Source organism: Staurois parvus, unplaced genomic scaffold (assembly GCF_062004578.1).
Source record: "Staurois parvus isolate SC_StPar_1 unplaced genomic scaffold, SC_StPar_1.0 ptg000576l, whole genome shotgun sequence".
Classification (NCBI taxonomy): Eukaryota; Metazoa; Chordata; class Amphibia; order Anura; family Ranidae; genus Staurois; species Staurois parvus.
Window position 1 is genome coordinate 2,759,425 of NW_028318372.1, and position 254,871 is coordinate 3,014,295.

Consider the following 254,871-nt stretch of genomic DNA (forward strand, 5'->3'; position numbering starts at 1 on the left):
TGTTTACAGGTTACCTGTTTAGAGTTACAGAGTAGGTCTAGCACTAGAATTATTGCTCTTGCTCTAATGTTCGCGGCGATACCGCACATGCTGCGAACACCATTTACATATACTTACGTATATGTTCATTTCTGCGCGAGAGCACAGAGGGATGGGAGCTTTAACATTTTTTCTTTTCTTAATTTAATTTTTTATTTTTACACTGTCCGTTATTATTATTTTGCATCACTTTTATTTGTATTACAAAGAATGTAAACATCCCTTGTAATAGAAATAAGGGTGACAGGTCCTCTTTAAGGAGAGATCTGGGGTCAAAAAGACCCCAAATCTCTCCTTTAGCTTTAAATGCAAAAAAACAAAAAAAAATGTTTTTTGATCTTTTGCTTTAAAAAAAAAAAAAAAAGGTTTACATTTGCCCCGGACTGGAAGTGACATCATGACGTAGCTCTGGTCCTCCAAGGCCATGGAGAGGTTCAGAGATGATAAGAATTTCTCATCTCCTCAGTGAGCAGCCACCCGCACCGTGGGATCATTTCGCGAGTGCACCGGTTTTAACGAGAAACATCGGCGAGCGACAGGGACATCCCCTCCCGCCAGTAGTGGCTAATGAGCCGCTTGGACCACTTTCAGCCACCGACTAAAAAAAAAAGTTCTCGGGGTTACGGCTGATATCTTCAGCTATAACCCCAGTAAGCTACTTGCAAACCACAAAGTTTACATTAGTATTGCGGTTGGCAAGAAAAAGATGAGCCTCTTACCAAATCGAAATGACCTCAAGTTACAGAGCTCAAAAGCGCATCAAAGGATAGCACTCTCACTGTCAAACCCTCGAATGGATGAAAACGTCATCGATGGTGTATGACATCCAAATTCTCATCGTAATGGCATGTATGGAGCACAAATAGGGAGAAGCCTCATGTGCAATATGTTAAAACTTGCTTTATTAACCTCCCTAGCGGTATTCCCGAGTGTAGCTCGGGGTAAAGTTTCTGTACCAAAAGCGGTAACCCTGAGCTACACTCGGGCTTACCATACGGCGCTGCATAGGGAGTCCCTCCAGCACTTACCTTGTCCTTCGCTCCCGCGATGTGTCTCCTGCAGCGTCCCCGGCCATCTCCTCCGGCTGATGCCGGCATCCGGCTTCTGTGTTCTGTCCCTGTGTCAAAAGCAGTTTTAGATCAGCTAGAGAACAGTGATAGTAAATCAGAACCACTTGCAGAATTGAGTGATAATGATTCGTGGAGAAATTTGTCATCAGACACTGAAAACACTTTTGCAACTTTGCTCAGTGATATGCAAACTTGGCGCTATATTTCTAATTTCAGTGTTTTTGGTTTGATTATATTATTGAATTAAATGTATTATTATTATATTATTATTTTTTATGATTATTTATTCAATTATTATTTATGATTTTGTGTTTCAAATTTTATCATACCCGGGATGTTTACTAGACTGTTGTTCGAACAGATTTCAGTGAGTTATTCCTAAATATTACAGCCTACAATAAAAAAACTACATATTTCCATGCAAAATAATGGTACCGCTTTCAGCACCAAAAATCTGAAATAATCATACCGCCAGGGAGGTTAAAAAGGTGATGCACTTACATATATGCGGATAAGAAGAAGCAGTATAATGTAGAAACAAACTAGCTGTGGTGTCAGCCAACACCGTGGTGCCTGGTGAATTCACACTCAGAATCTGCCCGACACGTTTCCAAAAACTGGGATTGGGGAACCCCAGCTCAACAAACCTATGCCTGGCAAACATGTCAACTGGATTTAGTTTCCTACAGAAGTTGGGAGTTTGCAACAAATGTAAAGGATATTAATATATACAAACTTAAAATATACACAAACATAAATGTAAAGGTTATCTACACCCAAGAACAAAAATGTAATACGTTGCAGATTGCTAGACTTTAGATATAGTTTCTGAATTTTTTTTCACTTTTCAGAAAACTTTTAGCAAGTACAGAAAATACCTGTTGATCTTATATCTTCTTTCTAAACCAGTTTTTTGCAACCTTTTCAACACAGAGGAGCCCTTGAAATAACTTTCTCAGGGAATCCCTGATAATAATTACTATATCTACAACTCATGATATATTCGTGTGATGGTCAGTGGAAAGAATGATCCTTACACTTGTGGTCGTTGGGAAGAATTCCCCCCTTACAGAGAGATAAAGAGATCAATGGAGTGAGTGGGAACCTATCTGAGAGGCAGAAGTTGCTCATTGCTCAAGGAACCTCTAGCAACCTCTGAAGGAACCCTAGAGTTCTACGGAACCCTGGTTGAGAAACCCTATTCTAAACTATTTACTGTGAACAACTAGGCTTCATGTACACGAGCAGCTCCTAAACTCGAGTTTAGGAGCTTTTGGAATTTTCTTTCCAAAGCTCCTAAACTCAACTCCATAAAAGCCTACGTGTCCATGTACACATAGGCTTTTAGCAGAGATTAGGAGCTGCCGCGTTTAGGTGAGGTTAAACCTCCCTCTCCTGAACGCAGAAGAATCTCATTAAGGATAGGAACGTTTTGAACGCCGACCGTGGAAAAGCACAAAACTGCGGTTGCCGCAATTTGCGTTTTCCCATGGCCGGCGGGTAGGCTCTTGTACATGGAACCTTATACATCAATCCACCTCCCACCTATTCCATGTAATAGAAATGAGGAGAGGAAAGCGTGTTGTCCAACATCAGGTAGAAGCTTAATTACAACCCAGGTTCCCTCCACAGATACAAATTGGGGTAGAAGCCTTGGGACAACCAAGTTCCCTCCATAGACAGAAAAAAGGGGTAGAAGCCTTGGGACAACCAAATTACCTCCATAGATAAAAAATGGGTAGAAGCCTTGGGACAACCAAGTTCCCTCCATAGATTACTATTATTATTATACAGTATTTATAAAGCGCCAATGGTTCGCTCAGCGCTGTACATTACAAAGGGGGACAGAACATGTGACAGAACAATACCACTACAATGCAAAACATGAGGGGATAGAGGGCCCTGCTCTTTCGAGTTTACAATCTAGGTGGGAGGGGATGGTGGCACAGGAGGAGATAGCTGTGGGAGATGGAGTGGTAGGAAGAGTTGAGGAGGTCGGCAAGTTAGCAGGAGGTGGGGTAGGCTTCCCTGAAGAGATGGGTTTTCAGGGTGCGCCTAAAAGAGAGGAGAGTAGGTGATAATCTGATGGGTTGGGGCAGGGAGTTCCAGAGGATGGATGACACCCTGGAGAAGTCCTGGAGGCGGGCATGGGAGGAGGAGACCAGGGAACTAGAGAGAAGGAGGTCTTGTGAGGAGCAGAGTGTGCATGCTGGGCGGTACTTGGATATTAGGTCAGTGATGTAGTACGGGGCAGTATGGTGGACAGCTTTGTACGTCAGTGTTAGGATTTTGAATTTGATCCGTTGCGCAATTGGAAGCCAGTGGAGGGATTGGCAGAGGGGGGTGGCAGAGATGGAGCGGTTGGAAAGGTGAATGAGTCTGGCAGCTGTATTCAGGATTGACTGAAGCGGGGATAGCCAGCGACGAGGCAGGTTAGTGAGGAGGGAGTTGCAGTAGTCGAGTCGTGATATGATGAGGGAGTGGATGAGCTGTTTAGTGGTTTCTGGGGTTAGGAACGTGCGGATTTTGGCAATGTTGCGGAGGTGAAGTCTGCACGAGTTTGTTAAAGATTGGACTTGGGGCTGGAAGGATAGGTTGGAGTCCAGAATGACACCATAGATAAAAAAGGAGTAGAAGCCTAGGGACAACTAAGGTTCCCTCATAAGATACAAAATGGGGTAGAAGCCTAGGGACAACTAAGCTTCTCTCATAAGATACAAATTAGGGTAGAGGTCTAGGGACAACCAAGGTTCCCTCTACAGAAACATATAGTGGTAGAAGCCTAGGGACAACCAAGGTCCCCTCCTCAGATACATATTGGGGTAGAAGCCTAGGGACAACCAAGGCTTCCTCCATAGATACAGTACACTGAGTGAGCGCAGTCACCCAAAGACAAGAAATGTGTTACTGGCAGGATGAATAGATAAAAATAAAAGTAAAAAATTCTGAAAAAAAAGAAAACTAAAGCAGTTATCACATCTAAGGGCTAGTTAGCTGCAGTATATTACTTTTTTGGTCGGGGAAGAAGGAGTTAAGATACAGTGTAAGTAACTCACGGTAAATCATCTTTTATGTTGCAGGAAAGCATCATGCATAAAAATATAATTGATAAAAAAAGTTTTCAATAAATCAGCTATACTGTATGAGCTGCCAGCTGGTGAAAAATTCAATAGATATTTTAAGAGTAAGATGATGAAAATACATAGCAATAAAATGTCTCACCTGCCAAAAGATTAGTAACTTGTTTTATTTACTATTCTAATAAAACCGCCCATTTTTCTACACTGCATTCAATCATTGCCCAGTGAAGATTGTGACTGGATAGTGAAGAAACAGCAACTCACTGATGGGGTCATCCCTGTACTATCTGCAAACTCCATTTATTAGATTCACGGCACTCTGCAATGCAGTAAAGCCTGATTGGCTGGCATTATTGCTGTCCAAAGACAGATTCAGCTAGCATTTAAAATGTATTTTAAATTATTTTTAAATTGATTATTTTAACGTATATTTTCAATTGATATATTTTAAATAGATTTATAACTAGTATAATTTGAAGCCTCTTATATGTGCTTACACATACAATTTAAAAGCATTTATACTTAACATTCTTAATATTTATTAGGTTATGTACTAATTTGATCCAGTAGATGGTGTAGTGCTTTATGAATTTAATATAACCAAACTGACTCATTGGACATGGGAGGTGATCCACAGATCAAATTTGCTGTTCATAAAAAATAAAAATACTTTAATGTTAATAATGTGTTCCAAATAGAATTAGCAAAATTTAACTGACATATATTAATGAATAATTAGTAATATTTACTACAGATCATGAATCAGTTTAAAAATATATAAAGATTTTTGTTCTAAATAAAATAATAAAACGCTAATATACTATACAGTTATATGTTATGATTTTCCTATATAAATATATATTTTGGTACTATTTAGAAAGATATACAAAAACATATATCTATGAAAAAATATTTATAAACAAATATAATATATGAATATAGTGGTGCAAGTACCAAAAATTAAAAGCATGCAATACCAATATATGAATGGAAAACGAAAAAGGAAGTTGAACTGGTGTAAGAAAAACAAATAAAAATATATTTACAAAAATATTAATGAAATACACATACAATACAATGTTATATTATATTTATACACACACATATATATATATATATATATATCTGTCATCAATATCTATTTATTCTACATAATATATCTTTAGTGTAATCTAGTCTAAAGTTTTTTATTTTTTGTCACCTTTTTATAAAGGGTTATTCAATCATTATTATCCATTATTAGTATTAAAAAATATATTTTTAAGTGTAGCTCTTTATATTGTGTGTTTTCCCAATATATATATATATATATATATATATATATATATATATAAATATATTTGGCCAATTTTTGTTTTCTTCAGGTATTTACAAAAACATATTCAAGCTATAGTTATATAATGGATATGAGCTGAAAGTGCACACTCTCAGGTTTAATTTCAATCCAAATTGGAGGAAGGGTTTAGGAATTACAGCTATTAGGAGTAGCCCATCCCCAAGGGACCAAAAGTAATTGGACAATTGAATCAAAAGCTGTTACATAGCCAGGTGTGAGCTACTCCTTTGATATTTATTCATAAATTAAGCAGGTAAAAGGTCTGGAGTTGATTCTAAGTGTGGTATTTGCATTTGGAATCTATTGCTGTGAACCTTCATGAGTTCATAGGAGCTGTCCATGCAAGTGAAACAGGCCATTGTAAGGCTTCAAAAATGAAACAAATCCATCAGAGAGATAGCAGCAACATTAGGAGTGGCCGAATCAACAGTTTGGTACATTCTGGGGAAAGAAAAACGCACTGGTGAGCTCAGCAACATAAAAAGGCATGGATGTCCACGAAAGACAACAGTGGTGGATGATCGCAGGATCCTCTCTATGGTAAAGAAAAACCCATTCACAACATCCAGACAAGTGAAGGACACTCTCCAGGAGGTGAGCGTATCATTGTCAAAGTCTACAATCAAGAGAAGACTTCACAAGAGCAAATACAGAGGGTTCACCACAAGGTACAAACCATTCATAAGCCTGAAGAATAGAAAAGCCAGATTAGACTTTGCCAAAAAACCATCTACAAAAACAGACCAGTTCTGGAAAAGCATTCTTTGGACGGATGAAACTAAGATTAATCTGTACCAGAATGACGGGAAGAAAAAAGTGTAGAGAAGGCTTGGAACAGCTCATGATAAAAAGCACACGTCATCTGTAAAGCATTGTGAAGGTAGTGTGATGGCATGGGCATGCATAGCTTCCAGTGGCACTGGGTCATTGGTGTTTATTGATGATGTGACAGAAGACAGAAGCAGCCGGATGAATTCTGCACTGTTTAAAGATTTACTGTCAGCCCAGATTCAGCCAAATGTAGCAAAGTTGATTGGGTGGCACTTCACAGTACAGATGGACAATAATCCAAAACACACTGCAAAAGCAACCCAGGAGCTTTTGAAGGAAAAGAAGTGGAATAATCTGCAATGGCCGAGTCAATCACCTGATCTCAACTCAATTGAGCATGCATTTCACTTGCTGAAGGCAAAGCTAAAGGCAGAAAGACCCACTAAGAACTGAACACAGCTGCAGTTAGAGCCTGGCAAAACATCAGAAAGGACGAAACCCAGGTTCCAAACTTCAGGCAGTCATTGCCAGTAAAGGATTCTCAACAAGATATTAAAAATTAACATTTTATTTATGACTATATTCATTTGTCTAATTAATATTGGTCCCCTTGAAAAAGGGGGGATGGCTACTCTTAAGAGCTGTAATTCCTAAACCCTTCCTCCAATTTGTATCTACATACCCTTAAATTAAACTGGAGAGTGTACACTTTCAGCCCATATCCATTTTTTTAACTATAGCTTGAATATTTTTTGGTAAATACCTGAAAAAATCTAAAATTGTGCCTGTGTCCTAATATATATGGACCTAACTGTATATATATATATATATATATATATATATATATTGCGGAAGCGCACAATATAAAGAACTACACTTAAGAATATTTTTTTTAAATACTAATAATAGCTAATAATTGTTAAATAACCTTTTATAAAAAAAAGTGAAAAAAATAAAAAGCTTTAGACTAGATTACACTAAAGATACAGTATGTAGAATGCATAGATAGATATTGATTGAAAGATTATATTATAGATACTGTAAGGAGGTAGTTGCCGATAATAGATTATAGGTGGATGATAATAGACTGCTGATAAAAAATAGGTAAATAAATTAAAAATATAGATGTTGATGATGGATAGCTACTCGTATTAAATTCTAGACAGATTGGTAGACAGGTACAGATCAATAATAGATTATATTATAAATAGATAGTCAGATACATATTAATGACTATAGATATATTGCTTGATAGATACTGATTATAGATAAAGGCAGATGTGGACTCATGAAAAAGTATAGATATTGATAATATATGATATTGTAGGTAGGTACTGTAGATATACAATAGATGCCAGATAGATATTAATACTATAATATAGGTACACTATATAGATGATTAATAGATAAATGATATTATAGATGGGTTGATATAGCTATATAGACTCTAGACAGACAATGACGATAGACAGAATAGACTGATGATACATTATAGATAGCAATAGAAAGAAGATTATTATATAGATAGGTAGACTGCTAAATAAATTATAGGTAGGTGAATACATACAAATTATAAATATTGCTGAAAGATTTTTTTACATAGACATAGATAATAGATAATCAGTAGATAACAATTGACTGTTGATAAATTACAGGTAGGTACATTAATACCAATAATACCAGTAATAGATACAGATGACTGATAGATGGCTTTTGATAATAAATTATAGGTAGACATGAAGACAGATATAGATTTATGATAGATTGTATTACAAATAGGTTGTCACATACAGATTGTTGATTTAGGATTATAGATATATTATTTGATACATTATAAGTAGCGATAGACAGGTGGATAGATAGCAAGATAGATAGATAGATAGATAGATAGATAGATAGAGAGATAGATAGATAGATAGATAGATAGATAGATAGATAGATAGATAGATGTACTGATCATACATTATAAATAGTGGTAGACTAATAGACAGATAAGACATATATTGATAAAAGATTATATTATAGATGGTCAGATAAATAGACTATAGGTGATTATAGGTGGATAACAATAGATTGCTGATATATTTTAGGTAGGTAAATACATATAGAATATACATATTAATAATAAATAGACTAGTGATAATAAATTGTAGACATACAGGTAGACAGACACAGATTAATGATATATTGTATTATAATTGGTAGCTAGATACAAATTAATGATAATATATTTTAAATTAATTATTTGATAGGTACTGATTATAGATGATAGACAAATTCTGACTAATGATAGATTATAGATATTGATCATAGATTATGTTATAGCTAGGTAGATTTAAAACAGATTACAGATATATATTAATTATATATTTTAGATAAATAGATAAATATTTATGATAAGCTAAATATATATTTATGATGGGTGGATATATATTTACAAATCATAGATAACTAGATTGGAGTTTATGATAAATATAGGTAGACTAATGATACATTATATATAGATATAGATATTGATGATAGATAGATAGATAGATCAATAGATCGATAGATAGATAGATAGATAGATATACTGATGATGATAGATAGATAGATAGATAGATAGATGATAGATAGATAGATAGATAGATAGATAGATAGATGATAGATAGATAGATGATAGATAGATAGATAGATAGATAGATAGATGATAGATAGATAGATAGATAGATAGATAGATAGATAGATAGATAGATATAGATTTTAGGTAGAATGATTTATATTTATGATTACCGTATTTGCCGGCGTATAAGACGACTTTTTGACCCTTGAAAATCTTCTCAAAAGTCGGGGGTCGTCTTATACGCCGGTACACATGTTAGGGGGGGCTGCGGCATTAAGTACAGGGGTTTGCAGGGGCTGATGTCTCTTACCTGGATCCAGTCCCACGACGATCCGGTCCAGGAAGCGCGGCGTCTCCTTCATTTCGGCCACTGGATGTTCGTGCGGCTGCTCGGCTCCGCCTCCTCACCGGTGATTGGCCGCCAGAACTGTAGCTCAGGAAAGGCACACAGGCGGCCAATCACCGGCGAGGGGGCGGAGCCGAGCGGCCCCGCGAAAATTGAGTGCCGGAGCAGCAGGTAAGTGTTCTGTGTAGAGGTGCTGCTGCAACCACATATGCTGGCTGCAGCAGCACCATACGAGAACAGGGTCAGCAAGTCTCAGTGGGAGGAATAGTGCCCCATCATTGGTGTCACTGATACCAATGATGGGGCACTATTCCTCCCACTGATACCAATGATGGGGCACTATTCCTCCCACTGACACCAATGATGGGGCACTATTCCTCCCACTGACACCAACGATGGGACACTATTCCTCCCACTGACACCAATGATGGGGCACTATTCCTCCCACTGATACCAACGATGGGGCACTATTCCTCCCACTGACACCAATGATGGGGCACTATTCCTCCCACTGACACCAACGATGGGGCACTATTCCTCCCCCCCACTGACACCAACGATGGGGCACTATTCCCCCCCCCACTGACACCAACGATGGGGCACTATTCCACCCCCCACTGACACCAATGATGGGGCACTATTCCACCCCTCACTGACACCAATGATGGGACACCATTCCTCCCACTGACACCAATGATGGGGCACTATTCCTGCCACTGATACCAATGATGGGGCACTATTCCTGCCACTGATACCAATGATGGGGCACCATTCCTGCCACTGATACCAATGATGGGGCACCTATTCCCCCCACTGATACCAATGATGGGGCACTATTCCTCCCACTGATACCAATGATGGGGCACTATTCCTGCCACTGATACCAATGATGGGGCACTATTCCTCCCACTGACACCAATGATGGAGCACTATTCCTCCACTGATACTAATGATAGGGCACTATTCCTGCCACTAATGCCAATGATGGGGCACTATTCCTGCCACTAATACCAATGATGGGGTACTATTCCTCCCACTGACATCAATGATGGGGCACTATTCCTCCCACTGATACCAATGATGGGGCACTATTCCTCCCACTGATACCAATGATGGGGCACTATTCCTTCCACTGATACCAATGATGGGGCACTATTCCTCCCACTGACACCAATGATGGGGCACTATTCCTCCCAATGACATCAATGATGGGGCACTATTCCTCCCACTGGTGTGCATTGGAAGAGGGGTAGTCTTATACGGCGAGTATAGCCCAAACACTACATTTTAGCAGGAAAAGTAGGGGGGTCGTCTTATACGCCCAGTCGTCTTATACGCCGGCAAGTACGGTATATAGATTTAGATTAAAGACAGCTAGATATACATTGATAGATTGTAGATAACTAGATAGATCTTGAAGAAAGATATTCGTAGACTAAGACTACATTATACAATTTTCTTGAGAATTTTGTTTTAGATTTACAAAAAACTATGAGGTCAAATCTAAACACATTCAATTGTATCCAATTAGGCAGGCTCTTGTACTAGTTGAAGGTAAATCTAAAGGAAATTGGGCAGAAATTGGACAGAAAATAGTATAGTGTATGGCCAGCCTAAGGATACATTATAGATATTAATAAATACAGAACATAATTATTGAAGACAGGAAAAACAAACATAGCTTTAAATATGTATGTAGATATACATTATAGATATACAGTTAAATAGATGTCAGATGTTAACTAGCGATAGATTATAGATATTGATGATAGATATAAAGTATGTGCACAGATCGATAGATAATTGATAGATAGATAGATAGATAGATATTGATTATAGACAGGTAATGAGACTTAGATTTCAATGTAAATAGATACAGATTATAGATTACGGATTTTATGTATATAGTAAGAAACTGAAAATGTTAATATAAAAAAGGACAAAAGTAAAAGTACAAATCATGGAGAGAGAAAAGGAGAAAGTAAAAGTAAAAAACTTAAAAGTAAAAAATAAAAGACCCCCCCCCCCCCCTGTCCATGCCCCCCTTTTCTGTGTGCCGGTCCCCCTGTGGCCCCCCAGCCCCTGTCTCCCGGGGTCCCCCCTGGCAGGGCACAGAAGGAGGCGGCGGAGTCTTTGTAGTCGGAGGAATGCGGAAATGTTCTCCTCCATGTCGAACTTTTTTGAAGCGAGGTCAAGTCACATTCAGCCGGCGTGGGAAAGAGAAAAAAAAAAGAAGTGGGAAAAGAAAAGAGAGAGAGAGAGCGGAGGAGGGAGGACGGGGAGAGGAGGAAGAGGCACGCTGCTGCCTCCACTGTACTGCCACCACCGCCTCCTCCTCCGACACCACCACCACTGCCTCCTCCTCCGACACCACCACTGCCTCCTCCGCCACCACTGCTCCTCCAGCTCTACCTCCACTCCGGAGGCTCCCATCCTCCTCCCCCATGGACTGGCAGTGCTGTGTATGGGGAGGATGGCTGTAGACGGCGGAGCGGGGCTACCTGTGTGGCCGGGGACTGTGTGAGGGGCAAGCAAGCAGGCAAGATCCTAGAAGAGCCCTCCTCCGCCTCCCCCCCGCTCTGCCCTCCTGCGGACGCCCCCGGCTGTGCGGACAGGTAATGCAGGGTCCATGTTCTGTGTCATACAAGGTGGGGGGGCTCCATGTGCTCTGCTGGAACCTCACACCCCGTCCTCCTCCTCCTATGTCAGCATTGTACGGACCAGCAGCTGCCATGTGCTGGACACCCTTCTGGGGAATGCAATGCTGTGCAACGAACTCATTGCTCATTGGGGAGTTTATTATTAAAGTGTACTTTTCATCCAGCTGCAGAAGAACCACAAGTTCCAGCATGTCCTCATAGCCTCCAGATTCCGGGACTTGAGGTTACTATTAGTCTTCCAGCTGCAGAGGAACTGCAACTTATTGCCAGAATGTCCTTGTATCCTCCAGATACTGAGACTTGTAGTTCTTTATATAGTTGTCTTCTAGCTGCAGAGGAACCACAAGTTCCAGAATGTCCTCATAGCCTCCAGATACTGTGACTTGTTCTTATTAGTCTTCCAGGTGCAGAGGAACTGGAACATAGTTCTAGAATGTCCTCGTAGCCTCCAGATACTGAGACTTGTAGTTCATTTTTTAGTTGCCTTCTAGCTGCAGAGGAACCACAAGTTCCTAAATGTCTTCGTAGCCTCCAGATACTGAGACTTGTAGTTCTTCTTATGTTTCTTTTTTATTTATTCCAGCTGCAGAGGAACTGCAATTTTGTTCTAAAATGTCATCATATCCCCTAGATATGGAGACTTGTGGGTCTTCATATTTGTCTTCTAGCTGCATAGGAACCACAAGATCCAGCATACCCTCATGGTCCCCAGATACTGGGACATGTGGTTCTTGCTTTAGTTTCTTCTAGATGCATTGGAACCACAAGTTCCAGAATGTCCTCATAGCCTCCAGATACTGAGACTTGTAGTTATTTTTTTAGTTGTCTTCTAGCTGCAGAGGAGGCACAACTTTCAGAATGTCCTCATAGCCTGCAGATACTGAGATCTGTAGTTATTTTTTTAGTTGTCTTCTAGCAGCAGAGTAACCACAACTTTCAGAATGTCCTCATAGCCTGCAGATACCGAGACTTTTGGCTCTTCTTATTTATTTTCCTATTTGTCTTCCAGCTGCAGAGGAACTGCAACTTAGTTCCAAAATGTCCCCATAGCCTCCAGATACTGAGACTTGTTCTTATTTGTCTTTTTGCTGCAGAGGGACCACAAGTTCAGCATGTCCTCATAGCCTCCAGATGCTGAGACTTGTTCTTATTTGTCTTCTTGCTGCAGAGGGACCATAAGTTCAGCATGTCCTCAAAGCCTCCAGATACTGAGACTTGTGGTCTTCTTTTTTGTCTTTTTATTTGTCTTGTAGCTGCAGAGGAACCCCAAGATCCAGCATGTCCTTATGGCCTCCATATACTGAGAGTTGTGGTTCTTCTTATTTGTCTTTTTATTTGTCTTGTAGCTGCAGAGGAACCCCATGATCCAGCATGTCTTCATGGCCTCCAGATACTGAGACTTGTGGTCTTCTTGTTTGTCTTTTTATTTGTCTTGTAGCTGCAGAGGAACCCCAAGATCCAGCATGTCCTCATGGCCTTCAGTTAATGAGACTTGTAGTTCTTATTTGTCTTCCAGCTGCAGAGGAACCACAAGCTCCAGCATACCCTGATGGCCTCCAGATGCTGGGACTTGAGGTTATTATTTTTTTCTCTACTTGCTGAGTAACCAGTTCATTCATGTCCTCATGGCCTCTAGATACCAAAACGTGTGATTCTTTTTATTTGTCTTCTATCTGCAGAGGAACCACAAGTTCCAGCATATCCTCATGGCCTCCAGATATCAAGAATTGTGCTTCTTCTTATTTTTTTCAAGCTGCAGTCATGGGACCCCAATTTCTAGCATGTTCTGAAAGCCACCAGATTCAGGATGTCCTCATAGCCTCCAGATACTGAGACTTGTGGTTATTATTAGTCTTCAAGGTGCAGAGGAACTGTAGCTCAGTTCCAGAATGTCACCATAGCCTCCAGATAACAAGACTTGTGGTTCTTTGTATTTGTCTCCTAGCTGCAGGGGAACCACAAAATCCAGCTTATCTTCATTACCTCCAGATACCAAGACTTGTGCTTCTTATTTGCTACAGTGGTGGGACCCCAATTTCCAGTATGTCCTGAAAGCCACCAGATGCTGGGACTTGTGGTTCTTATTTGTCTTCCAGTTGCAGAGGAACTACAAAATCCAGCATATCCTCATGGCCTCCAGATACCAAGACTTGTGCTTCTTCTTATTTTTTTCAAGCTGCAGTCATGGGACCCCAATTTCTAGCATGTTCTAAAAGCCACCAGATTCAGGATGTCCTCATAGCCTCCAGATACTGAGACTTGTGGTTCTTATTAGTCTTCAAGGTGCAGAGGAACTGTAGCTTAGTTCCAGAATGTCACCATAGCCTCCAGATAACAAAACTTGTGGTTCTTTTTATTTGTCTCCTAGCTGCAGGGGAACCACAAAATCCAGCTTATCTTCATTACCTCCAGATACCAAGACTTGTGCTTCTTATTTGCTACAGTGGTGGGACCCCAATTTCCAACATGTCCTGAAAGCCACCAGATGCTGGGACTTGTGGTTCTTCTTATTTGTCTTCCAGTTGCAGAGGAACTACAAAATCCAGCATTTCCACATGGCCTCCAGATATTGAGACTTCTGGCTCTTCCTGTTTGTCTCCTTATTTGTCTTCCAGCTGCAGAGGAACTGCACCTAATTTTCAGAATGTCCTTATGTCCACCAGATACTGAGACCTGTGGTTCCTATTTTTTTCCAGCTGCAGAGGAACCACAAGTTCCATCATATAATGGGCCCCAGATACTGAGACTTGTGGTACTTCTTGTTTGTCTTTTAGCTGCAGAGAAACCACAAGTTTCATCATATCCTCATGGCCTCCAGATGCTTCTTCTCATTTGTCTTTTAGCTGCAGAGGAACCACAAATTCCATCATATCTTCATGGACTTCAGATGCAGAGACTTGTGGTTCTTTTTTTAATTGTCTTCTAGCTGCAGAGGAGCCACAGGTTCCAGAATGTCCTCATAGCCTCCAATTTTCAACATGTCCTGAATCCACCAGATGCTGGGACATGTGTTTTTTTTCCAGTTGCAGAGGAAGCAAAAGTTCCAGCATGTCCTCATGGCCTACAGATACTGGCCCTTGTGATTCTTCTTGTCTTCCAGTTGCAGAGGAAGCACAAGTTCCAGCATACCCTGACAGCCTTCAGATGCTGTTGGAGTTCTTCCTATTTTTTTCTATCTATAGCAGAAACCCAAAATGCAGCATGTCCTTACGGCTCTCAGATGCAAGCACTTGTTATTATTGGTTATTGTTATTTATAATAATAATAATAATAATACATTTTTTTGTGTAGGAAGGACACGTTCTATCGTGTCCTCAGGGCTTCCAGGTACTGGGACTTGCTGTTCCTCCTCCTTTTTTTCAGCTGCTGTGAAACCTCAAACATCCAACATGCCCTGATGTCTTCCAGGTTTTTGGACTTGAGGTTTTGTGTATATATATATATTTATTATTTCTTTTATTTATTTTCTGCAGAAGAACCACAAGTTTCATCATGCTCTGACATAATTTAGATGCTGGAGCTTGCAGTTCCACAACTGGAGTGTGGAACATCATTGAAGGGTGAATAAACATCTTGATGCACGCCTAAATTATAATTAAATTAAATTCATGCGGAGAACATTGTAAAGTTTTGCAGTGAAAGAGTAGGTAAGGTTCTTCCGGTGATGCCAAAAATTGTTGTATCTAGTAGAATATAGTGAAGTTCTCTAGATCACTGAATGGCCACAATAGGTGCATTGGGTTATGTTTAGTACATACGCTTTTAGAGTGTTATATAGATGAAAGCTTGCATGGGACTATTTTGTTTTTTGCAATACCAAAAGAGGTTGGCAGTCGTTTTCGATTGTGTTTATTGCGTTCTGGAGGTATGATCTTTTCACAGTACAAAAAATATTAAACTGGATTGGGGGTCTGCAGCTGGAGTAGACATGGAAGTCCATCTCTGGAAGGGCTTTTTTTGGACATGGGGCCTGATAAGCTGTACATTCTAAGTTTGTAAAGGTTCTTAGGTCACGGCTTACCTAGTAATAGTTATCCACATTCAACAGGACTTGGTCTGCAATGTTGAAGACATTTTGTAGCTTCTCAAAGCCACTTCTGCAGTTCCAGTGAGTGTTAGGTGGATACTCAAGCATTCACACCCATATCTTCATCCAGTGGCCATGGAAGAACTGGATGGGAGGTGTGAAAGTTCTGCACTTGGACAATTAACATCTACAGATTCCATGGTGCTTGGATGAAGGTGTCCTAAGGTGTGTATATAAATGCATGAGTATCTTTCCAATACTCACTGGAGCTGAAGAAGTGCCTTTGAGAAACCACCTTCATCCAATCATCACTGAATGTGTAGATGTTGATTCTCCAAGAACTGGATGATAAGTATGAAAGTTCTGCTCTTGGACAATCAACATCCACACATTCAATGGTGATTGGATGAATGTGTGCTAAAGTGTGGAAATAAATGCTGGAGTATCTTCCCATTACTCATTGGTACTGGAGAAGAGGATTGGAGAAGCTACGAAACTTCTCCAACAAGTCCTGTTGAATGTGCCTAACTACTACTAGCTGTAGATTCTAGGGTCGTTGACCTGTTCAGAGGTTTCCACCATTGTTTCAGTGATATTTTACTGTATAGGGTCTGGCAAAAGAGTTTGAGATGATTATTTGGCAGAAGAAGTGGCAGAATGTGGCCAAGGAGTGAAGAACCCAGTGTGGGGGATTGAATTAGTATGCTCCTATTGTCTATTGATGTGCAGATATGTTGTGTATTCTGAACGGTGTTCACTGGTCACATGTAAGTTTAAATACTTCTGCTGTAAAGAGGAGAGGAGGGCTCTGATCGTTTCCATTTGGCATTCATTTTTTCCTTTAAGGGCTCATGTGTATTAGGGCATATGGCTGCTCATAGTAAAATATTGGTATAGTATTTGTAGTGCTTGGAAACCACAGCTGCTGCGTAATTGTGCCCACAGATGCATATTACAGAATGAGCTGTACATGGCTATTTGCACGTAAAAGTTGGAACTTGCCCATGCATGGTTGATGTATTTTCTCAGCCACAAAATTTTGCTCTACGCCTTAAAATACAACAATGTCCAAGAAATAGCTTTACATTTAAAGTGTTATTAAACCCAAAAGAAAACACTTATTACATTTTAGGTTACCATTTCTTAGATGTGATGGCTGCATTAGTTTTCTTTTTTAGGCTTACTTTCTTTTTTTTTATCTGGTGATCCAGCCAGCAAGTCTGTTGCTTTTCAAAAGAACAAGCTCTCCAGCAGAATTTATCAGTTACAGAGACAAACCATTTACCACTGACAGGGGTTTTTACAATGATCAGCTTTTATTTATTGATGTAAAAACTTTTTCCCAAAAGGAAAAAAAAATTTGCTAAAACTGCTTGTAATGTATTAGCTGGATCTTGACTTCAATTTGTTAGTATATTTAAATCTGCTAGTACATCTAACACTCCCCTCCCCCCAGGCTGACAATGCTGCTGTCCAAAGGTGCCCCCTGTGCTCTTTCATCTAGAGTGGGGTCACTTTAATACAGGTGTGTTACTGACCAGATCACCAAGTGAAAACAGAGGGGGAAAAGCCTAAAAAAAAGAAAACTAATGCAGCCACCACATCTACTAATTGGTAAGCTGCAATATATTACATTTTTGGTTTGGGGTTTAATACCACTTTAATACTTGCAGGCAGCATGCAGAGGGCAGTAGTACCTGGCAACCAATCAGAATTCATCTATCATTGATCTGACTACGGAAAAGTGACTGCTTGTTTTGGGTTATTGCATTTGTATACAATATATATACTGTATACACAGTGTCTTGAAAAAGTATTCATCCCCCTTGAAATGTTCCACATTTTGTCATGTTACAACCAAAAATGTAAATGTATTTTATTGGGATTTTTTGTGATAGACCAACACAAAGTGGCAGGAAAGTAGAAGGAAAATGAGAAATGGTTTTCAACATTTTTTACAAATAAATCTGTGAAAAGTGTGGTGGCATTTGTATTCAGCCCCCGGAGCCAATACTTTGTAGGACCCCCTTTCACTGCAATTCCAGCTGCAAGTCTATTTGGGGAAGTCTCTACCAGCTTTGCACATCTAGAGAGGGACATTTCTGCCCATTTTTCTTTGCAGAATATGTCAAGCTCTGTTAGATTGGATGGAGAACGTCTGTGAACAGCAATTTTCAAGTCTTGCCACAGATTCTCAGTTGGATTTAGGTCTGGACTGTGACTTGGCCATTCTAACACATGAATATGCTTTGATCTAAAAATAATTCCTTTGTAGCTCTGGCTGTATGTTTAGGGTCGTTGTCCTTCTGGAAGATGACCCCTTCGCCCCAGTCTCAAGGCTTTTGCAGACTCTTAACAGGTTTTCCTTTAAGATTGCCCTGTATTTGGCTCCATCCATCTTCCCATCAACTCTGACCAGCTTCCCTGTACCTGCTGAAGAAAAGCATCCCCACATCATAATGCTGCCACCACCATGTTTCACAGTGGGGATGGTGTGTTCAGGGTGATGTGCAGTGTTAGTTTTCCACCACACATAGCATTTTCCTTTTAGTCCAAAAAGTTCAATTTTGGTCTCATCTGACCAGAGCACCTTCTTCCACATGTTTGCTGTGTCCCCACATGGCTTCTCGCAAACTGCAAATGGGATTTTTTATGGCTTTCTTTCAACAATGGCTTTCTTCTTCCCACTCTTCCATAAAGACCAGATTTGTGGAGTGCATGAATAATAGTTGTCCTGTGGACAGATTCTCCCACCTGAGCTGTGGATCTCTGCAGCTCCTCCAGAGTTACCATGGGCCTCTTGGATGCTTCTCTGATTAATGCTTTCTGTGCCTGGCCTGTCAGTTTAGGTGGACGGCCATGTCTTGGTAGGTTTGCAGTTGTGCCATACTCTTTCCATTTTCGGATGATGGATTGAACAGTGCTCCATGAGATGTTAAAAGCTTGGGATATTTTTTATTAGCTAACCCTGCTTTAAACTTCTCCACAACTTTATCCCTGACCTCTCTTGTTTGTGTTCCTTTTCCTTCATGATGCTGCTTGTTCACTAATGTTCCCTAACAAACCTCTGAGGGCTTCACAGAACAGATGGATTTATACTGATATTACATTACACACAGGTGGACTCTATTTACTAATTAGGTGACTTCTGAAGGCAATTGGTTCCACTAGATTTTAGTTAGGGGTATCAGAGTAAAGGGGGCTGAATATAAATGCACACCACACTTTTCAGATATTTATTTGTAAAAAATGTTGAATTTGAATTATATATATATGAGACTTTTTAGTTTTATGGTGTTTATGTATATATGTATAAGCAGTCTTAGCTGCCAAAATAATTGTAATCCTGTTCAAGCTTCTAAACCACATACACCTGACATATACTATAGCCAGGTCCTGACTATTTAGCTTTCTTTACTGTAGCTTGGTGCAGTAACTGCCCAACCTGTGGTTGGATAACAAAGGAATAGCTGGTCTGTGAGGTTATTTCTGAGCTCTCTCCCCCAGTCAGCTCTGTGCAATGCAATAAAGCCTGGAACTGGATTGTGGGAGGAAGTAGCAGCACAAAGAGCCATGTGCTGGCAAGAAGCATGCTGACAATAGGAGAGAGCAGAGTGATGAGCTTATCACTCTGCTGCTTCTTCTATCCAGTTACATGCTAGGGGCTGGACCAGGACAACCAGGGCTTAGAGCAGTGTTTCTCAACTCCAGTGTTTCTCAACTCCAGTCCTCATGGACCCCCAACAGGTCATGTTTTCAGGATTTCCCTCAGATGAAACAGCTGTGGTAATTACTAAGGCAGTGAAACTGATCAAATCACCTGTGCAAAATAATGGAAATCCTGAAAACATGACCTGTTGGGGGTCCATGAGGACTGGAGTTGAGAAACACTGGCTTAGAGGAAGTAGTTACAGTATTTCTGGCCATCAGACTCAAGACCTTTTGTACTGCATATGAAATCTCTGGATGTAGGCTGAATATTGCAGCAAAAGCTGCTTTTATTATTTAATCTTTGAATCCACTGTTCATTTATATCTTGTTATTTTTGGCTGGAGTACTGCTTGAAATATATATATATATATACCCACTATATTGCCAAAAGTATTTGGACACCCCTGCAAATCATTGGATCCGGGCTTTCTAATCACCTCCATGGCCACAGGTGTATAAAATCAAGCACCTAGGCATGCAGACTGCTTCTACAAATATGTGAAAGAATGGGTCACTCTCAGGCGCCCCTCCTTCCTTCATTCTCTTCTTTTTCCTTCCTCCATCCCTCTTTCTTCCTTCTCTTCTTTTTCCTTCCTTCATTCCTCCTTCCTTTCTCATCTTCTTCTTCTTTCCTCCATCCCTTCTTCCTTCCTTCTCTTCCTCTTCTTTCCTCCATCCATCCTTCCTTCCTTCTCTTCTTCCTTCCTCCATGCCTCTTTTCTTCCTTTTCTTCTTTTTACTTCCTTCATCCCTCCTTTCTTTCTTCTCCTACTTCTTCTTTCCTCCATCCCTCCTTTCTTCCTTTTCTTCTTTTTCCTTCCTCCATTGCTCCCTCCTTTCTTATCTTCATCTTCTTTCCTCCATCCCTTCTTCCTTCCTTTTCATTTTCCTTCCTCCAACCCTCCTTCCTTCCTTCTCTTCTTTTTCCTTCCTCCATCCCTATTTCCTTCCTTCTCTTCTTCTTCCTTCCTCCATCCCTCCTTTCTTTCTTTTCTTTTTTTTCCTTCCTTCATCCCTCCTTTCTTCTCTTCTTTTTCCTTCCTCCGTTCCTCCTTCCTTCCTTCTCTTCTTCATTTTTCCTCCATCCCTCCTTCCTTCCTTCTCTTTTTCTTCCTTCCTCCATCTGTATTTTATTCCTTCTCTTCTTTTTCCTTCCTCTATTCCTCCTTCCTTCTCTTCTTCCTTCTTTCCTTCATCCCTCCTTTTTTCCTTCTCTTTTTTTTTCCTTCCTTCATCCCTCCTTTCTTCCTTCTCTTCTTTTTCCTTCCTTTATTCCTTCTTCCTTCCTTCTCTTCTTTTTCCTTCCTCCATTCCTCCTTCCTTCCTTCTCTTCTTCTTCCTTCCTTCCTCCATCCCTCCTTCCTTCATTCTCTTTTTCCTTCCTCCATCCCTCCTTTCTTCCTTCTCTTCTTTTTCCTTCCTCCATTCCTCCTTCCTTTCTCATCTTCTTCTTCTTTCCTCCATCCCTCCTTCCTTCCTTCTCTTCTTCTTCCTTCCTCCATGCCTCTTTTCTTCATTTTTTTCTTTTTACTTCCTTCATCTCTCCTTTCTTTCTTCTCCTACTTCTTCTTTCCTCTATCCCTCCTTTCATCCTTCTCTTCTTTTTCCTTCCTTCATCCCTCCTTTCTTCCTTTTCTTCTTTTTCCTTCCTTCATCCCTCCTTTCTTCCTTTTCTTCTTTTTCCTTCCTTCATCCCTCCTTTCTTCTTTTTCTTCTTTTTCCTTCCTTCACCCTCCTTTCTTCCTTTTCTTCTTTTTCCTTCCTCCATCCTTTCTTATCTTCATCTTCTTTCCTCCATCCCTTCTTCCTTCCTTTTCTTCTTCCTTCCTCCATCCCTCCTTCCTTCCTTCTCTTCTTTTTCCTTCCTCCATCCCTATTTCCTTCCTTCTCTTCTTCTTCTTTCCTCCATCCCTCCTTCCTTCCTTCTCTTCTTCCTTCCTCCATCCCTCCTTTCTTTTCTTTTTTTTCCTTCCTTCATCCCTCCTTTCTTCTCTTCTTTTTCCTTCCTCTGTTCCTCCTTCCTTCCTTCTCTTCTTCCTTTCCCCTTACGTCCTTCTCGCTTTTCATCCTTCCCTTCTTCCTTTTTCCTTCCTCCCTTCTCTTTCTTCTTTCCTGCCTTTTTTCCTCCTTCCATCCCGTCTTCCTTTCTTCCTCCCATATTGAGGATCCCCATTCCTTCCTTCTTGCTTCTTTCCAATTCAGTTTAAACTAACATTCATACCATTGTTTACAATATTATTGATCTTAAGCTGGTGTTTGTGAAGTGAATAGAATAATTACAAAGACTAAACATCCTCTTGAAGGCCCCTCTGTAGATCAAAGTACAAACCTGTAACATCAGCTCTGCTAATGATGAGAATGGAGGGGGAAGTAGCTGGGGAGTGGAGAGGAAGACACTCAGGCTGGTCAGGGGGGACAGTGGTGATCTGAACACATATTTATTTATTACAGGTACTTATATAGCATCATCAATTTATGCAGTGCTTTACATATATATATATATGATACTCAGTATCAGTCCTAACTCTCAAGGAGCGTACAATCTAAGATCCCTAACTCACATTCATACATACACATACTAGGGCCAATAAGCCTACCAGCATGTCTTTGGAGTGTGAGAGGAAACCCACACAGGCACAGGGAGAACATGTAAATTCCAGGCAGGTAGTGCCATGGTTGGGATTCTGACCAACAACACTACTGCTGCCAGGTGGTAGTGCTATCCATTTAGCCACTGTGCTGCTGGTTGTGTGTACGTAGTGTCAGCATCCAGCTTTCTCCTTCTGCAGGTACCCATAGACATGAGATTGTACCAAAATGTAGCTAAAAAACTGCCTTTTAATATCTATGGATGCTTCACAATTCCTAAGTTTATCACTCCCTCAAATCTCAATCAAAAGCAAGGGTGTTATAATAGCCACAGCAGACTGTGCATCTACTATGGGGCCCTAAAGAACCAGGGTCACAGGACTGTCTGACTGCACAGATAATATCTGGCATATACTATACATTTGGATGAAATACATGTATACAAAATTTAGAAATCTCTGTGCCATTTCCATTAAAACCTTTTAATATTCTGCATTTGAAAAAAAGGCTTCCAGATAGAGATTAGAGAAATGGGGGTCCTTCATGATTTTTGTTATGGGGGCCTATCACATATAATTACGGCACTGGCCTTGAGGTTTGCTTTTGTCCCTTCCATCATCAACCTGACTTTGGTTTATTAACAATCCAGGGGTAATGTGTGTGTAGCCTAATTCTTTCACAGAGAGTTGAATAAATGTTATGTGATAGTGTGAAGTAACAGTATTTGGTTTCCCTTTCTGCTGCAGATGATGTGATCCCTCGGATTGGTGCCCTCTATGTGCTGCGTCCTGCAGCTCGCTGCTTGGCAGTTCTTGGCTGTGTCTCTCCCCAGGAGCACCAGGACCCTTCAACCTCCACAGACCTAGGAGTCCGGCTCCTCTGCTCATACCTGGACTGCTGGGAGGAGGAAGCCCTACCCCTGGCTCCTCTCTCCTCATCTCTAGGGTGCTTATGATGGAGAAGGACCAACAGGCAGATCAACAATATGTGTGTGTGGCGGAGATAGGGGAAGGAGCATATGGCAAGGTGTACAAGGCCCGTGACCTGAAGAATGGAGGACGCTTTGTGGCCCTAAAACGGGTGAGAGTACAGACTGGGGAGGAGGGAATGCCATTGTCCACCATCCGGGAAGTGGCTGTGCTGAGACATCTGGAGACCTTCGAGCATCCAAATGTGGTCAGGTAAGAGTGAAGGTGGCTTCTGTGACCCCCCACAGGCACAGGATTTGATTTCAAGGAGAGATATGTAAGCAATTGGATGGAAAACGTGCGATATTAAATATAATGTTGGAAGCCAACCAGTCTAATCTAAAAGTCACAAGTCTTATCTGAGCAGTCAGGGAACCTTAACCTCTGCTGACAATAGAAAGGACTCAGGAAGGTCCAGCTATAATTGGTCCTCAGCTCCGAGGATTTATTTTTGATTGGATGTGCAAAGGCATTGCTTTCTCTATCATAATGATTCAATTTTCACTGACATAAGATATTATGTACCACACAAAGAATTTATACATGAAGAGAAATATGGAGGCTGTCACTGCAGACCTCTTTTTAAAAATATGAGTTGGATTTCATACCGATCCAGTGGCTTCGATACATTTTTAAGGCCAACATGTTTTATTAAACTGGGCCCCAAGGAAGGGTTACAATGACAAAGTTCTGGCTGTAATACTCACCTGAAATCAGGAGTTGTCCTGTGCAGTATTTCTGTTATGGGCCCAAGATACACACAGTAAGACAATTGACATCATTGTCTTGCCTCTAGAGGAGGCATCATGGCACCTTTCATTTATAGCATATTCATGCAGAGAGCAGACAGGGAGATAGGAGTATACACTTTGAGGGTGTAAAGCTGAATAGCTGCCGGTAACCTCTGGTGTTCTTTGCTTTTAATACAACACAGGCTTTAGGAAACAGATCTGTGTACCAGAGGAGCCTTCTCAATGCTCGCATGGATACTGAAAAGTTAGGTGTGTGTGGGCCTGGGGTAGGACATAGAGAAAAGACCAATGGGCATACTGGTGGTAGGATCTCAGGGATCTGATACAGAATTCCCCAGGTGTAAGTAGATGTGGTACCTAGATTTAATATTACATTCACTGGCCACTTTAATAGGTACACCACCCTAGTGCCACGAAAATCTCCCTCACACCATTACACTACCACCACCACCACCCTGAACCATTAATACAAGGCAGGATGGATCCATGTGTTCATGTTGTTTACACCAATTTCTGATCCTACCCTCTGAATGTTGCAGCAACCAGTCTGCCCATTCTCCTCTTACTGAATACTCAGACCAGCCTGTCTGGTACCAACAACCATGCCACATTCAAAGTCACTTAAATCCCCTTTCTTCCCATTCTGATGCTCAGTTTGAACTTCAGCAAGTCGTCTTCACTACGTCTACATGCCTAAATACATTGAGTTGCTGCCATGTGATTGGCTGATTAACAATTTGTGTTACCTAGCAATTGAACAGGAATACCTAATAAAGTGGCCGGTGAGTGTATACAGGATAGGACTTTATTCCAAAATAAAAAAGTAACATGTAGCTGTAACTGCTTAAAAAGTGTTAGCTGGGGTTGGGATTTAATAATTTGTTTGTCACTTAATTTAGGCAGACCATTACCCCCCCCCCCCCCCCCCCAAGAGCACAAATCGGTGTTACGCAGCTCAGCAAGGTGATATAAAATAGTGTGTAAAGTGAAAGTAAAGGCATTCTTTATCTAATTACATTTCAGTATATTTCATATCCTGGTCTCTATGGGCACTGGTGGCATATCCAGGGCCTCATAGCTGTGCCCTGGGAAGGCTACGTCACCAGTGACTTCCATGTGAATTATGTGTACACGCTGCAAGATCTTGCAAGATTTTTTTAAATTTCGTGAAGTATCCAAGAAAAGGTTTTTTTTTCTTAGATGACGTCTAGTGTCACATGGCTAAGGTATTACATGGGCTATATGCTAACGTTGATTTTATCATATAGACATGTAAGCAAAAAGGTTTCTGAGCTGTGCTGTAGTTGCGCATATGCGGGCATGTCACTGGGGTGTGGGTGGGGGTATGATAACTTCGGGAAGGAATCATCTGCCCTCTACTCTGAATCTGAATTTGTAGAAATGGCTGTGGACACAAGAGGGCTGGAGAAAATGAAGAAGAGCCTGCAAGGAAGAATAATTATGTATTTTAGTTTTGTCATTTCTAAAACTTTTCAAAAGTGCCTTTCGGGTGAAGCTCCACTTTAAAGTCCCATTAACAGTGCGTGTCCATCTAAGGCTTCTATGGGATTTTACAGCGTGCAGACCTGTGTAATGACATCCCTGGGACCCTCTGCCTCCACTTTCAGCTTCCACTTGAGATTCATTATAAAGGGTGGGTATACGCGGGGTGCATTGGGGATTGCATAAAGCTCCTGATGCTCACTGACCTTTGCTCTGAATGCACAATATAGGCATTTGGAACATACCTGTACGTCTGCAGGTGCTATATGCAACTACTGGTGCACATGCGGTGTACGGTATGGACAGCTGGACGGAATAGGAAAAGAAAAGGGGGATTTAATAGGGCCCCCCCCTTTTCTTATGGGATTGTGGCAGGGGAAATAAAGTTTCAAGTCCCCCCACTGTTTGTACAGTGGGGGAACATTCTAGAAGGTCAGTAGGGTTTTTAGTTCCCCCAACACCCCCCCCCCCCAATGGTGTGAGGAGAAGAAAACAAAACATTAAAGTCTCAAGTTCCCCCATGGTATACTAATAGAATGGGGAAGCTTCAAGAATATATGAGTTTTTAGCCCCCCACTACACCTGGACAGTTTTAAGGCCCCCCATGGTATACTAATATAATGGGGAAGCTTCTAGAAAATAGGAGTTTTTAGCCCCCACTACACCTGGACAGTTTTAAGCCCCTCCCCCCCCCCCTCCCCATGGTATACTAATATAATGGGGAAGCTTCTAGAAAATAGGAGTTTTTAGCCCCCCACTACACCTGGCCAGTTTTAAGCCCCCCCCCCCTCCCCCATGGTATGCTAATATAATGGGGAAGCTTCTAGAAAATAGGAGTTTTTAGCCCCCACTACACCTGGACAGTTTTAAGGCCCCCCATGGTATACTAATAGAATGGGGAAGCTTCAAGAAAATATGAGTTTTTAGCCCCCCACTACACCTGGACAGTTTTAAGCCCCCCCCCCATGGTATACTCATATAATGGGGAAGCTTCTAAAAAATAGGAGTTTTTAGCCCCCACTACACCTGGATAGTTTTAAGCCCCCTCCCCCCCATGGTATACTACACCTGGAGAGTTTTAAGGCCCCCACATGGTATACTAATATAACAGGGAAGCTTCTAGAATATAGGAGTTTTTAGTCCTCCACTACACCTGGACAGTTTTAAGCCCCCCCCCCCCCCACCCCATGGTATAATAATATAATGGGGAAGCTTATAGAAAATAGGAGTTTTTAGCTCCCAACTACACCTAGACAGTTTTAAGCCGCCCCCCCCCCCCCCCCCCCATGGTATACTAATATAATGGACAAGATTCTAGAAAATAGGAGTTTTTAGCCCCCACTACACCTGAACAGTTTTTAGCCCCCCCCCCCCCCCACACACCTGGATAGTTTTTAGCTCCCCCCCCCCCATGGTATACTAATATAATGGTGAAGCTTCTAGAAAATAGGAGTTTTTAGCTCCCCACTACACTTAGACAGTTTTAAGCCCCCCCACCTCCCCATGGTATACTAATATAATGGAGAAGATTCTAGAAAATAGGGGTTTTTAGCCCCCACTACATCTGGACAGTTTTTAGCCCCCCCCCCCCCCCCCATGGTATAATAATATAATGGAGAAGCTTCTAGAAAATAGGGGTTTTTAGCCCCCCACTACACCTGGACAGTTTTAAGCCCCCCCCCCCCCATGGTATACTAATATAATGGGGAAGCTTCTAGAACATAGGAGTTTTTGGTCCCCCACTACACCTGGACAGTTTTACCCCCCCCCCCCCTCCATGGTATACTAATATAATGGGGAAGATTTTAGAAAATGGGAGTTTTTAGCCCCCACTACACCTGGACATTCCTGGAAGAGAAAGTGATCAATAGGGAGAAGAATTGGAGAGAGGAGAGGGCTATAAAAGGAGGTCCGTTAACTGAAAAATCAGAAACCTGGGAGGCATATCTGTGGTGCTCCCCTCCCACCCGTCCCTTTTTTCGTCACGGCCAATTATTATTGGTAAGTATGATATTAAATGATGGTAGATTACGTAAGTATGTTAAGTACAAAAAGCTATATGGTTAATACGTATGGTTGATAAGTGTTGTGTTAATAAGTACAGCTTGAGTCGTAGTGACTAAGATGGGGTTTTGAGTAATATTAATTTAAGTAAAAATGTTTTAGAATCATTAGTAAGCTAATATGTAAAAATAAAGAGTTATTATAAAGAATATTTACACCAATAATAAAACGGCCGTGGCCAAGTTAGCACCAAGCAATAAGAGTTGTGGTCTTTTATTGTTATAGAATAAAGAATGCTGCCTACAGTCCCATGTCATTACACAAGCTCTGTACACTGTGCGGGTATGTGCTAGAAGTCTAAGACCACCCTTTCAGGGTGACAACGTTGTTGGGCAGATTCACTGCCAAATGGGGGAGCATATTCCATATTCCCATAATGCCCTGTCACATGAAGGAGGGGGTGACGTCTCTGCTCCCACTAAACTCCCACACTGAAAATTTTGCGGCAGCTGCCACAGAGAATCAATATGAAGGTGAGTATAAGGTGGTTGGGGGGTTGGCTTTAATCAAACCCTATAGCAGTGATGGTGAACCTATGGCACGCGTGCCAGAGCTGGCACGCAGAGCCATCTCAGTGGGCACGCCAGGAAGAAGAGGAAGATGAGCGCACACGGACCACACACACTGACCGGCCATCCAGATCTCGTCCACACTGGACCCCCATCAAAGTACATCTCCCACATGTCTCTGGGGCCAGGGTGGGTGTGGACGAGAGGAAACGGCTCCTATGCGGATCTGGCACCAGGGGTGATGTAGCCGGGGATGGGCGTGGAAGAGAGGAAGAGGCTCCCACACTGCTCCGGGGCCAGGGGCGATGTGTTCAGCGTGGATGGGAATGAGCTGCTGGGTTGGAAGCCACACCGACACTGCCAGAGGTGAGATTAACTGCTTGCAGTGTCATCCATCAGTGCCCAGAAGGGTCACCCAGCAGTGCCACCTGTCAGTGCCCAGCAGTGTCACCCATCAATGCTGCCCATCAGTGCCACCCATCAATGATGCCCAGCAGTGCCATCTGTCAGTGCCTCCAGTTGTTGCTATCAGTCAGTGCCGCTTATCAGTGCCCATCATTGCTGCAAATCAGTGCATCATCAGTGCCTCCTCATCAATGCCCACCAGTGCCGCCTCATCAGTGCTACCTATCTGTGCCGCCTCATCAATGCCCATCAGTGCTGCCTATTAGTGCAGCCTCACCAATGCACATCAAAGAAGAAATATTACTTGTTTGCAAAATTTTATAATAGAAGCAAAGAAAACCTTCTATGTTTTTAATTTTTTGCTCTCTTTTCATTTATAGTGCAAAAAATAAAACACCCAGTGGTGATTAAATACCACCAAAAAAAGCTCTATTTGTGTGAAAAAATGAGTGTTGCATGACCGCACAATTGTCATTGTCAAGTGCAACAGCACTGAAAGCTGAAAATTGGTCTGGGCAGGAAGGGGGTAGAAGTGCCCGATAGGCAAGTGGTTAATTGCAGTGTTGGCACTTTGAAATAAAAAAGTTGGTTTTGTGTTGCAGTTTTGGGCACTCGGGCTCAAAAAGGTTCGCCATCACTGCCCTATAGTAACAAAAAAGGTGCAGCGCTTATATCAAAATAACGTATAGACTAATGAAGTAAAAAAAATGGCAAGGTGTATCGAATAAAATATATACATACATAAAGTGCAAAGAAATCGTAGTCACACGGCGGTGGTATTAGTGATAGTCCAAAAATTAGAACGTGAGGATCTCATCAGATCACAATAAAAAATGCTTGAATTTCTTATCCAGGAGTGACAGATGATGTGACTTAATAAGTGAAAGGCGCACTCACCAGAAGCGCGTTTTAAACACGCATTTGAGATTAAAGGTATCTCATCAGGTCAAGTCAGGTCATCTGTTCCAACATCAGGTCAGGTTCCTAATCACCTCTGGGTCCTTTGGCAGGTATCACAGCGTCAGGTCACCTCTTAAGGAAGCTCTGTGAATGATGGCACTCGGGGAGAACCCAACAAAGGATGCCACATAGCGTGATACTGTTTTTGAAAGGAGTTTTATTTGCACAAAACTGGGTGTATAAACAAAAGGAAGGACACTGACCATATGAATTCAGGATGGCCACCAGCGGTGGCGTGACGTCTGGATGCTGTAGCTTTCTGACGCGTTTCGTGCGAAGCACTTACTCATAGGGTGCAGGCTTGTGGTTGCCTTTTTGGTGTCCTAGCTGTTATTTGTGTGTGTGTAGCACTCGCTGTTATTCTTTGCTTCACATATTTAATCAAACCTTGTCACATTGCCCTGAATGGGCCTTCAAGGGCCAGTTCACACTACATGTGTTTCAGTTGCTTTTTTTCTGCATCCAAAATGCACAGAAAGTAGGTTATATGGTTGTCAATGTCATAGTTCACATCAGTGCTGGCAGTTCCAGGGCGTTCCGGTTGCAGAAATAAAAGTAGAACCTGCTGCATTTTTCCTGCACAGAACTGTACTGGAATGCGAAAAAACGCATCAAAAATGCACCGGAACGCACCAAAACACACTGGAACACACTTGTCCCTATTTACATTGAAGAAAAAAAGAGGGGAAAAATGAACCGGAAAGCATCATAACCGTACTGAAACGCTTAAAAAATGCATCAAACATATGTGGAACGCATCTGGACTTCGTTTCTATGGTGTGAACCGGCCCTAAGAGCCAGTTCACACCACATGTAGTCCAGTGCTTTTTTTCTGCATCAAAAATGCATTGATAGTCGGTTACATGGTTTCCAATGTCATAGTTCACACCAGTGCAGTCAGTTCCAGTGCGTTCCAGTTCCAGAAAAAAAGGGCTGCATTTTCTTCCCACTGAACTGTACTGGAACGCAGTAAAACGCACCAAAATGCACTGGAATGCACACATCCTTATTTAAGTTGAAGAAAAAGAGAGGGGAAAAAATGAACTGGAACGTATTACAAGTGCATCAAAAACACACGGAACGCATCAAAAACGCATCAAAAATTTGCATTCAGAAACACATTCGGGAACGCATCCGGACTGCGTTTCTATGGTGTGAACCAGCCCTTAGGGGACAACTTTGACATAAACGATGTTGCCTGACCTTTTCTTAACATGCTGTGTTGTCTATACTAGTATTTTTCAACCTTTGTTCAGTCACGGCACCATTTGCAAATATGCACAAGGCACCCCATTCTAAAACATAAAAACCTAAGGAAATAGTTTTACATAATGCGGCATCCTTCATGCATGTAGGTCACCCAACATTAGAGGCGATTTATTCTTCCAAAGCTAGTACACCTTTGCACACTGGTACTAAGAGAGGGGCAAACAAGAACGCTGTGCAGGTGCCCGATGTCCTTAGCAACCGACGATATGACGCCATTGGTTGTTAGGACACTGGCGGCTGGTAGGTTGTAATAGTGCAAAATGAAAACCCTTTTAACCTCCCTGGCGGTATTCCTGAGTGTAGTTTGGGGTAAAGTTTCAGTACCACAAGCGGTAACCCCCCTGTGCTACACTCCTGCTTACCATGCGGCGTTGCACAGGGATTCCCTGCAGCGCTTACCTTGTCCTTCGCTCCCGCGATGTCTCCCCTGCAACGATGCCGGCATCTGGCTTCCATGTTCCAGTCCCTGCGAGCGTCGGGACATACGGGGGCCGGAACCGGTGGCAAATTTGAAAGTTTTAAAAAATGTAGTTTTTTTGTAAACGATTATTACATAGCAAAACATTGCTGTTTCAAACCATTTCACATACATTTTGTCCCGACTGCTTTGTCCTGTGCCCTGCCTGCATTTTTACTGTTGTTTCTGCCTGGAAACTGAGAAATGTCCATGGTGTCCAAAAAGTGTCCCTTTAGGTCAAAATCGGTTTTAGACCGGCTAGAGAACAGCGATAGTAAATCAGAACCACTTGCAGAATTGAGTGATAATGATTTGTGGGGGAAATTCGTCATCAGACACTGAAAACGATTCTGCGACTTTGCTCAGCGATGTGCGAACTTGGCGCTATATTTCACATTTCAGTGTTTTTGGTTTGATTATATTATTGAATTAAATTTATTATTATATTATTATTTTTTATGATTATTTATTAAATTATAATTTATGATTTCGTGTTTCAAGTTTTATCATATCCGGGATGTTTACTAGACTCTTGTTCGGACAGATTTCAGTGAGTTATTCCTAAAAATTACAGGCCTACAATAAAAAAACTACATATTTCCATGCAAAATAATGGTACCGCTTTCAGCACCAAAAATCTGAAATAATCATACCGCCAGGGAGGTTAAGTAAAAGGTAGGCTTCATCTATCCACTGGGCAGTTTTTAGACATTGTGCCAACTCCAAGGTACCCCTGAAGAAACCTGAAGGCATCCTAGGGTGCCTGGGCACCCTGTTTGAAAAATGCTGGCCAGTGGCATCCCTAGGCAGGTGTGGGGGGTTAACTGATCTCTCCACGAGCTCCACGAAAAGGAAAGTTTTAAAGCAAGCCGACGATCCCCGCAAGACGGATCGGATCTGCGGATTGAGCATAATGGATTGGACTCTGATCCATTATGCTCCCCAATCCGCAGATGCGATCCATCCTGCGGGGATCGTCGGCTTGCTTTAAAACTTTCCTTTTCGTGGAGCTCATGGAGAGATCAGTTAACCTTGTATAGGTTGAAAGCCGACGATCCCCACGGGATGGATCGGATCTGCGGACTGGGGAGCATAATGGATCGAACTCTGATCCATTATGCTCAATCTGCATATCCGATCCATCCTGCGGGGATCGTCGGAGGGGGTGTCATCAAGTGTTACCGCACCGGGTGACACCAACCCTAGGGACGCCTCTGAGGCTGGCCTATACAAAGGTGATCTAGAGTCTTAAAATGATAAAGAAACTTTTATTGCATATCAATACTGTATTGCATTCCATTGCTATGTGCCTGTCGGTGTCTTCTGTGGATACGATTGCATTTGAGTTTACAGAAAATACTGTATGCTTTGTCAGCAGCGCTGGGGGATATTATCCTTGAAATGACTAGCTGTGAGGCTCTGTGACGTGACGTTCTATTGCTTCTCCAGCAATGCAAGGTCAAAATACCTTTTAGTTAAAACAAAAAATTGGAAGTTTTGTTTCCTACATTTCCTCAATGTTCAGGATTTTGTATTATGATCTTATTTAAGGAGCCTTGGACCAAGAGATGTATGGAGGCCGCCATTACTGATCTTTCTGAAATTGTCAGTTGCCTGTCTGTGAAAGTTGCCCGTGCTGAAAGTTATGATGCAGAAAATAGAAGTGGGGCCATTCAACTTCTAAATAGGTTCATTCAAGTTACCCGATACAAGATAAATGTAGTGGAGCTTAGTCTTAGAGTGAGGACTGCAGGGTCCTACAATTCCTGCTCTGTGACTAAGCACCGGATGGAGTGAAACGTGCAAGAAGGGAGCAGCTGGACTCATCTTGTATCGGGTAATTTCAATAAACCTGTTTCAGACTTTTAGAAGATGAGTGGCTCAATTGTTGGTGTCAGTGGAAGGACTGGTACCCTATCATTGGTGTCAGTGGAAAGAATGGTGCCTCATCACTGGTTTCAGTGGAAGGAATGTTGCCTCATTGTTGATGTCAATGGGAAGAATTATGCCCCACTACTGGTGTCAGTGGAAGGAATGTTGCCTCATTGTTGATGTCAGTGGGAGGAATTATGCCCCAGTACTGGTGTCAGTGGAAGGAATGTTGCCTCATTGTTGATATCAATGGGAAGAATTATGCCCCACTACTGGTGTCAGTGGAAGGAATGGTGCCTCATTGTTGATGTCCATGGGAGGAATTATGCCCCACTACTGGTGTCAGTGGAAGGAATGTTGCCTCATTGTTGATATCAATGGGAAGAATTATGCCCCACTACTGGTGTCAGTGGAAGGAATGGTGCCTCATTGTTGATGTCAGTGGGAGGAATTATGCCCCAGTACTGGTGTCAGTGGAAGGAATGTTGCCTCAGTGTTGATGTCAATGGGAAGAATTATGCCCCACTACTGGTGTCAGTGGAAGGAATGGTGCCTCATTGTTGATGTCCATGGGAGGAATTATGCCCCACTACTGGCGTCAGTGGAAGGAATGGTGCCTCATTTTTTATGTCAGTGGGAGGAATTATGCCCCACTACTGGTGTCAGTGGAAGGAATGTTGCCTCATTGTTGATATCAATGGGAAGAATTATGCCCCACTACTGTTGTCAGTGGAAGGAATGGTGCCTCATTGTTGATGTCCATGGGAGGAATTATGCCCCACTACTGGTGTCAGTGGAAGGAATGTTGCCTCATTGTTGATATCAATGGGAAGAATTATGCCCCACTACTGGTGTCAGTGGAAGGAATGGTGCCTCATTGTTGATGTCAGTGGGAGGAATTATGCCCCAGTACTGGTGTCAGTGGAAGGAATGTTGCCTCAGTGTTGATATCAATGGGAAGAATTATGCCCCACTACTGGTGTCAGTGGAAGGAATGTTGCCTCATTGTTGATGTCAGTGGGAGGAATTATGCCCCAGTACTGGTATCAGTGGAAGGAATGTTGCCGCATTGTTGATATCAATGGGAAGAATTATGCCCCACTACTGGTGTCAGTGGAAGGAATGGTGCCTCATTGTTGATGTCAATGGGAGGAATTATGCCCCACTACTGGTGTCAGTGGAAGGAATGTTGCCTCATTGTTGATGTCAATGGGAAGAATTATGCCCCACTACTGGTGTCAGTGGAAGGAATGTTGCCTCATTGTTGATATCAGTGGGAGGAATTATGCCCCGGTACTGGTGTCAGTGGAAGGAATGTTGCCGCATTGTTGATATGAATGGGAAGAATTATGCCCCACTACTGGTGTCAGTGGAAGGAATGGTGCCTCATTCTTGATGTCCATGGGAGGAATTATGCCCCACTACTGGTGTCAGTGGAAGGAATGGTGCCTCATTGTTGATGTCAATGGGAGGAATTATGCCCCACTACTGGTGTCAGTGGGAGGAATGTTGCCTCATTGTTGATGTCAGTGGGAGGAATTATGCCCAGTGCGAGGAATAGTGCCCCAAGGGCCGGATAAATTTAAACAAAGAGCTGCATGTGGCCTATAGACTGCAATTTGGTGACCATTGTTCTAAAGCACTGGAACCACTGGGTTGGCCCTTTAAATATGTTAGTGACCTTTTCCAGCCCATGGTATGGGGATCACACAATTGTGACTTCATAAGATATATTAATATTGAATTGACTCACAAAAGGGAGGTAACTATATTAAAGCTAAAGGGGAAGCTCCTCTTATCTGGCTTCCCACTCTCCGATGCCACATTTGGCACTTTTTGGGGGGAGGGGGTGGGGGAGTAGGTACCTGGTTTTGTCCCAGAAGTTTGGCCCCCCTCCTTCCCCTGCAGCCTTCTGGAACACTTTACAGGTCCCAGAACACTGGGGCCCATTCACAAAGCACATGCTCAGTAGAAAGCCGGCTGTGAAGCCCAAAGGCTTCACTGCAAGTTTCCCTTAGTCAAGATGGTGGCGCCAGCACCTGATAGCCGATTGAAGAATAAGTTCAGGGTGAGGACACTGCAGGGTGCCTCTTTAATGACCATGGTTATGGAATGGGATATTCGGTAAGCTCATCGTGTGATGGTCAGGTGTCCACAATATTTGACTTCCTCTCAGGATGCTTACTAATTTTTTGGAAAAACCTGGACCCTTGATTGTTACCGGTAGAGGAACGTGTGAAGTTTTCCTTAGTGAGATACCACAAACATTCAAACAGACTGTAACTATGATGTGGTCCCTGAATAAAGCTATAGACCCATGTTGTAGATCCTTGGTGTGCTGGTGACATACTCCACACCAGGGGCGGACTGACCATTCGAGCACTCAGGCACTGCCCGAGGGCCTGGGGTCAGTATGGGGCCCCATGAAATGCCCCTGGTACCTTTTATAGGCTTTTTTTGGGTGTGCTTTGAGTGTGGGCAAGGACACAGGGGCCCCATGATCTCCTATTGCCCGGGGGCCCCATGAGTTGTCAGTCCGCCCCTGCTCCACACTCCACAAACATTGTCACAAAAACACAAAGCAAAACTCTTGGTATGTTTAAAACTGTACAATGCAATGAATCATTGGCAGAAACACAAGAGAATTTGTGCATAAGGACATAGAGATAAACGTATCTTGCATTGTGATCTACTGATGTTATCAGAAATTTGATAAAACAACATCTTGTGAGTCACTATCAGAAATAAAACCCCGTTAAGATATAAACCTCCAGTAAGGCCTATGTATGTCATTTAAAAGTTATCCAAGAAACTTGTTCTGTAAACATACATAGTAGTGGTGCACCAAAATGAAAATTCTGCTAACGAAAATTCAAAATGCACTTGGCCGTAAACTGAAACCAGAATGCACAGTTTTTAAAAATGAATATATATTTATTGGGAAAAAATACACTGATTGAAAAAAAAATATATATATAATTGATCTAGTGCTTTAGAAAAAAAAAATGGCCGGAACAGGAAGTGACATTGCTCTGGTCCTCCAAGGGCATAGAGATGAGTGGCGGCCATCTTTCCTTCTCTCATCTCTATGCCCTGCGCCGGGATTGATGGCTTCTCAGGTAAGGCTGAAAACTACCGAGTGGCGGCGACAGTGGTCGGCAGTGAGGGGCGGGGTTTTCTCGGCACCTGTATTGGTGCTTTTTGTTTTCATTTTGGCCAACGGCTGAAAGGGGTGTTTTGGGCCGAAAAGTTTTTTGGCCACCGAAATTTCGGTGCATCCCTAATACATAGATGATGATGTGCATTCATTTCTTCTTGCATTAAAAAGTTATTTTTTAAGAAAATCTCTTTAACACTTCTCAAAAAAAAAAAATGCCCGCTTTAGGTATAAGATGCCTAGAGGTTCTCATGCCCAGAAGCCGTTTTGTTATGGCTGAATTCCTAGCCGTTTTGACAGGCCGGGATTTGGCACTTCAGGTCTGCTTTGCAGTTGCTGCTTGTAACGCCATTGGCATCTTCTTTAACCTCCCTGGCGGTATTCCCGAGTGTAGCTCAGGGTAAAGTTTCAGTGCTTACCATGCGGCGCTGCTCCGGAATCCCTCGATCACTTACCTTGTCCTGTGCTCCCGCGATGTCCCTCCTGCAGTGTCCCCTGTAATGTCCTCCGGCCGATGCCGGCATCTGTCATCTGGGTTCCGTCCCCTGCGAGCATCGGGACGTACGGGGGACGGAACTGGCGGGAAATTTGAAAATGACAAAAAGTGACATTCACTAAATTCACTAAAATCACATAGTAAAACATTCCTGTATCAAACTGTTTCACATACATTTTGTCCCGAATGCTTTGTCCTGTGCCCTGCCTGCATTTTTACTGTTCTTTCTGCCTGGAAACGAAATGTCCATGGCATCCAAAAAGCGTCCCTTTAGGTCAAAAGCGGTTTTAGACCGGCTAGAGAACAGCGATAGTAAATTAGAACCACTTGCAGAATTGAGTGATAATGATTTGTGGGGGAAATTCATCATCAGACACTGAAAACGATTCTGCGACTGTGCTCAGCGATGTGCAAACTTGGCGCTATATTTCAAATTTCAGTGTTTTTGGTTTGATTATATTATTGAATTCAATGTATTATTATTATATTATTATTTTTTTATGATTATTTATTAAATTATAATTTATGATTTCGTGTTTCAAGTTTTAACATACCCGGGATGTTTACTAGACTCTTGTTCGTACAGATTTCAGTGCGTTATTCCTAAAAATTACAGCCTACAATAAAAAAAATACATATTTCCATGCAAAAAAATGTACCGCTTTGAGCACAGAAATATGGACATAATCATACCGCTAGGGAGGTTAAGTGATGATGCAAGTGGACGGTAAAAATGCCTCATTTAGATCTGTACAGGATAGATCTCAACGTACCTCTATGACAGCCAATGTGTCCATGCACACGGAGATGTTCAACAGTGTCTTCTAGCCCTTTGCTCAGATCCATAAAAATTGCCTGCGTTCCACATTCCAGGGTGTGTATTTTGGAGTGTATTCGCAGACATTTACTCTAGTGGCTAGAATAAACGATTAGTCTAACCGCTAGAATGAATGATGGACACTCAGATTTTAGACTTTATACACCTCTATGGAGTTTCGTGTTTTTGTGGGGTGATGTTCTACAAGCACGTCTTGTGTTTTAGGCACGATTTACATCCCTGGTGCCCAACCTGGTGCCCAAGCACCGCATGTGGCCCTTTGGTAGATGATGTGCAGTCCTTGGACCTCAGCAGTCTGTAGTGGGAACATTGATGAGGGTATTAGCACTGATCTCTACTAGCCTCATGTAACATGTTCCCAGTTTCGTATTGTCTTCTGCAGAATATCCCCAGCCAACAATGTAGTATATCCACACTGCCTGACCCTCATTCCCTCTATTAGGTCTGCAGCATCTGACAGTCCTCCCAAGCACTGCATATACTGAACATTATCTGCAGCCCTTTGGTGATGCCAGGGGCCACATTTGAGGCCCCCTGTAGCTCATATGTTAACAACCACTGTTTTACATGCATTCCTATGGAGGTATGTGTAATGTGCATTTTGTGGGGATCTGCATCAAAGATCAGTTTTTCCAAAGCACAACACCCACAGTGAAATTAAATATCGCAGATGTGAACAAAGTCTAAGGACATATTCTCACTGAGCACAGTTGACTTGTGCTGTGCCCAAGCATGATTGTCCCCTTCCCTACTTCTTGGCTGGTTTGCAATCACATTGTGTTGGGCCCAAGCATGCCTGTGTCATCAGCTCTACATTGCACAGATTTGTACCATGCCTGAGACCAACTGAACTGTGCCCATGTCCTCTTCAAGCAGTCAAGGGTATGATACGCTGAACCACATCTGTGCGTGGTATGGTATGATCACACTAGTCAAACAGATTGACCTATGGTGGTCAAACGTGCTTGGGTATGGTGTGGATTGCCTAGTTTGAGTAGGCCCTAAAATTGCCAATCATCACTGGAAGTCACATGACCAAGTGCCTTGGCCTTTGACCTTGTTCATTCACTGTTGCCTAGTACAGGGGTCTCCAAACTTTCCAAGCAAAGGGCCAGTTTATTGTTCTTCAGGCTTTGGAGGGGCCGGGTGTGGCCAGAGTGAGTAAAAAATGTCCTGGGATTAAATGATGCCCCATCATTAGTATCAGTGCAAGGAATAGTGCTCCATTATTGGCATCAGTGGGAGGAATAGTGCCCAATTGCTGGTGTCAGTGGGCGGAATGGTGCTCCATTATTGGTATCAGGGTAAGGAATGGTGCCCCATCATCGGCATCAGTGAGAGGAATGGTGCCCCATCATTAACATCAGTGGGAGGAATAGTGTCTCATCATTGGCATCAGTGGGAGGAATAGTGCCCTATCATTGGTATTAGTGGGAGGAATAGTGCCCCATCATTGGCATCAGTGGGAAGAATGGTGCCCCTTCATTGGCATCAGTGGGAGGAATAGTGCGCCATCATTGGCATCAGTGGGATGAACAGTGTCCCTTTGTTGGTATCAGTGGGAGGAATGGTACCCCATCATTGGTATCAGTGGGAGGAATAGTGGCCCATCATTGGCATCAGTGGAAGGAATGGTGCCCCATCATTGGCATCAGTGGGAGGAATAGTGCCCCATCATTGGCATTAGTGGGAGGAATAGTGCCCCATCATTGGCATCAGTGGGATGAATAGTGCCCCACTGCTGGTATCAGTGGGAGGAATAGTGCCCCATCATTGGCATCAGTGGGATGAATAGTGCCCCATTGCTGGTATCAGTGGGAGGAATAGTGCCCCATCATTGGCATCAGTGGGATGAATAGTGCCCCATTGCTGGTATCAGTGGGAGGAATAGTGCTCAATTATTGGCATCAGTGGGATGAACAGTATCCCTTTGTTGGTATCAGTGGGAGGAATGGTACCCCATTATTGGCATCAGTGGGGGGAACAGTGCCCCATCATTGGCATCAGTGGGAGGAATGGTGCCCCATCATTGGCATCAGTGAGAGGAATAGTGCCCCATCATTGGCATCAGTGAGATGAATAGTGCCCCATTGCTGGTATCAGTGGGAGGTATAGTGCTCCATCATTGGCATCAGTGGGAGGAATAGTGTCCCACTGCTGGTATCAGTTGGAGGAATAGTGCCCCATCATTGGCATCAGTGGGAGGAATGGTGCTCCATTGTTGGTATCAGGGTAAGGAATGGTACCCCATCATTGGCATCAGTGGGAGGAATATTGCCCTATCATTGGCATCAGTGGAAGGAATAGTGCCTCATTGCTGGTATCAGTGGCAAACGTAGTGCCTCAAGGACTAGATAAAGGCAAGCAAAGGGCTGCATCTGGCCCTCAGGCCACAGTTTATAGACCACTGGCCTAGTAGAGATGGATAGGCTGCATACTTGGTGATATTACTGTGCTTTAGCTAAACTGTCTGGCATGCATAGTGGTGAGCAAGTACTTCTGCTTTGTTATTCCCAAAAATACCCATTATTAAAATTGAAGTTATTTGATTATGTAAATATGATCTAACTTCCTCTATGTTAAAGTGTGCAATAGGAAGTCATGGAGAGAAATGATGCACTTATTTTTGTGTGTGTGTGAGTATGCGGAGCTCTTGTGCAAGCATTCAGGCGTATTGAATAAGGCAAAGAGCAATGTGCAGTGTGGAGGAGCCCATTCCATTTGTTCAGAACAAGAGAAGATGAATTGCTATGGGCTACAGACATTTACATGTTATTCTTTGTCTTGCAAAATAACTCCAGAAGTGTTTGTCTTTATTTACTGGCATCATTCCTAAATAATCTGAAACAGTGTGACGAATTAAACGTGCAGACAAGAAGTGAAAACCGGTCCGGGATGGCTAATTGTATCCAGAAACATTGCCGTTGTTGTAGAGAGTGTCTTTCCAGCAAGTTTATATTTCAGATTATTAATGCAGTTTACTGTGAAATCATTTGTGATGTTGTATAAACTCTTTTAAAACTTATTGTGTTAAAGTGTCACTAAACCCATATCATAAAAAAGCTATAAATAAATGCTATATTACATGTTGTTCATACTCACTCATTCACTACGGATTCGTTTTATGTATTCTGCAAAAAACCTGGTTAATCCTGCTGTTCTCTATCTCCCCCTTCTGTCCATGTCCCCAATGCAGTTGGAGATTTTGCAGAGAAGTGTTGGCAGCTCTGTACGTGCGCAGTTTTCAGTGAGTTTCTATACTGAGCATTTCCTCCCTATCACATCTGATCACCCCTGTGGTTATAGAGTCACACATGTTGGCATATACACAGTGGTAAATGACAGCGCACTCCCTCTGCCCTCCTCCATGCCACCAAACCAGCTAAACACATTGGGGGTGAGATCTTACATCTTGATTGATGGAGGCTTCACCTCCCTGTTAAGACACAGGCTGGAGAGCAGTAACACAGCTTGTGTTTGGCAGAAATCTACCTACATTGTGTTATTGCTCAGTTTTCAGTGAGTTTCTATGCTGAGCATTTCCTCCCTATCACATCTGATCAGCCCCTGTGGTTATAGAGTCACACATGTTGGCATATACAAGGTGGTAAATGACAGCCCACTCCCTCTGCCCTCCTCCATGCCAGCTAACCAGCTAAACACAATGGGGGGGGTGAGATCTTACATCTTGATTGATGGAGGCTTCACCTCCCTGTTAAGATATAGGCTGGAGAGGCGTAACACAGCTTGTGATTGGCAGAAATCTATCTACATCGTGTTATTGCCAAAAAAAATAAAGATTTGATTTCAAATATATATTTGTATGACAATTCAAAACAGACTATTGATATCAATTATTTATATATACTTTGTATTCAAAGGGCTGTTTTATTTTCAATTTTGAACTTGTGACCAGCAGCAGAGGACTAGAAGCTTATGTTTCTTATATTTTCCTGTAGACAGGCTGGGGAAGAGCTGAGCCACGTGACAGCTGTATATTAATTAGGAAAAAGGTATTTAGATGGTTTTTTTTTTTAATTAAAATAATTACAGAGCCAACATCCGTATACAGAACTAGAAGGGACAATGTAAATGAAACAGTGTGTGTTTAGTATCACTTTAAATATGGAGATTTTAAGATGAGCCACTAGACGGAGTTGCAGTTAGTTTGCCCCTGCTTAAAGCGGTAGTAAATTTAGAAAACAAAAAAACAAAAATCAGCTGCTCCCTGCAGGTTAAGGCCATGATGTACTAGTATGTGGCGCACATAGCACATTATGGTAGACTTGCCTTTCAAATTCCTGGGCTCCATCTTCACCCGGTCTTCTTTCGGAGTTCGTGTGCTTCGGCCATTTGAATGGTCGGACTGCGATGACGCCACGATTGTGGCATGGCGCTCTTCTTTCCACAGCACACTCTCATGCACTGGTGATGTCAGGGTGACAGGGAGATGAGCTCATCAATGTCCTGCTTCTCCCTTCACTGTCCAGTCACAGACTGGGGGGAGTGAATCCAGGATGACTTGGGCTCAGAGGAAGTGGGTTTAATGATGCTGGACATCTAAAAGCAGAAAAAAATACTGCAGGGGAAATCTTTGGATCGGCCTGGCCTATGTCGGGTTTACACCCAACAGTGTTCCATATCCCCCAGGCGCCTACTCCATTGGCGTGCACCTCAAGACTGTCTCGGAATAGGCGCTCACTCCCTGTGAGGATATGGAGAAGCCATGGATATAAATGCTGCTTTGGCCCTACAGAGGCCTAGTCATTCTAAACATCTTTTTAGGACAAATATATAGAATAAGGGCTCGTTCACACTTGACCAATTTCTAACTCTTGCAAAATGCCCCTATAGCGTTTAATAGGCGTTTGGGAAGCGTTGTTAACGCCCCCCAAACGCCCTATGCACGTTTTTGAGGCATTTGATAGGTATTTTCCAAGTGTTACAACCGCACCACAAACACCTATAATGAAGTAAATGGTATTAACACCTGCCAGGCTTTTGAGGAGCTTCTCCATAGACTTGAATGGGAGGCATTGAAAGGCTTCAACTGCTCCTGACTCGACATGAGGTGTCAGTTTTGTGTGCTGCCATGTGTATTTTCATAGGTGTTTGAGGAGCATTAAAAGCCCCTCGGACGCCTGCAAAACGCCTGCCTACAAAGCTAGTGTGAACTTAGCCTTACATTTATATTTTTTGGAATACACACTTGAACTGTTTCAGGTCTGCAAAGGAACGTGAAGGTGCAGTTATCCTTTCAAAACATCCACACAATGGCTGCCTTTGTGCTTTTTAGATTATGGCTATAGTGTTAGTTTCAAGTTTTTTTTTTTATCAATGACTTGCAGAGTACCAGCGCTGAAAATGAGCCAATTATGGTGAATGTGTCATCTTTCCCAGAAGGAAGTTGTGGCAGCTAGACTTCCTCTTGGTCCCATGACGTGACATGTTGCTACCAGCTTGATGTCCCCTACTTCTTCAGTCTGAGAAGACCTCCTCAGCAAGGTTTTCTCAGTACTATGTAATGGGCAGAATTTGGGGGTCCAGTACTAACCATTCAGATTTAAGTGTTACTGAATTCAGAGGGGTGATAGGTGGTGGTCTCTGCTGTCAGTGTTTCACCACACTGCTATGTAAGGTGGATGAGACCTAAACCACGAGCCTCTCCAGTCTACCCAACTTCACCAACACAGGGAAGAGTACAAGACGTCTTGAAGTCATCCAATTACAGACAAAACTAGTTGAAGCAGTGTTCCTCAGCTGATACATGACACCCCATCCCTGGAGGGCAAGCAAGCTTCTGGTCTCGGCTGTTTTAACCAAAGGTGCTGTATGCAGTAGAGTGTTTTGTGCTGCCCTAGGCAAGACTAAAATTGGGCACCCCCATCTAAATTGCCCTACCCCTTCCTGTTTAAGATCCACCCCCTTCATCTATAAATGCCACCCCTTCTTTTTTAGGCTCCTCCTCTTATTAATAGAGCTCCTCCTTAGGAGTTGGTCAGAGACTGCGTACATGATACAGGAGTTGGTCAGAGACTGCATACATTATACAGGAGTTGGTCAGAGACTGCATACATTATACAGGAGATGGTCAGAGACCGCGTACATGATACAGGAGATGGTCAGAGACTGCGTACATGATACAGGAGATGGTCAGAGACCGTGTACATGATACAGGAGATGGTCAGAGACTGCGTACATGATACAGGAGTTGGTCAGAGACTGCATATATTATACAGGAGATGGTCAGAGACTGCATACAGGATACAGGAGATGGTCAGAGGCTGTGGACAAGATACAGGAGATGGTCAGAGACTGTGTACATTATACAGGAGATGGTCAAAGACTGCGTACATTATGCAGGAGATGGTCAGAGACTGCGTACACGATACAGGAGATGGTCAGAGACCGCGTACATGATACAGGAGATGGGCAGAGACTGCATACAGGATACAGGAGATGGTCAGAGGCTGTGGACAGGATACAGGAGATGGTCAGATACTGTGTAGATGATACAGGAGTTGGTCAGAGACTGCATACAGTATACAGGAGATGGTCAGAGACTGCGTACATTATACAGGAGATGGTCAGAGACTGCGTACACGATACAGGAGATGGTCAGAGACTGTGCACATTATACTGGAGATGGTCAGAGACTTCAGACAGGATACAGGAGATGGTCAGAGACTGCAGAAAGGATACAAGAGATAGTTAGAGACTGCAGAAAGGATACAGGAGATGGTTAGAGACTGCGGACTCCCCAGTAATGATTCATGGTCATCATAGGGAATAGAAACATCTCCTGTAATGCTTTCATTTGCTCACCTCTCTGTATAGTAGATGATTTGATGAAAGTCACACATCACAGTGGAGTCCATGAACAGCAGTATCCCACCCCGAGGCTCAGCAGCACTCCCACCTCCCCAGCCAGTCCCGACTGGTGCTGTGATGCATAAAAGGCATCAAGTGCCAAGGCACTGTTACATCACTGCTGGCCCGAGCCCAGCCGAGACCACCACTCGGCCAAGCCCAGCCGAGACCGCCCCACCCTCCCACCCGAGCCCTGCTGAGACCGCCCCCTGCGCCCAAACTCTGCCAATACCACCCAAGCCTAGCCCATCCCAGATGAGCCCGTTCCCCAATTGCCCTCCTGCAGCGACGCCACTGATTCCTGAAAAATGCATTCCGTGTTTGCCTCTTGGTAAATACGCCCCTGGCTGTATGTACCTAGCGCTGGCCCTTTGGCACATATACATGTGCGTGTTGTGTAATTGCAAGGCTTTATATGGTTTAATACGCTGCTTTGCCCAATGAACCTTTCTCCCGATATTGTTTTTGAGTGGCGGTGAATTGCTTTGGGAGGAATCGCATCCTGGTACATGTGAACGGTCAAGTTGGTGGCAAGATACACAATGGATCCAACTAAAAAAGTGCAGTGAGACCTACAGTATCTTGTAATAGAAGGTCCATCCTTTGTGGTGAGTGCAAATCCATGTGGGGTCACCTGGAGCGCCTGGAAGGGGTCGCCTGTTTATCTGTTACAAATGGCACCAGCACCTGTTCGCTTATCTTTTGTTTTTTAAGCAACTACTATCTGAATGAGACTTACTGACACATTGGATGTTAGTTGTATTTTCTGTTGTTGTTTATTTATTTATCTTTTGCACTTCTACATGTGGCAAACTGTTCAGTAATTTTGATTCACATTTTTGGCAGTGTGGTCTATATACACATTTATAGGGTGCACAGGGAAGTCTAGCTGTTTTAGTTCAAGGGACAACTATAATGCATTAACCCATATCAGCCAATCAAATTTTACTTTGCTTTAAAGCTGAATTCCAGAATAATCAAATATTATCTAAATACATGAGTCGTGTGTATTCTTCTTGAATCCTGCTGTGCTTTGAGTATTTCTTCCAGATCTGTGCAGTAATCCAGTGGGAGACTTTCCCTCTGTGCAGAGCTTCCTGTAATAAAGACCGCTCACTGCTGCTCTCTCTCCTTGTGCAGGGTGACTGGTCTTGTCTCCGCCCCCTCCTGTAGTTTTCTGCAGGCAGCCTGTAGTGGGATGACCCCCTGGGTCTCTCCCACAGCTCTGCTCTCTGCACAGACTATGTGATGATGCCACTGCTAATTTTATATAGTAATATCTGGGTTTTAAAAGGAATTTGCTGCACACAAAGTGGATTTACACCTTTTTTGTGTGTGGAATATATTTCAATAAAACTTTTTGTGCCTTGAGTTTAGCTTAAAGTGGACTTTCATCCCCAAAAATGAGTTTTGCTCCCTGCAACCTCTGCCGCCATTCTCGCAGCAGAATGATATGTCCCTACTTCCGCAGCCTCTTGGGATATTCATCTTGTGAGTTGCCGCTTGTGATATTTAATAAAGTATTTTCCTGTATAGTGCACTTAGTTGGCGCCCTCTGCTGTTTTCTTTTACAACCTGGAAGATGCAGCTGGGATCCTGATGGTGTCAGAGGGGAAGATATGGTGTGAGATTGTGAGGTCACTGCCCTTTCTCTACCCTTCATCCAATCAGAAACAAACAGCTTGTATTTATTAAAAATAAACATACAAGGCGTTCTGTAAATGGCAGCAGCGCCAAGCAAGTGACTATGCAGAAGGACAGAAAGAAAGCTGCTTGGTACTGGAGCTGGAAGATCGCTACTATCACTGTAGTAGCTTCAACTACTACAGTGTTTCTCTTGTTCCACAGGGATCACTCAGGTTTGATATATGCACACAGGTATGAGTTATGCACAGCTCTAAGTGAACCAATTCAACTATGCAAGAAAACCATTACAATGTAACTATGCAAAAAAAAAAAAAAAAACACAATTACAATGTAACTATACAATTAAAATATACCTGTAGCTCCCCTTTTAGCTGTGTAGGTGAAAGTGTTACTGTATTCATTAAAAAAATCTAAATTTGTGAATGATGACAGTGCTGAGCGAGTGACTCCCTGTGGTTACTATGCAGAAGGAAAGCTGCTATCACTGTAGTAGTATCAACTACTACAGTGGTTCTCCTCTTCCACAGGGTTCGCTCAGTTATAAGATATGCATCCTTACATTGGTCCAAGTAGACCAATGCGACTTTGCAATAAAACTATTACAATGTAACTATGCAATAAAACTAATACAATGTAACTATACCATAAACCTAATACAATGTAACTATACCATAAACCTATTACAATGTAACTATACCATACAACTATTACAATGTAACTATACAATAAAAGTATACCTGTAGAAAAGCTGTATGCTGCTATCACTGTAGTGCGTCAACTACTACAGTGGTTCTCTTCCACAGGGTTCACTCAGGTATGAGATATGCATCCTTACATTGGTCCAAGTAGACCAATTCGATTTTGCAATACAACTATTACAATGTAACTATACCATAAAACTATTGCAATGTAACTATGCCATAAAACAATTACAATAACTATACAATAACACTATTACAATGTAACTATACCATAAAACTATTACAATGTAACTATGCCATACAACTATTGCAATGTAACTATGCCATAAAATAATTACAATATAACTATACAATAACACTATTACAATGTAACTATACCATACAACTATTACAATGTAACTATACAATAAAAGTATACCTGTACAAAGCTGTATGCTGCTATCACTGTAGTAGCGTCAACTACTACAGTGGTTCTCTTCCACAGGGTTCGCTCAGGTATGAGATATGCATCCTTACATTGGTCCAAGTAGACCAATTCGATTTTGCAATACAACTATTACAATGTAACTATACCATAAAACTATTGCAATGTAACTATGCCATAAAACAATTACAATAACTATACAATAACACTATTACAATGTAACTATACCATAAAACTATTACAATGTAACTATGCCATACAACTATTGCAATGTAACTATGCCATAAAATAATTACAATATAACTATACAATAACACTATTACAATGTAACTATACCATACAACTATTACAATGTAACTATACAATAAAAGTATACCTGTACAAAGCTGTATGCTGCTATCACTGTAGTAGCGTCAACTACTACAGTGGTTCTCTTCCACAGGGTTCGCTCAGGTATGAGATATGCATCCTTACATTGGTCCAAGTAGACCAATGCGATTTTGCACTAAAACTATTACAATGTAACTATGCAATAAAACTAATACAATGTAACTATACAATAATAAAAGTATACCTGTAGCTAAGCTGTAAGCTGTGTCAGTGAGAGTGTTTTTGCACTTTGTTTTGCCTTTCTCCTAATTTATCATAAGCTCCATCATTCCATTCCTGGTTTTGCTTATCCTAAAATCGACGGCTGGCAAATTCTGGTCCCTTTCCTTTTTATAAGCGACCCGTTACCCCTTTTTTGCTTGTTTTTTGGTTGCTAAGCAGATATCAGCAGTAAAATCCCTTCATGAAATATCTTGTTTGTATTTCGGCATCAAACTGTTGCTGAGCAAAACACAGACATATTCCAACTCCTGACAAGCTTAGACAGGCCGAAGAGCAACACACGGATTGAAAATGAAAGTGCTGGAATTTAGAGCGCTGGTATCCCGTTTAATGTCCCACGGCTCATACCAGAATTAGTGAGATCATTAATGACATTTCCAAACTCGTATAGACAGAGCGCAAAGCAGGACTTAGACGGCCTACGCAGGATATGAGCTTAGAGCCCGGGCATGGCTTGTTCACTTAGTTTGTGCGATCTGAACAAGCCAGATGAACTCATGTTCTTTAAAGCAGAACCCCAACTCCCCCCAAAAAAAATGATGTGTATGAATATTTAATTAGAACAGTGGTCTCCAATTTGCAGCTTGTGGGCCCCATGTGGCCCTTAGTTTGCCTCTATCCGGTCATTGGGGCACTATTCCTTCCACTGATTTGAGGCACTATTCCTCCTATTGGCATCAATGGTGGGACATCATTCCTTCCATTAACACCAACAGTTAGGCATAATTCTTCCCACTGACACCAATGATGGGGCACTATTCCTTTTAGTGACACTAACAATAGGGCGTTATTCCTTCACTGACATGGATGATGAGGCACTATTCCTCAAACTGTTAGGCCTCATGCACACTGGACGTTTAAAAAATGCCAGTAGCGTTAGCTGTAGAATGCTGCAATAACAATGTGAGCTTTTTTGCGGTTTTTAGCTTTTTTCAGCTTTTTTTCAGTGTTTGCATTTTTTAGTAAAGTTATACTCCCACAAAATCTTCAGGCTCAAAAACGCTCAAAAACCCAGGATAGCCATGGTTTTTTTTTTCGGAGGACTAACCCCTTAGGTTCTCCAGTGGGTATAACAAGCATGCTTTATTACATATACAGACTGATTTTACTGTTGTGGGTTTAGTAACACTTTAATGGCATGTCAAACCGCAGTGTGTATGCACCATGTGATTTCCCTGCGGGTGCATTTTATAAAAAAGTGCATGCACTTTTTTTCTGCGGGAAACGCAAGCACGGCAGCCTATTCAAATGAATAGCTACTGTGCCCATGCAAACACGGGATGCAAACCTGCTAAGATGTGAACCTAGGCTAAATGACAATGCAGAAGAAAAGGTCTTTCTTGATGCCCAGCTTGCACTGGTCCAGTGAGGCATTTACAGAGGCTTCAGGAGATCCAGGAGGAGGACAAACAAGTACAAGGGGATGGGATGGTCTGTGTTGGAATTGCTATTACCCTTATAGAACATATTGTCCTCATCACTAAGTTGGTCTTCATTCCTTCCTAGATGTCCTACATCTGAAGTCTTTAGAAACACGGTACAGATGGCAAAAGAAACCTGGCATAACCCTCCCTTAATCTACCAAAAAAAAAGAGACAGTTTTGCCTTCTACTTTAATTTGTGCCTTCCGTATCTGTCTGGAGTTTAGTTTTAAAGGACAATGCAGAGGAAAAGGTCCTTCTCTCTGCTTAGCCTGCACTGGGCATGTTGGGCATTTACGGAGGCTTCAGAACATCCACCACTGCACAGGTGGTAAAAAAAACAACTGACATAGGTCATAACCCTCCCTCCCTTAATCTACCCAAATGAAAAAACACAAAACAAGACAGTTTTTCCTTCTACTTTAATTTGTGTCTTCCGTATCTGCCTGGAGTTTACCTTAAAGGACAATGCAGAAGAAAAGGTCCTTCTTGCTGCCCAGCCTGCAGTTCACCAATAAGGCATTTAGAGAGGCGTCAAGACATCAAGGAGGACAAATACCTACAACGGGATGGGATGGACTATGTTGGGATTGCTATTACCCTTGTAGTACATATGGTCCCCATCACTGAGTTGGTCCTAATACCTTCCTAGATGTCCTACAGCTGAGGTGATTTAGAAACAACGCTCCGGCCACATCTAAGCTAGATGCATTAATAGAGTGCTATATGTACACATTCAGATGTGGTAGCCATGGCCTACCCTAAGATTTGGCTTTGCTTACATCAGGGCTGGGTCAATTCCCAGAAGCCAGGTAGCTAATGATGCTTATAAATTACAGCTGACACCTAACTTTTGAGGTTTTCTCTGGTTGTTATCCATGGAGCTGGCTCATAAAACAACCTGCTGGCTCCTGGATTGAATAGACTGGCTCCTGAATTCCATATTCATTTTTTGGCCCTTGGTGTACATCTTTTTCACCCTAGGCAGCAGTGCCCCATAGAATTAAATGGTGCCGTGTTCGTAGACATGATGCTCAGGCAACAGCCTCATCCATCGTCCTTTGGAGAGCAAGGAACTAAAAGAGCCTCTTAATTTTAAAAATTGAAAAGAACTCTTGGGTGCTGGTATTTGCAACAAATCATAAACATATGATTAGAAAATCATCTCTGCGAAGGAAACTTACAAATTATAGTGTTTAACATGATTAGACACAAGTTTAGGTTTTTCGTTTTAATCTCTGAGCATATAATCAACATGCAGATGACAATTGCTGTAATTGGAATGGCAAGTGGTTTTCATTAACCCTTTCCTCCGAGGAGAGACTTGCTGTGCCTTCGCCATTGAAAAAAAAAAAAGACGCAGCACGTGTTTTGAGTCAGAAACAGATGTGTTTTTATTTGCAGGGTCTGCTGGGGATAAAGTGGTGTAGTAGACGCATGTCTTATAGATGGAGGGATTTTAAACTGTCAACAATGTATAATAGGTGATAAAAATAACTCAGTCTGGCTGGTTTGTTTACAGCTGTGTTATACATTAAAGAGGACCTGTTCTCATGAACCTCTGGAGCCTAGATTTTTATACCTGTCTTTGTTGTGTAGATTTAAAGGAAAGAGCATTGGCTAATCGCTGATTGAGAAGCTAGGTTTCCCTGTCCTTTTGTGAGGAAATCCCCTAGATCAGCCTTTCTCAACCTTTGCAACACAGAGGAAACTTTGAAATACCTTTCCAGTCTCAGGGAACCCCTGCTAAAAATTACTATATCTACAACTCATGATAGATTAGTGTGATGGTCATTGGGAAGAATGTTCCTTACACGTGTGGTCATTAGAAAGAATTACCCCTTAGGCTAGGTTCACATATGTGCGGGTGGTGCCGCTGCGGATCCGCACAAAAATCTGTGCAGTCGCACCACCCACAAAGAAGAATGTGGACCTGCGGGTGGGTGCCATTAATTGTAATGGCACGCCGCCCTCACTGGAAATCACAGCCGTACTGGGAACCGAGGTTCCCGTGCGGGCTGCGTTTTCCAAAAAAGTGCAGGGACTTCTTCCCTGCGTGTCCCGGGGCACGGGAGTCCATTCAAATTAATGGGCTCTCGTGCCTGCACAAAACAGGAATGCAGATATGTGAACCAGGGGTTATAGATAGCTAAAAAGATCAATGGTGTCAGTGGGAACGTATTTGAGACACAGAAAATGCTCATTGCTCAAAGAACCTCTGGCATCTTCTGGAGGAACCCTAAGGTTCCATGGAAGGCTGGTTGAGAAACCCTGCTCTAGATGATAAGCCCAAAGTACAGGTTCAAGACCCACTTTAAAAGACCCAGTGTACACTCTAAATGACCACATGCTTGAGGAAACCTGACCATCACACCTACTATGTGACCAAGGTATGTGGACATCCCTCCAAATGATCAAGGTCAGGTGTCTCCAGTGAAGAGTACTGATAACGCTACAGCATGCAAAGACAATTTAGACAATTCTGTGCTTCCATCTTTGTGGGAATATTTGGAGAAAGGTTCTTTTTTCCAGTATGACTGTGCCCCTGTGTACAAAACCAGCTCCATAAAGACATGGTTTGATGAGTTTGATGTAGAGGAACTCAAGCAGCCTGTACAAATCCCTGACATCAATGCTACTGAAAATTTTTAAGATGCCTTGGAATGCCAATTGCGAGCCAGGTCCAACAAAAGTATGCAATCTCACAAATGCTCTTTGGTTGGATGGGCACAAATTCCCATAGATACACTCCAAAATCTTGTGGAAAGACTTCCCAGAAAAGTGGAGGCTGTTTTAGCCACAAAGGCTGGGGACAGCTCCATATTAATGGCCTTCGTTTTCGAATGGGATATACAACAAGCTCAATAGGGAGGTGATGGTGGATGTTTACAAAATGTTTGGCCATACTTTGAGCCCAGTACGTGTTCATCCAAGAGGTGCTCTCTTAGGTTTTGTTCGTTGTTATTGATGTCTAGGAGGTTTCCTTCTAGAATCTCTTGGCTGAAGAAAAGGAAATGAGGACAGATCTCAGCAACAGGGACACAGACATAAGAACCTAAATCCCTAATCCTTACTTCCCCAACCCAAAAGCAAACAAAATGGCAATTTAAAGAGCTCTTTACACACTGTACATTCACATTAGTCCCTGCCCTAGATAAGCACAGAGAAAACATGCAAACTCCATGCAGATAGTGTTCTGGCTGGGATGTAGCAGACGTGCTAACCACTAAGCCAGTTTTCCACTTTAAAGTGAACCAGCATACACCATGCCATGTCCAAACTTGGTATTTGGCCACTTTATTGTGGGATGTAGAGGGAGCTCGTGTTCTTACAATAAAGCTGGCCATACACAGAGCAATTTTGGGACAGTTCTTGGTGAACCAGCAGAAATTCAAGCCATGGGTGGCCCTTTCAGAATCCTCCTGCCTGAAACTGAAGGTGCCAGGTCGAAAATCAGTCAAACAGTGGCTGCATCCAGTCAGTTGTAGCTACTGTTTGGGTATTTTGACAACCATGGTCGCTTGCTGTCAGAATACAATAGCTGACAGGAGAGATTCGTCGATCCACACTATTTATTACTATTTATTATTATACTGGATTTCTATAGCGCCAACAGTTTGCTCAGCGCTTTACAATATAACGGGAGACAATACAGCAACAATACAGTTCGATACAAGAGGGTTAAGAGGGCCTGATTCTGGGAGCTTACTATCTATTTAACGTGGATGTGGAAAAAAAGGTATTCTCTCATTGAATTCATGAGGCTGAAATCTTGCCCTGTATTTCCAGCTTGATTCGTAACCCCACAATTTTGCAACTTTGACATGTGTTAGTGCAGGGGTCCTCAAACTACGGCCCTTGGGCCACATGCGGCCCGCTGAAGACATTTATCCAGCCCACCGGCAGGGGCGTATTTGCTGCAAGGAAGGGACACTAAGTACAGGGGCAAGCAGGGGGCTGCTGTACCTTACCTGGCTCTGTGTCCCAGTCCCACGACAATCCAGTCCAGAAAGCGCTGCTCCTTCATTCACTCCGGCCACTCCCTCACTCGATATTTGCGCTGCTGCTTGGCTCCACCTCCTCACCGGTGATTGGGCGACAGAACTGTAGCTAAGGAAAGGCACACAGGCGGCCAATCACCTGAGAGGCGGCGGAGCCGAGCGGCCCCGCGAACATCAAGTGAGGGAGAGGCCGGAGTGAAGGACAGCTGACAGGTAAGTGTGCCGTGCAGATGGTGCTGCTGCAACCAGGTATGCTGGCTGCAGCAGCACCATGCTGGAACAGGGGTCAACAAGTTAAGTGTCATTGGTGTCAATGGGAGGAATAGTGCCCCATCATTGGTGTCACTGATACTAATGATGGGGCATTATTCCCCCCACTGACACCAACGATGGGGCACTATTCCTCCCCCCCCCACTGACACCAACGATGGAGCACTTTTCCACCCCCCACTGACACCAACGATGGAACACTATTCCTTCCCCCACTGACACCAATGATGGGGTACTATTCTTCCCAATGACACCAATGTTGGGACACTATCCCCCCCCACTGACACCAATGACGGGACACTATTCCCCCCCCACTGACACCAATGATGTACTATTCCTCCCACTGACACCAAAGATGGGGCACTATTCTTCCCACTGACACCAATGATGGGACACTATTCCTCCCACTGACACCAATGATGGGACACTATTCCTCCCACTGACACCAATGTTGAGACACTATCGCCTTCCCCCACTGACACCAATGACGGGGCACTATCCCCCCCCCCCACACTGACACCAACGATGGGGCACTATTCCTCCCCCCACTGACACTAATGATGGGGCACTATTCCTCCCACTGACACCAATGATGGGGCACTATTCCTCCCACTGACACCAATGATGGGGCACTATTCCTCACACTGACACCAATGATGGGGCACAATTCTTCCCACTGACACCAATGATGGGGCACGTTTCTTCCCACTGACACCAATGATGGGGCACTATTCCTCCCACTAACACCAATGATGGGGCCCTATTCCTCCCACTGACACCAGTGATGGGGCACTATTCCGTCCACTGACACCAATGATGGGGCACTATTCCTCCCACTGACACCAATGATGGGGCACTATTTTGCTCCAAAAGACACACTTGGGGGGAAATGTCTGTGCGTCTTAGTTTTTTTTTTTTTAAACTATAGTCCGGCCCTCCAACGGTCTGAGGGACAGTGAACTGGCTCCCTGTTTAAAAAGTTTGAGGACCCCTGTGTTAGTGAAATCATATACAGTGGGGCAAAAAAGTATTTAGTCAGCCACCAATTGTGCACGTTCTCCCACTTAAAAAGATGAGAGAGGCCTGCAATTGGCATCATAGGTAGACGTCAACTATGAGAGACAAAATGAGAAAAAAAATCCAGACAATCACATTGGCTGATTTGGAAAGAATTTATTTGCAAATTATGGTGGAAAATAAGTATTTGGTCAATATCAAAAGTTCATCTCAATACTTTGTTATATATCCTTTGTTGGCAATGACAGAGGTCAAACGTTTCCTGTAAGTCTTCACAAGGTTGGCACACACTGTTGCTGGTATGTTGGCCCATTCCTCCATGCAGATCTCCTCTAGAGCAGTGATGTTTTGGGGCTGTCGCTGGGCAACACGGACTTTCAACTCCCTCCAAAGGTTTTCTATGGGGTTGAGATCTGGAGACTGGCTAGGCCACTCCAGGACCTTGAAATGCTTCTTAAGAAGCCACTCCTTCGTTGCCCGGGCAGTATGTTTGGGATCATTGTTATGTTGGAAGACCCAGCCACGTTTCATCTTCAATGCCCTTGCTGATGAAAGGAGGTTTGCACTCAAAATCTCACGATACATGGCCCCATTCATTCTGTCCTGTATATGGATCAGTCGTCCTGGTCCCTTTGCGGAGAAACAGCCCCAAAGCATGATGTGGCCACCCCCATGCTTCACAGTAGGTATGGTGTTCTTTGGATGCAACTCAGCATTCTCTCTCCTCCAAACACGACGAGTTGTGTTTCTACCAAACAGTTCTATTTTGGTTTCATCTGACCATATGACATTCTCCCAATCCTCTTCTGGATCATCCAAATGCTCTCTAGCAAACTTCAGATGGGTCCAGACATGTACTGGCTTAAGCAGGGGGACACGTCTGGCACTGCAGGATCTGAGTCCCTGACAGCGTAGTGTGCTACTGATGGTAGCCTTTGTTACGTTGGTCCCAGCTCTCTGCAGGTCATTCACTAGGTCCCCCCGTGTGGTCCTGGGATTTTTGCTCACTGTTTTTGTGATCATTTTGACCCCACGGGGTGAGATCTTGCGTGGAGCCCCAGATCGAGGGAGATTATCAGTGGTCTTGTATGTCTTCCATTTTCTAATTATTGCTCCCACAGTTGATTTGTTCACACCAAGCTGCTTGCCTATTGCAGATTCAGTCTTCCCAGCCTGGTGCAGGTCTACAATTTTGTTTCTGGTGTCCTTCGACAGCTCTTTGGTCTTCACCATAGTGGAGTTTGGAGTGTGACTGTTTGAGGTTGTGGACAGGTGTCTTTTATACTGATAACAAGTTCAAACAGGTGCCATTGATACAGGTAATGAGTGCAGGACAGAGGAGCCTCTTAAAGAAGAAGGTACAGGTCTGTGAGAGCCAGAAATCTTGCTTGTTTGTAGGTGACCAGATACTTATACTTAAAATAAATTCTTTCCAAATCAGTCAATGTGATTGTCTGGATTTTTTTTCTCATTTTGTCTCTCATAGTTGAGGTCTACCTATGATGCCAATTACAAGACTCATCTTTTTAAGTGGGAGAACTTGCACAATTGGTGGCTGACTAAATACTTTTTTGCCCCACTGTATATCATCGCAACTACTTTGTGCATGCAGGTGGATGTAGGTGGATGATACCTTGTTTTGTCAGGACAAATTGGGTTTTACTTTGGTGGTAAATGGCAACAGTTATCTTTATTTTTTTATTATCAAAGGAAAACTGTATATTTCTTGCTACTGCCATAACCCACAACCAAAGAACAACCCAAAATAAATTCTCGTGCTCCTGATGATCGCAGCGATACCACATATGTGTATGTTATTTGTTGTTTGTACCTGTAGTAAGGTCCAGAAACAATAGTGCGCATTTTGCTTTTTTTTATCCAACCTAAGTCTAGGCTCACACTTTCATGTTTTTTGCGCCACATTTGCACAGGCACGGCAGCCCATTCATTTGAGTGGGATGACGTGCCCCGCAAAACGCAGGGAAAAGGTCTCTGCACCTTTCCAGAAATCTCATCCAGCACGGGATCCGCACTATAGGTTTAATGGCAACCGCCCGTGGGTCCCGTATTTTGTGTGCGGGTGTTTGCAGCTGCGGAACGAAGTGTGAACCCAGCCTAAAACACATACTAATTTTATTTATTTATTTATTTTTTTAAATCCTGCCCAAAATGTACTGATCCTGACCTTTGACCCTTGCTTGACCCTAACACTAGGCCTGGCACTGACCTAGATCTAACCTTGATCTGTGTATTTTTTTCTTTTTTTTCCTTTTATTTTATAATTTCTTTACACACACTTTCTGCAATGAGTGAGAGAGATGCAGTGGGGTTGATTTACTAAAGGCAAATAAACTGTTCACTTTGCAAAGTGCATTTGCACTCTTCCAAGTGCAGTTGCTCCAGAACTTAGTAAATGAGCAAAAGTTCTTCTGACTTTCATCAGCCAATCATGTGCGAGCAAAAATGCTGTTTTTTTTTTATTTTCTTGCACGTGATCGGGTATTCTTTGCAAAGTGAATCTTTACCTCATTTACTAAGCTCTGGAGCAACTGCTCTTTGCAAAGTGCACAGTCTATTTGCCTTTAGTAAATCAACCCCAATGTATCTCTCTACTGTTCAGTGAGAAAAAAAAAATACAGGGGCAGGCTGCACAGTGACTGATCACTGTGATATGATAGCCAATCCAAGGCTATCACAGTGATCGGGTGACCTGGAATCGGTGGTCCCGGGTCCCGATTGTTAGTACAGGACCTAGGGCTCCCGGTGACAGCCTGCTCTTTGTCCTGGGAGCATGCTGTGCAGCGCGCCACCACAAAGAGCGATGCACATATATGTGGCCTGACGGAACAAGCTCAGTTCTGTGAGGCCTCATATATGCGTACAGTTGGTGGGAACTCTTTTTTATTTTGGATAGAGTAAGGGAGGGTTATAACCCTTGTCAGATTTTTTTTTTCTGCCATCTGTGTCCCATTGTGGAGATTTCCCTTCACTTCCTGTCCCATAGCCAAACAGGAAAGGAGAGGAAATCCCTTCAAATTTGGGGAATTTCTTGGGGACCCCCCAGGTCATCGAAACTAGTATCCACATTGGAAGAATTCCCCTCTATTACTTTTCTGGGGACAACTGCAGCAGCAAATTGGATCATGCTTTGCCGAGTTTTTTTTTGCCTTCTGGATCTACTGTGGTTATAGGATTATAACTTTTTTTTGTAATGGTTGAACTGGATGGACTTTTGTCTTTTTTCAGCCAGATTAACTATGTAACGCAAAATTTGGGATTTTCTTTTATTTTCTTTTTTAGTACAGTAAACAGGACAGATAGAGAGGGGGAGTCTCCCTGTTGGGGGCACAGACAGCAATAAAAACCTGACAAGGGTTCTAATCCCTCTCCACTCTATCCAAAACTAAAAAAAGAGTTTTGCCTTGAGTTATACTTTAATCTGTCTATTATGGGAAACTACAGATTCACTTTAAAGATGATGAAACCGCAACTCTCCTTTTTTTTTTTTTTTTTTTTTTAAATAACAGATTTGACTGAAAACTGTACACCGATGATCTGAACAAAAAAGGAAACATTACTGAAACTTGAATCAGACCTGAAATGTTAGTTTCACTTGTCTATATACAGTTTCTTACAACTTGTGAAGTCTCTTGGTGGATTTGGGGTTTTCTTGTACTTCCCCTCAAGTGGTGAATAAAAGTTGGACGGATGATTCAAAGCTGAGTTGATGTCTGACACAAACTTCGTGTTCATTCATCGGTGGTGTTCAGGGTTTTTTTTTTTTTTACAGGATCAGAAACCTATAGACTCAAATCTAAGATGTCATTGGTGACTTAGTAACATGTATCACATAGGAATATATTTTAATTTACAGTACAAATTTAAGATGATGCAATGTTGAAGTTGAAATTCAGGCATATAGTTAAATAAACAGATAAAATACATCTAAAGGACTTGCATTTCTGTCCATCTAGACTTGAATGGAGATTCTTGGAATTTTGTTCTCATTGATGTCTGTGAACTATAGGAAATGGATAGGACGCAACTAGATTGTGAGCTCTAATGAGCCGGGCCCTCTGTTTCCTCTTGTACCAAATTGTATTGTAACTGTATTGTCTACCTTCACTTTGTAAAGCGCTGCGCAAACTGTTGGCGCCATATAAATCCTGTATAATAATAATAATGTGATGTTACTGGTATTATATAGGCTGCATTGTCAGTGATGGCACCATTTTATTGTGAATGGATAGGCTGTATTGTCAGTAATGTCACCAGTCTCTAGTGAATGACTAGGTTGCATTCTCAGTGATGTCACTTCTCTATAGCAAATGGATAGGTTGCATTCTCAATGATGTCACAAGTCTTTTGTGAATGGATAGCCTGCATTCTCAGTGATGTCACTGGTCTCTAATGAATGGATAGGCTGCATTCTCAGTGATGTCACTGGTCTCTAATGAATGGATAGGTTGCATTCTCAATGATTCACCGGTCTTTAGTTAATGGATAGGTTGCATTCTCAGTGATGTCACTGATCTCTAGTAAATAGGTTGCCTTTTCAGTGATTTCACCGGTCTCTAGTGAATGGATAGGCTGCATTCTCAGTGATGTCACTGGTCTCTAGTGAATGGATAGGCTGCCTTTTTAATGATTTCACCGGTCTCTAGTGAATGTATAGGCTGCCTTTTCACTGATTTCACCAGTCTCTAGTGAAAGGACAGGCTGCCTTTTCAGTGATTTCACCGGTCTCTACTGAATGGATAGGCTACATTCTCAGTGATGTCACCAGTCTCTAGTGAATGGATAGGCTGCATTCCCAGTGATGTCACCGGTCTCTAGTGAATGGATAGGCTGCTTTTTCAGTGATTTCACCGGTCTCTAGTGAATGTATAGGCTGCCTTTTCACTGATTTCACCAGTCTCTAGTGAATGGACAGGCTGCCTTTTCAGTGATTTCACCGGTCTCTACTGAATGGATAGGCTACATTCTCAGTGATGTCACCAGTCTCTAGTGAATGGATAGGCTGCATTCCCAGTGATGTCACCGGTCTCTAGTGAATAGATAGGCTGCTTTTTCAGTGATTTCACCGGTCTCTAGTGAATGGATAGGCTGCTTTTTCAGTGATTTCACCGGTCTCTAGTGAATGGATAGGCTGCATTCTCAATGATGTCACTGGTCTCTAGTGAATGGATAGGCTGCCTTTTCAGTGATGTCACTGGTCTCTAGTGAATGGATAGGTTGCTTTTTCAGTGATTTCACCGGTCTCTAGTGAATGGATAGGCTGCATTCTCAGTGATGTCACTGGTCTCTAGTGAATGGATAGGCTGCCTTTTTAGTGATTTCACTGGTCTCTAGTGAATGGATAGGCTGCCTTTTCAGTGATTTCACCAGTCTCTAGTGAATGGACAGGCTGTCTTTTCAGTGATTTCACTGGTCTCTAGTGAATGGATAGGTTGCTTTTTCAGTGATTTCACCGGTCTCTAGTGAATGGATAGGCTGCATTCTCAGTGATGTCACTGGTCTCTAGTGAATGGATAGGCTGCCTTTTTAGTGATTTCACTGGTCTCTAGTGAATGGATAGGCTGCCTTTTCAGTGATTTCACCAGTCTCTAGTGAATGGACAGGCTGTCTTTTCAGTGATTTCACTGGTCTCTAGTGAATGGATAGGCTACATTCTCAGTGATGTCACTGGTCTCTAGTGAATGGATAGGCTACATTCTCAGTGATGTCACCGGTCTCTAGTGAATGGATAGGCTGCTTTTTCAGTGATTTCACCGGTCTCTAGTGAATGGATAGGCTGCATTCTCAATTATGTCACCAGTATCTAGTGAATGGATAGGCTGCATTCCCAGTGATGTCACCGGTCTCTAGTGAATGGATAGGCTGCTTTTTCAGTGATTTCACCGGTCTCTAGTGAATGGATAGGCTGCATTCTCAATTATGTCACCAGTCTCTAGTGAATGGATAGGCTGCCTTTTCAGTGATGTCACTGGTCTCTAGTGAATGGATAGGTTGCCCTTTCAGTGATGTTGCCAGTCTGTAGTGAATCGATAGGCTGCCCTTTCAGTGATGTCACCGGTCTCTAGTGAATGAATTGGCTGCATTCTCAGTGATATCACCAGTCTCTAGTGAATGAATTGGCTGTATTCTCGGTGATGTCACCAATCTCTAGTGGATGGATAGGCTGCATTCTCAATGATGTCATTGGTATCTGAAGGATGGATAGGTTGCATTCCTAGTGAGAACTTTGGGTCCAATGGGAACATCTAGTTTCTCTTCAGATGCAGAACAAAGATGTTTTGGCTCTTCTATGTGATCTTTATTGTGAGTAAAATAATACCTTACATGAATATATTTCAGACATCATTGTGGAGAAATTAACTTGGATAAACATTTAATGGGTAAAGCTAATTCGAAAAGGATATTGATGGGTTGAATCACCTATCAGCTTTTTAAATCTCTTTTGGCCCCTGTGGTCATTATGAAAGGGTCTTGCTGTCACACTGGTTCTTCATTAATTTTATGTGTGGCTTGGCAGTTGCAGCAATTATCACCAGTGGGGACCCGAAGAGATAAAAGAAGTTATTAGTTAAAGGATAAGTGTACTCATGAACTACATAGGCCTAGCAACCCCATATAACTCCTTCCCCTTTGTACTTACCTCAGACTAGTGGGAGACCCAGTTGAGTATGGCCTGGGCAAGTCCAAGTAATAGTCTGGTCCTCTTCTGAACCAGAAGGACACATGGTATTGTATGTGCCTAGCTTTCCTCTATAAACCCCAATGGAAAACCTATCAACCAACATGTTTTCATATTGACAGGTTTTTCATTAGAAAAGCCATACATGTACCACACAGCTCCACAAGCAAAGAGGACCAAACTGGGTGGCTACTGATGTGGAGTATATACAGGATAAGGGGCTCTATGTAACTGGGGGCTGTTAGTTTTAGGTGGTTTATGAGTACAGTTATCATCACACCAGCGTCCACCTTATACAAAAAGATCAGTTTTGGCCTTAAATGCAACCCTATCTTGCTTTAATAAAAAGCTGAAAGTCTCCTTCTTGAAAAGTATAGTCACCTACTAGGAGGCCCATGTCTCCTATGTCTCCTTCCATTCTAGCTTTGGGTCTTCGCTAGGCATCTGGGCTGTGTTTCTATGGTGTGAACTGTATGGCCAAAGAATTTTAGGTTATACTTCTCTTCTGGGTCACAGGAGTGCACTTATTTTTGCTCTTCTGTAACCCAGATTCAGCCAACAGCATGCTAAAGCTTGAGATTGGCTGACGGCACAGAGCTGGTCCCAGGCTCTGGAAGGATCCTGACTTTAAGGTTGGTTCTAGTCTCTGCTTATCTACAGCTGCTAACCTGGTTTATTTTTACTATGTCTTTTGGGATGTACCATATGATATGCTTTATTAATACCCCATTCTATGACAGTGTTTAGCCATGTGCTGTTGTGTTTCTATGATTGTATATTGATCCATGAGTGGCATTTAAATGGATTGACAACGTTGTCAATGTTTATTACACAGTGGGAATTTTTGGTCTGGGGTATCCATCCTGTTTCTAGTATTAAGAATAAGAAAAATTAATAATAGCGCCTATGGTCAAAATTATATAACTTACTAATAGTGTACCAGCTGCAAAAAATCACCATATATAAAGTGTACCAATAAATAAATAATTTGCGCTAGTAAATGTGTATAAATATATAAATATATATAAAGAAATCATCAAATCATAAGTCCAGAAAAAAATATATATATGCCAATACCACAAAAAAATAAAAAACTTTTAAGTGCAAAAAACTTTTGTGCAAAAAAAGTGTCTAAATATGAAAAATTTCACCAAAAAACCTTGATAATATAATGGCAGATCATCCATAAATATATCTTCAGAAACGGAAACTCTGCAACACACCGATCCTCATCGATCGAAATAACAGGATGAAAAACTTTGTAGTTAATCGAAAATCCACTTCTCCAATAGATAAAGGACCACCTTCAAACGTATCCATGGGGGGAAATGCCAAGCACTCGAGAGAAACAGAAAGACTTCATGGTGCAATATTATAAAAACCAATTCCTTTATTAGGTACTCATTGCACTTACTCAAGAGGTGTCCCAGCCGACACCAGCATCAACAGCATAACAGCAATCACATAAACGAGCCTGGCTACTCAGCACATGCGCAGTAGCTGGCAGCCAAAAAACGTAATGACGTCACATCAATCAAGCTCCGCCCTACGCGTTTCGTCATCGACGTCCTCACGGAGCGGGAGGACGTCGGACGGCGATGACGAAACGCGTAGGGCGGAGCTTGATTGATGTGACGTCATTACGTTTTTTGGCTGCCAGCTACTGCGCATGTGCTGAGTAGCCAGGCTCGTTTATGTGATTGCTGTTATGCTGTTGATGCTGGTGTCGGCTGGGACACCTCTTGAGTAAGTGCAATGAGTACCTAATAAAGGAATTGGTTTTTATAATATTGCACCATGAAGTCTTTCTGTTTCTCTCGAGTGCTTGGCATTTCCCCCCATGGATACGTTTGAAGGTGGTCCTTTATCTATTGGAGAAGTGGATTTTCGATTAACTACAAAGTTTTTCATCCTGTTATTTCGATCGATGAGGATCGGTGTGTTGCAGAGTTTCCGTTTCTGAAGATATATTTATGGATGATCTGCCATTATATTATCAAGGTTTTTTGGTGAAATTTTTCATATTTAGACACTTTTTTTGCACAAAAGTTTTTTGCACTTAAAAGTTTTTTATTTTTTTGTGGTATTGGCATATATATATTTTTTTCTGTTTCTAGTATTGTCTGCTTCAATAAACCGTTTGTATTCAAATATTTATCCCTTATTACAATTTCTTGCTATTTTTCTTATAGTCTTTTCAGTTTGGGATTATTATTATTATTATTATACAGTATTTATAAAGCGCCAATAGTTCACTCAGTGCTGTACATTACAAAGGGGGACAGAACATGTGACAGAACAACAACAAGACAATGGAGAACATGAGGGGATTGAGTGCCCTGCTCTTTCGAGCTTACAATCTAGGAGGGAGGGGATAGTGGTACAGGAGGAGATAGCTGTGGGGGATGGAGTGGTAGGAAGAGTGGAGGAGGTCGGCAGGTTAGCAGGGGGTGGGGTAGGCTTCCCTGAAGAGATGGGTTTTCAGGGTGCGCCTAAAGGAGAGTAGGTGATAATCTGATGGGTTGGGGCAGGGAGTTCCAGAGGATGGGTGACACCCTGGAGAAGTCCTGGAGGCGGGCATGGGAGGAGGAGACCAGGGAACTATAGAGAGGAGGTCTTGTGAGGAGCGGAGTGTGCGTGCTGGGTGGTACTTGGATATTAGGTCAGTGATGTAGTTCGGGGCAGTATGGGGGACAGCTTTGTACGTCAGTGTTAGGATTTTGAATTTGATCCGTTGCGCAATCGGAAGCCAGTGGAGGGATTGGCAGAGGGGGGTGGCGGAAATGGAGCGGTTGGAAAGGTGAATGAGTCTGGCAGCCGTATTCAGGATCGACTGAAGCGGGGATAGCCAGCGGCGAGGCAGGCCAGTGAGGAGGGAGTTGCAGTAGTCAAGTCGTGATATGATAAACACATTTGTACGCATTAAGTGCATGCTATGATGGTTGCAACACATAGACAATATTTTATTATTTTTTGTATGGGATACACCAAGATGCCTGATTGGCAGGTGGCTCAACTTCTCAGCATGCCTGAGGCAGCCGCTCCTGTCCCTCCACAGCCCAGCTCTCAAATGAGCAGTGGAGGAGCAGAGCAGAGAGCGGTGACTGACAGTCACCGCTCTCTGCTTAGTGCAAACTGAGAACTGGGTTTCAGCGGTCATGTTCTTCCTCTGTTCTCGGTCTTAGAACCGATGCCAGACAGCTGCTGCATTGGGCCATTGCTGCAGCCATATCCAGTAGGTGAATATGGATGTTTTTGGCCTGCACTTCTCCTTTAAGAGAAGAGCATGTAGGCAATGTAAGTTCCATGTACTCATAGAGTAGTCTACAATCTGTAAAATAAGGATTTCCCTTTGGAAAGGATTCTGTATATTGTATTTATTTGATTTTTTTCCATGTATGTATGCTGCTCCCAGATGGGAAGCGATTCCATGTCGCCTCATAAATCTGATTCTAGGGGGTCCAAGAAGCTCATTGTTCTTTTTTTTTTTTTTTAATAAAATGTATCCTATATGAGATTCAAAAAATCATTCATGCCTTATTAATCTTTGAATCCATTTGTTTTGCAGCTGGATGAAGCAAAAGTGAATTGTGAATGAATTTGCAAAGCCAAATTCCAATGGATGTGGCCATAGATTGAGCATCTGTGTCATACTACATGCAGTGTCGAGGAGATACAAATTCTGATGTTTCTAGCATAGGGGATGTAATTGTGGAATGGCTTCTATGTTACCAAAAACAGGCACTCCATCTTTGGATGTCTCCTGAATGTATTGTACATGGGATTCTCATCCATGCAGGGTGAGGGGTTCTGGGGTGAACCAGAAAGGGAGAAAAACATACTGGCAGTTTTTACAAGTCCTTATATAGGAACCAGAATTTGGATTCTCTAAGAAATTTTGGATGGGAAAGTTCCTCCAACTCTGATAAATGGTACTTCAGTCCTGGAAGGGTTAACCCACCTGCAAGGGAGGGTTGAAAAGACCAGGAAAATATCAGCAGGTGTCTGTGGGGTGTTGAGCAGAGCAGGACAGACTTGTGAGAGAGAGAGAGAGAGGGGTAGGCTGTCAGGGGATTGAGATGCTGATAACCTTTTCTTTGGGAGCCCTGGAGCAAGCGGGGACTTTAAACCCTATGAAGGGACAAGTTTTGCTGGCAGTGAGCCAAAGGTTTGATTTATATCAGTTGGTGGATTGTTTTGCTTGTTTCCATGCTGAAGTAAGCTGTCCCTGCCCTCGAGGAGCATACAATCTAAGGTCCGTATCTCACATAAACACAAAGACCAATTTAGACAGAAGCCAGTTAACCCACTAGTATGTATTTGGAGTGTGGTTGTAAACCCAGGGAGAACATTCAAACTCCATGTACATAAAATTGAGCACTCCAATATTGCAAGACAGAAGTGCTAACCACTAAGCCACTGTGCTACCCCACATGCTTGAGAGCCATTTTTTCCATAGCATTTTCATGGCAATTTTTTATGAGGTAGATCACCAGGTCTTTCATTAACCCTCTTCAATGGGTAGGCTTGCCACTGGTATGCAGTAACACATGTGCATAGTCAGTTTGTGCACGCATACTGGGGCCAATTTAGACAGCATGTGTTTGGAGTGTTGGAGGAAACCAAATTACTCAGAAGAAACTCACACAAACACAGGGAGAACATGCAAACTCCTCATGCAAACAAGGATTCCAGTGCTGCAAGGCACAAGTGCTAACCACTAGGCCACAGTGCCACCTTGATATCTCTAAAGACTTGGATATATTGTGTTTTATTTTTTCCATTCATAATCTTACTGATTATTCTGCATTGTTTCTCCACTACTCAAAAGTTATGGCTTTCATACCTTACACTGATGAGACCTAACAAAGTGGAAACAGTTATATGCTATTTGGATTGACTACTCAGTGAGCAGGCAGCCCAAGTTGAGTAGTGTCCACCAAAAACATACATGCAGAAAATCCAGTGGCATTCAGTAGTAATATGCCGCTTAGCTGCTGCATACCTGGTTCTGCGCTGCCATCTTTTTTTCTTACACCATTGGGAGCTGGCTGTTTCTTCCTAAGTCTTGTAGCTGGCCCCCTGATAACAACCATGGGTGGCTGCATGTCTTCAGGGGGCTGGCTACAAGAAGGGGCTGGCAGGCTGCCCAAGTAGAACAGTGTCCACCAAAGACATACTGATGTCCAGCAAATCCAGTTGTATTTGGCAGGAATCTGCTATTTTGCTGCTGCACACCCGGCCCCACACTGCCGTCTTTGTTTCTTACGTTGTCAGTAACTGGCTGTGTCTTGGTGAATCTTGCAGCCGGCCCCTTGACTACACACATGCATGACAGCACGTCATCAGGGAGCTAGCTGCAAGACAGCTGCCTTCCCCCCGTGATGCTCCTCATATGGCGTACGGTACCCCGAAGCATCATGTGATGCGTCACATGGGCTATGCATAAGTCATCTCCACCTAGGCAAGTATCCAGGAAGTCCAGAGAGGGTTTTTTCAAAAAGGTATGCAGTAAATAAATAAATGATATGCAGTTGTTAGAGAGGAGAAGGTAGGAGTAAAATGACGGGGAGGGTAAAGATCTGCTTCATATGGCAGCTCCAGCAAAGAGCCAATACCTAGTTGGACTACAGACAAATGACTATCATATGGAAAAAGGTTTGTTTAGGAATAATGTATGTAATGCTTGCGATATTCCCACATCATCCACACTCACATATTTCAGGGTCTGTGTTGTCACTGCCCTGCCTCCTTCCTGTTGCTCCTTTTCGCCTGTCATTAAACATCACTGCAGTGGTGACCACCCACGCGGAGTCCCCTTTCATGATCTCTGTCATACTCTGTATTCTAAAGGGTTCCTCCTGTTCCTCCAACACTTTATAGACCTTTCCTATCATTTCTGGATCAGAGTCCATGTAACCTTTCGTTTCCGTCACATTTTCTATTTTTGGCACTGGATGTAGGTTTACATAACAAACAATTGTAAAATACTAGAGAAATAACCGCGCTTTATAAGAACAAAATAAGTAACCCCACCCATAACCATACAAAGCAAGCACTTGGCACGCCTATTGACAGGCTGATCTCAGATTTGGTTGTTTATGCATTTTCCTGCAGTTATCCCTTAAGGTTAAACTCCAGCTCAGGGGTGGACTGACAACTCATGGGGCCCCCGGGCAATAGGGGATCATGGGGCCCCTGTGTCCTTGCCCAAACACAAAAAAGCCTATGAAAAAGGTACCAGGGCCATCTCATGGGGCCCCATACTGACCCCGGGCCCTCGTTTCCAAATGGTCAGTCTGCCCCTGCTCCAGCCTATCCTTCAGTTTTGCACAGTTGTATGACCAGGAACAGTTATGCAGGACAGGGATGCTGACGTCACCCTGACTTTACTTGCTGCATTCTGAAAGGTAAACCATGTCATCTCAGAGTCTCGCCAACCAGGCCTCAGTCCATCATGGTGCAGCACAGCTCAGAGATTACATTGTTTTCCATATAGGAGCTTCTGAGTAAGCAGATCTGCTACTGCGGCCGGAGTTTTATTATTGGAAGTGTGGTTTTATGCTGTTACCTGTTCACTGTCTGTATGCTTGACCTGGATCCATGACCCAGAAAGTACTGAAGCGGGGGGATCAGTGTGACAGCTGGGTGACTAGCAGAAGGTCAACAATGGCAGCCCCTTATTTCACTCTGCACAGGCAAACATCTCAACACACAGATGAAGTACATATATGGAAACTCTTCTACCTGCCAAAGGATTTGCATTTCTGTCCATCCAACCCCAAGATTTACACAGCTCTGGTACCTGATTTTTCCACCCTCAATGTGTGGGGGCACTCAGATGGCGAAACCTGTTGCAAGGTTGCACTGAGATGGAAGTGGGGATCCTGATATGGAAACTGATGGAAGCGGACACTGTGATGAGGATACTTGTTGTAAGGGAGCACTCTGATGGGGACACCTGATGTAAGGAGCACTCTGAGGAGGACACTGGATGTAAGGGGGACACTCTGATTGGGACAGCTGATGTAAGGGGGGCACTCTGATGGGGAAACCTGATATAAGGGGGGCTCTGTGATGGGGACACCTGATATAAGGGGGCACTGTGATGGGGACACCTGATATAAGGGGGCACTGTGATGGGGACACCTGATATAAGGGGGCACTGTGATGGGGAAACCTGATGTAAGGGATCACTGTGATGGGGAAACCTGATGTAAAGGGGCACTGTGATGGGGACACTTGATGTAAGGGGGCACTCTGATGGGGACACCTTATATAAGGGGGCACTGTGATGGGGACACCTGATGTAAGGGATCACTGTGATGGGGAAACCTGATGTAAAGGGGCACTGTGATGGGGACACTTGATGTAAGGGGGCACTCTGATGGGGACACCTGATATAAGGGGACACTGTGATGGGGACATCAGATATAAGGAGGAACTGTGATGGGGAAACCTGATATAAGGGGAGCTCTCTGATGGGGAAACCTGATTTAAGGGGGCACTGTGATGGGGACACCTGATATAAGGGGGCACTGTGATGGGGACTCCTGATATAAGGGGGCACTGTGATGGGGACATCAGATATAAGGAGGAACTCTGATGGGGAAACCTGATATAAGGGGGGCTCTCTGATGGGGAAACCTGATTTAAGGGGGCACTGTGATGGGGACACCTGATATAAGGGGGCACTGTGATGGGGACACCTGATATAAGGGGGCACTGTGATGGGGACACCTGATGTAAGGGATCACTGTGATGGGGAAACCTGATGTAAAGGGGCACTGTGATGGGGACACTTGATGTAAGGGGGCACTCTGATGGGGACAACTTATATAAGGGGGCACTGTGATGGGGACATCAGATATAAGGAGGAACTGTGATGGGGAAACCTGATGTAAATGGGCACTGTGATGGGGACACCTGATGTAAGGGCTCACTGTGATGGGGACACCTGATGAAAGGGGGGGGGAACTGTGATGGGGACCCTGATGTAAGGGGGCACTCTTCTAGGAACACTTGATGGAAAAGGGCACTCTTAGGACACTTGATGGAATTGGGCACCCTGATGGGGAATCCTAATATAAGGGGGCATTCTGTTGGGGACACCTGATGTAAGGAGACACTCTGATGGGGACTCCTGATACGACGGGCCACTCTTTTAGGAATACCTGATGGAAAAAGGCACTCTGACGGGGATACTTGATGGAAGAGGCCACATTGGTGGGAACACCTGATGTGAGGGGGAGGGCTCTGGAAATTGACAATATTATCAATATTATTAAATGCTCTGGAATTTGCACATTGCCTGTTTATTAATAGATATAAAATGACTTGTTCTATATTAGGATCTTGCACAAACATGAGATTCATACCTCCGCTGGAAGAAAATTTTACTGATGAACTCCTTGAATTTTAGTACCTCTGGTTTTCATATTCTATAGATGGAGAATCATAATTCCTCCTGGGTTGTGACATCGGTATTCAATCATTCATTACTACCCTTCATTCATACAACAATCTGACATGGTGTCCCTTGTCTGCACATGTGTGTGATCTGGCACAATGTCTTTGGGGGCGGCAGGAACCAGGAAGAGGCATCCAGCTCTGTGTGACGCAAACAAGGAAGATGGCGGCACGGTGCAAGGGAACAGGACAAGACTGGATCCCCTGGGCTTCTAAGTATATTTTCTTTCTCTCCATTACTATGTTCAGTAGATTTACCCAAACGTCCTGTTCTGGGGAATCTGCCATAGACGGCAATAAAAGTGTGACAGATGGACAGACTCTTCCGCACTCCATCTAAAACTTAAATAACAAATTTCCATGGAGTTCTCCCTCCTTAAATTATAACTAAAGGCAGAATTTACATTTTTTTTTTGTTCCTTTTGGATAGAGCGGATATGATTAGACACCTGTCACCCGTTTTATTGCTGTCCCTGTCCCCTTTAGGCTTGTTTACTGTGTTCAGTGTGCAGTCCAGCATACATGTAAACTTGCATTTGTAATACATTTTTCTAGTCTTTGTGGAGCATTTCTAAGGCATTATTTATTACTTTTGTTTTACTGAGTTGTGTTCATGTGTGCATACATGTGTTGGTGGTGCGTTCATGTGCATCCCAATACATTTACATGCGGAAAAATGCAGCATGGACGCGCATGAAAGCATCCCAATGGTGTAACCTAGACTCATAAAATAACATTCACGTTTCTTGCATATGTACCTGTACTGTGTTTAACCCCTTTTTGGCCAGCCCTGACATCCCCTGAAAACACTCCGAATGACCAAGGGGACGCAAAGGATCAGCGATTATGCAACCACTGTGATTGGCTGTCACAGCGATCACAAGCTAGGGAACCGTTCCTGCCGGGTATGGATTGTTAGCGGAGACTGAGAGCTGTCTTTCACAGCTTGATCTCTGTGCTGGTTGCGTGTTGTGAGCGCAATTTCAGCCACTCAGTGGTGTATAAGTGTGGCAAGTGGGCATTAAAGCAGGGCTTGACAAATTTGCTTTGAATCTGGGAGCCAGCTAAAAAGTTAGTTTAGGTTAGTTAGTTTTTTTAAAGCAGCTGCCCAAGGCCCGGAACTGCGAGAGAGAGAGAGACTCCTCAATATGGGAGGAAGAAGGGACTGAAGAATGAAGAAAGAGAAGGGAGGAAGGAAGGAGGGAGGGATGGAAAGTAAGAAGGAAGTAAGGGGAAAGGAAGAAGAGAAGGAATGAGGGATGGAGGAAGAACAAAGGAAGTAAAGGGAAAGGAAGAAGAGAAGGAAGGAGGGATGGAGGAAGAACAAAGGAAGAAGAGAAGGAAAGAGGGATGGAGGAAGAACAAATGAAGTAAAGGGAAAGGAAGAAGAGAAGGAAGGAGGGATGGAGGAAGAACAAAGGAAGTAAAGGGAAAGGAAGAAGAGAAGGAAGGAGGGATGGAGGAAGAACAAAGAAAGTACATGGAAAGGAAGAGGAGAAGGAAGGAGGGATGGAGGAAGAACAAAGGAAGTAAAGGGAAAGGAAGAAGAGAAGGAAGGAGGGATGGAGGAAGAACAAAGGAAGTAAAGGGAAAGGAAGAAGAGAAGGAAGGAGGGATGGAGGAAGAACAAAGGAAGTAAAGGGAAAGGAAGAAGAGAAGGAAGGAGGGATGGAGGAAGAACAAAGGAAGTAAAGGGAAAGGAAGAAGAGAAGGAAGGAAGATATTGAGCTTGATTTCAGCACAGAAATATCAGCCACCCAGTGATGTATAAGTCCATCATGTGGACACTGAAGCAGGGCTTGACAAATTTTCTTTGAATCTGAAAGCCAACCAAAAAATTAGGAGCCAGTTTTTTAAATCAAGGAAGGAAGGAAGAGTGGGCGGGCTGGAATGACACATTGAAAGTGTAAGTTCATCTTTACAGAAAATCTGTAAGGTGACCTTACACTGGACTCCCTGCGAACGACCCCTGGACCCCCTCCCCATCCCCCCTAGTCCAGCTGTACCAGTGTCCCACGATCTCCCACTGTCAGGCACTGGGACGCAGCTTCACCGGTCTGGGGATTTGAAATCCCGGTGGCTTTTTCTCCTCCCTTCCCAGCACTGACAGGACGGGCTAGATGGATCCTGATTGGTCAGACCGTCCATGTGATGTTGTTGACCAATTAGAATGTCTCTTGTCCGTACACAGGATAGGCGATTAAGCCACACGGATTTTAGATCACTGGATCAACCTGACAATGGACGGCTGACAAAATCCCTGGCACTAAGACGCAATTTTTATTTGCCATGGCGACCTGGCGCCTGGGATTTGTTGACCCCTGCATTAAATGTGCGAGGACAGTGGGGACATTTCTGATGGGGACACCTTCCAATGTGGACACTAGTTCTGGTGACAACCGCTTTGGAGGGATTTCCTCTCACTTCCTGTTGTAGTTATGGAACAGTAAGTGAAGAGAAATCTCCTCAATGGGACACAGATGACAAAAAACCTGACAGGGGTTATAACCCTTCCTTACTTTATCCAAAATGGAAAGAAAAAGTTTAGTCTGTAGCACTACTAATAGGTTTTGGGATGTCAGCCTCTTCCAGCAGTTTGTGCGTTGTTGGCGACTCCAGCGAGCAGAGCGTTAAATAATCCCTCTCGGTTCCCCAGAACGTAATTATGATCTGCACGGCTCCTTTTGTCTCTGGAGAAGAAGGAAAGCGGTTGGAGGGACAGAAATCTTTCATTATTTTTTTTCTCTTCTCCTCCTTTCTGTCCACATTTGATGTGGTCGTTTGCATACAGCTGCCGAGTAGACAGTTACCTCTGAAAAGAACATTTGGCTGGTTTAATTTGATTAGGGAAAACCACCTCAATCATTTCTGGACTAAAAGCGTTCTCATTTTCACTTGGCAGAAGGAGTTGGGAATGTACTGTTTGCCATCACATACGCGGGGGAACAAAAGGGGACAGGATGAACCTCTTAAAGGAACAGTGCACCTTGTGGTTTACAGGACTCGGGGATCTGCTAACCACTGTGCAATGTATAGGGGGCCTATTTATAAAGACCTGAAGGGCAACATGTCTTATTATCAAACGCACTCCAATCCGCTCTTGTATCCAGTACTTTGTGCGCAAAGACGACCGCCTAATGGCATGAATTAGGAATCTCAATTCTTAAGGTGACACTGAGTCCGGGATCACATACATGCGGTGCGGTATATGGCATGTGATTCGCACAGGACCCGCACTGCATTCCTGTGCCAATCACATGCGATTTGTGCGCGGTGCAATTGGAGTCGTACATTTTGTATGGCTCAAATCGCACCGCACCCGCACCAAAAACGTGCAGGACCCTTTTTTGGGTCCGCACTAGAACTGGATCGCGTGGGTATTCACACCTATGTGATCCGATTCTGCACATCGCACCGCGTTTTGCGGACCGCTTATGTGGTGTTGTTAACTTAACATACACACCCGCAGCGGTTTGCATGAACAGGGTGCAGTTGTGATGCGGTAGGGAATTTGCACTGAAAACTATGTGAATTCCACACCGCATCAGTGTGAACCCGGGCTTAAGGGAAGATTTACTAAAACAGCAGCACACAGAATCTGGTGCAGCTGTGCATGGCAGCCAATCAGCTTCTGACTTCAGCTTGTTCAATTAAGCTTTGACAATAAAACCTGGAAGCTGATTGGATACTATGCACAGCTGCACCAGGTTCTGTGTGCACCAGTTTTAGTACATCTTCCCTTTAGGCTAGGTTAATAGGTGTCTGCTGCAATTGATGCGTATTGCATATATGCGCATTTTGCATTTTTTTGAACACGCGTTTTTGATTTGTGATTTGTGTATTGTTTTTTTTTACAATAGGAAAGTATTGACTTTGGTGCCACTTTGATGTGACTTTGGATGGGTGCGCCTTGGATGCAACTTTGGTGCAATTTTCGATGGGTGCAGCTTTGGATGGGTGGGACTTTGATGCAGTTTTGGATTGGTGTGACTTTGCTGTACATGCAGTGCAACTTTGATGCTACTTTGATGCTAATTGAGTGCCAGAGAGTGTAAAGTCGCATCATAGTTGCACTACATGTACAGCAAAGTCACACCAGTCCAAAGATGCATCAAAGTTGCACGCATCCAAAGTGCGCAAAATGCTTAAAAACCGCACTGCATGCATATCTGCCGCATGTCTAATAAAGCTCATTGAACCAAAATGCATTTTAAAAAGTCCCTGACCCTTTCCAAAAAAGCAGTGGCTGAATAAAACATAAATGTGAACGTGTCCAACAGGAAACCATCTTAAATGGATTATAGTGCGTTTCTGCAAAATGCACTAAAAATGCAGTGGTGTGAACCAGGCCCAAGGGCTTGTACACGGACCCCCCCGACTGCCCTACTATGCAGCCGCTGAGGGTTGTGCCAGTGCTGCAGCAACGATGTTTTTGTTCACCGCCATGGCGTGTCACATTCAGCAGGCACATGGTTGCAGCTCGGCGGAGTGGAATTTTGCTGTTCAGAGGGGTGTACATATGAATGAGCCCTCAATGATATCCTTATTCTTTAAAAATATTCCATTCAGATCTACTATTTAAAGTGATACTAAAGGTAACAATTAAAAAAAAAAAACAGCAGTGATTGACAGCAGCGGGAACCACTGTCTCTGAGCCTCTGAGGAGGGAGAGAGCAGAGAGCCTCTGCTATTGGGTACAGCGCTGGATCTTGATGGAGCTCAGGTGAGTGATGGGGGGGGGGGGGGGGTACACACAGAAGGTTTTTTTCACCTTTATGCAGAGGATGAATAGGGAGAATACTGACAAAAGGACAAAATAGTTCTCATTGGGTTTGCAGGTCAGAAGAAGGAGTTGTTGAACCCCCAAAACTTGCTGGCTTGATCTTGTTAATTTCTGCTAGACTGGACCAGGGCTTTTCTTCTCAGAGAATAGGTGCAGGAACTTCCCCTTCTGAGTCACCCCTTTTCTTGGCCCCTACTCACCTCCGAGCACCATCCCTTGGTTCCCTCCCCTACCCACCTCCAAGCACCGTCCCTTGTTTCCATCCCCTGCCCACCTCCGAGCACCATCCCTTGGTTGCATTCCCTACCCACCTCCGAGCACCTTCCCTTGGCTCCCTTCCCTACCCATATCCGAGCACTGTGCCTTGGCTCCATCCCGTACCCATCTCTGAGCACTGTCCCTTGGTTCCATCCCCTACCCACCTCCAAGCACCGTCCCTTGGTGGGTCCATTCCCTACCCACCTCCGAGCACCGTCCCTTGGTTCGTCCATTCCCTACCCACCTCCGAGCACCATCCCTTGGTTCCATCCCCTACCCATCTCCGAGCACCATCCCTTGGTTCCATCCCCTACCCATCTCCGAGCACCATCCCTTGGTTCCATCCCCTACCCATCTCCTATCACCGTCCTTTGGTTCCATCCCCTACCCATCTCCGAGCAAAGTCCCTTGGTTCCATTCCCTACGCATCTCCGAGCACCGTCCCTTGGTTCCATTCCCTACCCATCTCTGAGCGCCGTCCCTTGGTTCCATCCCCTACCCACCTCCCAGTACTGCCCGTTTTAGAGGATGCAGAGCCAAACATAATTTTGTAATGCTAAATAATTTGTATGGAATTTGTTGATGATAAGAAAAGCAGTAAAATAATTCCCCTGCAGTCAGCAACAACAGATAACCCCCCCCCCTGAAAACATAGATCCCCCACAACAATAGACCCTCCCCAGCAGCAATAAACCCCCTGCAACAAAATGCCACCGCAGCAGCAATACATCCACCCCAGCAACAATAGACTCCCGTCAGCAACAACAGATCTCCCAGCAGCCAGCATTAATAGACCTCTCCCTCAACAATAGATCCCCCACCAGCAACAACAGACCTTCCTAGCAACAACAGATCCCCACTCAAAAATAGATAGCCCAGCAGCCTGCATCAGCCCAGCACCCCTTGCCATTACATATATTCAGCGCTGCGTTCCCCCACGTTCGTGCTGAAAAAAAGCCATACCTTTTGACACTCTCATCCTTGTTCTGGACCTATAGGTCACACTCATACAGTTCTCATTGAACTCTGATGAAAGGGATTTCTGTGTATCAGCATTGTGCTGGTCTTCTTAAAGTGGTACCCAAGCAAAAATGAGTGTGAAAGGTCAGGTAGTCAGAAGAAAGTGTTCCTAAACCATGGACCCTGCATTCACTATATCTGGTCTCCCCGGACCCTGCATTCACTATATCTGGTCTTCCAGGACCCTGCATTTACTATATCTGGTCTCCCCGGACCCTGCATTCACTATATCTGGTCTCCCCGGACCCTGCATTCACTATATCTGGTATCCCCGAACCCCGCATTCACTATATCTGGTCTCCCCGGACCCCGCATTCACTATATCTGGTCTCCCCGGACCCTGCATTCACTATATCTGGTCTCCTCGGACTCCGCATTCACTATATCTGGTCTCACTGGACCCCGCATTCACTATATCTGGTCTCCTTGGACCCCATATTCACTATATCTGGTCTCCCCCCAGACCCTGCATTCACTATATCTGGTCTCCCCCCAGACCCTGCATTCACTATATCTGGTCTCCCCCCAGACCCTGCATTCACTATATCTGGTCTCCCCGGACCCTGCATTCACTATATCTGGTCTCCCCCCAGACCCTGCATTCACAATATCTGGTCTCCCCGGACCCTGCATTCACTATATCTGGTCTCCCTGGACCCTGCATTCACTATATCTGGTCTCCCCAGACCCTGCATTCACAATATCTGGTCTCCCCGGACCCTGCATTCACTATATCTGGTCTCCCCGGACCCTGCATTCACTATATCTGGTCTCCCCGGACCCTGCATTCACTATATCTGGTCTCCCTGGACCCTGCATTCACTATATCTGGTCTCCCTGGACCCTGCATTCACTATATCCGGTCTCCCCGGACCCTGCATTCACTATATCTGGTCTCCCAGGACCCTGCATTCACTATATCTGGTCTCCCAGGACCCTGCATTCACTATATCCGCTCTCCCACAGTATACACAACATGGAAATGCAATTATTTTAGTAAATATAAACTGCTAAATACCTTTACTCATCAGCAGTATATAGCAGTCTTGTGACTTCTATCAGTGACTGGTTAAAGCTAGGAGTTTTCATTCTCCTCTGACTGTCCTATGAGGTTGCATGACCCCTGACCTTCTGTCCTGACAGTTCCGATTGGCCCTGTGCTGATCACATGCACCCTCCCAAGAAAAAAAAAACTCTCTAGTACACACCAAACTGAGCATGTGCAGCTTGCCCCAAGGCTCTGTTCTATCAGCAGATGGACTGGGAACAGTAGAAGGGGAGGATCAGAGAAGACAGGATCAAACAGCTTTTTTACACAATGCAGAGGATTAACCCCTTAGGTTCCACAGTGAGTATAACAAGCATGCTTTACTGTATATACAGACTGATTGTACTGTTGAGAGTTAAGTAACACTCAAGATACAGAAGGCTCTTGTAGCTGCATGCTTTGGCAGTTTTACAAATTTAAAATGGTTGTAAAGGCTCACGGTTTTTTACCTTCATGCTCCCCCTAATACTTGCCTTAGCCCCCTCACAATCCAGCAATGGTCACTGGAGTCTCCGCAGTCCTGGGAATCCCTTTCCTCATTGTCTGAGATAGCAGCAGGAGCCATTGGCTTCCGCTTCTGCCAGTCACAGCCAGGGAGCCAATGAAAAGAGAGGGCAGGGCCGAGCTGCGGCACCATGTGCGAATGGACACACGGAGCAGCGGGTGTCCCCATAGCAAGCTGCTTGCAGTGGGGGCACCTGACAGGAGGGACCCGAGAAGAGGAGGATCCAGGCTCCTCTGTGCAAAACCACTGCACACAGCAGCTAAGTATAGACATGTTTGTTATTTTATTTTTTTTTATTTTTTATTCTTTTCAAATTAAGCCTTTAGTGTCACCATTTGCCCTGCAGAGGATCCCCCCCCCCCCCTTCCTGACCAGGCCACTTTTTGCATTACGGCGCTGTGTTACTTTAACTGATAATTGCGCGGTTGTGCACCCAAATGACATTTACGTCCCTTTTTTTCCCCACAAATAGAGCTTTCTTTTGGTGGTGTGTGATCACCTCTGCGTTTTTTATTTTTTGCGCTATAAAAAAAAAAGACTGACAATTTTGAGAAATAAAAACAATATTTTTTTATGTTTGCTATAAAACATATACAGTAAAAAAATTTAAAAATCAAATTTCGGTATAAATTTAGGCCAAAATGTATTCTGCGAGATGTCTGCTAAAAAAAATCTCAATATGTGTAAATTAATTGGTTTACGTGAAAGTTATAGCGTTTACAAATGGCGGTATAGATACTGGGATTTTTTTAAAATTTTGTTATTTTTACTAGTAATGGGCGGCGATCAGCGACTTATAGCAGGACTGCGGCGGCATTCTGACACTGGGGGGAACTGACTTAGTGTCACTGACATCCCCAGTCACACCAATACAGTGATCAGTGCTGATAAAAAGCACTGACACTGTACTAATGGCACTGGGCAGGAAGAGGCTGACGTGGGGTGATCAAAGGGTTAACTGTGTGCTGTGATCTTGACTGCAAGTACACTGCTTTGGATGGCTGTGCTATGCAGAACCATGCAAAGCAGTGTGCACAAGCTGTCAGGGAGGAGAACTGTTTTGTTTACAAACAGTTCTCCTCCCCGTCGGAGATGCTCGGCAATCACCGGTTGCTGGCGAGTAATCACCGTCCGGTTCTCGGTGATTGACAGCTGAGGCTGCAAATGGTGGCTCGCCCGGAAATGCGAAATCACCTATATATATGATTTTGCGCACCGCTGCCGCCCTGTAGCTGTACTTCTTCTATAGGGCGGCGGTAAAGCAGTTAAAGACAATGAAAAGTTCACTTTAATGCAGAACACTTTTCTCTCTGGTCTCATTTTATACATACAGTATATATTGTCCTATATGTTTTAGGCCTCGATTCGATGTGCGGTGCGCAGTTGAGTCACCTTTTTAGTGCCCCCCCCCCCATCCAGCTTCCCCCCTTAAACTGTAAATGCCATAGTCGCAGTGCTTGATGCAAAAAGTACAAAATGTAGCCCACCGAATATAACCCATTCAAATGAAAGGGCAAAACGAGGTTAAAACAGGCGATGAGGAAGTGTCTTGTTGCCTCTTCACCTCCTGTCAGTCACCTCTGAAAAGCAATCTGATCACAGATTGCTCTTCATAGGGGCAGTAGATTTAGACGCTTGTGTAAATCTACCCTTACGTTACAAGTGCACCACGTCGCCTCTGCATTCCATTTTTTGTGGGATAAGAGACCAGAGCCAACAAAACAAACAAAAATGTGAAATGAGAAAGGTTTACCAACCTCTGGGTCACATCATGTGATTGACCAAACCTCTGGAGACTCGGGTCACAGCGACCCCAAAAGCTGACAAACAGCGCCAGGCACGGGCTCCCAGGTCCTGCAGACCCACTATGATGGAAAATACACCAAGCTGCTAGAAGTTCTGCCGGCTCAGGAAACATTTTGTATTCAGCAGAATCATTGCTTCTCATTGAGCTGCCGTTTGTCTGATTCTACAGAATGGCACCTGTGTGGTGTAGATGCGTTCCAGACGCGTTTCCTGTCTGTGCGTTTTTGATGCGTTTCAGTTCATTTTTTGCCTCCTCTTTTCTTTAATGTAAATAGGGACATGTGCATTCCGGTGCGTTTTTGATGCATTTTACAGTTTTTCAGTACAGTTCTTTGCAGAAAAAATGCAGCCTGTTCTACTTTTTTTTCTGCAACCGGAACGCACTGGAACTGAAAGCACTGATGTGAACTATGACATTGAACACCATATAACCTACTTTCTGTGCGTTTTGAATGCAGAAAAAAAGCAACTGAAATGTATGTAGTGTGAACTGGCTCTTAAAGTTCTGGATGGGAAGTTCCCATGTCTGGGTGCAGTATAACCATTCCTATCACTGGACTTAGGGCTGGTTCACACTATAGAAATGCAGTCCAGATGCGTTCTGGAAGCATTTTTGCATGTGCAGTTTTTTTATGCCTTTTTGACGCATCCCAGTGTGTTTTTTATGCATTCCAGTTCATTTTTTATTCTTTCTTTTTCTCCACTTTAAATAGGGACATGTGTGTTCCAGTGTATTTTTGATTTGTTTTGGTGCGTTCCGGTGTGTTTTTGATGCATTTTACTCCGTTCCAGTACAGTTCTTTGCAGAAAAAATGCAGCATGCTCTACTATTTTTTTTTTCTGCAACCGGAACGCACTGGAACTGCAAGCACTGATGTGAACTATGACACTGACAACCATATAACTTACTTTCTGTGTGTTTTGGATGCAGAAAAAAAGTAACTGAAATGCATGCAGTGTGAACTGGTCCTAAAAGTTCTGGATGGGAAGTTACCATGTCTGAGTGCAGTATATCCATTCCTATCACTGGACTAAGGGCTGGTTCACACTATAGAAACGCAGTCCAGATGCATTCTGGATGCGTTTTGGTGTGCCTTTTTGACACATCCAGTGCGTTTTTATGCATTCCAGCTCATTTTTTCCTCTTCATGCATGAGATGCATGCAGTGTGAACTGGTCCTAAAAGTTCTGGATGGGAAGTTCCCATGTCTGAGTGCGGTATAACCATTCCTATCAATGGACTAAGGGCTGGTTCACGCCATACCCGCATCAGAATCGCACAGGAACACGCTATACGCTCCTGTACAATTCCTTTGCAGCTCTGGGCAGTCTGATTTCAAGCCCAGGGGCGGACTGACCATTTGGAAACTCGGGCACTGCCCGAGGGCCCGGGGTCATTAGGGGGCCACATGAGATGCCCCTGGTACCTTTTTCATAGGCTTTTTTGAGTTTGGGCAAGGACACAGGGGGCCCATGATCACCTATTGCCCGGGGGCCCCATGAGTTGTCAGTCCGCCCCTGTTCAAGCCCATACATTTTAAAAATCGCACCGCGCCAAAAGTAGTGCATTCGCCACTTTTTAAAATGCACTGTAACTGGATCACATGAAAAAAAAGTACCGTGCAGTCCGTTGCGGACAGGTATGGGCAAACGTATTGTGTTTGAAACCTGCTATTTTTTTCCATGAAAGTGGAGTTACCCTTTAATTTCTTACTGACTTGCTGCAAGCTATTTTGTTCAATTTCATTGACCTGTATAAACGGAAAATTCATTCTGAAATGAACAGCCCATTGACTCTGACCCCCAAAAGAAATGCATAGCATCAGATTTCTGCTCCGATCGATCTCGAGCAAGTATTTGTGCGTACATTGTTTATTTACTAAGTTTCAGTGCAGATAAAGTGGTTGTAAATGCTTACGTAGTGAAGTGACTGGGCTTAGGTGAAACAAAGCCTCCTACATAAGTTGTACCTGTTTATCTATGGCCGGATGTCCCCTGCAGCCATTCAAAGTGCAGAATCTATACAGGATCTCTCGGCTCTGAAAAGCAGGGGGCGGGGAGCTGAAGTTACAGTCAATGAGGGGAGTTCTGAGAGCTGATTGGAGAGAAGACACCCCCCCCCCCCTTCACATAGCTCACAGAAACAGAGCTGAGGCTGGCAATCACAGGCTGTGTCCTCCCCTGTCACTATTTTTCTCTTGGTGTGAGGAAAACTTATCAGAAGTGACTCATGTTGATAGCAGAGGAACAAAGCAGCAGACAGAAGTGACACTTAGTGCTATGGATAGAGATAAGTACACAATATAGAGGGATTTGCTTTGTTCATATTTCATATATGAGGTTTACAACCTCTTTAAAGGGGTAGTCCACCTAAAACCTATATTTTAGTTAAAGTCAGAGCCTGATGGTTTGAGTTCACCACTGGCTGCTTATATATCTTGGATACTCCAACAATGGATCTCCTTGCCATAATTCTTGGCTCTGTTCCTGGCCACCTGTGAGTTATGGGGGGTTCATGCCCACCTCTGTGTGCCCCAGCTCCTCCTGTTACATTCCCCATAATATAAAATAAATAAACGATCCCCTCCTAATGAGCACAGTGGTGTATCTAAGGTATGGCAAGCAGGGCACGCACTGTGGGTACCACGTGAGAGGGACCACAGCACTCGGGGACAGAGGAAGACTTTGCCCCTTTAGGTAAAGTTGTTCTAAAGACAAAAGTTTTTTCTTTTTTTTTTTACCTTAATGCATTCTCTACATTAGTCCCCATCAGGGGCAGACTGACAACTCATGGGGCCCCCGGGCAATAGCAGATCATGGGGCCCCTGTGCCCTTGCCCAAACTCAAAAAAGCCTATGAAAAAGGTACCAGGGGCATCTCATGGGGCCCCCTACTGACCCCGGGCCCTCGGGCAGTGCCTGAGTTTGCAAATGGTCAGTCCGCCCCCTGGTCCCCATTCACACTTGTGCAACTTGTCATGTGACTTTGGGGTCCAAGGTCTCATGACAAGTCACACCCCATGTTTCCCAATGAGTATCATTCATGTCTGTGGCTTCAAGTCGCAGCGACTTGAAATTAGTTCCTTCACTACTTTGGTCCGATTTTCATGTGACTTGAGGGCCATTGACTTCAATGTAAACCCTCCAAAATCGCATGAAAGTCACACCTGAATGATATACATGTGAATTGTGTGCAGCAAAAACAATCATCCTTGGTCAAAGCCAAAGTCACATCAAAGTCGCACTCCAAAGTTGCAATGAAATTGCACAGTTTTGAAGTTTCACAAGTGTGAATGGAGCAGTAAGTAAAACGTCATTCCAGTGTCTGTGCCTCCCCTCCTCCCCCCTCCCTAAACACTTACCTTTCACCACTCTTGATCCAGCACTGTGCCCACCAGCAGCCCCACTCTCCTCCTTTGCTGCATTCACATGACACAGAGGCAGCACAAGGAGCCAACAGTCAATCAAATTCTGTAAGGAGGGAGCAGGGGGCGGGACCGAGATGCGCTGTGTTTGTCTATGAACACGCACAGCCTGGCTTGGGACCGCATCTGCCATCATAGCACACAGCTTGCTGGGGGGGCAGTTGGAAGGGAGGAGGAGCCAAAAGTGACCACTCTGTGCAATACCAGGTAAGTATAAACCTGATTATTAGTTTGATTAAAAAAAAAAAAAAAACCCCTGGGGTTTACAATCAAATTAACCCTTTCATGACGAGGGCAAAAGATCCTAATGCCTGAACACAATTCAGTAAAATTTAGCACAGTTTAGTAAAACTGTACTTGTCATCGCAACTACTTTGTATGTCCAGTCGGCCTATACCTTGTGTTTTTTTTCACGACCAATTGGGGTTTCGTTTGGTGATAAATGGTAGTGGATGTCTCCTAAGTGTTCTGTATTATCAAAGGAAAACTGGCCCAAAATAGTAAAAAAAAATTTGTTTTTTTTAAATGTATCTGTATTTTTCTTGCACCTGTAGCATGGCCCAGAAACAATGGTGCACGCTTTGCCTTCCTAAAACATACTGACACTAACTGATATTGATTCTAATTTAAAAAAACAAACAAAAAAAACAACCTAAAATATACTGACCCTGACCTTTAACCTTTCCATTTGACGCTGACCTTGACCTTTGACCATGAACCTAATGCTGACACTGACCCAGATCAAAACCTTGACCTATTTTTCTTTATTTTATTATTTATACAAACACTTTTGTTTATTTACATTTTTATCCTCTAGCAAGGAAGGATACATTGTATCTATCTCTCTATTCCGAGGAGAAAGCATACACGGGTGAACTTTACAGTGATTTAGCACACTCCCAGCACAGACATGTATGCATATATGCAGCCTCATGGAAGAGGCTCCCCCTAAGGCCACATACACACTATATTGCCAAAAGTATTGGGCCAACCCTCCAAATTATTGGATTCAGGTGTTCCAATCACCTCCATGGCCACAAGTGTATACAGTCAAGCCCCTAGGCATGCAGACTGCTTCTACAAACATTTGTGAAAGAATGGGTCGCTCTCAGTAGCTCAGTGACTCCAAACGTGGTCCCATGATAGGGTGTCACCTGTGCAATAAGTCCATCCGTGACATTTCCTGGTTACTAAATATTTCACAGTCAACTGTTAGTGGTATTATAACAAAGTGGAAGCAACTGGGAACAACAGCAACTCAGCCAAGCAGTGGTAGGCCACGTAAAATGCTAAAGACCTCCAACCTTCATATGGCCTTCAGATTAGCACAACAACAGTGCATAGAGAGCTTCATGGAATGGGTTTCCATGGCTGAGCAGCTGCACCCAAGCCTTACATCACCAAGTGCAATGCAAAGTGTTGGATGCAGTGGTGTAAAACACGCCACCACTGGATTCTAGAGCAGGGAAGACGTGTTCTCTGGAGTGACCAATCACGCTTCTCTGTCTGGCAATCCGATGGACGTGTCTGGGTTGGCGATTGCCAGGAGAACTGTACTTACCTGACTGCATTGTGCCAAGTGTGAAGTTTGGTGGAGGGGGAATTATGGTGTGGTGTTGTTTTTCAGGGGTTTGGCTTGGCCCCCTAGTTCCACTGAAGGGAATTCTTAAGGCGTCAGCATACCAAGACATTTTGGACAATTTCATGCTCCCAACTTTGTGGGAACAATTTGGGGATGGCCCCTTCCTGTTCCAACATGATTGCGCACCAGTGCACAAAGCAAGGTCCATAAAGACATGGGTGAGTGAGTTTGGGGTGGAGGAACTTGACTGGCCTGCACAGAGTCCTGACCTCAACCCAATAGAACACCTTTGGGATGCATTAGAGTGGAGACTGTGAGCCAGGCCTTCTCATCCGACATCAGTGCCTGACCTCACAAATGCACTTCTGGAAGAATGGTCAAACCTTCCCATAGACACCCTCCTAAACCTTGTGGACAGCCTTCCCAGAAGAGTTGAAGCTGTTATAGCTGTAAAGGGCGGGGCCAACTCAATATTGAACCCTACGGATGCCATTAAAGTTCATGTGCGTGTAAAGGCAGGCGGACCAATACTTTTGGCAATATAATGTATGTGTACACTGGGGATAATCTGTGTTTCTTTCAGATCTCCTGTGAGCACAAACTTGCAGTGACACACAGTGCAATCGATAGCTGCTGTCACATGTAAACACTCCATTCCTATATGCCTCCTTCTGCAGGCCGTGCTGTATATTCCCTGTTCCACTACCTTTCATTCAGCTTGCCATGCTGTACGTTCCCTATTCCACACTGCCTTATTCTATATACCATGCCTTATGTTCCCTCTTCTGCTACATCTCATTCTATATACTATGCTGTACGCTCCCTTTTCCACAACGCCTGATTCTATATACTGTGCTGTACGCTCCCTGTTCCACAACCCTCATTCTATATACTATGCTGTACTCTCCCTGTTCCACAACGCTCATTCTATATACTATGCTGTACACTCCCTGTTCCACAACCCTCATTCTATATACTATGCTGTACTCTCCCTGTTCCACAACGCTCATTCTATATACTATGCTGTACTCTCCCTGTTCCACAACCCTCATTCTATATACTATGCTGTACTCTCCCTGTTCCACAACCCTCATTCTATATACTATGCTGTACACTCCGTGTTCCACAACCCTCATTCTATATACTATGCTGTACTCTCCCTGTTCCACAACCCTCATTCTATATACTATGCTGTACACTCCCTGTTCCACAACCCTCATTCTATATACTATGCTGTACACTCCCTGTTCCACAACCCTCATTCTATATACTATGCTGTACACTCCCTGTTCCACAACCCTCATTCTATATACAATGCTGTACGCTCCCTGTTCCACAACGCCTCATTCTATATACTATGCTGTACACTCCCTGTTCCACAACGCTCATTCTATATACTATGCTGTACACTCCCTGTTCCACAACGCTCATTCTATATACTATGCTGTACACTCCCTGTTCCACAACGCTCATTCTATATACAATGCTGTACGCTCCCTGTTCCACAACGCCTCATTCTATATACAATGCTGTACGCTCCCTGTTCCACAACGCCTCATTCTATATACTGTGCTGTACGCTCCCTGTTCCACAACGCTCATTCTATATACTATGCTGTACGCTCCCTGTTCCACAACCCTCATTCTATATACTATGCTGTACGTTCCCTGTTCCACAACCCTCATTCTATATACTATGCTGTACGCTCCCTGTTCCACAATGCCTCATTCTATATACTATGCTGTATGCTCCCTGTTCCACGACCCTCATTCTATATACTATGCTGTACGCTCCCTGTTCCACAATGCCTCATTCTATATACTATGCTGTACTCTCCCTGTTCCACAACCCTCATTCTATATACTATGCTGTACGCTCCCTGTTCCACAACGCCTCATTCTATATACAATGCTGTACGCTCCCTGTTCCACAACGCCTCATTCTATATACTATGCTGTACGCTCCCTGTTCCACAATGCCTCATTCTATATACTATGCTGTACGTTCCCTGTTCCACAACCCTCATTCTATATACTATGCTGTACGCTCCCTGTTCCACAATGCCTCATTCTATATACTATGCTGTACACTCCCTGTTCCACAACGCTCATTCTATATACAATGCTGTACGCTCCCTGTTCCACAACGCCTCATTCTATATACTGTGCTGTACGCTCCCTGTTCCACAACGCTCATTCTATATACTATGCTGTACGCTCCCTGTTCCACAACCCTCATTCTATATACTATGCTGTACGTTCCCTGTTCCACAACCCTCATTCTATATACTACAGTTGCAAGAAAAAGTATGTGAACCCCTTGGGATTACGTGGAATTTTTCATGAATTGGGCATAAAATGTGCTCTGAACGTCATCTAAGTCACAACAATAGAAGAACACAGTCTGCTGAACATAATACTACACAAACATTAGATGTTGCCATGGTTTAATTGCACATAACATGTAAACATTCACAGTGCAGGGAGGAAAAAGTATGTGAACCTTTGGACTTAATAACTGGTTGACCCTCCTTTGGCAGCAATAACCTCAACCAAACGTTTCCTGTAGTTGCAGATCAGACCTGCACAACGATCTGGAGTCATTTTGGACCACTCCTCTTCACAAAACTGTTTCAGTGTAGCAATATTCTTGGGATGTCTGGTGTGAATCGCTCTCTTAAGGTCATGCCACAGCATTTCAATCGGGTTGAGGTCAGGACTCTGACTGGGCCACTCCAGAAGGCGTATTCTGTGCTGTTGCAGCCATTGTTTTGTTGAATTACTTGTATGCTTTGGGTCATTGTCCTGTTGCATCACCCATCCTCTGCAGAGCTTCAGTTGGCGGACAGATGGTCGTACGTTTTCCTGCAAAATGTCTTGATAAACTCAGGAATTCATTTTCCCATCAATGACAACAATCCGTCCAGGCCCTGAGGCAGCAAAGCAGCCCCAAACCATGATGCTCCCTCCGCCATGTTTTACAGTGGGGATCAGGTTTTGATGTTGGTGTGCTGTGCCTTTTTTTCTCCACACATAGTGTTGTGTGTTCTTCCCAAACAACTCAATCTTGGTTTCATCTGTCCACAGTATATTCTGCCAGTAGTGCTGTGGAACATCCAGGTGCTCTTTTGCAAACTTCAAACGTGCTGCAATATTCTTTTTGGACAGCAATGGCTTCCTCTGTGGTGTCCTCCCATGTACTCCATTCTTGTTTAATGTTTTCCTTATTGTAGATGTGTCAACAAAAATGTTAGCATGTGCCAGAGATTTCTGTAGGTCTTTAGCTGACACTCTGGGATTCTTCTTTACCTCATACAGCATTCTGCGCTGTGCTCTTGCAGTCATTTTTACAGGACGACCACGCCTAGGGAGAGTAGCAACAGTGCTAAACTTCTCCATTTGTAGACAGTCTGTCTTACCGTGGACACATGAACATCAAGGCTTTTGGAGATACTTTTGTAACCCTTTCCAGCTTCATGCAAGTCAACAATTCTTGATCGTAGGTCTTCTGAGAGCTCTTTTCTGCGAGGCATGGTTCACATCAGACAGTGCTTCTTGAAACCAGTAAACCCAAAACAGGTGTGTGTTTTTTAAGGGCAGGACAGCTGACAGCAACACATCCAATATCATCACACTGATTGGAGTCAAGGTTGGCTCACTCCTGGCTCCAATTAGCTCTGGGAGAAGTCATTAAGCTAGGGCCTCACATACTTTTTCCTCCCTGCACTGTGAATGTTTACATGTTATGTGCAATTAAACCATGGCAACATCTAATGTTTGTGTAGTATTATGTTCAGCAGACTGCGTTCTTCTATTGTTGTGACTTAGATGACGTTCAGAGCACATTTTATGCCCAATTCATGCAAAACTCCACGTAATCCCAAGGGGTTCACATACTTTTTCTTGCAACTGTATGCTGTACGCTCCCTGTTCCACAATGCCTCATTCTATATACTATGCTGTATGCTCCCTGTTCCACGACCCTCATTCTATATACTATGCTGTACGCTCCCTGTTCCACAACGCCTCATTCTATATACAATGCTGTACGCTCCCTGTTCCACAACGCCTCATTCTATATACTATGCTGTACGCTCCCTGTTCCACAATGCCTCATTCTATATACTATGCTGTATGCTCCCTGTTCCACAATGCCTCATTCTATATACTATGCTGTACGTTCCCTGTTCCACAACGCCTCATTCTATATACTATGCTGTATGCTCCCTGTTCCACAATGCCTCATTCTATATACTATGCTGTACGTTCCCTGTTCCACAACCCTCATTCTATATACTATGCTGTACGCTCCCTGTTCCACAATGCCTCATTCTATATACAATGCTGTACGCTCCCTGTTCCACAACGCCTCATTCTATATACAATGCTGTACGCTCCCTGTTCCACAACGCCTCATTCTATATACTATGCTGTACGCTCCCTGTTCCACAACACCGCATTCTATTTACTATGCTGTACTCTCCCTGTTCCACAACCCTCATTCTATATACTATGCTGTACTCTCCCTGTTCCACAACCCTCATTCTATATACTATGCTGTACTCTCCCTGTTCCACAACCCTCATTCTATATACTATGCTGTACTCTCCCTGTTCCACAACCCTCATTCTATATACTATGCTGTACTCTCCCTGTTCCACAACCCTCATTCTATATACTATGCTGTACACTCCCTGTTCCACAACCCTCATTCTATATACTATGCTGTACTCTCCCTGTTCCACAACCCTCATTCTATATACTATGCTGTACACTCCCTGTTCCACAACGCTCATTCTATATACTATGCTGTACACTCCCTGTTCCACAACCCTCATTCTATATACTATGCTGTACTCTCCCTGTTCCACAACGCCTCACTCTATATACTATGCTGTACACTCCGTGTTCCACAACGCTCATTCTATATACTATGCTGTACACTCCCTGTTCCACAACGCCTCATTCTATATACTATGCTGTACGTTCCCTGTTCCACAACCCTCATTCTATATACTATGCTGTACTCTCCCTGTTCCACAACCCTCATTCTATATACTATGCTGTACTCTCCCTGTTCCACAACCCTCATTCTATATACTATGCTGTACTCTCCCTGTTCCACAACGCCTCATTCTATATACAATGCTGTACGCTCCCTGTTCCACAACGCCTCATTCTATATACTATGCTGTACGCTCCCTGTTCCACAATGCCTCATTCTATATACTATGCTGTACGTTCCCTGTTCCACAACCCTCATTCTATATACTATGCTGTACGCTCCCTGTTCCACAATGCCTCATTCTATATACTATGCTGTACGTTCCCTGTTCCACAACGCCTCATTCTATATACTATGCTGTACACTCCCTGTTCCACAATGCCTCATTCTATATACTATGCTGTACGTTCCCTGTTCCACAACGCCTCATTCTATATACTATGCTGTATGCTCCCTGTTCCACAATGCCTCATTCTATATACTATGCTGTACGTTCCCTGTTCCACAAAGCCTCATTCTATATACTATGCTGTATGCTCCCTGTTCCACAATGCCTCATTCTATATACTATGCTGTACGTTCCCTGTTCCACAACCCTCATTCTATATACTATGCTGTACGCTCCCTGTTCCACAATGCCTCATTCTATATACAATGCTGTACGCTCCCTGTTCCACAACGCCTCATTCTATATACAATGCTGTACGCTCCCTGTTCCACAACGCCTCATTCTATATACTATGCCGTACGCATCCTGTTCCACGACCCTCATTCTATATACTATGCTGTATGCTCCCTGTTCCACAACACCGCATTCTATTTACTATGCTGTACTCTCCCTGTTCCACAACCCTCATTCTATATACTATGCTGTACTCTCTCTGTTCCACAACCCTCATTCTATATACTATGCTGTACTCTCCCTGTTCCACAACCCTCATTCTATATACTATGCTGTACACTCCCTGTTCCACAACCCTCATTCTATATACTATGCTGTACTCTCCCTGTTCCACAACCCTCATTCTATATACTATGCTGTACACTCCCTGTTCCACAACCCTCATTCTATATACTATGCTGTACTCTCCCTGTTCCACAACGCCTCACTCTATATACTATGCTGTACACTCCGTGTTCCACAACGCTCATTCTATATACTATGCTGTACGTTCCCTGTTCCACAACCCTCATTCTATATACTATGCTGTACTCTCCCTGTTCCACAACCCTCATTCTATATACTATGCTGTACTCTCCCTGTTCCACAACCCTCATTCTATATACTATGCTGTACTCTCCCTGTTCCACAACCCTCATTCTATATACAATGCTGTACGCTCCCTGTTCCACAACGCCTCATTCTATATACAATGCTGTACGCTCCCTGTTCCACAACGCCTCATTCTATATACTATGCTGTACGCTCCCTGTTCCACAATGCCTCATTCTATATACTATGCTGTACGTTCCCTGTTCCACAACCCTCATTCTATATACTATGCTGTACGCTCCCTGTTCCACAATGCCTCATTCTATATACTATGCTGTACGTTCCCTGTTCCACAACGCCTCATTCTATATACTATGCTGTACACTCCCTGTTCCACAATGCCTCATTCTATATACTATGCTGTATGCTCCCTGTTCCACAATGCCTCATTCTATATACTATGCTGTACGTTCCCTGTTCCACAACCCTCATTCTATATACTATGCTGTACGCTCCCTGTTCCACAATGCCTCATTCTATATACTATGCCGTACGCTCCCTGTTCCACGACCCTCATTCTATATACTATGCTGTACGCTCCCTGTTCCACAACCCTCATTCTATATACTATGCTGTACTCTCCCTGTTCCACAACCCTCATTCTATATACTATGCTGTACTCTCCCTGTTCCACAACGCTCATTCTATATACTATGCTGTACACTCCCTGTTCCACAACGCTCATTCTATATACTATGCTGTACGCTCCCTGTTCCACAACCCTCATTCTATATACTATGCTGTACACTCCCTGTTCCACAACGCTCATTCTATATACTATGCTGTACACTCCCTGTTCCACAACCCTCATTCTATATACTATGCTGTACACTCCCTGTTCCACAACCCTCATTCTATATACTATGCTGTACACTCCCTGTTCCACAACCCTCATTCTATATACAATGCTGTACGCTCCCTGTTCCACAACGCCTCATTCTATATACTATGCTGTACGTTCCCTGTTCCACAACCCTCATTCTATATACTATGCTGTACACTCCGTGTTCCACAACCCTCATTCTATATACTATGCTGTACGCTCCCTGTTCCACAACGCCTCATTCTATATACTATGCTGTACGTTCCCTGTTCCACAACCCTCATTCTATATACTATGCTGTACGCTCCCTGTTCCACAACGCCTCATTCTATATACTATGCTGTACGTTCCCTGTTCCACAACCTTCATTCTATATACTATGCTGTACGCTCCCTGTTCCACAACCTTCATTCTATATACTATGCTGTACGCTCCCTGTTCCACAACGCCTCATTCTATATACTATGCTGTACACTCTCCGTTCCACAACCCTCATTCTATATACTATGCTGTACGTTCCCTGTTCCACAACGCCTCATTCTATATACTATGCTGTACTCTCCCTGTTCCACAATGCCTCATTCTATATACTATGCTGTACGTTCCCTGTTCCACAACCTTCATTCTATATACTATGCTGTACGCTCCCTGTTCCACAACGCCTCATTCTATATACTATGCCGTACGCTCCCTGTTCCACGACCCTCATTCTATATACTATGCTGTACGCTCCCTGTTCCACAACCCTAATTCTATATACTATGCTGTACGCTCCCTGTTCCACAACACCGCATTCTATTTACCATACTGTACATTTGATTTGTACATTCTGCACCTCCTTCTATACACCTTGTTGTACATATACTCCACACCACTTCGTTCTGTACACTTTCATTATTCTGCACCAGGGTGGATTTGATTTAAATCAAACTGATTTAAATCACGATTTAAATCACGATTTAAATCACTAGTCAGTAAGGCTTGATTTAAATCATAGTTTTCTACATAAAGACTAATTCTTGCTGGTATAACTTTAAGTAGATGAAGATTTTTAGAATAACAACTTTTCATATTAGTTTTTTTATCCCCAGTTTAATAGGTTAATCATTCATATTTGGACAACTTTTCTGTTGTACTTAGGAAGGAGAAAAATAATCATTACCTTAATAATAACAATTTAAATAGATTTATTCAACTGAAACAATAACATTCCAGCATATGTGATTTGCTTAAACATCCATGTTTGTTAACTAATTTGGCTAAACAAAATCTATATATTTTAAGAAACTTAGACTGTCAGCCCCTTCCTCCTCACACTTAGTTTCACTTTCTTCTTGTGCAGATCTATTCCACTCCAAACAATCAGAAAAATATTGTTTCTATTCTATTCACTGAACTTCTTAAAACTTAGCACTGAAGGGGTTGATTCTGTATTCATAGGTTTGTAGAAGTTAGGATGAAGGTCTTTTTTCTAAACTCTGTTCATGTTATAACATTTTTGCTGTGAAGAAGAGGCATGTGATCTCCGCTGAGTCAAATTCAGTTTTGAGAACTGCAAAGTAAACCGAACATCTCTGATAATATCTTGTAGGCAGAGAAACTGCCCAATAATCTTACAGAAACCTCTGGAAGAGCATGACATTGTGAATGGATTCATGGAATTTATTTACCAAAAAAATTAAACATATACAGCCTTATTCTACATAATTAAAAAACTAATCTTTATTTCATGATGGAATAACCTTTGGATGGTAATATATTTTCCTCAAAAAGCATTTTATTCGAAAAAATCTGATTAAAATAAAAAAAATCCGATTTAAATTTAAAAAATCAGATTTTTTTGATTTTTTTTTTAAAAAAACATTGATTTTTATCCACCCTGTTCTGTACCAAGCTTTCAGGCCCAGCAGTTCTAGTGTGTGTATATGCGTCTGCATGTCTCAGAACTGGGGTGTCAGATATTTGAACAGGGGGGCAGTTTCAGTGCTTGCCGTAGATATGCCCCTGGGTGTGCAGACCTGGGGATTCGGTGCAGCATCTCACCAATAAAGTCCCCAGTAAATCAGTACAAGAAATGGTCAGGGTCTAACTGTCCCAATATCAGTTTGGAGCGGACTGACCCGTCAAATGGAACTTTCCTTGTTAGAGCTCACAAGAGAGCGCAACAACGCTTAGTTTTCTTCCATGGCGGAGATGTCTGATCCTTGGAACAGACAACATCTCGATTACCTGTTTGCTTGCGGTACTGAAGCTTAACGCCGGTTACATGCATCCTCACATTGCTGAACGTTCTTTGATCTGGCAGCTCGGCTCTGACGTAGTCTGCACTGACGGGTGAAATGAATGGTTTCTTCACCTCCGTGTGCCTTTCCATACAGGCAAGGCGTGCGGTTCAAACACTGCTGCTAATGAGTCTAATACACCAAGTTCACATAGGGCTTTTTATTCTTCCATAGGTTTGCTATGGTCATTTATATGGCAGAACAGTCCAATCATCTTGTGCAAGAAAACTAAACAGACCTTGCTGGCGTTTGAGCCTGGAGGACTTGGCTTGGAAATTTATTTATTTTTTTTTAAATTTAACATTAAAATGCAAGGGTTGCTTATTAATTAGACCCCCTGTCCCCATCACGTACAAATGGAACATTTAAAGAACACATGCATTAGGAAAGTGTATGTAAACCCAAAATCTACTTTTCAGTAGGTATGGCGTCATGACTCTTTGTATATGTCCTTTGTGAATCTGTTGCATGGTTTCTTATTTGGCGATCCCGCCAGTAACAGCATTCCCTGTTGCAGGCTGACAATGCTAAGTCACTACTTTGCAATGAGAAGTGTTGTCAGCCTGCTGGGCAAACTGCTTCAGTTGTATGGCTGCCTGTCTAATAGATCTGATATGTAACCCAAAGGCCAACTTAACACCATAACATCCAATACTTGTAAAACTTTTATTAGTCCAAGACAAACTTTGAAAAGGCCCAATCTGGGACCTGCTACTGATGCATTTCACCCAACATTGGGCTCCAAAATTAGGTCAGGTGTTGGATGAAACATCCAGAGAGTGTCAAGTGCTGTTACTAGCATAATCTCCAGGTAGGAAACTTTACAACAAATTTGCTTAACTAAAGCCCAACTCTGGGCAAAAAAAAGTTTTCCCATGCAGTGGGGCTATGCGAGGGTTATTTGTTTGTTTTTGTCTATGGACCAGGGGAAAACAGATATACTTGATCCTCCAACCCTCCCTGCACAGGACCGGTCCCTTTGGTTCCTGGCCCCCTGCAGTCTAGAGCAGTGGACTGTTCCTGACATCATTATTTATTTATTTCAGGTACTTACAGTGGGTATCGAAAGTTTGGGCACCCCAGCTAAAAATTTGTATTAATGTGCATAAAGAAGCCAAGGAAAGATGGAAAAATCTCCAAAAGGCATCAAATTACAGATTAGACATTCTAATAATATGTCAACAAAAGTTAGATTTTATTTCCATCATTTACACTTTCAAAATAACAGAAAACAAAAAAATGGCGTCTGCAAAAGTTTGGGCACCCTGCAGAATTTATAGCATGCTCTGCCCCCTTTGCCAAGCTGAGACCTGCCAGTGTCATGGATAGTTCTCAATCATCGTCTGGGAAGACCAGGTGATGTCAATCTCAAAGGTTTTAAATGCCCAGACTCATCTGACCTTGCCCCAACAATCAGCACCATGGGTTCTTCTAAGCAGTTGTCTAGAAAACTGAAACTGAAAATAGTTGACGCTCACAAAGCTGGAGAAGGCTATAAGAAGATAGCAAAGCGTTTTCAGATGTCAATATCCTCTGTTCGGAATGTAATTAAGAAATGGCAGTCATCAGGAACAGTGGAAGTTAAAGCAAGATCTGGAAGACCAAGAAAAATATCAGACAGAACAGCTCGCAGGATTGTGAGAAAAACAATTCAAAACCCACGTTTGACTGCACGATCCCTCCAGAAAGATTTGGCAGACACTGGAGTTGTGGTACACTATTCCTCTATAAAGAGATACTTGTACAAATATGGTCTTCATGGAAGAGTCATCAAAAGAAAACCTCTTCTACGTCCTCACCACAAAAATTATCGGTTGAACTTTGCAAATGAACATATAGACAAGCCTGATGCATTTTGGAAACAAGTTCTGTGGACCGATGAGGTTAAAATTGAACTTTTTGGCCGGAATGAGCAAAAGTTTGTTTGGAGAAGAAGGGGCACAGAATTTAATGAAAAGAACCTCTGTCCAACTGTTAAGCATGGGGTTGGATCAATCATGCTTTGGGGTTGTGTTGCAGCCAGTGGCACAGGGAACATCTCACGAGTAGAAGGAAAAATGGATTCAATAAAATTTCAGCAAATTTTGGATGGTAACTTGATGCCATCTGTGAAAAAGCTGAAGTTAAAGAGAGAATGGCTTCTACAAATGGATAATGATCCTAAACACACCTCGAAATCCACGGGGGATTACATCAAGAGGCGTAAACGGAAGGTTTTGCCATGGCCTTCACAATCTCCTGACCTCAACATAATTGAAAATCTATGGATAGACCTTAAAAGAGCAGTGCGTGACAGACAGCCCAGAAATCTCAAAGAACTGGAAGACTTTTGTAAGGAAGAATGGGCAAAGATACCTCAAACAAGAATTGAAAGACTCTTGGCTGGCTACAAAAAGCGTTTACAAGCTGTGATACTTGCCAAAGGGGGCAATACAAGATATTAACTCTGCAGGGTTCCCAAACTTTTGCAGACGCCATTTTTTTGTTTTCTGTTATTTTGAAAGTGTAAATGATGGAAATAAAATCTAACTTTTGTTGACATATTATAAAAATGTCTAATCTGTAATTTGATGCCTTTTGGAGATTTTTCCATCTTTCCTTGGCTTCTTTATGCACATTAATACAAATTTTTAGCTGGGGTGCCCAAACTTTCGATCCCTACTGTATATAGTGCTGTCAATTTACACAGCGCTTTACACATATATATATATTGTACATTCACATCAGTCCCTAACCCTCAAGGGGTGTACAGTCAAAGGTCCCTAACTCACATTCATACGTACACGGGACAATTTAGACAGGATCCAATTAGCCTGTCAGCATGTCTTTGGAGTGTGGGAGGAAACCGGAGTACCCGGAGGAAGCCTATGCTGTGGCTAGGATTCGAAACCAACAATCCTAGTACTGCCAGGCGGAAGTGCTAACCATTTAGCCACTGTGCTGCCCATAGACCTGCTCTGTAAATGAGGACATCAGGAACAGTCCACCACTGGATCGTGGGGGAACGCCATTTGCCGTTGGAGCTGAGGATTGGGTGAGTATAAACTTTCTCATTGTCTCTGGACAAAATGAGCATTTAACCCTGGATGGGCGGAAGTACCAACGTCCCAGCTGAAGTCAGTATTTGTATAATAGAGAGCCTCAGGTGCTTTGCAAGTGCTTCAGCAAGCATGTTAACATCCTTGTTGCTGACATGCCTTTCCCTGCTTGTCCCAATGTCTGTGTGTGACCAGAAAGGACCATGGGGGGGGGAAAAAAAAATCTTCTACTTTTATTTGTACTTGATTTTTTTTTTTGGATGGAGTAGGGAAAGGTGTGTGTGTATATTATTATTATAATTTTTATAATTATATATATATATATTTTTTTTGCAAGCTCTGCTGTGCAATGCACACACTCAAAACTAAAACCAGGTGCAAAAAAGTGCACAGGATGTACACATGGTCCCCCTCCAAAGAGAAAGTACCCTGGCGCTGATCCCCCAGAGCACAAGACTCCTGATGTGGACTAGGGTACTCATGATCTACCCAACCAAAACCAGGCTGACCCCTTTCTTTGGGAGACCTGCCAAGGCATGATCAACCAGAGTACTTTGTGGGGCTATGCTGAAAGGAGACCCCATGGGGGAGAACCCAAAAATAAGGCCAGGTGCCCTCCCTCCCCCCCAAGCCTTCCAGGGCAAGTCCAAGGGCCTACACCATACTAGTAGTTAGATGATATTGTCACTGACACAGAAAGCGATTGGAAACGCAAAATTATACAGCTGCCACTGAAGTAGATGGGAAACCATCCAGTTGGAATACCTGTGATAACTTCCTGTTGTGTCTCCAGGAGACAAAGAAAAATGATCATGATAAAGGGAAGGATTAGAGTTCAGGTTGGCTGACCTTCCTCATCAGCAGAGGTCATATGACACCATGCCTACACCTTCACCAATTGGTCAGCACTGTAGGGTACCTGGTGCAACTTTTTCCCCGGGAAAGAAAAAAATCCTATATTTCAGGAATTCTGTTACTTTTTACTTGCCCTTCTCATTAAGACTACTAAAATAACTTCAGGTTAACTTTTTAGTATGCTATTGCTTTCATTTAGATATTTGGCAGCTTGTGTTATGTGACGGGCAAATATCTGTCACTGTTGCACAATCATGCAATCCATCTAATCATGGTAAGTTTTATTTCCAAAGGAAAAAATATATCACAGAGTTTGGATGAAGAATTTAAGACATTCTGTGCTTCCAAATGCAAAGTCTGGATTACAAAAGCCATCGATCACAGTACAAATCCTCACTGTCCTTAGGATTAGGGTCTGTGATTCATGCTTTATTTTCACTGAACATACTGTATATACACCTTAAAGCCCAACTCCAGGAAAGTAAAAACTATAAAAAGTGTATATAATCTACAGGACTGCGCTCTAGACCTTTGGATACCAAAAACTAAAAAAAATAAAATATTAAAAAGAGTAATATAAACAAAAAAGCAACAAACAGGGCAGCTGCCATTCTAAATGGTGTAACCATCACAAAAAATGGGAACAGTGAGTGCTGTGCAAACATGCAGTCTATTTATTTTAATTACAGGTACTTATTTAGCGCTGTCAATTCATGCAGTGCTCACATCAGTCCCTAACCCTCAAGGGGGGTACAATCTAAGGTCCCTAACTCACATTCATACATACACATACTAGGGCCAATTTAGACAGGATCCAATTACCCTACCAGCTTGTTTTTGGACTGTGGGAGGAAACTGGAGTACCTGGAGGAAACCCACACAGGCACAGGGAGAATATGCAAAATCCAGGCAGGTGGTGCCATGGTTGGGATTTGAATCAATGACCCTAGTGCTGCCAGGGGGAACTGCTAACCATTTAGCCACTGTGCTGCCCTAGATATATGAATATATATAAATAACCCCCCCCCTCTAAAGTGCTAATGTTGTAAATGTGAACATAATATATACAGTACGTTGACTGGATTTTTCTATATATGCATGCTTTTTAAGTTGAATGTATTTGTGATTAGAAACGTATATATTATGTTCACATTTATAATATTAGCACTTTATAGAGGGGTGATTTATTTATCTATATATATATATAACGACTGCATGTATGCACATTTTCTGCACAGTTTGAACATTTTAAGGAGTGGCACTGTTCCTATTTTTTGACAAAAAACTATCACTGGCAGTGGGGCTGTGCCTGCACTGTAAGGGTTAATTGCTGGTCTATGTCTAGGGCGGGTGTCGGCAACCCGCGGCTCCGGAGCCGCATGCGGCTCTTTTTCACCTTTCCTGCGGCTCCGGAGCACACTGCCCACCAGGTGACAGGCAATAGGGTCGGCAAGCCGCGGCTCTTTTAATGTAGATCTTCTGTGTGCCGGGCGCCCGCTGGCAAACATTGGCTGTCAGGATGTAGGTGGGGCAGCCCGGATGTAGGCGGGGCAGCGTGACGAACTCCTCTCCTCTCACAGTCCGCCCTGAAGACCAGAACGGCGCGGGAACCCAGCGAGAGGAACGCGCGGAGCAAAGGTAAGTGAATTCACACAATATGGGGAATGAATTACTATGGGGGATGAATTACTATAGGGGGGATGAATTACTATAGGGGGGATGAATTACTATAGGGGGGATGAATTACTACGGGGGATGAATTACTACAGGGGGGATGAATTACTACAGGGGGGATGAATTACTATAGGGGGGATGAATTACTATAGGGGGGATGAATTACTATATGAGGGATGAATTACTATATGAGGGATGAATTACTATATGGGATGAATTACTATGGGGGATGAATTACTATGGGGGATGAATTACTATAGGGGGGATGAATTACTATATGGGGGATGAATTACTATAGGGGGGATGAATTACTATAGGGGGGATGAATTACTATATGGGGGATGAATTACTATAGGGGGGATGAATTACTATAGGGGGGATGAATTACTATGGGGGATGAATTACTACGGGGGATGAATTACTATATGGGGGATGAATTACTATAGGGGGGATGAATTACTATGGGGGATGAATTACTATATGGGGGATGAATTACTATATGGGGGATGAATTACTATAGGGGGGATGAATTACTATGGGGGATGAATTACTATATGAGGGATGAATTACTATATGGGGGATGAATTACTATGGGGGATGAATTACTATGGGGGATGAATTACTATATGGGGGATGTATTTTCAGTTTTAAAAATGTTTCTCTCAAAATAAATTTCAATCGTGGTTTTGGCGAGATTTGGCTCAGTCGAAAAAAAAGGTTGCTCACCACTGACCTAAGGCTATGATTGTGATTATGACGATACACTGTGGCCCTGATTAACCCTTTGCTTACTGGGCCCTTAAACCCCCTTCATGACCAGAGCGTTTTTTGCAATATATGCAGTGTCGGATTTGTTTTAAATGTTGCAATGGTTTTGCGGCTCCCAGTCTTTTTTTCCCTCTCGGAAATGGGTCCAAGTGGCTCTTTATGTCTTAAAGGTTGCAGACCCCTGGTCTAGGGGAACAATAAAAGGAGATACTTAGCCAATGCTCTGCTCCTCCCCACAGCTAGACTGGTCCCCCCCACAGCTCCTGTACCCCTGTGCTGTAGTGGTCTAGGGTTCTGATGCCATCAAGACCAAAGCAGAGTCCATAGCCCTGCACTGGACATAAGAATACTGAGGAACAGTCCAAAGCCAGATCGTAAGGGAAACCCCATCTGCTGGGGGAGAGGAGGATCAGGTAAGTAAAACTGTTTCTCCTCCCCCGTGGACAAAACCAGCTGGTAACCCTTGCAGTGTGGGCGCGTGGCTCTTTGTCACATACCTGACCGTGGAACCCATGATGACTAGGTTCTTCTTGCACAATTCTGTCCAAACACCCCTGGTGGTGAAGTAAGGAACTGCTAGGGAAGCAGAATGGCGCAGGTGCCATGAATGTGGTTCAGCAAACTTGATCTTGGAGATAATGAGGTTGAATGAGCAGAAGTGAGGAGTCAAGTCACAAGCCAAGTTTGGTAACAGCCAGCCAGGCAGGTACAGAATCATGATCACAATCCAGGTCAGAGACAGGCAGGGGACAGCCACGTCAATAAATATAGAAAACACTCCAGCCCTCAATCCAAGGTGCTCTACAGGTTCCTAAGGTGCACAGTGCTAACTCGGGTGCAGCCCTCCACAGATCTGGAAACCTCCAGTCAACTGCAAAAAACACACAAGAGGACGTAAACTCCTCGAGCGATACCACCATACAATTTATTAAATCCACAAAGACACATGGATACTCACAAATGGTTAAAAACAACAGATGCATATCATAGACATTTCAGTCTTCCGTGGCGAGTCCCGTCCTGGAACCATCGGGTTGGAAACAGGTTTCAGGAGTTATGCTCCCTTCTTCAGAGCTTCAGAGTCTACCGACCTGGTGTCCTGTCAACCTATAAATCAAAAGCAGCCCCCCCCCCCCCATTAACAAGCCAGTGGACAGGCTTAATGTAGAAACACCCCACGCATCTCAATCAAACCCATAATAGTACCAAATAATATTATTATTATTAATAATAATAAAGAAAATCGTCAACATGCCCCGCCACAAATAATGTGGGAAATGTTCTGGCACAGAAAAGGAGATGACTGATGTAAAAGCCCCAGTGAAAGGGTTAATAGTTAACTAACTTTTGCTTTGCGCCTACTAAGTGCTTTATTTTACATACAAGATGTTCCCGTGAGATTTTAATGCTGTTTATCTATGCACACATTTCTTGGTTTGAGAAATTGCAGAAGTTACTACCCTGTTGCATTTTTGTTATGATGCGCCATAAAGTGGTTTACCGAAATCTTTTTTCCTTATTCTGATTGGTGCTTTATGGAAACCGCCTGAAATATGCGGCGTTATCATTTATTACTTATAGCTTGATCAATAACAAAGAAGTCGAATTTTGCATCACACATCTTGGTGTCTGAAGCGCACTTTTCCCAAAGTACTTTGAACTGGATTGAAAATAAAATATGTCTACCGTATCCCTTAAATTTTGGAAAGATACTGCACCATAATAATGGATGGAAAGGATGCCTTCAAATTCTCCCCATTCATATTTTCTCATGATTAGAACCTCTCAATATGGCCATGCAGAAAGAAAACAAAGGAGCAACCATCGCATAAAACCATAAAAGTACGTTTATTGAGATAGTCTCACATTCAAGTTTATACAACTTGGAGTTGGACAATATGTATAAAAAATATGATTTGGTCACGTTCGGGTAGACAAATAAGCTCTGTACATAAAATATCCTCGGGTCCCGGGAACCGATTCACTTCCTAGTATTGGAAAGCAGCGTGATAACATCAGAAGCACAGACTCCACCCGACGCGTTTCGTCACATATGACATCGTCTGGGGCATCTGTACAGACCTGCTTTGTTGCACTTCAATGTACTATGCATGCGGGACAAATGCCACCATATGTGTGAAGATGTTTCTCAAAAGAAGCTAGAGCACCTGTCACTGGAACGCACCATTAGCGTCCTGGAACGCAAAGCCAGAAGTTTGCATCAGCATTCCGGAATGTAGGACTGGAAAGGTGTACTGGAAGTAATTCAGCGGAAGGGGTGGGGAAATGTCCCCAAACGGTATTCCGCCACTACCTAGTGAATTGACCAAATGAAGCCATAAGGCGCTCCCATGGCAACAGAGCTGGAGACGAGCTCCACCCCCGGGACACCCACTGCCAATTATTCCGACCAGGGAGCCAGGGAGGAGAAGCTGATCCAAAGCCATCCAGGCGGCCCATCAACACCTCTCAAAAGTATAAATACAAAATATACAATGTGTGCACAATTAATAGGAAAGTTGCATTTCTGAGGATTCATTTCATTATTGAACAACTACAGTGCTCTCGGTCAATCCAAAATGTTAATAAACCTCAATCCTGAATATTTAAGAAAGTAAAAGTGAGGTTTTGGATAGGAGAATATCTTTGTCCACAATTATTGGGCAACTATTAGTGTGCAGAATTATTATGCAACTTAATGAAAAACAAATATTTTCCCATCTCCCTTGTTTATTTTCATCTGCTAAAGTGAGAATAATAAACAAACAAAATTTACAAATAAACATTTCTGACATTTCTAGAAAAAAAAAAATCAGTGACCAATATAGCCACCCTTCTTTTCAATAACAGTCATGAGCATTCTATTCATGGAGTTCTTGATCTGATGACTGTCAATTTTTTGTGCAGCAGCAACCACAGTCTCCACAGTCTCCCAGACAGTAAACAGTAAAATCAGTCTGTATATGCAGTTAAGCATGCTTGTTATACTCACTATGAAATCTATGGGTTAATCCTCTGAATTGTGTAAAAATGCTGTTTGATCCTGACTTCTCTGATCCTCCCCTTCTTCCAGTGTCTCCCTCTTATCTCCTGATAAGACATATCATGTGAAGACACTCTACACATGCTCAGTTTGGTGTGTATTGCTAGAGTTTTTTTTTTCTTCGGAGAGTGCATGTGATCAGCACAGGGCTAATCAGCACTGTCTGGACCAGTGGTTCTTAACCTTTTTGGAGGTACTGAACCCCACCAGTTTCATATGCGCATTCACCGAACCCTTCTTAATTGGAAAAATAAAATATGATTTTTAAAATTCAAAACATAGGTATATATTTATACATAGGTGCACAAAATGAACAAAACCATTAAGAACAAAGAACAAAACCATTAAAACATGATTTTCACGCAAAAACAAAATAATGAATATTTACCGCAAATCAGTGTGACTTCTGCTGTTGTCTTTCAGAGGCCAGTTCAGAAATGCGCGGCATTACCTTGGCAAGTGCCACTCTCATGTCATTTTCGCAACAAAGTCTGTTCCTTTTCTTCGTCTTTATGTCCAGCATCCTCGAAAAGGATTGCTCGCAAAGATATGTTGTAACAAACGGTATGAAAATTCATCCCCCATAGTAATTCATCCCCCATATAGTAATTCATCCCCCATATAGTAATTCATCCCCCATATAGTAATTCATCCCTCATAGTAATTCATCCCCCATATAGTAATTCATCCCCCATATAGTAATTCATCCCTCATAGTAATTCATCCCCCATATAGTAATTCATCCCCCATAGTAATTCATTCCTCATAGTAATTCATCCCCCATATAGTAATTCATCCCCCATATAGTAATTCATCCCCCATAGTAATTCATCCCCGCTATAGTAATTCATCCCCCATATAGTAATACATCCCCCATATAGTAATTCATCCCCCATATAGTAATTCATCCCTCATATAGTAATTCATCCCCCATAGTAATTCATCCCCCATATAGTAATTCATCCCCCCTATAGTAATTCATCCCTCATATAGTAATTCATCCCCCATAGTAATACATTCCCCATATAGTAATTCATCCCCCATAGTAATACATTCCCCATATAGTAATTCATCCCCCATAGTAATACATCCCCCATATAGTAATACATCCCCCATATAGTAATTCATCCCCCATATAGTAATACATCCCCCATATAGTAATACATCCCCCATATAGTAATTCATCCCCCATATAGTAATACATCCCCCATATAGTAATTCATCCCCCATATAATAATTCATCCCCCATATAGTAATTCATCCCCCCTATAGTAATTCATTCCCCATATTAATTCATCCCCCATATTAAGTCCCCAAGTCCCCCCTGTGTCAATTCACTTACCTTTGCTCCGCTCGTTCCTCTCGCTGTATTCCCGCGCCGTTCCGGTCTTCAGGGCGGACTGTGAGAGGAGCCTAGCTCCTCTCACGTTCGTCACGCTGCCCCGCCTACACACATCCTGACAGCCAATCACTGGCTATCAGGATGTGAGTGGCAGCGAGACTGGCCAATCATTGCATTTGAGTCCCTGCCGCCCGAGAGGAGGGAGGGGAGCGGGCGCCCGACACACAAGAGCCGCGGCTTGCCGACCACTGGGCTAAGCGATGTTGCGTGACCACCTGCAGCCAATGATGGACAAGCGGGGCATGCCATCACAAATCATATGAGTCGGGTGTGGGTCACCTCCACCGAACCCCCGAGACTGACTCACCGAACCCCTGGGGTTCGATCGAACCCAGGTTAAGAACCACTGGTCTAGACAGAGGTCAGGGGTTCTGCATCTTCCTAGAGCAGAAAGAAAACTCCTCCTACAAGCTTTAACCAGTGCTTGGCTGGACACTGATAGTCACAAGACTGCTCTAACTGCTGATGAGAAAGGTTATTTAGCAGTTTATATTTAAATAAAATAATTGCATTTCTAAGTGTACTGTTTTCCTTCAAAAAGCGCTGTGCAAATAATGTATGACATAAAAAATTGTACCACCTGCCATTTTATTCTCTAGGGCCTCTGTAAAAAAATATATAATGTTTGGGTATTCAAAGTAAGATAAAATGGTTTTTCATGGAAACAAAAAGTGTCTGCAAAATACTCACCATGCCTCTTATCAAATTCCTTGGGGTGTCTATTTTCAAAAAGGGTTCATTTGGGGTGGGGGGGGATTGTTTGTACTATCCTAGCATTTTAGGGCCTCCGAAACTGTGATAGATAAAGAGGAAGTGACATGAGGAACTATGCTCTTTGAAAGCCTGAAGGTTGTCTTTGGATTTTGGGGGCCTGTATGTGGCTAGGCCAATCACATGGCAGCAACTCAATGCATTTAAGCATCTAGACGAGGTGAAGACGACTTGCTGAAGTTGAAACCGAGCATCAGGTGGTTCGATGGGTTGTGCATTCAGAGATGGTATTCTGCATACCTTGGTTGTAACAAGCGGTTGAGTTATTGCTGCCTTTCTATCATCTCAAACCAGTCTGCCCATTCTCCTCTGACCTCTGACATCAACAAGGCATTTTCCTCCACACAACTGCTGCTCACTGGATATTTTCTCTTTTTCAGACCATTCTCTGTAAACCCTAGAGATGATTGTGCGGGAACATCCCAGTAGATCAATACTCAGACCGGCCCGTCTGGCACCAACAACCATGCCACATTTAAAGTCCCTTAAATCCCCTTTCTTCCCCATTCTGATGCTCGGTTTGAACTTCAGCAAGTGATCTCCACCACGTCTAGATGCCTAAATGCATTGAGTTGCTGCCATGTGATTGGTTGGTGAGCAATTTGTGTTACCAAGCAATTGATCAGGTGTACCTAATGAAGTGGCTGGAGAGTGTAAGTTGCATTGAGTAGATACAGCTAGATAAAACAAAAACTGTGTGTCTTCATTTCAGGCTGCAAAGCAACAAAATGTGAATATTTAAAAAGGGTTTGGTTCTGTTCTATACCCACTGTATATGTGTATAATATATCACTATAGAAGCACACCAGACCTTAACCCCCTTGACTTCTTTTTTTGGGGTACGCTAAAAGAGAAGGTGTACTCAATGAAAATCACAGCTATGAATCACCTGAAGGAATACATCATGAAGGAATGTGTTCAAATTAACGGAAATGTGGAGTTACTGCATTGGGTTCATGTGAATCTTGCAAAGCACATGGAACTTACAAATGGTGAAAATCACATTGAAGATGTTATTAAAATTCCAATGAATTAAAATGTTACAAAATTGATTGAAGCTATGTATTTTGCCTATGTGTCTAGACCAGTGTTTCGCAACCTCTTTTCAATCAAGGCCCCCTTTAAAATTATGGATAGTCCTGAGGGACCCCATGCTAAAATGTGAAAACTATTCTATTCTAATAGTTTTATATAACGCAGCAACATCCACACATGTAGGACACCCAACATTAGAGGTGATTTATTCTTCCAAAGCAAATACACTTTTGCACACTGGTACTGACTAGTATTCCAATGTTTCTCTTCTCCCTCAGTTTTTCTCCATCACTGAGCTAATGTGACCCCAGCGCTGATGGAGAGGGGCAGGAGAGGGTCAAACTAGGATGCTGTGCAGGCAACTGACATCCTCCTTATCAACTGATGATGTCATTGGTTGTCAGGACGCTGGCGGCTAGAAGGTTGTAATGGCGCACAATGAAAGCCTGTGACTTTGTGTAACTAAAGGGCAGGCTTGTTCCACCCGCTGGCTTGTATACAGGTTTTGGGCAATTTTTACACATTTTGCCAAGGCACCCTTGAAGAAATCCAAAGGCACCCCATGGAGCCTGGGCACCCTTGTTGAGAAAGGCTGGTCTAGACTTTAGAGCAGTGGTTCTCAACCTGTGGGTTGGGACCCCTTTGGGGGTCGAACGACCCATTCACAGGGGTCCCCTAAGACCATCAGAAAACACATATTTCCGATGTGTAAAGAGCAGCTACTGTGTAGAAAGCAGCAGTATTGGAGGTAAAACGACACTCATGAATTATAATAACTGGGTAAATAATTTTATGGTTGGGGGTCACCACAACATGAGGAACTGTATTAAAGGGTCACGGCATTAGGAAGGTTGAGAACCACTGCTTTAGAGACACCATGTATATTGACCTTTGGCCCTTACCTTAACCCCAATACCAACCCCGACACTGACCTAGATCAAGCCTTGATCTAGTAATTGTTTGTTTGCACACTTTCATTTGTTGAGATTTTTCTCCCCTGCAAGGAAAGAAAGATAAAATGTATCTTTCTCTCCATTCAGAGGAGAAAGAAAACACGTGGGTGGGCTGCACAGTGACAGGTCACTATAATAGCCAGTCGGAGGCAATCACAGTGATCAGGTGACCAGGAACCATGAGAGCCCTGTCTCTGTGCTGGGAGCAGGGGCGGACTGACAACTCATAGGGCCCCCGGGCAATAGGGGATCATGGGGCCCCTGTGTCCTTGCCCAAACTCACAAAAGCCTATGAAAAAGGTACCAGGGACATCTCATGGGGCCCCCTACTGACCCCGGGCCCTCGGGCAGTGCCTGAGTTTCCAAATGATCAGTCCGCCCCTGGCTGGGAGCGCGCTGTACGGTGCACTCCCAGCACAAGCACAGGTATGAATGTAGATGGCCCCATGGACAATGACCCAGTTTCATGAAGCTGCATATACTGTATGTGTTCAGGTGGCATCAAGGTATTAATAATGAGTGACCCTAAGGCAGCTGCCTAAGCAGCCTTACGCTGGCGCCAGTCCTGGCTCATGCAGGAGTCTTGTTCTTCCACGTCGTGTTAAACTTCTGTGCTCACATCTCTTAAATTGTAAGCTCCCAGGATCAGGCCCTCCTATCCCTCTTGTATTGAACTGTATTGTTGCTGTATTGTCTCCCATTATATTGTAAAGTGCTGAGCAAACTATTGGCGCTATATAAATCCTGTATAATAATAATAATAATAATAATCCTTCTGCATGCGCATGAAAATGAACACTCGTTCCACACGGTTCATGATATTCTTGCATTTGGACAATATTTGCTTATTCCGGAGTTCAGATTTAAAACTCTATGTTCTGCCCCATACGGCCTCTTTCATATATTTAGTCGGCGGCTCTGCCAGCATGTGAGATGGCTGGCAAGAAAGGTGTTTTTGCGAATATTACAGTAAATGTAAGTCAACACAAAGAAATCATACAGACGGAATATTTTCCAGTGCTTAGATTTCAGGCTTCAGATCGGCTTAGGTGCGGGTTATTTACATGTGTTAGGTAAAGGCCGTCCTTCCGTGTCCATTCACATAAATACATTTTTTGCAAGTTGTGGACTTACAACCAAATGCCCGCCAACACTTTGTATTCAGAGTTTTTCTTCCTTCAAGATCCGCCATTTTTTCTTTTCTTTTTCAAGGCAAGGATGGATATACCCTTCCTCCTAGATTGTAAGTGCTAACGAGCCGGGCCCTCTGTTCATCTTGTACCAAATTGTATTGTAACTGTAATGTCTACCTTTTTGTAAAGCGCTGAGCAAACTGTTGGCGCTATATAAATCCTGTATTATAATCTAATAATAATTAGAGCTCATGAAAATGAATTATTTCCAATCGTGATGTCACTGAGACTTGTTCGTAGTCTCCCAGCCTCATCAAAGGATGTGGAAAAAGTTGGAATGCATGCTTTGTATTTTGGATGCAGGTGAAGCTCCAGGATCCAGCCCGCTTTTCACATTAAACTGGTTCTAAAGGCTCAAGGTTTTTACTAGTGGTGCACCGAAATGAAAATTCTGGTGCCAAAACTGAAAATTCAGGATGCACTTGATCGAAAAACCGAAACCGAAATGGACAGTTTTTAAAAATTAATACATTTTTCATAATGGAAAAAATATACTTTAATGATTTAAAAAAACAAAAACACAATATATACCCCAATTTTTTTTATAAAATATGAAAGATGATGTTACGCAGAGTAAATAGATACCCAACATGTCACTCTTTAACCATTTCCTGTCCGGACACTTTTACCCTCTTCCTGACCAGGGCAATTTTCAGCTTTCAGCGCTATCACACTTTGAATGACAATTGCGCGGTCATGCAATACTGTACCCATATGAATTTTTTACCATTTTTTTGAGACAGATAAAGCTTTATTTTGGTGGTATTTATTCACCACTGGGATTTTTATTTTTTTTGCTATGTAAATGAAAAATTCCAAAAATTTTGAAAAAAAGTGTTTTTTTTTATAAACTTTTGCAAATAAATAATATTTCATCATAAATCTTGGCCAAAATTTATTCTGTTATTTTTTTAGTAAAAAAAAAAAAATCAAAATTAGTTTATAACCAAAAATTATAATTTTTAAACATTTTTTTTTACATTTTTATTTTATTTTTTTATATTATTTTTTATTTTTATTTTTTTTTTACATACTGTCACCCTAGCAGTACAGTGTCACCATGGTGACACTGTACTACTTGTGGGGGGTGATGAAGATTTTTTTTTTTTTTACACTGATTGCTTTTACACCCATATAGGATGTAAAAGCAATCATTTCTCTTTCTCTCTGTCTGCATTCTTGCAGTCATTGAGAAGTACTGAGTGAGCTGTGATTGGTCACAGCTTGTCACATGGTACAAGGCTGTTGTGAATAGCCTTGTACCATGTGACCTCTGTGATCATTCACAGATTTCACACGTAGCAAGCAATGATGTCACAAGTGACATCTTGCTTCCTACTTTGCATGTGATCACTGATTGGCCAATCAGTGATCACATGATCGGTCCTGTCCGACGATCGGTGTTTCACTGTGTCCGGAGGACACAGCGGGCACCGGATCGCGGTGCTGCGCGCTCCCAGGGAGCGCGCACAGCTAGAAAAGGCGGGTGCCGTTTATGAACGGCAACCCGCCACTGGACTGCCACCGCCCTCCTGTTTATAAACAGCAGGCGGACGGCAAGTGGTTAAAATTGAGCACGCTTGTGTAATGGCGTCAAACTACGATACTTAACAATCCCCATGGGTGACGCTTTAAAAATTTCTAGAGGTTACCAGTGTACAGATACAGAGGAGATCTAGTGTGAGAATTATTGCTCTCACTCCAACGTTCGCGGTGATACCTTACATATGTGGGCGTGGCCTACATATGTGGTTCTAGTGTACATGGACCTTTACTTCCCTGTCCCTATGCCCATCAAAATATGCCTTAAAACCGAAGTCCAGGCATGGCTTTTATATCGCACATTGGTCCAGTTTAGACCAATGTAAGTTTACAAATGCCGTACTTATGGGATCCCGGTGGAAGCACTGTAGTAGTCGCGGTTAAAAGACCCGGGACTTGTGATGCCCTGCTATGTAGTGAACACAGGGGGTTGCTCGCTCATCATATGTGTCATTCACAGAATGTCTTGCTGAATGCAAAGCGTTCTCTGATTGGGTGAGGTGTAGAGGTGAAGCAATGATGTCACCAATTAGCGAAAGTCTTGCATTCATTGAGAATTATGCACTTCCAGATATTTATTACCTCTCATAGGGATTGCAGGTACTCCCCCTGATAATGGCTTCACCTGCTTTTCTCTCCATAACCTTTAAGCCTTCTTTCTTTAAAGTGTTACTAAACCCACAACAGTAACATCAGACTGTAGATGCAGTAAAGCATGCTTGTTATACTCACTGTGGAACCGAAGGGGTTAATCCTCTGCACTGTGTAAAAAGGATGTTTGATCCTTTCTTCTCTGATCCTCCCCTTCTTCCACAGTCCCCAGTCCATCTGCTGATAGCACAGAGCTCTAGGAGTCACTCTACACCTGCTCAGTTTAGTGTGCATTGCTAGAGGGTTTTTTTTTCTTTTGGGAGGGTGCATGTGATCGGCACAGGGCCAATCAGTACTGTCTGGACAGAGGGTCAGGCGTTATGCAGCCTCATACGACAGTCAGAGCAGAATGAACACTCCTCTTACAAGCTTTAACCAGTGCTCAGCTGGACACCAATAGAAGTCACTAGACTGCTATATACTGCTGATGAGAAAAGGTATTTAGCAGTTTATATTTAGTAACATTGCATTTCCTTGTTCTGTGTACTGTGGGAGACCAGATATAGTGAATGCAGGGACCGGGGAGACCAGATATAGTGAATGCAGGGACCGGGGAGACCAGATATAGTGAATGCAGGGACCGGGGAGACCAGATATAGTGAATGCAGGGTCTGGGGAGACCAGATATAGTGAATGCAGGGTCCGGGGAGACCAGATATAGTGAATGCAGGGTCTTGGGAGACCAGATATAATGAATGCAGGGTCCTGGGAGACCGGATATAGTGAATGCAGGGTCCTGGAAGACCAGATATAGTGAATTCAGGGTCCGGGGAGAGCAGATATAGTGAATGCAGGGTCCGGGGAGACCAGATATAGTGAATGCAGGGTCCTGGGAGACCGGATATAGTGAATTCAGGGTCCTGGAAGACCAGATATAGTGAATTCAGGGTCCAGGGAGAGCAGATATAGTGAATGCAGGGTCCGGGGGGCAGCAGATATAGGGAATGCAGGGTCCGGGGAGAGCAGATATAGTGAATGCAGGGTCCTGGGTTTAGTAACACTTCTACGCATCACCCAGGGTCACAATTGACTTCCTGGACTCAGAAACGTCAGTCATGTTAATCCTGGTGCCTGCGCAATTCTTGTGTGTGTTCACAAATTCCTGATACAGATTAGCCCCTGCTGCAGTTTCTCATTTTGTGGTTTGCTACAGTGTTACATTGTACAGTCATAGGGATCGCCTGAGAGGGTAGACTGAGTAAATGCCTGTCCTGCCTGCAGAAGACTGATGGCATTGCAGCCTAGGCAGAGTCACTGGACTCCATCACAGTCTCCCCTATATGCTACTGAACTATAAGGACTTCTTTATTGGTAAACTGTTGCTGAACACTGTGACATGTAGGGAATTTATTCATGCAGACTTATAAAGATACTGAAAGCCCACTTTGACTGATGACATGAGAGACATTTGGGGCTGTCACTCCTGATAGCCCAGAAAATTGCCTGGCTGTCATGTATGGTACTTTCCAAATCAGTGGCCTAGATGTAACTTGCAGACCAGGTGTTCTAGGTACATTGGCTGCATACATGCTCAGGATCTGCGATTCAAATTCCAGATGCAGTGTGCTTAAAGTGTATGTAAATCCTAACTATTCACTTATCTGATTTGTTCGCTTTTGGTCTGTTGAATATACCAATAAAAGGATTTTATTATATTTGTTCGATAAGACCAAAAAAATACCTGGTGATCCTGCCAGAAATCTTGTGACTTCCTCTGCACTGTGCCGCACTGTTATCAGTTTGTATTGCTTTCAGCTATTTCTATGGACTACAAAACACTTCCTTCCTATATTATGGAAAGGTGAGGGGGTGTTCTGTACCCTTGTCTGAGAGCAGAAGTTGCCAAACTACAGGCCACAATCAGTCTGCTACAAGATTTTATCTGGTGTCAGCTAGGGTCAGTGGTGTCAGCTAGGGTCAGTGGTGTATCTTCGATATGCACAGATTGAGAACTAAGGTCAACACAGGCTGCCTATGGTATCCACTTCTGATATAAGAGGGTCTCTGATGGCGACCCAGATGTAAGGGGTAACTCTGGTGTAAGGAGCACTCTGATGTAAGGGAGACTGATGGGGACTCTGATGGAGACCTGATGTAAGGGGTAACTCTGGTTGGTGAAAGGAGGACTGTGATTGAAACCTTGATGTAAGGGGGGGAAGGCTGTGGTGTAAGGGAGACTGTGATAGAGATCTTTATGAAAGGAGGGAGTCTCGTGTAAGGAGGACTGATGTAAGGGAGACTGATGGGGGCCCTGATGTAATTGGGGGCTCTGATGGATACCCTGATGCAAAGGGGGGGCGCTGATGGGGATCCTGATGTAAGTGGTAACAGCGGTGTAAGGAGGACTTTGATATAAGGGAGACTGTGAAGGAGACCTTGATGTAAGAAGGACTCTGCTGTAAGGGAGACTGATGGGCACCTTGATGTAAGGGTGGACTCTGATGGGGACCCTGATGCAAGGAGGGGGGGCTCTGATGGGAACCCTGAAGTAAGGGGTAACTGTGGTGTAAGGAGGACTCTGATAAAAGGGAGACTGTGATGGAGAACTTGATGTAGGGCTTACTCTGGTGGAAGGTGGACTCAGATGTAAGGGAGACTGATGGGGGGCCAGATTTATGGAGGGACTCTGATGGGGACCCTGGTAAAAGTGAGGCTTTGATGGGAACCCTGATGTAAGGGGGACTCTGATGTAAAGAGGATTCTGATGTAATGGGGGACTCTGATGGGAACCCTGATGTAAGGGGGGACTCTGGTGTAAGGAACTACAGTATGATCCTCCTGCGCTCCTAAATAAACAATACTACTGAACGTGGGGAGCTGCTAGCACCCAACCATATACCAAATGGATACTAGGGCAAACAATTCCAAATACACTGGTACAGCGCTTACCCTAATAAATATCTATTAGTGCATGAATACAATAATAATTATTAATACGTGACTAAAAAAATGTATACCGTGAATATTATTGTGAAGTTATCACGTGACCCTGAGGAAGTCACGTGATAACGGGACGTAACGCGTAGGAACGTGGTGACATATTTCCTGCGTGGACGCCATCTTGCTACACCTAAAAACCCATGCAAATACACCCATAGCATGTGGTTTTACAGCGTGGTTTATCTTCATGAAAAGTAAGTGGGCAATTGCCTATACATGTCTTTTAAAGAATAATAAACAGATTTACACTATGGAAGATCTCTTTTATGTCTCTACCTTGATCCTAATGTGAGTTGGCTAGATCACATTTAAACATCTCTGGAGGGGACCTAGCTGCTTTAAACTGATACCAGTGAAGGGGATATCACCGCTTTGGACGGATATCATCCGCAGAGGGGGACCTAACTGTGGAGGATCTTTTTTAGTGATCCTACAAGCATTTTGGCCCATTTGGGTCGCTACAAGGAGGTGAGGGGGCAATTCTGGTGTAAGGAGGATTCTGATGTAAGGGGGTCTCTGGTGTAAGGAGGATTCTGATGTAAAGGGGGACTCTGATGGGAACCCTGATGTAAGGGGAGACTCAGGTGTAAGGAGGATTCTGATGTAAAGGGGGGCTCTGATGGGAACCCTGATGTAAGGGGAGACTCAGGTGTAAGGAGGACTCTGAAGTATTATTATTATTATTATACAGTATTTATAAAGCGCCAATAGTTCGCTCAGCTCTGTACATTACAAAGGGGGACAGAACATGTGACAGAACAATACCAATACAATGCAAAACATGAGGGGATCGAGGGCCCTGCTCTTTGGAGCTTACAATCTAGGAGTATGGAAGACTTATGAGGAGCCTGATGCAAGGAGGGACTCTGGTGTAAGGAGGATACTGATAAAAGGGAGACTTTGAAGGGACCCTGATAAAACGGGGATGCAGATGAGGATTGTTTTTCTGTCCACGAATATTTGTAAGTTACGCAATATGGCCCTTGTACCGAAAAGTTTGGAGACCCCCTAAGTGACAATGTAGCCTCTTTGAAAATACAACGCAGTAAGTAAACGTTGTCACTCTAGGACAGGAAGTGTGCTACTGGCAGAATCACCGGATGAAAATGCAGGAAAAAAACCTTTAAAAAAAAAAAACTAATGCAGCCACCAAAACTAAAGGCCTGGTAAGCTGCAATGTATTATGTTTTTGTTCTGAGGTTTTAACAATCTTTTCATTCCATTTCCTATACTAAAGGATGAAGCAACGAGGACAATAAGTAACAGTCCCTTTCCCTTTGTCTTTCTTCCTCAGGTTGTTTGATGTGTGCACCGTATCGCGGACAGACAGGGAGACGAAGCTGACACTGGTGTTTGAACACGTTGACCAAGATCTGACCTCTTACTTAGATAAAGTACCTGAACCAGGAGTGCCTAACGAGACGATAAAGGTATAAATACCCCTGTTTGTATCGTCGATGTATCTCTTACCTGGTTGAAGAACGGCTTTTTACAAAGCTCATATTGCACCAAGGTCTCAACTTTACTCACCATTTTGAAAGGCCGATATGTTTCATCTTCTGTTTCCCAGTTTCACTCATGGTTTCTAGTTTAGTCTGTTTTTCAGCCACACCTTGTGTGCCGTTATTTAATAATGGTTTATTCCCCTTAGTTGTCAGAAAGATAAAAATCAAAGTGGCAATTTTTTTTTATTATTTAAATGTTTTATTAACTTTTCAAATCACCATTTTAAATATACAAAAGCCAATAAAACAGGCAAATTACATTCCACCTATCTATTGTACCATTCCCCACAAATTTCCTTAATCTTTGACCCCACCCCTTTCCTATTCCCCCCCCCCCCCCCACTACCCTTTGATTATGCACTTTTAACATCATTCTAAAAATCCTGTTCCTTGATTAATACTGATATTGTACTATATTTATCCCCTTTCACTTCTTTTCCCTATTTCACATATTCTGGATATGCATCTGACTTTTTAAATTGTACCCACTTTTCTCGTCTTGTACGAAAGACCTCGATTTTATCTTCCTCCATATGGTAAAGTTCCTCAACTCTATATATCTTCTCCACTCTTTCTACCCAATCCTTTATTTTCGGTGCCTGTTGTTTCCTCCAAAACTTGGGTATCAGTCCTTTCGCTGCATTCAGATAATACAATAATCCAGTTTTTTTTATATTTGTTAACCGAGAACTCAGTACCGAAAAGAAGGCAAGTCTCAGGGTCCTTCGAATGTTTACCTCTGTTATTTCCTGAATTATACTCACTATATCCTCCCAGTATTGCCACAGATGTTTGTAACATTTTGGATAGAGTATAGAAGGGTAGATCTTACACTCTGTGTCCTCATTAGGAGACTTAGGCCTGTTGCATACGGTTGCTGTCCAGCTGCAATACGTCCCTCGTGGCATTTTTGCATGCTCGGAATGGACAGGCGCAACATCCAGCGCTGCTTCAGACAGCCTGTCAAAGGCTAAGTTCACACTAGCTTTAGACAGGCGTTTGGGAAGCATTTTTAACACTCCTCAAATGCCTATGAAAATTCTACACATGGCAGCACACAGTGCTGTTCACACTGAAGCGTTAGCGCCGCAGCAAAATTGATGCCCCATGTCAAGTCAGGAGGAGTTGAAGCCTCCCATTCAAGTCTATGGTGATGCTCCTCAAATGCCTGGCAGGCATTTGCGAGGCGTTTGCAGAGCGTTAATAACATTAAACTTCATTGTCAGTGTTTGTTGTGCAGTTTGAACACTTGGCAAATGCCTATCAAATGCCTCAAAAACACTCATAGGGTGTTTGGGGAGCGTTAAAAACGCTTCCCAAATGCCTGTCTAATGTCTGTCAAATGCTATAGGGGAGTTTGGCAAGCGTTAGAAATTAGTCAAGTGTGAACGAACCCTAAGTCTATGGCAGGCTGGAGCTGAACAGGAAGTGAAGGATAATCTCCCTACTTCCTGTCTGTCTGATGGGTGTCAGGTAAAGCAGGAACTGTTTGTGTGTGGGGAAGGGGAAAGTTGTTAAAACCACCTTTTCTCAACTAGGGTTGCTCCAGAGATTGCTATAGGTTGCTTGAGTAATGAGCAATTCTTGCTATATATGTTATCACTGGCACCAATGATTTTTCAGTTATCAGTAAAGGGGGCATTCTTCCCACTGACCAGCAATATAAGGGGCATTCTTCCCACTGACCACCAATGTAAGTAGCATTCTTCTCACTGACCATCAATGTAAGGAGCATTCTTCCCACTGACCATCAATGTAAGGGACATTCTCCCCACTGACCACCAATGTAAGTAGCATTCTTCCCACGGACCACCAATTTAAGGAGTATTCTTCTCACGGACCATCAATGTAAGGAGCATTCTTCTCACTGACCACCAATGTAAGGAGCATTCTTCCCACTGACTAGTAATATAGGGAGCATTCTTCCCAATGACCACCAATGTAAAGAGCATTCTTCCTACTGACCACCAATGTAGGGAGAATTCTTCCCACTGACCGCCAATGTAATGGGATTCTTCTCCACTGACTGCCAATGTAGGTGGGACTTTCCTCCACAGACCACCAATCTAAAGAGACTGTACACATCTGACCAGCAATGTAATGGAGCACTTCACTTATCACCAATGTAAGGGAGCAACTTTCCACTGACCCTAACGTATATGGCACAATCCTAGAAAAACCTCCAGTCTAAGAAGACCCGTATCCACTAACCAGCAATGTAATGGAGCACTTCACTAAACACCAATGTAAGGGGATACTACATGGACCACCACTGTAAATGGGCACTTCACCTTTCTACTGACCACAAATGTAGATGAGACTACCCTCCACAAACCATCAGTCTAAGAGAACCCTTCTCCACTGACCAGCAATGTAATAGAGCACTTTACTGAACACCAGTGTCAGGGGGTACTACATGGGTCACCAGAGTAAATGGGCACTTCACTGACCAACAATGTTGGTGGGACTTACCACCAATCTAAAGGAACTCTTCTTATCTGACCAGCAATGTAATGGAGAACTTCACCGACCACCAGTGTAATTGGGCACTGCACTGACCATGAGTGTAAGGGGGCACTGTCCTATTGACCATCAACGTAACTGAGACAATCCTCCACAAACCACCAGTCTAAGAGGACCATTCTGCACTGACCAGCAATGTTGGTGGGACTTACCACCAATCTAAAGGAACTCTTCTTATCTGACCAGCAATGTAATGGAGAACTTCACCGACCACCAGTGTAATTGGGCACTGCACTGACCATGAGTGTAAGGGGGCACTGTCCTATTGACCATCAATGTAACTAAGACAATCCTCCACAAACCACCAGTCTAAGAGGACCATTCTGCACTGACCAGCAGTGTAATGGAGCACTTCACTGAACACCAGTGCAGGCAGGACTTTCCTGCACAGACCACCAATATACAGGGACTGTTCTCATCTGACCTGCAGTGTAATGGAGAACTTCACCAATCACCATTGTAATTGGGCACCTCACTGACCACCAATATAAGGAGGCACCTTTCCATTGACAACAAATGTAAGTGGGATAATCTTTCACAAACCACAAGTCTAGGATGACCCCACTGTACTGCCCAGCAGTGTAATGGAGAACTTCACTGAACACCAGTCTAAGAATGTACTACAAGGACCACTATTGTCAATGAGCAATTCACTGACGTGGAGAAGAGGACTTGCTGAAGTTTAAACTGAGCATCAGAATGGGGAAGAAAGGAGATTTAAGTGACTTTAACCGTGGCATGGTTGTTGGTGCCAGACAGGCTGGTCAGAGTATTTAAAAAACTGCTAATCTTCTTGGATTTTCACATACAATCATCTCTAGTGTTTACAGAGAATGGTCCGGAAAAGAGAAGATATCCAGTGAGCAGCAGTTGTGTGGATGAAAATGCTTGTTGATGTCCAAGGTCAGAGGGGAATGGGCAGACTGGTTGCTGCAACATCCAGATGGTAGGGTCCGAATTTGGTGTAAACATGAAAGCATGGATCCATCCTGCCTTGTATCAATGGTCAGGCTGGTGGTGGTGGTGTAATGGTGTGGGGGATATTTTCTTGGCACTAGCAAGGTGTACCTAATAAAAGTGGCTGGTGAGTGTATAGCAGCCCTGGGTGTCAAATAGGCTATGTATACCACATTCCTTATTCTTTTATTTATTCTTGTATCCACAATTTACTGTTCATGTTAATATCCTATGAGATATAACCATTATTAGCAGGGGTTTACTCAGACCTCAATGTTATTTCAAGGGTTCATCTGTATTAAATTGAGAAAAGCTAGATTAGAACCTCCGATAGGATTTTATTGCTGTTTATGTCCCCAGGAGCGATTTTCCCCTCACCTCGTGTCCAGATGACAGTTGTCAAAAACAGGATGAGAAGAAAATCCTATATAACAGGTTTACAGGGACTTGTACAGCATTTGAAATCTGACCAAGATTCTAGCTCCCCTAATAAAATGTAGATTGAATACAGGGAATTTTTTTTACACCTGAAAATTGACCATGGGGACAAAGCTGTAATCCATATGTGTCAAACACAAGGCTCGTGGGCCGAATCTGGCCTGCCAGGCCATTTCACGTGGACCTTGAACCTCTCCTGCAGCTGCCCCCACCTTGCCTCAGCAGTCAGCAGCAGAGAGGAAGACAAAACTCCTCCACCAGATCCTGTGTTTCTCTGTGCAGCCGCAGAGAGACTTTTCTCTGCCCCCCCCCATCTCAGCAGTCAGCAGCAGATCTCCTCCTACAGATCCTGCGCCTCTCTGTGCAGCTGCAGCACCCCCCCTCCCTGCCCCCCCTGGTCCTTCTCCAAACACGCTTGTCTCAGCCCCCCGGTCTCTTCCTGGCAGCAGCACAAGGTAATAGGAGTGGACTGTGATGTAAGGGATGGTGGGTGACTTTTGACTTCTGATGGTAGGGGGCTCTTGACATCTGATGTAAGGGGTCGTGGGATGTTGTGGACATCTAGTCTTACAGATACAACCGACCCTTTCAGGGCAACCATAATGCCAATGCGGCCCATGATGAAATTTAGTTTGACACCCCAGTTCTAATCTTTCAGGATACCCATAACTGTTGTCCATGGTTCAGATGGAGTGCCCTGTTGTCTAATATGAACCAATGAAAAAGGCATGGATGTCCTCAAATATCAGTGGATTCTTCAAAACCAAATGGTCTAACCAGGAACTCCACTGTTCAGTTTTAAATCTGAGCAAGAGTAGAACGTTTGTGCAGCCATTACTAAATATTTCCTCATGACCTTAAAACCAAACAACAAGTTAATTTGGTCAAACAGAGTAAGAGCTTCACCAGTGACAGCAGGGGGATGCTTCCTGCTATGATGAAACCTTGCTTAATTGCTTGATTTCTTTGAAGGATATGTTAAATGTTGTTTTCCCAAGTATATACAAGCTACTGTGTCTTCAGACATTTATCACCTCTGATGGTCCTTTTTCAACCTAGTCCAAGTGGTTTTGATGGATCCACAAATACTGGCAATGAGGTTGCTTTATTCCTTTGAGGTTCTTGGGCACCATAATGTCGCTTTTAAAATTGCACAGACCACATGCGCAGTGTGGAGGGTTGTATTTCAATCCACAAGATCAACTTTCAGCTCTTCGAAGTTGCTTTGGCAATTAAATGGTCTACGGCTCAATATTTGTTTGTAGGGTTAATATTGTAGATCACCTCCACTGGCCCCTCTGCTTCGCATCCCACGTGATCGCCAAGGGGAATTCTAAGGTGGAAAACTGGATTCATCAAATTGTAGACCTCCCCTTGTACTTGAGGAAGTTGTTAGGACCTCATTGTATACCTAACAGACATTTTCATGTAATTCTAACAACGTAACACCCACACAGATTGAGGCATTTTTCTCCTCGGCTCAGCATGCAAGCTTGCTAAAATTGATGTATAAGTAGTTCCCCTTCGCCAGGAATAATATTCACAGTAATAAACGAAACATTTTTCTTGACTACATCTAAATATCCTGCCACATAAGTAGAGTCTCATGGGTACAAAATGGAGCCATATTGTAGCACCGTTCCTGCCTCGTAAGATCCATAAATTGTGAAATCTGCTGCGCCAGCTGTTTGAAAAATGTCGAATTTAATCATTGTAATACCAGAAGGTGTGTGATAATCCGTACACACTGTTTTTCCAAGTGTTGCCAAACTTGTGTGTAGGTTTACACTGGTGATTAGGGGGAAATGCAAACATATAGAATGTGCTGTACAGATGGGGTTCTGTTAAAGAGAATGTGTTTTCTTCAGAACATGTGTCAACCAAATCACTAAAATCTCTTACAAGCTTTAACATGTTAAAGTCATTTCAAAAGTCATATTCAATCTTTTCAAATCTGCAGTTTTATTAAAATAATACCTGGTAATCCTGCCATGAAGGTCCTTGTTCAAGTAATGGTCCTATGGTGGTAATATAAAATAAAACATAAAATAGGGCCCCACATCCAAAATTGTTTAGAATATGCGGAGAAAAAGAGGTATTACCCCAGGACTTTCGGGGTGCCCCATAAAGTATCAAACAAAACAGTCCATGGGTAATACCTCTTTTTCTCCACAAGGTCCTTGTCCTATTATGGGTGACAACACTCTGTCCCAGTCTCCCAACTGCATTGTCACCCTGTTACATGAGATTCCTAGGGAGGCTATAAGAGGCTGTTTCAAGACACTTTAGGCATACATGGTCCACTGACAGGACACCCGGTATGAGAAATGACATGAAGCCTTTGCTGGAGTGTGGATTGAGAGTAGCTACAAAGACCACCAAGATGCAACAAAGCTTTAACTGTATAGCTGGCCATACAGTTCTTGATTTTTGTCCAGTTCCTGCTGAATCGGCTGAAATTTAAGCTGTGGGAGACCCTGTTGGTTTCTCTGTCGACTTTTGTCGAAGGAGCTGTCATGCATGACTGTATAGCTACAATACACCTGAGACACTGGCTTGAAGCTAGAATATATTTCAGAAGACCAGACTTCATTGGCGGCAAGCTTTGACTACATTCATAAAAACTCAAGCAGTTCTGACTCGGAAAGCATTGAAGCCAAAAAAGCCAGACGACCAGAATTTTCAGAAAGTCAGCCTCCTTTTCTCTGATTATGCAGAAGTGGAATTAGCTTCCTTTTTCCATCTGTTGAGCTTCCTTATGGATTAGTGAGGCCACCTATCACTTTTGAGGAGGTTTGACAAAGCTTCCATTTCGCAGAAATTAGAGAGGCTTTTAAATGCAGCAGCATACTGTATGTGTCTAGATCTACCAATTGTCCTGTGATGTGATTTACATGGAAAGTAATGGAGGAGTACACTCGATGTCTGACCATCACTCCTATTTGAGCTTTTTGGACATTGTCATGCCAATAGGCATGGGCCCAACCATGGACATTGATATGAAGTTGGCCCCATCTTTATGGCTATAACAGCCTTCACTTTTTTGGAAAGGCTTTTGCACAAGATTTTGGAACGTGTCTGTGGGAATTTGTACCCATTCAGTCAGAAGAGCATTTCTAAGCTCAGGTACTAATGTTGAGTGAGAAGTAGACATGTGCACGCCGGAAATTTTTAGTTTCCGATGCATTCGTTCATTGAAACATTTTGTTTCGTTATATACGTTATGTTGACCTGATTTGTTTTTGGAATTAGTTTCATATATTCATTGGTCCGGATGGATTAAACAAATTTTGCAGTTTGGAAGATTGCTATATATTTAATATATTATCGAATCGGATGGATTCAATATTTTTGTAGGCTAGCCCAACTCACCAAGAGAAATGGCATGAGCTGATTGGACAATATCAACTGCTAAGGTGCATTCAAACTAACAACCAAAGTGTAAAGAAAAAAAATCCCTGACAACCCCCCAGAGTAGTAACTCAAGGACTTCTGACTCGGACAGCATTGAAGCCAAACAACTAGAATTTTCAGAAAGTCCGCCTCTATTTCTCTGATGACTGGTACCCTTTAAAGGAAACCTGCCAAAATACCTAGGCTATATAAATGGAGTTTACAGTCAATAAGTAACCAAACTAATTTTCAGATGCCGGAATTTCCTGTATAAAGTGGAATTAGCTTCCTCCTTCCATCTGTTGAGCTTCCTTATGGATTAGTGAGGCCACCTATCATTTGAGGAGGTTTGACAAAGCTGAAATTAGAGAGGCTTTTAAATGTAGCTGCATATGTTTCTGGATTTACTAATCTGTCCTGTGATGTGATTTACATAGAAAGTAATGGGGGAACACACTTGATATTTGACCATCACACCTATCTGAGCTTGTTGGACATTGTTATGCTGACGGGCATGGGCCCAACTACGAGCATTGATATGAAGCTTGCCCCTTCTTTATGGCTATAACAACCTTTTTTGGAAAGGCTTTCCACAAGATTTTGGAATGTGTCTGTTAGAATTTATGCCCATTCAGTCAGAAGAGCATTTAGAAGCTCAGGTACTAATGTTGAGTGAGAAGTAGACTCGCACCAGAAATTTTTGTTTAGTTTCAGATGCATTTGTTCATTGAAAAATTTTGTTTCGTCATATTCATTATGTGGACATGGTTTGTTTTCGGAATTTGTTTCATATATTCATTGGTCCAAGTGGATTTAAAAAAATTTGCAGTTTTTCTGGAAGATTGCTATATATTCAATATATTACCGAATCAGACAGATTCAATATTTTCGTAGGCTAGTCCAACCCACCAAGAGAAATGGCATGAGCTGATTGGACAGTATTGACTGGTAATATGTGCATCCGAATTAGCAATCAAAGTGTAAAAAAAAAAATTCCTGACAACCCCCCCCCCCCCCCCCCCCCCCCCAGAGTAGTAGTAATGTGCTACTATGGTGACACTGAAACACTATGATGAAAGATCACCAGTCATATGATGACACTGTACTGTGCTGGTGACAGTATTTAAGAAATAAAATAAAATTTTAGTTAATTTCTTCATTTTTCAAAAAATTGTGACAAAACAATTACAACTTGTACTGTACTGGCATTTTAAAGGCATCAAGAAATGAGACAAGCCATCAGTACATAAGTACTGATCAATTTTCAAATGCTGTATATAATATATAATTTGTAGACACTATAACTTTCACACAAATTAATGTACACTTTTTGGGATTTTTTTTTACCAAAGACATGTAGCAGAATACATTTTGTCCTAAATATATGAAGAAATTTGACTTTTTAATTTTTTTTTTTATTTGATGTTTTATAACAGAAAATATGTTTTTTTTTCAAAAAAATTTTTTTTTCGTTTTATATAATAAAAAATAAAAAAACCCACCAAAAGAGCCTTCAGATGTGGCCCTCGACCTCAAACTGAATGCAGGAGCTGTGGTGCAACACACCCGCAAGATATAATAGAAGTCTATGGCAGAGCGCAGCCAAACCATAGCAAAACTGCCAGTGCACTGCGCTGCAGGTAAACCGCAGCACATCAGTGTGAGAGCAGCCTTATAGGGGGCTAAGGACAGTTTGGGGGATGGGTAGTCCCCCCCCCCCCCCAACCACTGGTGTAGTTTCAGGGGTTGCAATGGCTATCCTACCCCATACTCCAGGGGGCCTGTGCGAGCTCCATGCCACATTTTGTTTTACACTTGGACAAAAGGGGCAGCATAGGCAGCATATACAGGAACCCAATCCTTTCCATTTTGCTATTCAAGATAGCAAAAAATTGAGATTCTGAACCATTTAATTTCATTGTGGCCCATGATTGGTTACCAATTCACTTAAAGCAATTCTAAAGCTTCATTTTTTTTTTTTTGTAAAATAACAAACATGTCTATACTTACCTACTGTGTGCGGTGGATCCTCCTTTTGTCTGGTCCCCCGCAGGCTGTCCTGGCTCCTCCTGTCTGTCAGGTGCCCCCACAGCAGGCAGCTTGCTATGGGGGCACCCGCTGCTTTGTGTGTCCATTCACATACGGAGCCGTGGCATGGCCTCCCATCTCTCTCCTCATTGGTTGACTGGCTTGATTGACAGCAGGAGCCAATGGCTCCCATTTGCTGTCTCAGCCAATGAGGAGGCAGAGCCCCGGGACATCCGAGGCTGTTATTCACATAGCAGGATCGTGATGAGGCTCAGGTAAGTATTGAGGGGGCTGGGGGCATTGCTGCACATCGAAGGTTTTTTTCTTTTTTACCTTCATGCATAGAATGTATGAAGGTAAAAAAACCTGCAGCCCTTACAACCACTTTAAGTGGCGCTCGCTCTTCAAAAGTTTGATCACACCTGGTAGTGCAGCAAAGACAGAAGCTGGGGGAATTTCATCTTTTTTCGTAGTTATAGAAATTTATAGAAAAAAATAGCAAAAAGATGAGTCATTTAAAGTGCTGATGATTACTTCTGCATTGTCTTGGCGGACCTTGAGTTTATTCGACAAGACCGTTTTGACTAATACTTCTTCCTGAAAATAGATGTGCGATATTATTAGTGTGTCTTGTTTCTGTTGGGCAGAAAAGCTCTTCAAAGGGACATCCCCGCTGATTCATGACACCAGCATGTGGGACTGCAAGGGGGACAAAACTAAGAGAGCAAATGCAAAGTTGTAGTTTGCAGCAGCTGGTTAAGGTTGGTGGTGACACAGGGGTGTTTCCTGGAACTGGAAGCTGTCATTTTTAGGGCTCATGGACACTGCAGCTGATAAACTCACGTTTACGAGCTGTTCAGCATTTTTTTCAGCAGCCCCTGAACTCTCCATAATGTTTTACTATGTGTCCATGTACACATCTTCATCTTCATCTTCATCTACAGTTGTTTACAGGCATTTGAGTTTACAGTTGTTATTTCGAACGCAGGAAAACTTGCGCTCAGCAGTGGATTTTATCAGCTTTTCAAATGCAAAATGCTTGTAAACGTGGCTAAACGCTGCAAATCGCGTTTATAAGCGTTTGCGTCTGAAATTTATTTTTAACTCTTCCAGTTCCCAATGCTGTCCAGAGCCTTTTTTCATCATGAAAAATGCATGCAAAGTGTTTTCAAGATGGACAAAACACTGAACACAGGATGTTCCTACCAAGCTTGTCACACATTGTAATGACCAATTCACACCTTAGGCCTCTCCCATCCTTGGAAACAAAAGATATGTTAATGACCATTCACACCTCAATTTCCTTTGTTCCATTGCTTTGTATGTCTCTGCTATGTAGAGCTATATGGTGGCGCAGGTAGGGAGCGCGCGCCCCCTACCCATTAATGCAAAATCACATATGTATATATATATATATATACATGATTTTGCGCACCTCTGCCGCCCTGTATCTGTATGGCTCTGCTATGTAGATCTATACAAAGCAGTGTGCAGGAGCTGACAGGGGAGAGATCTGTATTGTTTACATACAGTTCTCTCCCCCGTCCGTGATACACGGCGATTGCCAGGTGCCAGCGGGGAATCACCGGCCCGGACTTGGTGGTAGAAAGGTGAGGCCGCCAATGGTGGCGCAGGTAGGGAGCGCGTGCCGCCTACCCATTAATGCAAAATCACATATATATATATACATGATTTTGCGCACCTCTGCCGCCCTGTAACTGTATTTCGGCTATAGGGCGGCAGGAAAGTGGTTAAATTATAGATATAAAAAAAACTGTCTTATAGCTCCTTATAAATCTTATTGAGCATCAAATGTGTATTTTTTGTGCATTAACCTCTTGCCCGCATGAGGATTTTACCCCAGGCCATTTTTTTGCTATTTAGCACTGCGTTTCTTTACCGGACAATTTCATGGGCATGCAACACTGTGCGCAAATGAGATTTATAATTTTTTTTCACACAAATAGAGATTTCTTTTGAAAGTATTTGATCACCACTGGGTTTTTAATTTTTTTATTATATAAATGAAAAAAGACAGAAAATTAAAAAAAAAAAACTATTTTTTTACTTTCTGCTATAAAACAGAAACAATAAAAAAATTTTTTTGTAATTATATTTCTTCATGAATTTAGGTCAAAAATGAATTCTGTTGCATGTCTTTGGTAAAAAAAAAATCCCAATAAGTGTATATTATTTGGTTTGCGTGAAAGTTATAGTGTCTACAAGCTATGGTGTATATACTGGAATTTTTATGGCAGTGATCAGCGACTTAAAGTGGGACTGTGATAATGTGGTTGGCAATCTGACACTTGCTGATGCTGGTTTGGGGTACACTAACCAACACTAACAGCAATAGTGACTACAGTGATCAGTGCTAATACTATACACTGTGACTGCACTAATGACACTGGCTGGGAAGGGGTTAACTTCTAGGGTGATCAAGGGGTTAACTATGTGCCTAACAATGTGTAATATGTGAAATATGTTCTGCTTTGCAGAGAATAAAAAAACCAGCAAGATCACCTGTCAGTTGACAGAGCTGTGTTGTTTACCAACATAGAGCTCCCTTACATAAATCACAAAGCCGGTCAGTGGGTCCAGGCAATTAATCCTGTATCAAATCAGCCGGGGTGGTGGGCGCACCCTACCTGTAAGCGCTGATCAGGTACCAGATGCATGATCCAGCGCACAGCGGCCTCCAGGTCGCTAAGCGGTTAATATGGTGGGTGGAGTCAAAGATAATTGACACTAGCTTCCATTTTTCCAAGGCTCTTTTTTGTAATTTACAGGTATTTGAATCACATTTGATATACAGTATTTTCTGGCGTATAAGACTACTTTTTATACTTAAAAATATACCCCAAAAATTGGGGTTCGTCTTATACGCGGGGTATAAAATGTGAACCTTGAGTTTGTTTGGGTCAAGCTGGCTGGATGTGTGGTAATACTGTACATACAGTACACCGTGCTGAGCCAAGCTGGCTCAAAACAAATGTCCCTATGACAGATTAATCTGTCAGCCCGCTGGATGTGCGGTATATACAGTACACTGCGCTGAGCCAAGCGGTTTCAAAAGGTACCGGTACGTCCCTACTGTAATCAGCCCGCTGGATGCATGTATGTACGGTAGCTGCGACTACATACAGTATACACTGGGCCAATCACGGCGAGCGATGTATTCTACTAATGAATACAAAGCCTGGGCAAATCGGCCGATTGTTTTACCGATAAAAAATCTTTGCATGAGCCGTGACCTGCAAGAAGAAGAAAAAGAAGAAGAAGAAAAAGAAGAAGAATTCCAGTCCGCTATTATATTTGACATGAAAAAGTATTGTGGTTGCAACAATGTATCTATTTGTATCCGAATAAAAACATCTGTATTTGAAATGGATACAAATGGATACATTGTTGCAACCGCAATACTTTTTCATGTCAAATATAATAGCGGGGCTCTCTGCAAGGGACAGAAGTAATTAAATGGCGGCCGTAGACGGAATGAAAATCAGCTGATTTTTTTTTACCATTGGTGGTAACGTCGGCCTATTGAACGACCGATTTTTCGTTTGTTATTTTTTAAAAATGGCCGTTTTTAGACCCGTCTATGGCCTGAATAAAAGAGCTCTCCCACCTCCCTCTGGAGGTGGACACCCTGAGCCTTCCCTTGGGTCTCTAAGCTGTCGTTGTGGCCGGACCCCTGTGCACCCCCATGTCTTGAATCCTGCATATTCCAGGCTAATGATTATACTAAGACTGAGCAAACTCCATGCATATGGGGTCTATGTCGTCATTCAGAACTATCATGTATGAAGGTTTCCCAGCTATGCTTGTCTCAGCTTTTCTGAGTTCCATAACTCTTATTTCAAAGTGCCGCCTGCAAAATCAGCTTAGCGCACTGTTCCTGGTGATAAAGATCATGTGGTCACCGTAATTGTCTTTTGTAAGTTTCCCTCGCGCATTCATGCGGGCCACGTCTTTTGTGACAGCTGTGCATTATCCTTCCATTGGAAGGTACGGTTACATATAGTCATACGATACCCTTTAGAAATCATACCGCAGCCATTAGCAGGCCGAATGGGAACGTCTATTAAAAGTTATTTCTACCCTAAACTTGTAGCTTCATCAATTTACAGCTCTCATTACAGACATTTGTAAAAGGCAGTGCTATAGATTGACAGTAAAAGTGTGAGAATACATCAATATCACGGGGCTAGGAGTTCATCCGGCCATATGTTTGAGGTGACACATAACACTTTAAAATCGCATAATCCTGCGTTAATAGGACGTTCCCAGACACTTTGTATTTTTCTTTTTTTTTAAAAGTGTATGTTGGGGAAACAAAAAAAAAATTTTTTATAATACATGTACTTTTCCCCATGTTTTATACACTTTAAAAATGCTGCAAGTACAATAAATATCCAGTTGACCTGCCAGAAACACGTGGAATGTGACCCCCAACTCCCCATGTTTCCCGGACTGTCCCAACTGCAGGCCCAGGACCTGCTTGGAAGGTGTCACTGGGTGCAGTAGTGTATTTAGATTATGTGCTGCCCTAAGCAACACAAAAATCGTCTGCCCACGTGGACACTGACCAACACAACTCCCCCCCTTCCCCCTCCCACGGAGAGAGAATGACATTGACCAACAACACCCCTGCACCCCACCTGGGAGATCCTTCCACTACCCCTCCCTGGCAATAGACACTCATCTTCACAGCTCTGGACATCCCCGGGAGCGAGAGCCAGGCTCTACATACACCATCAAACAGCCTGCAGCCTCTCTTGGATCCCACCTGGTTCCCATGTCACTTCTTTCATCCCTTCTTCTAAGGGAGAGGTGCTGCCCCCCCTGAAAAATGCCACCCTAGGCAAGTGCCTTGTTTGCCTTGTGGTAAATACACCCTGACTGGGTGGAAGGAAGGGAGACTACGGGTGTGTATGGTGTTTCTTTCTGTGGCCCTTGCGGCCAGGGAAAAAGCTGATAGAACACGAGCGGACTGACAACTCATGGGGCCCCCAGGCAATAGGGGATCATGGGGCCCCTGTGTCCTTGCCCAAACTCAAAAAAGCCTATGAAAAAGGTACCAGGGGCATCTCATGGGGCCCCTACTGACCCCGGACCCTCAGGCAGTGCCCAAGTTTCCAAATGGTCAGTCCGCCCCTGATAGAACGTGATCTGATGACCTGTAGGGACTTTAACGTTTCATCTATGAAAATACAGGGTACCATTATCATTTTGTGGGCGTGCGCAAGTTTAATATATAATAAGTGTTGTGCTATTAACGAGCATAAATGAAGATAATAAATGTGACCAAACAAAAAATTGATATCATAAAAGTCCTCAGTGAGTGAACTATGAAATAATGATTCCCTTTAAGGAAACGTTTAAATAAATGACATAAATAATATACAGTGAAGAAAAGAGAGTCCATAGTGAAAAGAATGTCAGCCCCCTTTAAGAGGAATACACCGCCATCTTCTCCGTTTCTTCTACTTACACCAGTGTCACCCAACACCACAGTGAAGACAAGGTGGGGGCATACCAAATAAAAAGACCCCCTTATTCACAGTGGTCAGTGATCGCTTAAAAAAATCAATTCCAAAGGCAACTCTCCACACCAATCCATGTAATGTTGTCCAGCACCACTCCTCAGATGAAAAGCAAATGCAATATAGGCAGGTAGAACTATGTAAAGATAAGTAGATAAACACTTCTCATAGTGTAGGCATCACCAAACACCTTTTATTAGGCATAATACCGCACTTACAAGCATAAAATAATATGTGCACATCAATATAGTCAATGATTGGCATCCAAGACATCAACCTCTGGTTTACTTCCTGTACGCGATGACGTCACGGGGAGGCTACTATGCCACAGGGGCCATACTGCAGGGTACAGAGACAGGAGGTGTCGGGGACGTGCCTAGGACTCCTCACCATAACAACAACAACCGCTACCACCACTGAGTGCACCCCATTCTGTGCGCAAATTTAAAACTTGATATGTTGGATATCTATTTACTCAGCGCAAATACATCTTTATATTATACCAAAATTAAGTAATATATTGCATTTGTGGGCCCTAAAATTGACTTTAGTGTATTATTTTATAGAGATATTGTGATTTATAAACCATTGCAAAAAATAGTATGCGACATAAGAAAATGGAACTATCAACATTTTGTTCTCCAGGGTGTCTACTTTCAGAAAAAATATATTTTTATAATGTTTGGGTGTCTAACTAAGCTTTAGGCTTAAAATTATTTTTTAAATATGTTTGCAATTAAAATAAAAAAAGCAAGAACGGCATTGGCAACCAGAGGGTTCAGCTAACCATAAGCTGCTAGTTTTTTATTATTTTTCCTTTACTCATCGTTTGTGTTTTTCCGGTGCGTTTTGCTGCGTTTCGTACATTTTTGCATTTTCGAACACACATTTTTGATGCTTTTTTTTTGTGGCTAATAGCAAAGTATGACAGTTCTGTTCAGGTAGAAGGACTTTGATGCGACTTTACACTCTTTGGCACTTCAATAGCATCAAAGTAGTACAGGAAACGTTATGTGTCCAAAGCAGGGGCGGACTGACCATTGGAACACTCGACCACTGCCCAAGGGCCCGGGGTCAGTAGGGGGCCCCATGAAATGGCCCTGGTACCTTTTTATAGGCTTTTTTTGAGTGTGGGCAAGGACATAGGGGCCCCACGATCCCCTATTGCCCGGGGGCCCCATGAGTTGTCAGTCCACCCCTGGTCCAAAGTCGCATTTGTTTGGCTAAAAGGAAAGTATGACAATTCTGTTCATGTAGTGCGACTTTGATGTGACTTTGATGCTTCTTGAGTGCAAGAGAGTGTAACGGCTCATCAAAGTCACATCGAAGTTGCACTACGTGAACAGAACCGTCATACTTTCATATTAGCCAAAAAAAATAAACCATTAAAGTCTGTTACACGCAAAACGCAATCTGTTGCAGGAAAAAAGTCCTAAGGCTCCATGTACACTGCAGCTGATAAACTCATGTTTAGGAGCTTTTCTGCATTTTTTTTTCCAGCAGCCCCTGAACTCTCCCTAATGTGTTCCTATGTGTCCATGTACACATTGTCGTTTACAGGCAGTTGAGTTTACAGACTTTTTTTGAACGCAACAAACTTGCGTTCAGGAGTAGATTTTTATCAGTGTTTCAAACAAAACATTTTTTTTAACTCTTGCATTTCCAGACGCTGTCCAGAGCCTTTTTTCATCATGAAAAATGCATGCAAAGTGTTTCCCGGTACTCGAATGGACCCAGTACACCATACTTTGAGGTTTCGCATGAAAGAAAATATGTTAGACACTGCTGCAATAATTTCTGCACAGAAATGCGCTGGAACACATCCAAACACCACAAAAAAAAATAAGACCACTAATCTCAACACATACTGCTCTCTCTGCTTCTGCTTTCTCTATTTCTCTCAAAATGTCTGAAACAGTTAATATTTTACTGTTTTTCAGTGCATTCTGGGCATTTGGGAAGGTCTCCTGAAGTTATCTTTAACTTCTAGCCTACTGGGCACTTATACCCTCTTCCTGCCCAGGCCAATTTCCAGCTTTCTGCGCTGTTGCACTTTGACAATTGCGCGGTCGTGCAACACTGTACCCATATGAAAATGTTATCATTTTTTTGTGACAGAGCTTTATTTTGGAGGTATTTAATCACCTCTGGGTTTTTTATTTTTTCTGAAACAAACCAAAAACCACTGAAAATTTTGAAAAAAAAAAGTTTTTTCTTAGTTTTTGTTATAAAATTTTGTAAATTAGTGATTTTTCTCCTTCACTGATGTGAATGAGGCTGTAGTGATGGGCACTGATAGGCTGCACTGATGAGGAGGCACTGGTAGGTGGCACTGATGGGCATTGACAGGCATCACTGATAGGCACTGAAAGGCAGCACTCATATATGGCACTGATAGGTGTCATTGACTAGCACTGTTAGGTGGCACTGACTGGCACTGTTAAGCGGCACTGGCTGGCACTGATAGGCTGCACTGACTGGCACTGCTAGGTGGCACTGACTGGCACTGATGGGTGACACTGAATGGCAGCTCAGATGAGCTCTAATATGTGGCATTGATGTGGCACTGATGAGCACTGAAATGTTGCACTGATGGGCACTGGCAGGTGGCATGGATGAGCACGGAGAGCTGGCACTGATGGACACTGAGAAGGTGGCACTGCTGGGGCTACACAGATCATCAGGGCACACTGATCATCAGTGCTCTGATGATCAGTGTACATGTCCCTTCCGAGGAATGCTGATTACCGGCTCTCCTCTCCTCTGTCAGCGTGACAGCTCGTGGGGAGAGAAATGCCGATAACCAGCATTTCCCTGTTTACATGTGATCAGCTGTGATTGGACACAGCTGATCACATGGCCGAGCTGACATCTTTGGCTCTTTCCGTGGATCGGTGATCCGCTGTGTCCGAGGGACACAGCGCACTGCCAATTGCCGTGCTGCGTGCTCCCAGAGCCGCGCATGCGCGGTTAAAATGGGAGGATGTTATATGACGTCCTCCCAGAACGAGAGAACCGCCTTGCGCCCGTCATTTTACTATATGGCGGGCGGGAGGCGGTTAAAAAACGCTTCTAAACGCAAACACTCATAAACGCAGTATGCAAACACGGCTAAACAGATGTTTTTTAACCTACGTTTTCCAGCAGTTTCCATCGTTCAGAAGTGTTTTCCAAACATCCCGTGTACACGGAGCCTAAGTCCTCATACACACGGGACGTTATTACAGCGGCTGTTTTTGGCTTTTGTTGCCTTTTTTCTATAGTCAGTCAACTCCCCAGCATATCCTCCTATGTGTCCATACACACATAGACTGGAATCAATGTTTTTTGGCTTGAAAAAACCCCAGAACTAGTGGGTTTCTAAAGGAGTTTTTTAGCTGTAAAAACGCTCTAATGCTGCAAAACGTGGTAAAACGCCGCAAACCAGCATTTTTGAACTGCTTTTGACCACAACAAAAATGTTTTGTTTTTGTAAAAGAAAAAAACGCTAAACAACGCAAATGCGGAAAAACATGGAAAACCGCAGCTAATCGTGGCTAAACGCTAAAAAAGCTGAAAGTCACGTTTTTAACATGACTTTATACAGCTAACGTTACCAGCATTACCAAAACGTCCCATGCATGAGGGCTATACTGTAAAATTGTCCCACATAACCATCGTTGTGACCATATTATCTAGAAACCAGAATAGGTGTTTCCAATAATAACAAATCGCTTTCATTGAAAAGGAACAATAAAATGGCTGGATGTGCTGTGCAGATCCAAGAGTACGTGCATAAATCTGCAAGGCTCCTGGCACATAATAGAGGTCAGGTATACGTATCTTTTCTCCTAATCATGTTTTGGGTGACACCGAAGCCAGGCATAAATAAATATAGTGGAGAAAACCTGAGCCGCCCATTGAGCCGCCTGGACTAATCTCTTTCATTAGTATTCTTATCTGCTCCTCAGTTTGGTCATGTTTCCTGATAGCATGACAGCGTCCATTACAAGTTTTTAATGTCACATTTCCGGAACTGGGAACCCTTCCAGATCTGCGTATTGAAGAATCTCTCGCTGCCCTCACACCACCCCGCTAAACAATGCTTGGCATTGTGCTGAGACTGTAAAGCCTTCCATTAATGCACCCATACACTGCGCAAAAAGAAAACGTCCATATGGACGCTTGGGATTCTTTCAGGTGATCACCTGTCTGTGTATGTATTTGCACAGATTATATTAAAGTGGACTTTTCAGTTATTTTACAATTCTCCAGGAAGAAATATCTGACACGACACAATACACAGCAGTTGGATTATTAAAAAAAAGGCTTTTTTTTAATTGTTTGTTGTTAAAAAGCAGTCTTTGAACTCCAGCCAGCGACTTTGTTTTGGCTGAGATGATGTCATCAGTCTGCTGCAAGCAGTAGGAAGCGTTTCCTCAGTCTCCTCTTTCACAGGGATGACATTCACTGGCCACTTTATTAGGTACACCTGTTCAATTGCTTGGTAACACAAATTGCTAATCAGCCAATCACATGGCAGCAAATCAATGCATTTAGGCATCTAGACGTGGTGAAGATGATTGGCTGAAGTTCAAACTGAGCATCAGAATGGGGAAGAAAGGGGATTTAAGTGACTTTGAACGTGGCATGGTTGTTGGTGCCAGAAGGGCTGGTCTGAATATTTAAAAAACTGCTGATCTACTGGGATTTTTTAGCACATCCATTTCTAGGGTTTACAGAGAATGGTCCGAAAAAGAGAAAATATCCATTGAGCAGCAGTTGTGTGGACGAAAATGCCTTGTTGATGTCAGAGGTCAGAGGAGAATGGGCAGACTGGTTCCAGATGATAGAAAGGCAACAGTAACTCATGTCAATATGGACCAAAATCTCTGAGGAATGTTTCCAACCAAGGGCGGACTGACAACTCATGGGGCCCCCGGGCAATAGGGGATCATGGGGCCCCTGTGTCCTTGCCCAAACTCAAAAAAGCCTATGAAAAAGGTACCAGGAGCATCTCATGGGGCCCCCACTGACCCCGGGCCCTCGGGCAGTGCCCGAGTTTCCAAATGGTCAGTCCGCCCCTGTTTCCAACACCTTGTTGAACTTATGCCACATAGATTAAGGCGGTTCTAAAGGCAAAAACCCGGTACTAGCAAGGGGTACCTAATAAAGTAACCAGTGAGTGTATATACATAGGCAGAGGTTACTGTTAACCAAATGTCAAAGTGATCAGTAGATCCAGTGCTAAGGTTGGTGAAATTATAAGAAAACCTTGACCTTCCCTTGACAAGTCAAGCTTTGGCCCCCCTAAAATCTGAGAGTGATAACACTGGCCCTTTGGTTTGAAAGTTTGGAGACCCCTGCTGTATTTTTACTTGATCCTCCACTCCACCAGCAAATGGCACTTCCCAGCGATCCAGCGGTGGACTGTTCCTGATATTCTCACTTCCAGAGCAGGTCTGTAGCCGTGGTGACATCAGGAACAGTCCACCACACAAGACCGCTAGGCACCATGGAGAGCTGGAGCGGTAAGGATCAAAGGATTAGCTAAGTAAATCTCCGTTCTCCAATCTCCTAGACAAAAATGAGCAGTTGACCCGTGCAGTCCACTACATGGGAAAACCTTTTTTTTGCCTGGAGTTGGGCTTTAAATTTTACCACTCTAAATCCAAATCCAAAAGAAAAAGTTTTAGGTTGACATCTACGCCTAATTTAACCAGTAGAGCAAGCTGCAAGTTGCGTGTATTCAACACGTTCAATATGAACAGGCTTCATCTGAAATTACTGGAAGAAGAGGCAAAGTAAAACTTCTTGTCTAACAGACCAGTTTGGTTGGACCTTCCCTTTAAAACAAGTGAATAAAGGTAGTAACAATGTGCAATGTTTAAAATGAGTATTACATATCGAACCTCTGTGATGTGGTCAGGCATGCCAAAGTGATGAAAACCTTAGCTGACGGCTTCATTGGTCCTGTGCCTGAGTGAAGCCGCGGGATTTGTAACAAGTAAATCTCCACTTAAGTTATCCGCCAGCAAAAACAGGTGAAATGCAGCTGACTTGTTTTAAAGTGGTGTGAAAAAAGACAAATATATCTGTTCGTGAGATGTCTTTTTGTCAAAAATGGTGGTTTATTGGCTAGTACTGTGACCATACAGCACAGGAATTCTAGGTAAAGCTGGGATTCTGGGTACAAACAGATACAATGTATATTCTGAAAAACAGTCCAGGGCTCAAACCAGGGTACCTCAAACAGTTATCAGTATGTAACCCTTCCTTGGGTGCAGCCCTCCATGAATCAGGAACATTCCAGAGAACTGTAAAAACACACAAGAGGGCGCAGACTCCTCATGCATTACTGTCATAAAATTTAATCAAATGTCAAAAGACAAAAACATACTCACAAACGCATGGAAACAACAGGCATATATAAGGAACACAGCCTTAGAAGGCCAGTCCCATCTCAAAGCCGTGTGGTAGGAAATCTTACGCATTTCGGGAATCAAGCTTCCAAGCTGGCAGGAGGATCCATAACATACCACAGGAGAGCAGGTATTCAATACACCCCAAAGTGTTGGATACGTTTAACATCTAAAGATCTGCTGTGTGGTGGAGTTTCAAGACATGGGCCTCTGCAAAGGTAAGTATACAGTACATCTCCCTTTACTGACTTTAGTTTGGACCCGACAAGTCACTTTAAGCATAACCCTTTCTAAAATATACCCAAACCTTCATTAAAGGAAGACCCACATACTACATTCCCTAGTTACGGCTTTTCTAGGCTTTTGGCTGTGTTTTGCATAGTTTTATGGGACTTCAGGTTCCCAGCATTGCAGGACCACTGTCCTAACCGTAGCCTTGGGTTTATTGCTACAATACAGAGCGAGAGAGGGGGTCTTGAGCACAAAAAAGGGACATTTGCAAACCGTGCCTCTCATTTAAATGTTAAACAACTCTTGAGCCTCTTTTGGCAGCTTCTTGTGTGATTACAAGGGCACTTGGGGTGTAGTGGGGCCCCTGCTCAGTACAAAGGGGTTAAAATCATTTTTGCTTTGGAGCAGTTGCTAAACCTCTCTCTGTGTGACTGCAAGCCATTGTTTTATCTCTAATCAGCAACCAGCTGGCTCGTCAGTGAATAGCGCCGCGGGCCCCTGGCCATGTTTCATGTGGGGTCTTGGCTGGGTGGCCAAGCAGGCAGCCCGCAGACAGTGTCAGAGCCATTCAAGGCTATTGGCACAGCAGTGTCCCCATTAATTTCTGCTTGTCACATGCTGTCATGCAAGTTACACCAGAGAGGAAATGACCGTTAGAGAAGAGGAAAAAAAATCCTCATTGCTTGTGTTCTCCCAGACATTATCTCTGAGGTTAAACGAGTGGAGACAATTAGCATCCATCCAGAGACAGCTGCAGGAAGGAGAGCCCTAGATGTGAGGCCCCCCATTCTAACGTACCTTGCAGGCCTGCCCACCAATTCCGTTATCAGCATCTGCCACATGGCAATCCTGCAAAGTACCAGTTACAGAAGTGATGTTCAGCTTCCTGGAGTCTTGGTTCATTCATTAGAGCCCTGTGTTTGCGCCTGAGGCTTATGTGGTTAAAGCGGACCTATCAGTGACTTTACACATCTGCATGAATAAACTTTTGTAATATCACAATATACAGCAACATAATTATGTTTCTGGAAGCTCCATCATTTATGATCATGACTATATTGTTCATACATATGCAAGCTGTTTCCTGCTTAAAAGTGTTGCACGGTGTTTATGCTTTACTGTTCCGTTCCCTGAGCACAAGTCTACCAGTCTGCTTAGAATACACAGTTTCAGTTTTCTAGACAACTGCTTAGAAGAACCCATGGTGCTGATTGTTGGGGCAAGGTCAGATGAGTCTAGGCATTTAAAACCTTTGAGATTGACATCACCTGGTCTTCCCAGGCGATGATTGAGAACAATCCATGACACTGGCAGGTCTCAGCTTTGCAAAGGGGGCAGTGCATGCTATAAATTCTACAGGGTGCCCAAACTTTTGCAGACGCCATTTTTTTGTTTTCTGTCATTTTGAAAGTGTAAATGATGGAAATAAAATCTAACTTTTGTTGACATATTATAAGAATGTCTAATCTGTATTTTGATGCCTTTTGGAGATTTTTCCATCTTTCCTTGGCTTCTTTATGCACATTAATACAAATTTTTAGCTGGGGTGCCCAAACTTTCGATCCCCACTGTACATGTTGAATATCCTATTCCAAAACCAAGCATATTAATATGGAGATGGCCCACTTTGGATGAGAAGACATGGTCCAATATGGTCCATTTATTCTTATGGCTCCTTTTACATTATCGGTAGTGTTTATCGCCACCTGAAAAGTGATGGTGGATAACACAGAAGACAGTTAAAAGAAGTTTACAGAACATACTGCTGCCTGTAATTTTTTTCTTTCTTTTTTTGCCAAACACCAATTTCAGAATGCATGACCGCAACACAAATGCAAGTCAAGTTTGCTCACCGTTACAAAGCAGCCGTTACATGGGAAAGTTGGAAAGGTGGTGATACCTGTCAAATTTGGCAAGTACCATTAAAATTGTCGCACCACAATGCACAGACATGGCAGTGTGTATTCCTCCAAGCAGCACCATGTGCACTTGTAGGTGGTTGGTTGTGGGGTGGTAAAAAAACATCCATGTGGAAAAGCCTAAAGGTCTTTAGTAGGGTTGGGCTTAGGGCTTTGTGCCAGCCACTTGAGTTCCTCCACACCAAACTGGTCAAATCATGTCTCTATGGATAAGCTTCATGCACAGGGGCACAGTCATGCTAAAATGGAAGGGAACCGTCCCCAATTTGTTACTTCAAGGTTGAAAAAGCACAGTTTTTGGCTAAATGTCTTTGTATGGTGTGGCATTAACAATACCCTTCACTGGAAACACCTGAACTCAATAATTTGTAGGAGTGTTCACATACTGTTGTCATATACGGTAGTATATTCGGTTCTAGTCAATTGGTGGACACTGAATACCAACCTGCAGTGGTAATTGCAGCCTATTCTTACTTTTCAGGACATGATGCACCAGCTCCTCCAGGGACTGGACTTTCTCCATTCACACAGAGTGGTTCACCGGGACCTCAAACCTCAAAACATTTTGGTTACCAGCAATGGACAGATAAAGTTAGCGGACTTTGGCCTTGCACGGATCTACAGTTTTCAAATGGCACTTACATCTGTGGTAAGTCAAATGGGCTGTCTTCTATTTGAAACATTTCTTGAAGCCATATTTCTGGAAATTGGTGCCTATTTGCAAGATGTTTTTCTTTCCCAGTGGATGAAACGGCGAATTTTAGAGTAGTCACGAGAAGGCTTAGGCTTAAACCTGAATTTTACATATAAAAGATGTATGTTATTGCTTTTTTTAGTTTTATTTACTTTAGAATTTCACTAATATATAGCAGTTAAAGAGGTTAAAGGTCACCTGATGCTTGATAGTTACTGCCTGACCAAGATGGTATACGTTGGGTGAGGTCAGGATGTTGACAGGCCAGCAACTGTCGGACATCAGGTGACGTTTGACCCTCAACTTGCTTCAGCAATGGCAGTTCCTGTATGTCTTTTCTGTCCTTTAACAAGGAACATTTTTGCATCATTACACTTAGTAGCCCTCTACAGACTCTTGAGCCATGTATCTGAGTGACCAGGAACCAACTTAGGACTCTATTATGCCAATTTTGTTTTGACAGACAAAGTCAAACTCTAGTAATCTGCCACCAACACCTCCTTATTGGTCTCTAAGAGTGACAGGCAGACTCTCTGACCATCTGCTAGGTTTGGGCCAAAGCTTGACTTGTTGAGATTTTGAAGAAAAGAATTTCAAAAACAGTAACATTAAAATTGGATAACAATTTGAAGCATTTTGTTCCAGGCAATATTTCACTTCTTCTTTTACTTTATTATGAACATGTCAAATCTCATTGCATTTTGCTTATTATTCAAACAGGTGAACGCAACTTTCACTTATCTTTGCCTTGAATTTTTATTCCACCTTGCTTAATTAGATGTAATCAGTTTATAATGGAAAAAAAAAATTTGATTTTTCGAGGTCTAAGATCTGGGTTGGTAAATCCCTTCAGTGCACACAAAGTGGATTTCTTTTTTGTTAAGGAATATATATTTAATTTTTTGTGAGTTCGAAATATAGAATTAAGATCTCTATGGAAAAAGGGCAAGTGTGCTGGTTAGCTTAGTGCTGCCTGGTCTCTTCTGTGCCCACCACGTCCTGCCTGAAATATTATGCAATATTTTGGCAATCTCTAAGTTACACCATGTATTGTGTTTGTGCTTATTTTTTTTTTTTTTTTGCAAGCTTGTATAAATATACATTTAGACTGCATTGTATGTAGGAGATAGATTTGTTTTATATTTGAATATATTTTTTATTATTTTAAGAAATTTTCGATAGTGAAAACATGGTTTTGTATAAATTATTAGCGTGAAATACAGTGATATACAAAATCCAAAATCCAGCAAGTTTGGACCATACAGCATTTTCTAGACACATGGTGGGTATTAATAAAACAGGTTCTATCTCAACTGGTGCCATTGCCCATAGCTACCAGCCAGCTTCTCTCTTTCATTTTTTTTCCACATTTCATTTTTTTAGAAAATTTAAAATTAAAAGGTAATTGGCTGTAGTCCAATTGAGACAATTTTTATTAATTCCCTCGTTTATGTCTATATAATAGAATGATCATGGACAAGCTATTAACCACTTGCCTGCTGGGAACTCTCACCCCCTTTCCTGCCCAGGCCAATGTTCAGCTTTCAGCGCTGTCACACTTTGAATGTAACACTGTACCCAAACAAAATTTTTATTATTTTATTGAGACAGATAGAGCTTTCTTTTGGTGGTATTTAATCACCTCTGGGTTTTCATTTTTTGCTAAACAAAAAAAAAAAAGAACGAAAATTTTGAAAAAAAGTTTCTGACAGCTCAGAACGGCTGTGAGAACTCAGCGATCAGCGGTCATGTGATCGCTGAGTTCACTTAGAGCCAGCGAGAGACAGATGCTGCATCCACCTAGGTAAGTAGGATTTGAGAAAAAAAAGGAAACCCTACACTTCTCTTTGAACCCTTTATTAAGACAGTGTTCAAATCTAGTACAACTGATGAGGTGATGTCTGCCTTCACAGTAAATACAGGTTAATGTAAAACATAGCCCTCTCAGTCCCCCAAGAAGTAAATAGAATTTTGCCTTGCGGGATGTTCCAGGAAAGAGCATCTAAAAGGTAAGCCATCTTTTTTAAATGCTATGTAAATATGGACATGTAACAACTTTAAAGGCCAAGTTCCCTTTTTTTTTCTAAACTCCGGCTCCCCTATGTACCTATATACTATTAAGGTACCCCTTTTGCAGAAAAATAAAAGGATTCATTGATTTTTTGAACAAGGTCTTATCTTAGCCCCTGCTGTGTTCCATAGAAAACCTCTAGACTTCCTGGTATGTAGATTTGGGATGTGAAAACCAGTAAGACACAGGAAGGAGATCATCAGCTGACCTCATTAGCATACACACTCTGCACCCATCAACTATGTTTGTACAGCATCCTCAATATCCCTCCAGGCGTACATTTGCCTGGCATTTCCATGTAGGCTGCCACAGCTGCTATGTTTGCATGGCCCTCCAGACTGGCCAAGGCTACATGCTAAACTCTGAGGCTGCATGCGCCAGGGGCCATGGTTTGGACACTCTTGATCTAGTGCAAGGCCCTGCGTGATTGGATACAGAGTGAATGGATAGATAGGTGGGTCTTCCTATTCCATAGTTTTGGTAAACCTGCCAATCAGGCAGTCCCTTGCTCTATATGAGGGCTGTCCAACCCGTGGGCCGCATGCGGTCCCAGAGAGTTTAGCATGCAGCCCATGCCTGTCTGTAGGGACTCTGAGGATGCCGTGCAAGCATAGCAGCTGTGAAAGTCTACATTGACAAGATAGGCTAGGCTGGAGGGATGCGGAGTAAGCCGTGCAAACATAGTTGATGGGTGCAGGGTGTGTGTGGGCTAATAATGTCAACTGGTGAACTGCTTGATGTGTCTTATTGTCTTTCATATCCCAAATCTACATACCAGGAAGGCATGAAGTTTTCTATGGAACACAGCAGGGGCTAAGGTAAGACCTGTTCTCAAAATCAAAGAAAGCTTTTGTTCTCTGCAACAGAGGTACAGTAACCTCCCTGGCGGTATTCCCGAGTGTAGCTCGGGGTAAAGTTTCAGTACCACAAGCGGTAACCCCGAGCTACACTCGGGAATACCATGCGGCGCTGCTCCGGGATCTGTTCTTCTCTTACCTTGTCCTGCATTCCCATGATGTCCCTCCTGCAGTGTCCCTTGTAATGTCCTCCGGCAGATGCCGCCATCTGTTTTCTGGGTTCCGTTCCCTGCAACGTCGGGATGTACGGGGACAGAACTGGCGGGAAATTTGAAAATGACAAAAAGTGACATTCACTAAATTCACTAAAATCACATAGTATAACAGTACTGTATCAAACCATTTCACATACATTTTGTCGCGAGTGCTTTGTCCGGCGCCCTGCCTGCATTTTTACTGTTCTTTCTGCCTGGAAACTGAGAAACGTCCATGGCGTCCAAAAAGCGTCCCTTTAGGTCAAAATCAGTTTTAGACCGGCTAGAGAACAGCGATTAGTAAAGTAGAACCATTTGCAGAATTGAGTGATAATGATTCATGGGGGAAATTTGTCATCAGACACTGAAAACGATTTTGCGACTTTGCTCAGTGATGTGTGAACTTGGCGCTCTATTTCAGATTTCAGTGTTTTTGGTTTGATTATATTATTGAATTAAATGTATTATTATTATATTATTATTTTTATGATTATTTATTACATTATAATTTATGATTTCGTGTTTCAAATTTTAACATACCCGGGATGTTTACTAGACTCTTGTTCGGACAGATTTTAGTGAGTTATTCCTACAAATTACAGGCCTACAATAAAAAAAATACATATTTCCATGCAAAAAAAAGTACCACTTTGAGCACAGAAATATGGACATAATCATACCGCTAATGAGGTTAATGGTATATTGGTACATAGGGGAGCTGGAATTTAGTCTTTAAAGTAGGCATAATCCCAATTTGGCTGCAAAAAGTGTAAATACCATTTGAGTTAACTATACGCCAGTAGAATTTCGTTTGAGCAGTCGTACAGAAATTCTGAAAAAAACATTTGTCAGAGCATTCGATTTCGCCATCAGTCAACTGATTTCATTTTAAAACGACTAAATTTTCATCAGAGCATTTAATCTTGCCATCACTGAGTCTAACTAATTTTGTTTGGCAGGCCTTTATTTTTCTTTTAGACCTGCTACTTATCAGTTGTGAACAGGATCTAATCCTGTTTTGAACCTGATCTAATCCTGTCCTGAACCTGATCTAAACCTGACCTGAACCACTGAACAACTACTTTGTCAATTAGCTATGAAAACGAAGCATCAATTGGCAGCACACATGTGTGAATCCACACTTAAATGGAATCCAAAGCGTATTTGTGCCTAGCACATATGCATTACAATATCTCCAAATGGAAATCACTTCCACAGACAGAATTTGGTTCATTCAGATAAGAAACCTCCTGCTGCTTAAAATTTTCCCATCATTATGTTTGAGAACGATTTGTTACTTTGACCCTGCTAACCATTAGAAAATAGAACAAATGTTTCAAAAACTAAAATATTTGAACAAATCAAAATTCTACTGGTATATGGCCAAATTAGGGCAGCTGTCAAGTATATTCTGTAATCAGGATCCAGTGTGTCCACTGTGGGGTCCAAGTATCTCCCAAGGAGGCAGACATAGAGAACAACATTGAAGAAAAAACAAAGGGAAAAATAAAAGACAGTAGGAAAAGAGATGAAAAATTATCTGTGGCAGGGACATAGGTCGGTTTTAAAGAATGTAAATTTTTATCAGAAGCACTGACTAATTAGGAAACATCGAGGTCAGCCACCCTGTCAGTATGACAGAAGTTCAGATTATGTTTCAGTAAATGTTAGTCACATAACGCTTCCCTAGTACCGTCTACCAATATTGAACACATAATGCACCTCTCGGCTCAAGAAATGAGCACAATGGACCTAATTTATGATTCTTTCTAGAGAAGAACTGACTCAGATCACGATTCCAATAGCAGTCAGTTGGGCTCTTCCAGTGCAGAATTGGAGAATGAGAACCAAAATGCAAGTCACGCAAGTTTTTAGTTTATGGTTTTGTTCTAAAAACAAGTTTAAATTACTTTTCTAAAAGTAGAACTTCAATTAAACCAATCCAGTTAAAGATATGGTCTTGTAGTCTTCTACATATCAGTGTGTGAATACCAAAATTCTTGGTTAATTTTCTTATGCTATAGTTATTCCTCTCATTTATTAACCACTTGCCTACCGAGCATGTACCCATATGAACATTTTATGAAATTTCAATCATTTTTTCACACAAATAGAGATTTCCTTTGGTGGTATTTAATCACCACTGGGTTTTTTATGTTTTGCACTATAAATGTTTTTTCATTTATAATGCAAAAAATAAAAAACTCAGTCGTGATTAAATACCACCAAAGGAAATTGGTGGAAAAAAGTTTCTGCTATAAAATTTTGGAAATAAATCAATAAATCCTGATGTACTGATCATCTCATTTCTTGACCACTAGGACAGTATAAATACCCCCCAAATTACCGCTTTTTGGAAAGTAGACAGTCCAAGGTATTTAATAAGAGGCATGGTGATATTTATGGAAGTTGTTTGAAATTTTTTGTCATAATTTTGTGGAAAATTTAAGAAATTAAAAAAAATGTTTCCACAGTTTTATTTTTTTACATACTGTCACCAATGCAGTACAGCGTCATGATATAACTGGTGCAGTGGTGATCAGGGAAACTGACTGGTGACAGTATGTTAAAAATAATAATTTTTAAAAATGTTTTACATTTTTTATTGCATTTTTTTTAAAATTCTACTCCTGTGACTAGAGAAATACAATGTTACCATAGTAACATTGTACTACTCTGGGCAAGTGATCAGGATTTTTTTTTTTTTTTTACACATTATGATTGCTTATACTAATGAATTTTTATTGGTATAAGCAAGCATTTATAAAGAATGAAACTGATTAATTCAATAGTTTTTGTTGTGATCAGCTAAAATTGGCCACAGCTGATCACATGCTATGGATGGGCTGTGATTGGCCCAGTCTGTACATGTGACCATTGTGACCAATCACAGCTAGCAGCACAGTTGTAAGAAATGAATGAAAGGAAGCCATTCATTGTTTACAACTGTCATGTGATCTGCTGTGATTGGTCACAGCGTTCATATGACACTGGCAGCAGGCCGGTGTAGTGATCTGTCATCGGCTGTGTTCGGTGGACACAGCTGGTGACAGATCGCACTGGAGCATGGCCCATGGGGCACGCAAGGCTTGATCCTAATTCTAAGGATAATAGGGATCCCGCTCAGCTGTCATGTTACATTAGGCCAGGCAGGAAGGAGTTAAACTACACTAATAATAAAACCCACCAACCACCTTCCTATTTCTAGGGCTGAGCCCAACAACATGGAAACCCAACGAGCTATAGCAACCACTCACTCTCTAACTGACCTTTGCTGGTCAACATAAGACTTCTCTTTGAGTCCACCACTCTTGCTGTCAGGTCCACCACTCCTGCTGTTCATACTCTCTTTTTTTAAATATGTTAAAACAGTTCTTGACAAATTTGCTTTGAACCTTGGAGCCACCAAAAAAAAGTTAGGAGACTGTTTTTTATAACACTAAGCTTTATTTTCAACGTCAAATACCAGATCCTAAATTTACACATGAAGAAGACTAGAACCAAACATCATAGGCATTTAACTTATGCAGATAGTGAATATATTATAATGTGACACCCCAGATGTTTTATGCAACGTGTCACTTTTTTTCACTTGGCTTTTTGCAGCCATGAACATGCCTTGTACTTTTAGAATTAAAGTACCAATGGTCAACAGCCTTTGCAGGATCAAAATCCTTCACTGATGGTCCACTCATGTTGGCCATTAACAAATCACACACAGTTATGTCTCTCAGGTTTTGCCTATTATCCTTCTTAGGATCGCTAGTACATTTAAAATCGTAATAAGTGAGCGATATTCTCCAGTCTCTGACTATCCCTCACGGCTATTACAGTTTTAAATGTACTAAGTTCTTAAGGGTTCTAAGCAGGCTAATAGGCTGAAGTTGTTGGGGCTAAAATTTGTAATGTGTGTATGTTGTAGTGTATAACATGCCGTGTGAGCTAAACTCTGCTCACCTCCCTTCTTGTCTCCAGCCCCGGGCTCGGGGACTAGCAGGGAGGAGGAGAGGTGAACCACGATGCGCACGAATTGGCTGATGCCAAAGGAAAGAGGAGTGTGGGAGAACCTTTCTGCACAGCATCAGCGGATCTACTGGGGGAAGGGGCGGATAATACATGGGGGTGCCGGTATGTGAAGAAGAAAGAAATACTTTAGCTCTGCTGCAGTTAGGCAGCAGAGGTTAAGAGTTTTTTGTTTTTTTTTAGTAGATGTTAAAACTAAATCAGCTACCCAGCGCCTGGAACTGCATGTGCGGGACGTCGGGCTATGGGAATTGCTCATGCCTGCCACCAACAGTGAGTGGCCTGACAAAAGCCCAGGCGCCAGGAACACAATTTTAAGTCACCATGGCGACCTGGCACCTGGAATATGTCAAGCCCCGTGGTACAATTTAAAGACTTGTAACGCATGGTTCACCCTTCTGGTTTGCACATCCTGAGGGACTGAATACGTGCCCGTCCTAATCTGGAAACATGATGTGACCTATTTCTGTTTTAAATGATAGATGAAATCAGACTGTTTTTAGTTGAGGGATAGAATCCCACTTTTATTGTGAAACTCAAGACTTGATAAAGGGTTAAAACAATTATCATTAGTAAAACGTGTTCTGGTCTGTACAAAACAAGCTGGAGGGTTGACTTTGGTCCCTTGTTGCCACTTTAGACATGGCCAGTCCAGGCCAGTCAAGTCCACTCCAGCCACCAGTTGAAGATTGGGAGTTATTGGGAGTTGTAGTCTTTGTGGATACTGTTATGTCACTGACAAAGACTTATAGATTGTAAGCTCTAATGAGCAGGGCCCTCTGATTCCTCCTGTATTCAGTTGTATTGTAACTGTACTCTTTGTCCTCACATTGTAAAGCACTGCGCAAACTTTTGGTGATCGATAGATATATATATCTCTATATCTATATTTGAGGGTTAGGGACTGATGTGAATGTACAATATGTAAAGTGCTGCGTAAATTGACAACGCTATATAAGTACCTGAAATTATATATATATATATATATATTTATATATATATATACATATATATATATTAATAAATCCTATAGAATAATAATAGTGTATCCGCCTGTTTTGTTCGCATCTTTGGAAATTAAAGAGCTTGTGCATCACTTAGTATCACATGGTAACTGGATTTATTACTTGTTTAGACTGTCATACTGGAGCCATTAATTAGGTAGACCATCCAATCATTGCATGGCATATGTGGCCAGCTCAAGGGTGGCCATACACAGGGTGAATAAAAGCAAACCCCATTTTAACAAGCTTGTAATGGTAAAGCTGGTCATAGATAAATAGATGTTTGGTGAGCAGGGACCCAGACAAATTTTGAAAATGGTATGTAGGCGCAACCAGGTCAACAGCGCTAAAACAACCCAGAACGTAGAAATACGTGTGCCATGTATTGTCCCCCCTATTGTACAGCGCTGAGCAAACCCTTTGGCGCTATATAAACTCGTAGTAATAATAATAATAATAATAAGTTCATATGGTGTGCAAATGTCCAGTATAGTCTGTTCACTAGGGCAGGCTTATTATGATGAGCAGAAGCAGGCTCTGTGTGTGATATCCAGGAAAGAAGAAAAGGGGAAAAGTGTAGACTGTATAACACCTTTAATAAAAATATAAAATGCCAAATGGCCACTCACATAGTAAAAAAAAAATGGCAAGCTCATCACATAAACGAAGTCCGGGATGCTAAGGATGGTGACCACCACAGTGCCACCAGGGCCCGCTGCCGCAAAGGTGGATGTACAAGGAAGCAGCTGGAATCCTTCAAGATGGTGCTGGATTGCAGCGTGGCCCTCTGCGGGATGACGTCACCAGGACAGAGCAAAACAGTGACACATGCCCTGTACCACCTATGGGCATGTGCTCTCCTTCATCAAGCTTAGGAGACCTAGGTGACGAGCCTTCTTATATAGCCGTACTGTCATGGGACTGCAATGCCCATCAAAATGCCCAAACTACATAATATAGAAATTTGTGTAAAAACCATCTATAATGAATTAGCAACTGCTAAAATGCTTCGCTAATCAAAAAGCAAGTAATAATGAATGAGGGATACATTTACATAAAAATCATGCTAAGTTTCATATTCAAATAAATTAATAAAAGCTAAATATATACCAGTTCATCTGGATGTACAGAAGAGACACATCGTGACAATATAATGACTAAACAACCAGACATTTTTCGACCCATCTATGGGCAGGCTGGTTGTTCTGAAGGTGATCTTCGATCTACTTCAGGACAACCAGCCTGTTGGGTTATTTTTCTGATGAAAACTGACAGCAGCTATTGTATTCTGATGGCTGGGAAGCCTCCTGCTGTCAGAATACAATAGCACAGCAGGAGGGATTCCCCCATCAACTCTGTCTGGGTTGATAAGGGAATAAAGCATTTTTTTTTTCATTCAACCAATGTTTGAAGGAAAGAAAATTGCGTAATGTATGGCCAGCCTTAGATGGTAAGGAGGGCCACAGAAAACAATTCTATGGAAGAATAAAGGAACAAGGCCTTCTATGCACAAGCACCACTAAGGCCCACCAGCTGCAGCGGGAAGGAAGATCACGGGGCAGGCTGATGTCCCACCTACGCCATTCAGATGTTGCATGAAGGTAGAGTAATATAGAATGTTTTATATTCCTCAGATTTCACCTAATAGTAGATCTGTCTATACATAATACAACATATTTCTGCTCAGAAAGAATGAACTAAAACAAGCGACACGGCTGCGTTAAGGCACTAAATTCGCCCCTTTAACTACTTCCTGACTGTCCGGCTCTTGACGTAGGCTCTGAAAATACCAGTAGATGTGAATAGGCCGAGTTCTGTGCGCCCTATCAGTTCTTGTGGGAAAATATGCTTCAGTGACTTATTGGCACCAGCACTGGAATGTGGCATTTAAAAGCACCTTTTTACAGTGGGAAAGAATTTGGTGAAGAATAAACAATGTAAGCAATGCTGAACGGACCGCGGACATCGCATAACCCAGGAAACTTGTTCATGCCAGTCATTTACAGAACTCTGAACAGGCAGATTTTTAATGTACTTTCCTTAGAGTCAGAAAAAATAAATAAATAGCAACTCAGAGGCTGATCTGTGTTTTGTTTTTTTTTTAACTTAAAGCAAACAGCTGAATACAAAACTGAAATACGGGAACTCTGTGCAGCCAGACTTGCAAACCAGAACCCCCTGCCAGACAGCACAGTTAGGTCCTGTACTCCTGAGACCACCCAGCACGAGAATATATATATTTTTTAAGTGCTCTGCATTTTTCATTCTGTTTATAAGATTGTGTTTTCCTGCAAAACTTGCAGCTTGCCTTGCCAAATGGGCAGGATTGTTGTTTAAAGTCCATCTCCCACTCATCCCGCTCCCACAATCACTTATCCTGTTCTCACTTATCCCACTCCCACCATCCTGCTCTTATCCATCCCGATCCAACTCATCCCACTTTCATCCATCCTGCTGTCACTCCTCCCACTCCCACCATTCCAACAAACTGTCAGGATTGTTGATTCAATTTCATCTTCAGGCAAAATAAGGAAATCCCTACCTCTCATCCCACTTTCACCCGTCCTGCTCCCAACCAACCCACTCCTACCCATTCCGTTCCTACTCATCTCGCTCCCAATCATCCTTCTCCCATTCCATCCCGCTCCCACAAATCCCGCTCTCAACCATCACACTTTCATCCATCCTGCTCTCATTCATCCCACTTCTACCCATTCCAACAAATTGTCAGGATTGTTGTTTAAATTCTATCTCCAGGCAGAATAAGGAAATCCCTACCTTTCATCCCACTCTCACCCATCCCACTCCCACTCATTCAGCTCTCACCCATCCCACTCCTACCCATTCAGCTCTCACCCATCCCACTCCTACCCATTCCGCTCCTCATCTCGCTCCCAATCATCCTGGTCCCATCCATCTCGCTCTCACCCATCCCACTCCTACCCATTCTGCTCCTACTCATCCTGCTCCCAATCACCCTGCTCCCATCCATCTCGCTCTCTCCCATCCCACTACTACCCATTCTGCTCCTACTCATCCCACTCCCAATCATCCTGCTACCATCCATCCCACTTTCACCAATCCCACTCCTATCCTCCTCTCTCCCACCCATCCTGCTCCTATCCATCCCGCTCCTATCAATCCCGCTCTTACTTCTTCTTCTGCCACCCACTCTCATTCATCCCACTCTCATTCATCCCACTCTCGCTCATCCCACTCCTACTCATCCCACTCCTACTCATCCCACTCATCCTGCTCCCACACATCCCACTCCTACTCATCCCAATGTCACTCATCCCACTCCCACTCGTCCTGCTTTCATCCATCCTGCTCTCACTCATCCCATTGCCACCCATTCAAACAAATTGTGAGGATTGTTGTTTAAATTCCATCTCCAGGAAGAATAAGGAAATCCCTACCTTTCATCCCACTCTCACCCATCCCGCTCCAAACCATCCCTTTTTATTCTTCCTGTAAGGATTGTTGTTTAAATTCCACCTCCAGGCAAAATAAGGAAATCCCTACCTCTCATCCCACGCCCATTTATCCAGCTCTCACCTGTCCCACTCCTACCCTTTCCGCTCCTACTCATCCTGCTCCTAATCATCCTGCTACCATCCATTCCTCTCCCACCTATCCTGCTCTCACCCATCCCACTCCTATCCCTTCCCACTCCCACCCATCCTGCTCTCACCCAACCCACTCCTATCCCTTCCCACTCCCACCCATCCTGCTCTCACCCATCCCACTCCTATCCCTTCCCACTCCCACCCATCCTGCTCTCATCCATCCCTGTCTTACTCATCCTGTTCCACCCACTTTCATACATCCCACTCCTACTCATTCCACTCCTACTAATCTTGCTCCCATCCATCCTACTCCTACCCATCCCACTCTCACTCAATCTTGCTCCAACCTGCATTAACCCATCCTTCTCTTATCCTTCCCCACTCCCACACATCCCGATCTCAGTCATCCCATTCCTGTCCCTCCCTACTCCCTCTCATTCCACTTCTATCCCCCCGACTCCCACCTATCCAACTCCCACTCATCCCGCCCCTACCCATCCTGCTCCCAGTTATCCTGCTCCTGTCCATCTCACTTCCCGCTTCCACCCTTTTTTCTTCCACTCACCCCACTCCGACCCCCTTGACATTAGAAAAAAACCTTCCTAAAGCCCTTTTTACCTGCCTGAATTTGTCATGATGTTACCCTCTGTGGCACCTCTTCTGGTAGTAAGGACTGGTGTTCCACTGCTTGCCCCCAACTGGCCTTGCCGCTGATGTCAGTGTCCCACCACTGTAGTCTTTAGGACTCTGGGAGAACCCAATGGGAAGTGTCCACATCAACAGGCAGTGACATGGGCACCCGAAGAAGGACTCTCCCACTCTGCAGTGAAGAAGCAAGAAGACTCAAAACTTGGTATCTCGGGTGACTGCAGATGCTGTTGAGTGTTTAGTGGCATTTAGCTCAGTTTTTTTTTATTATTGAGCCTGAGGGAGATAGAAGGCGTTGTTTGGGGATGATGGACATCTATAAAGTCAAACTTCAGTTAGCTGAAAAAATGTCAACATGCCCTGCCTTCCACCTACACACAAACACTTCAAGAATTTATTGTTCATTTTGTCTAGGACAGGGGTAGGCAACCTGCAGCTCTCTAGCTGTTGTGGAACTACATTTCCCATGAGGCATTGCAAAGATTACAAAACTGACAGTTACAGCTATGACTTGCAGAGGCATGATGGGACTTGTAGTCCTGCGGCTCTCAGGTTGCCTACCCCTGGTCTAGGAGGTACAGGTGAAATACTTCATTTCTTGATCCTGCAGCCTTCCTTCCTACTGTATGACCGGTCCCTCAATGACATTCTTTTGGAACGCACCCTCCCCCCCGCCTTATGTCATGTTATTAGTTTTGTAAAAACTATTGCTAAAATACAGTGTGGAGGAAGGCATGCAGTCAGCTTAACCGGTTATGGATACTGGACATACTACACATGCCCACAAAATGTCATGAAAGTACACAGGGCATATGTAGTACGTCCTGTCCTTCTACCACTCCCCCCTCACATTTGACAGGAACTCTTGACTGTCAAAATCATACGGATTTGCTGTGTAAATACAGCAGCTGTAATAGGTGCTGCTTTCAAATAATGGGCCATTGAACACAGCGTTTGTTAAATAGAGACATTCAAAGTAATATTGTTACTTTTGTATTTACTCCTTTTTATTCATCTGCATTTCAGTGGGATGAGTTGCATACGATATCAGTTAATGCAACCTAACATTAAAAAAAAGTTCCTAATTAACCCCTTCTTCCCCATTAACTATCAGTTTATTAATATTTAAACTGTTTTGTTCTTATTTCTTTTTTGTAAATTTTTTTTGTGACACATTAAAAGAAAAATAAGAAGTTTTATGTCATTTGTTAACTCTGCAATGCTTTTTTTTTTTTTTTCAAAAACTCAGTTTTATTCAGTAAAAGGCACGTCACACATACATGGCAACAATCAAGCAATCCGCAATGCTATTTTAGTTACACAGTTAGACATAGGGGTTTATTTACTAAAGACAAATAGACTAAGCACTTTGCAAAGTGCAATTTCACTCTACAAATGCAGTTGTTCCCAAGCTTAGTAAATGAGCAGAATCTCTGCTAACTTCCATTATCCAATCAGGTGCAAGCAAAAAATTCAGTTTTTTTTTTTATGTTCCTTGCACATGATTAGGTATTGCTTACAAAGTGAAGCTTTAGCTCATTTACTAAGCTCTGGAGCAACTGCTCTTCCAGAGTGCAATTGCTCTTTGCAAAGTGCACAGTCTATTTGCCTTTAGTAAATCAACCCCATAGTTACAGTTAGTCAGGTTGAAAAAGGAAAAACTCAATTAATTTAAAAAAATATTGCCAAGTAAACGGGCCCCTAGCAGGAATGTAAAAATTGCTCTGGTTCACAGGGGATGTACAGTTGTGATAGCTGAATTGGTCAATATACAGAACTACTATCACTTTTTAATGGAGCACCAAAAAAGAGAAAGGAGAGATGGGAGCAATGGGCTCAGAAGCTCAGTGGATGAGTAGGAAGGGGAGAGGTCTTCAAGCGAACTTGTCACTGCTTTATAATAAGGTCCCCCTCCCCCCACTCAAAACCTCTTTGTTGCCCCCCCCCCCCCATCCAACCGTGTTCGCCCGTTGTGATCTCTGTGTGTAATTCTTGTGTAATCTTTCTTTTAGTGTTGAGGCTTACACCGAGTTCTTCTCTCATACCCCATGTGACAGTATTTGAACCTGGCGATTGGCCACTCGAATCCGTGCCCTGCGCCCCATGAGGGAGGGGTGAGTGTTGCTTGCTCCTCCATATAAGGAAGCATTGAATATTTCCAAGGTCTCCAGAAGTCAAGTGGTGGGTCATGGTGAAGGTAGATATCAGTGGGGGTATGGGGAGTTGGGTGACCATTACTTGCTCTAAATTGTCAAAATGACACCTTCTCTTTAGCATCACCTGGCCAACCCTATCTTCTCACTAAGTTAGTTGCAAATGAGAGGCATCAGCCTAGTGGTCCAGAAGCATGAGAAACAACTGCAAAGAAATCAGAAACTAAGACTACACCATGTCCTCATTTAGTTGTCTGGGTTGGAGACAGGAAGGAAAATTTCTCCTTCTTTAGACAGAACATTGGGCAAATACAGTAATCTACAACAACCAAGTCAGCTCGATTACATGTATGTGTAGAAGGTAAAGTGCTGTAGGTAAGGGGTGATATTTTTCTGCAGTAGTATAAATTCTGGAAATACCAATACCTTAATGCAAACACTGTATGCATCCAACTATAACATCAGTACTTCCTCAAGACAGCACAAAAAGAAGCCTCTGTGTGTATGCGAATATATAATTACCACATTTTTTCATATGCTTGCATGTCGGTCATGCGGAATGAAATCTTCAGGTCTCTTAATGAATGATTATAATATTCAATGCGTGTTTCATCATGTGTTCACATCTACTGTTGGACATACAACTAATCAAGTGTCTGCTTTCATTTCCTAGCCTGCACTGGACTAAGGAAAACAAACCTGATTGGTTGCTGATGGCTTCCACCCTCCTCATTATAGTAGGTACTTCATACCTATACAAATTTAAAGGAGAAGAATGGGATTAAAAAAATGTATATACCCAAGCATAACTCCATGCTGCAGCAACTACGTAATTCTGCATCTGTTCTATGTCGGCTCTAAGACCGAGAACTGAGAAATTACATGACTGCTGATCGCTCAGTCTGCTCCAAGCAGAGATAAGTGGTTATCAGTCACCGCTCTCTGGTCTGCTCCTCCAGCACTCCCCGATGCACCAGTTTGGGGTGGGGTTGAAAGCAGCTGGTGCCGGATCTCAGCTGTGTGCTGGAAGGTAAAGCCAGATGTCAGTGGGGTGGATCCTGACTATATTCTAAAATTCTAATATTGTTGGGATGCTTTCCAAGCCTGGAGCAGCTTTAGCTCCTCAACTGATAGTGGGCAATAGCAGATCAAATGTAACTGTGCTGCTTTGACCAACAAGAGAAGTATGCCAAATTAAGCTTTGGCAATACTTCTCTTTTAAGGCCCCTATCATTTAGACTTGGGAGAACTGTCTGGGTTTGCAACCACTTAAGACCATCATCTACAGACAATTCTTCATTGGTCGCTTTTTCAACAGACTCCAACATTTACAGTCCATTGGGTTAGGGACTCTGCTAAAACTGATGGAGCTTGATGGATACTTCTTGTGTGTGCCATTCCATCCCCCTTCATCAGGACTGGAGGAAGGGGGAATGTATGCCCCCCAAAATGTCTTGACTGTCCTTTACCTTACTTCTTGTAACCAGTTGAACAATAAAGACTTTGGACTCCAAAGGATTTCGCATTTGGCGCTCTATGTTCCCTATTACACTTGGATTTCTCAACACGGGTAAATGTCCTCTCCTGGAGGATCCAGTCTTTATGGTGAGTTGTCAAATACAGGCCAGTTGGGCTCAATTAATTACTTTGTCCACATTTTAATAACCTTTGAAATGCTGTGTCCGGCACCTCTCTACCACTACCTTTTATGAACAATTAGGGCACATTGGGATCTTTCACTTTGCTGCTTGGTGCCCATTTGTATATGTTGTGTCAAGAAATAAGGACCTAGCTCCCTGGGACTTTTAGTTTCTATGTTTTGTTTTTTTTGTGCAGGTATGCCCTCCTTTTTTCTTTTTTGCAGTAATTTTGCTTCCCTTGGGGGGTATTTTGGGTTATTTTTGCTCTGGTTACTCATCCTTCGATGGTCACTGCTTTGGGAAGTCCCAAGGTCAAGATTCTATCGGGGTGTGTCCTTCAATGAATGTAAGAGAAACAGGATTTTTTTCACCCTTTAGTGGAGACTGAATGCGGAGGGTGCATTTGAATCTATGGCATCCCCCCTGACTTCTTTAGGAGGTTTCTCTAGGTTTTCACCAGGTAAGGATGTATGTTTTTTCTGCTCCTGGGGGGCATATGGGGATATGTCTTGTGCTAAATTTGCACCTGGAGGACAGCTTCTATCTCTAGAGGCTTTATAAACTGCCTATGGGACATACTGTACCTGATGGTATGTGTTGTATTACCCACTGCCAATTGTTGGTTTGTTAAGCCTGCTTTTTTATAACTATGTTGACCAAAAATATATTTACCAAAAAAAAACATAATTTTTTTTCTACTCACAATAAAATCCTTTTCTATGAGTTCATTGAATGGCACAGCTCGTCCCCCTCTGGGTTTTTTAGCTACGTACTGCTTTGTGACTAACTAAGCTGCCTGTAGCAGATGGGGGATTTGGCCACCGACAGAGGCCGTCCCTAGACGATGTTAATTTTTTTTTTTCTGCCTAGAGTCCTCCTCATGAAGGCGGCACATTAACCATACTGTCAAGATTCTACCGGGCTGTGTCCCTCAATGGACACATACATTCACCGACCACTTTTTTAAGTACACCTTGCTAGTACTGGGTTGGACTCCCTTTTGCCTTCAGAACTGCCTTAGTTCTTTGTGGCATAGATTGAACAAGGTGTTGGAAACATTTCTTAGAGATTTTGGTCCATATTGTCATGATAGCATCACCAGTTGCTGCAGATTTGCTAGCACATCCATGAACCATTGATACAAGGCAGGATGGATTCATGCTTTCATGTTGTTTACACCAAATTCTGATCCTACCATCTGAATGTTGCAGCTGAAATTGTGACTCCCCAGACCAGGAAACGTTTTTGCAAACTTCTATTGTCCAATTTTGGTGAGCCTATGCAAATTGTAGCTTTCATTTTCTGTTCATAGCTGACAGGGGTGGCACCTGGTGTGGTCTTCTGCTGCTGTAGCCCATCTGCTTCAAGGTTCAATGTGTTGTGCTTTCAGAAATGGTTGTAACAAGTGGTTATATATGAGTTACTGTTGTCTTTCTATTATCTCGAACCAGTCTGCCCATTCTTTTCTGATCTTTGACATCAACAAGGCATTTTCATCCACACAACTGCCACTCTCTGGATATTTTCTCTTTTTTGGACCATTCTCTGTAAACCGTAGAGATGGTTTTGTGTGAAAATCCCAGTAGATCAGCAGTTTTTTAAATACTCAGACCAGCCCATCAACAACCATGCCTCGTGCAAAGTCACTTAACTCCCCTTTATTCCCCATTCTGATGCTTGGTTTGAACTTCATCAAGTCATCTTCACCCCGCTTAGATGGCCAAATGCATTGAGTTTCTGCCAGAACAAAGTGAGTGTAGATGGTGAATCGAAACAAAAATCCAGCTTTTCTTAAGTTTCTATCCTTGCCTGTGCCCCACTTAGGGATCTTTACACTCACTGTCCCATGGAGGTGAAGAGTCAAAAAGGGAAGTTAGGGAAAATATCTCCCGTTGGGATACATCCAGCATTGACAGTTCATGTTGAGTCCAACACTTTAAAAAAGTTTTGGATGGAGGTGAGCTTTAAGGGATACAATGCAGACAGAATTCCCAACCAGATGAAAGAAAGGGTTACCTGGAACGGACAAGGCCTGGGCATTTTAAGGAATCCGCTCTGTACTCTGTCCTGGGAACTGGGGTATAAAAATCATTACACAACTCTTGTTTATCATCACAGATCATAACCCGTGGGTTGGCATTCTCTGAATTAGACTATGGAGTGACTTGAAAAAGCAGTATTCATACACGGCACTGCCTGACAAACCACACTCTGCCTAGATGTGGAAAAAGGGCATTCGGAGCCGGGTGCCCTGCCAGATCAGGAGGCCTCCGACCACTCGGTGTTAAGACAGTCGCAGACAGCCAATCCTCCGAGGCCCCCACTTCAGACATACAGACAGCCTTCGTTTACATTGCGGGCGTAAGGACATTGCAGCCCGGTCAGCTGGTGGCATGTGAGGTTTGGAACGATCATCTGATGCAGAATTAAAACTGGCGCTGTCACGTTTGTCCTTTCTGGTGTTTATCTGGGATTTAAAGGACCACGGCCAATAGATTATATAGGACGCAGATCATATATACACATATTAATTAACACTTCTATGAAAGAGAGCTACCAACACCACCGGGAAAATGTAGTTATTACTTAAAGGATTTCTTTATGTGATGTTCATATCTTTCCTTGCTGTGCTAGTGAGCCTATAATTTATCCGTAAATATCAAACTTAACAGGTATACAAATATATCAAAGGGTCAGGAGTCCTCCTGCGCTATAAAAGGAAGTATACCTAGCCTAAAGCTTGCAAGACTGATACCAAAACAGTGTTAATCATACATATAAATAGTGTAGCGCTCATACCAAATAATGAATACTAAAAAATATGACAAATACATGCAATGTAGCTCTTCACTGAAATATAAATAATAGAAAATGAAAAATATGAGGAAATTCATACAATGTAACTCTTCATTAAAATGGTCTGACACTATATATGTTTTACACCATTTTAATGAAGAGTTACATTGTATGAATTTCATCATATTTTTCATTTTATATTATTTATATTTCAGTGAAGAGCCACATTGCATGTATTTGTCATATTTTTTAGTATTCATTATTTGGTATGAGCGCTACACTATTTATATATACAAATATATCACCGCTGCAGCACTAAAAATACAAATAATATAAAAATACAATCAAATTACAATTTGAATACATATAGTTCAGTCCCATAAAGAATAAAATGTCTCTTATAATTTGTGATTTTCTTGATATACAGTATAAGGGAACAAAATCCAAAGGACATAAGTAATAAGTATCCAATACCAATACATTGTGCCAGATATCAACTTACCAGATAGGATATCTGAATAACAGAGGTCTGAAGCATGTGGTTTGATCCCCATACTAGATAGAAGAGTCCTTGCCAGACCACATAACAAAATCCTAGACTTCATTGTAGACAACACTACAGTTAAGCAATGCAGTCAGGTCCAAGATCCCCCTCCCCCCAGCCTGTGATTGGACCAGGGGCAGACTGACAACTCATGGGGCCCCCGAGCAATAGGGGATCATGGGACCCCTGTGTCCTTTCCCAAACTCAAAAAATCCTATGAAAAGGGTACTAGGGGCATCTCGTGGGGCCCCCTACTGACCCCGGGCCCTTGGGCAGTGCCCGAGTTTCCAAATGGTCAGTCCGCCCCTGGATCTGCCGCTAGAGGAGTAACAGTATAACCTTGTGCTCTCACCTGTAACTGGGCTGACAGTGTTAGACTGACAGCAGTGTACTAGTAGAGTATCAAGGGCTGCTCTACTCTCTCAGTAATTCTGTACAGTCAGTCTTTTGACCCAGAAAGCTCAGCCCAGTCTTTGGCAGATCTCCCTGTAAAATACAAAGCAGTTGAGCAACATAGCCCGGCTTAGGACATGCCCCGCTCTTTGATTGGATAGCGAACAGAAGCGCACCGAAAAGATCATCACTCTGCTTTTTCCTCCTCTCAGGATCTCTGTGACAGATGGACAGCACCGTGCTATACAGCAAAGCCTGATTGTCTACTGGTGCTGTCCCACCTACTCCCAGTCTGAGCACTGCTGTCCAGGGGACTACAAGAGACTGGTATGAAGACAGATTCAGGTACTTATGCTGATTCTATTTAAAACTCACTTAAAGCTGTAGTAAAGTAATATCAAATAAAGATCATAATGTGCTAGTATTCATAGTATACTAACACATTCTGAGAGACTTACCTTGAAACAAAGTCTACCTCAGCAAGGATCTACCATCACTTTGGACCATCATTAGGGACTCTTCTTCTCTGTTTTTACCCCCCCCCCCCTTTAGTTTGTGAGTATGCATTTTTATGCTTTTAAATAAACTCATGTTTCACCATGGTAATGTACGAAGAGAGTGCGCCCTGTTTTTGCTTTTGAAAACCCTCCAGCAGCATGCTTTCACAGCTGACAGGGCTTTTATCTTCACCCGGTCTTTCTTCCGGGTTCGCGGGCTCCAGCCGCTTGATTGGCCAAGTCGGGTGAGAGTCACGACCACTGCACGGAGCTCTGAAGGAACGACTTGAGTAAGCTGAACCCCTATGACTATGAGCAGTAGCTCAAAACGCGTCAGAGCAGAGCTACAGCAGGTGTGATGCCACGCCGCCGGCGCCACGAGGGGCCCCGGCGGCCATCTTGCTTACGTTTATGGTCAGTAATCCTGTATTTTACTCCTGTCTGTACCACTTACCTGTGAACGGAATAAACATCCTTAAAATACTGCACTATGTGGGCGCCTTTGTTCTTTTGAGCTCCTTTGGGAGCTGAATACACAGAGCAAGCTACATCCATTGCAAGGTGATCCTCAGGTGTGGCAGTGTCGTCAGGGAGTGTGGTATACAGTGACCAGATCTGACCAGATCCTTCTGATGATATTGGATGACCTGTGATTTCTACAGTTTATGCGCTTTCGATTTGCGCATCTGGTGAGTGCGCAATCATATTATCCTATATCACCTGACCTACGGTCTCCGTCATAGGACATCCTTACATCACTTGGGATCCCACCATCACCTCTTCTATGAACTTTTATATTTGATTTCACGATTTCCAGCACTATTAATTAGTAGCGTATATATTTATTTGCACATGATCACTTTAACATAGTATTTATTAGTTTCATGTATTATAGATTCCAGGAGCGCTGCACCCTTTTGTATTGTATGTCTGCACTTTGAAAGGTCTTATATGGTGCCTTTTTTGGTGTACAGCTGCTGTCAGTGTCGATTTTACCTAGCGCTCACTTATTTTTCCTGCATGAGTATGCCGTTCCTTCAGAGAGCATGCGCCGGTGATGTCACTGGCCACCAAACAAGCGGATGTAACGTTTAGGAGGTGTTCATTTTACCTACAGGTAAGATTTATTATAAACGTACCTGTAGGCAAATACCACAAAGCAGAGTTTACCACCGCTTTAAAGTATATGTAAAACCTCATCTCATAAAACCAGCCATTCAGATTGAAATAGAAATGAAAGGGAAAACGTGTGTATAGATATAAAAAACATTCTAAATAGCTTTTTTCCATGTTTTATAAGTGATCACATACCCTCTTATGCAGCTGAGCTTCTTATGCAGCTGAGAACAGAGAGCTGGAGAAGGAGAAACAGCAGGACACTGGTCTTTCCAGTGAGTGGCTGTGCGGGAGGGGGTGGGGGGGGGAGTGTGAGCAGAAGACTGATCATTGGAGGAGAGCAGGGTGAGTTTCCAGCACAGCTAGAGATTTGACCACACTGTGCTCTCATGTCTAGTGAGATCAGATTTAACCACTTCAAGTCCGGACACTTTCACCCCCTTCTTGTCCAGGCCAATTTTCAGCTTTCAGCGCTATCACACTTTGAATGACAATTGCACGGTCATGCAACACTGTACATATATAAATTGTTTAGCATTTTTTTGAGACGGATAAAAATGTATTTTGGTGGTATTTATTCATCGCTGGGATTTTTATTTTGTTTTTGCTATATAAATGAAAATGTCACATTTTTTAAAAAAAAGTGTTTTTCTTATAAAATTTGCAAATCAATCTTTCTTCATCTTGGCCAAAATTTATTCAGTCATCTTTTTAGTAAAAAAAAAATAACTCAAATTAGTTTATAACCAAAATGTAAAGTTATTTCAAATAAAGATCATAATGTGCTAGTATTCATAGTATACAGTATTAACACATTTTGAGAGACTTACCTTGAAACAAAGTCTACCTCACCAAGGGTCTACCGTCACTTAGGACCATCATTAGGGACTCTTCTTCTCTATTTTTACCACCCCCCCCCCCCCCCCCCCCCTTGGTTTGTGAGTATGCATTTTTTCAACATTTTTTTTACATTTTTATTTTTTTTTTATATTAATTATGTCTTTTTTTTTTTTTTTTTACATACTGTCACCCTAGCAGTACAGTGTCACCATAATGACACTACTACTTGTGGGGGGTGATGAAGATTTTTTTTTTTTTTTTTTGTACACTGATTGCTTTTACACCCATAAAGGCTGTAAAAGCAATAATTTCTCCTTCTCTCTGGCTGCATTCTTGGAGCCATTAAGAAATACTGTGTGAGCTGTGATTTGTCACAGCTTGTCACATGGTACAATGCTGTTGTGAATAGCATTGTACCATTTGACCTCTGTGATCCAGCGGCGGACTAACCATTTGGAAACTCGGGCACTGCCCGAGGGCCCGGGGTCAGTAGGGGCCCCATGAGCTGCCCCTGGTACCTTTTTCATAGGCTTTTTTGAGTTTGGGCAAGGACACAGGGGCCCCATGATCCCCTATTGCCCGGGGGCCCCATGAGTTTTCAGTCCGCCCCTGCTGTGATCATTCACAGATTTCACTAGTAGTAAGCAATGATGTCAGGAAGTGACATCTTGTTTACTACTGTTCATGTGATGACTGATTGGCCAATCGGTGATCACATGATTGGGACATCACACAGAGGTCCCGTACAGCGATTGGTGTCGCACGCTCCCAGGGAGCACGCACATACTGGAAATGTGGGTGCCGTTTATGAATGGCAACCCCCTCCTGCACTGCTCCCTTCCAGCTGTTTAGGTACATGGGCCGGACGGGAAGTGGTTAAAGGAAAGCAGAGGGACTGGCAAGAACACCAGGGATTTCACATAAAGGAAGCAATACAAAGAGAACAGGATACTTTTTCATACAAGTACATGGTACAGCAGGCACATATCAGGAACTTTAAATGTTGGGTTTACTTATTCTATAATTTACATGGCTGTAATAATTGTAATAAACCCATAAGTGAATGATAGGATATCTTAGATTTGAGCTTTAAAGATGAACAAGAACTTCTCATACCAGCTGGTCGGTGGCACAACAAAAGTGAGAATGGAGGTACAAAAATGTGTGAAAACTTGTGTTATTCATTCTACAGTTACATAATTTGCATGCGAAGAATGAGCACATGAGCGTGCAGTGGTAGAGGTGGTGAAATTTTTGGTGTGCTTACAGCCACCAGTGCAACATAAAGCATTGAGCAATGACAGCAAAGGAAACAGTTCCAACTAACCTAGGAGAGAAAGAAATGTCATCTACAACAGGAGAGGATATGAAGACTAAATATTTACTGCTGTAGTCACCTGATGAAGAGTTTGGAACATAATAAACATGCAGGCTCATTGTGCTACTAAGAGGTCAGCTTGTTACTTTAAAAATCTCCCATCATGCAGTTCAGACACCCATGTGGTCTAAATCCCTGGTGGCCAACTTGCCGCCCTTTGGTAGATGATGTGCAGTCCTTGGACCTCAGCAGTCTGTAGTGGGAACATTGGTGAGGGACTGAGGGTATTAGCACTGATCTCTACTGGCCTAACATTTTCACAGTCTCGTATTATCTTCTGCAGCTTTTCCCCAGCCAACAATGTCGTGTGTCCTCACTGTCTGCCCCCCATTTCCTTGATTCCTCTGACTGTACTCTCAAGCATTACATACATTGAACATTATGTGTGACCCTTTGGTGATGTCAGGGGACACATTTTAGGCCTGTCTTGGCTTATAAGTTGACAACCACTAGTCTAAATGGTCAAATATGGCTTCACCTACTGGTTGGCCACTTAGGTTTGGTAGATTTAGCTAGCCCTGTGTCCAGCATTGGTTCCTAACATGGTCCCCTGTCTGGGGCAAGGACAGTTGAGAGTCTGTTCTTGGTTGGACAGCTTCTGGTGGAACGTTGTTTAAGTGGTCCTCCTCTTCTTTGGTTTTTACAGTGTGCCTTGGACGCTTTGGCCCTGTGTCTTCTACTGCTTAGTCTCCTGTCTTTTGGCACCCCACACTTCCTATTCATGTACCAGCTTTCCATGTATGCCCTCAGTCAATCCATGCAGTTATAGAGGAACGTACCCCCCACCCCCCTTCCTCCTGGGTTAATTTTGCTTTTAACCCCTTCTTACCTGATTTACCAGGACATCCGGAATTCACATACTCACCTACCCCGCAAATCCAACACCGCCTTACTGTGATTTCCCGCTCAGCCACTGCACACATGGTCCCAAGCTACCATCTTATTTCCAGTTCTCATCATGAGCTGGCTGTCTCTGCCAGGTTCAGATGGGGAGCCCAGGACTGTGGGAACTACATCCTCGGTTGCAGCAGAAGTTACTCAGAGAACATCCGATCACTGATCCCTCCTGCAACTAATGACTTGTGCACTGGAGGACAGGGAGGACATTGGGGGTCTGATAGAACACCAGTGTCTTCATGACCAGGACCTGTCGCCTACACATTCTATTACATAGGGGGCTAAAAGGTGGTGGTTCTTTTTAACCACTTCAATCCTGGGCACTTTCACCCCCTTCCTGCCCAGGCCATTTTTCAGCTTTCAGCGGTGTCACAATTTGAATGACGATTGCGCGATCATGCAATACTGTACACAAACCAAATGTTTATCATTTTGTTGAGACAAATAGAGCTTTCTTTTGGTGCTTTTACTCACCACTGGGGTTTTTATATTTTGCTAAACAAACTAAAAAAGACAAAATTAAAAAAAAACATGTTTCTTCGTTTCTGTTATAAAATTTTGTAAATAAATAATTTTTCTCCTTCACTGATGTGTGCTGATGAGGCTGCACTAAACAGCAGCAATGATAGGTGGCACTGATGGGTACTGACAGGCATCATAGATGGGCACTGAAAGGCAGCACTGATAGGCAGCACTGACTGGCACTGATAGGTGGCACTGATAGGCAGCGCTGACTGGCATTGAGGTGGCACTGATGGGTACTGATAGACTGCATTGATGAGGAGGCACTGATGGGCAACACTGATGGGCATTGGCAGGCATCACTGATGGGCACTGAAAGGCAGCACTGATATGTGGCACTGATAGGCGCCACTGTTGGGCACTGATAGGCGGCACTGGTGGGCACTGATAGGCGGCACTGTTGGGCACTGATAGGCAGCACTAATTGGTACTGATAGGTGGCACTGATAGGCAGTAGTGATGGTCACTGATAAGCGGTACTTACTGACACTGATAGGTTGCAATGATGGCTACTGTTAGACTGCACTGATAGACTGCATTGATGGGCATTGATATATGGGCACTGATGTTCCATCGATTTGCACTGATTGGCACAAATGATGGACACTGAAAGACAGCACTGATGGGGCTGCACTTATAACCAGGGCACTGATGATCAGTGTAGATGTCCCCTCTGAGGAATGCCACTTACCAGCTCTCCTCTCCTCACATTCTCAGCGTAAGGAGAGGACTGCAGATAACCGGCATTTCCTGTTTACATATGATCAGCTGTGATTGGACACAGCTGATCACATGGTAGAGCCTATGTATAGGCTCTTTTCCGCGATTGGTGATCCGCTGTGTCCTAGGAACACAGTGCATCACTGATCACCGCGCCTCCCCCCCCCCCCAGGTGAGCATGTGCAGCTAGAGTGGGATGACGTCATATGAGAGCTCCTGCCCATCTGTCATTTCCCTATATGGCAGGCCGGGGGCGGTTTGAGTGCTGCTCCCCCCACAGACCCCTAATACTCACCTGAACCCCCTCTCGATCCAGCCATGTGCACGGGAGCTTTGGATTTCCCGAGTCTCCCTCTCCTCATTGGCTGAGACAGCAGCAAGAGCCATTGGCTCCCACTGCTGTCAATCACAACCAGTGAGCCAATGAGGAGAGCACAGGTGGGTGAGCCACGGCTTTATGTGACTAATGGACGCATAGAGCAGGGCTCAGGAGTGAGCACGCACCAGTGCCCCCATAGCAAGCAGCTTGCTATTGGCGGCACTGGTCAAGGGGAAGGAGCGAGGAGTGCCGGCGGGGGACCTGCAAAGAGAAGGATCGAGGCTTCTCTGTACAAAAACACTGCACAGAGTGGGTAAGTATAACATGTTTGTTGTTTTTTTATTTTATTTTTTTAAGCTGAACCTTTAATATCACTTTAAGGAATGCAGTTGAGTCAGGTTCCAGTCCAAGGCAAAGAAACCCTTAGTACATGATAAGCCCCCCATTTGCATCTACAGCATCTCAGAAGTCTTCCATATGTCTACAATCAGCTGTGCACACCATTCTGAGGTTTCTACTTCCTTCCCCTCTATAGGCAGCCTATCTTTTGTCATCTCTCAGCTGAATGGAACATTGTATGAGTTCTCTAGATGAAATTCCTCTCGCTGGCTTGCATACATCTGACCTAGCTCAGCCTGCTCCCGGCTCTGGTCCTGAGCAGGAGACTCCGGTACGGGCTCCATGAAGACCATCACAGGAGATATATGTAAACTGGCCCCAAGGAAAATGCTTAAAGTGTCAATTCATCTTTACAGAAAAAAATGGAAAGGTGAACTAACACCGTACAACCTCCCCTCCCCCAAATCCCCGGTGTACTTACCTCTGGGAGGATGCTGAACTGTCAGTGCCCGTGCATCCAATCCAGGAGTTTGAAATTCCAACTCTTCTTCATGCAGCACTTCCAGGATGGACCAGAATGATTCTGATTTGTCAGCGCATGCACAGTGAATCACTCTGGTCTGTCTCAGAAGTGCTGCTCATGGAGGAGGGAGAAGATCGGGGATCTGGACCAGCTACAATGGCACTAACAGCTTGACATTCGAGCTCGGCAAACCAAACACTGCCTGGAGGTAAGTACTGCAGGAACCAGGGCAGGGGCGGACTGACCATTTGGAAACTCGGGCACTGCCCAAGGGCCCGGGGTCAGTAGAGGGCCCCATGAGATGCCCCTGGTACCTTTTTCATAGGCTTTTTTGAGTTTGGGCAAGGACACAGGGGCCCCATGATCCCCTATTGCCCGGGGCCCCATGAGTTGTCAGTCCACCCCTGCTCCGGGAGGATGCTGAGCTGTCAGTGTCCATGCATCCAATCCAAGAGTTTGAAATTCCGTCTCTTCTTCATGCAGCACTTCCAGGATGGACCAGAATGATTCTAGGTTGTCAGCCCATGCACAGTGAATCACTCTGGTCTGTCTCAGAAGCGCTGCACATGGCGGAATGAGAAGATCAGGGATCTGGACCAGCTGCAATGGCACTGACAGCTTGGCATCCGAGTTCGGCAAACCCAACACTGCCTGGAGGTAAGTACTGCAGGGACTAGGGGGGTTTACAGTATTAGTTCCCCTTTACATTTTTTTCTGAAAAGGTAAACTAACCCTTTAAAGCGGAACTACACTGCATCTGAGCAACACAAACCAAAAATACTATTTAATTCATATAAATCTAATATCAGTATGATTGTTGCAGTGAATGGCACCAACAATATCTCATACAAAATTAATTCAGCTCAATCATGACGTGTATAAAAATGAAAATACAATAAACCAAATAATAAATCAGCAATCTTAATTCCAATGTGAAGTCCACTCCTTCTCTACAGTAAATCATATTTACCTCGGTATACTTTGCTGAGATGTTCACTGTGCTGAATGCAAAAAAAAAAAGAGGACGCACCGACCTAGTGCTTTATCGTTTAAAATATTCATTGAAAGAATAAAAAAGTAGGTATCATACTCACAATGGACATACAAAACATAGGCATATCACAATGAACAAAGGTGCTCAATCCATATAGCATCTGAGTCCACAACGATGGAACCCTGGATGACCTACTGGCTGACGCGTTTCGAGGACTCAGCCTCTTCCTCAGTTCACTGTGCTGCCTGCCTGACAACGCACAGCCTCTTCTCATAGTCCTGCTCCTCGCATGCATGCTGCAGTCATGTGGAGAGTTTGTAGCCTGTGGGCCAGCTAGAGTGCACAATACAATTCAGTATTTAGTTCATATTTACTACATACATCCAGCAGATGGAGCTGTAAAATCAGCTAATAGCATGTGTTTTGTAGTTCTTTACTTTGTGTCGCCATAAGAGTGCAAGTCAATCCCCTGTTTATCAGCGCTATTCAAAAGTCGCACAGCTGAATGACTCAGAAGAGAGACACTCACCCCCTCCTCGTCTCTAGTCAATTCAGCCCTGCATGAAGTATCATTCAAGGTGGCCATAGATGGATTAAAATTCGGCCGGTTTCGAACTGGCTAAATTTCGATCCATCTGTGAGCAGGCTGGTCGTACTGAAGTTGATCTATCGATCGACTTCAGTACCACCAGCTTGTTGGGTTTTCTTTCGACCGATCACTGCTGGCCAATCTAGCCGCCAGCAGTGATCATTGTGTTTTGGTTGAAAAAAAGCAAATCAAATCGTGCGATGCCCAAAAAGAAGTTCCGGAAATTCTTTTGGGTGATACACATTGTGCAATTTGGTGATACACCCCGCCTTTTTAGGCGCCATTGAAATGGATGGCGCCCAAACACGCTGATGTGCAATGTGACATTTTAACAGCATGTTTTGAAATTGTGGGCAGAATCGTGGCAATTCCACCCACAATTCAAAGCGCCTATATGTGAACGGGGCCTAAAGGCAAAATGTTTTTTATTTATTTTGAATAGAGTAAGAAGGTTATAACCGGTCAGTTTTTTGCCATCTGTGTCCCATTATGAAGATTTCCCTTCACTTCCTGTCCTATTGCCAGAACAGGAAGTGAGAGGCAATCTCTCCAAAGTGAGGGGATTCTTGGTTGTAACCAGAACTAGTGTCCCCACTGGAAGTATTCTCCTCTGTTCCTGATCTGATGTCAACCAAAAATGTGGGTATTTTCTTTTACTTCTCTTTTGATAATAACAGTGAACGGGACAAATAGAGGGAGAATCCCCCTAATGGGGATACAGACAGCAATAAAAACCTGACAGGGGATCTAATCCCTCTCCACTCTATCCAAAAGAAAAAAAAAGAAAGTTTTGCCTTTAGGTAGACTTTAACCAGTTTGGCTCCAGGACAATATTTTGTATTCGCATACATGTAAAAAGCTACATTTCTGCCACTAAAATTATATATATATAATTTTTTTTTTTTTTTTAAATTTCAGAACATTATATATTTTCTGAAAGCAGAAGCCCTGTAGATTAAAGAGGTGATAGTTGCAAATTTATTTTATCTGTTTATTAAATGCAAATTTTCAGGAAAAAAATATAATATAATAATAAAAATAAAATTTAGTGCAAAAAACACATCACTCGCACAGATGTGAACCAAGCATAAGAGTGAATGTAGTTTTGTGCAAAGAACGCATAATAGAATATACATTTTCTGGAGACCACACTCACCAGATTTTGATGGATCCTTTGCTTGCACAACAGTCATATAACGCTTTATCTGGTGATGGATTTTCTTTCCTTCTTACTTTGCTTTCATCCTTCCTGCCTTTTTTTTTAATTAAAAATATATATAGGTATAGCACTTACAAGAGATTGAAATCAAAAGGCTGTGTACACTTGCCGGGCAGTACAACACACGCAGAACACTGCTATTCCTGTGCGTTCCACCAGACAGGACTTGACGAAACCGGAAGCTCCGACTAACGCGTTTCGTCCCTCCCTCTAGGCATCTTCAGAGACAGGCTCTCTCTGAAGACACCCAGAGGGAGGGGCGAAATGCTGTAGACGGAGCTTCCGGTTTCTAGTGATGTCACGTCCTGTCCTCTGTTGCGCGAGCAAAGAGTCCATCAAATCTGGTGAGTGTGGTTTCCAAGGGGGGGTCACTGAAGAGTACCAGTCATTTTTCTGAAGAGCATCAGCCACTTTTTATGTCGATTGAGCACCGAGCACCTTAAGAAGACGCATACACATTATTATGGATTGAGTTTTTTTTATTATTGGATATTTATTTTGGATGATTTCAATATCACTGCATATGTTACATTGTTGAGCACTGTTGTTTAAATCTTTTTGAGTGTTAGTACCCCGTCACATCGGTGCAATTTGCGAATTGAAATCGCATCTAATGAATGTGAATGTCAGTGTCTTAACATGTGCGATTTGCTGCAGCCTGATTTCTAAAGTAGTTCTTGCATTACTTTTTCTGCAGTTTGTTGCGATTTCACATACATAGAATATAATGGAAATCATACTGCAAATTGCAAGAAATATTTTATGTATTTATTTTAGGTACTTATATAGTGCCGTCACTTTACGCAGCGCTTTACATATATATTGTACATTCACATCAGTCCCTAACCCTCAAGGGGCGTACAGTCCAAAGGGCTTGACAAATCTCAGGTGCCAGGTCACCATGGTGACTTGAAATTCTGTTCCTGGCGCCTGGGCTTTTGTCAGCCCATTCGCTGTTGGCACCAGGCATTTATTACAGGTACTTATATAGTGTCATCAATTGACACCGCGCTTTACATATATATTGTACATTCACATCAGTCCCCGCCCCTGGGGAGCATACAATCTAAGGTCCCTAACTCACATTCATCCATACACATACTAGGGCCAATTTAGACAGGAGCCAATTAACCTACTAGCATGTCGTTGGAGTGTGGGAGGAAACTGGAGTATCTGGGGGAAACCCATGCAGGCACAGGGAGAACATGCAAACTCCAGGCAGGTGGTGCCGTGGTTGAGATTTGAGCGAACCATTCTAGTGCTGCCAGGCAGACATTCTAACCATTTAGCCACTGTGAAAATCTTCACAAGTAGCTTCAGAAATCGCACCTGAAATTGCACACAAACCGCATGATTTTAAATCGCAGCAGTGTGACCGGTGACTTAGGGGGGCAAAGACGAGCCTCTCTGCAACTGACAGAGAAGTGCAGAAGCTGGAGGAGGAGCTCTGTCCTCCTCTCTGCTGCCAACTGCTGAGACAAGGTGGAGGAGGAGATGGGGGTGGGGTGGGATGCTGCAGGAGAGGTGCAAGGGCCACATGAAATGGCCTGATTGGCTGGATTCAGCCAACAGGCCTTGTGTTTGACACATGTGGGCTAGATGATGTTGGATGTCCTTCAACCAGGAAACGAGGTGGGCTCTATATCTGACTTGCAGCAGCTTCTATATGGAAAGCTCACAGTGTGCAGTGAAATCAGAGTAGGCATGTTCAGTACAGGAGAAGAGGCCGGCGTTTGGCTTTATATAGGATTTTTATTTTCTAGGGTTTTTTTGTGTACTGGCCCTTTAAGGCTGCTGTCCCTGCACCATTTTTAGACGACTTCTTAGAATTTCATGTTCGCGATAAGTTGTGGTTTGGTTTTATTTCATGACGTAGTTTCTGCAAGTTTTCACACTTCACATGTTGTACAAGACTCGCCTTTCAGCCCCACATGGGTCTCTGTGTGTGTTTGCTTTTCCAGGTCGCCTGCAATACAGCCGGGATTGTGCTGTTGCTATGTGCGTGGAACAAAACGACGCAGAGATCCGGCTACACTTCTTCCACTTTCTTCAATTTTTGCTGCACATTCTGGTCCTGATGGTGTTCATTTTCCCCCATTTCATCGTCTTTCGGGGCCGGTTCCCACCAGATGCTGTCCACTGCGATTTTATTTAGCATCAAAGACGCATGGACAGTGTTTAATGTGGATTCCAATGGCCCTAGTTCACACCAGTGCAGTGCATTCCAATGTAAAAGAAGAACGAGCTGCATTTTTTCTGTATAGAATGCCTCTGGAACGCATCAAAAACGCACTGATCACACATGTCCTTAGGGCCAGTTCACACCACAAGTTCTGTGTTCCGAATGCATTTGTGAATGCACGTTTTTGATGCCTTTTTGATAAATTCTGGTGCATTTTTGATGCGTTTCAGTGCATTTTTCCTCTTTTTTGTTTCTTTTTCTTTTGTTTCTCTTCTTGAAGAAAATTGAGAACATTTGCATTCCAGTGCATTTTTCATGTGGTTCCATACAGGAAAAATGCAGCATGCTCTATTTTTGTAGACTGCACTAGAATGCAATATACTGGTGTGAACTGGGGCCATTGGAATCCATATTAAACTTTGTCCGTGCATTTCTGATGCAGAATAAAAACGCATTGGACTGCATCAAGTGTGAACCAACCCAAAGATGAGATGAAGAAAAAAAAGAAAAAGAAAAAATTACTCGGCATTAAAAAAAAATGTCTTTTAGGGCTGGTTCACACCAGTTGCAGTCAACTGCGTTTTATTCTGCATCAAAAACGCATGGACAGTGCAGGGCATTCCAGTACAGTCAACGAAAGACGTTGCATTTTTTTCTGTATGGAATGCGGCAAAACGTATCACAAATGCACTGGAACACAAATGTCCTCAATTTTCTTCAAGAAGTCGAAAAAAAATAGGAAAAATGCACTGGAACGCATCAAAAATGCACCGGTATGCACGTGTCCTCAGTTGTCTTTAATTTAGATGAAGAAGAAAAAGAGGGGAAAACGCAAATCAAAAATGCACATGCAGAAACACATCCGAAACACAAAAATTGTGCCGTGAACAGGCCCTAATTGTGATGCAGAAAGAGAAGGCAAAAGAAAAAAATGCATCGGAACACATCAGAAACGCACCAGAAGGCATACAAAAATGCAATGGAACGCACATGTTTGTGACTGAGATGAAGGGGGAAAAAAAGCCAAAAGAAAAAATGCAGCGGAACACATCAGAAACACATCCGGAATGCAGAAATTGTGGTGTGAGCTGGATTTTAAGTCTAGGTTCACATCTAAGTGTTTTCTGCAGCGTTTTACAGAAACGCAGTACAGTCCATTTAACATGATTTCCTACGGGACATGTTCACATCTCCATGTTTTCACCCGGTGCATTTTTTGGAAAGAGTCAGGGACTTTTTGGAATGCAAAAAGTTGCATTTTTGGTTCTATAGACTTCAATGGAGACGCTGCAGAAGGCCATGTATTGTGTTTTTGGTGTGTTTTTGGTGTGTTTTAAATCTGCCTAGCAACAAGAAAATAAAAAAAAATGATAAGAAACTCATCAAAAACATGGCAAAGACACAATGCAGAAACGCCTCAAACGCAACCTGCATAGGTGTGATACTAGGGTAAGACTACTTTCACACTGAGGAGTTTTTTAAGTGCTTTTGCGTTAAAAAAAAAGCGCCTGCAAAGCTCAAGAAAAATGCTTCCCTTTGTATTTCTAGGTATGTTTTGACACTGGGGCGTTGCGCTTCCGTTGTGGTGTAAAAAACTTCTGCTTGCAGCATCCTTTGGAGCATATTTGTTCATTAAAAAAATGCCTCTTCCCATTGAAATCAATGGAAGACGCCTGAAAAGTGCCTCAAATACGCCTCCGAGAATAGTTTTTGGTGCAGTTGTTAAGTCACATCCTTTAAAAAACGCTCAAAGTGCAGCAACAATGCTGCAAAAATGCATATGTGGTTTTGCTGCGTTTTTGCGGTGCATCAGTGTGAGCCTGGGTTCACACTGATGCGGTGCACAATTTGCAGCGTTTTCAGTGCGATTTCTGCACCGCATCATGATCGCACCCCATTCATGCGAACCGCTGCAGATGTGTATGTTAAGTTATCCTGAGGAAGCCACGTGACTATCGTGGAGTAACGCGTAGAGGGCGGTGACACATTTCCGGTTGGAGCACGGTGACGCATTTCCGGTTGGAGCACGGTGACGCATTTCCGGTTGGAGCACGGTGACGTATTTCCGGTTGGAGCACGGTGACGCATTTCCAGTCGGAGCACGGTGACGCATTTCCAGTCGGAGCACGGTGACGCATTTCCAGTCGGAGCACGGTGACGCATTTCCGGTCGGAGCACGGTGAAGCATTTCCGGTTGGAGCACGGTGACGCATTTCCGGTCGGAGCGCGGTGACGCAATTCCGGTCGGAGCGCGGTGACGCAATTCCGGTCGGAGCGCGGTGACATATTTTCGGTCAGAGCACGGTGACGCAATTCCGGTCAGAGCACGGTGACGCATTTCCGGTCGGAGCACGGTGACGCATTTCCGGTCGGAGCACGGTGACGCATTTCCGGTCGGAGCACGGTGAAGCATTTCCGGTCGGAGCGCGGTGAAGCATTTCCGGTCGGAGCGCGGTGAAGCATTTCCGGTCGGAGCGCGGTGAAGCATTTCCGGTCGGAGCGCGGTGACGTATTTACGGTCAGAGCGCGGTGACGTATTTCCGGTCAGAGCACGGTGAAGCATTTCCGGTCGGAGCGCGGTGAATCATTTCCGGTCGGAGCGCGGTGACGTATTTCCGGTCGGAGCGCGGTGACATATTTCCGGTTGGAGCGCGGTGACGCATTTCCGGTCGGAACGCGGTGACGTATTTCCGGTCGGAGCGCGGTGACGCATTTCCGGTCGGAGCGCGGTGACGCATTTCCGGTCGGAGCATGGTGACGCATTTCCGGTCGGAGCACGGTGACGCATTTCCGGTCGGAGCACGGTGACGCATTTCCGGTCGGAGCACGGTGACGCATTTCCGGTCGGAGCACGGTGACGTATTTCCGGTTCCGGTTCACGCCATCTTCATACACCCATTGTCTCTCAAGTACACACATAGCACATGGGAAACTGCTGGTCTGTACCTGGAAAAATGTGAGTGTTCAGTTTGGCGTTTTTTTGATATTTGGAATACACAGCATTACACTATGGAGGTCTTCTTTGTATACCCCTTTATGGTCTTGGTATTCATCGCATATGTTTGAGTCCTACTATGCTGATCATATATATAGAGGAGTACCAGTTCTGTCAGTGGAGTCTATGTGGAGTCAGGTGGTAGAGATCTCTCCAGGTGTATAACTTCCAATAACCGAAATGAGCTGTGGCCCCTAGGGGTCGAGTTAAGGAGGTGAGGGGGCACTCTAGCCACGTAAGGATAGATACTCTAGAGCAGTGATGGCGAACCCACGCCGAGCCTTATCTGTGGGCACGCTAGGAGAATACCGTATTTTTTGCTCCATAAGACGCACTTTTTTTCCCCCAAAAAAGGGGGGAAAATGTCAGCGCGTCATATGGAGCGAATATAGAGCGGCCGGTCCGGTATTTCCACCGCCGCCATGTCAGAATACCGGGCCGGCCGCTCAGCTCTGCAGTGGGACCGTACCTGTCCCTCTATTCAGCGGCGCGCTGTCTTCCCGGCTTCTGTAGTGTGCGTGACAGCCGGGTCCCAAGTGCGCATGCGCAAGAAGCAGTGCTCTTTGTGAATGGTAAGGCGGTACCTGGGACACATGACAGATCCCAGAAGCCGCCGGACCAATCACAAAGCGCAGCGCTTCTCGCACATGCGCACTGGGCATCCGGCTGTCCGACGAGCGCCATTACAGAAGCCGGGAAGACAGCGCGCGGCTGGATAAAGGAACAGGTAAGATAAAAAAAAACTCTGCGGAAGTAAGAGCGGGTACCTGTCAAATTCAGGTACCCGCTCCCCCTCCCTCCCCAAAGGTCAGCAGTCATCTGTACTGTCCACAGTCTCTGGTCATCCCTGTGCTGTCCGCAGTCTCTGGTCATCTCCTGTACTGTCCGCAGTCTCTGGTCATCCCTGTACTGTGTCCGCAGTCTCTGGTCATCCCTGTACTGTCCGCAGTCTCTGGTCATCCCTGTACTGTGTCCGCAGTCTCTGGTCATCTCCTGTACTGTGTCCGCAGTCTCTGGTCATCTCCTGTACTGTGTCCGCAGTCTCTGGTCATCTCCTGTACTGTGTCCGCAGTCTCTGGTCATCTCCTGTACTGTGTCTGCAGTCTCTGGTCATCCCTGTACTGTGTCTGCAGTCTCTGGTCATCCCTGTACTGTGTCCGCAGTCTCTGGTCATCCCTGTACTGTGTCCGCAGTCTCTGGTCATCCCTGTACTGTGTCTGCAGTCTCTGGTCATCCCTGTACTGTGTCTGCAGTCTCTGGTCATCCCTGTACCGTGTCCGCAGTCTCTGGTCATCTCCTGTACTATGTCCGCAGTCTCTGGTCATCTCCTGTACTCTGTCCGCAGTCTCTGGTCATCTCCTGTACTATGTCCGCAGTCTCTGGTCATCCCTGTACTGTGTCCGCAGTCTCTGGTCATCCCTGTACTATGTCCGCAGTCTCTGGTCATCTCCTGTACTGTGTCCGCAGTCTCTGGTCATCTCCTGTACTGTGTCCGCAGTCTCTGGTCATCCCTGTACTGTGTCCGCAGTCTCTGGTCATCCCTGTACTGTGTCCGCAGTCTCTGGTCATCCCTGTACTGTCCGCAGTCTCTGGTCATCTCCTGTACTGTGTCCGCAGTCTCTGGTCATCCCTGTACCGTGTCCGCAGTCTCTGGTCATCTCCTGTACTATGTCTGCAGTCTCTGGTCATCCCTGTACTGTGTCCGCAGTCTCTGGTCATCCCTGTACTGTGTCCGCAGTCTCTGGTCATCCCTGTACTGTCCGCAGTCTCTGGTCATCCCTGTACTGTCCGCAGTCTCTGGTCATCCCTGTACTGTGTCCGCAGTCTCTGGTCATCCCTGTACTGTGTCCGCAGTCTCTGGTCATCCCTGTACTGTGTCCGCAGTCTCTGGTCATCCCTGTACTGTGTCCGCAGTCTCTGGTCATCCCTGTACTGTTAATTAGTTTGCACTACTGTACGAGTTGTTTTTTCTAAACCAAAAGCTCGATATTCAGGTTTCATTGCAGTGTTGGCACTTTGAAAGAAATAAGTTGGTTTTGGGTTGCAGTTTGGGCACTCGGGCTCAAAAAGGTTCGCCATCACTGATATAGAGTGTAATCTGAACACATATTAAGCGTGGAGCGGAGAAGTGAAGCACTTTATTTGCATACTTGCACTTTTATTATTGTTTGCACTTGTTGGCTTGCACTTTATTGTGGACTGAATTTTGAATATATTTTTATACATTTTTTTACATTTTGAGCACTTGTCACTTTGTGTGTATAGATTGAGTGACACATCACTGGATTATCAATTGGTCTGGTTAGCTGTTTGATTGGCATATCAGATATAATTAATTAGTGTTTGCACATTATCACAAGTGTGTCTTTAACACTCTATCACTGTGGAAATTCATTTACTATCATTTACTTTTACATTTATTTATATTGCACTCGTGTATATCATGTTTATTATTGTATATATTTATGATATTTGAGTATGGGAATCTAATCTGGTATTTTTGTGGCACAATATTTATAGGATTGCACACATTACTATAGTTTATTATCATTTTATATTCAATATTATTTGTATTTATTTATCATGTATTGCACTTTATAATTATGTTAAGCATAGCGCTTCACCATTATTGTATGTTATGATTTTTTCTGTGGTGTAGGGAAGAGGTGATAGCAGCTGGCACTGGTATTGTTCATTTTGTATCTGTGGAGCGCAGGGGGATTTTTTACTTTATGTTAAGTTACCAACACCCCAAAATCGGTTCGCAAAATGCGGTGCGATGTCCAGAATCGGATCGCATAGGTGTGAATACCCATGTTATACGATTCTAGTGCGGACCCAAAAAAGGGTCCTGTATGTACGGCTCCAATCGCACCGCACACAAATCACATGTGATTTGCACAGGAATGCAGGAATGACAATTGCGCGGGCATGCAACATTGCACCCATATGAAACTTTTATCATATGTTCACACTGATGAGGTGGTACTGATAGGCGGCACTGATGAGCTGGCACTGATATTCAACAATGATGGGCACTGATGGGCACTGATAGGCGGCACTGTTAGTCGGCACTAATGAGCTGGCACTATTATGCAACATTGATGGGCATTGATAGGTGGCACTGATGGGCACAGGTGGGTGGCACTGATGGGCACAGGTGGGTGGCACTGCTGGGCACAGATGGGCCGCACTGACGGGTGGCACTGCTGGGCACAGATGGACGGCACTGACGTGTGGCACTGCTGGGCACAGGTGGACGGCACTGATGGGTGGCACTGCTGGGCACAGATGGGCAGCAGTGACGGGTGGCACTGCTGGGCACAGATGGGCGGCACTGACAGGTGGCACTGCTGAGCACAGATGGGTGGCACTGACGGGTGGCACAGATGGACGGCACTGGTGGGTGACACTGCTGGGCACAGATGGGCAGCACTGACGGGTGGCACTGCTGGGCACAGATGGGCGGCACTGACGGGTGGCACTGCTGGGCACAGGTGGGTGGCACTGATGGGTGGCACTGCTGGGCACAGATGGGCAGCAGTGACGGGTGGCACTGCTGGGCACAGATGGGTGGCACTGACAGGTGGCACAGATGGGCGGCACAGGTGGGTGGCACTGCTGGGTACAGATGGGTGGCACAGATGAGCGGCACTGGTGGGTGACACTGCTGGACACTGATCATCAGTGCCCTGATGATTGGTGCCGATCCGTCCTCTGACAACTGCCGGTTATCGGCAGTACTTTCCTCAGCGTGAGGAAAGTGCAGCCGATAACTGGCAACTGCATTTTCCGGTGATCTGCTGTGTCATTGGACACGGCTGATCACGTGGTAAAAGGCCGCTGTGATTCGCCTTTTACCACATCACGTGATCAGCTGTGTCTGTAGGACACATCGATCACGGAGATCACCGGGTGGGCGCGGGTGAGCGCGTTCTCGGAGGATGTCATATGACGTCCTTCCAGAACTGGCCGGCCGCAGTGTAGCTGTCATTTGTCTATCTGCGGTCGGCAAGTGGTAATGACCACCTCAATCAGCCCCAGGGACCTGTGTCATTAATATTTGTTCAGTGTTAAAGGGATGAGGTGTCCACCCTACGCAAGAAAGCCACATCAACACTAGCTGCCATCCACCTGGCGAGTCACGTGGGAAGATGAGGTGGCCGATGTGTTCCGGCTCATTGTTCTCTTGGAGAAGTACTGTATACCAGTCTATGGATAGCCATAGGCCTTAGCAGAATAAAGCCGTTACCTAAAGTGTCATGTCACAGAATATTGGCCTCGGTTCGGCCTCTTCATCTCGCAGTACTGCGGACGGCAACAATTGATTATGCATGGCGGAGCTTGGGAAGACGTAAACCGCGGCCACACTTTAACAGTCCCCGGCCAAATTACAACAGAAAGCGTTACTCAGCCCATGTGCTGAATGATATTATTTTTTTTTTTTTTAATGGAAGTTTTGTTTGTTATTTTTGTTATATTTTATCCCTAATGAGAAATTTCCTCCGTCAGCTGCAGGAAACGTACGGTATTTTTCTGTATTAATAGTGGACCAGAGCTGGCCGCTGGCCAAATGTACAGCGACAGATAAGGAGAGGGGGTGGGGGGGATATGGCATCTGGACACTGATGCTTTAAAAGCACTGGGAAGAGAAAAAAAAAAACACAAAAAATTACGACATGTATCTGGAATTTTCCAACTAACGATGTACGGATGTGGTAGCGCAACAGAAAAAGAGCCAAACTGAGCTTGCTTTGTTCGGAAAGAGAGGCCCCTGTAGCATTCCACATGGCTGTGCATATTTTGGCTCTACTTTTGCAGCTTTAACGAAGCACGGCGCATGAAATAGTCCACTTCTCACCTCGTGTATTCCGTAGGTTTGCCACTAGTCTGGTTATCAACTGGGCAATCCCAGTGTTGGAACTCTTCTGTCTATTGGGCCCCTTTCACACGGGCGTGCCGTTTTTTTCATCAGTTCAGTCACGTTTTTCTCAAGAAAAAAACGGATCAGTTTACATCCGTTTTTCATCAGTTTACATCCGTTCTTCATCAGTTTATATCCATTTCTTTCATCAGTTTACATCCATTTTTCATCAGTTTACATACGTTTCTTTCATCAGTTTACATCCATTTTTCATCAGCTTACATCTGTTTCTTTCATCAGTTTCTATCCATTTCTTTCATCAGTTTACATCCGTTTTTCATTAGTTTACATCCATTTTTCATCAGTTTACATCCGTTTTTCATCAGTTTATATCCATTTCTTTCATTAGTTTACATCAGTTTTTCATCAGTTTACATCCGTTTCTTTCATCAGTTTACATCCGTTTCTTTCATCAGCTTACATCCATTTTCCATCAGTTTACATCCGTTTCTTTCATCAGTTTACATCCGTTTCTTTCATCAGCTTACTTCCATTTCTTTCATCAGTTTACATCAGTTTTTCATCAGTTTACATTTGTTTCTTTCATCAGCTTACATCCGTTTTTCATCAGTTTACGTTTGTTTCTTTAATCAGTTTACATTCATTTTACATCAGTTTTTTCAATCCATTTACATCCTTTTTTTCGTCTGTTTACATCCGTTTTCATCCATTTTTTGTCTGCTCCATTTCTTTTCGTGGTTCATGGAGTAGAGCTGGCTGAGGCCATGGTGACACTGTACTGCTAGGGTGACAGTATGTAGAAAAAAAACCCATAAATAATATAAAAAAGTAAAATTAAAATGTAAAAAAATAAAAAAAATTTAATTTATAATTTTTGGTTATAAACTAATTTGGATTTTTTTTTTTTACTAAAAAGATAGCTGAATACATTTTGGCCAAGATTTATGATGAAATATTATTTATTTTTTATAAGAAAAACACTTTTTTCAAAATTTTTGGACCTTTTCATTTATATAGCAAAAAAAATAAAAATCCCAGTGGTGAATAAATACCACCAAAATAAAGCTTTATCTCTCTAAAAAAAATACTAAAAAATTCATATGGGTACAGTGTTGCATGACCACGCAATTGTCATTCAAAGTATGATAATACTGAAAGCTGAAAATTGGCCTGGACTGGAAGGGGGTAAAAGTGTCTGGACTGGAAGTGGTTAAGCTGGCTATACATGGCTAGATTTTAATTTGAATAATTGTATGGAAATTCTAAAAAGTCGTTCATCAGAACATTCTTTCTTACCATCAAGAGGGTGGATTTACCAAAGGCAAACAGACTGCGCACTTTAAAACGGCAGTTGCACTCTGCAAGTACAGTTGCTCCAGAGCTTAGTAAATGAGGTGAAGTTTCGCTTTACAAAGTATAACCAATCACATACAAGGAACATAAAGAAAAAGAGCATTTTGCTTGCACATGATTGGATGATGGAAGTCAGCAGAGCTTCCCCTCATTTACTAAGCTCTGGAGCAACTGCATTTGCAAAGTGCACAGTCTATTTGCCTTTAGTAAATCAACACCATGAAGACAGCTAATTTCACTCTCAAGCTGTTAAAAATGTATCCATACCTGCAATACGAATGAAATCCCAGACATATTAAACAAGTTTCATTACAATGTGTCATTGGGAGGAATCATGCCCCATCGGTGGTGTCATTGGCAGGAAACGTGCCCCATTGTTGTGTTATTGGGAGGAAACGTGCCCAATCGTTGTCATTGGGAGAAATCTTACCAATCATTGGTGTCAGTGGGAGGAATTGTGCCCAACCGTTGGTGTCATTGGGAAGAATCGTGCCCAATCGTTAGTGTCATTGGGAGGAATCGTTACCCATCGTTGTGTCATTGATAGGAATCGTTACCCATTGTTGTGTCATTAGGAGGAAACGTGTCCTGTGAATGGTGCCTTTGAAAGAAAACTTGCTGAATTGTTGGTGTCATTGGGAAGAATTGTGCCCAATCGTTGGTGTCAATGGGAGGAATCGTGCCCCATTGTTGTGTCATTGGGAGGAATCATGCCCCATCATTGTGTCATTGGGAGGAAACGTGCCCAGTGAATGGTGCCTTTGGAAGAAAACTTGCTGAATTGTTTGTGTCATTGGGAGGAATCATGCCCAATCGTTGGTGTCATTGGGAGGAATTGTGTCCCATCATTGGTGTATTTGGGAGCAATCGTGCCCCATCGTTGTGTCATTGGGAGGTATTGTGCCCCATCGTTGTGTTATTGGGAGGAAACATGCCCAATCTTTGTTGTCTTTGGGAGGAATCATGCCCCATCATTGGTGTCATTGGGAGGAATTGTGCCCCATCATTGGAGTCATTGGGAAGAATTGTGCCCGATCGTCGGTGACATTGGGAGGAATCGTGCCCAATTGTTGGTGTCATTGGGAGGAATCGTGCCCCATCGTTGTGTCATTGGGAGGTATCGTGCCCCATCGTTGTGTCATTGGGAGGTATCGTGCCCCATCGTTGTGTCATTGGGAGGAATTGTGCCCCATCATTGGAGTCATTGGGAGGATTCATGCCCAATCATTGGTGTCATTGGGAGAAAACGTGCCCAATCGTTGGTGTCATTGGGAGGAATAGTGCCCCATCATTGGGGTCATTGGGAGAAAACGTGCCCAATCGTTGGTGTCATTGGGAGGAATTGTGCCCCATCATTGGTGTCATTGGAAGGGATAGTGCCCCACCTTTGGTGTCATTAGGAGGCATAGTGCCCCATCATTGGTGTCATTGGGAGAAAACGTGCCCAATCGTTGGTGTCATTGGGAGGAATAGTGCCCCATCATTGGTGTCATTTGGAGGAATAGTGCCCCATCATTGGTGTCATTAGGAGGAATAGTGCCCCATCATTGGTGTCACTGGGAGGAATTGTGCCCCATCGTTGGTGTCATTGGCAGGAATGATGCCCCCTCATTGGTGTCATTGGCAGGAATGATGCCCCCTCATTGGTGTCATTGGCAGGAATGATGCCCCATCATTGGTGTCATTGGCAGGAATGATGCCCCATCATTGGTGTCATTGGCAGGAATGATGCCCCATCGATGATGTCATTGGAAGGAATGATGCCCCATAGATGGTGTCAGTGGATGAAATATTGCCCCAAGGGCTGGATAAAGGCAAGCAAAGGGCCACAGTTTGGAGACCAGTGGAGTAAAGGTACATTTTATATTCAGCAAGGCTGCCACATTTCCTGTTACTGGTGAATGCCATTCAGAGCTATTTTCATTAAAGCCAATGTGCAGTGTTGGGATATCGGTCCTTTAAATGAGTGGAACTCCATGGAACAGATTGCCTTTCCTGGTTGATGGGGGGGATAAGCAGCAGTTAACAGGCAGGAGACTGCAATAAATAAATAAATAAAGCAGAGACTGGAGGTCATGGTGACAACAACAAAGGGTTCCTGAAGGCTGGGGTACAGAGCTTTTCACCCTGCCTTCCCACCCAGGGGCTTGTAAACACTGGCTAATGGCCATCAGACTGTACAGACGGGCTCTGTGTTCTCAGCATGTACAGTCATTTCATTCCCGTTAACCACTTCACCGCTACAGAGGAGCACAGGTAACGCACTGGCAGAAATTCCCAGAGACAGACTCAGAATGAACCAGGCTTCCGTCCAATGCAAATAAAGCTCCAGCTGATTGTAAAGTCTTTTCCCGCACACAGACATTTAGGCCTAGAACTTTACTCAAAGCATTTTTATTAATGTGTCGTTACATTTTAGGGATTCTTGTCTCTGAATCTTGGACCTGATCAGATGCGGTGTAGTTCTGCTCGTCGCCACTAGAGGGAGGGTCACAGAACCAAGGTGGGATTTCAAACATTTAGCAGTAGCGAGGATAAAAGATGAAGTTTAATCTGCTTACATTTGTCTTCCCTGGTTTGACTCTTCCCTATTCATCAGCATGCTAATGAAAATGTTAATTTTTTTTTTCATTACAAACCTCATTTTAGACTCTCATCACTGGGTCTCTGTGTTTCTCTATGCAATGCAAGCAGATCATGGCTGGTGGGAGGGCTATATATAGCTGCCTGAAAACAGCAGTCTACCCTAGGTACTGTCAATTTCTACATGTGAGGTTGAGCCTTCGTGATTGAAAGAGCTGAAATCCACTAAATGATAGGGGAGGGCCAAAGAGAGCAAGGCCTTAAGCACACTGGATGGGTTTCATGCTGCTGTTAGGGGTGTCTGGTGTTTGTTTGTTTTTTTCCTGCCTCTAAATGCCCCTCCATGTTAGCCTATGTGGCTGTGCACACATAGGGATTTAGAGGAGTTTAGAGACAGAAAAAAAACGCCACTGCGGGCACATCCGGGACCAGCAGCATTTTGGTAGAAAATGTGCGTTTAGTGTTTTAGCGTTCATTCATTTCAATGGTCAGAATAAATGACCATTCTGACCAATGAAATGAATTAACACCCAAGCGCTTGATGTGCCAGAACTACTGCGTCTGAAGAGGAGTTTTTCAGTTGTAAAAATGGTTCTTTTTTTTTTTAACCCCTTCATGCCGAAGGGTAAAACAAATTTTAAAGTCAAAGCACAATTTTGCAACTTTGACATGTGTTAGCAAAACTACTTTGTGCATCCAGGTGGATGATACTTTGTTTTGTTTTTTTAGGACAAATTGGGCTTTCATTTGGTGGTAAATGGTAATGGATATCTCCTGATTTTTTGTTGTTATCAAAGGAAAACTGGCCCAAAATAGTAATAAAACAAAACAATTTTTTTTTTACATTTTGTTGTATATTTCTTGCTACTTCCATAACCAACCACCAAATAACAACCCAAAATAATTTATCCTGATGATCGCAGCGATACCACGTGTCTGTTAATTGTTGTTTGTACCTGTAGTACGGCCCAGAAACAATAGCGCGCATTTTGCTTTTTTTTTTTTTTTTATCCTGCCACTAACTGACACTGATACTAATTAAAAAAAACAAAAAACAAATCCTGACCCTGACCTTGACCCGTGACCCCAGCACTAATCCTGGCACAGACCTAAGTCAAACCTCAATCAAGGTATTTTTATTTGATTTAGTTTTTTTTTATTATTATTTTATTTATTTACAAACACTTTTTTTTTTCTCTCTGAAAGGACAAAGAGATATAATGTGTCTCTCTCCTCCATTCAGACAGATAAAAGGGAGGGGGGGGGGCAGGCAGAGGCTTTCACAGCGATCATTTGACTTGGAATCAGGAGTTCTGGGTCCCGATTGTTAGAATGGGACCCGGGGCTCTCTCTGACACCCCGGTCTTTGTACTTGCAGGGCAGTGTGCTTCTAGCACAAAGACAGGTATGCAAATTAGTGGCCCCACAGAAAAAAGCCCAGTCCAGTGAGGCTGCTAATTTGCATACGCTCAGCACCAAGGGGTTAAATATCGAACATGTCTATACTTACCTGCTGTGCGCAGTGGTTTTGCACAGAACAGCCTGGATCCTCCTCGTCTCAGGTCCCCCGCAGGTTCTCCAGGCTCCTCCTTTCTGTTGGGTGCCCTCATAACAAGCAGCTTGCTTTGGGGTCACCTACTGCTCCATTCATACACGCAGCTGCGGCTTGGCTCTGCCCCCTCTCTCTCCTCATTGGCTGACTGGCTGTGATTGACAGCAGCAGGAGCCAATGGCTCCCGCTTGCTGTCTCAGCCAATGAGGAGGCAGAGACCCGGGACAGCTGAGGCTCACATTCACATTACTGGATCGCGATGAGGCTCAGGTAAGTATATCCAAAAAAAATGACAACTTCAAAAACTCGCCATGCCTCTTATGAAATACGTCGGACTGTCTACTTAGCAAAAAGGGGTCACTTGGGGGATATCTGTAATGTCCTGACATTTGGGGGATATCTGTACTGTCCTGACATTTGGGGGATATCTGTACCGTTCTGACATCTGGGGGATATCTGTACCGTTCTGACATTTGGGGGATATCTGTACTGTCCTGACATTTGGGGGATATCTGTACTGTCCTGACATGTGGGGGATATCTGTATTGTCCTGACATTTGGGGGGATATCTGTACTGTCCTGACATTTGGGGGATATCTGTACTGTTCTGACATTTGGGGGATATCTGTACTGTCCTGACATTTGGGGGATATCTGTACTGTCCTGACATTTGGGGGGATATCTGTACTGTCCTGACATTTGGGGGATATCTGTACTGTCCTGACATATGGGGGGATATCTGTACTGTCCTGACATATGGGGGGATATCTGTACTGTCCTGACATTTGGGGGGATATCTGTACTGTCTTGACATTTGGGGGTTATCTGTACTGTCCTGACATTTGGGGGATATGTGTACTGTCCTGACATTTGGGGGATATCTGTACTGTCCTGACATTTGGGGGATATCTGTACCGTTCTGACATCTGGGGGATATCTGTACCGTTCTGACATTTGGGGGATATCTTTACTGTCCGGACATTTGGGGGATATCTGTACTGTCCTGACATTTGGGGGATATCTGTACTGTCCTGACATTTGGGGGATATCTGTACCGTTCTGACATCTAGGGGATATCTGTACCGTCCTGACATTTGGGGGGATATCTGTACCGTCCTGACATTTGGGGGATATCTGTACCGTTCTGACATCTGGGGGATATCTGTACCGTTCTGACATCTGGGGGATATCTGTACCGTCCTGACATTTGGGGGGATATCTGTACCGTCCTGACATTTGGGGGGATATCTGTACTGTCCTGACATTTGGGGGATATCTGTACTGTTCTGACATTTGGGGGATATCTGTACTGTCCTGACATTTGGGGGATATCTGTACTGTCCTGACATTTGGGGGATATCTGTACTGTCCTGACATATGGGGGGATATCTGTACTGTCCTGACATATGGGGGGATATCTGTACTGTCCTGACATATGGGGGGATATCTGTACTGTCCTGACATTTGGGGGGATATCTGTACTGTCCTGACATTTGGGGGATATCTGTACCGTTCTGACATCTGGGGGATATCTGTACCGTTCTGACATTTGGGGGATATCTTTACTGTCCGGACATTTGGGGGATATCTGTACTGTCCTGACATTTGGGGGATATCTGTACTGTCCTGACATTTGGGGGATATCTGTACCGTTCTGACATCTGGGGGATATCTGTACCGTCCTGACATTTGGGGGGATATCTGTACCGTCCTGACATTTGGGGGATATCTGTACCGTTCTGACATCTGGGGGATATCTGTACCGTTCTGACATTTGGGGGATATCTGTACCGTCCTGACATTTGGGGGGATATCTGTACCGTCCTGACATTTGGGGGATATCTGTACCGTCCTGACATTTGGGGGATATCTGTACTGTCCTGACATTTGGGGGATATCTGTACCGTTCTGACATCTGGGGGATATCTGTACCGTCCTGACATTTGGGGGGATATCTGTACCGTCCTGACATTTGGGGGATATCTGTACTGTTCTGACATCTGGGGGATATCTGTACTGTTCTGACATTTGGGGGATATCTGTACCGTTCTGACATTTGGGGGATATCTGTACCGTTCTGACATTTGGGGGATATCTGTACCGTCCTGACATTTGGGGGGATATCTGTACCGTGCTGACATTTGGGGGATATCTGTACTGTCCTGACATTTGGGGGATATCTGTACTGTCCTGACATTTGGGGGATATCTGTACCGTTCTGACATCTGGGGGATATCTGTACCGTCCTGACATTTGGGGGGATATCTGTACCGTCCTGACATTTGGGGGATATCTGTACCGTTCTGACATCTGGGGGATATCTGTACTGTTCTGACATTTGGGGGATATCTGTACCGTTCTGACATTTGGGGGATATCTGTACTGTTCTGACATTTGGGGGATATCTATACTGTCCTGACATTTGGGGGATATCTGTACCGTTCTGACATTTGGGGGATATCTGTACCGTTCTGACATTTGGGGGATATCTGTACTGTCCGGACATTTGGGGGATATCTGTACTGTCCTGACATTTGGGGGGATATCTGTACTGTCCTGACATTTGGGGGATATCTGTACTGTTCTGACATTTTTGGGCCTCCAGAAATTAGATTGGCCATCAGTACTTCAGGATTGATCAATTTTCAGATATATCCCATAGTTTGTGAACTCTATAACTTTCCTACAGACTAAATAATAAATACTGATTTGGGTTATTTTCACCAAAGACATGTAGCAGAATACATCTTGGCCTAAATTTATGAAGAACAATTATTTATTTGCACTTTTTTTTCTAACAGAAACAAAGAAAAACTTTTTTCAAAATTTTCTCTTTTTTTGTTAATTTAGCAACAAATTAAAAACCCCAGTGTTTATTAAATACCACCAAAAGGAAGCTCTAGTCGTGTGAACAAAATGCTAAAAATTTGTTGCATGACTGCACAATTGTCATTCAAAGTGTGTTGCTGTCACTAATGATGCTGGAACGCAGCAGCACAGACTTGGGCCTTGTTCAGGCACGCATGTGGTGACGGCTCTCCGATGACATTTGTGAACTGCGAGGAATGCGTACAATGTTGTCACTGCTTTAGAACTTCCGAAGAAACACTTGTCTGTAGCACATGGCAGTCACAAGCCTGGCTTTTATCTGCCTGTCCTGTACTCGGGGTCGGTGTCATCGGACATGGAAAGTGCTGGCCTTTCCTGTTACTAGAAAGCTACATTGTGCTCCTGTAGAGTTCCATAGATTCCAGAGTTGCTGGCTATCCATTAGATGCAAATCTTGCTTTGTTTCTTCTTTAAAGCTGAACCCCAGGCAGGATAAAAGACACAAATAAATGCAACTGTGTATTCATCAAACTGTAACCATAGCCAATTCTTTTCAGTTTTGGATGGACAAGGGAAGGATTAGAACCCCTTTACTATAAAGGAAATAAGGGAAACGGACAGCAATTAATGGCTGACAGGGGCTCCAGCATTCATATACTTAAAGTGTTGCTAAACCCCGGACCCTACATTCATTATATCCGGTCTCCCTGGACCCTGCATTCACTATATCTGGTCTCCCAGGACCCTGCATTCACTATATCTGGTCTCCCCGGACCCTGCATTCACTATATCTGGTCTCCCCGGACCCTGCATTCACTATATCTGGTCTCCCCGGACCCTGCATTCACTATATCTGGTCTCCCTGGACCCTGCATTCACTATATCTGGTCTCCCCGGACCCCGCATTCACTACATATGGTCTCCCCGGACCCTGCATTCACTATATCTGGTCTCTCCGGACCCTGCATTCACTATATCTGGTCTCCCCGGACCCCGCACTCACTAGATCCGGTCTCCCCGGACCCTGCATTCACTATATCCGGTCTCCCCGGACCCTGCATTCACTATATCTGGTCTCCCCGGACCCCGCACTCACTAGATCCGGTCTCCCCGGACCCTGCATTCACTATATCCGGTCTCCCCGGACCCTGCATTCACTATATCTGGTCTCCCAGGACCCTGCATTCACTATATCCGGTCTCCCCGGACCCTGCATTCACTATATCTGGTCTTCCCTGACCCTGCATTCACTATATCTGGTCTCCCCGGACCCTGCATTCACTATATCTGGTCTCCCCGGACCCTGCATTCACTATATCTGGTCTCCCCGGACCCTGCATTCACTACATATGGTCTCCCCGGACCCTGCATTCACTATATCTGGTCTCTCCGGACCCTGCATTCACTATATCCGGTCTCCCCGGACCCCGCACTCACTAGATCCGGTCTCCCCGGACCCTGCATTCACTATATCCAGTCTCCCCGGACCCTGCATTCACTATATCCGGTCTCCCCGGACCCTGCATTCACTATATCCGGTCTCCCCGGACCCTGCATTCACTATATCCGGTCTCCCCGGACCCCGCATTCACTATATCTGGTCTCCCCGGACCCCGCATTCACTATATCTGGTCTCCCAGGACCCCGCATTCACTATATCCGGTCTCCCCGGACCGTGCATTCATTATATCCGGTCTCCCCGGACCCTGCATTCACTATATCCGGTCTCCCACAGTACACAGAACATGGAAATGCAATTATTGTGGTAAATATAAACTGCTAAATACCTTTTCTCATCAGGAGTACATAGCAGTCTTGTAACTTCTATCAGTGTCCTGCAGAGCACTGGTTAAAGCTTGTAGGAGGAGTTTTCTTTCTACTCTCGGAGAATGCAGAACCCCTGACCTCTGTCTAAACAGTGCTGATTGGCCCTGTGCTGATCACATGCACTCTCCCAAGAAAAGAAAAAAAACCTCTCTAGCAATACACACCAATCTGAGCATGTGCAAAGTGTCTCCAAACAATATGTCTTATCAGTAGATAAGTGGGGGGCACTGGAAGAAGGGGAGGATCAGAGAAGTCAGGATCAAACAGCGTTTTTACACAGTGCAGAGGATTAACCCCTTAGGTTCCACAGTGAGTATAACAAGCATGCTTTACTGCATATACATGTAAAGAGAAAAAAAGGGGAAAGGCGCCTCCAAGTGTGAACTAGAAACTTATTTATTGCACATAAAAGAGAGCAACTTACAGGAGGGTAGATAAAAATAGGCAAATAATATAGTGCAGCGCTACTGTGTTATTACCCCTACATCAATTCATAAATATTTAAATAAAATATTCAACTATTATTATTATTATTATGCAGTATTTATAAAGCGCCAATAGTTCGCTCAGCGCTGTACATTACAAAGGGGGACAGAACATGTGACAGAACAAAACCAATACAATGCAAAACATGAGGGGATTGAGGGCCCTGCTCTTTCGAGCTTACAATCTAGGAGGGAGGGGATGGTGGCACAGGAGGAGATAGCTGTGGGGGATGGAGTGGTAGGAAGAGTGGAGGAGGTCGGCAAGTTAGCAGGGGGTGGGGTAGGCTTCCCTGAAGAGATGGGTTTTCAGGGTGCGCCGAGAGGAGAGTAGGTGATAATCTGATGGGTTGGGGCAGGGATTTCCAGAGGATGGGTGACACCCTGGAGAAGTCCTGGAGGCGGGCATGGGAGGAGGAGACCAGGGAAGTAGAGAGAAGGGAACTATATATTCAACACACGTGCTAACAATGAATTTAAATGCAGTGCCACAATATGCCCCCAATACCGTGTATAATAAGTGACCAACAGCTTTTCTTAAATAAAAAGTTCATAAATCTTCCAAATTCGTGCTCCACGCCAAAATAAACTCATGCAGAGTGATACAAAAGTGATGCTTCCTTGTGATAGTGTCAACACACTCCTCCTGTGGCCAAAATGCCCGCTGACCTTCAATCTGTGACCCAAAGGGCCACCAAGCCTCCAAGATCTCTCCTAGATCCTTCTCCAATGGGGGTGTATATCCTCAGTACTCCTTTCGTGGACCCCTTATCCAGATGGATCAATCCCCAGGACCTCTCAGGACAATCACCAACTAAATATATCACTCACCATAGTTCATGAGTGACAAAGAAGATCCTTCATAGTGTAGTATTATACTGTTAAATCAGCCTCTTTATTAATAGAAAATGCCCACTCTCTTGTGCCCAATTCGATAATTCGTTCAGTACAACTCACAAACCGCATGCATGGGTGTACTGCATGGGTTAGGGTTCATCTGGGTGTTCCAAGATGGCGGCCGCGCGGGATGTGCGTGACCGTGAACCAGAAGCTGCGTCACGGCGTATCTACGCGTTACGTCACCGTACCTTGTGACTTCCTCAGGATATTTATTTTGGCGTGGAGCACAAATTTGGAAGATTTATGAACTTTTTATTTAAGAAAAGCTATATCTTATTGTTTCTGTGCTTTTAAAGTGGTCACTTTAGTGTGTACACTGATCACATTGCAGTGTAATTGTATGGGGGGGTTTGTTCATATTTATTCTTATTGTAGGATTATCAAGTTATTGATCCTATAATTCATACTGGGACAGTTGGTCACTTATTATACACGGTATTGGGGGCATATTGTGGCACTGCATTTAAATTCATTGTTAGCACGTGTGTTGAATATATAGTTGAATATTTTATTTGAACATTTATGAATTGGTGTAGGGGTAATAACACAGTAGCGCTGCACTATATTATTTGTCTAGTTTTATTCACTGTATTAGGTATCAGTTTAGGGTGTGAGCGGCTTATATATATTTTCAGGCACTCCATATAGCGCAGGAGGATTAGATTTAATATATCTTAGATAAAAATAGGCACATCAATATTCCATCAATGGGAGTCCTCCACGGTGAACAGTATAGTTTGCAGTAGTAGATGATGATCAGTCATCTGTCAGTATCAGGCGACAAGCCGGCAAGATGGAGAGAGCCTGGTACCGAGTGTTGGAACGCACAGTGGAGCGCAGCTTGTGCACGATGACATCTCCAGTCATCATTGCGATGCGTTTCCTGAGCATGCGCTGTGGGATGACCATACTAGAGCACTCCTTGGTCAAGCTGAAGGGATACAGGAGGTTGTGCATGCAAAGGATACAGTTCAGCAGGGTTTAGGTGCAGACAGTGCAGATGCCCAGAAGTCAGCTCACTGGCTACAATGGTTACGCAGATTGAGAAGCCAGGTGACGTCATCGGGAAACTGGAAGTGACATCAATGTACTGTCGGCAGCGTTCTCACGGACTCCACTGGAGTGGGCATGCATTGAGGATATGCCCACCAATCACATCTCATCCTGACCTGACAAAGGGGTGTGCCCCAAAACTTGTAGTCTATTGGTCTCAGAAAACCGGCAAGTTTATCCCTTTTTTTTTTTTGGCTTTTTTTGATTTGTGGTGCTCAGATACAAGGTAGTTCCACTCTCTTCTGTACATACAAAGTTCACATGTAGATGGCCATTTGAAAGGCCAGAATTACCTCCACACACGGCTTAGGCCTCATGTACACTGCTGCTCCTAAACTTGAGTTTAGGAGCTGTTGGCGTTTTTTTGGCAAAGCCCCTGAACACATGAGCTTTTACCAGAGTTTAGGAGCAGCAGAGTTTAGGGGCCGTTAAACTTTCCTCTCCTGAATGCTATTTTTCTGCGCTCATGAGAGAGACAGTTTGGCCAAAAACCGCTAAACGCGGCAAAAAAATGTATAAACGTGCCTAAACGGGCATTTATTCAGGCCAGTTGAGAATACTGTGGCCAATCAAATTAATAAACGTCCAAGCGCTAAACACATGACCGCATTTTTCCACTGCCAGGGTAGCTAAACCTCTAGGAGAGTTCATGTGTTCATAGCAGCCCTTTCTCAACCTTTTCAACACAGAGGAACCCCTGAAATACATTTCCAGTCTCAGGGAACCCCTGCTAAAAATGACTGTATCTACAACTCCTGATACATTAGTGTGATGGTCAGTGGGAAGAATTCTCCTTTCCCCTGTGGCCATTGAGATGAATTACCCCGCTACTGATAGCTAAAACGATCAATGGTGTCTGTGGGAACTTATCTGAAAGGCTGAAAATGCTCATTGCTAAAGGAACCCCTAGCAAATTCTGGAGGAACCTTGGGGTTCCATGGAATCCTGGTTGAAACCCTGTCTTATAGGGTTCAGATAAAGCCTCACCAGGATACATTTCAGGGCTCAGTTGATATGCATAGCTTGACATTACAGAAGAGGAGAGGACCTCATCAGTCTGCTGCTTCTCCTTTATTGTCCATTCCCACCTTGGGAGAAGGTTAGTGACCAAGTAGTTTTGCTTGCCTGCAGTAGAGCAGTGGTTTTGTCTTTGCTCTCCTCTACTGTAAGCATGTTCAAACTGGCAAAGACAAAACCACTGCTCTACTGCAGGCAAGCAAAACTGCTTGGTCACTAACCTTCTGCCAAGCAAGGAATGGACAATAAAGGAGAAGCAGCAGACTGATGAGTTTGAACATGCTTACAGTAGATGAGAGCAGAGTGAGAACCTCATCAGTCTGCTGCTTCTCCTTTATTGTCCATTCCTAGCTTGGCAGAAGGTTAGTGACCAAGCAGTTTTGCTTGCCTGCAGTAGAGCAGTGGTTTTGCCTTTGCCAGTTTGAACATGCTTACAGTAGAGGAGAGCAAACTGGCAAAGACAAAACCACTGCTCTACTGCAGGCAAGCAAAACTACTTGGTCACTAACCTTCTGCCAAGCTAGGAATGGACAATAAAGGAGAAGCAGCAGACTGATGAGGTTCTCACTCTGCTCTCCTCTACTGTAAGCATGTTCAGAGTGAGAACCTCATCAGTCTGCTGATCTCCTTTTATTGTCCATTCCCAGCTTGGCAGAAGGTTAGTGACCAAGCAGTTTTGCTTGCTGCAGTAGAGCAGTGGTTTTTTCTTTTCCAGTTTGAACATGCTTACAGTAGAGGAGAGCAGAGTGAGAACCTCATCAGTCTGCTGATCTTTATCGTCCATTCCCAAGCTGGCGGCAGGTTACAGCCAAGCTGTCTTGCTTGCCTGCCATAGAGGAAAGTGCGGTCATTGACCTTGCTCTGCCTGGATCACAAGACTGGCTGAGCAGTTACAAATCCATGGGCAGGTATAACACTTCATGCATATGTACTTTAGCTGCAAATTTAGCTGTTTGCTGGTAGTTCATATTAATAATATCTGTCGATGAAAGGACATGTAGGCAATGGCTCTATTTTATATGAATTGCCTGCAGAGCCGCAGTTTTCCTTTCCTACACAGGTAACGTATGAGACTGAGTCATCTGGCAGCCGTCTCCCCAAACATCGCCATCTGAGAATGTACAGTATGTTATTTAACATTCCTGGGGAGAGTGGACAGAAAGCTCTGTCCCCAGATGTCCTTCTACCCTCTGGACATCGGCCCAGGTTACTTGGAACTTTCTAGTCGGCGGAGTTCACCTCAGAGGCTGACTAATACCTTATGTGTAGCAGGTTTCATTTAGAAGGGAACAATATTCTTCTATTGGATACACATGTCAGTGTTGTCAGCTTAACCCGCAACGGTAATATCAGTCTGTATATGCAGTAAAGCATGCTTGTTATACTCACTGTGGAACCTAAGGGGTTAATCCTCTGCATTGTGTAAAAAGGATGTGTGATCCTGTCTTCTCTGACCCTCCCCTTCTTCCAGTGTCCCCCTCTTATCTCCTGATAAGACATATCATGTGGAGTCACTCTGCACATGCTCAGTTTGATGTTTTTTTTCTCTTGGGAGAAAGCATGTGATCAGCACAGGGCCAATCAGCACTGTCCAGACAGAGGTCAGGGGTTCAGCATCCTCAAAGAGCAGAAAGAAAATTCCTCCAGTTTTTGTAGCTGCTGACTTTTATTTATTTATTTTTTAGGTGGAACTCTGTTTTAAGGGGTTTTGGCCTACAAGCTGGAGAAGGACTTTAAAGGGGATGATCCTACCTTGGTTATGTGAGTGCTTTTAAAACCAGACAGGTTGGGGGTTGATTTACTAAAACTGCATGGTGCAAAATATGGTGCAACTCTGCATAGAAACCAGTCTCCTTCCAGGTTTTGTTCAAAGCTTACGTAAACAAGCTGAAGTTAGAAGCTGATTGGCTTCTATGCACAGTTGCACCAGATTCTGAGCGTTCCAGCTTTAGTAAATCCCCCCGGTTACAATAAGGCAGATTAAAAGTAACCAAAAACTAAACTAGTGAAAAGCATAATACAGCTGCATCCAAAAAAAAGAGCTTTATTCTTCATTTTAGAATAGTGGGAGGAATGATACAGATCAAACATTTTTGCCTCGGAGACATTTGTACATCCACAGCTGCTGGTTTACAGAATGGAGACATCAGAGTATTATAGGACCATTTACTCCCCACTGGCTGCAGCTGCTCCAGACTTGTTGGCCATCATCAGTGCCGTGAATGGAACCCATGGCTTCTATGTAAGGCCTGAGGACCATCAAGCATGAATAATATTTTAGAGTGAGCTGGGCTTAAAGAAGAAATATGAGCAAAGTTTTTTTTGGCCATACTTCTCTTCTGGGTCACAGAAGTGCACTTACTTTTGCACCCCTGTGACCCAAAATCAGATGACAGAAGGTCCACCGGCTGATGAAAAAAAAAAATTAATTATGCCTAGCCCTTGATTGTAAGCGCTCCTGAGCAGGACCCTCTGAACTCTCCTGTATTAAAGGATAAGTTCATCTTTTGGGCAAAAATAATAAATCCACACTTTTTTGCAGGTACAAAAATGTGCATTTATTATTTTTGTCCAAAGGAGCCTGGAAAGCATTGCACCAGGGATCGGTAGATCGCTAATGCCATGCAGGTCTCCTGCAGACCTGTCAGAATATCTGCTTGCTGTACAGCGCCGTGGTAGTTCATTGAAAACTCCTAGATTGTAAGCTCGAAAGAGCAGGGCCCTAGAACCTCTCGTGTATTGTTTTGTTACTGTATTGTCTCATGTACTGTCCCCCACTATATTGTACAGCGCAAACTATTTGGCACTATATAAACACTGTATAATAATAATAACTACAAGCCGACAGCAGCTAAAGCTGCGGGACTTGTAGGCACTCATTCACAGAACACTATGAATGTGTGACGCAGCCGTGTGGGTGGAGCCCCCCATGGCCGAGCTGTTTTCAAATCTAACGGATAGTATGGGGAAACTTCTCCCCGTATTATCTGTCAGACGGGGGAGGGGGCGGGCACAGTTGCGGCTATGGGAACATGTTACATGTTCCACCCTAAAATGGGTGGAATATGTAACATGTTCCAAAGGTCAACTTATCCTTTATATTGTATTGTAGCTCCACTGCCCCCCTCCCCCCTAATTTTGTAAAGCACTGCACAATCTGTTGGCACTATATACACTCACCGGCCACTTTATTAGGTACACCTTGCTAGTGCCAAGAAAATATCTTCCACACCATGACCCCACCACCACCAGCCTGGGCCGTTGGATGGATCCATGCTTTCATGTCTATCTATCCATTCAGTCGTATCCGACCCTTGGCGATTGCATGGACCATCATTTGTAAGCGACTTTTTCCATGAATTATGCTTTCATGTAGTTTACACTAAATTCTGACCCTACCATCTGAATGTCGCAGCAACCAGTCTGCCCATTCACCTCTAACATCAACAAGGCATTTTTGTCCACATAACTGCCATTCACTGGATATTCTCTTTTTTTTTTTGGACCATTCTCTGTAGACCCTAGAGCTGGTTGTGTGTGAAAATCCCAGTAGATCATCAGTTTTTTAAAAACTCAGACCAGCCCATCTGGTAATAACAACCATGCCACGTTCAAAGTCAATTAAATCCCATTTCTTCCCTATTCTGATGCTCGGTTTAAACTCCAGCAAGTCATCTTCACAACATCTAGATGCATAAATTCACTGAGGTGCTGCCATGTGATTGGCTGATTAGCAGTTTGTGTTACCAAGCAATTGAACAGGTGTACCTAATAAAGTGGCCGGTGAGTGTAAATTCTGTGTAAATAATTAAATAGATAAACAGTCTTTTTTTACCCAAAGCACACGTCAAAAAACAGTGAGGCCTTTAAAGAATAGAATCCAGTCCCTATAGTCAAACATGGCGGAGGTTTGCTGATGTTTTGGGGTTGCTTTGCTGCTTCAGGCACTGGATGTCTTGACCATGTGCATGGCATTATGAAATCTGAAGACTACCAAAGATTTCTTGGGTGCAAAGTAGGGCTCAGGGTCAGAAAGTCGGGTCCGTCAGAGGTCATGGGTCTTACAGCAGGACAATGATGCAAAGCACACATCAAAAAGCCCTCAGAAATGGTTTCAGACAAAGTGCTGGAGGGTACTGCCCTGGCCAGCAATGAGTCCAGATCTCAATCCCATAGAGCACCCATGGAGAGATCTCAAAACAGCAGTTGGGAAAAGGAACCTCCAATCTGAGACACCTGGAGCAGTTGGCAAAAGAAGAATGGTCCAAAATTCCAGTAGAGAGGTGGAAGAAACTCATTGATGGTTACAGGAAGCCATTGATTTCAGTTATTTTTTCCAAGGGATACGCTACCAAATATTAGATTGAAAGTGCCAATAATTTTGTCCAGTCCATTTTTGAGGCTTTCTGTGGAATGTGTCAGATTTGTTTTTTTGTTTCTCCAAATGTTTTGTCATACTGATACAAACAAAACAAACACGAGAACGCCAAAACATTTGTAAGTGCAACAATTTTCTGGACAAAGTGGTTCATTATCTGACAGAAATGCAGGGGTGCCAATATTTTTGGCCATGACTGTAGACGACTTTACAAAGACTTTAGGTTACATTTATTAATGCTCAGTTCCCTTTTGTTGCTCTTTCTCCCTGGTTAGCTCTAAGCAGGGTTTCGAGATGAAGGTAAAGGCATTGGATTTATTACCCTTTTATACAGAAGGCCATCTGATCATCTCTCTTTGAAACAGGCTCCCAGCTAGTACGTCTTTGCGAACAACAACGAGGTCACTTGAGGATTTGTTTTCACCACGGCTGCGCTTTAATGTGTTAAAAAGAACTACCGAGAATCGTTTTTCTTACATCCTCTAGCTTGCACACCAACATCTTCCTAGAAGCACCGAGATTTTTTTTCATTTTAACAGCACATTTCATAGAAAGTGAAAGAAGCCTTTTTGTCTGCTTCTCTGTTTATGTAGCATTTCCTCTCCTGGAAAAAGTTGTGCCGGTAATTGAGTATAAAAAAAAGTTCATTGCTGTTCAACAATATAAAAGAATCCCCCACAATGCGGGGTGTGTTTCATTTAGTAATATGCAGGATGTAGATTATTTAAAGTCACACTCGTCCCCACTTTTCTGCCACAAGTGATAGTTGAACTTTGTATGGTTGCTAGCAAGTTACTTACATTCTCCGAAATTCCCAGTGATTCACAAATTCTACCAAAACGTCAAAGCCAGATAAATGTGTTGCACTTTTTGCAGATTCTTTATATTATGGGGTGCAAAAGAGACACCTTCATTGAGGCCTTATGAGAGAAATGGGGATGCAAGAGAAAGTCAGCACAGTGGATAAATGGTTAGCACTTTTGCCTGGCAGTACTCGGGCCGTTGGTTCGAATCCCAGTCACGGCACCACCTGCCTGGAGTTTGCATGTTCTCCCTGTGCCTGCGTGGGTTTCCTCTGGGTACTCCGGTTTTCTCCCACATTCCAAAGACACACTGGTAGGTTAATTGGCTCCTGTCTAAATTGTCCCCAGTATGTGTATGTATGAATGTGAGTTAGGGACCTTAGATTGTACGCCCCTTGAGGGTTAGGGACTAATGTGCAATATATATGTAAAGGGCTGCATGAATTTATGGTGCTATAGAAGTACATGAAATAAATAAAGTCTCATCATAAAAGGGATTAGATCAGGGGTCTCCATACTTTCAAACAAAGGACCGGTTTATGGTCCTTCAGACTTTAAGAGGGCCGGAGTGTGCCCAGTGGGGGTAGCAAATGTTTTGGGTCCAGCATCAGTGAGAATGAACGTGGCCTCAGGGATGGTGGTCAGTAGGAGGAAGAGTAGTGCCCCATCATTGGTAAGAATGGGTGGAATAGTACCACGTAAGTGTTATCAGTGGAAGAAATAGTGCCCCATTGTTGGTGTCAGTGGGAGGAATACTGCTTCATATTATTGGGAGGAATAGTGTCCCAAGGGGCCGGATAAAGGCTAGCAAAGGGCCACATCCCTTGGATTAGATGGTAACAATTGAATTGACTGTGCTTATGTATGGCCACATAGTTTGGGTTCCGGCTCACGTTCACCCTTTGTACATCTCTCCACAGTCAGATGGTTTTCAAGGAAATATCTAAAAACTGGTGCTTGTGGTTGGTGCGATACTGGTATCATTCATGGCTGGTACCTCAATTTTTGGTCCAGTTTAATAACAAGGAATTTCACTCCAGGGGAGATCTCTTCCTGCTTCTCCTTGTCTGCTCCACCACTTAACATATCCTGCTCCTGCGTAGATGTGCCTACAGTCTCTGCCATAGTTTGTTGTCAGATCTCAGAGACCAGGGCACATCTGCAGTTGTGCAGAATCTTGTGGAGGCAACGGTGGCAACAGCAGTAAAAGGAACATGTTACCATAACTGGGAGGAGGGCCTTAGTTGTAGGGGTTCATTTTAACTTCATAAGGACCACCTGCCCACAGTGTACTGTGGACGGGCGACCTGTGCAGGCACAATGTTGTGCTGGTACATCGCTGCCTGCTTCCAGCTATAGGGCGTGTGCATGCGCGCCACATCCTCCCCACCCAACTACCCTCACCCCAGCCAACAACTGCTGTGATTGCACACAGTGGGAGTCTGTCAGCAAGTCCTGGCCAATGATTCATGGCCAGGACCTTCTATTCAGCTGTGTCCAATCACAACCCAGAGTTGATTGTCAACACAGGGTTCTGTACGAAAGTAACAATCTCGCAAAGTAGGAATTAGAAACAAAGAGATCTGTTAGTAAAACGAGCACACATTTCACACATTACACATTGTTAAGCACACAGTTAACCCCTTGATCGCCCTAGAGGTTAACCCCTTCCCAGCCAGTGTCATTAGTACAGTGACAGTGTATAGTGTTATCACTGATCACTGTATTACTGTCACTGGTGATGTTAGTGGCAGTTAGTCCCCCCCCAGCGTCAGTGTCAGATTGCCTACCGCACTAACACATTATAAGTCACTGATCACTGCCATTAGTAGTATTAAAAAAAATTAGAATATACAGTATATTTACCATAATTTAGCCATTTTGGGGAGAGCAGGAAGCTTTCAGGAGTGAGGAAAGGTAAGCATTTAACCCTTGCAGTGCAGGGGGAGCCCCACTACATGGGTAGTTTCTGATTCTCCCCGGAGTTCAGCTTTGTGATAAAACATTTATTAATTTTTTTTCCCTATTATGTACCTACTTTGGGAATGCAAGTGAATCAGCCATGTGTCCGCTGAGAGCCAGTTGCTAGGGGCGTCACCGAGAATAATTTTGTATGTATTCTTATCTGTTGACATGAAAGAATGCCGGCAAATATTTGTTTGGTTCCCATAGTGAGCGGGAGGGGACTGTAAACTGGTTTTGTTGGAGCCATAGTGCATTGGACTTTGTCAAGGGAACGTCAGGGGACAAAGCTCTTCGCTCCTTCTACAGAACTTTTTTTTTGTTTTAGTACATAACAGTTCTGGATTCCTTAGCAGGCCCAACTCATGCTCAATGTCACATGACAGTTGTCACTAGCAGTTTACATCTTATTAATATGTCTGGGGGATTTTGGTTGTGTGATCTCCCCGCCAGAATTCACAGTTAGTCCAAATTGTTGGCAATTGTATAGCAAATTGATGATATGTATGTATATATCCATTCAAGTATATCCAGTTCTCTGTAAATCTGTGGGCCAGCTCTCTGGGCACCTGGTCTGATATACCTGTAGGTGGGTTGCCAGGTCTTTTCTCAGCCTTCTTCAATTGCTCATGCTTGGAACAGGCATGCAGAATGTACATGTGCACAACCAATTTGTACACATATACTAGGGCCAATAAACCTGCCAGCAGGTGTGGTTTGGAGTGGGGTAAGGAGCCCATGTAAACATGCAAACTCCATGCAGATCATGTCCTGGCCAGGGTCTGAATTATGGACCCTAGTGTTGCTGTCACTAAGCCACTGTGCTGCCCAAAATAATGGTATGGTGAAATCTCTTTATTGTGGCATGAACGGATCACAAAGATGGCAAATTGTGAGGAAGTTACACCTTCTTTATGGCAGAAATCTCATTACAACACGGGTCTTAATTTAGCCCAACATGTCTCCCCAGAACAGAGTTATTATTTTAAGTGCAGATGGCCTTTAGGGGGTCATTCAACTCAATATTTCAGCGTCTAACTAAAGTTCAGTGGCTTCTTATGTCTGCAGACTCCACTTCCTACCTGTGCTTATAAGGTGGCTGGAGGAAAAGGAGAGAGGAGGAGCTTGAGCAGCAGACTCCACCTCCTACCTGAGCTCACAAGGTGGTTGGAGGTAGGGCAGAGAGGAGGAACCTGAACTGCAGGGTGGGGAGGGGAGATGAACTGCAGACTTCACCTCCTTTCTGTGCTTACAAGGTGGTTGGAGAAAGGGGAGAAGGAGCAACCTGAGCTGCAGACTCCGCATCCTACCTGTGCTTACAAGGTGGTTGGAGGAAGAGGAGAAGGAGCAACCTGAGCTGCAGACTCCGCCTCCTACCTGTGGCTACAAGGTGGCTGAAGGGAGGGGAGAAGGAGCAACCTGAGCTGCAGACTCCGCCTCCTACCTGTGCTTACAAGGAGGTTGGAGGAAGAGGAGAAGGAGCAACCTGAGCTGCAGACTCCGCCTCCTACCTGTGCTTACAAGGTGGTTGGAGAAAGGGGAGAAGGAATAACCTGAGCTGCAGACTCCGCCTGCTACCTGTGGCTACAAGGTGGCTGAAGGGAGGGGAGAAGGAGGAACCTGAGCTACAGACTCCGCCTCTTACCTGTGGTTACATGGTGGCTGAAGGGAGGGGAGAAGGAGGAACCTGAGCTGCAGACTCCACCTTCTACCTGTGGCTACAAGGTGGCTTAAGGGGGAGGAGGAACTTGAGCTGCAGACTCCACCCCTCTTACCTGTGGTTACAAGGTGGCTGAAGGGAGGAGAAGAACCTAAGCAACAGACTCCACCTCCACCTGTGGTTGCAAGGTTACTGAAGGGAGCAGAGAGGGGAGGAACCTAAGCTGCAGATCCACCCCTCAGACCTGTGGTTACAAGGTGGCCAAAGGGAGGGGAGGAACCTAAGGAGTAGACTCCACCTCCTACCTGTGCTTACAAGGTTACTGAAGGGAGCGGAGAGGGGAGGAACCTGAGCTGCAGACTCCACCTCCTATCTGTGCTCACAAGGTGGCTAGAGAAAGCACAGAGGGGAGGAGCCTGAGCTGCAGACTCCACCTCCTACCTGTGCTCACATGGTGGCTAGAGAAAGCACAGAGAGGAGGAGCCTGACCTGCAGACTCCGCCTCCTACCTGTGCTCACAAGGTGGCTAGAGATAGCACAGAGAGGAGGAGCCTGAGCTGCAGACTCCGCCTCCTACTTGTGCTCACAAGGTGGCTAGAGATAGCACAGAGAGGAGGAGCCTGAGCTGCAGACTCCGCCTCCTACTTGTGCTCACAAGGTGGCTAGAAATAGCACAGAGAGGAGGAGCCTGACCTGCAGACTCCACCTCCTACCTGTGCTCACAAGGTGGCTAGAGATAGCACAGAGAGGAGGAGCCTGAGCTGCAAACTCTTCCTCCTACTTGTGCTCACAAGGTTGCTGAAGGGAGCGAAGAGGGTAGGAACCTAAGCTGCAGATCCACCCCTCAGACCTGTGGTTACAAGGTGGCCGAAGGGGGAAGAACCTAAGCAATAGACTCCACCTCCTACCTGTGCTTACAAGGTTGCTGAAGGGAGTGGAGAGGGGAGGAACCTGAGCTGCAGACTCCACCTCCTACCTGTGCTCACAAGGTGGCTAGAGACAGCACAGAGAGGAGGAGCCTGAGCTGCAGACTCCACCTCCTACCTGTGCTCACAAGGTGGCTAGAGACAGCACAGAGAGGAGGAGCCTGAGCTGCAGACTCCGCCTCCTACCTGTGCTCACAAGGTGGCTAGAGATAGCACAGAGAGGAGGAGCCTGAGCTGCAGACTCCGCCTCCTACCTGTGCTCACAAGGTGGCTAGAGATAGCACAGAGAGGAGGAGCCTGAGCTGCAGACTCCGCCTCCTACCTGTGCTCACAAGGTGGCTAGAGATAGCACAGAGAGGAGGAGCCTGAGCTGTAGACTCCGCCTCCTACCTGTGCACACAAGGTGGCTAGAGATAGCACAGAGAGGAGGAGCCTGAGCTGCAAACTCTTTCTCCTACTTGTGATCACAAGGTTGCTGAAGGGAGCGAAGAGGGGAGGAGCCTAAGCTGCAGATCCACCCCTCAGACCTGTGGTTACAAGGTGGCCGAAGAGGGGAGGAACCTAAGCAATAGACTCCACCTCCTACCTGTGCTTACAAGGTTGCTGAAGGGAGTGGAGAGGGGAGGAACCTGAGCTGCAGACTCCACCTCCTACCTATGCTCACAAGGTGGCTAGAGATAGCACAGAGAGGAGGAGCCTGAGCTGCAGACTCCACCTCCTACCTGTGCACACAGAATGAAGCTGCAGGTTGCTCACCTGGAAAATGCTGATACCAATGAACCCGCCAGCTTACATTTTCAAAGGCTCAGATTTAGGGACAGTCAACTGCATGAACATCAGGAAGAAAACTTCTATTGAATTAATAGAATTCTATTGTCTTAGAATAAGTTCAGTTGCAAACTTTGTCCATTTGATGTTTATCTGTATTTTGTCCTTTTAGAACAGGTGCTGTTATGTTTGCCGGTTACATGTATTGCCCTATCTAACCCTGCACTGTTAAATTTCAGGTGGTCACGTTGTGGTACAGAGCACCGGAGGTTCTACTGCAGTCCAGTTATGCCACGCCGGTTGATCTCTGGAGCGTCGGCTGTATATTTGCGGAAATGTTCCGCCGAAAGTAAGCCACATATTGGAATTGCAGTGTTGGAATATTTATGTTGGGGGGGTGACTAGCATAAATGACTAGAGACCTGGGCAATGCCTGCTTTGTGCACACTACACAATTTTTTGAAAGCAAGTATATGTTGCACAACAAATGACAGTGCAGATTCGTAGTTGGGACCCTCAAGTCACATATTGCACCCCCTAAAGATCATATGCAATTATAGACTTTTCGAAAAGTCAGTATTTGCATAGAAATAGATACTCCCCCATTTGCCATTGTTCAGGCCTTCTGAGTGCTACATTGTGGGCGAGAAGGGGGGGAGAGGAAAGAGCACTTTGCTCCATACCTTGAAGCCTGGGAGTCATCACAAGCTAGCCAGAAATTATTCAAGTATAATATGGCACCCAAGGGTGCCTGCTAATCATTGTCACCTTCAGCAGGTTAGCTTTATAGCCTAGCTCTGGGATCATTTTTCTACGTGGCTTTACAATAATCATAAAGGTAATAAAAAAACCTAAAAATAAAATGTCAAGAGGAATGCTATGAAACATATTGCATAAGATAAAAAATCTCATAAAAAACATAGTCTGCAAAATGTAGTAAACGGTTTCTAAAATGTATCATACATTTCTAAAGGATATGAGAATGTTCACAAAATAACACCTGTAAAGATTTGCTTCAGTTATACAATCACGTGAAAAGAAAATCCCCATTTATTTGAATCATGTACATATGTTTAGATAATGGAAGAGAATAGTCACACATTGTCAGGATCCAGATCTGAACCTGGTATTTCTGCAGCGTCTAGCTGTGGCTCTTCTCGCTGTGCCACCTGAGATGCTGGACAGCTGATTCCTTTACTTTGTGCCTTGTTTCTGGAGAACCTCGAACTTTTGTTTCTGGAGAACCTCGAGCTTTGATCTTCTTATGAACGTCCTATTTAAGCCATGCTACTGCACTTTCTGTTCCCCAGACTATTGTGCTCTCTCCAGCTGATATCTTGCTCTTTTGCATTCCTGTTGCTTTCTTCATCTTTGCTACGACTCTTTACTGACCTTTTCGCTTGTTCATTGACTGCATACTACCGACTACATACTCTGCCGCTTCAGCCACTGGCCTCCAAGCCTGATCCCAGACCATGACATACATTTTTATGCACTAAAACTCATTTTGCCGCATGAAAATGGACACATGTGAATAGGTCCTGAGACAATACCCCTAGGGCCATGTCAGGGCCCTTTGTGCACATGACAGTTGCCTCAAAATGAGCTGTCAAGTCAGATTGAAATGCTTGCCTACATTGGGTCTAGTGCTCCACTACTACACGTAAGCAGTAAAATCTGATAGGGGGTTCTATGCCTTCCCCACGCCTTCCAAAACCTAAAAGTGAAGGTTTTAGCTTTTAGTGGCAGGTCTTAAAGTGAAGTCCCCCCCCCCTTCTTTTGACCAACCTTCCTTTTGAGTGAGTGAGTGGCTCTTAGTGATGGAGAGAGGAGTGCAGGTTGATGCCCCCCTTAGGGCCCTTTCATAAAGGTTTTGTCCACTCCATTTAACAGTGGATGTGTGAGCATGTCCCCTGCTGAGTCGGAGGTGAACGGGATGGATGTCAGTTTTTTTTACAATTGTGTCTGTTAGTTCGTGTCCACATTTACACAGCGGACTTGTGATGGCTCCATGGGTGGCTGTAGGGGCCCTTCCCTCCAAGCCCGGTGGTGTAACGCCAGGGCACGGTCGCAAGTGTGACCTTGTGATCCTGGTAGTTCCACCACTGGTGACAGTAGCTTTTTATTATTTTGTTATTTTATTTATCTAGTTTTTTTTAACATTGTTTTTACAGTTTTTTAGAAGTTGGGGGGCTTTAGTGAGATATCAGAGGTCTAGACCCTGATGTTCCACCTTTGAGACAGAGAAAGGAGATTGAGGACACAGCCCTCAATCTCCATCACTGCAGCCTCAGCTGCACTGAATGAATGGACAGGAATAGCTTTGTACAGAGCTTCCAGTTCATTTATACACTGAAATATAGTAAACACAGTTAACTGTGCTTCAGATATGAATGGACCGAGTCAGTAATCGGTACCGATCACTGACTCTGTCCATTCAGAAAAGGACGGGACCGGTAAATGACGCATTTGCCAGCTCCTTACCTGCTGTCCATCTTGACAGATCCCCCACAGCAGGGGGGCGAGGGGGGGTCCAGAACAGAGTATGGGGCCTGGGAAAGAGCTCAGGGGGGCTGGAGAGCTTACGGGGGCAGCAGAAAAATGCTGGATAGGAGGAGCAGTGGGGGCGGCTGCATATAGAGCACGGGTTTAAAACTGGCGGCCCTCCAGCTGTTGCCAAACAAAAGTCCCACGAGGCATTGCAAGATTGACAGTTACAAGCATGACTCCCAAAGGCAGAGGCATGATAGGACTTGTAGTTTCTCAACAGTTGGAGGGCAGTTTGACATCCCTGTTATAGAGGAACCAAACTCTCCATGTTCATGCAGGAGGAACATAGAAAGATCAGTTGTTCTATATGCAGCTGCCCCCTGCCGCTCCTCATATCCAAGCATACAAGGGGGCCGCACGTGCCCCCTGCATCATGGGCCCGGGTCACAATTGCGACCCCTGAAGGTACACCCCTGGACGGACCTGATTGAAAAGCTTGTGTGAAAGTGCCCTAAGAATTCATGACACTCTACAGAAGATTGAGAACATCTATTGGCAGAAAGGGATTAATACAAGGGACAGTGAGGGGATGTTGACATTTTTTAACAAGGGACTAAATCGGATCCCAGTCTTTTTGTTTTGCATGACAACGTAGTACAATCACAAAACGCATGTTCAGGTGCCATTTTAGTTGCAGTAAATCGCATCACGTGAAGCTTGTCGCCCAAAAGAAGCCTCTGCTTTGCACAATTTCGATTGCAACGCAATAAATCGTGCAGCAATTGTGGCACATTGAAAATGAACCTGAACCTGCTTTTTGACATCGCGGGCAGAATTGCATCGATTCTGCTGTGATCCCAAAACTTCCAGGTGTGAATGGAGTCTTAGCCCCGGTTCACACTGATGCGGATCAGATGCGATGCGAAAGGCCTAGGTTCACATGGCATCTGAAAATACATTGCTTTCTATAAAGGACATTCACATCTATGCGATTTTGATCCGGTACAAAAAAGGAAGTCGTTCCAAACTCGCACAGAATAGAGTATAGTGGCATTCTGAGATAAACATTTACATAGGATGCGATTCAAAGGCAGTTTTGCATAGAAGTGGCTAGAAGACAGATTTGCATAGAAGTGGCTAGAAGACAGTTTTGAATTGCTCCTGAACTGTTGAACAACTACATTTTACAACTGAACTGAAAACTGACATAATAAAGTGAACCCTGCTGCTTGCCCACAGCAGGACTAAATGTAAAAATAACCCAAAAAAACAAAAGAAAACACCCACCCAGCGCCCGGAAACTGCATGTCCAGGGTGTCAGGCAATATGATTTGCACATGCCTGCAGCAGGGTGGATTTGATTTAAATCATTAGTGAAAGGATTTGATTTAAATCATAATGTCAGCTGTCACCTCTGTCCTGCAGCAGCTCCTCCTCTGACCCGCTGTTGACTCACTGACAGTCCCATTCACTTTAATGGGACGGCTGGTGATGCGTCAGTGACACAACAAGGTGAGGGACGTGGCGGCAGCCAGGGAGCAGATGCCCTCTTACAGGAACTGCCATGATGGATCTAAAATGACAGGTGCTCTTTAAATGTAAGGAATCCGACTCATTCTTGCCGGTAGTTAGAATCTTTAATATTTGCAAACCAAATGAAGGTTTCCTTTTTAGAATAATAAGCTGTCAGGTTAGTAAAACAGCGATATCAGAACCGATTTCAGGTTAATATGTCCATCACAAATAGTTGGAGAACGACTCAAATTCTTTTTTTTCATGTTTTTTCTCATGGTTACTGTGAATTTGGGTGAATGCAGCAATGCAGGGCATGTTATCTCAGCTTGCAGAGCTTGGATTCATTGAATGAGTTTACCAAAAATTTAAATATTGCAGAATATTTATTATAGGTACTTATATAGTGCCATCAATTTACACAGCGCTTTACATATATATTGTACATTCACATCAGTCCCTAACCCTCAAGGGGCGTACAAACTAAAGTCCCTAGTCTACATTCATACATACAAGGGCCAATTTAGACAGGATCCAATGAACCTCCTAGCATGTCTTTGGAGTGTAGGAGGAAACCAGAGTACCTAGAGGAAACCTGCACAGGGAGAACCTGCAAACTCCAGGCAGGTGATGCTGTACTTGGGATTTGAACCAGTGACCCTAGTACTGGCAGGCAGAAGTTCTAACCATTTAGCCACTGTGCTGCCCATAATATTGTAATACAGCCTCATACTACATGACTAAGCTCCATTCCATGATGAATAAACTACATTATTAATGGATCTTAAATAGAAAACTATCTTTAGAAAGATTTTTACTCCAAAAGCATTTTATTAAAATAAATTTGCTAAAAATATTTAAAAATTCCGATTTAAATTTTAAAAATCCGATTTTTTTCATTTGTTTTTTAAAAATCATCGATTTTTATCCACCCTGGCCTGCAGTGCAAAGAAGGAGTTGAGTATTTCAGCCAGAAGCGCCAACCTCCTGGAGCCTTTTTCAGGAATTAGCTGAATTTGGGTGCTATATAAGTACCTGAACTAAATAAATTAAATTTGGCTTTTATAATCTCTTAGATTTAAAAAAAAAAATCTTCGATTTTTATCCACCCTGCCTACAGTGCCAAAGAGGTGAGTATTGCAGCCAGAAGCGCCAACCTCCTGGAGCCTTTTTCAGGAATTAGCTGAATTTGGCTTTTATAATATCTCTTAGATTTAAAAAAAAAAAATCTTCGATTTTTATCCACCCTGCCTGCAGTGCCAAAGAGGTGAGTATTGCAGCCAGAAGCGCCAACCTCCTAGAGCCTTTTTCAGGAATTAGCTGAATAGTGCAGCGTAAATTGACGGCGCTATAGAAGTACCTGAAATAAATAAATTAAATTTGGCTTTTATAATCTCTTAGATTTAAAAAAAAAAATTCTTCAATTTTTATCCACCCTGCCTACAGTTCCAAAGAGGAGGTGAGTATTGCAGCCAGAAGCGCCAACCTCCTGGAGCCTTTTTCAGGAATTAGCTGAATAGTGCTGCGTAAATTGACGGCACTATATAAGTACCTGAAATAAATAAATTAAATTTGGCTTTTATAATCTCTTAGATTTAAAAAAAAATAAATCTTCGATTTTTATCCACTCTGGCCTACAGTGCCAAAGAGGAGGTGAGTATTGCAGCCAGAAGCGCCAACCTCCTGGAGCCTTTTTCAGGAATTAGCTGAATAGTGCAGCGTAAATTGACGGCGCTATATAAGTACCTGAAATAAATAAATTAAATGTGGCTTTTATAATCTCTTAGATTTAAAAAAAAAATCTTCGACTTTTATCCACCCTGCCTACAGTGCCAAAGAGGAGGTGAGTATTGCAGCCAGAAGCGCCAACCTCCTGGAGCCTTTTTCAGGAATTAGCTGAATAGTGCTGCGTAAATTGACGGCGCTATATAAGTACCTGAAATAAATAAATTAAATTTGGCTTTTATAATCTCTTAGATTTAAAAAAAAAAAAATCTTCGATTTTTATCCACCCTGACTGCAGTGCCAAAGAGGAGGTGGGTATTGTAGCCAGAAGAGCCAACCTCCTGGAGCCTTTTTCAGGATTAGCTGAATAGTGCTGCGTAAATTGACAGCGCTATAGAAGTACCTGAAATAAATAAATAAATTAAATTTGGCTTTTATAATCTCTTAGATTTAAAAAAAAATTCTTCGACTTTTATCCACCCTGCCTACAATGCCAAAGAGGAGATGAGTATTGCAGCCAGAAGCGCCAACCTCCTGGAGCCTTTTTCAGGAATTAGCTGAATTTGGCTTTTATAATATTTCTTAGATTTAAAAAAAAAAAAATCTTCGATTTTTATCCACTCTGGCCTACAGTGCCAAAGAGGAGGTGAGTATTGCAGCCAGAAGCGCCAACCTCCTGGAGCCTTTTTCAGGAATTAGCTGAATAGTGCTGCGTAAATTGACGGCGCTATAGAAGTACCTGAAATAAATAAATTAAATTTGGCTTTTATAATCTTAGATTTAAAAAAAAAATCTTCGACTTTTATCCACCCTGGCCTACAGTGCCAAAGTGGAGGTGAGTATTGCAGCCAGAAGCGCCAACCTCCTGGAGCCTTTTTCAGGAATTAGCTGAATTTGGCTTTTATAATATTTCTTAGATTTAAAAAAAAAAAAATCTTCGATTTTTATCCACTCTGGCCTACAGTGCCAAAGAGGAGGTGAGTATTGCAGCCAGAAGCGCCAACCTCCTAGAGCCTTTTTCAGGAATTAGCTGAATAGTGCTGCGTAAATTGACGGCACTATATAAGTACCTGAAATAAATAAATTAAATTTGGCTTTTATAATCTCTTAGATTTAAAAAAAAATAAATCTTCGATTTTTATCCACTCTGGCCTACAGTGCCAAAGAGGAGGTGAGTATTGCAGCCAGAAGCGCCAACCTCCTAGAGCCTTTTTCAGGAATTAGTTGAATTTGGCTTTTATAATATCTTAGATTGTAAGCTCCAAGGATCAGACCCTCCTAACCCTCTTGTATTGAACTGTATTGTTGCTGTATTGTCTCCCGTTATATTGTAAAGAGCTGAGCAAACTGCTGGCACTATATAAATCCTGTATAATAATAATATTAATAATATAACTGTGAAAAAAGAGTGGTCCCTGACTTCTCCGCCCGTCTCTTGGTGCTTCTTGTGTCCTCCAGACCTAGAGGTCCTCCTTAAGTTGACGGTTTACTTCTGATCTCTCATCTGCTGACAGATGTTTTCATAAGCATCAGCAATCATTTGATTGATAGCCGTTGTGAATTCTGTAATAGTATTATTCTGCGGTCGGGTTTTACTGTTATAGTGGGCGGCTAGGCAGTACGGTTGTGGTTTTCTTCCACATTCCCATCTTTGCCAGGCAGCTGTGTAATGTGGTAACAGAAACAGTCAACCCGCCTTGGCTCTCTCTGTAGTATCTTGCTTTTTTTTTTTTTTGCATTACAAATACATGTCATGTACTGACATCTAAGACTGCACACAGCTTGGCAACCCTGGAAGGCTCAGGGCTGGGGGAGAATTGCCCTAAGTTACTAGGGTTAGGAAAAGTCTTTTGCTTTTGGATTCCAGGAATTCTAGATCCATAGCTTGTTCCCGGAATCTAGAATGTAAGACAAAGCAGGAGAGTTTATTGCTGGTTCTGTCAACTGGGATTTAGGTAAAACCGCTAGAGGGAATTACTCCTGTCTGTAATGGAAAATCTATCAACTTTTATGGGAATAATGCCCCATACACACGAAAATCATACGAATATTTTCGTACGAGGACCAATCGTCCAATAATCGAATCGTTAGCACACAGCTTTCGAGAGACGATCACGACAATTCGTGCGACAATATCCGAAGGGACAAGTGCAAAAATGTTTCTCGTACGATTTTCGTTTAATCAGTACAGTAGTCGTCTGAAAATATTTATTATTTATTTCAGGTACTTATATAGTGCCGTCAATTTTACGCAGCGCTTTACATATATTTTGTACATTCACATCAGTCCCTAACCCTCAAGGGGTGTACAATCTAAGGTCCCTAACTCACATTCATACATACACATACTAGGGCCAATTTAGACAGGAGCCAATTTATCTACCAGCATGTCTTTGGAGTATGGGGGGGAAACCGGAGTACCCGAAGGAAACCCACGCAGGCACAGGGAGAACATGCAAACTCCAGGCAGGTGGTACCGTGGTTGGGATACGAACTAACGACCCTAGTACTGCCAGGCAGAAGTACAATACAAATACAATACAATACATAAAACAGAGAATAATAAATGAGCCCTTTCAATGTACAAGCAGCTAAGGCACACAGGATAACCAAAAAAATCCTCACATGAAAGTAAAATAAAAGTGCAGCGCTAGAAAATATATAAAAGTGACACGATACATTGTTACCCTAGGTCACCATTGTTGGGACTTTCTCTGATCACTTTTATATATCGTGTCACTTTTATATATTTTCTAGCGCTGCACTTTTATTTTATTTACAATACAATACATGATATCACTTTCCAAATTCTTTTCTTTCATAGGAGGATTTTTGTATATTTAGTAACCTTTTCACTTTCGATGTGAGACTAGCAGGTGAAAAAAGATGGGCAATCGTTCGTCTGATATTCTCATCGTATGTACGGGGCTTTAGGCTACGTAGGCCTCTGTTTAAGGGCACAGGTGGAAGGCGACATTTTTTCCCTAAACAGCTCTTCAATTATTTGGTATAAAATATATATGGACATACAAACACACATACCACGTACATTTTATTTGTAACCCACACTGTGCAGGAATGGGCAGTGTTCTTCTTTGTAGGTAAACCATAGTGTACTAGTATAAATATATTAAAGAATACGTAAACCCAACATTTCATATTCTTGACATGTGCCTGCTGTACCATGTACTTGTATGAAAAAATATCCTGTTCACTTTGTATTGCTTCGTTTGTGTGAAATAGCTGGTGTTCCTGCCAGTCCCTCTGCTTTCCTGTTGAAAACTGACCACACTAGGATTGAGAGTACAGTGTGGTCCATATTCTGGCTGTGCTGAGAACTCAGCCTGCTCTCCTCCAATGACCAGGCTTGTGCTGCGATTGCCCTACCTTCAGTCAAAATGTGCTACTCTTTGAAAACGTGCGGGGCTGCCATTTATTCTGAATGGCACTCACATGCATCTAAAAACGCAGCACGCTTGCAGATGCGGGACCTGCAGGGAAGTCACATGGTGCTGGTCGCTGCATTTTTTGAAAGGTGCAGGAACCTTTTTCCATGCATTCATCTGCACACTGTTTGCTGTGTGTGTCTGTGACCGGGCGATATTGTCTGACCCCCTGTTAACTTTATGTCCTCCTTTGAAAGAATGCTGCTATTGTTATTGTTTAGTTGTGTGCTTTTGTTTTATGCTCATGTAATTTGCTATGGGCGAGAGGGGGGGTATTCGGGGTGCTACATACCACCCTCCTTAGTTCCCTCATGTGGGGTATGGATTTTCGTGCTCTGTGGGTTCCAATAGATGCACGTAGTGCATCGTTTTTGCACTTTGTTGCATTCTATGGGTGCTTCTGCTTCTTTCTCTGTGGTATACCCATTTGTGTACAAAGTTCTTTCTCTTCTCTTAGGGTTCCCTCTGCCTTGGTGGTAGCCTTTTTTCCCCACTTTCTTTTTTTTTCTGTTCGCCTTGGGGGCTGTGGGGGATGCTCTCCTGGGGCGCCTCCATGGTCGAGTGATTTTTTTTTTTTGTGTTGTCATGACTCTCACTTGGTTGTCACTCAATGTTCAAGGTTTGAACTCACCCCAGAAAGGAACCAAAGTCTTTAAATATCTTCGCTCCTCCAAAGACGATATAGCCTGCCTGCAGGAAACTCACCTGATTTCCTCTTATACCCCATGGTTTTTGGATGGACGTTATGCTCGGGGTTTTTTCCGCCTCAGAGCCGGTAAAGAAGCAGGGAGTCCTCTTGGCGATTCTCAACTCCTTGCTCTTTCAGGAGCATAAAGTTGTTGCGGACCGTCAGGGCTGCTATTTGATAGTCGTAGGGACTCTACAAGATGTGGTGGTTACGATCTGCATGTATCATGCGCCCAATCAGAGACAAACCTGTTTTTTCACGCATCTTTTGTCGATTCTTCAGACTCACCAGAAAGGTCATCTTATGCTTTTGGGCGACTCTAACTTAGTCCTCAATCCTAAACTGGAAAAATCTCCCGCGGGCTCAGCAGTCTGCTCTCCACTCTCTGTGGAGTTTGGGCATATGCTCAGGTCTCATAATCTTGTCGATGCCTGGAGAGAATTTCAACCCACTTCTCGAGATTATACCTTTTATTCCAATCCTCATTCTAGCCATTCTAGTATTGATTACGTTTTTGTGGCCCCTTCTTTCCTTCCACATTTACTCTCGATTGGGATTCCTACGGTACCTTGGTCTGACCATGATCCTATCCTAACGCAGTGTTCAGTCCCATCTCAATGCCCACGGGCTCCCACCTGGTATCTAATTATTCCCTCCTCTCCTTTTCCTCTGTAGTTGATGATTTTGGATCCATTCATTGGATTACTTTCAGAATAATCTGGGTACGGTTTCCTTGTCAGTTACTATTTGGGAAGCTTATAAAGCGGTTATTAGAAGCCATATCATATAATTGACATCCAGGCGGTGTAGGGAACGGGACCACCATAGACGGGCTCTGGAACGTGAGCTTGAGCAGGTCACGGTGCTTTAAGTGGTCTCCAATGGCTGAGCTCCAACGGAAGGTAGATCGCCTTTGTACAGATCTGAACCTTTGACTGACGAGTCTGAGCCTCATTTGCGCTGGTCTCATCAGAAATTTTATACAAATGGCAACAAAATAAGGACTATACTAGCTAATAAGTTACAATCGTTTGTCCCTCGATAACATCATTATACTCTGAAAACTTGGAAATGTTTGAGAACCTCTAACCCTATGCATATAGTTGATGAGTTTTCCCATCACCTTCCAAAACTTTATGCCGGTTCAGGGGATTTCCCGGCGGATGTCATTGATACGTTCCTTCGGGAGACTCCTTTACCTCATATAACAGACGTTCAGAGGGACATGTTGGGTGCTGTTATTATGCAAGATGAACTTAGGCAACAATTCATTTGTTGAAGATGCATAAGCATGCTGGCCCAAATGGTTTCATGGGTCTTTTTTATAAAAAAATTTAGCGATGTTGTAGTCCCTGTTTTGACCCAGGTATTCAGTCAGCTTAAGCAAGACGGTCAGCTGACTTCAGAAATGTTGAAGGCCCAGATAGTGATGATTCCTAAGTCAGGGAAGGATCAGCAATCCTGGTCGAATTACCGCCCTATTTCTGTGTTGAATGTGGATGTGAAAATTCTGCCTAAAACCCTGGCCACTAGACTGAATGCGTTTTAATCCCTACCTTAATCGATAAGGATCAAGTAGGTTTCATGTCTCGACACCAGGCGGCTGATAATGTCTGGTGTTCTGTTTTAATTAGTCACTTCGCTCGAATGAGCTCCCTGAGATCTTATGTTTTTGTCAGTGGACATGACTAAAGCCTTTGACGCTCTTTCTTGGACTTATTTTCAGAGGGCCTTGCGGAGATGGGGTGTGGGAGATGATTTTCTTCTAATTTTGCTCATCTCTTGGGTTTACATGTGAAGTCAGTGGCTATGAATATTTCCCTTCTTCAATCGACTGTGGCGCATCTTAAATTCCAATTTTCGTTTCAATGGACCTTCGCTCTTCCTTATTTGGGAGTTAAACTTATACCTTCTTACGATTTGTTATACCAGGCAAATATTCCTCCCCTACTTTTTCAGATAACCAAATTGATCTCTTCTTGGGAATCCATGACCTTATCTTGGTTCAGTAAGGCTCATGCGATTAAAATGACCTACCTTCTCAAATTACTTTATCCTTTTTGTGTGCTCCCTATACCCTGTATTTTACAATGTCAAATTCTGCGGTTTGTTTGGGGTTCAGGATGCCCCCGCTTGTCTTACCTCTTCTTCAGTTATTCAACTGTTTGCTTTTTCCCCTGGGAGATTCAGCAGCGAAAAGGCCCATGGTTTTACGACTGTTTATTCGTTGATCGCGGGTCAGGGTTTGCGTACATTCGCACAACTTTGAGAGAGCCATGCTATTCCTCCCTCGGAGATATTTCGTTACTTGCAAATACATCATTTTGTTGAACTCTTGATTTCTTTAGGTTTCTTTAGTCTGGCAACCTTGGGTGGACTATCACCCAGTTTCCCACTTTAAAATGAATCTCACTAAGCTCTAATGTGTTGGGATTTGCCCCTCAATCCCCCTACATGGGGGTTGCCTCTTCCGGCTCTCCCTTCAGGTGAACTTCTCTTCTTTTGCTAGTCTGTTTCTTTCCTCCCTCTGCTCTCTTCTTTTTTCTTTCAGTCTTTTCTGGAGTGGGAGAGTCTAGGGTTCCTGACACCTTGGCCCTCTATGGATTTTCTCTTACTTTTTTCTTTCTCCCTTCTTTCACATGGTTTGTTTAAGAAAGACCAATTGGTCGTCATTTGTTATCTGATAGTTCTATGATTCTCTGAAAATATTTTGTCAAGAGGGCGAGGCTCTCTCTGTGTTTTTGGTGTTTTTTTTTAATGTTTGTTATGTATTCTACAAGCGATTGTGGGCTTCGCAGCCCTCTGCCTTATAGTGTGCCATCTGGGCCCCTGAGTGGGCCTTATATGTGTATTCCTGTGTCTCTGTATGGTGTTTCCTTGTCTTCTGTTGTCTGGTGTTGCTTTGTATCATATGATATCATAAATGCAATGGTGCAACGCTGACATAATAATAAAATTAAAAATAAAAACTGTAAACTATAAACAGTAAACAATAAAAGTTTATTGTTTACTATTTACAGTTTTTATTAAGTCAGCCCTGCACCATTGCATTTATGATTTACACTTGTCACATGGTATATGATTAGGTGTTAGCAGCCCCCAAGGGTTAGGAGGTATCTTAGTTAGGAGCGCAGGAGGATCACACCATTATTGTTTGTATCATATGAGTTGTGGTTTGTATGTTTTTCTCACCATGTTTAACCTCCCTGGCGGTATTCCCGAGTGTAGCTCGGGGTAAAGTTTCAGTACCAAAAGCGGTAACCCCGAGCTACACTCGGGCTTACCATGCGGCGTTGCACAGGGATTCCCTACAGCGCTTACCTTGTCCTTTGCTCCCACGATGCGTCCCCTGCAGCGTCCCCGGCCATCTCCTCCGGCCGATGCCGGCATCGGGCTTCCGTGTTCCGGTCCCTGTGACGTCGGGACGTACGGGCGCCGGAACTGGTGGCAAAATTGAAAATTTAAAAAAAATGACATTTTTTTTAAAACGATTATTTCATAGCAAAACATTCCTGTATCAAACCATTTCACATATATTTTGTCCCGAGTGCTTTGTCCTGTCCCCTGCCTGCATTTTGACTGTTCTTTCTGCCTGGAAACTTAGAAAAGTCCACGGCGTCCAAAAAGCGTCCCTTTACGTCAAAAGCGGTTTTAGACCAGCTAGAGAACAGCGATAGTAAATCAGAACCACTTGCAGAATTGAGTGATAATGATTCGTGGGGGAAATTCCTCATCAGACACTGAAAACGATTTTGCGACTTTGCTCAGTGATGTGCGAACTTGGCGCTATATTTCAAATTTCAGTGTTTTTGGTTTGATTATATTATTGAATTAAATGTATTATTATTATATTATTATTTTTTATGAGTATTTATTAAATTATAATTTATGATTTCGTGTTTCAAGTTTTATCCTACCCGGGATGTTTACTAGACTCTTGTTCGGACAGATTTCAGGAAGTTATTCCTAAATTACAGGCCTACAATAAAAAAATTAATATTTCCATGCAAAAAAATGGTACCGCTTTCAGCACCAAAAATCTGAAATAATCATACCGCCAGGGAGGTTAATAAAACGTTAGGTACAAGAAGTTGCAAGCTCCGTGGCTGTGATCCTGATCCTAGCTTCACTGCTTTGCGAATGGTTTCCCTACAACAAGCATGCAACCAGTGAAGTCTGAAAACTCTAAATTATTGTTCAGGGTCAGTGAATTACTAGTCATACGTGAACAGGCAATAGGGCAGGAGGTGCACAGCCAAAGAGGAGCAGTAAGCAAAGTCATGGTATAAACATGTTTACATTGCATATACAGTATATTTACAAGCTATACACAGCAATAAGGCTTTAAAGACATTTACACTCATTGGAAAACTATGCATCCAGCTGATTTTGCACATATACAGTATCTGCAAAAAAAAAGCTGCAAAGAGATTGTAATTTCCCTTTAATCCAGCAGTGATCTGGCCATTATCATTGTAGAAACAATGACGTTCTGCAGAACAAGCCCAGCTCGGTTATGTAAGGGGGAAGTCATATGGCAAGGACACGGCCTCATCGAAGGCTGATTTGAACGCCGCAGCTCAGGCTACGTACATAGCTAGAATGCTTTCCCACGACACAGGTGCCACTTAATGGAATTCACCTTGCTGGAGTACAGAACAAGTGCAAAACCATGGCCAGCAGCTAGTAATCCAGACTGAGGGCTGGAGGGGGGAGCACACAGCCAAGGCTCACACTGATTATGTGAGGGGATTTCTCTAGATCGGACACACCGTCAGCATCATTTAACACTTTTACAGATTCGCAAACTTTTTAGCGGTTTTTGAACTCAATGTATGTCAAAAGTTCACTGAAGTCAGCATAGAAGATAGAGAGTGCCTCTACTACTTCTTTAGAGCAGGGTTTCTTCAGTAAATTGCTCAGGACTCCTCACTCCTTTTGTTTGGAATAACTGACAATCTGGGAACCCCTTTTGCTTATGTTGCAAAGCTGCCTAAGTTATGTGATTGCTTCTAGAAACAGGGTATTTATAAAGTTTTTGTATATCTATACACAGATATTTTGCCTTTCATTTCTATGTTAAACTGAATGGATGGTTTTACAAGATGATGTTTTGCATATACTTTAATCCCTTTATAACAGCCCAACGCATATGTGCAGTGGCAAAACATTCACACACTGCACATATGTGTTGCTGAGTGGCCAAAGTTTATGTGCTGAAGGTGCGCTCCGTGCATGCTCTTAGCCCCAAGAGCGAGCTGTCAAAGACAGCTCCCAGACCAGGCTAAAGATCAGTAGCTGGCGGGACCAGCCTCCAATCATATGACCATTGTGACTGTGGTTATACAATTGCCGTTCCTTTCCATCACGCCAGGGCGGTGGGAAGGGGTTAAAGGAAATTTTACTATGAGCAGCCATCGCGTATGTCCTTTCTGTAAACAGGGCTGCTGATAAGGCAGTACAGCTGGCCTTTCTGTACCAGGCCCGGGCCCCATCAGTTCAAAAGGGGGCCCCAGCACCTGCTGAGCAGGAGGGCTGGCTGTACTGCCTTATTGTTGACTCTTGTGGCTCTCCCTGCAGCGCTGTCTATACCGATCGCGCCTGTGTCCATTCATCACTGAAGCATAGTAAACTGTGTTTACTACGTAGTCAGTTTGTGAATGAACAAGAAGTCTCTCAGCACATTTATTCATTGCCCAGTGCAGTTGATAGAGGGTCTGATGAATTTATGCCCTCAGTCCCTTTCTCTGTCTCAAATGTGAGCCATCACTGCCCCCAACAGGGCAGTTAAAAATATGAAAAAATAAATTAAATAATACAATTCTTTAGAAAATTGTAAGAAAAAAGAAAATTCTAAAAAATAATTTGAAAACAAAATGACTCAAATGTACTTTGTTCTCTGAAGAGCCTGCTTTATTCTCGCACTAGCACACTGCAACCGCATGGGTCTTGTTCAATGGGGGTATCATTTCTGCCATAGCTGCAAAGCATAACATCGCATCTGTGGCATTTGAGGAAAAATATCATTTGATATTTTTTGGGGGGGAGGGTTAGGGGGCTGTCATGTAGGCTGTATGGGGTCCTGTAATTTCTAATACAGTAGCAGCACTGTCTGTAAAAACGATTTGACCTGGAGCAAGCATGCAAAAAGGGAAGCCAAAACTCCTGACTTATTTATCTGTCCCGGGTCAGATGTGGGGTGAGGTCAGTAGTGAAAGGAGAGCATCATGATGAGAGCACATATAAGTGGAAATTGGATTGGCATTTGGGGTAAAATGAGGATAGAAAAATGCACCGAGACCTGGGGTGGCATTAGCATCAGAGGGGGGGGGAAGTGAGGTAGAAAGTAGCAGCAGTGAAAAATTGGGGTACATTTGTAGTGGAAGCCAACAGCAGAGAGAGACTGGAGAGCAGGATGAGAAATAAACCAGAAGCTAGAGTAAAATCAGCAATGTGGGCTAAAAGAGTGTTAAATAGACAAGGAGCTGGGCAGAGAGCTGCAGCAGAGTGGGACTAGGAGCTAAAGTGAGGTCAGAGTGGGAAGGTAGATGGGCCTGCAGGCAAGTGCAGTATACTTTCTCTGCTGCACGTAATGCTCGTCTGCAACGGCAATGCATGGGATGGAGGAAGTCCAGAGCAATCTAGTTCCTCTATAGTTTACTCAGTTACAGGGAGGAAGCTATCTGATTGGATGCTGGCACCCCATTTGACTTCAGCAGCCATCTTGGGTCAGGCAGTGTCTATTTAAGACCCCGGGTTTGGCGCGCATTTTGCAAGTGCCTAGAGTAGGGACAGGTCCCCTGTCTGTCAGCAGGAAAAGGTTCCGAAGAAGTAGGAAAAGTGTAGGGACACACTATCCTTCCTGGAAGCCTCCCCATTTGGGTGCAGACTAGCCAGGTCACAATTTTCCACTTCTCAAAACAGACGCTGTTGGCTCCTGTGGTCCATTACTGTACTGCCCCTTTGCTGTCACAACTTGTGAGTGCTCCCAGTCAGGTTGTTTTCACCAGTGGGCCTGTTTGTTTTTGCTGGACTTTGTTATAATATATTCTTGAAATTGCAACTGGACTTTGCGTGTTTTCTGTCTGCCGCACCACGCTACACCTACCCACAGGCCAAGAGTTGGTGAAAACACAGGTAATGAGAGTGGGGAGCAGAGTAACAAACTGATCAAGTGCAGTGGTAAGATCAGCAGTGAAGTAAGCAAGGGTGAGAAATAGACCAGGAGCTCTAATGGGATGAGCTGTGAAGAGGGGGTGGAGTTGGAGATGGATTGGGAGTTGATGGTTACATCAGAGGTAGACATTGGGGAGAAGGGTAAGAAATGTTCTGGATCAACAGGGAAGGGAGACTATTAACACTTAGTGGATTGTATGAGCATTGGTGTCAGATGGAATCCAACTTTTCCTCCAACTCATCTCATGTCTGTAGGCACCAGTAACCAAACCCACCAACCAACCAACACTTATGAATGATCATTCTTGTCTTATAAACAACATCATTTCCAGCATCCATTCTTTTCTCTTCGCCAGATGGTCTCAATCAGTACATATCTGGCTGAGAGCTGTACAGCGGGTGTCTGCTGAAAATTTGGACGCTCTTCAAGAAGCTGTTGTATCATCATACAGTGCGATTCCAATTTCTGGAAAGAATCACACTGCGGAGATAAACGGGAGGTTGGCCATGTCATGGCCGTCTACCTGAGGCCGTGAGAATATTCTTTTGGATTTCTTCCACGGAAGATGATCAAAGACCGAAGAGTGACGACATGTTGGGTTTTTGGTTGAGAACCAACATTTTGCATCTCTTTAGGCACGTGTGAAATATTCACATGAATTCCACAGAAATGCTGTGCCAGGGCCTCCTGAAGGTACAGACATCTGTGATTGTATCATAATAATAGATAGCTAGCTTTTTGATATATTTTGGGGTTGGATCAACAGCTCAGAATAGCTCAGAAATTCCCTGGTGTCACAGCTGCCAGGAGCTACGTTTAAACCGGCCAGTGGAGCTACTGGGGCTAGAGCATCCTCCTTCTCCCAGCTTATGCCCTCTCCAGCTGCGGCACCCCCTCCCCCACTTTAGTGCCCCCTAGAATAGAAATTCCATGGTGGTGTCACGGCTATTTAGATTAAAACGGGTCAGCTGTGTAACTACTGAGATCAGAGTTCCTCTGCTACCACCACCACATCTTCTCCTGCTGTGGGTCCTCTCCAGCTGTGCATCCCCATACTTTAGTGAAGTGGTCTCCAATCTGCTGCCCTTTGCTGCTTTTATCCAGCCCTTGGGGCACTATTTCATCTACCGATACCAACAATGGGGCATAATTCCCAATTATCCACCAATGAAGGGACACAGTTCCTCCCAATGAAACCAACGATGTGGCACAATTCCTCTCAATGACACCAATAACAGGGCCCAATTACACCAACAATGGGGCACAGTTCCTCCCAATGACACCAACAATGGGGTACAATTCCTCCCACTGACACCAAAGATGGGGCATTATTTTTTTCCACTGACATTGGGACTTTTTCTACTCCCAGTGACCAAAGTCTGGCCCATCTAAAGTCTGAAGGAGAGTAAACTGGCCCTTTGTTTAGAACGTTTGGAAACCCCTGCTGTAGTGCCCCACTGTAAACCTATGAATCCACAGCATGCTGTGGGGAATTGGTGAATCCTACACTGCTGGGGGCACATACTGCTTGGTAACACAAATTGCTAATCAGCGAATCACATAGTCGCAATTAAGGCATGTAGACGACTTGCTGAAGTTCAAACCAAGCAGCAGAATGGGGAAGAAAGGGGATTTAAGTGACTTTGAACGTGGCATGATTGTTGGTGCCAGATGGGCTGGTCTGAGTACTTCTAAAATTGCTGGTCTACTGGGATTTAAATGCACAACCATCTCTAGGGTTTACAGAGAATGGTCCGAAAAAGAGAAAATGTCAAGTGAGCAGCAGTTGTGAAATGCCTTGTTGATGTCAGAGGTGAATGGGCAGACTGGTTGCTGTGACATTCAGATGGTAGGGTCAGAATTTGGTGTAAACAACATGAAAGCATGGATCCATCCTGCCTTGTATCAGCGGTTCAGGATGGTGGTGGTGGTGTAATGGTGGGGGGGGAGATTTTCTTGGCACTAGCAAGGTGGACCTAATAAAGTGGCCGGTGAGTGTATTTAATGTTTGTTCAAAGCTGAACACTGGGATAACCAAATATTGGTTGAATAGAAGAGGCATGTGTATTCTAAATTGAATGTTGGTGTCTATTTGTAGTTCTTCCAGATCAATACAGTTATCCAATGTGAAAGACCAGTCACTGCTGCTCTCCCTCCTTGTGCATGGTGACAGGTCTTGTCTCCATCCCCCCCTTTGGTTTTCTACAAGCAGCCTGTAGGGGGTGGACACGCTGGGTCCCTTCCACAGCTCTGCTTCATGCACTGGCTATGTACAGCACAGCAATGATGTAACTGCTACGTTTACAAGGTGTTATCTGGGTTTGCAAAAACATTTGATGCACATAAAGAGAATTTGTATCATTTGTGTCTATTGAGGAAAATATTTAAATAAATTATTTTATCCAAACTTGAGCTTTAAGTATGTCATCTTTCAAATACAATAACATTATACTAAAGATTGTTCCCAACAGATCAGCATGTTGACTAATTACAATGCTGTGTTTCTCTTTAAGGCCCCTGTTTTGTGGAACCTCAGACGTGGATCAGCTAGAAAAAATATTTGAGTAAGTCAATACAATTATGTTTTTACCAAAAACATTCAAATCTTATAAGTTTGTTCATATTGCATATGAGTTTTGTTTTCACTGTATGAAATAAACCCATCAGTGGCACCAGGCTGTACGGTATGTGGGGCTCTATCTCCCTCTTGTGTACACTCCTTAGAACTCTTTACAAAGTCATATAATCTAGAGCAGTGATGGTGAACCTTTTTGAGCCCGAGTGCCCAAACTGCAACCCAAAACCAACTTATTTCTTTCAAAGTGCCAACACTGCAATGAAACCTGAATATCGAGCTTTTGGTTTAGAAAAAACAACTCGTACAGTAGTGCAAACTAATTAACAGTACAGGGATGACCAGAGACTGCGGACACAGTACAGGGATGACCAGAGACTGCGGACACAGTACAGGGATGACCAGAGACTGCGGACGCAGTACAGGGATGACCAGAGACTGCGGACACAGTACAGGGATGACCAGAGACTGCGGACACAGTACAGGGATGACCAGAGACTGCGGACAGTACAGGGATGACCAGAGACTGCGGACAGTACAGGGATGACCAGAGACTGCGGACACAGTACAGGGATGACCAGAGACTGCGGACACAGTACAGGAGAGGACCAGAGACTGCGGACACAGTACAGGGATGACCAGAGACTGCGGACAGTACAGGAGATGACCAGAGACTGCGGACATAGTACAGGGATGACCAGAGACTGCAGACACAGTACAGGGATGACCAGAGACTGCAGACACAGTACAGGGATGACCAGAGACTGCGGACAGTACAGGGATGACCAGAGACTGCGGACACAGTACAGGGATGACCAGAGACTGCAGACACAGTACAGGGATGACCAGAGACTGCGGACAGTACAGGAGATGACCAGAGACTGCGGACACAGTACAGGAGATGACCAGAGACTGCGGACACAGTACAGGAGATGACCAGAGACTGCGAACAGTACAGAAGATGACCAGAGACTGCGGACAGTACAGGAGATGACCAGAGACTGCGGACAGTACAGGGATGACCAGAGACTGCGGACACAGTACAGGGATGACCAGAGACTGCGGACAGTACAGGGATGACCAGTGACTGCGGACAGTACAGGGATGACCAGAGACTGCGGAAAGTACAGGAGATGACCAGAGACTGCAGACACAGTACAGGGATGACCAGAGACTGCAGACACAGTACAGGGATGACCAGAGACTGCAGACACAGTACAGGGATGACCAGAGACTGCGGACACAGTACAGGAGATGACCAGAGACTGCGGACACAGTACAAGGATGACCAGAGACTGCGGACACAGTACAGGGATGACCAGAGACTGCGGACAGTACAGGAGATGACCAGAGACTGCGGACACAGTACAGGAGATGACCAGAGACTGCGGACACAGTACAGGAGATGACCAGAGACTGCGGACACAGTACAGGAGATGACCAGAGACTGCGGACACAGTACAGGAGATGACCAGAGACTGCGAACAGTACAGAAGATGACCAGAGACTGCGGACAGTACAGGAGATGACCAGAGACTGCGGACAGTACAGGAGATGACCAGAGACTGCGGACACAGTACAGGGATGACCAGAGACTGCGGACACAGTACAGGGATGACCAGAGACTGCGGACAGTACAGGGATGACCAGAGACTGCGGACACAGTACAGGAGATGACCAGAGACTGCGGACACAGTACAGGGATGACCAGTGACTGCGGACAGTACAGGGATGACCAGAGACTGCGGAAAGTACAGGAGATGACCAGAGACTACGGACAGTACAGGAGATGACCAGAGACTGCGGACAGTACAGGAGATGACCAGAGACTGCGGAAAGTACAGGAGATGACCAGAGACTGCGGACAGTACAGGAGATGACCAGAGACTGCGGACAGTACAGGAGATGACCAGAGACTGCGGACACAGTACAGGAGATGACCAGAGACTGCGGACACAGTACAGGAGATGACCAGAGACTGCGGACACAGTACAGGAGATGACCAGAGACTGCGAACAGTACAGAAGATGACCAGAGACTGCGGACAGTACAGGAGATGACCAGAGACTGCGGACAGTACAGGAGATGACCAGAGACTGCGGACACAGTACAGGGATGACCAGAGACTGCGGACACAGTACAGGGATGACCAGAGACTGCGGACAGTACAGGGATGACCAGAGACTGCGGACATAGTACAGGAGATGACCAGAGACTGCGGACACAGTACAGGGATGACCAGTGACTGCGGACAGTACAGGGATGACCAGAGACTGCGGAAAGTACAGGAGATGACCAGAGACTACGGACAGTACAGGAGATGACCAGAGACTGCGGACAGTACAGGAGATGACCAGAGACTGCGGAAAGTACAGGAGATGACCAGAGACTGCGGACAGTACAGGAGATGACCAGAGACTGCGGACAGTACAGGAGATGACCAGAGACTGCGGACACAGTACAGGAGATGACCAGAGACTGCGGACACAGTACAGGAGATGACCAGAGACTGCGAACAGTACAGAAGATGACCAGAGACTGCGGACAGTACAGGAGATGACCAGAGACTGCGGACAGTACAGGGATGACCAGAGACTGCGGACACAGTACAGGGATGACCAGAGACTGCGGAAAGTACAGGAGATGACCAGAGACTGCGGACAGTACAGGAGATGACCAGAGACTGCGGACAGTACAGGAGATGACCAGAGACTGCAGACACAGTACAGGGATGACCAGAGACTGCAGACACAGTACAGGGATGACCAGAGACTGCAGACACAGTACAGGGATGACCAGAGACTGCGGACACAGTACAGGAGATGACCAGAGACTGCGGACACAGTACAGGGATGGCCAGAGACTGCGGACACAGTACAGGGATGACCAGAGACTGCGGACAGTACAGGAGATGACCAGAGACTGCGGACACAGTACAGGGATGACCAGTGACTGCGGACAGTACAGGGATGACCAGAGACTGCGGAAAGTACAGGAGATGACCAGAGACTGCAGACACAGTACAGGGATGACCAGAGACTGCAGACACAGTACAGGGATGACCAGAGACTGCAGACACAGTACAGGGATGACCAGAGACTGCGGACACAGTACAGGAGATGACCAGAGACTGCGGACACAGTACAGGGATGACCAGAGACTGCGGACACAGTACAGGGATGACCAGAGACTGCGGACAGTACATGAGATGACCAGAGACTGCGGACACAGTACAGGAGATGACCAGAGACTGCGGACACAGTACAGGAGATGACCAGAGACTGCGAACAGTACAGAAGATGACCAGAGACTGCGGACAGTACAGGAGATGACCAGAGACTGCGGACAGTACAGGGATGACCAGAGACTGCGGACACAGTACAGGGATGACCAGAGACTGCGGACAGTACAGGGATGACCAGAGACTGCGGACACAGTACAGGAGATGACCAGAGACTGCGGACACAGTACAGGGATGACCAGTGACTGCGGACAGTACAGGGATGACCAGAGACTGCGGACAGCACAGGGATGACCAGAGACTGCGGACAGCACAGGGATGACCAGAGACTGCGGACAGCACAGGGATGACTGCTGACCTTTGGGGAGGGAGGGGGAGCGGGTACCTGAATTTGACAGGTACCCGCTCTTACTTCCGCAGAGTTTTTTTTTTTATCTTACCTGTTCCTTTATCCAGCCGCACGTTGTCTTCCCGGCTTCTGTAGTGTGGGCGCTCGTCGGACAGCCGGATGCCCAGTGCGCATGCGCGAGAAGCGCTGCGCTTTGTGATTGGTCCGGCGGCTTCTGGGATCTGTCATGTGTCCCAGGTACCGCCTTACCATTCACAAAGAGCACTGCTTCTTGTGCATGCGCACTGGGGACCCGGCTGTCACGCACACTACAGCCGGGAAGACAGCGCGCCGCTGGATTCTCCTGGCGTGCCTACAGATAAGGCTCGGCGTGCCGGCTGTGGCACGCGTGCCACGGGTTCGCCATCACTGATCTATAGTTATTGTAATACAGAGGGAAGCCTGTGAAACAGGGGTGTCCAACCTTTTGACTTTCCTGGGCTACATTGGAGGAAGAGGAATTGTCTTGGGCCACACACAAAATGCACTAATGATAAGGATATTTTATTTATTTATTTCAGGTACTTATATAGCGATGTCAATTTACGCAGCGCTTTACATATATATTGTACATTCACATCAGTCCCTAACCCTCAAGGGGTGTACAATCTAAGGTATTATAAATATGAATCGGTGTCCAAATAATATTCTGTAATTACCTGAGAAAAATCACTAACGAAAGTCCCACTTTCACCCTTGAAAGTATAAATCAATAATAATAATAAATCTTCTTAGTGTCCATACAATTGTTCCGTGAAAAAAACAAAATTAAAGTCCATAAATCTTTCTTCCAATTTAAAACTCTCCATATAAATCCAGTAAATGCCAAATAAATAATAGGCCAGCCTTTTTAAAATAAGTCCAGAGGAGGATACGGATCAACCGAAACCTTATGGATACCTTCTGATCCCCCAATGCTCTTTCCAGTACTCTTGCCTCCTTAGTACTCCAAACCATTCATAGAAAGAAAACAAATCCAAATAGTGCAGTATGTTTGAGATGTATAACACCACGCTTTAATAGAAATATGCTTACATAAAACGCCAATAAAATAGCATAAAAGATCCCATGACTCCACTTCAAGCAGCTTCCAGGAACGCCAAACAGTAATACCATACTTAAAATGGCCGCTCCGCTACTTCCAGTTTCTCGGGCAATGTCCCAAGTCACATCCCTTGATGCGTTTCGTCACTTCCTTGACTTCCTCATAAGGGGTGTCATATGAGGAAGTCAAGGAAGTGACGAAACGCGTCAAGGGACGTAATGTTGCCCGAGAAAGCAGAAGTAGCGTAGCGGCCATTTTAAGTGTGGTATTACTGTTTGGTGTTCCTGGACACTTTTTTTATACACTAATTATTCAATATCTGGTTGGTTAGATAGATTTAGAAGCAATTCTCAATGAACTCTCATATTTTGGTTCTAATTTTGCCCTGTGTGCACTTCATCATTGAAAATAGATGCTCAGAAATATAGGTGCTGCTGAAAACTGATGACATGAATAAGGCGTGAAGAGTGGGAGATTTTTCTTTGGGAAGATAAAACTTATAAAAGTCCAGTAAAGAGACACTGTCAAATTTTTCTTTGGCTACGTGTTTGCGAAGTGTAAACACATTTTTATGATCTTGTGTTGGGATGCATTCATAGCTGTCTTGTGCTGCATGCAATTCTATTCTCAAGGATGAAGTACACAAAGGGCAAAATTAGAACCCAAATATCTGAGAATTCATAGAGAATTGCTACTACATCCATCCACCAACCAGATATTGAATGGGCTGCATATGGCCCATGGGTTGCAGATTGGACACCCCTGTTGTGAAACATCTATTTGTCAGACTGGTCATGAAGGACTGAGCTGGCTGATAATGAGCTACAAAGATGGCCTATCCCCTGGAAGACATATACTATAAGGTCAGAGGTGTGAGGACTCTTAACCATTTCACCTATAGGAGTTTGTTGGACATTCCGTTCCAAAACCATACAGTTGATCTTCCCTCCTTGAGACTATAACAGTCTCCACTCTTCTCACAATATTTTGGTGTGTATTTGCAAATTTGTGCTCTATCTGTGAAGTCACGTACTGATGTTGGATGAAAAGACCTTACTCTCATTTGTATGTGGGAAATTGTGTCCATTTAGCAAGGTGTTGATGTTGGATGAGAAGACCTAATTCATAATTGTTATTTCATTGAATAAGTGTTCAGTAGGGTCAGATCTCTGTGTAGGCCACTAGTGTTCCTGGTGAGTTTGTATGCTAGAATTTGTGTCCATTGAGGTCAGGTACTGATGTAGGATGGGAAGACCTAGCTTGCAAACATAGTTCCAATTCATCTTAAAAGTGTACAGCAGGGTTGAGGTCAGGGCTTTGTGCAGGCATTAGTTTGGTGCACAGGAATACAGTCATCCTAGGACCAGAAAAGAGCTTTCACCAAACCGTTGGCACAAAGTGGCATTTCATGTCATCTCATAGGTGCTTTGTTGAGGTCAGGGCTCTGTGCAGGCCACTGGAGTTTCTGATGAGTTTGTATGTGAGTATTTGTGTCCATTCAATCAAAAAAGAATTTGGGAGGTCAGTTATTAATGTTAAATGAGAAGACCCAACTCATAATTGGTATCTTAACTCATAGGTGTTCAGTAGGATTGAGATTAAGGCACTGTGCAGGCCACTAGTTTTCCTGGTAAATTGTTGGAATTTCTGTCCATTGAGGTCAGGTATTGATTTATCCTGGGAAGACTTAGCTTGCAATCAAAGTTCCAATTTACCCCAAAGGTGTTCAGTAAGGTTTAGGTCAGGACTCTGTGTGGGCCACTCAAATTACTTCACATCAGACTCATTAAACCATGTCTTTATGGAGCTGGCTTTTTGCACAGGAACACAGTCATCCTGAACCAGAAAAGGGCTTTCACCAAACCGTTGTCACAAAGTGTCATTTCATTTCATCTCATAGGTGTTCAGTTGAGGTCATAGCTCTGTGCAGGCCACTGAAGTTTCTGATGCGTTTGTATGTGGGAATTCAACCAAAAAAGCATTTTGAAGTCAGGTATTGACATTGGATGAGAATACCTAGCTCATAATTGGCATTTCATCTCATAGGCATTCAGTAGGATTGAGGTCAGGTCTCTGTGTGGGCCACTAGTGTTCCTGACCTCAACTGGACACCTATGAGATGAAATGAGATGTGACAGGATGACTGTGTTCCTGTGCACAATTCCATAAAGATATGGCCTAATGAATTTGGTGTGAAGTGGCCTGCACAGAGCCCTACTACTATAACCCTACTGAACACCTTTGGGGTAAATTGGGACTTTGATTGCAAGCCTGGTCTTCTCATCCTACATTAGTACCTTACATAAATGGACACAAATTCCAACATTCAAACTCACCAGGAACACTAGTGGCCCACACAGAGCCCTGATCTCATCCTGCTGAGATGAAATGCTGATTATGAGCTAGGATTTCTCATCCAACATCAATACCTAACCTCACAAACGTGGCTTTTTTTGGCTGAATGGACACAACTTCCCCCCATACAAACTCATCAGAAACTCTAGAGGCCAGTCGAGGTCAGGGCTTTGTGCAGGTCACTCTAGTTTCTCCACACCAAACTCATTGAGCCATGTCTTTATGCAACTGGTTTTGTGCACAGGAACACAGTTATCCTAGATCGGAATTTGTTTCCACAAAGTGGGAAATCCAAATTGTCCAAAATGTCTTTGTATGCTGTACCATTAATAGAACCTTTTACTAGAAAACCTCAATCATTTGGAGGGGTTTGGCCATACAGTATAGCAATTATTTAGTCCTGAACCAATTTTGTGTGCTTACTAAGCACTTTTATTGGTTGACTTATGACATGCCTCTGCATCTCAGCACCTGCACTAGTGAATTCAGTATTATTGGTGGTCATCTAATGCTGTGAAACCCACTGCCCAGCCATTTCCCTCTGGTTGGAGGCTACATGGCTGGGGGCTTTTTTATAGTGAGTGTGCTGTGTAGCAAGTACAGTTGTTTAAGTAACAGAAACATGTTTTAACGCAAATAACGTGTAATCTCATGCCAAAACCTTTTTTTACATTTCGGATTAAATGGCAAAGGTTATAAACTCTGTCAGATTTCTACTGCTATCTCTGCCTGTTGCTTCCTGTTAGCAGAGACACAACAGGATATTTGTGGAAATTTCCCCAAAGTGAGGAGTAATGCACTCTGACATCAGAGCAGGTGTCACCATTGGATTAATTTGGACTCTTCCTTACTTTCTCTAACATTATTCGTCACCAGGATAAATTGAGAGGTTAGATCTTTCCAATGGAACCCAAACCACAAACTTGAAAAACTTGATTTGTTAGCAGTAAAAACTCTGACAGTTGTCACCAAGACAGGTGTCACCATTGGAAGATTTTGGATTCTTCCTCACTTTCTCTAACACTTATGGTCACCTGGACAAATTATGAGGTTAGATCTCCCCAATGGGACCCAGACAGCAATAAAACTTGACACAGTTGCCTTTTGGTGTAGCATTTGTGCACACGTCTGATATTTGTATTCGGTTCAATCAAAGGATCATTCATTTTACAAATGCCAAGTTTTTTCTAACTGTTGTCTGTGTTCCCATTGGGAAGATGTCACCTCACTTCTTGTCCCTATGTCAGTGGTAAGAGAAATGGTCATCAATGAGACAGGAGAACACAGACAATAATATTAACCTAACTGAGGTTTTAATCCTTCCCAGTTTTAACAGAAAAAAAGGACTTCCAGGCTTGCACTTCAAGGATTTGTTTCCACATTTGACTGTAGTGTATGTTTAAAAGAGCCACCAATCTAAATCTCAACCTAAATGGATTGAAGAGTTTCTAACTGAGGTTTTAATCCTTCCCAGTTTTAATAGAAAAAAAGGACTTCCAGGCTTGCACTTCAAGGATTTGTTTCCACATTTGACTGTAGTGTATGTTTAAAAGAGCCACAAATCTAAATCTCAACCTAAATGGATTGAAGAGTTTCTTACTGAGGTTTTAATCCTTCCCAGTTTTAATAGAAAAAAAGGACTTCCAGGCTTGCACTTCAAGGATTTGTTTCCACATTTGACTGTAGTGTATGTTTAAAAGAGCCACAAATCTAAATCTCAACCTAAATGGATTGAAGAGTTTCTACTGTATTTAAATCCCACTGTATACACAAAAAAGTATCCTCGGTTAAAATAGGTAAGCCATAATGGGTTCACAAGTAGTCACCTTGTGTCTTCTCCTCCTCCCAGTGTCATTGGTCTCCCAAAAGAAGACGCGTGGCCTAGTGAAGTAGCCATCCCACAAAAAGCCTTCCATTTCCGGCACCCGAAGCCCATAGAAGACATTGTTCCAGACATTGATGAACTAGGCAAAGATTTACTAATCGTGAGTTTTTACAACTTTTATCAGAATTTGTCAGTAAGAAGGCATTTGGTCCTAAAGTGAAGCTTTACTTTTAAGACTCATTCCCATATATGCTGACACCCATAGTCTGTGAAAGGGCCATGCCTTTAAGCAGCTGGAGCTGCCAGGTGCTGCGTTCAGGCAGCCTATTCATGTCTATGGGGAAGTAGTGGCTGCAGAGACAGAGGCGCTCATCCTAATTTACCTTGGCCACCAATATCAAGGCACCGACAGGAAGAAGATTTTACAGTAAAACGTAAAGATTGCATGTCTGAATTTATTAGTTCCATGTCAGTGCAACACTTAACATAAATGTATTTGGCCCATCTTAAGGGAGAAGTAGGATGGTTTAGGGCCAATTTTATTTCAGATGTTTATATTTGTTTGCTATTTGTATGCATAGGGTTGGGAGTTTATGAAGCAAGGCTAACACACTACACCACTCCACTTTGTTATTTAAAACTATTTTCTGCAGCGAGAGCACAGTAGAAGCAATTTGCATTCAAACTCTTGCTCTTTAAAGCAGAACTTCACCCAAAAGGGGAAGTTCCGCTTATTGGCACCCACCACCCCCTTCACTGCAACATTTGGCACTTATTAGGGGGGAGGGGGAAGCAGGTACCTGATTTTGACAGGTACTTGCTCCTACGTCTGGGTAGATGTGCCACGGCGATCTGAGCTGGAAGTTGGCCCCCCACAGCCTTCTGAGACACTTCACAGATCCCGCAGCGAGCTTCATGCATGCGTAGTAGGAAACCAGCTGTGAAGGCTTCACTGCCAGTTTCCCTCACTTAACATGTCGGCGCCTGTACCCGAACCTGATTGACGGATTGGCTCGGGTGAGGACATCATTTGATCCCTGGACAGGTAAGTGTCCTTATATTAAAAGTCAGCAGCTACAGTATTTGTAGCTGCTGACTATTAATTTTTTGGGGGGAACCTGGAGCTCTACTTTAAAGCGCACCTTCACTCTCTCATGGATGGATAGTGCTTTTTATTATTTTTTTTTTTTAGCAGAGGCCCTAGAGAATAAAATAGTGGGTTTTACAATTTTTTTTATGTAACATGGTATTTTTCAAACACAGTTTTTTTGGAAAAAATACATATTAATGAATTTTAGTGCGCTCAATCATGATATATAATAACATGTTGTTTGGTAAAATATAAAAGATAATGTTGCACCGTGTAAATAGATACCTAACATGCCATGCTATAAAATTGCATACATCCATAGAGCGCCATCAATTTATGGTACCTTTTGAAAAAAATTGATTGAATAAACTGAGTACAGTAATCATAAATACGTGTGGTCAATTTAACATAAAATATCATGCATTATCTATGAGCCCTATGAAGACCCCCACACCTCTGAGAAGTGATCAAGGTTGAGAATAGGTCAAATCTCAATGTGCAAAAAAATTCACCTCAAATATACATAAAGATTAGTAGAAAATTTTCAAAAACAAAAAATACAATAACAAAAAGTCCATATAGACATAAACCATAGTCCATAAGTATGAGAAGAAAATTCCACAAATCAAAGGTATTATTGTAGACAATGCTGTAAGTGCAAATGTAGATAAACTTGCTTGAACTGGGCACTCTGGTGACCAGTTCAAGCAAGTTTATCTACATTTGCACTTACAGCATTGTCTACAATAATACCACCAAAGTAATATTACCACCACCACCAAAGTAATGAATGGAGGCCTACCAGAAATGGAGACCCCTTAATTACAGGGGGTCCCAACCAGCTTTAAAATGTAGAGCACTGGCAGACATCCCGTATCACGCCCCAAAACATGGAACTTCCCGGACTCCAACTCGAATGTAAACTAAAAGTGTAGTGCCAGACAAGGTCATGAAAAAAAAAACATGCCTCTCATAGTGCAATACTTATCAAAAAATTCTTTATTTGCGCAAATAGGATCCTACTTACAAGCTGTAGAACAATTAAAAGAATTCACATGAACCGTATCCAAGATGGCCGACAGCGCAATAACATCAGAGGGAGGCTCTGCCTGGGCTGCCCTTCAGAGGGGTGAGGGTCCTCATAGGGCATATGTATGCACTAATTTTGTTTAACTATTACAGTGTTTTATTTTCAATTTTTGATCACTTTTCAGAGGTGTGAAGGTCTCCATAGTTCTCATAAAGTTTTAAGGGTTCACCTAGCGCAGTATCCATTTGAATTAACCTTTTAAGAGACGATATCCTCTTATATTTTTGCAGCTTTGTGACTTCAGTTGATTGTGGATTTGCGCGGTTTGATCTTACATACAAAATTTATGATACCTAAAAGTCTCTATAGGGGATGCTTTAAAAGCCTTTACAGGTTACTAGTTTAGAGTTACTAAAGAAGCCAGGTGCTAGATTCCAACTATTGGAACATTGTAATGCATAGAGCCAGAAGTGACCACTGAGACAGTGGGATAGCAATAGTCATTAAACACAAATGAACTCCCCAAAATAATGACAGTTAGTAATGGGCTCTGGATCATCCATGTGTGAGGATAGTTCAGGTGTGTGTCTATGTCATTCACACAAGGCAGCAGCTTCCAGGGTGAAACAAGTTTATTGAATAAAATAACAGCAAAAAAAAAACATTTAATGGTAATGAAGGGGCGGACTGACAACTCATGGGGCCCCGGGCAATAGGGGATCATGGGCCCGTGTCCTCGCCCACACCCAAAAATCCTGTGAAAGGTACCAGGGGCATCTCATGGAGCCCCCTACTGACCCTGGGCCCTTGGGCAGTGCCCGGGTGCCTGAATGGTCAGTCCGCCCCTGTGGTAATGGTATCCTACATGGTTTTGGGCTGCCCGACTGCACGGGAGAGCTGGGGAGGCACCCCGGTAAAAGCAATCCAGTTGCTATTTCGTCGCTAGGATTGCTTTTACATTACAGGGCATAGCTGGCTTTAAAAAAAAGATACGATAGCTGCAGGCATCATCCCGGTATCTCCACTTTAAGTCCAGGACGTCATATGATGGGCTATTTAGGTATGCCCCACCCCCATGTAACACATGTCCTTGGCAGCTAGGCTACACCCCTGAGTTGTTGTAAGACTTAAGAAGAACTGAATTAGGCAGTTATAGACATCATCTTCCCACACTTACATCTGTTTTTCTTTGTTTTGTTTTGTTTTTTTCAGAAATGTCTGACATTTAGCCCTGCAAATCGGGTGACGGCATTCAGCGCCTTGTCCCATCCTTACTTCGATGACTTACAGACACACAAAGACAGTTCAGAACGTCACAGGCCCAATGGACAGAAGGCTGGAGAGGACAGTACAACTGAAACAAAGAATCCCTAAGCCAAGGAAGGTCAAAATATAGACTTGGCCAAGTAGCCATGAGGTTCTGAGTGTCACACAGCTTATCCTGGGCACCTGACCTGCAGTCTCCTTTGTGTACCTGCAAACAAACCAATCAATGCAAGCTGTGTGCAGCTTATTTTTCTATTTTTTATAATTTTTTATTTTATTTTTTTTTTAGTCTGGGTTGTCTCCAGTTTAAAGCAAAGCTGCTGATCAATGTTGCTGCCTTTTTTTTCTTTTAATTTAACTTTAAAAACATAAGTAGAACTGAAAGTGAACTGGCATCCAACACAGGATGGACTCTTCCTACAGCTGCTGACCGAATGACTCCTTTTTTCATATTTTTGGTTAAAAATTTTTTCCTGTTGTGCTCTATACTGCAGCCATCTTGAGGCCTTGGTGACATCAATAGCCCATAATGAATTTACAGATTTGATCTCATTAATGTCAGCTTAGCCAGCAAACTGGTTCTGTAACATGTGGGATAAAATGAGTGTATATTTTACACGTGGTTGTATTAAATTATCTTAGTCAGTACTATCTTGGAGTTGGGGCTTTGAAAAAGAAGAACTAGAGCAGGCTTATCTAGTAAGGCAGTGCAGAGTTCAAGTGCAAAATGCCAAAGCAACCAATTGTCTTCTGATTCCAAATTGTAGTCAGATCAATTTAAAGGTGGCCACAGGCATGAAGTGATTTCTGTCCATTCCATCCAATCCTGGCTACGATAAATAGGTAAAGTGAATAGATAAAGGTAAATAGTGGTTGGATTGGCTTGGTACATATACCATCTATCTCCACATTCCATGGCCTACATACACTGCGGGGACAAGGTCATCCAGCATCTAGAACAGATTCCAAACTGCACCTCCCCCCCCGCCCTCCCCAAAATGTATGAGCATTGTACGTCAGCAAAACTCCGCACCCTCAAAAAAAATGAAGCATTTACTGCACGCTAACCCCTTAAGCATACAGTTGCAAGAAAAAGTATGTGAACCCCTTGGGATTACGTGAAGTTTTGCATGAATTGGGCATAAAATGTGCTCTGAACATCATCTAAGTCACAACAATAGAAGAACACAGTCTGCTGAACATAATACAACACAAACATTAGATGTTGCCATGGTTTAATTGCACATAACATGTAAACATTCATAGTGCAGGGAGGAAAAAGTATGTGAACCTTTGGACTTAATAACTGGTTGACCCTCCTTTGGTAGCAATAACCTCAACCAAACGTTTCCTGTAGTTGCAGATCAGACCTGCACAACGATCTGGAGTAATTTTGGACCACTCCTCTTCACAAAACTGTTTCAGTGTAGCAATATTCTTGGGATGTCTGGTGTGAATCGCTCTCTTAAGGTCATGCCACAGCATTTCAATCGGGTTGAGGTCAGGACTCTGACTGGGCCACTCCAGAAGGCGTATTCTGTGCTGTTGCAGCCATTGTTTTGTTGAATTACTTGTATGCTTTGGGTCATTGTCCTGTTGCATCACCCATCCTCTGCGGAGCTTCAGTTGGCGGACAGATGGTCGTACGTTTTCCTGCAAAATGTCTTGATAAACTCTGGAATTCATTTTCCCATCAATGACAACAATCTGTCCAGGCCCTGAGGCAGCAAAGCAGCCCCAAACCATGATGCTCCCTCCGCCGTGTTTTACAGTGGGGATGAGGTTTTGATGTTAGTGTGCTGTGCCTTTTTTTCTCCATACATAGTGTTGTGTGTTCTTCCCAAACAACTCAATCTTGGTTTCATCTGTCCACAGTATATTTTGCCAGTAGTGCTGTGGAACATCCAGGTGCTCTTTTGCAAACTTCAAACGTGCTGCAATATTCTTTTTGGACAGCAATGGCTTCCTCCGTGGTGTCCTCCCATGTACTCCATTCTTGTTTAATGTTTTCCTTATTGTAGATGTGTCAACAAAAATGTTAGCATGTGCCAGAGATTTCTGTAGGTCTTTAGCTGACACTCTGGGATTCTTCTTTACCTCATGCAGCATTCTGCACTGTGCTCTTGCAGTCATTTTTACAGGACGACCACGCCTAGGGAGAGTAGCAACAGTGCTAAACTTTCTCCATTTGTAGACAGTCTGTCTTACCGTGGACACATGAACATCAAGGCTTTTGGAGATACTTTGGTAACCCTTTCCAGCTTCATGCAAGTCAACAATTCTTGATCGTAGGTCTTCTGAGAGCTCTTTTCTGCGAGGCATGGTTCACATCAGACAGTGCTTCTTGAAACCAGTAAACCCAAAACAGGTGTGTGTTTTTTAAGGGCAGGACAGCTGTCAGCAACACATCCAATATCATCACACTGATTGGAGTCAAGGTTGGCTCACTCCTGGCTCCAATTAGCTCTGGGAGAAGTCATTAAGCTAGGGCCTCACATACTTTTTCCTCCCTGCACTGTGAATGTTTACATGTTATGTGCAATTAAACCATGGCAACATCTAATGTTTGTGTAGTATTACGTTCAGCAGACTGTGTTCTTCTATTGTTGTGACTTAGATGACGTTCAGAGGACATTTTATGCCCAATTCATGCAAAACTCCACGTAATCCCAAGGGGTTCACATACTTTTTCTTGCAACTGTATATATATCTCTTGCAAGCCAAAATTCTCTCCAAACAAAAATTCCCCCTCCTCCCAGTACAAATTCCCCCCCTGTTGAAATCCTCCTCCCAGCACAAATCTTTAACCCCCCTGGGTTTCCTTACCTATTTCCATCTCCTCTTTGCTGGCAGGAGATGGGGGCAGGCAAGAAAACCCTGCACAGTCCTGATCTGACAGTCCCGAAGCAGGAGTGTTGCAGTGGCAGGAGGAATAGCTGAAGGGGAGAGAGAGCACAGCCTGCACCTCCTCCCGTCTCTCTTCTGCTCTCCTTATTCCGCTTGTCACTTCCCACACCAAGCTGATAGGAGTAATGATGCTGCTGTCACTACTCCTATCCACTTGTAGCAGCAGGAACTCTCCAAGTGACACCAAATATGATACCACAGAGCCCGGGGAATCTGTGCGCTGCCTGCTGTCAGTCACAAGGGATGACTTGAGGGGGAACTAGTCCCTCAGCTTCGGCATCAGGTTCCACTCTCTGTCAACATTACAGCTTGCTAGGAGCCTGCGGACTGTGAAAATTATTATTATTATTATACAGTATTTATAAAGCGCCAATAGTTCGCTCAGCGCTGTACATTACAAAGGGGGACAGAACATGTGACAGAACAATACCAATACAATGCAAAACATGAGGGGATCGAGGGCCCTGCTCTTTCGAGAAAATGACAGCATCTTTAACAACCAGTGACAGGAGGGGTGGAGGTGACACTGACAAATATGCTGCTTTAATACTGAGTGTACAAAGACATGTACTGTGTCCATTTCTATATGCCAAATTATAGTTGGTCCTAATTATTTCCAGTTTCCTTATCTATGAACTGGAGGAAATTATTTTTTAACTTTTTAAACCATAGCACCATTTTGCAGAAGTGGCGCTTTGAAGTAATACTTGAATATGCCACACATTTCAGGAAAGCTACCAAAACTGGTGGCAGGGAATTTTTGTTCTGGCACACAACATCTTAAACAGAACTAAATCCTCCTGTCCTTTTCAGCCAAGAAAGTTGCCTTCTTATGCAGGCCATATACGGGGAGAAACCCGGCCTTTTTTTTTTTAGAAAAACGTAAAATCGGTCGTTCAATCAGCCGACGTTACCACCATTGGTAAAAAAAAGTCGGCTGATTTTCGTCCTGTCTACGGCCGGCAATTATATAGAATATGCAGAAGTAGAAGAAATAGAATATGCAGAAGAAGAAAAAATAGAATATGAATAAAAAGAAGAAATAGAATATGCAGAAGAAGAAATAGAATATGAATAATAATAAGAAAAAGTTGCAACATTGTATCTATTTGTATCCATTTCAGATACAGATGTTTCTATTCGGATACAAATAGATACAATGTTGCTATGTTTTCAAATGTCAAATATAATATCAGACTGAAATTCTTTTTTTTTCTTCTTCATATTCTATTTCTTCTTTTTATTCATATTCTATTTCTTCTTCTCATTCATATTCTATTTTTTTGCCTTTCTTCTTTTCCTCCTTTCATGTCACTGCTCATGCGCATTTTTTAAAATCGTAAAAAGATCGGCAGATTTGTCCATCATTGCCGCAAAAATCGGCAGAACGACAAATTTGGCCGATTATTTTCCTGCAGGACCGATAATCGAAAAGGGCAAAAATCACTAAAAACGGCCGACCGATTACCGCACTAACGATCCGAACATCGGCCTTTTTTTTTGTCCGTTTTTCATCCCGCATTAGTCTATGTTTTGATTTGCAACGTCCATGTGGCTGCACGTGTGATCAGTTATGACACCAGCTATTTAATGGTTGGGCGGTTTGGTTGAAGGCAAATGTGACATCATTCCTGGCATGCCTTAAATGTAACAGTTTTTTTAAACTGTTAAATCGATGGGTTTAGTTCCACTTTAAAAGGGCCATGCCATCAGAAAAAGTGTTGTTAGTACTTTATTGAATACCCTTGTTTGAATCTCACTGTAGTGCTTGAGAGACAAGGGTCAGAGGTCAGCTGAAGCCTGACAGTTACTGCTGTGTCAGTTGTCTGGCCTTCCACCCTGTGTCCTACCCCAGGAGTCTTTGGAGTTGAGAAAAATGTAAATAACTACAGAGTTTTGCTATTTGATACCGTTGTGCAAACTCTGAATATAATAGTCTCAATTCTCAGAGCTTTAGTACCAGCCATGTGACTGTAATTTTCACATTTCATTGACCCCAACTGTAAATAACGATCACCTTTCTGATAATAATACTTATTGTGATGTGTTAAAGCGGAACTAAACCCTCCTTTCCTTTACAGCCAAGGAAGCTGCCATCTTGGACTCTGTTTGATCTGCAGTTGTCATGGTGCTGTACATGTGACACCAGCCATTTGTTGGTAGGACAATTCGGTTGAGAATACAGGCAGATGTGACAGTTCTCATTCATGGCATGACTTAATAATAACTGTTTTGGAGAAACGGTTAAAGTGAAACTAAACCTATCAATCTAATAGTTTCAATAAACAGTTACCATTCTGGCATGCTGGGAATGCTAAGTGTCAGTCACATATGCTTGGGCTGTCAACCAAACTGTCAAACCATCAAATGTCTGATGTCATAACCGATCACATGCTGTATCCTGGCAGTTGCAGATCAAACAGAGGTCAAGATGGCAGCTTCATTGGAGGAAGATAGGAGGGTTAATGCTGCTTTAGTTTGATGTGTTTAATTCCACTTTAACTTTGTAAATTGAGTCCCAATATCTGCAGTTAAAGCAGAACTAAACTCCACAAGATACTTACCTCCATCTTCCAGTGATGGAACTTTTACGTCCCTCACTGGCCACTGTCATTCTCTCCCCAGGCTTCCTACGGATGCTGAGTTGTCGCCTTCCTGATTGGTTGGTGGGGATGACATGATCCCACACATGCACAGGTGTCAGCCATTCTGGCATGGTTCACTGGAAAGGCACGCTGAGCTGCGTATGCATAGCTCAATGTAGATTTAATAGAAGACTGCAAACAGTTTTTTTTCTTACTTGTGGGTATAGTTCCACTTTAAGCAGTTGTCGTGGCAGCAGTCTTCAGACCTCAGGTGACCCCCTAACCCTTAACTTTCATGCTGAAGAGTCAGACTCAAGAACCAAAGCTAATTAGGATTGCAAATAAAAAGCTTGTATAAGTCCGCCTAATTGTAATAATGTAAGTATTCAAATGCATGCATAAGCTCAGTCGTGACTGGTTCTCTTTAAAGTAAAGCTGCCCTTACTTCCAAAGAACTAGGCTCATCTCAGCATGCAGATACCAACTTTACTTAGGAAAGTCAAACCTAGACAAGCCCCTCCCATTACTTACTGTTGAATAGTAAGCAGAGGCTTCCCTGGGGTTGGTGTCACCCAGTGCGGTAACACGTGGTGTCACAACTCCAGAGAGGAAGGAGCAGTGCCGTTGTAGCGGTAAAATGAGTATCCCGGTCCTGTGAAGATATGTATCCCCTGAAGCAACTGCGCATGTGCCGGTTTCAGGAACTCCGGCTTTAGCACAGAGCTGCCACAGTTAACCCCTTACAGGCTGCAAACCGCTGAAGCTGATCCTGCGGATCACTATGGGTTGCAAGATCAGTTAACCCCGTACAGGTTCAGCCCATATAGGTTCAACCTATACAGGGTTAACTGATCTTGCAACCCATAGTGATCCGCGGGATCAGCTTCAGCGGTTTGCAACTTGTAAGGGGTTAACTGTGGCAACTCTGTGCTAAAGTTGGAGATCGGCGATTGGCTTCTTCAGCCTGAAACCGGCACATGCGCAGTTGCTTCAGGGGATACATATCTTCACGGGATACTCATTTTACCTCTACATCGGGGGCAGCTGTCACTGTGCCGGGAATCACCCCAATAACTGGCCAGGACCTTCAAAGAGCCCAGAAGCTCTCCTGGCATCCTGCTCCTGCACCCCCTGTGATGGCACCCCCCTAGGGACACCACTGGTAGTAAGGTCTCTACTCACACTGATGGTTCACTAGCAAGGGAAGGAGCTGGGAGAGGGAAAGTTAGAGTTCAACTTTTCCTAGCTGAACTCAGTATTTGTACAATAGAAACAATTTGTACAGTAGAGGGCCCATGTGCAGTTATGCATTGCAGTGATGTGTAGTGCCGTGACTTGTGGTGCATTGGCAGACTATTCAAAATAATTGGGCTGTCTTAAAGCCATGCATGTTACCAATGGGGCACAAAGGGCATTTTTTAACATAACACAACAGCAGTGCTTATGTGCTTTCAAGTACTTGCATTCGTTTTTTAATTAATCCTGATAATGACATCTTGGATCCTAAGTGCAGACTTTTCAGTGATAAGCCCCATCCCGTTATTCAGCTTTTAAATGCAGAAACGTTAATGGGCTGTACAGGCTTGGATTTTGACCTTGTGAATGGCTAAGTGTTAGGACAGGACAGTCCTAAAAGGGCATTTGCAGATCAGCCAAATTATTTTCTAAGTTCTGGATAGAGAAGGGTTAGGACCTCTGTTAGATTTGTATTGCTTCCAGTGTTTCTGCTGGAGAGATACCCCCTCTCTCTCAATATATATGTCCTGGTCACCATTGGATAGAAAATTTTGGGAAATCCAAAAATTTACTGTTTACACAGAAATGGGAGAAATATTTAAGTAGAGACACCTACCTGGACCATTGACAGCTGTGTGGATCTTCCGTCACTTTGGAAAGATTCCCTTTTTCCCCAAACAAGTCATTAAAAAAACGTACAAGGGCTTTAAACATTCCTTTCTATATCTAAAACTAAACAAAAAGTTTTGGCTAGACATTTACACTAATGTTGACTTGGGCAGAAGTCAAGAGCATTTGTACATGTTGGGCTGATGATGACTTGGGCAAAAGTCAAGACCCCTCGTACAGACGAGGCCAATGATGACTTTGGCTGAAGTCAAGACCGTGAGTACATGCTGGGCTGACGATGACTCGGGCAGAAGTCAAGACCCCATTTCTATCCTGGGCCAATGATGACTTGAGCAGAAGTCAAGACCCATATATTTCCTGAGCTGATAATGACTTGAGCAGAAGTTGAGACCCTGTGTACTTCCTGTGCCAGCGAGGACTTGAACATAACTCAAGACCTCATGTACATCTTAGGCTGATGACAGTAGAAGTTGAGACCCCTTGTACATCCTGTGCCAGCGAGGACTTGAACATAACTCAGGACCTCATGTACATCTTAGGCTGATGACAACTTGAGTAGAAGTTGAGACCCCTTGTACATCCTGGTTCGATGATCCAACACAAGTACCTGCAGGCCCGCAGAAGGTCCCTGTACTTCATCAGTATTACTTTCAAAACATATTAGATCAGATCAGGCTCTATTTAAGATAATTTCTGATTGTTTGAAGTGGGTTATTGCACTTTGCCCATTGCTTGTGGTCTTACAGGCTAAGTCTGTGCTTGCTGCTTATAGTGACATTCGTTCTCTAACAAGCCTCAAGAAACATGGAAAGAAGAAGCTAATTGGTTGCTCTAGCCAACAATTCTTAAATGATGCCTAATGCCTCAAATGTTGTTTAGTCCCCTCCATTAAGGGCCTGGGGTTATTTTGTTTCACTTGTACAGAAAAGAACTGGGATACATACATGAAGGGGGTACTGGATGCTGAGATAGCTCTAGAAAGTTCCAAATATTTTAATATGTTTAGCTTTGTACAAATCTGTTGAAAATAAAAAAGAAAAAACATTATGCAGATTGAAGTATCAGATGTGATTTTTTTTTTCAAACTCTGAGAGTCGCCAATATATAGAGCAGCCAGACGAAAGGGAAACACAGATGGATTTGTGGTGTTACTGTACAGGGGCGGACTAAACATTTGGAAACTAGGGCATTGCCCAAGGGCCCGGGGTCAGTAGGGGGCCCCATGAGATGCCCCTGGTACCTTTTTCGTAGGCTTTTTTGAGTTTGGGCAAGGACACAGGGGCCCCATGATCCTCTATTGCCCGGGGGCCCCATGAGTTGTTAGTCCACCCCTGTTACTGTATATATTGTAAGTGTGACTTTACAAGGATTTGCAATATAATTTACAAAGATTGATCTTATGTCACATTAAGCCTGGGTGCACACTGATGCGGTGCGGAATTCACAATGTTTTTTGTGCGAATTCTGCACCGCATCACAACTGCACCCCGTTCATGCGAACCGCTGCGGGCAGGGGCGGACTGACCATTTGGAAACTCGGGCACTGCCCGAGGGCCCGGGGTCAGTAGGGGGCCCCATGAGATGCCCCTGGTACCTTTTTGATAGGCTTTTTTGAGTTTGGGCAAGGACACAGGGGCCCCATGATCCCCTATTGCCCGGAGGCCCCATGAGTTGTCAGTCCGCCCCTGGCTGCGGGTGTGTATGTAACGTTAACAACACCCTGATATCGGTCCGCAAAACTCACAGCCGCGTGAAGGGGTATGAATACCCATGCAATCCGATTCTAGTGCGGACTAAAAAAAGGGTCCTGCACCTTTTTGGTACGGATGCGGTGAGATTTGAGCAATACAAAATGTATAGCTCAAATCACACCGCACAGATTTCGCATGATTTGCACAGGAATGTGGTGCAGTTCCTATGCGAATCACATGCGATATACCGCACAAGTGCGAACTCATGCTCAGGTTTATTTGCTAAAGCTGGAGAGTGCACCAATCAGCTTCCAGGATTTATTGCCAAAGCTTAATTGAACAAGGTGTGGTTAGAAGCTGGCTGGCTACCATGCACAGCTGCACCAGATTCTAAATGAAACAATTTTACCCTAGGTTCACATCTGTGCGGGTGGTGTGGCTGCGGGTGGTGCGGCTGCGGATCTGCACGAAAATCCGTGCTGCCGATTCAACCGCACAGAGGAATGCGGACCCACGGGTGGGTGCCAATAGTTCTAATGGCACACCGCCCACACTGGAAAACACAACTGTACTGGGAACCGAGGTTCCTGTGCGGGCTGCGTTTTCCAAAGAAGTGCAGGGACTTCTTCCCTGCGTGCCACGGGGCACGGGAGTCCATTCAAATGAATGGGCTCTCGTGCCTGTGCAAAACGCGGCCCGCACGGCTGCATATATGTCAACCGGGGGTGAGTAAATCTTCCCCATTTTGTCATTTCAGGATCTTTGTGGTTTTCCATTGTATAGAGCTGTCTAGGAGCATTCCATATTCTGCATTTCCACCTTTCAGCTGGTTGGTCAAACATTTTTTCTGTTACGCATTTTGGCTGCTTTAAGTGTTGGGGATGTTTAAAGGAAATCTATCATGATTTTGTTTTTATAATCCCCTATGGGACAAAATATATGCAGCACTTTGCCCTATGTTGCTAGGTGCTGTTTAATCCTATTGATGAGGTCCGACCTGCCTCCATCCTTTCCTGCTGCAGGTGATCAGAGAACAGCTAGACAGGAGATGGATAAATCATAGCTGCAGCCTGTGAGCACATTCTACAGACAAGCAATGGCAAGAGGAATGCAGAGGCTGACCACCCTCCCCCCTCTGCATTCCTCTTGCCATTGAACAATACTACATTATGGCCACTAGATGGAACTGATGACCATAGGAAATGAACATGATAAACACATTACAATGATTATTTGAGAGCCATTTGCACAGCATTTTTTTTATAATTAGATCTCTGTCTCTTCCACAATAAAGTAATACAGTTCTGAGCTGCCCTCAGTGTTACGAACGATTGTAGCAGGATGGTGCTCATAGTGATAGCACTGAATAGCTCTGTGCAAAACCACAGTAAAAAGAAGGGCTGTCTCCCAGCACTCAATTGAAGATCAAAGATTCACATGTATGTACTTACCGTATTTTTCGCTCCATAAGACACACTTTTTTCCCCACAAAAAAGGGGGGAAAATGTCAGTGCGTCTTATGGAGCGAATATGGAGCGACCGGTCCGGTATTTCCACCGCCGCCGTGTCAGAATACCGGGCCGGCCGCTCAGCTCTGCAGCGGGACCTTATGGAGATGACTGCTGACCTTTGGGGAGGTGGGGAGCGGGTACCTGAATTTGACAGGTACCCGCTCTTACTTCCGCGGAGTTGTTCTTTGACCTTACCTGTTCCTCTATCCAGCGGCGCGCTGTCTTCCCGGCTTCTGTAGTGTGGGCGCTGGGCTTGACAGCCGGGTGCCAAGTGCGCATGCGCAAGAAACGGTGCTTTTTGTGAATGGTAAGGCGGTACCTGGGACACATGACAGATCCCAGAAGCTGCCGGACCAATCACAAAGCGCAAGTGCTTCTTGCTCATGCGCACTGGGCACCCGGCTGTCATGCCGAGCGCCGACACTACAGAAGCCGGGAAGACAGCTGGATAGAGGAACAGGTAAGATCAAAGAACAACTCCGCGGAAGTAAGAGCGGGTACCTGTCAAATTCAGGTACCCGCTCCCCACCTCCCCAAAGGTCAGCAGTCATCTCCTGTACTGTCCGCAGTCTCTGGTCATCCCTGTGCTGTCCGCAGTCTCTGGTCATCCCCTGTACTGTCCGCAGTCTCTGGTCATCTCCTGTACTGTCCGCAGTCTCTGGTCATCTCCTGTACTGTCCGCAGTCTCTGGTCATCTCCTGTACTGTCCGCAGTCTCTGGTCATCCCCTGTACTGTCCACAGTCTCTGGTCATCTCCTGTACTATGTCTGCAGTCCATTAGTTCAGAATTTTTTTTTCCTGTTTTCTGCCTCTAAAACCTAGGTGCGTCTTATGGTCAGGTGCGTCTTATGGAGCGAAAAATACGGTATGTAACACCATATGGGTCAAATACAGCCAACATTTCTGGCCCATGTAGGATTCCTTTGTCAAGGCGACACAATGATGTGTCACTTGACAAAGTGATGCTTCATTGTATTGCCTTAATGAAGAGTTTATTTTTATTTATTTCAGTTACTTATATAGCGCCATCAATTTACGCAGCACTTTACATATATATTGTACATTCACATCAGTCCCTAACCCTCAAGGGGCGTACAAGCTAAGGTCCCTAACTCACATTCATACATACACATACTAGGGCCAATGTAGACAGGAGCCAATTCACCTACCAGCATGTCTTTGGAGTGTGGGAGGAAACTGGTGTACCCAGAGGAAACCCACGCAGGCACAGGGAGAACATGCAAACTCCAGACAGATGGTGCTGTGGTTGGGATTTGAACCAATGACCCTAGTACTGCCAGGCGCAAGTGCTAACCATTTAGCCACTGTGCTGCCCATTCCTACATGGGCCAGAAATGTTGGCTGTATTTGACCCATATGGTGTTACATAAATAATACCTGTGAATCTTTGAAGGGAAGGAACCTGGTGTACCCAAGATGCAATCTGCATTTGTCCGATGTGACTTTACAAGAATAGATACAGTTAAGTCCATATATATTTGGACACAATCACAATTTTAGTTTTTTTCAGGTATGTACCAAAACATATTCAAGTTATAGTTATATAACATGGGCTAAAAGTGCACAGTCTCAGGTTTAATTTGAGGGTATGTACATCCAAACTGGAGGAAGGGTTTAGGAATTACAGCTCTTAAGAGTAGCCATCCCCCCTTTTTTTTTTTCAAGGGACCAAAAGCAATTGGACAATTGAATCAAAAGCTGTTTCATGGCCAGGTGTGGGCTACTCCATTATTTCTTCATCAATTAAGCAGGTAAAAGGCCTGGAGTTGATTCTAAGTATGGTATTTGCATTTGGAATCTATTTCTGTGAACCTACAGTACATCATGTGTTCAAAGGAGCTGTCCATGCAAGTGAAACCGGCCATTGTAAGGCTTCAAAAATGAAACAAATCCATCAGAGAGATAGCAGCAACATTAGGAGTGGTCAAATCAACAGTTTGGCACATTCTGGGGAAAGAAGAACACACTGGTGAGCTCAGCAACATAAAAAGTCATGGACGTCCACGGAAGACAACAGTGCTGGATGATCTTAGGATCCTCTCTATGGTAAAGAAAAACCCATTCGCAACATCCAGACAAGTGAAGGACACTCTCCAGGAGGTGGGCGTATCATTGTCAAAGACTACAATCAAGAGAAGACTTCACAAGAGCAAATACAGAGGATTCACCACAAGGTACAAACCATTCATAAGCCTGAAGAATAGAAAAGCCAGATTAGACTTTTCCAGAACTGGTCTGGCTTTTTTAGATGTTTTTTGGCAAAGTATTCTTCGGACAGATGAAACTAAGATGAATCTGTACCAGAATGATGGGAAGAAAAAAGTGTAGAGAAGGCTTGGAACAGCTCATGATCCAAAGCACACAATGTCATCTGTAAAACATGGTGGAGGCAGTGTGATGGCATGGGCATGCATGGCTTCCAGTGGCGCTGGGTCATTGGTGTTTATTGATGATGTGACAGAAGACAGAAGCAGCCGGATGAATTCTGCAGTGTTTATAGATATACTGTCAGCCCAGATTCAGCCAAATGCAGCAAAGTTGATTGGACGGCGCCTCACAGTACAGATGGACAATGGTCCAAAACACACTGCAAAAGCAACCCAGGAGCTTTTGAAGGAAAAGAAGTGGAATATTCTGCAATGGCCGAGTCAATCACCTGATCTCCACCCAATTGAGCATGCATTTCACTTGCTGAAGGCAAAACTAAAGGCAGAAAGACCCACAAAGAACTAAACACAGCTGCAGTTAGAGCCTGGAAAAGCATCAGAAAGGAGGAAACCCAGTCTTTGGTAATGTCCATGGGTTCTACACTTCATTGAAGTATTGAAGGATTTCTTTATGCTTTATTCGTATTGTGTATGTTAGGACGAGAACAGATTTTCACCTAACATAGAGAGTAAATAGCCATATGCATATAAACAGCATTATAATAGATACTGAGAGTGATTTCCAGCCTACAAAACAAGAGAAGTGGTACTGTGCAGAGTCCATACATCCAGAATAAGAACAGATCCTAAGTATCACAGACAAGAGAAGTGCTACTGTGTGCCATCCTTTCAAGATTCCTATTAAAAAAAAATAAAGAAATTGATTGGAAATGACCTCACACTCCTATAATACTGGACCACCTATGGCTTCCTAGTCACTATGACAGGCACGGGTTCAAAGTGTGATTTTTTTTTTTGTTTAAAACGTCACTTCCTTTTTATAAATTATATATTATGCAAAACAAAGTACTAAGAACATATAAAATAAATTCTGTATCAGTGACCCACTTGTATTGTTATCAGCAGTCTTGATCCCTGAGCAGAAACCCTTCTACAAAGTCTGCAATCCCCAATTATTATAGGTGTGGGAGAGATAACATAATGATCAGTGAAGTGTTTTTACTTCTAACCTCCTGTGCTGAACACAGAGATTATTGAGTCCTAAAAAGAGGCCATTCACACATTCAAGTCCTGGTGCATTGCATGAACACGTGTTATATTGTGCATTAATGTGCACTGTGTTGTACCAGGCTGATCGTACGTGGCTGAGGCATTCCCCACCCTGTAGTCTCACACCCTTTGCATACATGTGGCTGCGGGGCACAGAATGCCCCAACCCAGATGACTGGTCCAGTGCTATGGCTGGATGTAGAGGGGTGCTGTAGTGGGCTGTGCCCCCTCCCCCCCCATGGATGCTGTTCCCAGCCCTCTGACTAAGAGCTCATGTACACTGCAGCTGATAAACTGACGTTCAGGAGCTGTTCAGCGTTTTTATCAGCAGCCCCTGAACTCTCCCTAATGTTTTCCTATGTGTCCATGTACACATCGTTGGTTACAGTTGTTTACAGGCAGTTGAATTTACGGTCGTTTTCTTGAACACACCAAAATTGTGTTCAGGAGTAGATTTTACCAGTGTTTCAAACACGTGTAAACGCGGTTGACCGCGTTTACAAGCGTTTGCACACTTTTTTTGACAGGTCCATATCTAGATGCTGTCCGGAGCCTTTTTTCTTCATCAGAAATGCATGCAAATGCATGCATGTATTCAAATGGACCCGGTACACCAGTGCAGTTAGTTCCAGGTTTCGTGTGAAGGAACAAATGGTAGAACGTGCCGCATTATGCTCATGATGGGATCCATAGTGAATACAACCAGAAAAGACAGGTCATCTCAACACATACTGCTCTCTCTGCTTCTGCTCTCTATTTCTCTCGAAATGTCTGAAATAGTTCATTATTTACAATTTTTCAGTGCTTTCTGGGCATTTGGAAGGTCTCCTGAGGTTATCTTTTAAAAACGCTTCTAAACGCAAACACGCGGTATGCAAACGCGGCTAAACTGACGTTTTTTAAACTACGTTTTCTAGCAGTCAGTTTCTAGCGGTCAGAAGAGTTTTCCAAACGCCCCGTGTACATGAGCCCTAATACTCCCATTCCTGCATTGCACACAGCCTGGGCACACGACACGCAGCGGAGCTCCTTTCCCCCACATTGTACATAGCTGAGATCGGATTCTTTTACAGACACAGCCTCGATCTGCACAGTGTGTAGCCAGTTGCTAAGTTGCTGTTCTGACTTGTGAAATTCCCAGATCAGAACAGCAGCACAACTGCAGTAGCCAGCTGCACACTGTGTAGATTGATGCTGTGTCTGTAAAAGAATCCAGTCTCAGCTATCTGCTTTGGGAGAAGGTCCCTGCCAGTAGTGACTCCTGTACACTGAAATACTGACCTCTGTGCTGTTCACCCCTGTCCTCTACTGTGCTAACCCCAGTGCACTGCCCTACTGGCCCCCAGGGTCAGATTAACGTAGGAGCTATTGAAGCTGCAACTCCAGGCCCCTGCCTAACCATACAGCACGCCGGGGTTGCTAACTCATCCCTTTAAAACCTCACGTACATGAATGACACAGGTTCTGATGCTAATTTAATGCAGATAAGGCACCAAGTGAGTTTAATTACCACCTTAATCAGCCACAGAACCTGTGTAATTAATATGTGTTCAGTTTTAGAGGGATGAGGAGACAACCCTAAAAAGAACAGGCCATGCACAGAAAGCAATGGGCCAATGGCAGGGACGTAAATAAGGTGGGGGGTCAGGGGGGTCTGAGCCCCTCCAGAGCAGAGTTACCAGCCATATAAAGAGATCTATTTATAAAAAAATTATATTTAAATCTGCTTCACCCATTAGCATACTGCTTCATTGCTAATGGGTGTAGCAGATTTAAATATAATTTTTTTTATATATATATAGTCCCTTTTCATAGACGCATGGACTGATCATCTCACATGCGTTTCTATCCATGCATTTTTTAATGATTTTTTAATGATTTTCACATGCGTTATTAGTTTGGGGTTAGTGCAGATTCAGATCTGTAGTCTTCTAAATATGATGTTTTATTTTATTTTATTCTAGTTTCATTCTCTGAGAATTTTCTTTTGGCATATAACTTTTATGTATATGATGTCTTTTTGAATGTTGGTTAATTTTAACTTGAAAAGAAATAATGACGCATGTATATATACATACCCAAATTATACTACATAATTGGAATAAGTTCAACACATTGGCGCCATCGCGCTTATTTTATATACTTTATACAGATTTGAATTAGATCGTCTTTCAACAGGTGTATTTACACCGTTGTTGAACTTGTCTTCATTGACATTCATCTGTCAAATATAGGGTATTTATTGCCCTTCTATCATGTGTCTTTGAGCTCCAATAAAATGGAGGACGGAGCCATGCACATGCGCCTTAGTTATTGCACACTGGCGCATATGAAACCGCGCATGCGTCATTATGCCTATATATATGCGCCTATTTGCGTCATCACGCCAATGGTTCCATACCTCTGAAGATGTGCGTGCGCACGTAACGCGTAAGGAGGAGCCTGGATGTCGAGAAGCTACGCCGCCGGAGCCACGTGGAGGCCCGGCGGCCATTATTCAAAGTGTCAGGGTTAGTTTGTCTTGCTGACACATCTTGATGATACCTGCCTACTTTGAATTGGATGCTATATTTTTAATAAAGCTGCTTTTTATAACCTACTACACTATGGGTGTCCTTCCCTAAACTCCCCTGAGGAGCTTTTGCTTGCAGAACCCTGATCTTGGAATCCTACACCTAACTGGGAAGAGGAGGATCTGTTGCTGCATCCACAGAGGAGGGATCCACTATTCCTGCAACTGGACCAGCTTTATTCCCTTCTGGATTGAGGATCCATGAGCTCTAGATGCACACTGCGTTTATGTGTCTTTCTTCTGGTGAGTGCGTTTTTCAGCCGTTTCCACACGGATCACCAATTTTGAATCCTCACTTGTCACTGGACACGTTCTTATGACCAAGACTTTAAATGGACTCATATCTCTTTTACTATCACTACTTTTAGCGCTGCACTATTTTTATGTTATTCTATTTTAAGTACATATTGGTTGCTTAGAGTGCTTAGCCGCTTTTCAGGATTAGCGCTCACTGTTGTTCTCCCTATTTGATATAAAGAGATCTAAATCTTAAACTGGCTCAGGTGAGGGCCACTGGTCTGAGTGCGCACAGCTCAGGGACATCTTGGCACTTGGCGGCTTTTCCACCAATTTGAAATAGACTGCAAGGAGGGGGAGCAGGGGGGTCCTGCCATCAGTGCCCTGGCCTGCACCAGACAATTTACTGTTACAGTGCTCAGTGCCCGAGAGCTCCACGCCACCGAGAGACCATCTGCCATACAGAGTGTGTAGGGGGTCACTTATGTAAAGGGGGAGTAGGGACCCTAAGGTAAGGGGGAATACTGATATAAAGGTTCCCCCTTGTATTAATGTCCTCACTCCCCTTTTACATCAGTGTCCCCCCTTACAGTAGTGTATTCACTTTGCGGATGCTGATGTAAGTGGGGGAGCTCTGGTGACCAGAGACCCTCTTACCTCAGAGTTCCCCTTTACACCAGAGTCTGCAATGTTCCCCTTTACATTACGGTCCGCAGTGTTCCCCTTTACACCAGAGTCTGCAGTGTTCCCATTTACATCATGGAGGAAAAATGTCACCAGCACACCGCGGATCACCAATATGGGTCCAAAGGTTTTAATGAACAATCACATAGTTACAACAAGGCAACGTTTCGGAGTCTCACAGGACCCCTTCATCAGGCATGTGACCTGCCACACGACTGATGAAGGGGTCCTGCGAGACTCCGAAACGTTGCCTTGCTGTAACTGTGTGATCATTCATTAAAACCTTTGGACCCATATTGGTGATCCTCGGTATGCTGGTGACATCCTCCCTTGCTGATTTTGTTCGGTTCCAAGCGACGGTCGCTGCAGCACCCACTTATACACACAGCCATTTTTAACGCAGGAACGTGTGCATTTGGATTGTGCACTCCCATTTACATCATGGTCAGCAGAGTTCCCTTTTACACCAGAGTCTGCAGTGTCTCCCTTTACGCCATGGTCTGCAGAGTTCCTCCTTGCCCTGTAAGTGGGAACTCTACAGACTCTGATGTAAAGGGGAACTCTGAGGATTCTGATGCAAGGGGGAACACTTTCAACTCTCATGTATGTGGAACTCTGACTCTGAGGTAAAGGGGAACGCTGCAAACTGTGATGTAAGGGAGAACTCTGAAGACTCTGATATAAGGAGGAATGCTTAAAATGCAGATGTAAGGGGAGGTCTCTGGTGACCAGAGACCACCTTACATCAGAGTTTCTCTTTACACCAGACTTCGTAGTTTCTCCCCTTACATCACAGTCTGCAGGGCTCCCCTTTACATCAGTCTGCAGAGTTCCTCTTACATGAGAGTCCAAAGTGTTCCCCCTTATATAAGCATCCCCCTTACATCAGAATCCCAAGAGTTCCCCTTTACATGGAACCCTGCAGACTCTGATGGTAAAGGGGAACTTTGAAGACTCTAATGTAAGGGGGGCTCTGGGAACTCTGATGTAAGGGGGAACTCTGTGGACTCTGTAAGTGGGTCTGCTGACTCCTGTCTTCTGTTCTGCTGACCACTGTACACTGGCCTGATAACCCTCACACACTGCCCTATTGACCCCTGTCCTTTGCCCTGCTGACACCTGTACACTACCATGCTGACCCTCTTAGGGCTCATTTAAACTTGCTTCAACTTCAACAAACATTAAAGCACCTACCTCCTCAACATTCTTTTTTATGTGTTTTTCATGCTTCAGTGATGCTTTTTTGATCCTTTAATGAAGCTTGGCAGATGCCCTGTGTGTTGATATCTTATACCTGCAATACCTTCAAAACAAAAATAAAATAAAAGCCTCTCAAAAGCTGCAGGTGCTGTAAACTAGCTTTGTCATAGACTTCTATGGAGGCTTTGAAGATGCTTTGAAGCACCATGAAAGTGACATGGGGTATAATTTTTGAAGCAAAGCAAATACAACGTGTGAACAGGACTGTAAGCTAACCATTTTATTTAATGACAGGGGCTCTAGCATTCAGAGTGCTTTAAAAAAGCGTCTCCAATGCCACATTTTAAACCAAGTTTAAATGAGCCCTTATACTCCCCTGCTGACCCTTGTGCACTGCTCTACTGACCCTTGCAATCCGCCGTGCTGATCCCCATACACCTCCCTGATAACCCGTACACTGCCCTGATAACCCGTACACTGCCCTGCTGACCCCATACACTGCCCTGATAACCTGTACACTGCCCTGCTGACCCCATACACTGCCCTGATAACCCGTACACTGCCCTGCTGACCCCATACACTGCCCTGATAACCCGTACACTGCCCTGATAACCCGTACACTGGCCTGCTGACCCCTGTACACCGCTCTGCTAAGCCCCGTACACTGCCCTGATAACCCCGTACACCGCCCTGATAACCCCGTACACCGCCCTGATAACCCCGTACACTGCCCTGATAACCCCGTACACCGCCCTGCTGAACCCCGTACACCGCCCTGCTGACCCTTGTGCACTGCTCTACTGACCCTTGCAATCTGCCCTGCTGATCCCCATACACCGCCCTGCTGACTCCCGTACACCGCCCTGCTGACTCCCGTACACCGCCCTGCTGACTCCCGTACACCGCCCTGCTGACTCCCGTACACCGCCCTGCTGACCCCCGTACACCGCCCTGCTGACCTCCGTACACCGCCCTGCTGATCCCCGTACACCGCCCTGCTTACCCCGTACACCGCCCGGCTGACCCCCGTACACCGCCCTGCTGACACCCGTACACCGCCCAGCTGACCCCAGTACACCGCACTGCTGACCCCAGTACACCGCACTGCTGACCCTCCTACATCGCCTGCTTACCTCCGTCCACCGCCCAGCTGACCCTGTACATTGCCCTGCTGACCCCCGTACACCACCCTGCTGACCCCCGTACACCGCCCAGCTGACCCCCGTACACCGCCCTGCTGACCCCCGTACACCGCCCTGCTGACCCCCGTACTTCGCCCTGCTGACCATCGTACACTGCCTGCTGACCCCCGTACACCGCCCAGCTGACCCCCGTACACCGCCTAGCTGACCCCCGTACACCGCCCTGCTGACCCCCATACACTGCCCA

General features: G+C 43.7%; 1 protein-coding gene across 1 annotated transcript; it reads left to right on the top strand.

Moving 5' to 3' along the window:
• Nucleotides 1–11,519: 11,519 nt before the first annotated feature.
• On the top strand, nt 11,520–236,847 carry CDK6 (cyclin dependent kinase 6). The gene is made up of 8 exons (XM_089692120.1): nt 11,520–11,859; nt 22,978–23,412; nt 114,578–114,713; nt 138,706–138,873; nt 203,158–203,267; nt 222,470–222,520; nt 231,410–231,545; nt 234,718–236,847. The coding sequence occupies exons 2-8, from the start codon at nt 23,183–23,185 to the stop codon at nt 234,877–234,879; spliced, it is 993 nt and encodes a 330-aa protein (XP_089548246.1). The 5' UTR covers nt 11,520–11,859; nt 22,978–23,182; the 3' UTR covers nt 234,880–236,847.
• Nucleotides 236,848–254,871: the final 18,024 nt, after the last annotated feature.

Coding starts and splice junctions, on each gene's coding strand:
- CDK6 (XM_089692120.1), top strand. CDS start 23,183: ATGATGGAGAAGGACCAACAGGCAGATCAACAATATGTGTGTGTGGCG. Junction 114,714..138,705: donor TGCCTAACGAGACGATAAAG/GTATAAATACCC, acceptor CTTACTTTTCAG/GACATGATGCACCAGCTCCT. Junction 138,874..203,157: donor AAATGGCACTTACATCTGTG/GTAAGTCAAATG, acceptor GTTAAATTTCAG/GTGGTCACGTTGTGGTACAG.